Below are 288358 nucleotides of genomic sequence, written 5' to 3'. Positions count from 1 at the left end.
AGGTGCAATGGATTTATATAACAAAACAAATGTCAGGTAGTTGTCAGGTAATATGTTTTTTTAAATTTACCAGATACAATTATGTTGACCTCTCTTTCTTTAACACTTTTTTTTTCTTTTTTTCATAATTTTTCTTGCCACTGTTTTTTTTTGTGAGCAGTTTCTGGCCGGCTCTGAGCTCTGAATAGTGTAAGGCTGTTCCAAGTAGATGGTCCCTGGCCAAACCATTGTTGCATCTTTAATTAATTATTTGCTTACAATTTGGTGTTGTTTAAGTGAACTTTTTTATAATGTAATTTATCAAAAGAAACCACAGTCATTTTTTATTGTATATATATAGTGTGTAGACTTAATTTGTCTGGTAGACTACAGACTCACCATCATGCTCTCTAAGTATCTCCCAGTCCAATGTATCACCTTAACTTTACAGTGACTGTTAGCTGTCCAGAGTACTACTCGAAGTGAAGATGTAGTATGCTAGCTCAAGAAGCATTTAGAGTAGACATGCAGTGAGAGACAATACCACAGATGTGCCATTGCAAAAGCTACCAACTGCCTGGATAACATGCACAGTAATCATGCTGTGTGCACAAGTCGGGTAAAGTCTGCTGTTTTGTCTTGATGTTAAAAGTGAGGCTTGTGTTCTCACGCTTGTAAAAAAAAACTTTAGAAGAGCCAATTCTGTGCTTTTAACCAGCATTTCAAATACTTTCCGGTGTGTTATAGAGCTGGGCGATAAAACGATAACGATATGTATTGCGAAATAACTTTTTCTCGATAGAAAAATTAAACTATTGCGATAGACCTCATCTCTCTTGTCCTCTTAAAAAAAAAAAAAAGAACAGCCAATCCAAATTAAGTAGCGCAGAGCCGAACCAATCACAGCCGCAGCGTCACGTCACATGACTTGTTACGTACAGCACGAGCGCCAAGGCGCACATGTGTATTTGTTTTTGCAGCCGGGCCGCCCAGGTAATGAAGGAAATGAGTTTGCCGACTAGAGAAAAATCAACCGAGAGCGTGAGCGAAGGTTACCGAAGAAAAAACAGATGATGGTTCCAATGCTGAAGAGATTGTCAAACGGAAGGGCCACAGAAGTTCCGTAGTGTGAAGGTATTTCGGCTATTTCAAGTCTGACAAAAAACAGAGTAGCGCGCACTGTAAATTGTGCCGAAAGCAAGTCTGGATATACAATAAAGCGGTGCATGCTCAATCTCTGACTGAAAGCGCTAATTCGTCATTCGGCTTTTGTCAGACTAAAGTAACTGTTAAAACTGTTTGAAAAGCTAAGCTATACAACAAGGAGAGATTGATGCTACGTCCACACGTACCCGGGTATTTTTGAAAACGCAGATTTTTCTATGCGTTTGCACCTTTCGTCCACACGTAAACGGCGTTTTCAGTCACTGAAAACGGAGATTTCTAAAAACGCCTGCCAGGGTGGATATTTTCGAAAACTCCGTTTTTGCATTTACGTGTGGACAAGAAAAACGGCGAAAACGCAGCGTCAAAGGTGTGCGCCTTTTTTGACGTCACACTGTGCGCCACGTTATTGTTTCGGTGAAATGAATTTCTACAATACTGTTACTGTTAATTGTACTCTCTGCAGTGTTTAAATGCTTACATATACACACATAGTTACTGTCCCTCCACACATACGACTCGGTTCTGTTTCTATGCCCCATCTTTGTTTACTATTTCCTACCGAGGCTTCTAGACTTCTGATTGGCCAACATTTCTACACGGTTAGGAATATATCGCCACCTGTTGCTTTGGCATGTTCCTAGCAGCGTTTTCCTTCATTTCTGCGTTTACGTGTGGACGGGATTATTTTTGTAAAACGAAAACAGAAAATCTCCGTTTTCAAAAATACCCGTGTACGTGTGGACTTAGCCTGAGAATTTCCTTTTAGTTCTCAGTTTATTTGATATTGACAAAAGTTAGTCAATTTTGTCTGTTCTTCTGTAAAACGACCTAAGATTTATTTTTAGAATTAAAATTTTGTTTCTAAGTGGAATTGACAATTTAGTGGTCTGTTTTGTTTGTTCTATTTTGACACTTAAACGCTTTAGCGGCTGCCTTTTGTGTAGTTTGCAATATTTGCCTTTATTTATCTGAAACTGAAGTCTCATGTTCCTTAAGTACATCTACCCTGTTGAACTTATTATGGGAAATAAATATTTTAATTAAAACAAGCTGCTAATTATTTCACATTTTACTTGTGAGCAACGGCACATTTAAATCTTACAAATATAGTTATTTGGCTTATATCGTGATATATATCGTTATCGCCTGAAATGAAAAAAACATATCGTGATATGAAAAAATGTTATATCGCCCAGCTCTAGTGTGTTACTAATGATTACCTCAAGAATTATGTTTGAAAGACATTTTTTGTGGCTTGTAGAATTTGTGCTGTGTAACATCACCACATTGAGATACAAAGGGGAATGAAGTGAGCAATGTTACTCTCAGCAAATGCAGATAAAATACCCCCCCAAAAATGAGGATTTGTACAGTCTGTGGATAAAGAGAGTATATTATGCTTATTCTTTACTTTCAGTTCTTACACACACGCGCACACACACACACACACAGATTCTCATATTAAACATGTTCAAAGTTTCCAGTACTGATGTCAGTGTATTTACAAGTAAAACCTCTGGCTTCACATTGAACAAAATACTCAGTTTCAAACAGCTTTTTTCTACTCTTAGCTCTTTATTATCTCAGTGAGTGCAGATATCTCCAATAAGGTCATCTCAGGCACACAGCTCTAGTCTAACCACCCATATGGTGTTCAAACCTGTTTGCAAGGAGTAGCAAATCCAAAGAAAGTTGGCTGTCCTTCAGACAGAGGATAAACTTAGTGCCTGCACCTACACCTAGCATAAAAGAAATAGTATAATCTATTATGGTTGAAGAATAAAAATGAGAAGCTGGAAATGAGCAGACTATGCTATTGCTATTGCTCTCAGCAGCTTGGTTGCTGGCAAACAGTTTGCACCGAACGGTCATATTTCGCCCATCCTTTTCTTCTTTAAATATGAAATTTTGTCAGAATCTCCAAGTAAGAAATACATTCCTGCCCGCGCACTGCTGGCTCTGTTGTGTTTGCTGTGGGTCCATTGCGTAACTGACGCCACCAACATTAAAGGGACGCTTACATTAGATCGTATTTTGTGTTTTGTTTGTGTTTCCAGGTTTGGGTTTGTGAGGAATTACCAAAATTAGAGAGGGGTTAGAGAGGAGATAGCCTAACATGTGAAACAGGAAAACACCGCAGTGTAATCCATTTATTTTAACAAAGTAACTGTATTCTAATTATCACTTTTTTAAACAGTAACTGTAACAGAATACAGTTACTCATATTTTGTATTTTAAATACGTAACGCCGGTACATGTATTCCATTACTCTGCAACACTGCTCTTGGCAAGAAAGGGTGTATTTCACAAATTACATTTTGAACTGTAGTATTGGAAAGTAAAACAGAACAGCAAGCAATCTGAACTGAAGTGTCATGACTTAAGTGACAATTTGTGTGCATTTTATAGGGAATTAATTGCATTTTAACTGGGTGCTTAGGGCTCAATAGATAATCAAATGGCCACATCAGACTATAACTTCTAGATAGCATATAAAGATGGATGCACTACCCATTATCACTTCCTCCCTTTTTAGCCCATGTCTTTGAGTAACTAGCATGACATTACCATGGTATTGTAGTCACATCTTGTGCCTGACCCAAATGGTAGCTCACTTGATAACAGTAATTTATTGTTGCAAATCTAAAAATGATATCATAAGAGCCATAAGAGAAACTATTTAAAAAATTGTTAAAAAGTCCTCCAGTGTTTTTATGTACAATATCTAAAACTTGTCTACATGACTTCTTTATTCAAAGAAACTACCTGTCACTTTCATTCATCAGATACCTTTATTAGCGTCAAGCAACTAAACAGTGACAAAATATCATTGTGATAAGAAAAAGTCAATATGGCTACATATTTGCTACATTTGATAAAATATGTTTTAGTCAGACTCATATTCTCTATGTTAACAAGAATAGGGAGCTGGTACAGTGGCTTGCAAAAGTATTCGGCCCCCTTGAACTTTTCCACATTTTGTCACATTACAGCCACAAACATGAATCAATTTTATTGGAATTCCACGTGAAAGACCAATACAAAGTGGTGTACACGTGAGAAGTGGAACGGAAATCATACATGATTCCAAACATTTTTTACAAATAAATAACTGAAAAGTGGGGTGTGCGTAATTATTCAGCCCCCTGAGTCAATACTTTGTAGAACCACCTTTTGCTGCAATTACAGCTGCCAGTCTTTTAGGGTATGTCTCTACCAGCTTTGCACATCTAGAGACTGAAATCCTTGCCCATTCTTCTTTGCAAAACAGCTCCACAACTGCCCTGTGACGGCCTCAGAGGTTGTCTAAGAGAATATTGGGAGCAACAACACCATGAAGTCCAAAGAACACACCAGACAGGTCAGGGATAAAGTTATTGAGAAATTTAAAGCAGGCTTAGGCTACAAAAAGATTTCCCAAGCCTTGAACATCCCACGGAGCACTGTTCAAGCCATCATTCAGAAATGGAAGGAGTATGGCACAACTGTAAACCTACCAAGACAAGGCCGTCCACCTAAACTCGCAGGCCGAACAAGGAGAGCGCTGATCAGAAATGCAGCCAAGAGGCCCATGGTGACTCTGGACGAGCTGCAGAGATCTACAGCTCAGGTGGGGGAATCTGTCCATAGGACAACTATTAGTCGTGCACTGCACAAAGTTGGCCTTTATGGAAGAGTGGCAAGAAGAAAGCCATTGTTAACAGAAAACCATAAGAAGTCCCGTTTGCAGTTTGCCACAAGCCATGTGGGGGACACAGCAAACATGTGTAAGAAGGTGCTCTGGTCAGATGAGACCAAAATGGAACTTTTTGGCCAAAATGCAAAACGCTATGTGTGGCAGAAAACTAACACTGCACATCACTCTGAACACACCATCCCCACTGTCAAATATGGTGGTGGCAGCATCATGCTCTGGGGGTGCTTCTCTTCAGCAGGGACAGGGAAGCTGGTCAGAGTTGATGGGAAGATGGATGGAGCCAAATACAGGGCAATCTTGGAAGAAAACCTCTTGGAGTCTGCAAAAGACTTGAGACTGGGGCGGAGGTTCACCTTCCAGCAGAACAACGACCCTAAACATAAAGCCAGGGCAACAATGGAATGGTTTAAAACAAAACATATCCATGTGTTAGAATGGCCCAGTCAAAGTCCAGATCTAAATCCAATCGAGAATCTGTGGCAAGATCTGAAAACTCCTGTTCACAAACGCTGTCCATCTAATCTGACTGAACTGGAGCTGTTTTGCAAAGAAGAATGGGCAAGGATTTCAGTCTCTAGAGGTGCAAAGCTGGTATAGACATACCCTAAAAGACTGGCAGCTGTAATTGCAGCAAAAGGTGGTTCTACAAAGTATTGACTCAGGGGGCTGAATAATTACGCACACCCCACTTTGCAGTTATTTATTTGTAAAAAATGTTTGGAATCATGTATGATTTCCGTTCCACTTCTCACGTGTATACCACTTTGTATTGGTCTTTCACGTGGAATTCCAAAAAAATTGATTCATGTTTGTGGCTGTAATGTGACAAAATGTGGAAAAGTTCAAGGGGGCCAAATACTTTTGCAAGCCACTGTATGTTGTCCATCTTAATGTTTATGCCCTGTAGTATTAAAAATTACTTCTACTAGCAAAAACCCACTCTATGTGTGTTTTTTTGCAAGGTCTGTGGTGCTTTCTCAGTTTTTCATTCCAGTTACATTGCAGGTACACATTTTAGTGACCATTAATTTAAGGGCAATGTACATAGAATGTGATAAGTGAAAGAAATGCAAACAAAAGATGTAACATCACATAAAAACATTTAAATGCTAAAATAATTGCTCTTTGTGACATTTTTCATTCAGATTGGCCCACCCATTAAGGAGGAGATAGGGTGCATATATACATACATATAGTGGAGGAAGTCATTGTTTGAGCCCCTGCTGAATGTGTAAGTTTACTAACTTAAAAAACAAATGAACAGTAGTAGTAGTAGTAGTAGCAGTAATTTCATTGTAATGGACAGAGACAAATATCAACCAAAATCCAGAAAAACACATTACAGAATAACTGATTTATATGTCATTGAATGAAATAAGTGTTTAATAGTATTTAATAAGTACTTAATAGAGAAGCCCTTATTGGCAGATATAGTTGTGAGATGTTTTTTGCCGATGTCACCAGGTTTGTTCACTGTCACAAGTGTGACCCACGCTTGGAAATTGTGATTACGGAGTCTTCATTTACAATGTGCATTGTCCTTGTAATCTTGTTCTTGCATGAGCAACTTACAAGCTTCTGGTCACTTGGCAGTGCTTCTTGCCCTCGCTCTTCCTGCTACTGCTCTCCCCAGCCACTGCAGAAAAAGGGGATGCATGATTATGATGATAGGACCTTGCTGTGTCTGATAGCCTCCCCTGACACTACATCGTTAACCCTCTGCACCACCCTTCCTCTACAGCAGAGCCATAGACCACACCCCGCCACACAAACATCTCAGGAGTGATTTTGGCCCAGAAGTTTTCTAAATCCTTTATCCACTTCTTTGTTGTCTTAGCTGTATGTTTGGGGTATTTGTAATGCTGGAAGACCCATCCACGATCCTTCAGTGTTCTGGCTGGGGAAAGGAGGTTCTTGTTCAATATTTTACAGTACATGGCCTGCCCATTGGTTCCTTAATGCAGTGAAGTCATGCTGTAATCTTAGCAGAAAAACAGCCTTAAAGCATAATGTTTCCAGCTCCGCGCTTGACTGTGGGGATGGTATTCTTTGGGTCAGCATCTTTCTTCCCTGAAACGCTCAATTTAAGTTTTATATGACCACCGGACTTGGACTGATTCTTGTATAGCACTCAAAGTGCTTAATACAAAAAGCCACATTCCCTCAAGCACTTTATTCTATGCTTTAAGTGCTTTCTATCTAAGCATTCACACACATTCATATGAGCTTGGGGTTAGGGTTAGGATACTTAGCATGCAGATTGGGGCAGCAAGGGATCAAACCACCAGCCTTCCAATTAGTAGCTGACCTGCTCTACAGCCACCCCACTTTCACCTAACTGTTCTCAGAATCATTTAGAAGTGTGCAAACTGCACATGTGCTTTCTTGACCTGGGGGGCCTTGTGAGCAAGATTTTATTCTATTACAGTGTAGTGTGTTATCAATCGTGTTCTTTGTGACTGTGGTCCCAACTGCCTTCAGATCATAGTTTTCGGATGATTCACCCCCTCATGATCATCCTTACCTATTAAGGCAAGATCTTACATGGAACTCCAGACCGAGAATGACTGATAGTCATTTTATATTTTTATTCCATCGCACCAGCAGCTGTTACTTTCTCACAAAGCTTTTCCTGAAGGCTTTGAGATCAGGAATTGTAGATGTTTGATAGATTAAATATTGTCTTTGTGCTACATGGGCACACACCCAATCTGTGGAGGCCAGAATTCTGGGTGTGGGGTATAGGGGATCAAATACCTATTTCACTCAATGATATGCTATTCAATTTATAACCTTTAAGTAATGGGGTTTTCTCTTTGGTTGATATTCTGTTTCTCCATTAAAATGCAACTACAAAAAAAAGAGACAGTTAATTTCTTTGTAAGTGAGCAAACCAAATTCAGCAGAGGATCAGATAATTATTACCCTGAATATACTGTATGAACATTACTGTAAGAATATGAGATTCTGATTGATATGATATGATATTGCTCTAATGCATCAATTTGTATCTGGAAAAAAAGGAGCATGGTTTGCAAAGTTTGGCAAAGCAGTCTTAGTTTTACTGAGTTAAAGCACAGGAGAGGCATTTATATATATATATATAGATATATATATATATCTATATATATACATACATAGAGAGAGAGAGAGAGAGAGAGAGAGAGGGAGAGAGATTGGATCATTCCTGTATTACCATTGTATTACCTATGCTGTATTGGATTTGCATGTTTTGTATCTGTGAATTTTTTGTGCTGTGATTGTTGTTGTTCTCAATTCCTGTTTCTATCTCTATTGTTTTGTTATAGAGTCCTTTCTATAGAAAAACTTGAATTCTTTTAAATTTATTTTTGTATCACTTTCTGTGTGGTTCATTAAAGGAGACACTAGCAAAGGAGATGTTAATGCCTTAATCTGTGTACTTCAAATTGGTTTTTAATCTGTTCTGTCTGTTTTTATTGTAAATAACACTGATTGCTAACTTTGTTTTGATAAATTCTCTACTAAATGTAATAAAAATATTCTAACTGAGATATTTTACTGTTTTCATTTTTTACAAACTGTGTTGTGTTAGATCTAATATTTTTTATGTTTTTAATTTTAATGTTGATGCTCTTTAATTTAGTAAGCAAGGAAAGAGTCCATTGAACTTCAAGAACACACAGACCCATTCAGAGAGTGATAATATACACCTTATGTCAAACCTGTGATTTATGACCCCCTGCCAAATGATTTAAGGCTTAGGAAGTTATAAAGGAATAATAAAAGTTAATGGCTGTCATCATTTTTATGAATAACATAAAATTATGATATGTCATAACTATGGAATAATCGGTAATCATATGACCCCAAAAATATGATCATGAAAATATGGCAATGGAATAGGATGATAAATAGGATGTTTGAAATTAAAATTATGGAATACTATTTCATAATGGTGTGCTGTTGTCATTTTAAGCCATAAAGTATACTTTTTTGACAAAAACTGCCACCTTTTTTAGACAACTGTTTTGGGTACCTGTGTGTGTGTGGTAAGCCATAGTAAAAAGGTTATTCTTAATTAAACCACTGCTTTTGTAACAACAGAGGGCAATGAGGATGGGGGGAGCTGGAGGCTGCATGCCCAGCTGGAAGGCTTTAACTCTTTTTATTTGTTTTTGTTTAATCCAAAAAAAGAACATCAGAATCAAAGGCAGACTTACACATGTTCCATGACAATGTGAGACAGTCGTACCAGAGCAAAGATCCCAGAGAAAAGTAAAAATGGGTCTTCACACAGCAGCCAGTGTGGGTAAAATGACATTCTCTTTGACTCACAGTGCGACCCCCAAGCTGGTACTCCACCCCGATCCACCAATAAGGCAATTTAAAATAGAGCTTTTACCAATGAGAAAAACCACTGATCAAAAAAGCAGTTTCAGAAAGGCGGCTTCTTGCTTTGACCAATCAGAGAGTGGAGGAGGGCGGGTTTAACCTGATCCATGTGAAACAGCTGTTTGAGGGTTATGACCCCCGACCCTCACTCAACCCCAGCGACCCTCAAGTGACTGGAAATTATGACCTGCGTGACTTTCACCGAAAAGTAAAGGTGGAAGTTCTCTAAAACTGTTTCTAAGTATATTGTGCTTTTAAAATGTGACACAAGTAATATGATCATCAAAGAACATGTTTTTATAAAAAAAGGTTTACTCTTATGCTTTGAAAGTACGTCAGATTTTCATAAAACATTTATTAGTATGTTTAATGTTTGGTGATGTCCATACATCACCAAATTACGTCAACAGTCACCTGGAAGTTAAATAATTTGACATAGTCGTAGTCATAAATAATTTGACGGGGGGTCATAAATCACTGGTTTGATATAAAGTATATATTATCACTCTTTTACCATGCTTTAGAGGAATACAATTAAAATCTATAAATTAAAGAAAAAGCTCTTGCAAAGTAGGCATTAATGTATTTATGGACCCTTTTATTTGTTTCTTTTTAATTTAGATTTTCATTCAATTAGATTGCAAAAGAATTGAATCATTGGCCTAATGTAGGTAAAACTAAAACTACGAATATTTTCTTCTGTGGTCTCAGTAAATGTTGCCATTGTGGCAAGTTAAATGATTTTACACCATTGTGAAAATAAGTGGTGAAATGAAAAAGAAAATCCACTTATAAATAAATTTTAGATGAAAAAGTTAAAAACTAATTAATACAGAGGTAGATCATAAAGGCCTCAGTCACACAGACCTAGAGACCAGTCAGTAGGTTGCTAGGGAAAAACATGTATATTCTATGGTTCTATGGACTTTAAAAGAGCCAAATGAAGAGAAACTAACAAGAGAAAAGTATGGTCTCACTTTCTAGTTCCAGTTAGTATTCTTACTCACTCAGTGTTCTGGATCATCTAAAGGCTTTTGAATGTGTTCAGTAAAAGACTACTCAAAAGTTGCACACAGATTCTTTAGTGTGTAGAGGTCATGCCAGATAAATATCTGTTTAGATTTTCAGGACAGAGTACAATAACCTATGTCAGTTTTTCTGAATTTAGGAGTAGGATATTAGAGGTCATCCAGGCCTCTATGGCTTTAAGACATGTCTCTAACTAAACAGGGAACACAGAAAGAGCACACACAGAGACCAAACAGACACAGGGAAACAGGAGACAAAAAGAGTTAATAAAAGATAAGCATGGACACAAGGCTGACTTCCACACAGAATACACCGAGAACCAGACACAGAGACGAGACTAGGACAGACTGGACACAAAAATGAACTAACATAATTAAACAAGGATCCAAGGCACCAGAAAAATCAAATATTTAAGAATGTGAATATAACTTAGCTCTTAATTACAAAAAACCAAATCAATAGTCCACAGAAGAAACTCAAAATACTAGGTCAAAGACTCAGGACATTGGACATTACCCTCTGCTGAAGGGTAGCCTGTCTGATCAGTCAGAACAAAGAAAAACCAGGACCACAGGCTTAGGCAAAGGAAATAGAACAGCTCTTGGATCCTGTCGGGTAACCAGCACTGGAAAAGAATCAACTCTGAAGAAAGGCCTGGTGGGCAACAATAAAGATGAATGAACTCGGAAAGCTGTGATATGATATGATTCAAACCACACTATTCTTAACGTCATTGCCAGTTAATGTTAAAGTAACACTTGACACTGTCTTCGCCCACTTACCTTCCTGAAAAGAATTCTGGGATATTTTATTATATAATTATTTTGCCAGGCCAGATGAAGGTCTGCTAAATGACTGCAACATAATTTCCTCTCCAGCTTACATGTTAGCTGCTTCAAGGTGAACATTTGAGAGTTATACCAGGCAGTAAAGCACTGTCAGGAATTACACTAGTAGACCCTGGTGGCAGATCACTCAGACAGACACTGTTGCAGGTTTATTTACTGTAAGGACGAAATGATAAACATAACACAGGGGCGAGGGAGCATGCTGAACGCGAAACTCTAACTGTCTAGAGGGGAAAAAGGAGAAAATGCAGTTAGCGGCTGGTAGAAAGTCACTGGGTGTGGACTTAAATGCTCCATGGACGAGGACATTGTGACAGTGTGAATGAGAGGAATGGCTTGCCCAGTCACAACTTGAGTGGTGTACTGTTACTAGACTTCTGTGCTAACCACAACCTTTTCATAATGAACACCATTTTAAAGCATGAAGGTGTTCATAAGTGCACATGATACCAGGAGATCACAGGTCACAGGTTGATGATCATTTTTGTAATCATATCATCAGATCACAGGCAGGTGGGGGAGGAAGATGCTGGACAGACCTGATGTACCCACATTTATGGAATGTCTGGCAGAGGTTCGGGAAAAAAAAGGTGCAGGAAGAGTGAAATCAGAAAACAAGAGTTTTGATCAGTCTCAAGCCAATTTGGAGAATTGTGAGACAACTCGGTAGGTGAAAGCACACACTGTATACAGTATACAGTGGTAGAAGAATATAATCAGCCGATGGATGAGACACTTTAAGGATCTTCTCAATCTCACTGTCACGCCTTCTATAATGGGAGAAGTCTGAAGATGAGGGGGACAATCGTTAGTAGATTCCCCAGACAGCAACATGAGCAGCCTCAGTGCCCAATTCTTTTTGTGCCACATACATGGCCTAGGGCTCATCCCCCTCCCTCATCCAGTGGAGTGTCATTACTGGTGCTGGGGGCAGCGGAGGTGGTGCCCGGGAGGAGCCAGATCCCCAGAACTCTGGTCTGGAGCTCTGCCTGGTCCTGCAGTGGGTCCACCTGTTGTTGACACACCACCGCCTGCTCTGTATGGATAATTTGTCAATCTCAGAGTTTCTGTACTTATATATCATTTAGAGCAGGGGTGCCCAATCCTAGTCCTCAAGAGCTACTGTCCTGCAGCTTTTAGATGCATCCCTACTCCAACACAGCTGAATCAAATGGTTTGATGACCTCTTCAGCATGCCATCAAGTTTGGCAAAGGCCTGATAACAAGACATTCATTTGATTCAGGTGTGTTGGAACAAGGATGAATCTAAAAGCTGCAGGAAAGTAGCTCTCGAGGACTTAGAGTGATGGTAAAAATAGATGGGCAACATGTTGTTCCACTGTCGCCACAGGTCGGCAGCACAAAAACAGCGGCTCAGGGCAGCAGACTGCAGATATATTGGCTGAAATTGTCAGCCCATCGATAAATCAGTTAGGTTCTACTATATTGGAGTAGTTATTGTTTTGGTTAATTATTGATTCTAAATTGGTTGAAGGTGTGAATATGAGTTTGTATTGTTGTCTTTCACTATGCATAATCCCTGCAACTGACTGACAAGCTCCATCTCTGCTATGACCCTCAATTGGATAAGCAAAAGAAAAATGGATGGATCAATGTCAACCATCACCCACAACAAATCACGACAGATGGAGGCCCCTCCCTGTACCTGGTTCTGATATGACGGGGTGAGCAACTCCAGGCCTCCAGGGCCGGTGTCCTGCAGGTTTTAGATGTGTCCTTGAGCCAACACAGCTGATTCAAATCGCTAAATTACCTCCTCAACATGTCTTGAAGTTCTCCGGAGGATTGGTAAAGAACTAATCATGTGATTCAGGTGTGTTGACCCAGGGTGATATCTAAAACCTGCAGGACACCGGTCTTCGGGGCCTGGAGTTGCCCACCCCTGCGCTATGACCTGTTAAAAGAGTTTTCCTTTCCACCAGGGGTCCCCAATCTCAGTCCACGAGGGCCGGTGTCCCTGCAGGTTTTAGATCTCACCCTGGGTCAACACACCTGAATCACATGATTAGCTCATTACCAGGCCTCTGGAGAACTTCAAGACATGTTGAGAAGGTAATTTATCCATTTAAATCAGCTGTGATGGATCAAGGACACATCTAAAACCTGCAGGGACACCGGCCCTCATGGACTGAGATTGGGGACCCCTGCTTTCCACTGTTGCCAAGTACTTGCTCATAGGCGGTCATCTGATTGTTGGGGTCTCATATTATTGTAGCACCTGTACCTTACAATATAAAGAGTCTGTGATTTGGAGCGATATAAAAAAAATTGACATGAAATGGATGGATAGAGGGAAGTTATAGCTTCAGAATTAGGGGGCTTGGATTGTAAGGAAGGACAATGACTTGCAAACAAGCACGCACGGAAAGCACCTTTTCACAGTGCAGTGGAAATTTCAAGCAACAAGATAATCCAAAAACCTGTAAAGAGAATTCTGAAACCAAAGTATTATGTGATTTCAGCAAAAGTAGCAGAGCTGGATGAATGACTTTAGAATTTAAGTTAATCTTAAGGGTCTCCCTAGTGCATGTGTGCATATGTATAAATAAAAGAGGGCATACACAAAAAAAAACATGCTTTGAATTAGTTTATTTACAACACCACCACCATTTTATCTAGATTTTGTTAACAAATGTGATTCTGAAAAGGATAATTGTTATAGGTAAAAATAATAAAACAAAATAAATAAATAAAAAAAACCAAAAAAAAAACAGGACAAATGACAACACAGCAGACAAACTTTTTAGAAGGAGAAAATTGGTCAAATTGGTGTTTTTCCTATTCTGACTGTTGATATATTGAACCATAAAACTGACTGGAATGGATGATAAAGGCTATATCTGATAAGGGAATGAGTTGAAACAAAGAAACAGAGTTACACTATTTTAGTTCACCACAGTCAGCAATGACAATCTTGGCTTTAGTTGTGCCACTCTTTGTGCCTTGCTTCTCCATTGCCTTGACAACATCAATACCCTCCACAACATTGCCAAACACCACATGCTTCCCATTCAGCCTGAAAAGCAGAGGAAAGTATTAGTATGCGAGAAAGACACCTGAAATAAGCTGAATAGAACCTGAATGCAGCAGTATTACTAAGTAGAGCTTACCAGTCAGTTGAGGCTGTGCAGATGAAGAACTGTGAACCATTGGTGTTGGGTCCTGCATTAGCCATGGACAGTGTCCCCATGCCAGTGTGCTTCAACTGGAAGTTCTCATCAGGAAATTTCTCTCCATAGATGGACTTGCCTCCTGTTCCATTGTGGTTGGTAAAGTCTCCACCCTGAAGAGAAAAAAGGAAGCACATGTGGTAAACATACATGTGAACATGAAGACACACTACATATTCCAAGCCTCGACTGTACCTGGCACATGAATTTAGGGATCACTCGGTGAAATGTGGAGCCTCTGTAGCCAAAACCTCTCTCTCCAGTGCACAAAGCACGGAAGTTTTCTGTAAAATTAGCATATTGTTGCTTACTTAAAAATATATAAAGCAACTAAAGTCAATAAAAATAATTATATGCACTACTATTTTTCTGCTTTTTTGTAAAAACACTGAATATTCACTGAATTTCCTGGAGGAACCAACCTAAGGGGTTAATAAAGTTCTATCCATCTATCATCTCTAAAATGGATAAAAAATAATTATATTTTAACATAGAAAAAAAACAAAAACCATTTTGATTAAGTAACTTATGGTCAATTATCCATCACAGAAACATAATAAATAATGTCATAATAATATAACTTTTGGGCAGCTGTGGCATAAACCTTAGTGGTTGGTGATCAAGTAAATTTGTAAAGCATTATACATATCCTTCTCTTTTTAATATTAAGCTATAGGTGTTAGTATCTCCTTGAGTCAGTTGATTCCTGTATTATTTTCACAATCTCTATCACCCATGGCCCCAACACATATTTAGAATAAATCCTGCTGAGGTTAAATGGGAACGCAAACTTTCCAGCAGTGAAACATAAATTGATTGTTGGGTGTGAGGAAGCTGAGGACGCACATCACATCTTTGAAATAACACGGAAAATGTTTTTCTAGCTCACCTACCTGCAGTCTTCGGGACCACATCAGCCCGGAGCTACAGAAGACAGAGATTTCAATTAGTGGAAAGGAAACAGGGGATTCTATTTTAAGGTTGAGAGTTTATTGATGTCATAAAAACACGCAAGTTTGAGATCTGCTAAAGGGTATATATATCTCGACACCCAACCCTGTACTACAGACAGCCACCCCGTTTTTCCACATGAACTACTCATAGGAATTGACGAATCTGCGAATGCAACATCTGGAACACACAAATATAAATAGTTCATGTAAAAAACAGTTAACCCGGAACACCCGAGTACCCGGAGAGAATCCAGAGACACTGGAAGAAGCCATAAACGGCATACAGAAAGGCTGGATTGGAAACCACAGTGCTAACCACAGTAGCACTGGTTGCCCTTAGTTTATATTGTCACCTGACGATAACACTGACACCTATATGCATTTGCTTTAACTAAAGATTAAAACAAACAAAAACTGCGAGGTTTTAAATCTAGTCAAACTATTGGGAATGAAATGGAGACTGCTCCTTAGAAGATGACGAAGCTGTGGCTCTGGAACACGGAGTGACAAATAAATGGTAATAGGATTGGAAATCTCTTACCTCCATTACAATTCTGCCGGCGTTAGCGCCATCAATTGTGATGTCAAAGAAAACTCTGGGGTTTCCCATGTTCACAAATGCGCTCGCGATAAATAATATACTGATCCTGACAGCTACACTCGGGTATGTTTTTGTATGTGTCTTGCGGCAGCGTTGTAAATCGTCCACAGCCAATCACAGCCATTCCCTTTCAAAGACTCCAATACAGACCAATTGGATTTAAGATAATCAAGGTTACGTGTGACATTACCACGGCAACCCTCAAGGGCGGGGCAGTGAGAAAAACAGTAAGGTGCCTGACTTTAATTATTCCCTTTATTTTTCACTGAAAGGTCAACTAAAAATGAACTCGACCAACCAAACAAAGAAAATCCACATTTTGTTGATCATTTCACTAACATACTCCCTCTAATGCATTTTTTTTTTTTTTTTTTTTCATTTTTTCAAAACTTTGTTTTGGGGCTTGGCACTTGATAAGGTTTGATAAAGCTTTCATTTGATAAAATGGAATTAAACTGAAAAGAACCAAAAATGATGAAATAGCTAACTTTATTTTGTAGGCAGCTATGATCAATGCTACACAGATTGATGCAGGCTTTTGAACTGCGCGCTGGCTCAAAGGCTGGACGATCTTTCTCTTTAGGTTTGAAGATGTGACTTTCATGTTTTTTGACGATTACATCAATTACATGTGGGGTCAGATGACGATTCATCTGAGCCCCAAACAGTTTTCCACTTTGCCTTGGTCCATTTTGAATGAGCTTTGGTGCACACACAATCGTGACACTACACTACTATGCATTTTAACATATGCCTTCTTTTTTGCATAATAGTGCTTCAGCCAACATTTGTGGATGGCATCATGAACTGTCTGAAAAGAAAATTTAGGAATTTTTATACATAGTCCCCCATTTTCAGAGGTTCAGCATTAACTGTACAGTTCACTAACAAGCAGTTTCATGGTCAGGAGAGGTCTATGACAAATTAAGTAGATCAAAGATTTGAAGCTGATTCCAGATGTTGGATTTCCATTTGGTAGCTGCTCAATGGAACTCTCAATATGAGGTCCACCGAAATGTCAAGGCAGGTATCATTAGACTGAAAAAACAGAGTCAAAGATTGACTTGGGACAGCATGCTAGTAAGAGAAAAGTATGGAGAAAGAGAGAAATGGTGGAGGCAATGTTATGGCATAGGCATGGTTGCCAGTAGAACCAGGACACTACTGTTTATTGATGATGTGCCTGCTAACAGAAGTAGCAGGATTAATTCTAAAGGCTACACTCTGAGCTAAAAAATGCTGTAACATACAAACTATTTTAACAAATGATTTAAGCTATTAATTTTATCCATTTATTACACAGAGTTGAAATATTCAGCTAAAAGCAGACTAATAGTTAACTATTAGTGAAAACAAAATTAATAAAGATAACCAACCCAAACAGCAGTTGACATTCTGATGGAAAAAGCTTTACATACTATAAATACATTCAAAAAGCTATAACTAAAATAAATATTATTAAAGTTAAATAGAAAAAACACCATTGGTCAAATAGCAATGTTTAATTCTGATTCGGTTTCAGGAAGGGGACAAAGCAACTGTGAATACAATGATAATTATAATTAAAAAATAAATAGAAAATAATGGCAATTACAATGTGTTACAAAATATGCAGAACATTTCTAAAAATCTTTTATTTTGTTTTTTGTTTAGTTTTTTTTGTAGTAAATTTGTTTGTTCATACTTTTCAAATATAATTTTGTGTAGCTCAAACTGGAAAAGAATTTCTGTTGTTTTGTCAACAGTGTTGGACCACAACGAGTAAATAGTTCATACAAAAAAATGTCAACTTTAAAAAAATCACATTAAGAATAATTTTAACTTCATCTTGATGACTGCTGACTGTCCATTTTTTGTCACACATGCATCTTTTATGTATGACCTTGATTTTTACAGTTGCTTTAACACTTTTAAACATACAGTATACAGTGCCAACAACGATCCTTTATCCAACTAATAACATTAAAATTATCATGTTTAACAATTTGTCTGATACACACACACGTTCTCTAATGAAAACAGTTGATTATACAATACGTAAACCCGTGCCATGATGGGTTAAAAATGTAAAACAATATAAAAACATACTAATAACTTTCAAATGGCAGAAAATGCCATGACACACAGCTCATATAAAGTATTTTTGAAAGCCCTCAAAAGAGGGTAAACCAACAGAGGGAAAGTGAGGCTTTGTACATTTCACAGTGCTGAAGGATGTCAGAGAGACAATGAATGTCAGTGCTCTCCCAGCTTTATGTTGTGAAAAAGGCCTACTGGCAATGCCTTCATACTTTGGGCTTTTTCTCATTTACTCTATGCCGACATGTGACTTTTAGCTCTACACCTTAACCACTCTAATTTTACACTGTAATCATTGTGTATTTAAGAAAATGTTTGTCAATTTTCTTTATTTTGCATTATCATCAATAGATCATGCTAACAATTAGTGGGTCTCAAGCAAGAAATACTTGTATGAATAAATATAGTTACTTATAATATTTAATTTAAATAAAAATTGCACAAAATCATCATGTCTTTACCTGAATAAATGTAAACAAACTAAATTATGTAAGAATAATATTTAGTTATTTCATTAATAATATTCAAAATTAATATCAATTACAAAAAATTTTTCTATCATCATCTTCAGTTTCCCAAGGTCAGCTCAAACTCATCAAACCACTGCTGCTTGAAAATAACTATAAATACTTTTAAATGACCCCAAGTTTACTGGGTTTGGATCATACCACATTCTTTTGCAATCTTGTAAATTAGAATTTTCTCATAAATTGACCGCAGCCTCACTGAGACACCACTCATGGCTTCCCCCATGCAGAATATCTGGCTGTTCTTATAAATAGATCACACATTTTGTTGGATATGTATATACATGTATATACATATATATATATACACACACACACACACACACACATATATATATATATATATATACACATACATATACACATATATATATATATATACATACATACATACATACATACATATACACACACATATATACATACATATATATATATATATATATGTGTATGGCTTTTCTTAGAAACCGATAGTTTTCCTTTTAATATTTCCACCTTGCCTCTGTAATTTATTTACTTACCTACCCAATATTTCATAATACAAATGATACTTGCAAGAGTCAGAAAAACAAGGTTTAGTGAAAGAACTCACAAATGTGACTTGCTATAGATCTTTCAATAGCGGTCCCATGTAAAATTTTCATATGAATAAAAGGGACACTGCTCCAGCACCTCTTCACACCCCATATGTGATTTGACTTCAGCAACTTATTTCTGAGTTTAGTCACTAAGACTTACAAAACACTGCTTTGTAAATCACACTATGTTTGAAAATGAAAGTTTATATGACTTGTGATTGACAAGTCAGTAGCCAATACACAACTGGTTTCCCAGTCAATGGTTTCGCAGTCAAATCAGCCATGTTGGATCAAGGACACATCTGGGACCTGCAGGATGCCGGCCCTCGAGGCCTGGAGTTCGACACCTGTGTTGTAGGGTCTACCTTACAATATAAAGCGCTTTGAGGCGACTGTTGTTGTGATTTGGTGCTATATAAATAAAACTGAATTGAATTCAGACTTGCCCTTTTCACGTAAATGGCCTAGACACCGGGTCTCTGTGGCTTTTAAACCCCAAAATACGCTGCGCCAAAAACTGGTCCACCCCAAGGATCGGGTCCCCCGACACAAACAGAGTAACATAGTGTACGCTATTAAGTGCCAGGAGGTTTGCCAGGATTTATACATCAGGGAAACCAAACAACCTCTAGCGAAGCGGATGGCACAACACAGAAGAGCAACCTCATCAGGCCAGGACTCTGCAGTTTATTTACACCTACAGGCCAGTGGACACTCTTTCAACGATGAGGATGTACACATCCTCGACAGGGAAGAACGCTGGTTTGAGCGCGGAGTCAAGGAGGCCATTTACGTGAAAAGGGAAAGACCATCTCTGAATCGAGGAGGGGGCCTAAGGGTACATCTTTCGCCATCTTACAATGCTGTGATTGCAGCCATTCCCCAACTCTCTGTGAATGGTACTCATGGCCATTGATCAGTGGGTTTTGGTCAGTGATTGTTGATCAATGGTCATGGGAATTTGCATAATTATGACTAAGGAACTGACCTCACAGCCCATTGTTCCTTCAGTGGGCTGGTTTCAGTCATTATGCAAATGTACTGTTTATAAGATTGGGGAAACCTGCAGTCAGCTGAGACTGAAGAAGTCACTTGGATGAGTGACAAAACGTTTCTCCCACAAAACGCTACGTCCAGATGAACAGATTCAACTTTTGGAGATTCTTGGGCAATGTGTTTATGCAAATAACCAGTGCTAAAGGTTTTCTATTGCTTTCCATTGTATGACTAACAGAAAATCTTAGCAAAACAAGTGTTTTCAACTTTTTCAACTGAGAAGGCGAGCTCATGGTAGGATTTGACCTTCCCCTCAAAAATGAAATGCAATAATGAACCCACTCCACCACTGGCAAGATGCTATCTGAAGCCATATCAGTATTTGAGTCATGAAGTTTGTGTTGGAGTCTGTTGCTGGCTGTTGGTAAATAGTCGGATATTATTAGCTAGAGCCAAACAAGTCCATAGATAATTATGATACCGTTTAGGAGCAGTGTATTCTATGGGGGAGTGACCCTGTTTAGCATAAACCTTTACTTTTAGAACTGTGTAAACTTACACACACAAAAAAAGCTACAAAATGAGAAAAATTCCAAAAGCATAATAGGGGCGCTTTAAAAAAAGGTGCTATGTACTGGAAGGAAATTCAAATTAACTGTATATATAAATAAATATGTGTTCTTTAAGCTGAGTTGGCATTAAAAATAAGCCAATAATAACCTTACAGAAAAACGTAATTTCAAGGCAAGAATACCAAAATATTCTTGCATGATACTTTTTGTTTCCATTATCATACTTAACATGTGGACAAGTTGCATTAAAACCTCAGACAATACAGTGATCTGCAGACAATTTGCAGCACTCACAATGTGCAGAAGTGTTTGTTAATGTATGAAAATCCCCAGTCAAATTTTGGGAAGTCCTTTATGAATGTACAGGTATCTTCCACCAATAAAAAAAACAAACAAAAAACAATTTAATCATTAAATACAAAATACTCCAGCCAGTGATTTGTGCTATAGTTTCAAATGCTGGTCTGTAGAGTCAATGCCTGTGTACTGTTGCATTCTTGATACTCATAATAGTGTTCACATTTGGAGAGTGTTCCTACGTACACCATAACACTGTACTCAGCAGCAGGACACTTCAGAGCAACTGATACACAAAAAACACCATAACATACACAAAGAAGTTGAAGAAAACTGAGCCGAGCTACAGCAAATAAAGAGAAAGAGGCTGGACTGGAAGTTTGACTCAGTTGTTCTCGAACAGAGAAAGCAGATCATCACTGCTGTTGTTGGGAAGGTCCGGAGGGCCCAGATAGGACAGCAGCTCATCTGGGTTGGTCAGCTCAGGAAGAAGCTTGATGACAGATAATTAAGGAAAAAAAACAGACACTTAAAATGTTTTAAAAATTAAATAAACACTGAAAGTTTGAGATATAGAAATCTTATTAAAACTGTATTCAAATCTTTATATACACAAACAACAACCAAACTTCTTGTTTTCCCCACGCTTTCTGTGGATCGTGTTCATATTTCTGTTCCTTTATGGGAAACGTTTTGCTACAGTATGTTTATACGTTTTTTTCTGATTTCTTTACTATTTTTTTTTTAACTGAAAATTTAGTACGACATCAACAGGCCTCTACTCACATCTAGCGCATGATCTGTCCCCTCTCCTACAGGCAGTCCCGGGCCGCTCAGACCAAAGGTGCCTTCGCTCTGTCCGAGGGAATTCTGGGTATTGGTGCTCCGCTGTGGCAGAGGGCTGCCAGTGTCACACAGACTCGGGTTACTGTGCACACCTGAGCCATGCTGCTGGAGGATGTTATGAGAGTGGTCAACTTGTCCAGAATGACCCGTCTGACAGGAAAAAGAAAAAAAAAGGAAACAAGAAGGGAATGCTTATTTTACAGTATCACATGGACAACATTATTCACCACAAATAATAGTGTGCAAGAACAATTTACTGAGGCCTTTACTTCAGAGGTTGAAGGTAAGAAGTTTCTGGCAGCAAAAGGAGGGCAGCTGCTTTGAAAAAACAAAGCAGCTGCAAGTGACAGGATTTGTTTTAGTGGCCGGTGACTACAAGTGTGAGCAAACATGTTGTTGACGACAGCCAAGCGCAGAGAAGCATGATTTCAAGCTAGATGCCAGGAATAAAAAGATCATTATTCATGAGTCAAACCAAAACAAATAAATAACAATCAATCAACTAACCAATCAAAAAGGCAAATACTCTTATAGCTAGATAATATCTTTTAAAATATTGAGGGTAAACTTTACATTTTGTCTATTTTGCCAAGCACTTTCATGACCATGAAAGGTGTGCATTATTTTGAAGTGTAAAATCGGAAGACTGCTCTCCAAAAATAAAGAACATTAAAATTTTACAAAACACTCTTTTTCTCACTTTTAATGAAGCAGTGAGAGAGCAGTGAGTTACCCAGGAGCTCTAAGAGACCATAAAAGACTTACCTTGTGCATTTCTAGCTTTATATACTGAAATTTACCATAACAGTTCTGCCTATTTAACAGTTCATAATAATCCTCATTTATCTTATATTGGGGCTTGGTGCAGACCTCAGTTCATTCTCTATGTGAACAAAAGCCATTTTAGCCCATTAAGGACATGCTCCCTTTAAGCCCACATTATTTCCGACGGGCTGCCCTTTGTTAACAGAAGCTTATAAAACAAGTGGGTGGGGCTTCTGTGCTCACTGCCAGACTGTGTGGGTGAGAAAAAACAGTGCACAATATCCACTCAGTGACATCCTATTATAGCACTCATTGGTTAGGTTAGCTGTTTACTCCTTTCATAATCTAAATCAGGAGTGTCAAACATAAGGCCCAGGGTCAGAACTGGCCCGACAAAGACTCAAATCTGCCCCACAGAACGGCTTTAGAAAATCTAAAGGAGGGTATCAAGTGTGGACTTTTAACTGTATTTTTATATCTTAAGTCAGACTTCCAGTAGCTTCTAGTAGCTACCCCTAAGATAAACTACTATGTGTGTTTCTTCGAGTAATGGACTGCATCAATTAGGGTTACATAAACAACAGTACATACATACAGTATATAAGAAGGCCTTTGACTGTGGTGCATTTATTCTGGTTTATCACTGAAGTCTACTTAGCCATCAAAGGAAAAGACCTGAGGAAACTGAGCCTAATCCTCATTGCTGTGGCCATAGGGTCCCTGTTTTTTCCTGCCCGTTTATTTTCTTATATAATAAGTGGGTATTAAAGATATCCAACCTGCTCAGACTGATAAGGGAGTGGAGGCGGTGGTCCAGAAGGTGCATACTCTCCTAGTATTGGGGTCCCAGGAGTGTTGGGGAAATCTGTAAATCCTGGCTGGTTGGAGAATCCCTGATTCCCTACAACAAAAATAATAGCAAACATTATTTCCATTGACCAAATAAAAACAGACCAGTAGAGACTTTTTTTCCCTGTTGCATAATAGTACTCAAGGCAACAGTGGAGAGAGAAAACTTCCTGCTGAAGAGTCAAAGAGCATATGTTTATTGTAGTGCTTGTAATATTACTTTGATTACCTCACATCTATCTTCTATGCTTATATAAAGTTTGTGCAATGATGCAGTGCACAATATATATCATGAGTTACAAGTGGGGATAGCATGGAAACCATGGAAACGTAATTTTCTGGACATTTCTGACCAAGCAAACAGTCCTCTTTAAAATGGTATCAATTAATGAAAAAAAATTGTCAAACAAAGTTGCACAGAAATACATTTGTCAGGTTTTTAAATCCATCTGATTAGAATCGGTGGTTCCACATCAGGTCATGGCTCTTGAACCATTTTATAAATCAAAATGAAGTTTTTCTTAAGACCTATTTAAAATCTTAACCAAAAAAAATCTTGACATGAAATGGCTATTTAAGACAGCTTTTTTGGTATACAGCTCTTTAGCAGTGTAATCCCTATAATAATCCCTTACACCACAGGGTAAGGGATTATTGGTATGCTAATGGACCGGTGTGGTAAAGTGAATCTCTCTGAATTTGGGAAAGCGTTTCACATCAAGTAATTTTGTGTTTTTGCATCAGTAAAAAAAGACTATGGAACAAAGTAAAACAAGAAATACAGAAAAGACAACAGATGCTAACATACAAATATGACCACAGGATACAAAAAAATAGGGACGGTAACTAAACCAAAATTACATCTATCCATCTTATAGACCAATCTCCAACCTAGGTGTAAGACATTTTTTACATTTAAAATTTGTATATTAATGTATAGTCATTATTTTTTTTACATTTCAGAATTTTTAATGAGCAAAGGAGGTTAGGGGGGTTAGGATTAGGGGGTTAGTGAATGTGAATAAAATTGAATCAGACTTAAAAAAAAAAAAAAAAAACGTAACAAACATCACTATATTTTATTTATGTTAGTTATAACTTCCTCTCTTCAAATTCTAACAACAACAAAAAAAAAACCTCTTTCATACCTGGCCGACTGTACTCTGGGGTGTTTCTGCCTCCTGCATTCAGACTTTGGTAAGGGGATGATGCTGGGCCCAGAGCAGCAATCATTTCCATCACATTTGGTAAGACCATGTGACTTGGACTGACTGTGCGACAGCGTTTGAGGACTGGTCCATCAGGCTCCTCTTTTATGTGAAGGTCAGGTTTAACAGGCACCGGCCTCCAACCACATACTGGGTCTATAGTGATCTCCTCATAGTCTGAACTGAGGAAGGGAGGCAGGGGTGAGACATGAAAATTGAGGGGGAAAAAAAAATAAATAAAAAATAAATAAATAAATGAATAAATCGTGAGGCTTTTATCAAATTCTGTTCAATTCTAATATCATGTCTCCATAATTCATTAATTGCAGTTTTACTTACAGTGGCTTGCAAAAGTATTCGGCCCTCTTGAACTTTTCCACATTTAGTCGCATTACAGCCACAAACATGAATCAATTTTATTGGAATTCCATGTGAAAGAACAATACAAAGTGGTGTACACGTGAGAAGTGGAACGAAAATCATACATGATTCCAAACATTTTTTACAAATAAATAACTGAAAAGTTGGGTGTGCGTAATTATTCAGCCCCCTGAGTCAATACTTTGTAGAACCACCTTTTGCTGCAATTACAGCTGCCAGTCTTTTAGGGTATGTCTATACCAGCTTTGCACATCTAGAGACTGAAATCCTTGCCCATTCTTCTTTGCAAAACAGCTCCACAACTGCCCTGTGACGGCCTCAGAGGTTGTCTAAGAGAATATTGGGAGCAACAACACCATGAAGTCCAAAGAACACACCAGACAGGTCAGGGATAAAGTTATTGAGAAATTTAAAGCAGGCTTAGGCTACAAAAAGATTTCCCAAGCCTTGAACATCCCACGGAGCACTGTTCAAGCCATCATTCAGAAATGGAAGGAGTATGGCACAACTGTAAAACTACCAAGACAAGGCCGTCCACCTAAACTCACAGGCCGAACAAGGAGAGCGCTGATCAGAAATGCATCCAAGAGGCCCATGGTGACTCTGGATGAGCTGCAGAGATCTACAGCTCAGGTGGGGGAATCTATCCATAGGACAACTATTAGTCGTGCACTGCACAAAGTTGGCCTTTATGGAAGAGTGGCAAGAAGAAAGCCATTGTTAAAAGAAAACCATAAGAAGTCCCGTTTGCAGTTTGCCACAAGCCATGTGGGGGACACAGCAAACATGTGTAAGAAGGTGCTCTGGTCAGATGAGACCAAAATGGAACTTTTTGGCCAAAATGCAAAACGCTATGTGTGGCGGAAAACTAACACTGCACATCACTCTGAACACACCATCCCCACTGTCAAATATGGTGGTGGCAGCATCATGCTCTGGGGGTGCTTCTCTTCAGCAGGGACAGGGAAGCTGGTCAGAGTTGATGGGACGATGGATGGAGCCAAATACAGGGCAATCTTGGAAGAAAACCTCTTGGAGTCTGCAAAAGACTTGAGACTGGGGCGGAGGTTCACCTTCCAGCAGGACAGCGACCCTAAACATAAAGCCAGGGCAACAATGGAATGGTTTAAAACAAAACATATCCATGTGTTAGAATGGCCCAGTCAAAGTCCAGATCTAAATCCAATCGAGAATCTGTGGTAAGATCTGAAAACTGCTGTTCAAACGCTGTCCATCTAATCTGACTGAGCTGGAGCTGTTTTGCAAAGAAGAATGGGCAAGAATTTCAGTCTCTAGATATCCAAAGCTGGTAGAGACATACCCTAAAAGACTGGCAGCTGTAATTGCAGCAAAAGGTGGTTCTACAAAGTATTGACTCAGGGGGCTGAATAATTACGCACACCCAACTTTTCAGTTATTTATTTGTAAAAAATGTTTGGAATCATGTATGATTTTCGTTCCACTTCTCACGTGTACACCACTTTGTATTGTTCTTTCACGTGCAATTCCAATAAAATTGATTCATGTTTGTGGCTGTAATGTGACAAAATGTGGAAAAGTTCAAGGGGGCCGAATACTTTTGCAAGCCACTGTATATAGCACCAGTTCCCAACAACAGTCATTTGAAGGGACTTTATATTATGATGAGCTTTCAATATTAAAGAGAGAACCCAAACAATCTGATGATTCCCAATTAACAACACTGGGGTGATGAATGGAAACTAATGCTCCTGTTTTTTTTGGGGGGGGGTTTTTGGGTTTTTTTGTAGACCCATCACTTGTTGTCCTCCGCTTGTTCTGTTTCCTCATGTTTTTTTAAGAACACACCACAGCATGTTAAGAAATGCCAATAATAGCTATTTCTGCTAATAGCACTTTTGGAAGCCTATTGTCAGTGAAACAAAAATTTTTCATGTCTGTTAAACTATGTTATCTTTGGCATTTCTCATAAATTCAACTAAAATGGGAACTAATTAAGTGCGATGGCAATGGTCTGCTATTAAAGTGCCTAAAGATGCTATTTAAAACTAGTTCTTGGATTAGTTTTCTGTTATGTGTAGAGACAAGACTAGTTCATTTCTTGAGTTGAGTGCCTTTTTTATGCTTGAATGATTCAAAAGGTCAGAGTTAAGTTGTTCAACAAACAAAAAATAGTCCTCTGAAAATGGTCAGGTACAGACTCGGCAAAAAGTAAGTGAAAAAGCAAAACTTTTAAAGACCTGAAAGACTAGAGAATTATTGCTCAAAAATAACTGAAAGCAAAATATAAAGAAATTAAAGGGGACTCAACATTTTTGTACAGTCCTGTGTACATATTGCATTATTGTGAAAATTTTTCTTTTTAACCACAAAAATGTGGTGAATTGAAAATCTGATACCAAGCTCTTTAGATAAGATGGCGGTTTATCATTTTTCAGGATTATGGCAAATAAAGAATTACTGAAAACTTTGTTTTTGTTAAAAATGACAGCAGTACAGAAGTGAGTATATCAATTAAATTCAATTTCATTTTACTTGTATGTATCAACAGAAGTCGCCTCAGGTGCTTTATATTGTAAAGACTGTAGAGACATACACACAAAGCACCAACAATCAAATTATCACCTTGGAGCAAGCACTTGGGACAGTGGGAAGGAAATACTCCCTTTTAACAGGAAGAAACCTCTGGCAGAACCAGGCTTGGGGAGTAGCAAGCATCTGTCATGACTGCTTGGGGGTGAATATCATGACCCACTGGGTCATGAATTTCCTGAATTTCCCCTCCCTTTCTGTGTTCTCAGCCAGCTGCATCTACCATTGTCTGTATACTCTTACATTTATTACAATTTAAGAAATTTCACTTATTTTGAGATTCTATAACTGTTATGTAACTATTTACAGTAATAACACTTACTTTTGGATATAGACAAGAATCCCAAGCATATACTGGTCAACCTCCAGTCCTTCTAGCAAAGCTGTTTTACTGTGAACAAGAGGGGGAAACAGCTAGTGAAAACTTTATGCCAATTACTGATTATGAAAAAAGGGCAATAAGTCATTGTTAATTAACTTACTTGCAAACGGGGCATCGCCAGGTCCCTCTTTCACAGTTTAGCTGCAAATAGGACTCCAGATCGAAACACTATAAAAAAGATCAAAGATTTCCATGTTGAAAGAACTCCACTGAATTTATCTGGAGGTATAAGTAATAAGTGCACACATGACGTTACCTGTATGTGCCTGCAGTCATGGCCTCTGGCTGGCAGCTGGATTCGTTTGAATGTGATGGGGCATTTGAGAGAAACTTTAATAGCTGTCTGCTCCACTCCATCCTCCCCATTTAGACCAGGGGTTCCAGGAATGGTGCCACTGCTGAAATTTCTTTTTACTGAAACAAAATGACCATAAAAATGAAAAAGATGACTACCCGAGTGCTCCTAGAACTGCTTTGAGGAGAAAACTCTACAGCCAAAATAGACAAAGATTTTTCTGTATCAATGTTGATGTGAAGACTGTTTGTGCCGTGTTGATCCCCTTGCAAAGTTTCTTTCAATAAATCCCCAAATCAGTTTGCTTTCAATGGTCAATTTTTATTTTCCACAACAGGAAGTCTACAAAGTCAGCTCCTTCATTCTGTATTCTCTGTAGCTTAGAAGATAGAATGGGTCATTTACTAATCGAATGCTTTGTGGTTCGATCCCTGACTATGCTAGTTTGCATGCCAAATATCCTTGAGGAGGCTGCTAATCCCAAAGCTGCTATTTGATGCATCCATCAGAGTATGAATGTTAGATAGAAAGCACTTACATAGAAAAAAGTGCTTGTATGAATGGTTGAATGAGACATGTTGTACAAAGTGCTTTGAGTGCTCAGTAGTGCTATACAAGTACCAGTCCATTTGCCAATTGCTACTTTTCACCAATACTGAATACAATAAGGAATTCAGTTCATAAACTATCATCCTCTATAGTGTTCAATGATTATCATTATCATATATCTAGAGTTTAAATCTTTATTGTCTCTCCATTTTTCAAATCTGTTTCCTTGCCTATCCCGCATACTTTTAAAAAACCAAGATGGCTATGGTAAAACTGTTCAACTCGAGGCTTAGTAACAGAACTTTGCTAATCAATATGCGACCTCACAGAGGCTATGGTCATCTTTTATATTTAGCCCGTGCTGCATACACACTATACCAAGTTGTACAGGGCTTTCTAGATCACTGAATAGCTGCACAGCGTGGCAAAATGTTAAGTGGAAACCAGTGGGCCCTGCTGTAGCTGATGAGGTTGATAACTCACTCTTTGTAATGCAGTGCTCGGCCGGCAGCAGTCTCTTCTTCATCAGACCCTGCAGAACAGACCTGACAGATGGCCGGTGCACCAACTGTAGCACAAACAGGTGGGACTGGGGACAAAGAGACATAGGGGGCAAACCGGAGTTCAAAATGAGGTTAATTCATTAGTTCAATGTAATGTACTGTAATAAATTTTCTACATTTCCGTGACTGAGTCAGGAAACAGTCACATCGAGTGACTTACACAGCAGCATGCTGTCACTGTGATCTGTACAGTGTTGCGCCCTGGCTGACACACTTGCTTTAGATACAAGGGCTTGTGGGAGGTTTTGTTGTCACCTCTTTCAATGGACAGAGGAGTTGCATTAACACTGACCTGATGAAAATGAAGAAGAGAGAAGAAGAGAAAACGTCAACAAAATCCTGGCAAATTGTGTTTAAGATCTCTTCTAAAGGTGGTAAGTAAAGTTGAAATGTGGGGACAGTTACCTCTTCAAAATGTTATCTCAAGAACTGTTTATAATTAGTCACAGGAAACCAAAACCAATAAATACAAAACATATCCAGCTTTCTCAGCTATCTCTAGTATAGACCACTGAGTTTTAGACCATCAGTGTGATGACATTTTTTAATCCAAACTTTTTTCCCCTTTCATAGCCATTCAAATGCCTCTTTAAGGGTTCAGACTTGGCTTTAGGTTTAAAGTAACAATTAGGTTCAGGGTCAGAGTTTAGTGCTTAGTCTAATGGTTAAACCTAGGAATAACAGACATATGAATGCACTGATAATAAATGTCCATACAAAAAGCCAAACAAACATACCTGTGTGTATATTGACGTCCACAAATATATAACAGATATGGATGCTTACTTGCACAGAGGCAGGCCAGTTAGTGTTCATTTGTCTGTCTTCGTGGTGGTAACACTTAAACTGCAGCTCTAAATCTGGCCTGTGGAGGGAGACACAAAACAGCTGTCAGGGGAAAAGACTGGGTGGGGTTATCAGACATTCTTCATTTGTTTTCTTTCTGCTGTTTTAAATTGCTCAGGAAGAGAGCAATTTATTTTCATATCACAGCACAGTGTCCCTCAAATATTTTCAAAAAGAAAAAATAACATTTTTTCTTTTTTTCTGTCATATCCTGGTACAATGGTGGATGATGATATTAAATGTGGTCAGTGTATGTACAAGTAATCTATGTAAGCCAAAGCTCAGGCTTCAAACTGTTCCAAACACTGTTTCTCACTTTGTTCTGCTCTCGTCATGTGACTGCAGTGTTGTTCTTTATACCTCATCATTAGTGTTTTGTAGACAGAGTCTCGCAGGTGGAAGGCATGGTTGCTGACAGCCAAGTTGTGCTCCAGTCTGAAAGGCTCCAACACTACACCATCTCGTACAGGGAAAGTCAGACGCAGGTCGTCACTGGGGTTACCTTGAATGGAAAGTTGCAGTTTCTGATGCATCAGTGAATTTAAGGTCTATGTGGTGCCTTGACAGACAACTGAGGCAAGAGGTTGTGATCCATTTGAAGAATTTTTCAAGTAAAAAAGACACTTTTGTTTATGCTTAATTTTATCCTGACAGGAGTCTGAAATAAAACAAAAGTAACTGTACCTTTTTAGATGAATAATAAAAACCTCTGACCTGTATGTGTTCTCATTTACATTTTTTTGTGATCAGTTGTTCTTTCGTGGATACAATGTTTATGACTCAATCAATTTTTAATTAAACATTTTGATGTCTGTTTGTTTTCTCAATTGTTAATTATTCTTCTTCTCTGTTATCAACACCGTGAGAGCTGAGGTAGAGGCAAGTTTTCAGTGCCATTCGTCAGTAAGATTAAGGAAATGCTACAGAGCCTAAATTCAAGTAATTTGTTATTTGCAGTCAAGCTTCATCTATATATCATCTTTAGCAGTGTACTTTCTCTGTGGCAGCTGAGTCTCACCTGTAAGGGGCTGCTGGGTGTTGATGTTGGCTTTGGTTTCTGTTGTAAGGTAGGGGGGTTTGGTTTCCTGGCCTGGAGAAAGGTAGGGAGGTATGGAGGTCCCCGGTGTCATTGGAGGGGTAGGATTCCCTCCCATTGGCGAGGTGGGATACCCAGGAAGCACTCCACCCCGAACTGGCTGAGAGACGAGGATGAGGAATATTTAGAGCATCAAACCTAACTAAAAAATAAAAACTATATTTTTGTATATATAGTGCGTGGATGCATTTGGAAAGTATTTTCAGCACTTGACTTGTTCCACATTTTGTCACGTTACAACCTTACTACTAAATGGATTAAATTGGTTTTTCAACTCTCTACATGCACAGCCCTATGTAATTTAAGCACATGTTGTTCTTTAATTTATGTTCTTTAACTTAAGGGGATTAGAAAAGTGCAAAAAGCATCCAGGACAGAAATAACTGCATTACACTACAGAACAGAACTTCGGCTCTTTGTAAGTACCTGTACAGACAGCATGCTAACGCTAAGCTAGCCAAGAACCCTGAGTAATATTAGAGCTGACTGAATTCTAACCTCAGCAGCCAGACGCTGAATTTCAACAGGCAACAAAAGCAGTGATGAGCAGTCAGGCTGCAGCCTGAATACCTTTCTACCTGTTCATGTTTCTACAGTAGAATCACTGCGGTGACTGCTTTGAAGTCTCTTTGTGCTGGTTTTCATCTTTACTTTACACTGTTAGCTAGTGTAAATACTGAGAGAAAAATCATGTGTGTCCTCATTAGGATAGGGATTTGTGTTAGTGTGTGGGACTGTAGCCTATAGATTCATATTGTTAAATTATGTTAATTATGAGACAGTGATTTTCAGATAATTTTACAGAGAACCATGAAAGTAATGTAACGAGTAGTGTCACAAATTACTTTCTTCAGTGTGTAATTAAGTAACTACTGCATTAAAAATGTATTTTTGTAATATGTGTAATACATTTTTGGAGTAACGACCCCAACACCGATCATAACAAACAGGTGCAACACCTCCATCACGCACAAAAATTTGACAGTATGCAAATAATTACATGACTGTAATGACTTTCATATGTTGTTCTTAAATCAGAGTTGGTGAGAACCTAATGCGAACTGACAAGGAATCGAATCTAAAAGTGATATCGATAATGGAATTAAAACTGCTAAATTCTTATCAAATTATATGATGCCCCATGATGAACATTAGCAGTAGAAACAAGCTTCTGCTTTACAATCCTTACACAGTGCTGCAACCAAACATCACGACTTCAACGTATAATGAATCAAAAACAGAATGAATTAAATTCAAACATTAAAAAATACTTAAACTTTTAATTTTGAGATATTCAAATCTTCATAAAATATAGGAAGCCATAAAATTTTAGTATAACAAAGCTAAGAGAAACTGAGCTTAAAGTCTTCAGTGTTGACAGCATGGGGTGAGTGCATGGAGGACTTACCCCGTTCACTGCAGCCTGTGTGAAGGCATTGTATCCTCCTGGTCCTCCAGTTGCCATGCTGCCCTGACCATTGAAAGGCTCTGACTGAAGACCACAGAAACCAAACATGACATTGAGTACCCAGGTATGTGGACACAAAGATGTGGAGAAAACACATCTGCAATTAATGCAATACTTTTGTTAAACCCCTTGGATGAAAGGTGAGAGTCGGCACTTCACTCACATTGTAATTATAGGGCCCAAGCACAAAATTGTGAAGGCCCTAATGTATCTACTCTGTGAAACGAATAGAATATTTAAAGGCCTAAAGATACTCAAAAACCAATTCAATTTTGCACATGCAAACTGGTGAAAATGTCTGTATTTTACTGGTTTTGGACATGGACAGAGCAAAATGACTCAGTAGTGACCCCTAAAAAAATTGCAAAGAAATAAGCCCACAGGTTGTGTTTCACATACATTAAATTTGAAATTTGGCAGACATGTAGCATCTGTAGATGCACAAAAAATCCGCTAGGAGTGATACCCTAAACTCAACAGAAAGTCTACCATTTTGAATCGAAGATAACAAATTTTGGCACCACTTTTACCATTTCAACATGGCGAATTTAAATGTTTTGCCATGAAGCACGAAACTCAAAGACACATTATCCAACATAACGCTGTCTCTCCTAAGCTTCTCAGGGGTCATGAGCGTCCAGAAATGAACACATTGATATGACAAATCTCAGCAAAAGTTGGAGTAGTGATAGACGTAGCGATACCGCATGACAGTAACATCAGGAAGAAGGAACACGAGAAGCAAGAGAAGTACCAAGGTCTCAGAGAAGAGCTTGAGAAGATGTGGAAGGTGAAGGTAACAGTGGTCCCAGTGGTAATCGGAGCACTAGGTGCAGTGACTCCCAACCTCAGTGAGGGGCTCCAGAAGACCCCAGGAACAACATCTGAGATCTCTGTTCAGAGTCCTAGGAACAGCTAAGATACTGCAGCAAGCTGTCTATACCTTAGCGCTTGGAAAATGCCAAGCAAAGACTCACAGCCTTAGGCAACTGCTTGAAAAGGTATACCAGAGAAAGAGAAGGCAGTAGAATAAACCAGCTGAACCACAGAACCATCCAAGGTGTACTCTCAGTGGCAGGGGAACAATATGAGAAAAGCACCACCAAAGCTAGAGCCTGAGCAATACTGGAAGAGCATATGGAAGAACATAACGGCAATGCTCAGTAGCTAGTGGATCTAAGAGCAGACCACAGCAACCTCCCGGAGCAAGTTCCAGTAACCATTACAGTGGCAGACATCCAAGAAAGGGTCTCCAGTATGAAGCACTGGACAACACCAGGCCCCAACATGATTCAGCCTACTGGTTGAAGAAGCTGACTGCATTCCATGAGCGTCTGGCAGAACAAATGAACCACCTGCTAGTTGATGAGAGACACCCAGAATGGCTAACTGAAGACCAGACAGTTCTGGTTTTCAGTTAGCCCTAGAAGGGACCGGCCCCATCTAACTACCAGCCAATAACCAATATATAGGTATAGTTGTGCCAGAGGAAATAGTTTCAGCATCTGCTTTTATTTTCTGTACATTACAAGTTTTATTTTGGAAATTATAGATAGTCAAATATCCTTAAAAATTATGTTAATCTCAAACATCCCAAAGCTGCTTGGCTCTGTTTTGTGGTCACCTTATAATACTGAGGAGGATTGGGCTGTCCAGCTCCCGGGGAAAACTGTGCTGGATTGTGTGATCCAGCAGAGTAGTGTCCCATGTGAGGCATCCGGCTGGAGAGGTAAGAGGGTGAGGTGGCGCATCTCTGCTGTGAACCAGTGGGGTATTGCAGAGGCTGGTTAGTGTACCCTGACATCCCACCAGAGCCATACTGTGGTCCAGAAAAACCCTGGAAAAAGACAGAGACGGTAAAGTGGAATTAGAGTTGTTTAATCCATAATTTAAATGGGAAAGTATGATATTGCATGAGTTATCAAGTAAGTATCTAATTCTTTCTGCTTTTTGAATAAACCAAAATAGGACAGATGAGAGGTAGTTAGCACTGTTGCCTCACAGAAGGTCCTGACTTCGACTCATCTGATCGGGGCCTTTCTGTGTGGAGTTTGCATGTTCTCCCCATGATTTTGTGGGTTCTCTCTGGGTACTTTGGCTTCCTCCCACGGTCCAAAGACAATTAGTGGGGATAGGAAGTGAAATGAGGTTTTTAACTGGTGACTATAAATTGCCCACAGGTGGTAATGTGAGTGCAAATGGTTGTCTCTTTGTTAGCCCTGTGATGGATTGGCGATTAATCCAGGTTTGTACCCTGACTCTTGCCATATGGCAGCTAGAGTATGGTAGCTACCCCACCCCAAGTCCCTGATAAACATATACAGAAGAAAATAGATGGATGGAGGACTATATACTATAATATAGTTCTAGGGAGTATATTTGCTTTTTGTAAGTTTGAGCAAACATTTGGTGGGATCACTGACCTCGGAATGGAAAGGCCGTTTGAGTCCTTGTTGTCCACCTGGATAGCCTCCTTGATGAGGAATTCTCTGAATGTGCGCAGGGTGAGAAGGATACAAGCCTCCGGTGGAAGGTGGAAGTCCAGACCTTGAAGAGATCATCCCGCCAGGATTCATCCCTGGAGGGCCACGGGGCCCCGCATGAGATAGGAATTGGGTGCTGTAAGAGGATGCTCCGCCCAACTGAAAAGGAAAGGAGAAAAAAATAAAAATGTTAGAAAGTTAACTGGATCTTTTCCACAGCATTGACAGCTCACAGAGTTCAGTCATAGTGAGTCAGGGTCTGCATTTATCAAGCAACTCAGAGCTGTGAAAGTTACTTTTGCCCAGTCGCAGTTTTGGTAGTAGAAATAAATACAACCTGTAACTTAAAATGGGAATCCCATTTAACTTAAGTCTAATCAATGTCAGTATAGTGCTGTGGATAAAAAGACCCCTTCCTGAGGTTTTGTTTTGGTTTTTTTCCATATTTGTCACACTTTCAGATACAGTACATTTTCAGATCAAACAGTGTTTACTATTAGACAAAGATAACCCAAGTAAATACAAAATGCATTTTTTTAAAATTTAGAGTGTATTTTTTAAGGAAAATAAGCTCAGTTTTGCTCAGCCTACCAAAATTACTCCAAGTGTAATCAACAAGTCACGCAGATCTCATAAGAACCCAGAACAACATCTAAAAAACTGCAGGCCTCACTTGCCTCAGTTAGGTATGATGATTCAACAATGACAAAATATTAACGGATTGCAATTTTTGCTCAGAGTTTCAAGGTAAAAATCACTGCTGACTAAAAAGAACTGAAATGCTCATCTCACATTTGCCAAAAAGTATCTTTATTGTTCCATGAAATTTGGGGTAAATATTCTCTGGACTGCAAAGACAAAAGCAGAACTTTTCTGAAGAGTTACAACCCATTACATCCAGCATGAGACAGTATGTCAGAAAAAGTACATCATACCAACAGTCAAACATTATGGTGGTAGTGTGATTCTCTGTGACTGCTTTACTGCTTCAGGATCTGCACGACTTGCCATAACTGATGTAATCATGAATTCTGCTCTCTACCAGAAAATCCTGAAGCTCAAACACACTTGAGTCATGCACCAGAATAATCTTAAACACACAAGTCCACATCTGAATGTTTCAAAAACCCACCATAGTAGGTAAATTAAAATAATTCTGCAAAGAACAGTGAGCCAAAATTCCTCCACAGTGATATTAAAGACTTATTGCCAGTTATTGCAAATACTTGATTGATAATCAAGCTTTTATATATGTTTTACCTGCTGATATTTTACCTTCTTCTTGTGATTCTCTGGTAAACAATTAACTCTCAATATAGTGGCCTCACTGAAAGTCAAAATATTGGCAACTTATTGAGTCCCTGGAGAAATGAGGAAATAAAAAAAACTGAAGAAGAAAATGTTCTACTCGAGAAAAGAGATGGGGGAAAAAAATAAATTAACAATAAATGGTCAGATTTCTTAAAAGATGGTGATGGCAATTTATACTCAATGGTAACGATAAAGCAATTTTAACATCGTATGTGGACAAACTCGTGATACATCGAGTATATTTGATGTATCGCCCACTTTTGTGCCTTTATTGATAACTTCAGTGGAAATTACAGGAAGAGAGTGGGACATGTAACAGGTCCAACTTTGGATGCTAAAATTATCTGCCTCAAAAAGTTGCCAATCAGGATCATCATGAACAAGTTGAAACTAGAGCTGCAACTACCAGAAAAGTCTGGTAACATCCAACGCAGAGTTCAGGTGTTACCTCACTGTCATTTATGGACAATAAAATAAGCTAATTACATGAAATGATTGCACCTGAACCATGAAAGCTATGAGCAGCTTCTCCCTTTTCTCTTCTTGCATGCCCCCTAAACACAAAGAGATGCACATATCTTTCTCAGAGACCTTTACCTGGCCATAGCTCAGCTCCTGGTTCTGTTTTTCCTGTATTGCTGCAACAGTCGCTGTAGCAGTGGCAGTTGCTGTGGCAGCAGCGGCAGCAACAGCAGCAGCGGCAGCCTGAGTGAAATCTGAGGGTGGACGAACGCCTAGACCGGCACCTCCACTGTTTCCAGAGTAACTGTGGGGAGAGAAAGGAAGACTGGGAGATGAGTGTGATTAGTAAACTACGCATAACTGTGTGAGGTTTTGTCACTAGCATGAGTCAGAGTCGTGTGTGAGAGCAACCATAGTGTTGAGACCCCCTGCCCCCTTATTACATTACATGCATGTAATTAAAAAAAGCATTTCAGTCCTAACCAATCCTGATTTGGGAGATCACCCTCTTCCATCCCATATATGAAGAGCCAGAGGCAGAAAAAACTATAGCAGGGGCCCAAAACAAAACAGAAATGGAAAGAAATAAATGTGGTGGGCTGCATAGCTGTTTGCAGCTGTTTAGCAACTGTGGGCAAGAAAAATTTACTGAGAAGGTTATGTAAAAGTTTACTAAATGCAGGACCTGTCTCTCATGATGACCTTCTGTATCTCAGTTAGACCAACTAACATCATTCCAGTGTTCCCTGATGTTGGCTTCCAGCCTACTTCTTCAACTGTTTCTAAGGTTACTTTGGCAATGCTAAAGATGAGTTCAGTTGCTTCAGGTGATATTGGTAGTCGGATGGTATAAAAGCATCTCTATGGGATGTAGTCAGCAAGCTGGGGGAGTTGTGCCTGTGTAAATAGTCAGTACTGAAATACACATGATTTCTTTGAATGTTCATTTTTCAGGGTGGAATGACTGTACAGCATATATCTTTAATGACTTTGTAAACAAGACCTATTCAAGGTAAAATGTATGCATACATACATACATTCACTTACATCTTTTTAATAATTAGTGCTGAAGGATCTACAATGTCTTTTAACTTGACATGAAAAAGCCTATTAACAGATTAACTGGTGATCATAATTTACTACAACTAGTAGTTTCTCTTTGCCTTTTCTCTGAGCATAAAAAAAATGTTGTTTCACAGCACCAACTAGACTGGCCAATAATCAGAACAATAGGATAGCATACCTTCCACTGTAGGCGGAGGCTGGGTTGTAAGCAGTGCTGGGACGTCCATACATGACTGGCTGGCCATAACCTTTCGAGACAGGATCTCCATATGACTGCTGACCTATGAACTGGGAGCCCATCCCAGGACCCATACCAGGGCTACCACCGGGCATCATGTGACTGCCAGAGCTATCGCCAGGGCCCATGGGTGCACCAAACACCTACATAGGAAGAGGAGGAATAATTTCACTCCAAACAGTCATATGTACGATAAAGTGATGAAAAGATATGAAGTCAGACAAGGTGGTGGAAGAAACGTTCATTAGACCAAATTGGGGACTTCCTAAGTTAACTCTTAACACTCAAACTGAAAGGTAAACAGAGACAATTTATTTTAAAATAATTAAGTAATTTTTTACTCGTGTACTTCTAAGTAGACTCAAACATGTTTTGGTCTTTGGGACAAAACAGTATTTCTGAAAGTTATAACAGCACTGTAGGTTAGGAATGGGACATTTAACAATGAAATGTGGATGTAACTGTTGAGAGCAGCTCAACTTCAGCCATATCAGTGTCCTGAAAGTAAAAGTCTTTCAGAGAAGAGCAGCTTGCCCATTGATGACTTTGTTTTCTAATCTTTATTTTTCTAATATTAGATTATGGGACATTCATGAAAGTCACCACTGTATTAACTAAAAAAAAAAAAAAGCAAAAAAAAAAGCAATCATTATGAAAAATACCAAGCTAAAAGTCACACAGCAACACACTGAAACATTGGTGCTCGAGCAGCTCTCATATTCTGCAAGGCAAAATTACTGTTTTCATCAAGTGATTCTGGTGGCTTTAAGGAGAGTAATAAAATTATTTTAATCCCCTGTTGAACAGGGCTGAAAATCTCATACACAGTGTGCACTTACACCAGATTTTTCCTCTTTTTTGGGGGGGGCCAACATCCGTTTCGCTGCTGACCCCATCCACAACAATAAGCTTCCAAACAGGGGATTGCCTGACTGCCATCTATTTTAGTTAACAAACTGAATATGCACAAGTACCTCTTACAAAATCTATCGTTTTAGTAAAAGAAAATATTTCACTTTTAGATTCTCAGTCAAAATAGCAGCCCTTGATTTTACACTGAATTAAACCCAGGCTTTGTATATACTTCTGAAATTAGGAGAACAATGTCTCAGGATACCCAGGATACAAAGTCATGTGTTACCTGATTGTGTGTGTGATTGGTCACACCCCACACAGTGGTTACTACAGAGAGAGATCCTGCGTGCTGATTGGTGCCTGGTTGCCAGGAGACTGGCTCATTTATGAAGGAGCCGCCAGTGCTGCAGGAGGATATGAATACGAGTTACTGGGATAGTTGTGGAGGTTCAGCAGAGGCAGAGAGAGCTTTCATCTAGATATCAATAACATTAAATGTCAGAATATCAGACATAACTTTATTATTTCCTAACGAAAATAGATGATGAAAACAGACCTTATTACAGCTTATTTACTGCTGTAGCACAAGGACATGAGTAGAATGTAATCATTGCACCTTTTACTTTGGCGAGCTAATGATGAACCATAACATGGTTTATTTATCTCACAGTTAAGGTTTCTGCTTCCTCCTTGCAAACCATTTTCTGGAAAGGATAGCACTGGTCTCAGAGCACAATATTTAAAGGCTTACTGACAATGAAACCTTCAACACCATTATGGATGTTTTATTTTTAATATTTTTAAATTACTCTTACATATTTTGGTAAAGAAATTTAAGCTGGCATTTGTTCACTTAATAATCAGATTCAATATGTTTCTGTTACTTTTTCCCCATTTTCCCCTTTTTAACCATTACTGCTTGTTGTTGAGCTGGCTACACATTTCTTCCACTTCTTTCTGTAGTGAAACAGCAGTCATCAGGCTGTATGGCTGCACTCAATTAAGACTGTTTTGGCTTAAGCAAATCCAGATGCATCCAAAAAGACTGAACAGAAAACACTCTGGATTCCCTTTAATAGTTCAAACTGGAGGGAATTCAGTTATCTGCTTCTTTTTATTTTTTTCCTTTATTATTTACAGATCCATCCAAGTTTTCTTCCTGGTTGGAGGTGCAGCACATAGACTTACTGAGCATGTCTATAGTCAAAAGATTCTCATAACCATCTGCATAGATTTATATTTGCCAGCATGGTTCTGCTATTGGACTTCTCTTCCTCTGATTTTCCATGAATGCATGAGGAAAGGTCTGCAGGGGAACATCAGCTATAGTCAGCACAAAACAGACTCTGCTTACGAATGATTGTTTAACATGTAATGTTTAACAATCTTTGTTAAATTAATAGTTCATAATAAATATTATCATAATTTCATATGTGTTATGAATTTTTCTGCATAAAAACAGCAAAATGTGACCATGGAGCACAGGGGGAGACAGAATGAAGATTGAAGGGTTGATACTGGTCAGAATAGCTAACACACTCCTATCGCTTGACACTTCAAGTCATGCAGCACTGACTTCACTCTTCCTCTGAACCTGTGTTTCAAAAAAACATCTTCACCATCAAGTGAGACGGCACTGATGAAACTGGAGATGACAGTTTCCCTTTGAGGCATAAAGTAACTCAGTGGTAAAATTGCATGTGTAGGAAGAATCAACAAAGTTTGTTGATTTGTGAAAACACAAAGCCACCATCGTCAACCACAAAACAGCATGTTTTACTTCATAGAATTCTGAGACACGGCGGGTCTGGGCCCGCGCTGGAGAGATGGCGCAGTGGCAGAATGGCTGCTGTGTTTGCCTAGGATTACTCCTCACCCCCTACCCAACCCTGTTGCTGGTCACGTGCTCCATAATGTTGTACTGTGGACATTTATGTGCTTTTTGTGCAGAGGAGTTTTTTTGTTTCCTGTTCTCATGCTGTCCTCCCATAGGAGCCCAGCATGAGTAGAGGTCTCTTTTTTTCCTCTTGTACTTTCCCATTGTAGTGTACATTTCAGTGGTTTTCTAATGTAACCGTTCTCCGACTTGTATCCCCATGTGATGTCTGTGTTGTGTGTGTAAGGTTGGGGGCGGGTCCATTCCACTGCAGGGCAACCTGCATGTGGCGAATAAAATTTGAACTTGAACTTGAACTTGACTGCTGTGGAAATTTTAACCTCAGGAAACGAATGACAGTAAAAGACCCAAACTACACAAAAAGATACATAAACTGTCCAATAAAGGCAACTGTAGATTAACAACTCCTGAGTTTTTCAAAGGTTGCAGGTTGGAAAATTACAGTTTTTGTCCCTGGAGTCTGGGAGTTTTGTTGATAGTAAGACCTCCCTCTCTAGAAATAGCTGCTGAATATGTCGTAGTTATCACACATTTTAGAAAATAAAATATGCTTTACTGCTGACCCCAAAGCAGTTCAAAGTTTCATTTCTGTGTCTCTGCTGTCTGCTTAGAAGTGTGCTGGTCATCAGGTAAAGGACTGTCTATGTATAAGAACCATACAAAAACCCTGCAAAGAAACCAAACAATCCCTATGTGAGAGACAGCTCAATCACTTAAAACCTTGAAAATATCTAGAATGGTCTAATAAGCTTGAGATTTCTTGAGATTGAGAAAGTGTCAGCTTATAAATATGATGTATGATAGCGTTTTTACAATTTTTTTGAATAGTCAACTTTAATTTAAATGCTTTTGTTATCTTACATGTTGCCTTTGTGAGAAATAAAGAGAGATGCATGTGCAGCTGCAGTTAGACTCTGAGCAGCAACATTCTGTTGTTACCAACCTACTAAGTGTTTCTGTAGACTTTTTGGGCAACAGTATAGCCATAAAAGAAAGATTTTATATTGGGAATTTCACGATAAAACATACTTTTAAAATTCTGAAAAACATAACTATTTCTTTTATTGTACCAGACGTAGTGTAGGTATCACAGACAACCAATCAGTTATAGACAAATCTGGTGTAAGACCTTTAAACAGCTTTTTGCAGGACTGCTCTCTAAAATCCAAAGAAAACCGATTTAGTCTATTTGAGCCTTGAAATGCTTGGGACGTTTGCTTGAAAATGACAGTTATTTAAGTTATTCATATTTTATTTCAGAAGATATGATGTGGAGAGAGTAGTTTTAAGAACACTTCAAACATACATAAAAATTATTTTAACATTTTAATGAAAAAACCAATTTGTATATTTAAATCATATTAAATAAGTGAACAACTAATGGGAAAAATTTCATTCTACTATAACTTGTAGTGGCTTGCCTAGTACTGCAAGACTAAGGCTACGTACACACTGTAGGCGAAAGTGCATCAAATCCGACTTTTTTGACCCTATGCCACCCATATCCGATCATGGTATGATAGTTTGAACAGCACAAATCCGATATTTTCAAATCCGACCCAGGTCACTTTCGTATGTGGTACTGAATCCGATACATATCCGATGTTTTAGAAAGCGACTGCTGTTTGAATGGTCATGTTGCATTAAATCCGTCTTTTACATCACTGACACAAGACGGATGCCAATTATCAGCGCCGGAGAAGCACCCGAGAAGACATCGGAACACTTCCTGGCCATCCAGTGTAGATGTCAGTGAAACTGTTGGGAAGACAACGTTGGAGAAACGTGAACATTTTATTTGTACTGTATAATCTGCAAATTCTGACAGAAATCTGCAACTATCCTTTGAAGCACCGCTCCTCTCTAAAACAGCAATAAGGATAATTATTAGGCCATATGTAAATAACAAAAAACCTTTATAACTTAAAGCAAAATTGGGAAACGTAAAGTCCGAAACAAGTCTTTATATTAAGGGCCATCAGTCAAACAGTACTGTTTGGTCTGGGTCTAAACAGAGCGCGTTGTGTGTGACGTCTTCTTTTGCGCATGCGGGCCGCTGTGAGGGTTCACACTAGAGCGCGTTTGCTGTCACATTTTATTTGTAGTGTGAACAAGCAGACAAAAAAATCGTATTTGATCAAAAAATCGGCATTGAGCATTAAGACCTGCAGTGTGAACGTAGCCTTATTCTTGCTTGGCTTAGCAGGTGAAGGGTCACATGATTCACCTGAGGACACTGAGCTTATGGTCACACTTGTGTGAGTGTGTGGATACCTTTGTGGAGGCAAGGAGGGTTTCATGCACTTGAGGAGGTTCATCGGAGTACCCCCACCATCCTCCAGTGGCAGCCCTGAGACGCACAGAAAAAGACGAACACTCAAATCTCATTTGGTGCTGCAAACAGCAGCGATTTATCATCACTGTAGCCCGTACTCTGTGCACAAAGACAGTGCCGTCCCACTCTGAGCAACTCACTTTAATCTGTGTGTGTGTGTGTCACTGTGCACATCAAAATGTTAGCCTATCACTGACTGCTCTCTTAGCTCTGATACCTCGTCAAGGAGGGGGAGGGGTGCTGCGAGCTATATTTAGCCTGCTGATATCAAAAGAAATTTAAGAGAACAGAGATGTAGAGAGGCACCGTCTTCTCTCAGAACACCAATGTACAATAGTCTCTTACCAACACAAATGTTTAAAGCTTAGGGAGTTTTTTTTCCTGTTATTTTTTTTATTTGAAGACAGAGATCACTATCAATTTGATCATTTCTGAATCCAAAACATAAACAAAAGTGAAGCTAGTTGATCATTTAGAAAAATCCATAAAGATGAAAAGATGAAATATTTGCTGTTTAAAATATTTCAATTAGACAATTTGATGCTTTTCATTATTAAAAAATGAAAAGCATTATTTAAAAAAACAAAACAAAACAAAACATCAAATTCATTATCGCCTGGGTAAATAATTTGCTGTCACACAAACATCTGGGTATGGTAACACATCTGAACACACCTTATGTGTGAATTTTTTTTTTACAAATAATAAACACATAAATAAATTTACAGTCATTTTAAAGATTAATCTAAAAAAAATTAAACAGCAAAAAATGAGTTGAACATTAACTCCATCAGCCAATAGGGCCTATAGTTATAAAAAAGGCACCAATACAAAAGGCACTTCTTTTGCTTCCTGTGTTCAAAAAGAGTCCAAAACCTTACAAAATGAACTCAAGCCATTAAAAGAATGTGAAGAAACAACCACTTTAACTTCATGTCCAGAACAACTCTGTGTTGTGTTTAAGTGACATCAATTTAAGCTGAGCTTTGGGCCACACTGTACTTGTACTTTGATATAATACCACTCTCTGCCACAAGATTGTGCAGCAAGTGAATGTTACAGAATTTCAGCCCAAGTTACATGGGCCTAGGGCCAACCAGACTCTAAGCCCATGTAACTGGGGAACAACAGGTAAAAATGTATATTACTCTACCAGTTGGTTGCTGGAGGTTGATGGTAGTGACTAGGGTGAAGTTGATTAAAAAGACATATATAGTGCTGTTCTGATTTCTGATTTCTTTGATCACTAGCAGGTTGCCGTGTCCTTCCTACTATTCAGTGCTATTTCAAAGTTGTAATATTGTAGATAAATGCTAGTGTTTTGAATATACAGTCAATTGATATTTCAGTTCTCTAAAAACTTTTGTCACTGTCTTTACTTGTACAAATGTATTTTAAGAGGGCCTTAATAAACAAGTATTATAAAAAAAAAAAAACATGATCCATTTTGAAGCATAGTGTAATTTTCAATCCATGTCTTTTAGATTTAAAAGGAATTTTAATTAAATTTAGTTCAATGAAGTTGAAAAAAAGAGTCCTACTGGGCTTCATTAGTATGTGGGACTTCGGAGGCAAAGTGGAATGTAGCTCGGACAGTGGCTGAAGCAAAAACTGATGTTTGGGAGCGAGCTCAGTTTCGCCTTGGTGGTCTCAGAATCTCATCTCTGCTATTTGTGGATGATGTGGTCTTGTTGGCTTTCATCAGGTGGTGGCCTCCAGCTCACACTGGAGCAGTTCATAGCTGAGTGTGAAGCAATGGGTATAACAATTAGCCCTTCCAAGTCTGAAGCCATGGTCCTCTGGTTCAAGGACAAGGTGCTGCCCCAAGTGAAGGAGTTTAAGTATCTCATGGGCTTGCTGACAGACAGGCTGGGACTGTGGCTATAGTGATGCAGTACTGGTCTGCTATGGTAGAAAGAGAGTTCAGCATAAAAGCGAAGCTGCTGATTTACCGGTCAAACTATGGCCTGACCCTTATGGAGTTATTTTTGTGCCACTATTCTGAGCGCATGTAAAAAAAATTTAAAAAAAATAATAAAAATGAGCGCACGTAAAAAATTCCGCCACTCTGTGTTCCTGCGCTACTGCCTCGTTTGAGTTTTGGACGAAATGGATTCTGGGATATTGCATTTCGTCATTTCGATCTGATTGGAGACCAAAACAGCCAATCAGATTTTTTTGCATCCAAGTCTGTGATTGGCTGGTTTTGTGGCACGAATATAACGGTGTACAGAAAGAGTTGAGCGCGCACGGGCAGAAATGTTGAGAGCGCAAGCAACACATTGCGAGCAAGCGCAAATGCAAAAACTGAGCGAGAGGGGCTCCTATTGTGTGTGTGTATGGATAATAGCAAACACTGAAATACATTTTTTACACTCAGCAATGAATTTTGTTCACTCAAATTTAGCTTTTCTTCACTCAAAATAAATTTTTCCTCAAAATGCAACACTTGCACCTGCAAATGTTTTTTACGTGCGCTCAATTTTTTTTTATACATGCGCTCAGAATAGTGGCACAAAAATAACGCCATAGACCCTCACCTCTTGTCATGAGCTATGGGTAATGACCCAAAGAGCAAGACTGATTGTAGACTAATTTCTACAAGTGACAGAAATTAGTTTTTTATTCAGGGTGGCTTGCCTCTCCCTTAGCAATAGAGTGAAGAATGTATGACTTTCAGATACTGTCATCTCATTAAAGGAGATGTCATCTCATTTAATGTCTGTAAAAGTAAAACTCTGAACTGCTGTCTCAAGATCACTTTAGAAAAATTGCAAGAAAGTGTGGCTCCTTAGAAGGACAATATAAAAAAATGAGGAGTGACTCAAGACTTTGCAGAAAAATGGGTGTGTGATGAAAAGCTAAAAGCCTAAAACAATTCAATTATTTTTATTATGTAGCTAAAGCAAAATTGACATAACAGCTAATTATCATGCATGCAAATATAAATGCGATTTATATTTGCCAATATATTATTATACAAGAAAAAGGTCAGAATTACCTGATATTGGTACATCTGTAAAAGACACCCTGTCATATGTGACAAAAAAAAGCATCAAACCTCCATAAATTGAATTATAAACTGCAAGTATTTGACATTTTTGTTAAATGTCAAATTTCTGCATCTCTACTGTGCAGACAAATGGGAGGTGGCGCTGGACCATTTTAATCTACACATACAGCATGTCTTAATTACAGTCTTCAAAAAAGGTTACACCACATGAAAACATGCAAAAACAGATTAAACTTGTTCTTTGACTTGGTCAATATATTAACACCGCTGCTTGTTTATTTGTGCCTTTTTCTCCTTTAATGACAGATGCTTTTTTTTTCCAGCACATTCCTCCTCACTGCTCTGCCACTGCTCTCCTCCTGGGTTCTCCCACTCAAGATTTTCTTTATCTGACAGTTACCAACTGACATGCTAATTTTCCAACATCAGAGCCTTGAACATCCCCTCCCACTGTATCTTTTCTCTGGCTTTCTATTTGCACTTTGTAGATTTAGGTCAGACACTTCATATCTTGTATAAAAAGAAAGAAAGGGAGAGTTGAATCTTGGATCATGTAACCACCATACTTGAATTCTCATTCATCAAAAAGCACTTCCAGCACTTTACAACTTATTGTTGTCTCATTACAGCTGGATGGCAAAAACCACACAAAAATAAACATGAAATATCTATGATCTCTAACTTTATCACAGGTTTAATTTGAACACAACTGGCACAGACTACCTGTACAGAAATGACAGCATCTATGGCTTATTTGACCTCAGGTTCTTGACATTTTCTTTACCACAATTCTTCCTCTTCATTCCATTTCTCAGCACATGTTCTTTGCTTCTCTGTTACTGTCAACACACTGCCAGCCAAAACACCAAAGCCACTCAATCAACTCACAACTGACCCTCTGCTCCTATACCTGCATTCCTGCTTTCCCCCTCCTGCTTTTAAGAAAGTTTTAAGAAAATTTCAGACAGTTTTCTAAAAAAAAAAATTAATTCTTAAGCATAAATGCCTAAAATTAATAAATTTAAGCTTGTCAAATGCAAATAATCGCTACTTTTCTGAAAATGTGCAAATTGGACTATTCAACAAAACAATATTAATCCATCACAAAAAATTAGAAACTGCAGCCCTATTAACACTTCACTTCTCTCTCTCTCTCTCTCTCTCTCTCTCTCTCACACACACAACTGAAAAGACAGTAAACTTCTGATGCAAATGCAAACAAAGCCACTTAACAATGATATCTGATGGAACACATTACACATTTGACTCCTAATTCACAGTATCTTAAAATCAAACTCTCAAGATTTTTTAGATAACTTGACCTCTGATCTCAACTTTGAGGTCAAGGTCACTGGGACTTTGACCTTCAGATCAAGAACTGGTGACTTATGATACCTTTCAAAGCGAAATTCTAAAAATGCAAAAAGCGCCACCCCTATACACTGATAAGAAAGATATATATATGTATATGTTCTGTTTTTTGTTTTTAAATCTCAGTGAGCGGTGTCATAAAGCTCCTTGTCTGTCAATTAATATGTGCAGCCATCCTTTACATTACAGCCATCCTGTGGCCGCAGTCCAATATTGTCACTGAAAACTGTGCTTATTTCAGTTTTGCTAGAAAACTTATGCTCTCCATGTTTGGTGGAGAGCATCACTTTCAGTGATTTAGCACTGTCACAGATAAGTTTCTTCTACCTTGGATAACATGTGTGATTCAAAGATGGAAAATGAAAAAGTTATTTCTGTAGCACATCAGCAAGAAAGACCCTGACAAGAGGGAGATGGGATGGAAGCTCTGACTGTGTCTTGTTCTAACAAAACAGGCAAGTTGAGCAGGTGCAGGCTCAGCCAGCACTTTTAGATTACCATCTATCCACTTCCGCTTATCCTTTTCAGGGTTGCGGGGGGCACTGGAGCCTATCCCAGCTGTCATAGGGCGAGAAGCGGGGTAGACCCTGGACAGGTCACCAGTTTGTCGCAGGGCTAACACAGAGTCAGACAACCATTCGCACTCACATTCACTCCTGCATTCACACCTATGGGCAATTAAGATTAATCAATTAACCTATTGAATAGGTTACCATCTATCAGAATGTCTGAATGTAATACTTTTGACCAACTGTTTGGCCAACACTCCACCTTCATTTTTCATTAATATTTTTAATCCGATGAGCCAGAAATTGACACCGACAACCCACTCTACCAGCTGAGCCACAGCTTCTCAAAATGTAATGCCAACATTCAAAATAAACAGCCTATCATTGCAATGTCAGTGATTTAGCAATTAGTTTTTAAGAAAGTTTTTTTTTTTTTAACTACATAAACTCCCAGATTGGGCATAGAGAATCGTTCAAATCTGCTGATATTAATACCAACTAAATTTCTGGTATTGTTAAATTTCTTCCTCACAATATCTGCCAATACAGAGCAGCAACCAAATACCAATGTTAAACTAATAAGCTGCAGTCCTCACTGTGGTGAAGAGTAGGGATGGGAATCGAGAACCGGTGGTTGTAGAAAACCAGTTCCCAGTTCCCTGTCTATTGATCCCACTTATCAGTTCTTGCACTCTCACTACAATCAGCCGATTTTACTTCGTGTGTCAGTGGAAGAAAATAAAGAGACATATGGATATTTATTTTTATTGCACAAAAGGACGAGATAAATGGTAAAGTGGAAAACTGCATCCAGGACAAAAACAACCGCATTATGCTGCTAACACAACTTTGGTTCTTTGCAAGCATCTGTGAAGACAGCATGCTAACGCTAAGCTAGCCAAGAACCTAGAGTGAATGCTGAGTGAATGCCGACTCCAGCAGCCAGGACCTTACTTCAACAGGTAACAAGCAGATGAGAGTCAAGCTGCAGCCTCCTCTACTACCTGTTCACGTTTCTAAAGCTGAATCACTGTGGCAAACACTTTGCGCTGGTTTTTATCTTTGCTTTTGCTGAGCGGTCAGCTTTGTATTCTACTAAGAGAAAGATCTTGACAGAGTAATTAAGTAATGCACTGCATTATTTTTAAGAAACGTGTTCTATGTGATATGTGTAATTACTTTTTTGAGTAACAACTCCAACACTGATCACAACAAAGAGGGGAATCACTAAATTCTTATCAATTCCCATACCTAATGACGAGACAAGGATTTTTTTTTTTTTTTTATAGATATATATATATATATATATATATATGTTAGACATGATCAGGCTCAGTTTTCCTGGCTTCGTAGAATAAATTATAATAAATATTTACTGAATTAGTATAAAATAATAAATGACAACAGGACAAAAATTCAATTCTTCACATTATTCATCTAATATTTTTTCTATAGTTCAATTTCAATGAGCTTCATTAAACTACTTAATTCTGCTGTTATAGTCACACTTACGGTTATCATGATACTACTATTGTTATTATTCAAGCTCAATATTGATATTCAGTTAAATATTCAATACCACAGGGAGAAAAATAACAAATATTTAAGAGGCTTTTGTTTTGCTTTTAAAAAAAAGATTAGAACAATACAAACAATAATGCCAGTAACAACACTATATTCAAGTTGACTGATGCAGTGCAAAAAAGTAACATAATTGTAAAGTGTATCTGTGAAAATCTGTGAAAAATGTTAAAATATTTTTTTCACAGATATTGACATATATGCGAAAAATAAAAGTGATTATATTTAGACTGCATGAGGTAGAAGTGCGCTTCTGGTAACTTCAGCTTCACATTTTCACTGCTGATCAAATAAAGGTGGTAAGATTTTCGCTCTAGTTGCTAAGCTTTCCTCTTGAAATAACAACTTTCAGACACAAATAGTTGTGTTACCCTGTCAAATTAACACCATAAATTATAATGTTACAGACGGGCACGACTGATGTTTACTGGGTAGCCCCAAAATTAAAATAAGCTTTTTATTATTAGCCATAGCCACTACTCGCTACCTTAAGTTAACCTTCAGCTGCCCCCTTACTTCTATGCAACCCTCACAATTATCAGCGTTTAGGACCAGAACTTGGAGTACACTAGCTTGTGTGCCCGTGAGGCTACATTTGTGGCTATCTGGTCATTACTAATAGTTAAGCAGCTAACATCAATGTGTACACTGGCCAGGTTAACCTTTATGAAAACTGTTTAATGCGACAATATTGTTGAAAAGGAAACTTTACTGACCTTTCCAAATTCCTCCTAGTGTTGTTTATTGTTAACTACTTTAACTGCTAGTAAAGAGGGCTGTGTGTGTGTGTGTGTGTCTGCAGCAATCCTGGGTGAAGCTGTGGGCCAACTGGAGGAGACGGCACTGTTGGTATCAACAGTGTTGCAAATAATTATGTAATGTGATAGTAATTTTTAGTATAGTCAGGACATCACCTTTTACTGTTCCTCAAAAAACACACCACACAGTGTGTGGAGTTGAGCTGAACAACAGACGACGTGAGACATTTACTAAGTTTTTGACAACATGTTATGTTACCTTATGTGCAGCAATAGCTTTCCACCGAGTATCACATCAAAGATCATGACAGTGAGAGCAAGCAAGGAAGAGTGAGGAATGGTTTGCCCCTCTCTCTGCTTTGTTCTGTTGTTGTTGAAGCTTGTCATTCGTGTAAACTCCGCTAACTACAATTAAATGCCGTTAAATTAAAAACTTTTACAAGCACACAAAAGTTAGCATTAAATACCTCAAAACTGTCTAATTCCTCCATATAACATTAGCTCTCCCACTAAAAACTGCTGTCCTGCCATGTTTAATGCAACCATATAGAACTGAATTGAATAGATTATGGTTCTGTCACAACAGGATTAATATTTGACCCTAATACTGGACTGGTGCATCCCTAACTGTAATGTACATGTACATGTAATGTACATACATCTCCCACTAAATGAACATTTTTAAAATGGCATCTTTACTTAAAACAGACAAACAAACAAAAACTTCTTAAATTACAAGACTGTTCTGTAAATGAATCATTTATTAAATAAGACAAATCATTTAACAAGAAATAATGCCTTCTGTTGTCTGTTTGTGTTTTTAGTATTAAAACAAATACAGTGCCAAAACAAGCTAAAAGCTCATTATTTCCCTCATATATACCAACTGATGAAACAATTGATAAATTTAACTAACAAGCAACTTTGAAAACAAACAGTTGTCACTTTCAAGGGGAAAAAAAGGTCAAATCTCTGGTGTCAGCTTCCCAAATATCACCTACATCACATGTGACAACAACCTGAAAACATTTTGGACAGAAGAGTAGAGAAAAGCTCAAAGCTTTTTTTTCTTAAATCTTAAGCTTCGTGACTGGTATCAGAATAACAGAAAAAAATGGCATTTACCAGTGTGAGTGGTCTATAATAATCTGAAAAAAAATCTAAAAAAAAATATCTTTCCACTGAACAATAAGGAAAACAAAAGCTGTTTTTAAAACATTAATACTAGAGAAAAATTTAACAATCAGTGCATCCCTAATGAAAACAATGACAAGTTGCAGTCATAGTCCAGAGTACAAGGTGCAACTGAATCCTAAACAAACTTCACTCATGTTTCCTGTTTGTTTGTTTTTATCCTATATTATACTGTACTGGACTAGCTATTATACTAGCCCCTTTTCCGTTAGCACACATACCTTAGGCATAAATACAATTCTACACAGAAGTAAAAAAAGTGTTGAATTACATTCACTAAGTCACCAACTACAATGCATGCCCAACTTCATCTTAAAAACTAAATAAATGAGAAAAAAGCTGCTAAAATTCTTCACCATAAATATTAATTTGAGCCTTTTCTGAGCGTATAACAGGGTAAACAACAGTGGAAATTTGTGTTTTCATGTCAACGCTGACCCAAAATAACAGCCTGGCTTCATGCCAGAACAACATGTTATTGTACCCCTCACACAATCCAGGAAGTCATGGCCAAGGAAAAACAAAACAAAAAACAGGGCACTGGCTACCTCAGCTCAGAAATATAAATCACAACGCAACAACAACGACCACCTATGCCTATAACTGTACCGAAACACCCAGTTAACGAAATGGACTGCAAATTAATGCTGACATAAATTTTGACATGATAAGGTGAATATAAGGTGATAATCAGAGCCGTGTGCAGCATGCAAATCAACACTAACACTCAACTCAAGAGTATCGCAGTACAAACAAAACATGCGGCTGTAATGTACGTGCAGCAAAACAGGGGAGGAAAAATCAGCAGCATAGATTGTGTGGAGGAGTTCAACCTCTGCGCGACTGTGTAAGCGTCACTTTAAAAAAACAACAACATGAGAATAGCAGATGTTTTGTTTTACCTACCTGCTTGGACTGATGATCAAACTCGGATTGTTTTGGTTCCGAATGGCGATTTAAAAGCAAGGAAAAGGTGGGGGGAAACAATGCAATAGTCCCGTATTGGGTAAAGCTGCAACGTGCTGTTGTGACCCTAGCAGCAAGTCCGTGTATCGCTGTCTGCCAGTGAATGCCAGCAGAGAAGTGGAAACAGAGCTGTAGAGGGTCGTGAACACGCCGCCGGTTGGCACCGTTAGCTAAATGGAGGATGCTTAGCTCGCGCTGATAAGTTTGTGTAACACTCTATTTTCCTACCCTAAACTAATTTCGAAGTAATTATTCACGCGATAATAAAAGCGCCTTACTAATTTCCTGGAACCGGTATTCCTGATAATAAGTGCCCAGAGAACTCACCCCGTATCTGCTCCTGCTGCCAGACAACGAAGCCGCTTGATTGTAGGTAGTTACGTTAGCTAAACAACGTTAGCTTAGCTACTAGTGTCGCAGTCGTGTCATTAAGACAAAGCTGCTTGATGGCCGTATTATCGAGCAGAGGCTACTTGGGCGATTTATAATGCATTTTTGCAATTTTCATTGCACACACACACAAATGTGTTTATATATTAACACAGATATTCTCATGTGTGTTAATACACACGATGACTCCAGCTGAGTCAGTTACAATAGGTTTTTGCAGTGTGCTTTGGCAGGCAGAGAATGGCTGCTCTGTATACCTTGCTCATTGCTCAGTGACCCTCTAATATATTCATGAGATCACAGAGTTAATGTCTCCCACAGAGAAAGGCATTTTCACGTCCCTCCTCCTACAAGTCTAGCGGCTGAGTGACTGCAGACCAGAGCAGCAGGTCATTACACAAGAAAAGGAGCGAAAAGGAGCCTGTGTGTGTTGTGGCGAGAGGGAGGGAGTTGGGGGGGGGCATCATCGACCATGACGTCACCTGCTAATGATCTTTTATGTTTGATTCATGCACCATGCAACGTGTCTTTTTCACTCATTCCCATCATACATGCACCTGCAATGCACATGTTTGACAGTATTGCCTCCTAGGCAGCATGCACACACACACACACACACACACACACACACTAAGAAAAGGTGTGTGTATCACTTGAAGCCTGGCAGTATTTTAGCAGCAGGGCCAGTGAGTGTTTTGGAGTCATTAGAGGTGTCTGCAGTGTCTTGCCAGAGGGCTAGTGCAGTGTGGAGAATAAAAAGTCCAGCTTGCCTGTATTTTTCCAGACCTCTGTTGCCCTGGAAACAGGTTCCCCGGATTTCCCATTTCTTCATTTTTCTCTACGCTATCCATATTACCCCACCACCACCTCCACCTCTACACTTCATGCTGCAGCTGCCTTGCTGATTCCTCCCCCCACAACCTGCCGCATAGTACAATCACATACAATTCCAGTGTACTGCAGTCACTTCACAATGTCAAAGAACACCTCCTTTCCTACACACATTCCTTTGCCTACACAAAAAAATCTGACAATGTATACGGCTGAAGGATTAAGCCCATTTTGAATGTGAGGCAGAAGAGCCATCCTTGCTGCAACAATCTGTGCTCGGGGAGGAATGAAAAAAGCTTGTTGATGGGGAGGATGAGGAGACAGAGGGTAAAGCAGTGCTAGCTGCATACTCTGCCTTTGGTGAAAACACGTACTTCTGCTTCTCTAAAACCATTCCTCTTATTAAATTAATTATCCTCATGGGAGTATTCTGTAGCGTTAACACAGATGGTTATCCATACTGTACACACCTATTTCATAACTGTAGGCATCATTTGGAACATTCATGCCTCTAAGTGCCAAATAGAGGAAGCATTCTGGATGTGTTGCCAGTGGTTGCAGTCACAGGAGAAATGCTCTGGGTCCTCATATTCAGGCCTTTTTAAGTCATCCTTGTGTTTCTGCGCTGTTGTGTGTGCATTCCTTTGTAGTGACTTGTCTTTGGCAGCAGGCAGAACATTCCAGGGAAATGGCTGACCCAGAATAACACACAGGCGCAGAATGGCTGAAGCAGCGAGGTCCTCCTCCCCTTTACTGGCCGAGCTTGCAGAAACTCCTATTTCCTAACAGACACATGATTTTTCTCATGTGGGCAAAACATATCCATGCATACTGTGTAGATACAGCTGGCAACAAAACACACATGATTGCTACAAGAACAAAACAGTTACTACACAAAATTTTAATTTCTGCTAGACATACAAGAGATTAAGTTCCACCCAGTGTCATCAAGATCATCCCTTCTGTCTCTAAATCAGCAAAATAGATAAAGGTGTACCCAAAAAGTTTACTATACATTAGATTTTGCCGTCACTATCTGATTAATTATAGATACAAGTGAAGTTTGCAACACTTTGCAACATTCTCTATTGCATGGACTTTAAAAGGAACCAATTATGCTTTTACTTATTCTCTATCATATAAAAATTATACAATATGATAATCATATAAGAATCATATGAACATGTAATATCTGTGAGCCAAAGCTTAGGCTCAGACTGTTCTTAATGTTCAGTTTCAAGCAGTGAGATCTGTGTGACATCACGGAGAGAAGATATCGCCAATATGGTCATCTCAAGCACCCAGCTTTTGCAGTTAGCACAGAAGCCCCGCCCACCCAGCCTACCTGGTGTTCAAGAGGCTCACGCTGTTTATGAGGGCCAGCCAGTCAGAAGAAAGTTGCCTTAAAAAGGAAAAGAAGAGAGATAAAATGGCTTGCTTTAGACAGCAGAAGATGTATGAGGATTATTTTAACTGAATAAAAGTTGCTCCGGTAGTGTCCAAGAATAAAAAATGTGATACTCATGATTAGCATAATCTTTATAGGTCTCCATTTACTGTCAATTTTGTACTTACTATGGAAGGGCGAGTGAGTAGACAGGCATTTATATAACGTTTACTAGTCTTATGGACCACTCAAAGCGCATTAAAATACTACAGTCACATTTACCCATAAAATAATATTCTATTCTGTAAATTCTATACACTTTAAAAGCTTAATTTTTTCCATTTCCATCAGGAGAAAGATTGCCTGAAGGAAACCCACATACTTGTTGTAACCAAGAACTTTCCTGCTATGAAGAGTCAGCACTAATCACCACCCTAAACTGGTACCCTAGACTGGTACACTTGCTGTTCTAACTGAGCATTCAAAATGTTTTTACTAAAAGCCACATTCACCACGCATTTACACACACACAAATCATGCAGTGCTATTTTCCAACAATCACAGACTTACTCACACTCTAATTAATAGACGACCAACTTTACTTTCAGAGCCACAGTCAATTAAACTCCGGAAAATTACTGTTTTTGGCATTCATAAGCTGGAAGGAAATCTTTGGAAAAATGGCACTTGGTTCCCTTGATCTATGACCTCAGTAATCACTTTCCTGTTGAGTTTATGGTCTCAGTCACTAGGTTAAAGTCTTATTAGATACAACAGGTCAGTGATGATTGATGTAAAGTGCAGATGGGCAGATGGCTGCCTATCCCTGAGTGTGATTCTGCCAGAGGCCTCTTCCACCAGTAGGGGAGCTCTTCTCCACCATCTTAATAATGATAATAATAATAATAATAATGATAATAATAATAATAATAATAATAATAATAATAATAATAATGCAGCTAAACATCAGAAAAACAAAACAGCTATGATGGACTCTGACTGCTTTTACCTTTCAAGGAGACACTGCATTTCCACTGTCTATTCACTTTTTGGAATGGGCAGCAAAATGAGTAGAAAATGAGCGGCTGTGTTCAGTGTAGACAATGTTGATTTCTTTGCTCTGCAAAAGCTCCCGTGCACTTATTCCTCAATGAGTCAATGAATCATTCACCATATGTAAAGCAACCCAAACATAATTAAGATTTTTTCATATCAGTTACAGCTCAGGTTAAGAACTCTGAGTATGATATGGAGTATTTCCATATCATATAGCCTTGTTTTTGTATTCCATTATAATGCAGAAGAACTTAAATAACAGATTGCATTTAAAATGACTACTACAGCTGATGAATTCTTTTCCTGATCCAGGCCTCTTCATCAACTATTTACACCATTTGTGTATGAATAGAGGGTCACCCAGCTAGTATGGGTGATCAGATAATGCAATGTAGTATTTTCACACCTCTTTCATGGCTCCAAAGTTGCTTTGCATGAACTCCAATCGTCATTTTGTCCTCTAACCCCTATATTTCATGTTTTCACGTGACTATCTGGCACCACACTTCAGATGACTTCAGATCTTGGTAGAATCTGCTGGTGTTGTCCACCAAAATGTTCTTTCAGGTGCATTGATCTTAACATCTGGAGCAGCTGAACTCAAGTTGTACTCCATAAATTTAAATACTTGGACAAGCTGCAGCATTCAGTGGGGGGAAAGTAAGTGCTATATATTTCTATGTTTATATGTTTCCTTGAGTATTTGCATTTTGTCCTTGCATCAGATCAGAAATCAGTTTTGCTGCATTTATTCAATAGCTATAGTTGATTAATGTAATGAATCACATTATTTTTTTGTTATTGTTGGTTATTGTTGTTATGTAATAGACAGAGAGGCTAAATCTCCAACGCTCCTCCACCACCACATTGACAAAGCATTAAAAACATTATTCTATAAAAAGCTTTTTTGAATCCCCTCTTCTTTTTTTGAAAATTTATACAGCATATAAATCTCGTTAAACTTGTCATCTAGGCATACATACAATAATTACAGTCATGTGAAAGAACTTCCAACAACAGCAACAACAACCATAATAATATTATTATTATGGTTGTTGTTGTTGTTGTTATTATTATTATTATCATTATTATTGTTAGTGGTAGTAGTAGTGGTAGTAGTAGAAATAGTCGTTATTATTAATCACTCAAGGTGGTGATTTTGTGGAAATCCGAACTTAAACTGTCATAACTGGCTCACTACTGCCATCTTGTGTCTCAGAATTGATCTTCAGCAAATCTGCATTGCTAGAACGCTGAAAATTCAACTGCAGTTGCAAGTTGTTGTTTGTTTATTGTTTACATATACATATATATATATATATATATATATATATATATGTGTGTGTGTGTGTGTGTGTGTGTGTGTGTGTGTGTGTGTATATAAAATATTCTGTATTCTTCACCGAATTATGGAGCTATGTTGTCACTGCACTGAACTTTTTCACTTTTTTTTAATTAATGTCCCCACACAGGGACCTCCATTCAACATTAAACCGAGGTCCCATTTGGCCAGCTTATTATCCCAGCAGGGTACCTGATCACGGGTAGGGCGTAGGTGTTGATAGCCTGGATCTTGTTCTTACCGTTCAGCTGACTATATATATATATATATATATGTATAACTGCATTTTCTTCACAAATGTGGCATCATTTCGAGGTAAACAAACAGGCTTTTCAACACTATAAGATTTATTGCCAACAAAGGTTTATACATGCAGAGAAGGAGATGCAGACAAACCGATGACTTCATGATGTAAAGTCAGAAAGTCAACCTAACATCCTATCACATGGTCATATATAATATATGTTAATTGGACACTGTAGTCTCCTAAACAAGTAACATGTTTACATGCTTAACATGCTGTTATGATCCAAAATCAAGTGTCTGTTGTTTTTATGTTCGGCTCCTCACATCAGAGTGTGCTTTTTTTCTCTCCTCCCTCCAAGGTCTGTAAGTGTGTGTTGGTTTAGACTGCTGAGTGGCTAGTTCAAATGTATTCTTGCATCTGGACTGCATGATTGGCTGGACCACAGGACCATTACAAATAGACAGAATTTTTAAATTGCCCAAAGATCAATTTAGAATCACTGAGTAATGTGACCCCACTAATTGCATGTCTATGGGCTGTGGGGGGAAGCAACAAGTACAATAACTTTAGTTTTATCTGAATTTAGAAGCAGGAAATTAGAGGTCATCCAGATCTTCATGTCTTTAAGAAATTCTTACTGTTTGACTAATTGGTGTGTGATGTTTGACTATCTGGCTTTCATGGACAGATAAGAGCTGGCTATAGAGCTACATATTCCTTTAGATAATACTGCCAAAGGGTAACATTTACAATATAAACAGAATCGGTCCTAGCACAGAACCCTGCAGAACTCCATAATGAACCTTATTTTGTAAAGAAAAGACTCCCCATTCACAAATTGGAGTCTATTATATAGCCTAGATATACTTCCAGTCTCTGCATGGCAGTATTTTTAATACCGACGGCACTCTCTAATCACTGTAGATCTCATCACCTTAGTAAAAAGAAAAAAGAAAAAGAAACAAAAGAATACTTTAAAAAGAAAACGAGGCTAATGACGCTCTAACAACGATCTCGTGGCAGGATCATCAGGGGAGGGTTTAAGCTCATTTCATCCTTTTGTTTTACAAAAGTTATACGCTACAGTACAATCATTAAGACATTAGGGAACTAGTTCCATGTTAACTCCGTAATAATTTTTAATTCAGTGGACACAGTAATACTGTAGCTTATAATAGCAAAGTATTCAAAATATGCCTTGTGTTACACAGTGACCATAGGCCGTTTCTTGAGTAATGAAAGTAGTAGCAGTTTAACCAATAGCTGCTCCCTGAACCTTACTTTCGTTTTCGTGTCAAAGTGAAAGTGAACTAAAAGGCACATACTCTGAGTGTGTCTGGTTTGGTGACGACTGTTTTTACAGCCATAAAACCAACAGTTAACATTGCAGTTAAAATCCATTAAATGTGAACATCTTCGGAGAAGTCTGCGTTGAAAGGTCAGTGGTTTCCGTGTGTAATGGCAGGACTTTAGTCTTTAAGCCTCGCATATTCGTCTTGTAGCCTATATGTTTTGAACGTCGCTAGTTTTGCTTTTAAGCGCTGTTGATTTAAAAACTGCAACCAATATCCTCACAGTCTTGACTGTAAAGGACAATACTTACCCTAAACTACATACACAAGTTCTTAAGCTGCTTCCTATTGTCCCCCTCCAGGTAGCCCTAGGGTTTTCTTAGTGTTAAATTGTTTCATTCTGAACTTCTTTCTGCTAAATTGTGAGTATGAATTATGATTTATGAGGAAATGGAGTTTAAAAAGTGAACATGAGCTCACTAGTTTGGAGCCAATCGCGTGAGATCAAGAGCGTTTTCCGTTTCTATTATCCATACTTTTCCAGCGGTGTAGCAGTTTGGAAACAAACTAGCCCAGCTACCTTCTCGTGGAAAGAGTAATCGCTGCATTTGGCCTCCTTAAGCACACAGAGTTAGTCTGCACAATAGCACAAGGCATGTTGCTACAGCATGCATTATTTTGAACAGTGCCGCAGAAAGAGGGGTATTACTGCCCCCACCTTTTGTTAAAAAGGTCTGGTCAAGTGTGCAGAGGACAAGGATGATCAAACAACCAGATACTTTTAAACAATGATCTTTATTTGGAATAAAATTCATTCGAACTTATATATATATATATATATATATATATATATATATATATATATATTTATATATATGTATCTATCTATCTATCTATCTATCTATATACATATATATATATATATATATATATATATATATAAATCCTTATTAAAAATTCAACCTGTCCTTCAGTAAGCAATGTGCAGATTGCAGGGGCTCCCAGCCACAGAACCCAAGTGATTACTCAAAGAGAAAAATGCACAACACGGCTACGAAAGCTCAACTGTGGAGATCACAGCAGGAAAGGATCCACTCCAAAATCCGTGACCAAGAACATGTATTAGTAGGCTAGAAGCCACTTAAATTGAACAGTATACCCTCAAAAAATATTTTGATGATTAGATCATTACCATATTTTGCTTCTGAGGACCAAGGCTTTCTTGTATTTTTTAAAAATGGGTCTGGAGCAATAGATCTCCAGGCTTTGACAGTCTTTCAAAGTTTTGCTATGGACATTGGCTGTTTTTCACTCATTTTCACTATAGGCCTTGTAGAATATTAACACTTAGACAAACCTATGTCTGGCTATATGTAGTTTCATTGTAGTATTGTTACTTAGACTGAAGAACATGGGATTATTGGTTTCACCAATCTATAATCTCTACCATGTTGAAGATTATTGCTTTACTGTCTAGAGTGCAATCTTCCCGCATAGTCTGTCCATGCTTTTTTCTATGCTGACTGTCAGACAGCTGACATGTGATCTTTAGCCTAAGTCCTTACCTAACAAAACATTCAAACAATTCTATGATCATATTACGATTTCAAAGTCTCTGTACGCCAGTATTTTAAATACACTGATACTGTATACAAACCTTAACACCAAGGACTCCCACTGGCCACACAGGCTTGGGGATTGCCCTTGCAGTGAGTTGTCTATGTGTGGCATGGGAGGACCAAGAACAAGGCAAGGGGGAATCATAATATTGTATCAAAAAAGTGTATAAATTGGTGCAGCCAGGAACAATGCTGGACCCAGGGTGGAGCCGACAGCGTCCCCTGGTAGTGTAATCTCAGACTAGCCAGTCAGGAACAGTGCCAGGGTTCGAAAGCTGGGTGGTGTCGGCAGAGAACACTTACACTCAGGCAGTCCCAGGTCCAGTAAGAAGGATCATGGCTGAGTGCACCGCAGGGAGGATGGGGTTCACTTACTGGTCATAAGTCCAGTAGGTGGATGACCTTGAAAGGCTAAGCCATCTCCCAGTTCTCACTGGAGCCTCAGTTTGAGGTGGTGCAGCTGTCAAGCAGGACAGTATGGCATAGTGGCTTGAGAGCGGCTGCAGCACTGAGGATGAAGAGCTGGAGATAAAGGTTGAGGTGTGTGTGGCACGGGAAGAATGGGCAAGCTGTGATTTTTTTTTTTACTCTTTAACCATTTCCATGTGGTATATTCAATCAAAAATATCAGAGATGTTTGAATAGTAAAGCAGTCAAAGATGCATGATGATAATAGCCTTCATGTCAGAAAAAACCTCACTGATATAACAATCCATCCATCCATCCATCCATCCATCCATCTTCATCCGCTTTATCCGAGGCCGGGTCGCGGGGGCAGCCGCCTAAGCAGAGAAGCCCAGACCTCCCTCTCCCCAGCCACCTCCTCCAGCTTATCCGGGGGAACACCAAGGCGTTCCCAGGCCAGCCGAGAGATATAATCTCTCCAGCGTGTCCTGGGTCTGCCCTGGGGTCTCCTCCCGGTGGGACATGCCCGGAACACCTCACCCAGGAGGCGCCCAGGAGGCATCCTTGTCAGATGCCCGAACCACCTCAACTGGCTCCTTTCGATGTGGAGGAGCAGCGGCTCTACTCTGAGCCCCTCCCGGATGGCCGAACTTCTCACCCTATCTCTAAGGGAGAGGCCAGCCACCCTTCGGAGGAAGCTCATTTCTGCCGCTTGTATCCGCGATCTCGTTCTTTCGGTCACTACCCACAGCTCGTGGCCATAGGTGAGGGTAGGGACATAGATCGACCGGTAAATTGAGAGCTTCGCTTTTACACTCAGCTCCCTCTTCACCACGACGGACCGGTGCAGCGTCCGCATCACTGCAGCCGCAGCACCAATCCGTCTGTCGATCTCCGGCTCCCTTCTCCCATCACTCGCGAACAAGACCCCGAGATACTTGAACTCCTCCACTTGGGGCAGGAACTCATCCCCGACCCGGAGTGGGCACTCCACCCTTTTCCGGCTGAGAACCATGGCCTCAGATTTGGAGGTGCTGATCCTCATTCCCGCTGCTTCACACTCGGCTGCGAACCGTTCCAGTGCGAGCTGGAGGCCTTCACCCGATGAAGCCAACAGAACCACGTCATCCGCAAAAAGCAGAGATGAGATTCTGAGGCCACCGAAGTGAAAGCCCTCCGCCACTTGGCTGCGCCTAGAAATCCTGTCCATAAAAATTATGAACAGAACCAGTGACAAAGGGCAGCCCTGGTGGAGCCCATCACCCACCGGGAACGAGTCCGACTTATTCCTCATCAACACCAGGACCTCATCAACACCAGGGGCTCTGCCACCAAGGAGTTGTTTAACTGCCTCAGTGACCTCACCCCCGGAAATTGGCGGGTCATTCCCCTCATCCCCAGACTCTGCTTCCTCCTCGGAAGACGTGTCAGTGGGATTAAGGAGGTCCTCGAAGTATTCCTTCCACCGCCTGACAATTTTCTCAGTCGACGTCAGCAGCGCTCCGCCAGCACTATACACAGTGCAGGTAGAGCACCGCTTTCCCCTCCTGAGATGCCTGACGGTTTGCCAGATCTCTTCGAGGCAGTCCGAAAGTCTTTTTCCATGGCCTCTCCGAACTCCTCCCACACCCGAGTTTTTGCTTCAGCCACTGCCCGAGCCGCATTCCGCTTGGCCTGTCGATACCCGTCGGCTGCCTCCGGAGTCCCATAGGCTAACCAAGCCCGATAGGACTCCTTCTTCAGCCTGGTGGCTCCCTTCACCTCTGGTGTCCACCATTTGGTTCGGGGATTACCACCACGGCAGGCACCAACCACCTTGCGGCCGCAGCTCAATACAGCAGCTTCGGCGATGGAGACGCTGAACATGGTCCATTCGGACTCAATGTCCCCAGTCTCTCTCGGAATGCTGTTGAAGCTCTGCCGGAGGTGTGCGTTGAAGATCTCATGGACTGGGGCCTCTGGTAGACGTTCCCAGCACACCCTCACTACGCGTTTAGGTGCACCGGGTCTGTCCAGCATCCTCCCCCGCCACCTGATCCAACTCACCACCAGGTGGTGATCAGTTGACAGCTCAGCCCCTCTCTTTACCCGAGTGTCCAGAGCATATGGTCGCAGGTCTGGTGATACGATTACAAAATCGATCATCGACCTGTGGCCTAGAGCGTCCTGGTGCCACGTGCACTTATGGACACTCTTATGTTCGAACAAGGTGTTTGTTATGGCCAAACTGTGATTTGCACAGAAGTCCAATAACAAAACACCACTCGGGTTCAGATCAGGGAGGCCGTTCCTCCCAATCACGCCCCTCCAGGTCTCGTTGTCGTTACCCACGTGAGCATTGAAGTCTCCCAGCAGGACAACAGAGTCGCCAGGTGGGGCACCTTCCAGCACCCGGCACACAATGCACCCGACCCCTATGGCGCCTCCTGCGGGTGGTGGGCCTGCGGGAGGATGGGCCCATGTCTCCTCTTTGGGCTGTGCCTGGCCGGGCCCCATGGACTAAGGCCCGGCCACCAGACGCTTGCCCTCGGGCACCCTCCCCGGGCCTGGCTCCAGGGCGAGGCCCCGGTAACCCTATCCTGGACAGGGTAAACTGTTCCCTCGATGTTCTCTTCATAAGGGTCTTCTGAATCGCTCTTTGTCTGGTCCCTCACCCAGGACTAATTTGCCATGGGAGACGCTACCAGGGGGCAAAAGCCCCCAGACAACATAGCCCCTGGGATCCCTGGGACACACAAACCCCTCCACCACGATAAGGTAGCGATTCACGGAGAGGTGATATAACAATGTCTCTTTTAAAAATTTTAGAAAATCTCAGAAAGTCCTTCTACAGCTTCCCACCCAGCAGCACCCAGTCTGTTGGATCCATTGTGTGGCCATGCCATTCTGTCAGGACTTGAGTACAATGTGGATGTTTAATGTTCAATGTTAATGTTTTGGTGTGAATGTGGGAGTGAATTTGAATGCGAATGGTGGTCTGTGTATATGTGTTAGCCCTGTGACAGACTGGTGACCTGTCCAGGGTGTACCCTGCCTCTCGCCCTAAGACAGCTGGGATAGGCTCCAGCGCCCCCCGCGAACCTGAAAAGGATAAGCGGAAGTGAATGGATGGATGGATGGTTTAGTGTTTCATTGAACCTAAAGACTAATCTGCAGGCAAATTTCTAGTAATGTTTAAAAAAAAATAAAAAAATCTTTTTCTTTCTTTCTTTCTTTCTTTCTTTCTTTCTTTCTTTCTTTCTTTCTTTCTTTCTTTCTTTCTTTAAATCGAGACATGATAGTGTGTGTAATTGTGTTTTGTACACTGTAGGGTTTGTGATTTTACCAACTAGGTGTTGGACTAGTATTTGGTTGCCTGTTTCTTCAAAGTATTAATCCGGGATCTTTTTTTTTTTTTCAGTCCTGGAGTTAAAATAAAAGTTCTTCTTGATATCCTGATTTCATGTCTTGTCTTTAAATATCTCAGACATGAAGAGCCACAAACACAATGACAGCTCTCAGATGAAAGAAGCCCTCCAGCATGATACACAGCAAAATCCTCAAAAGGAGAAAGAAAAGCATGAAAAAGAACAGTGCAGCAATGATAGCAGAAATCAAGACAGCTTCTTGCTATCCTCTTCAGGAATCTGCAGTGCAGAGAATGTAAAGGATGGACAAGCAGAGTGTCCTGAGTTCCTTCAACAGATGGAGAGAACTTTATCTTGCTGTCAGCTGAAGGATATGAAGCGACTTCAACATGGAGACATGAAGCTGGGTCCCCTAAGATTCACCAGGAGACACACAGTCCTCATAGATGTAAGACCAAGTTATTTATTTATTTATTAATTCCTATTAGTATTGATGTAGTTTTACAGTGCCAGAGCTGATTGGTGGGCAGGTGCAAATTTGCAAAGACAAAGGCAAAGCGATACTGGAAAACTTTAACTCAGGAGGTAGAGAAGGTTATCTACAAATTGGAAGGTTGGTGGTTTTGATCCCTGGCTCCTCCAGTCTGCATACCAAATAACCTTGATCACAACAATAACCCCAAGTTGCTCTCTAATGCAGCTAAAGTATAAATATATATGAATGCCAGATAGAAAAAAGTGTTTGTGGGAGTGAGGTTGTATAAAGCGCTTTGAATTCTTCATAAGAACTAGTCCATTTACCATAAAGAGAACAAAGGATGCAAAGACAAAAAGATAGAAATAAAGAAAAAAATCACAATTGGCCACCAACTACTGCATGCGTAACAAAACATTAAAAAAACAGATTCACAAAAATAAAATCTTGCTATGTTGTTTGTGTGAGACCATGAGTGTCTCTGTATGTGTGTTAGTCATGAAACATAACTGATGAGAAACTGCAACAATGTCCTCTGGTAGTCAGAGGCAGACAGAGAAAGGCCCAGGAGACCCACTGTCCACAGCCCCTCAAGAGCAGTGAAGACCTGAGGCCAGATGTCATGATGATAACTGCATGCCCATCCCTGCAGAAGGAAGAGGGAGGCTCCAGACTGAGTCCCCATGGTCAAAGAACCCTAGAGCTTTATGATAATAATAATAATAATGAAAATGATAATAATAATAATGCGTACTTTATTGATCCCCATGGGGAAATTCCTCTCTGCATTTAACCCATTCACTCTGTGAAGCAGTGGGCAGCCATTGGGCACCCAGGTGAGCAGTGTGTAGGGACGGTACCTTGCTCAGGGGTACCTCAGGGTAGCCGTTCAGTGGATTTGAACCCCCGACCTTCCGATCATGGGGCCACCACTCTACCTACTGCATGGATGATTTATTGGAAAACAGCTATTGGTTGTGTTCTTGAAATTATACTTTTTATCTTTCAGGTAGATACTTTCAACTCTCAACGGAAATTTTTACCTACGAAAGGGAGAGATCTGTGGCACAGCGACTTTGTGAAGATGCCTTGTTCACAGGCAAGTATCGCTTCCTCACTGCAAAAGGATTCACTTATTATTCAGGAGAAATAAGTAAGTAACTATGTAAAGTTTAGTGGCTGTCACAAACCAGAACTCAAAGTAACTAAAAGAAATAAAAACCTCAGAAATTAAACTGCCATTAATAGTAATACTAAGTCAATTTAAGACACAAGCCTTTGATTCAAGACTGTGAGCAGATGTGTTTTACAAGAAGAGTTTTACATTCGGATCCTGCTCTGCCTGCCACACAGCAAGCCCATTTAAGCCTAATCTTAAAAGTAGAGATCCAAACTGGAAGCTGGTTCCACAGAGGAGGGGCCTGAAAGATTCAAGGCTCTGTCTCCTATTCTACTTTCAGATATTTTAGGAACCAAGTTAACCAGCTGTCTGAGAGCGAACTCTAATGGGGTGATACAGCACTATAAGTTTTTTAAGATAAGATGGAACCTGACTCAAGACCATGCATGTTACGAGAAGGATTTTAAATTCAATGCTGGATTAACAGGGGAGAAGAGAAGATGAAGCTCTAATCGCTGTAATAAAATATTATGGTCAGCAGTATCGAACGCAGCACTGAGGTCTAGCAGGACAAGCACAGAGATAAGTTATACAGGTTTTTAGGCATTCAAGAGCCACTGGAGACTAAGAATTGCTTCGTGTAGGTTGCAAGAGGTGTATTATCTAGGTAGCTGGAGAAAAGCCAGATAAGAAGACTGCAACTTGGTGTTGAATGGTGTTTTAGCATGACTGGAAGTTTATTTTGAAAGGGAAAAACAATGACATGCATGTTGTTCACACAGTAGTAATTCAAACTAATGAGCAAGCCACAGGGTACTGAAATATATGTATTAAAATAACTGTCACTAGTCGCTAGTATCCATGATCTCCTTCTTTCAGTCACTACTCACAGTTCATGACCTCAAGTGAGGAGGGGGGCGTAGATTGACTGGTAAATCAACAGTTTCATTTTGTGTCTTCAGCAAGGCGGACAGCAGTACAACATGCATATCACTGCAGCCATGGCCTGTTAATTTAAACATATTCCATTATCTCTTTTCTCATCTTAAATGTCTTTCAAATGGTTCATAAAAATGAGTTCTGTCATTCCTGGATGTCATCACTCACAGTATAAGTTCTTGACACTATCCCATGGATCCTGGAGAGTCTGGATTTTTTGTTTTTTATTGCAGTTATTTCTCATCTTGGGCTGACAGATCATTTGGTCCTTGTCCTCTGCTTGTTTCCTTCTTCTTCTTTTTTTTTTAAATAATTTTTTCATATCCCTTTGATTCCAGTTTTTTTTCTATTTACTTCATTCATAGTGCTCTACCTGATTCACTAACTGTCCCCTTCTATCCTCCTCTGCATTCTGCATTCATCAGCTTCTCAAAGTACTTTTCCCCATCTTCTCAATATGCTCTCTTCACTTGTGTTTTTTGCCCTATCTCCCTTCCCTTAACCCCACACGGTTGCGGCAGAAGGCTGCCCTCCCTGACCCTGGTTCTGCCAGATGTTTCCTCCTGTTAAAAGGGAGTTTTTACTTTTCCAGTGTTGCCAAGTGCCTTCTCACAGGGATCATCTCTTTGTTGGGTTTCTCTTTGCAATTGTAAAGTCTTTATCTTACAACATAAAGCACCATGAGGCAACTATTGTGATGATTTGGTGCTATATAAATGAAATTGAATTGGATTTTGATATATATATATATAAAAAGATATAAAAAAAAAATAAAGGACTAAAAACTGAGGCATCTTAACCTCAGTGAGCAATCAGAAAACCACAAAACCTAAAACCATAACCAAAAATTGGACTAACTCAGTAACTCAATACTTAAATGTTAAGTACCTTTAGTTCAAAACACAAAAAGCTGGGAGCCAGGACTATGACTCATAGTCTCCAGTTGTGTGCTAGTTTTACAAATTTACCCCCAATGACAGAGACTAACATGAAGCACATTTTAAATATGTTTTAATTTTATTTAATTTAGGCTTATATAAAAGTAATACAGATTTTATATGTTGTCTCAAATGGAACAGAGCACATAAATGTAATTGTCATTTCAGTCAGCAAATCAGAAGTCAAAGTGGGATGTGATATCCAAAAAGCTGAAATCTCTGGCCAGTAAGAAAACAGTGAGCGTCAAAGATGTAGAGGTATGTTGGCAAAAGTGGACATTTAATCCTTGTACATTTTTACACTGATAATGTGAAATGCGTTCCCAAGGACACATGAAAAGTTAAATGGGTGCTATTCTTTGACCATGCTTAATGTGAATTTCCATGATTGTTATATATCTACATGACAGAAAAGCATATTAGGTGGTCTTAAAACTTCTCTCATCAGGAAGCTATCATCAAGTATAACCCCAAATATAAAGATCAGTGGTCATTTGATGCCCTCCACACATTTAATAAGGTGAGTGCCCATATTTGGTATTAGTTAGTCAAAAAAACCCAAAACTAATACTATTTAATTTAGCAATAATAAGCAATGAACATATTTTCTTTTCAGAATATTCCAGATACAGAAAACTACTTCAAGACACTGTTTCCGAAGATTGCTGCATTGGCCTTGAAGCTCCCTGACTTTGTGAATAAGGTATCATTTCAAATTATCTTCTACAAGTAATATTGTGTTGACTATTGAAATAAATTATCTTATTGGAAAATCTAAGAAATGCAAAAAACTTTTACCTTAAAATCAGGAGAATAGCATTTTCATATAAACAATGAATTGCCAAAAATTGTAAAATTGAAACTGGAACAGTTGAAAATGCTCAAAAGTCTGTTTGAAGTAGCCCCAAATTCTGAGTCAGTATCTTGAAATGTCACTAAAAGTAAAATTCTTTAAATTAAACAGAAAAAAAATCCAATATATGTCTTAGGGCGCAAAAGGTGTAGGACCCTACTTTCTCCTCAGACTACATGAATGACAATATGCTGAAAAGGAATGAAGCAATAAGCATCTGATGTTGGTGGAAGTGGTTAAAAAGCATCGATCTATAAAGCTGTCTTGTTTTATGTCTCCCCCACTTACATCTAGTCTTCAAGTTATCATCATTATTCATTGATTTGATTGACAAAAATCGTTTTGGTGTGCTGTCATTTAAGCAATGCAACATTAATGCTTTGCTACATTCCTGCAAATGTACAAATTATTGCATTAAAATAATTATGCTCCTCCTTGTTCACCTGAATTCAGCCCCTCTTTTGGAGAAAAATTCAAAGAATATATAAAATTTAAAAATGTGCAAAATCTTAACACAAAGTCATTAGGACATTGCTTTCGCCTTTACATTTAAGTTCGTTCATTTGAAGATCAGTAAGGTGCTCATTCAAAGTACATCTCCGAGAAGCAAAATAAAGTCAACTGTGATTGTCATGTGTGTAATTAGAACATACAGGCGTGTGGGCAGTGTTGCCTTTGCCTTTGGTTTGTATTCTACTGCCCCCTCAGAAATTTACAGTATCATTCAATCATGTTCATCTGTTGTGGGAAGCCAAAATTGCAATTAATATTAAAACTTGTCTAATTGTGCAGCACTGATACATAACCTATTAAGAATGCCTTGGTGACTTTAATTAGATTGTGATCAGGATGCTTATTTAGACCTAAAGCCGACACGTTTATGTTTTCAGTATCTGAAAGGTACTTATTTTTTCAACTCCAAAAGTATGTCAAAGGTTTGGATTCAAAACGCTTTGGATTCAAAACCAAAGCAGCTGTTAATCTTCACACTGCTTTTCTGCTTCTGCTTTCTGCTTTTCTTGTAATCCGAAGGTTGCCGATTCGAGCCCCGGCTCGGACAGTCTCGGTCGTTGTGTCCTTGGGCAAGACACTTCACCCGTTGCCTACTGGTGGTGGTCAGAGGGCCCGGTGGCGCCAGTGTCCGGCAGCCTCGCCTCTGTCAGTGTGCCGCAGGGCAGCTGTGGCTACAATGTAGCTTGCCATCACCAGTGTGTGAATGTGTATGTGAATGGGTGAATGACTGAATGTAGTGTAAAGCGCTTTGGGGTCCTTAGGGACTAAGGAAAGCGCTATACAAATACAGGCCATTTTACCATTTTACATATAAAAGTAGGCTGTAGTCCAATGGTTTGCGAAGTCTCTGGGTGTGAAGTCTCTTAATATAGAGACTGTGGAACAACACAGAGAGTACAGATACATTTGTGTGCAGTTCTGCAAAATAACAGTTCAATTCAATTTTTTTTATATAGTTGTGACAAAGTGGGTGAGAACACCGTTTGTCCATATTCTTAGTTAACATTCTTGTTTTGATTTAACCATATTTCACATGTAATCTGCAATAGGCAAACATCTGCTATCCTGGGTTTGTTTATGTTTTGCAGTTTTACAGATTATATAATATAACATCTTGATTTAAATCAATTCCTACAAGTTTGTTAAGTTAACATGTTCTTTATTTCAACGGTTAATTTGTATTGTTTAGAACTTACCTTACCTACCTGTCTTCCAGAAACAAAAGGAGGAAATGTAGTTTTACTTCCTGCTTTATACCGTCTGGGTTCATCTGAGGTCACAGGAAGAGACCAAGTGCAGAAGGGGAAGAATTCTTGTAATTTAATAAAGTTGATTTTAGAGGGTTTATGACGAAATAGATTTATTGTTGTAATATGTATTGATTACACCACAGAGTTTGTTGCCAGTAAAGAGTAGCAGTAGAGGTTTGAATATAATCATGTTTATCTTACCTACCTACTGAATGGAATAGTCCAGAGGAGAAATCGTTTGGTTAAGTGGACTATTTAAGCAGAAGAACTCAGGTGTTTGAGAAGAAAGGTTCAGGTCAGTGTAGCTGTGTGCAGTTTGACCTTAATTTCCGTTGATTTAAGTTCAGTTATATTTAGTTGAACTGACTTAATTTGGAGTTGAGTTTCTTATTTATTTTTTGTAAATATTGTTTGGGTCACAAAATGGTGAATAAATCACTTGCTACACTGGACAGCATCAGTCTCCTGCACTTCTTTGGCCGCTTAAGTCAAGTCCTACCACAATAGTGCCAAATCACAACAGCAGCCACCTTAAGGCAAAAAGGTTCCAGTAAAAACAGGAACTTTTTTTATCCTATACTACAAGTAGGTAGACTGCTGATTGTATAAAACAACAGGGAAGAACAGCAAAGCTTACTGTGAAAAGGTTTAAAAAAAGTTTACTTTTAACGCCTTTTTGTTGTACGCATGATGATCAAAATGAACATAAATATGAACAAAAGTAGACAGCATTCCTGGTTGGTCCTAGTTGTTGACGTTATAATGTTACACTAAACTGTTATGTATATGTGGGTCTGCAGAGCACTTCATATAATTAACTCAGTATCATGACACCTTTGGACAAATTAACACCAATTAACTTGAAACAACATTATTAAGGACATTTGTATTCTAAAAAGAATAGTCTTCGATGAGAAAACTAAAATTAAGTTCTCCTGAAATCAAATAATCTGACTGACAAAATGCGTTTCCATGTTCTCAGGCCATCCCGCTTCTACGAAAGGGACAGAGTGCAACCATCACATTGTCTCAGGTTCAGATATCCTGCCTACTTGCCAATGCTTTTTTTTGCACCTTCCCTCACCGAAACACCTCCAATCCCACTGCAGAGTACGCTGGTTACCCCACCATCAACTTCAACAGGTTAGAAAAAAAATTCCCTTTACTATAGTCTCTCATTCTGTGTGCCCAATGTGTGTTAATTGTTAATAATCATTCTCTACACAGTCTATTTGGAAACTGGTCAGAGAGGAAGAGAGAAAAGCTGAGGGCCATCATGCATTATTTTAAAGAGGTTACAGATGAAAGTAAGTTGAATCCTCCCATTCTGTCCGTTTGTGAGACATCTCAGTAAGAGTCCATGGGTGTTTATCAATGTCATTGCAGGTACCCGACCAAAAGGACTGGTGACATTTCACAGGGAGTGCCTCAGCTACACAGACATGCCCACATGGGAAAGGTAATAACTGATTGATAGATAGATAAATAGATAGATCTGCTGTGGTAAAGCAGCAGCTGTGTTACCACCTTTACTATCTTGATTTTCTCTAAATCATGTTGTTGTTGATAATGTGATAGCTGTAAGGAGAATCTGTCTAAACTTCATATCACCTCAGAAGGTCAGATTGAGCTTGAAGGTAAAGGCATGCTTCAGGTAAGAACTGTCCCACATGAATAATTATTTACAGTTTCATGTTTTATGTTTGGGATTTGGTTATTTGTGTGTCTATGTATATCTATGTGCAGGTAGACTTTGCCAACAGCTTGATAGGTGGAGGTGTGCTGGGCTCTGGTCTGTTGCAGGAGGAGATCCTGTTCCTCATAAATCCAGAACTGATTGTAGCTCGCCTCTTCACAGAGAAACTTGAAGATAATGAGTGTCTGATCATTACAGGTTTGTTCATAAATGGATCAATCATCTCACAAAAATTAGGCTGATTTCATACAAAAATTGCCTGAATGATTAAAATGATTAATTAATTTCATTTTTGAAGCCAAAATATCAAATAACAACTGGTTCCATCTTTTCTACTATAAAGATTTCTTTTTTTAATTCATAGCTATTTTAATAAGTGAATGACACACTCATATTTTAGAAAACATAAATGGTTATTTAAAAAATCAACTATAACATGAATTTAAGACAAAAAAAAAGTAAGGATGGATAAAGAAAATAAAACTAACAATTACATTTTGAAATGAAAATACTCATCAAAAAACAACAAAAAGAATCTAATTCAGTTAGGACCATGTTACTAAATAAATTGTAGTATTGCAGCATAGCTCTGTGTTGGGACCTCTCTAGCTTTCTGTGTGTATACATGGAAAGTCAGAAACAGGGAGATCAACTGATGTGAATTATACCTGTCATAGTTATTTTACAATAATTACTTAAATGCAGTGTAAGGATGCTGCTTTGAGTTCTGGTGAATTACAGTTCACTATAATTATTTTCTTTCACTTGAGGCAAAATGACAAATTAATCAACAATCAAAATACTGTGCAAAAGTCTCAAGCCATCCCTCAGTTCTTTCTATCTTGTTCCAATTAGTCTTAGTAACAGCATTTCTCCAGGATTCGTGAACGTGTTTGGAAGTTTTTCTTTGGATATTAGATACTTTTTCTCTCATTTACAGTCTGTAAATTCTTGCACATTTTCACATTTTTTCACATCACTATGAGCCTTCAAAGATCAAACTGATTTGAGCCTAAACAGTAACGCATACAAAGCAATTCTATTCATGTATTAATAACCAGGGTATGTCACATAACAAGAGATGAAATAGGTAAAGACATGTGCCCTAATTTGGGGTTAAAGTGGGCTGGGGTTGTTTGCTAGCTAAAGGTAAAGCTGCTGTATTTCACAGTGAGAGAAAACAAAGAGAGATAACTTCATTCAGAGATGGAGAAAGTTGAGAAAGACGGGATAGGAGAGGAGGAAGAGAGGTTATATTTAAATGACAAAGTTCTGCTCAGTGGTATTTGATAAACTAGAAATTTAAAACTTACATGTAAGTCCTCATGTTTTTAAATCAGATATTGGTTAGGTACATGGACCGGGCTGATTCCTATAGCACTTTTCTACTCCTCGAGCCCTCAAAGCACTTTATACAACATGCCACATTCACTAATTCACACCAGCACTAATTTCTATGCTTTTCAGTGCTTTTTAACTAACATTCACACACATTCATACACCGATGGATGCATTGGAGCATTGGAGTTAGTATCTTGCCCAAGGATATTTGGCATGCAGACTGGGGGAGACAGGGATTGAACCACAAACTTTCCAATCAGCAGATGACCTGCTCTACCTCTTCAGCTACAATTATGAGACTTCAAAGGTATATGCATCACAGCAGATGCTGTTGTGTCAAAGTAACTGAGGATAAAACACAGAAAAACATGAAGGAAATTTTCCTGGCCTGGCTTTTTATAGCTTAAAAAATATTCTGTAGAAGATCAAAAATGTTTTCTTGTCAGAGGTCAATTTTGAAAACAACAACAACAACAACAACAAAAAAACCCGGCAGCACTGTACACAGTGGTAGACTGGTGCGTAATAAGTAAGTGAATAATGCAGAAAACAGAGATTTTTGATGGTAAGCTGGTCTTGAAGTATTGTGGTGGAAGGAAAACAGCGAACGTAACACAAAATTCATGACAATGTTTTTCAAATGCGAAGTGTAGTTTTGATCTTCTTCTGCTGTTTCAGTCAATTTTGGTCAAAGTGACGAAACCTGCAGCTTCAGAATCTGTGAGATGCCGGTGTTGTGTCCAAAAAGTGATTGTCTGCCAATAACTTATTTCCGGTGTTTCCCAAAAGCTGATTGCTCATATTTAAAACGCTATAAATAACTTGCTGGTGTATAATATGTGAAACATATGTCAAATGTATCCTTCATGAATGATATCAAATCATCTTGAGCCCCAAACAACATTCCTGTAACAAGGTAGAAGCCGCAATCAGTGTTTGGCAGTGACTTTTATATATCCCTTACTTATCCAGTTAAAAAATCTCGTTGAGATTAAAAATGTTTTTTTAAGAGTAATCTGGCCAAGAGGACAGTGGAAATTGCAACAAATATAACAATAGTTCTGTAAACATATTTTAAGTGGATAAAAAGGACCAGGTTGGTTATAATGTAAGTATAATAACGCAGAGTTATAAAGATAGTTGAAAACAAGTAATTTTTCAATTTTATATATAACCCCTTGTAAACCCTGTTCGCTGAAGTCTATTTACCAACATACGTAAAGATTTTACACATAAAAAACACATGGAAACATTAGAAGTGCCTCCACTCGAATACAAAGATAATCCTAACATAAATAGCTCTAGGAAATTAAAAATGGGGAAAAGGAATATAGTACAAAAAATCATAATAAATATATTCACTAAAAATGAATGTGTATCAATATTTGTATTAATGTACAACTGAAAAGGTTTTGCCCTTATTCACACTCATTTCCTCCTGTTTTGTTGTCTGTTTCTCAGGCTCACAGCAGTTCAGCTCCTATTCAGGTTTTGGAGACTCCTTTGAGTGGGCAGGTCCTTATGAAGATCAGTCTGAAAGGTCTGAGGGGGTCATTCATTATTTGCCTTTATAACTTTTTTTTTTAGAACTTTTTATTGAGTGTCCTGATGCATTTTGCAATTTTTAGGGATCAATGGGCTCGGCGTAAGACACAAATCCTGGCCATTGATGCTATGAACTTCAGACACTGCATGGATCAGTACAAAAGGAGACACATTAACCGAGAACTGAACAAGGTGAAGTTTATTATGTGTTATTTATTGTTCCCTTGGTTCTTCTTTGTTGGCAGAAAAGAAAGAAGCACAAAGGAAAAGACTCAATTTGAGCTGTGTATTCCATTTACACACACGGAAGCCTATACTACACTGTTTACTACCCAATGTAGGATTGGATAATCTCAAACCATTTCAGCTGGGTTATGACTGGCAGATAGTGAGGCCCAGATCCTGTGCTCCACTTAGACACAAGAGATCCATCACCATTACATTCTCTTGGTGGATGGACACAAAAGTCTCACATTTGGACACACCAAACCAAACCAAAGTCCAGGTTTAAATAAATAGCTAAATGTCTAAATTTTTGTCTTGTTCCCAGCAGTTCTCTTCTTATAGGTGTCCCTGAGTCATGGTAGTTCCACTATGAAAGGCTGATTCAGGCAATCTCCTACAAATTGCTAATGTGGTTTATACTCTAATTTGCTGGGTGGTAGTTTCTATGGGGGGTAATTTTAATGAACTCTGAAGTAAATAATTTTCAACTTCATCTTCAACCTTTCAACTGGCTGAAAGCTATTTCAACTGGTTTGGCAGATCATTTATTTATTTATTTATTTTACACCAGATGCCCTTCCTCCTAGGTATTGAAGCATGTGTGTTGCTTTAGGTGTCTTTTATGAGCACTTTAATGTGCTGTGGAGGTGACGAGAATGTCAGACAGCATCATGAGTTTGAAGCTAGAAATCAAAAAGGTGATGTTAAATGTTACCAGTGCCTGTGTCCTACAGGTTGGATATTAGTTAGAAGAGCATGTGAGCAGAATTCAACTTGTGAGGCAATTTCACAACAAAACAGAGTTGCTGCAGTGTGCATGGTGGCAAGATTGTGTGCTTAGTCCAAAACAGCTCCCCAGGCCAGGGCCGTAACAGCAATTGGGAAAAACTATGTGAATAAGTGAATAACTGTGCCTTAACAAAACTTTTTGTGTGTAACCATGCTGTATTGTAAACAGGAAATGAGACATAAATGCAATTCTACAAAGAACTGAAAACCTTCCCAGATGACAATCTCATGATTATAAAACCAAACAACAAAAAACAAAAAAACCCTGACATTTTAAAAAAAATTAAATGAGTGGGTTTGTCCAAGCCCTCTGACTGGGCATGTATAAATACAAATTTAATTAATTAATAATTGCATACTTATATTTTACTTTTCATCTGTGACATTTTTGTATTGCTTGTTTAAAAGTTATAGTAAACCTTATAATGCTACTTAAAGGTAAACCCATGCTTATAATGTATGACTGCATTCTAAAATTAATTATTCTCATGTATCTTTGAAGGCATACTGTGGATTTAAAGGGTACGATGGGCATGAAAAGCCAGATATCGCTACGGGAAAATGGGGCTGTGGCGCCTTTAATGGAGACCCACAACTCAAAGGTGAACTTCCTTATATTCATTAGTTTAGTGTAAAGGTCTCTAAGTTTAGTGTAAGGACTAAAGTGATATGCTTGATCATATATGCAGGATTACACTTTGATTTGGAGCTTCTGACACCAAAAAAATCCAGCTGATTAAATGTATAAATGTGACCTATTTCTACAAACCAAACAAATGGTTTGGAACAAACTGAGTGCAACATTTGTTGGGGAAATTTGGTGCATTAAATAAAAAAAAGTCAACTGCTGGAGAATTTTATTCTTGCAAGAAGGAATTTAGTCCATACAGCAGTGTAATGAGGAATTCACCGAAACAGAGGAAACCTATTTATACAGGATCTCACCACATCTTTATTACCCTGTCGTCAGGCAGAAATACACTTACCCTACACAGATTAACACAGTTTAAGAGGATATATTTAGCAAATAGAGTAATCATGTCTTATTGGTCTAGACAGAAAACAGGACAATTCAATTCACTTCAGTTTAATTTATATAGCACTGAATCACAACAGTTGAAGGGTTAGGATTAGGGAAGTCTGTCTGTCACAGTGCAACATGAAATAAATGTATGTAATTTCTTATCTGTTCATGTGCAGCTCTGATCCAGCTGATGGCAGCAGCAAAGGCAAAGAGGGGTTTGGCTTTCTTCACCTTTGGGGATGAATATCTGAAGCAAAGCCTACAGCACATATATGAGTTGATGTTCACAGAAGGGATTACAGTAGGTGAGTGTTCCCAAGACATGCAGTTTTCTTTTCTCCAGTTTCTAACATCACATTACTTTAAAGCTCGCGCATTTTCGGGTTCATTTGCTGAACACTTAATAATTTCTTAAAAAGGATTAGCTGGTGTGTGACTGAAAGCGGTATTTCTAAAAACCTGCAGACATTGGCCTTTAATATAAGGGAAATGGAGACCTTTCCTGACTTCTTGGATGCCTTTAACAGCCTGGAGAGTGATTTTTATTTGAATGATTAATTTTTTTTCCGTAAATTTCGAAGGATGATCACACTTGTGTCTGAATGTCTTGCCTCAGTGCCTCCACTTTCTCTATTGACAGTAAGCAACGCCATCTAATGTTAACTTAGAAATGGAGTTCACTGACCAAAAACATTCACAAGTGACAGCTCCCAGCATAACTGACTCCAACACAAACTCCTCCTAAGGATAACACAAGAAACACTGATGCAGCTTCACATAGTATTTTGTTAGTGTCATATGAAGTGATTAGGACCCACACAGCTTTTGATTGTTGGTCACAGCACTTTTATTTTGACCTACAGCATTTTTTACTGCTTCGGTACTCTGTATTCAACCGGGAAGCCAGCTTTCCAGCTACTTCCCACACCACACACCGCTCCTTCCCGACTCCAGACACTAAAAGGGGGGCAGAGTTCATTAGTTGTAATCCCTCTTGCCTGTGCCCTCCGACCTCCCGGCACCACCCCGTGAGCTTACCGTACCACCCCTCCATTGCAGCAGAGAGGCCACACGCCTGCCACATGTTGGCTTTACTGACCTGTTACATTTGGTAGCTAGGAATTTGTCTGCCTTATTAGGTAAACTAAACTTAGTCAGTAACACCAAGAAAACCAGCTTCTTCTAATAATGCCCATGTCCCTAGAGCCCTCTGTTTCACCTCTCCCAGAACCACACCCTTATAATCAGAATCAAACTATGTCATGTTCTTTAATTATTTAGAGCTGAATGCCAATTTTTTTAAGATATAACTTTTCAGAATTTGGCTGTAAAAAGTGGTTTTTCTATAATTTTCTAATATACCTTTTTATGCCTTTTTGACAGGGACACTGTACAAACTTCTGTGTGAGTTTAGCTCTGCCAAGCACCGTGATTCAGATGTGGATCTGTTTGACTTCATCAAAAAAAACATCAGAAACTCCAAGAGTCATCTGTAAAGAAGTCTGTATCCAAATTTGCACTAAAATCTTGGAAGGTTGTTTTTATAACAGAAGAAAATACTGAGCTACTTAATCATTTTGAGAAGACAATTATTTTGAAGTGCCAAGAACAAAATAAACTTCCAAATAGCATAATTTTGGTGTGTGCTTTGAGAGTTAAGACAGTGGTCTGTCTAATCTGCTTCATGCTAAAATTTACATTGCCAGACACCTGGAGCTGTGGTCAGAAAACATTCTGAAGATAAAATACAAAAACTGCAGACATACTGTAATTCTTAAAATTTCTTGTAATTTTGCAATCTCATTAAATTACTTATATGACAGTTTATTGCCAGTATGTGTGGAATTTTATTTAATACTAGACTAATAGAAACTTTCAGTATTTGAGATGCTGCATACATTTTTTAACAAATACACAAAATACACATGGATAGTTACCTTAATAAAACACTATTTGCACAATAAGACTGGGATATATTTTTCAGTGCACTCCATTCCATGTTCACTACATTCTTTTGCCTCTGTTTGTCCATGTGGTGTACGTGATAGCACTGTGTTGATCCTGCAGCATCATATTAATGTTGCTGCAGGACTACAATTGCACCTGAGCCATCTTGTATTCCATGTATGCTGGTTGTGGTGGGTAAAGATGACGGCGATCAAGAGGCAGCTCTTTGCATTCTAAAGTGACACATTGTGATTTGTGATCTTTACTCTTTAGAAAGTGAAAGTATCAAGAAAATGTCCAAAAGAAAAATGGAGTTAAACTACAAATTCTACTCGGGGCTTTCTTGTGAGCATGATTGGGAGTTCTTGAGTATTTAGAGGATCTTTGGTTACAATGGTGACAGACTTCTCTGCAGCTTCTTGATTACATGTATAAAAGCAAAAGTGCAAAATTGTAAATTATATCTTTGTGAAATATTGAAGAGCAAAAGCAGGACTATTCAAAAAGCTTTATTTGCCGAGAACAATGCAAACAGAACATGTATAATAATAATAAAAATACAGGTTACTTCTTTATACTTAGGACTGCCCTTTTCTGGACCACAGACCTGTGATGTTGTTTGTGAAATCTGTTGGAGCCACTCTGGAGCAAAGTGTGCCAAAATGCCAGAAAAGATAACTATCCTCCTTTTCTTCCTTAAAATATGAACATCATTAATGTTTCTGATTTTGTAAATCTCCAAAAGTTGATTCTGTTCAACTGAATGTAGCGTCTCAGCTGACTGCAGGTTTCCCCAATTTTATAAACAGTACATTTGCACAATGACTGAAACTAGCACGACTGAAGGAAATGTTTCTGCCACTGAAAACACTACGTCCAGATGAATACAATCAACTTTTGGGGAATGTTTCTAATTGTTCGACCCCAAACAGTATACCACACATCAATAATATTATTTGAAGATTTGATCTGGATTCTGGATTATTTATCTGACTGAATATAAGCAAATAAAATTTTACAGTCTTAAAACTGTAATTTGTCTAAATTCACAGATTGATTACAGGCTTATCATAAGAGTTTTCTCTAGTGCTGTCCTTCACTGTAAACATGAGATTGTAATAGTTGGTAATAGTGTTAAAGGTCATTGTGTGTTTTAAGATTACACCTGTTAACAATTCTAATCTGTAAAAATACTGAGGTAAAAACACGTTGACGTAAAATTTCTGGAAAATGGTGAAGCCAGCCTGGATTCTCTGAAGCTCTGCAGATAGGCTAGATCCCAGAGTGGCGGGAGATCATCAGCCCTTAGTATGAATGTAGATTCAGTTCAGTGCTGTGTCCAGCAAACATTGCAGCTCCATCTTGTGAGTGTGCTTGTTTCCAGTGGCTGGAGCTGCTGCAGCCTCACGACCAGCATACCTACACACACACACGCACACACGTTTGATTGCCAGCTGCTGACCATATAGGATATGTAGAACAGGACAATGGGTGATTTGTAGTTGAAAGCTGCCTGGAACAATAATTTACAACTCCTTCTCAGGTTGCTCTGTTCACTGTATATCTGAGACTAACTCTGTGTGTTCAATAGGGAAACCTCAATATCAGATTTTCACTATGTAATGATTGTGGCCAAATTAGCTCATAATTATCTTTAGCATGGCATTAAAAAAAGAACAATACTCCCAATAACAATCACCTTTACCCTTGTTTATGGCGTGCTTTTTCCTCTTTTTGGGAGTAAATTAAACACAAAATATGAGTGAAGAACTGTGGAATGTGGCTGTGAGTTTATTCAACATTTAAAAGTCTTCTGTGTGTTTGTGTACTGACATGACCCCTAAATGATGTGTGGGCTCTCACTCCTGCTTACTATAATATTCCTGCTCATGATGCAATTCAATTTGGCCTGGAGATAGCTGTAGCTTAGGTGGTAGGGTGATCCATTTGTCAGTCAAAATGTCAGGGGATCAAACCCTGGATCCTCCATGTCCATGTGCCCAAGTATACTGATAGTGTGTGTGTGAATTAGATAAATGTGCAAATAAATAAAAACTGATGACCATGAAGAAAAAGAGAGGTGAGCAGCAGTGTGCCACAAAAGAGTGAAGATCAGAAGGAGTTGCACTGTGTCTTTGTAGATCTAGATAAAGCATATAGGTGTCAAGAGGAAATGTGATACTGTATTAGGAAGTCAGGAGTAGCAGAGAAATATGTGAGGCGAGTGCAGGACATTTATGAGGACAGCAAGACAGTGGTGAGGTGTGTGGTAGAAGATGCAGATGGGTTCAGGGTGGGACTGAGATTAGATCAGGGATTGGCACTGAGCGCCTTCGTTTTTGCATTGGTGATGGACAGGTTGACAGATGAGCTCAGGCAGTATCTCTGTCTACTATGATCTTTGACATTATGGCCTGTAGTGGAAGTAGGTAAAGGGGAACGAGAGTCTGCAATGGCAGAGGTATGCACTGGAGAGAAGAAGGTACATGAAGAACACATGTGTGTGAATTAGAAAGAGACAAGTGCAACAGTGAAGGTGGGTGAGTTTAAATATCTGGGGTCAACCATCCAAAGCAGGTTATAATCCACAAGACTGGTGAAGATAGGAGTGCCGGTGGGGTGCAGTGAATGGAGGCAAGTGTCAGGGGGGATGTATGACAGAAGGATAGCAGTAAGAGTGAAAGGAAATGTTTAAAAGATGGCAGACAGACCTGCTAAGTTTTATAGTTGGGTGGCACTAAAAAAACAAAAACAAAAGGCAGAGCAAAGAGGGGCAGAGTTGAACAGGATTAGAAATGATTATATCAGAGGGACATATCACATATCAGGGATGATATGTGACAGAAGAATGGCAGCACAAATGAAAGGGAAGTTTTACAAGACTGTAGTGAGACCTGTTATGATGTATGGTTTGGAGACAGGGACACAAACAAAAAGACCAGAATGGACTCGATTAGATATATCAGAGGGACAGTTTAGATTGAGGGTTTAAAGACAAAGTTAGAGACGCAAGCATTGTGGTTTAGATAAATGCAGAGGGACAATAGTGAACATATTGGTAATGGACTGGTATACTGCCCTGTCTTCAGTTGCACAGTCAGCTGAAGTCAAACTTACCAGATGGGGCGTGTGTGACCGATGGTGGTGCTGATGCGGGGCTTGACATAGTCATAGTAGCCGTGGTTTTTGTGCTCTTCTTGACACCAAACCAAATCTGCATTTGGATAGTGATCAGCCTCTTTTTTCACCAGATCAAAGGGGAATGGTGACAGCTGCCAAAAAAAGAAAGATGCCACAATGTGGTTGGAATGAACACAGTTTCTGCTAATTTTGGTGTGGAAGTCTGCGCGTTGTTGCCTAACAAGGTGCTGTGATTGACCTAAGGCAAACAAATACTGCACACTATAAGGCCATGCTACCATTGTTTTACCTGTACAGCAGTGAAGTATGTGAAGTGTGAAATTGCCTTCAGATTAGACTAAATGAGTCACTCCACAGTCTCAGATTCAGCTTCAGCTTTTTACAGACTTACACTCTGAACAGTTTTACTAAAACACTGATTACCTGCTCGATGCGGACAACAGCGATAGCTTCCTCCATGCCTCTGTTCTTGCGTTCCCGGGTCAGTTCATAGTAAATCTTGCCGGTGCAGAAAATTAGTCTCTTCACCTTCTCAGGGTTGGTGGCTGCATGCCCATTGTCTGGGATTAGACGCTTGAAATGTGTGCCTGCATGACAGAAAGCATAAAAACAGAAGATAACCAAATATTTTGAAAGTTCTTTTGCACTTTTTTTGATCTGCACTCACTTGGGAGCATATCATCAAAGCTGGACTTAACCTCAGGGTGGCGCAACAGAGACTTTGGAGTTAGCACTATGAGCTGCAATTAAAGACAGAGCATAGAACATGTTCATAATTTCAATTGACTCTTATCTTGCATGCTTTGGTATATGTCTCTTACGGGCTTCCTGAAAGGCAGCAGGATCTGTCTGCGGAGAACGTGGAAGTAGTTTGCAGGAGTAGAGCAGTTCACAACAATCCAGTTACAGTCATAAAGCTGATGCATGGCAAAGTCTTCAGACAGTTTCTGCCAACATAATGTGGAGTACAAAAATCAGAAAATACAATACAACATGTAGGTCACATTATCAAAAATTTTAAGTGGAAGATTACAAAGATAAGAAAAGTTAATCAACCTGAAGACAAAATGCACACAATACAATCATTTAATTCAACAATTCAAGAGAACAGAATTATTTGTTCCAATTACTTGATTTGTTTAGGTACCTAGGTAAATGAATCAAATACAAAATATGACTCTGACAAAGACAAAAAAGAAGTCCAAATAGTCCTAATGAGTCCAAAGAAAAACTGAAAGATGGTTTTAAGTGTGGCAAAATACAAATCCAACCTGCACTGCATGCTCCACACTGTCTTTAAAATACATGGTTACTGTGATGCCACCCATTGTTTAACAATGCCCTCTTTTGAAGCTTCTAGCTGAACTAAGCCACCATCTTAGTGTTTTAAAAAAGGATGGGCTGATTAAGGACGGATATAACTGAGAAACATATCAACCATGATATAGGCTTACACTGAAGCATGTCAAAAATGCACAAAATGAACATAATGTTATATTATAAAAGACTTAATACTAGCGTAAGGGAATACAGCATAATACAGCATAAGGAAAAGTGTTTACTCAGGTCATAGATTCCCTAGATAGACAGACTGTTTTTGCAAACAGAGGTCCCCCTGCTGGCCATTAAAAAGAATGCTGATTTAACTTCTGAAATTCCTTCTCTTTTCAAACTTGAAAATCATTTAACTGACAGACTATGATTTATTAATGACATTCTGACACAAACTCACAGGGAAAACATCTGGGTCATCATTGCACATCTGTAGAAATCTTTCAGGGCGTGCAGATGAGTGCTCTGGACCCTGTGACGAAAAAGGGAATGGAAGCAATCCAAATGTGATGAAGTTTTCTTTCCTGTAGTGTATTTAAGGTTTGTTTATATGTGATATAGCAGATCTCAAGTTTATTAGTAACACATAAGGCACTTAGTAACACAGAGACATAAGTGGTTTGTGCTCTGACAATGCAAGTCCATAGAATGGTATTAAGAATATAACAATTCGTAAACTCAAGAAGACATCGATACAAGACAGGTGTTGCATTATAAGGTGGTAATACAATCCCAAAGTCTGATGGTGAGACAAATCAAATTGAGATACATGTGGAATGTGGTAGATTAAATTCTTACCATTCCCTCCATGCCATGAGGAAGCAACAACACTATGCCATTCTGTCTGACCCACTTGGCCTGTCCCGAGCTGATAAACTGATCGATGATGCACTGGGCTGTATTGTGAAAGTCTCCGAACTGGGCCTCCCATAGAACCAGTGAATTGGGACTGGCCATAGCAAAGCCTAATTCAAAACCTGCACACAGGAGAGAAGAATGAAACAGAAGCCTTGGTGTTGAAACATGCCAGCAAATTGAAAAGTGACACTTCAACTGTGAAATACTGTACTTCAGGTACTGTGGGAGAGAGAGATGGCAGAAAATCATGCAAAATGCACCCGATTTTGGTACTTTAGGAGCCTTTACTGTGTTTATGTGACCTACCCAGTACTGCATATTCAGATAGAGAGCTGTTGCACACAGTGTAAGGAGCTTGATCAGGCGAGATATAATTCATTGGGATACACATCCTTTTGTCAGTATTTTGGTCATGAAGAACATGGTGTCGATGGCTGTGAAATATAACCAGAAAAAAATGAGTGGTATGACTGAGTTTGTCTTTTTTTTTAAATTCAGAGATGAGATGCAGGTGAAGAAATTAATACAAGCATACGTCAAAGAGATTTAGATGCAATCACCTCTTGATATTTTATTCTTAGGAAGTGGGCTACATAAATATGTACATAAATAGTAAACCTATTTTTTACCTGAACGTGCCCCTCTCCACATCCTGACCACTGAGACGCACATGGATCCCCTCCTTGAGCAGAGAGCCAAAGGCCATATACTCCGCAAGAGCCCAGTCACACACTCGCTGGCTCACCATATTTGCACGTCCCTTTAGGATACGACTCAACCCTACAACATGAACACCAATGCATAAAATCCAGGTCTAAAACAGCTTGACAGTACATTCAGTGGATCTTCATTTTTGTCACATGAGACGTGAGGGCACCTCCATGTATAGCAAAATCCTCCACTGGGACAGATGCAGCAATGTTGCCAATGTGGCTGAGCGCTTGCTCGCTGATGCCAGTCGAAGGACAGGTCATACTTCTAGGCTGACCCTCCAGTGTGAAAAAGCCTAAATACACAGACACACAAAAGCATTAAAAGCAAGAGGCATGCATGGGATGCCCTTCTTGCCCAAGATTCAAAAATATACTGTGTATTCAGGTGTATTAATTGTATTCTGTCTTAATTTATTTTGTTTAATGTTAATTTATTGACAAGTTAAAAAAACAACACACAGAAATGATTTGGCTTCATGAACAACAAGTAGTCCTACCGGGCCAGGGTGAGTCAAGCCAGTGCTTGATGTGTAAGATCTTTTCATCTTTGGAGCGAGTGTAAGCTTCCTCACAGATTTTGTCATAACTGGCCACTTCCTCCTGCAAGAGATCAATGCAAGTTGGGCATCTAATGAGAAAAATGGAGTCTTTCTTTTTATCTTCATTGTGATTTTTAATCTACTAACTGATAGCAACAGTATAAGTTCATATAGACTGGAGTTGACTGTCAGTGACAGCTGTCCACATGAGAAATCTATGTGTTACTTGATCAGTCTCAAAGAATTAGCTGAGCTTTTTCTTTCATTATAAAATCCTGACAATGGACTGAGTAAGCTCAAGCTAAATGTGTGATAGTTTAAAACAGCAGCCAAATCAAATCCACTTGGAGGTCAGAATAAGTTATATTGTGTCTTTGTCTACAATTTGCATGCTTCATAACCATTTACAGCACAGGTGTGCAGGTAGCTTTACCTCATATTCTTGAGTTGTGACGACTCCTTCATCAATGAGTTTTTCAACAAATTTCTGCAGGACTCCTTTCTGCTTCTTGATGCGCTTGTACATCAGCGGCTGTGTGAACATAGGCTCGTCTACCTCATTATGACCGTTCCGTCTGTAACACACCTGAGCGAAGAGGCAAATGTTTATGTTTGTTCTGATCACCTATTTGACCTTGTATGCTGACCTTTTATGAAAATTTAGTATGTCAGTACTGACTGGCTCGTTTGATGGCACAGTGCAGTAAAGTGACAGTCCATTTAAATGACACAGCTGATCCCACCATCTATCATTTTTATCAGTCTTTTGACTCTATTATTTTTTCTTCTACTGGCTCATTTCACATCCACACAGTATTGTGTTATCTTCCTTAACTGGAAGATAAGTGAAGTAAATAGACGTAGCTTCTTTTAGCAACCAACTAATCCTTGAGATAGCAACAGGTATTCTAGCCTTTTCTGAACGCACCCTGAGCATGAATATTTCATTCTCCACAATTTCATTATACATGTACAATGATAATAAAGGGCTATTGTGTTCTATTCTTTGTTGTCATTAGGGTATCATCATGCTTCACCTGATTGTAAACTACTACTACCCATTATTCTAAACTCCTCACTTTTACAGTTTTTACCTTGGTTTAATTCATTTGTGTGTGTGTGTGTGTGTGTGTGTGTGTGTATCTGTGTTTTTCTAAACTGCTTCTAACAAATGATCCTTTATTGGATTAATCCAAAGTTGGACTGAATTGAATTAAACCGTCACGTTTCTAAGGTCAGGTAGGGCTTAATGCCATTTTTAGATGTTGGAAACATGCTTACTCCTACTTTATGCTTTGTTCAGAGGTTTACTTTCTTTATTTTGGGTTATAGTTAGCAAAAGTGTTTCTTGTTTTCAAAGAATTTTTTCTTAAAAAACAGCAGTTTCAGTCAGGGTCATTTTACTTGGTGGTTAACAAAAACAGTTATAATAACGAACATATTTACCAGGTCTACAACGACATCTTTATGGAATGTGTTCCTCCATTCAGCTGCAACTTTGCACACATACATCACAGCCTCTGGATTATCTGCGTTAACGTGAAAGATGGGCGCATTGACCACTCGAGCTACATCGGTTGGGTACGGAGATGAACGAGCCACCCTGGGATCTGTCGTAAAACCAATCTATGTGGGCAAGAGTAACACACATGTATATTAAAACCAGTTACAGTTATGACACTGTGCTCATTTTAACTACTGGAACTGCATCCAGCAATTCACACAGTGTTAAATACACAGTATTTTATGGTCAATTCAAGAGTACTTGTAGTGTATATTCAATAATCCACACTTCAGAAGCCTAGTTTTATCTGGGGAAAACTAAGTCAGTTACAAAACCATTAATATTATTATTCAATTCAATTCAATTTTTCATTGAAAATTGAATTGAATTAATATTATTATAACCATAGCTATTTGTTGAAATAGCTGTCCATACCATAAAACTTTGCTTGATAAGTGCTGAAAGAATTTTAAACCTAACAAACTGAACTGAACAGTCCATACCTGGTTATTGACCACCACGTGTATTGTACCATGTGTGGTGTAGGATGGCAGGTCAGACAGGTGGAATGTCTCATACACTATACCCTGACCTGCAAATGCAGCATCGCCATGAAGGAGAATAGACATCACCTGCAAAATGATTCACCAAAATATAAACATATTGGAAAACATCCACAGAGACATTGTCTTCTGTTTATATGGTAAAGAAAAAAATTCAACATACTCTCTTTCCCTCGGTGTCCCCACAGTAGAACTGCTCAGCTTTGGTCTTTCCCTGCACCACTGGATCAACGGCCTCCAGGTGGGAGGGGTTTGCCACGAGAGACAATGTGATGTACTTGTCACTAACCCGGTTCATCCTCCTGTGATACATCCCCAAGTGATATTTCACATCGCCAGAACCCTGAGAGCACAAAGTCAGACGCTGAACCTTTCATCTTTATTTATTTATTTATTCATTTTTATTAAGAACATATGTGCACATGTGCTATTCAATAGACGGACTGCACATTTTTAATATTGCACATAATAATCTGGTGCTTTTATTGATCTATAAAAACATAGTAACATAGCACTTAATGTAATAAATTTATATTTTAGGAAGGTGCTGTGCCACTGCCTGCTCCCCTTTAGATATACCTCTCCATGCTGCAACCATCAGTTTACAGTTAAATTAATATGCTAGAGTTAAATACATGTGGCAGGTCACATATATTATTAATTGCATGGCATACTGACATTGGCTTTTTAGCTTGTTCTTAACAGCTAACCTAACCAGCGTACTTGTGTAATCATAATTGCAGTGGATGAGAGCTGCTGAACAGGTGTCTTACTTTGTTTTTTTCTCACAAAGGTTTTGATTGCACTTTTGATTTTGATTACATAACATTTTCTTAATAACAGCTATCTTTCACCTCTCCTGGGTTTACAGTTAGTACCACCTCTTTGCTGTCTCTGTGTGACAGACAGGGAGCACTACTAATTTGGACCCCACTTTTAACTGGACCCAATCATGGTTACTATCGTTACCTTTCAGGCTGGAAAAAAGAGGCTTTCTCAGCTGAAGAGTGTGAATCATTTATTCATGTGCCTAAACACATTTTCCAAACATCAGTTGTTATCATTAACACAAGCACTGTCATAGTTATATTTTTTGTGTAAATCTGTTCCATTGGTCTTGACTGAATCTAACTAAATAATATTCAAACCTCATCCGCAGCCTCTAACTTAGAGTCAAACTGACAAAAGATTTGCTCCAGCTCCTTCCGGATCACATTTGCCAGCACATTCAGTCTGCCTCTGAAGACACACAAGAGGGATAAAAACACTTCAATGAAGATACAGTTATTCTACCCTTATAACACATTTCTGCACATTCCTAACAGAGATGCAACAGTTTTGAATAGGCTACTAGTGATAAGCTGAAGAGTTTAAATGAATTTGTGACTCTTACTATTAGTGTAGACAATCACCTATGTGAACAAAACAAGGAATGGAACTACAAGTCTCAGCCTTCCTCTGGCTGTAGTTCCCTTCCCGATTCTGCCTTTTGGTTCTCCCTGACTTCCACTTCCAGCACAGCACTTTAAGCTCCTTTATTGGCCATTCTGAGGGGCCAATGCAGCTCAGTCAGGCTAAACTAGCACCTGAGGAATAGGAGCTGAGAACCAAGTTGAAGCTGTCTTTTTTGTGGTCAGTCTGGTCATTTTGTACTTGAACTTGCCCAGTATGACCAAAAGTCAATACCAACCAGTAAGAGTGGGGATCATTTGTGTAAACTGCTGAAGATGAAGAAACATTTCAGAAGCTTATATACAGTTTTAATTCAGCTCTGGTTTTGGTGCATCAAGACCAACAGAAACAATTCATTTTGGAGGTTGACACCTCAGACTCTGGCGTGGGGGCTTTTCTTTCTCAATATGTGGACACGGTATACTACATCCTTGTACTCTGCGTTTAACACCTACTGAAAAGAACTATGATGTAGGTAGTTGCGAGCTGCTAACTGTCGAGTTACAGAATATTGCCAAAAGTATTTTCTTGTCTGCCTTTACACATTTATGAACTTGAGTGAAATCCTATTTTTAATCCATAGGGTTTAATATGATGTCTACCCACCCTTTCCAGCTACAGCATAACAACTTAAACTCTTCTGGGAAGGTTTTCCACAAGGTTTAGTGTGTTTTAAGAATTTTTGACCGTTCTTCCAGAAGTGCATTGTAAGGTCAGACACTGACTTTGCACGAAAAGGCCTGGCTTGCATTCATGCCAAAGGTGTTCTATTGGGTTAAGGTCAGTACTCTGTGTAAGGTCAGTACTCTGTGCGGGTTTGGTGTTCTTCCACACCATGTCTTTATGGAACTTACTTTGCCCAGTGGTATGCAGTCATTTTGGAGCAGGAAAGGGGCACCTTCAAACTATTCCCACAATCCCACAAAGCATGAAATTGTACAAAATATATTAGTAGGCTGAAGCATTAGGAGTTGCATTTTCTGGAAGTGGCTGAGCCCAACTTCTGAAAAACAACGCTCCTCCATGAAGCTTTACACTTGGAACAATGCAGTCAGGCAAATTTTGTTCTCTTGGCAACTGCCAAACCCATGCTTGTCCATTGGATTGCCAGATGGAGAAGCTTGATTCGTCACTTCAGTGAACACATTGTGTGCTTACACCACTGCATTGTTGGTTATTTTACCTTTAAAACCACTCTGACGTATGTATGTAGGGGAGCGTTATCCATGGGATGAACAAGTTTTTTCTTTTTGTCTGAGGGTGTGACTGGGTCTGGAGTGTACTGGGATGTCTGGCTTGGAGAAAATTATCCTAAATTTCTCTGATAAACCTGCTATGGAAGGGATGACAATGTTGTTCCATTTGTTATTCTGTTTCTCCCTAGTTGGTTCCTGACCTTCTTTCCTGTGCATCTTCGCTGATTTGATGAAAGCCCAATTGAGATAACCATGTTTTAAGAGCTTTCTTTACATGTGTGTGTTTCCTTTCTTTCCCTTCTGCCTCATAGGAAATGTGTTCTGCCTGGTGTTGCAAGGTCCTGATTACCCCAAGAATCTAGATTACCCACACTAAAAAACAAGATCAATCAAACCCTCAAGGAACTCACAACAAGACCCCGCAAGAATTTAGAAGAGGAACTTGTAACACTTCCATCTTACTGCATTTGAGAGGTTTTGCACTGGAATTTTGTTGTTGCCCACCAAATTTCTGCTTTAGTACTGTATCATGCCAAAAGAGCACTTTGCTCTCAGACTGCTGGTTTATTTGTGATTCCTATAGGGTACTCAAAAGTAGAATGGGAAGCAGAGCCTTGGGTTTTCAGGTCTCTCTTCTGTGGAATAAGCTCCGAGATTGGATTTGGGCGACAGACACCCTCTCTACTTTTAGGCTTAAAACTTTCCTTTTGAACACAGCATATAATTTGGGCTGGATCTTCCCTTAGTCACCCTGCAAAAGGCCTAGGATACTAGGAGTTCCCCATGAAACACTAAATGTTTCTTCTTCACTCACCTTTTTTTCACTCACTATGTGTTTTTACACCACTCTGCATTTAATTAGTTATTATTAATCTCTGGCTCTCTTCCACAGCATATGTTCTTCCAATCTCACTCCCAAACAGTTGTGGCAAATGGCTGCCCCTTACCTAGCCTGGTTCTGCCAGAGATTTCTTTCTGTTAAAAAGGAGTTTTTCCTTATCACTGTTGCCAAAATGTTTACTCATAGAGGGTCATCTGATTGTTGGGGTTTTCTCTAGTTCCTTTATATTACTGTTGGGTCTTTATCTTACAATATAAAGTGCCTTGAGGCAGCTGTTTTTGTGATTTGTTGCGATATAAATAAAATTGAATTGAACAAGAACTGAATTTGATAGTCATCGATATGCTGTCTCCCTCTATGCAGACTTTTCTTGAGAACTCCTGCCGGAAAAATGTCCTGTCCAATAGCTCATCTGTCTGGTATTTATTCTAATAATTCTGTAAATAAACCTTCTATAACTTTTGTCAGTGATATGAGTTTGTTCCTTGTTCCTTGATACTGTACAATCCTACTCTGACATGTCAAGGCAATAGGAAAAAATCATAACCATGGCACCTGTGTGGCATTCCCATGATTACAGTCTCCACTCCACCCTGACTGGACTTGTCAATGATGGTCTTCAGGGCTGGGATGAGCGACTCACAACCTTCCAGACCAAAGCGCTTCTCTGAAGACCACTTCCTTTGGAGAAATTCCTCAAACCTGCAAAAAGTTGGTTGTGGTGTTTCACACTGTGGCTCGGAACTTTATACTTCCATCAGACTCATAAAGGCCTTTTAAATTTGTAGTTATTTGTTGAGGCATACTACGACTGTGAAGAACGACAGACACACCTGGTTGACTGGATCATTCTGGCCAGTAGGGTCCTCTTCTCCTCCAGAGTGCATTGCATGACTCCTGGGGTCTCAAACTTCTGTCTGATCCATTGGCACTGTTCCATGTCATTAATAAACATAAACTCTACACCAATATGTTGACAGTAGGCTCTCTAAGAGACAGAAAAAAGTTAAGTTTGTATTAGTTGGGATGAAACAGAGTTTCCTGTTACAACTTTTCTTGGCTGTTGGTATCTGCTGATATAGATACCCATAACCAAGGTTAATACATTGGTTATGGGTATCTATATCAGCAGATACCCACAAAGACATTGGAAATCAAACAATTTGGATCATCACATTCTGTGTTTAAAAAAAAATGCATTTATATATATGATCTTTACCTCAAGGCGGCATATGATCTCTCTAAGAGGCAGAGCACTTTCATTCCCACCAATGAAGGTGGTAGTGGGAAGCCGGAACACTTTATCTAAGTCACTTTCAGCCAGCCCATAAATACCTGCAGTGTAAACAATGAAATTAAAAATGTCTTTCAGCCCATCATTGAACAATATATGTAGACTGTGAAATTGATAGGACAAAATCAAATGGCAACTTCTGAGACAGAAAAATGAGGCAGACAAACAATGGTACAGTCGACAGAAAACGTATGTATCATGTTAGTGTTTCTCACATTTTAACAATACAGCCCATCCAAGATATAGTATGAGTGAGTGAAATTGTTATTAGCCTGTTACTCAGAACTGTGTATGTAGCAGAAGCACCTGTACAGTCTATAAATGCAGTTTCCTAACCAAGCTTCCACCCTCTGGCCCAAATGTAACACTTTTGGCTTCAAAAGACCAATAATGCAGCAGCTAAAACCCTAAGGTTGAAAACTCTGCATGAAGAGTTGTTAGTTGAACAATAGTTACACATAACGTTTAGTGATCTTATTAGTTTGGGTAATTTTTTAATCGTTTCACTTTGTTCAATCAATTTTGTATGTTTTTTTTCTTACATCCTATGTCTTATGAAGTACACAGCATTTGAATTCCCTAACTCAAAAGTTCAGGATAAAGCCACTTGTCACACCTTTAAATTGCTTATTATCTCTGGCATTTTGACTATCATAACAAAGTAAATTAAATTCATTCACAAAGAAACATCAATGAAATTTTTTTCATTAAGTGGCTATAATAATTTTTCTTTGACTAAAAAAATGCTTAAGTAAGTTTTGCAAAGATCTTTATCTTTACCCTGTGTGAATCCATTTGAACTTAAACCCCTGTCTATAACATCTGCATTGAGCTGTAGGCTACAGGGATTTGATAATAATGTGTATGTGTTAGTCCCTGTAGGGAAATTACTCCTCTGCATTTAACCCAGTCACCCAGGGAAGCAGTGGGCAGCCACCAGTGCAGCACCCGGGGAGCAGTGTGTAGGGACCCTTTGCTCAGGGGTACCTCAGGGTAGCCGTTCAGTGGATTTGAAACCCCGACCTTCCAATCGTGGGGTAACCACTTTACCTACTGAACTAGCCCTGCCCGCATGATTTAGAAATGATAGACTGTGATATAATATGTACTTCCAATCTGATCAAGATGATTCCATTATTTCCCATTATGCAGTTTTCTTGACATAATCTCAGAAGCAGCAAAAGCAGTTTGATCTTTGTGGATTAAACTGGTCAAGTCTTCCTTTAAGGAACATTTTAGCTTAAAATCTCAAATCTCTCTTTCTATCCTTTAATTCCTCAAGGGGCTAAAGCTTTTACAGCAGCTGCAGAATCAAATCTCAACTGATTACATTCTCAAAATGACAGAGCTTTCTTTATCAAAACCCAGAGGCTCTGAATTAACTTGCCAAACAAGGTCAGGCAAGTCACCCCTTAATACCAGCATCCATGGTTTAAACTCCTGAACCATGGTCATTATGTAATATTAACTTTTCATTTAGATTGGTTTTATGGATTTGTAATTTCCTAATAACTTGCCTGGAAAGAAATAGATAACCTGTCATAAATACACAACTGTTATTTTTAATGCTTTTTCCTTTCCTTTTTTTTTTTTAAAGCTCCAATCTATAATCACAGAAACCACACATAATGAGAAGCAATGTACTTAAAGCTGAAGGTAGGTTAAGTTTACTGGTCAAATGGTGCGCCAATATAGAGAGGAGACACAGTCTAAGACATCACAGAGTGGCTTGTGTTTATCTAAGCATGCAATGTCCTGGTCATACCAAACCGTGATAGGACAACACTAGAGAGACAAGGGGCAGGGCAACTTGTTGTATCTATGTCTGTTTGTACATCTCTGTCAGCAAATTAGTGCAGAGTGCTCTGCTTATCATGGGGGATCCAATACATCTGAGTCAGCATGTTACACAGGAGATCTTTAGACTTCTCTGCCTTTCTGAAATTCCTCACACATAAAAACCTAGACTTGTTTTCTTTGATGATATAACTTAATCAAGTAGTTTCTGCCTGTAATCTAATCATAATAAAATTTTATTGAAGCACACTTAGATAAGCCTGTAAAAGTCCTGCTTGAACTCATTGGCCACTGAGCAAAGGTTGTCAGGAACCAACAACCACACCTTCTTTCATGGATGACTTGCCACATGAAAGTTATTATTAGTTATAGTTATTTATAATATCTAAGAAGTATGTTTTATTTCAAATGCACATGCACTGACACTCACGTTTTCTCTCTGACAAGACACACACACAATGGGTGGGCATGTGATAGTAAATAAAAGAGGTGGGAGGCTAAAAGATAAGAAAGCAGGGTTGCCACATTGATAAAGAAAACAACTGAAAGGGCAAATGGGCCAGTGAAGGTACATAAGGAGTGGAGCAGTGATAAAAGAAAGAACAAAAAAACAAAACCAGTGGGACAAATATAGACATCAAATATATCATGACATAAAGGATCAAAGTACAAAAATAACAGGAAAAGAAAAGCCAGAGGTAAAAAAGAAAAAATGAATAAATATGCAACAGGATTATTGTTCTCACCGACGTTCTGGAAACCAATAGTACAGGGGGCATCGTCAAAGTCTACACAACTGATGTCCAGGGGGTCCAGCTTGGCTATGTGATGCCCTCTTACCTACGCAGAAGGGAATATGGCTAAATGCATCGATTATTGATACTGAAACTGTCCATTACTGTTTTTGGTCCCCTGGGAAAACTGGAATTATAAGTGTTATATGTCAGCTATCTCATTCATTAACTTTTTTTTGTATTTCTATGTGTATTCTTCCCCACTTATTTATCAATTATTTTTTATTCTGAACATAAATAAGTACACAAATGAATATGTTTATAAATAAAAGATTAATAATACTGTAAATTGAAATGACACAGACAAAAAGTACTGAACACATGAAGAAAGGGAGGTGCAAAAACCAATGGAAAGTCATGACACCAGCAGAAACTTATCAAAAATTAGAAAGTTTCTTGAAGATGTTTCACGTCTCATCAGAGAAGCTTCTTCAGTTCTAAGAGCAACTGGTGGAGAGTCCCAGATTTTAAGGCCTATGGGAATGTCCCCCAAGAGAGTCATGGACCCCCTACTGATCCTCTACCTAATCACACGAGCTAAGGTGTGAAAACGGGTGTGGGTCACAATCAGCCAAAGCTTCGGGTGAAACCACAGTGAAACCTAGCCCCACCCTATCATGTGATTTCCTAGGTCAAATGGCCCAGGATGTGAGTGGGCGTTAAGGAGTCTGGGGAAGACTCTTCTGAGTTTCTCTGATAAACCTGCTACATAGGGGATGACAATATTGTTGTGTTTGTCTTTCTGATCCTCCCTAGTTGGTGTCTGATCTCCTTTTCTATGCATCTTTGCTGACTTGATGAAAGCCCAATTAGGATAACCACATGTTTTAAGAGCTTCCTTTACATGTGTGTGTTCCCTCTTTTTCCCTTCAGGCTTAGAGGGAACAATTGCAAATAGCAAATACATTTCAATTCAAAACTTTTTCCTTGTGTCATTTCTCATTAATACACATAATTTATGGGCGTCTATGGCTTGATTTATTTGCATGTGTGGACTGGATGGGTTGTTACTGACATCTGGTGAGAATATCATGCCAATAGCACCTTTAAAAATATAGGGACAAACATACACAGGTCCTGTGTACATTTGTGTCATTTTACAACACAGCAGCTCACCATTCTGATGATTTTCTAATACAATTTCCAACCCAAAGGCAGAAATTGTCTCTTTATATCCCATCATCAACTCAGACTTATATGAACAATGGTCGAATAATGCATAATGTATTGGTGAAGTTATGATTGTTGTTAACGGCAAAAGGAACCAAAGCAGAATTACTTTTAGTGTACCGTATCAGAGTAAAACACCAGACTGAAACTTGTTAATCTTTTGTTTTTTCCTTAACGATTAAACTGAAAAAGCTTACTTTAAGTTTGCTTCCTTATCATTTCACCTCAGATTTTCTTGGAGTTATAGCAGAGAACAGGTGATATATGTGAAGTGGATTTTACCATCTTTGCATTTTGTAACACAGTCAGTGTCACTCCCAGAAACTAAAATGAAGCAAAACCCCAACTCTACAATAATGAGAGACAAAACATTTTCTGTGTGGTTGCAGTTAACCTGGTATGCTCGAATAAGTGAGTGTACAGCTAGATGATCCTCCACCAGCTTCTCCACACTGGGTTGAGTCCCCACCAGTGCCTGGGCACTGGGCAGTCTTTCTGGAGTCATACTGGGGGGTGGTGGGCTCTGATAGGCTGCACCAGGCGGAGCCCCAGCACTGGCATTACGGAAAAACACATCCCAGGACTGCATGGAGAAAGAAAGACACAGTTTACTCAGCAATATGGTGTGTCACATAAATTGCATGTCACCAATTGCATGTCACCAATGTAGTTAGGTTAAACAGTGATTATTAAGCAAGGCTCAAGTCAAGTCACTGTTATCTATAGAGCACATCTGAAGACAGCTGAAATTGACTTTTCAGTGGGAAAGGACGGTTAGCATTCATTATTACACCCAAGTGTGTGCGTACATTGTTGTGCTAATCCATTTTATGTACTAAACATTTTGATTATATATAGCACTGATTAGAACTTGTTTTGCAGGTCCTAAGTCTATAAATGCATATGCAAAAAAGTATACTTTTTCCCAATTGTAGAAACATATACTTTAGACCACATGCAAGAAAAATTAGTCCGAATTTGATATAAAAGTCATGAAATTATTTTCACAGCATTTCTTATTTCATACATTATACATTTTACAACATATTTTAGTTTTTCTTCTATTCCTTATTTTAGAAATGTGACCAACAGACCCACATTTTCTCTATTTCTCTAAAGCGTTGTCATTCTTCTTAAGTAGTGTCTAATTGTCATATCTTATAACTTGAGGTTCAAACCGCAACTACATGCAAATAATGAAACATGGAAATGTGTACAGTGCCATGACTTTGTATTGATTTTTTTTATTATTTCGTCAAACTCATTTAAATATCAGATTAAGTTAACATAACTTACCACAAAATATAGTTTTTAAATAATTATTTAAATTATTAAGGGAAACAGAAAAATCAATCTTAGTGGGCCCTATGTGGAAAAAACTGGTTGTGACACCATCGGCAGCAAGAAATGTAATTAAGCATTTGCCACATGAGGCAAGATTTACAAAAATCAGCATAGGTAAAATGAAAACACATAACTTTTGGAAAGCAAGTTACTCATACTCCTGTAGAGATTAAGAATGAATTGTACCTCAAGTTTATATCCGTTTGAGGGCAGACAAGTGACTACTTTTGGCAATTTAGGCAAGTCATTACATTACAAGCTTTTCACCATGTACCTAGTGCATAGCGTACAGTGATTCCCCTAGGCTGACTAGGGGAATCCACATTTTATTTATCAGTGTAAGCATTTTGGTTGCTGCTATACTGTTTTTTGGAGGAGAGTCAGAGAGGAAAGCAAGGGTACAGTACCATGTAAGTCTACCAAACAAGTTCAGAAACTATGGCTCCAGCCCCGCATATCTGCTTATTAGTGTTATGTAACTACAATTGTACCGACCAAAATGGAAGCACAAACTTCTGGATAATCTGTACCTTACTGCAGGACCAAATTAGATGCAGTAAGGCCTAGCAGACAGCTATAGGCTACAACTACCTCACACTCAGTTCATTCAACTCAAATCCTTTACTTCTCAGCCCTTTCCTCTGACCACTGGCGTGCCCCAGGGATCTGTCCTGGGGCCCCTTCTTTTTATTATCTACCTTCTACCGCTTGGACATATTTTCCGTAAATACAATATCCATTTTCACTGTTATGCCGATGACACCCAGCTTTATCTGTCCACTAAACCTGATTCTGCTCTTCCCCCATCCTCCCTCACCCTCTGCTTAGCTGAACTAAATTCATGGTTCTCTTCTAATCTTCTTAAACTCAATAGTAATAAATCCGAACTCCTCTTAGTAGGCACTAAATCAACATTATCCAGAACCAACAGTTTCTCTATTACTATCAATAACTCGCCGGTCTCCATTTCTTCCTCTGTGAAAAGTTTGGGTGTCATCCTCGACAGTACTCTATCTTTCAATTCACACATTAATAATGTCACTCGGTCTGCATATTTTCAATTGCGCAACATTAATCGTCTCCGTCCTTTTCTCACCCCACATGCCACTGCCATTCTTGTCCACAGCCTTGTTACTTCCCGGATTGATTATTGTAATTCACTTCTTTTTGGTCTTACTCAAAAATCCATCCATAAGCTTCAACGCATCCAGAATTCTGCTGCCCGTATCATCACCAGGACCCCTTCTGTCCATCACATCACTCCTGTTCTGCAGCAGCTTCATTGGCTCCCGGTCAAGTATCGTATCAATTTCAAAATACTCTTGTACGCATTTAAAGCTATTCATCATCTCTCTCCTCCATATCTCTCTGATCTGGTTAACATCACCTCCCCATCTCGTTGTCTCAGATCTTCTTCTTCCCTTTCACTCTCCGTCCCCTCCCCCCGTCTTGTCACCATGGGGAGCAGGGCTTTCAGCTGCTCTGCTCCACAACTCTGGAATTCCCTACCTCCTGATTTAAGAAATATCTCTACCTTCTCTCTCTTTAAGTCCCAACTCAAAACCCACTTGTTCAAAATAGCTTATCCCACATAACCTCTCCACTTTGCTATTTTAAATTTGTTTATGTTTTATGATTGTGTAAACTCTTTGCTTTTATGTTGCTTTTTACTCTACTGTGTACAGCGACCTTGAGTGTTTTGAAAAGCGCTTTCAAATAAAATGTATTATTATTATTATTATTATTACTTGTCTTTCAACTGCCAATGTTGCTAATGGTAAACCTTTATCCAAATGGATGAGTTATAAAACAAAAACTCAGCTGCCCACTTAAACATGGAATTCTATGTGAACTGTGTAATTTATGCAGGCAGCTTCAAGTTGCCACTCCATGAACTACAGTTTTTTGCATTTCATCGTTTAGACTGGAGACATAGTGCATAGTCTCGTAGTGTGTGACGTCTAAGTGAGAATAGCCTAAGTGAGAATAGTGCAGGCAGTTGTCTATTGCATTCATACTGAGTGTGTCATAAGTCCTTTACACTCTATTCAGGCAGCTCCATCACCTAAATTCCAGTATTTCCACTAATAATGTATCTTCAGTGGATTGTCACTGTGCAACATGTCAAGAAGTACAGATGTGGACAATTTTGTGTCTCGATGTTCATGTGTGGAAATTTGGTATTTTCAAGTTTTAGTAAAATTGTCAAACTTTCTTTCTTTCTTTCTTTACATGTGTATTTAGTTGTCAATATATACTTATTTATTATTATTTTCCATTTTTCGACCCCCCTCCAGCCACCACCAACATCCCCATTTATTTTGAAAATCTGTTTCTGTTTATCTTTTTAAATTTCATCATAAATGTATTCTCCTTTATACAAATTTAAACACTGTGTCATAGTCACCTTTTCAGTTATTGGTTAATCACCATCAAACTTTGGTCCCACACCAGGCAACCTAATACCTGTTTATTAATTACCAATAATGACTGGGTTGAAATATGCGTTGATTTATGTGGAGGCTGCATTTTATGTCTGTAATTGATGGAGGTGGAGTTATTTTTCCCTGTTATATATCCATTATTAGGTCATCTCTGCCGACCAAAACACTTGGTTGGTTTTACATGCAGTTTCATATTTTAAACATATATAACTGCAGAAATGACAACAACATCAAACACAGAATTAAAGGTGGATGTGCTGTACCTTATGCACACTCTTTGGATTCTCTAGCCATGAGTAGTACATCTCCTCCACATAGTTAGAGCTGGTGCCATTGAGAAAGGGTTCACTAGCTAGAGGTGTGTTCAGGTGCCTTGTGGGCTGAGATCTCCTTAAGCCCTGTTTAACTGCCAATGGTAGAGGCTTTGATAGGCTCTGGGTCATTTGTACAGCCGTTAAAGGCCAAAGCCTTACAGCCGTAGTCCTTAAGCAGTGCATAGCGGCAGATGAGTCACAGTTCTGCAGGATCACTCTCCTGGACAAGGAGATCCTACAGGCTAATCAGGAGCTGCCCCTCTTCAAATCCGTCTGGCTTGCTGAACCGGAGAGATTGGCTTATCTGCAGACACTGCCCCTTCTCTTCTCCCAACTGCCCAATGGATCCTGCAGATTCCAGATATAGATTTTGTAATTGAGCAAACCTAATAAGGCTAATATTAAATATATTTTTGTGAAAAAACACATGGTAAGGCCAAAACAATGTTTTATTCAGTTTCTCAGTACTTGTGAATTTGTGTCCTGTATGTGAAGAAGTGCTAGTTGTAAATTAAGGTATGCATTTTGCACCAGAACTGATATTTACAATACATTTTCATACCAAAATTCTTTTTTTTTCCTTTCTTTTTTCCCTTTCATACCAAAATTCTGAAAATGTGATAGGTGCCGTAGGCAGCATATGGACTGAGGCCTCAGTTATTTCAGAAATGACTGGGGAAGGAGTCCTAGTCTATCATTACATGCTAAAGAAGCAGAAGGTTGCTAACAAGCACAGAAAAGTGGCTAACAACTTGTGATTTGCTTACCCCTGAATCTTGGTATTACCAATATTTAAAAGGTGAACAACAAGAAGTACTTTTGCAACCAGGCCCCTGCTCACCAAGATGTGCCCCATGTTTATACTGTCTATGACTTAATTATAAGTTTTAAGACTCAGCATTTAGCTATTACATTCATGGTTTAGATTTAGATATGGTTTTCAATATTATAATTTATAGTCTCTAGGGACACCATTCACCCACTATATACACATGCGCCTATTAAATGTAGGCCAAACGCTAACTGTCGAAAAATGTTGCAGTTTATTTCAGCAAGCAACAAAGCAGATCGAAAATAATAGCTTTTACTGTTAAAGACACCTCAGTAGTTCGTAAAACCTGGACTTTAACCTTTAGCAGACTTTACTGAAAAGGAGAATGTATGTTTTTTGGTGTATTTCTAGTCATTACTTTTCAGCATTTTGTGGCGCTCTAATCGAATGTTTCTATGAGCACAAGCAGTAAGACAACACAGAGGAATTTAGTTATGAAAACCCACAAAGAATAACGCCGGTGCGGGTTAACAACACATCTAACGGGTCTTTCCAGGAAAAAAGAATCTTAGTAAAATGAAGTTCACTGGGGGACGGCATATAGCCTGAAGCACAGACAAAAAGACTTGTAACCTTAAAATCTGCATAAAATAAATACAATACCGAAAACAAAGCAAGAACACTTCAAAAACCGTACCATCACGCATGGGGCCCCTACGAAGCATTAATCAGGTTCAAAGTAAAGTTTCTCGTTAAATAAAGCTTTTAGGATAACACTTCATTTGCATCGACTTTGTTACCTTTACCGCGGTCTCGTAGGTGCTTTCGACGCCTTCCCCGGAGCCTTCCGTGTCGTAAATGAGTGGAAGTCAGAGGTCCTGTCGTAGACGAAAGTCTGTGTGCGCGTGTGTGTCGCGCGCGCGAGCGCTGTCTTGTCCCCGGTGCTGAAAAGCGTCCCGGTAGTGATATTACTTGTTTAAGTAAGCAACAAAGAAAACTTTTTCGTTCTCTGGTGTTCTGAACTGAATGCAGGGTTAGTTTTGTCTGTTCAACTCAAATGATATGCATGTTTAAAATGCGCCTAATGTGGGCAGAGATGTAATGAATGGATAACTACATCTGGAATGTAGTCACATTTAAACAAAACCAAATAAGATTTTTTTTGTGGTGTTTTTTTATTACATAGAAATATATATTTTTCTGATTACAGAAAATTTCATTACTGATTAAACCGCACGAGTACACATACAAACACTCAAGAGATGATATAAACTCTAAGAAAAAAAGAGGTGTTAAAAGTTATGTGTTGGTGTAGAAGGCTGATACCATCACCGGTTGAGTCTATTGGGGTCACAATGTTGTCAGTCTGGTTGGTGAAAAAGCAGAATTTCTAATTATCACATCTTGTTTCATGAAGAAAAATATACCTGTATTAAAATCTGAAATGATTAATTCCTATGGCTCACAGTATATAATCAAAGTACTTCAAAGCAGACCTTAGGTAAAAAGCATTTTTATCCCTCAGCTTATTAACTTGTTCTCAGACAGGCTCCGATACCTCTGCACCCTGCTGGCACTGACTTTGATGTTAATATGTATTCATGTAATTGGTGTTTTGGCAACACAGCTTAATTCATGATGCTAATGAAGTCTTTGCAACACTAAAGGCAGACACAGAGGAGACAAGAAAGACATTCACACATACTTCAGGTGGTGGTGACACAGATTTTCAGCCACTTCATTATGTAAACTTGGATCTCACAGCACAAATCATTAACATAGTAATACCACACTGCATTCAAAATAGAATAAATGTATTTACACCACTACCAGAAGATGTTTTACATTAAATGAAAGCTTTATTTAATTAAATGAATTGCAAACATAATAGGTAATAAAGTCAAGAATCTTTTAACAGCAGTTTTGCCCTTTAAACTTTCCTTTCATAAAAAAAATCATCTATCTTCAGCCTTGCTGAAGCTACTGCAGACAAAATATCAGCTGGCTGCCTCTTCTCTGAAGAATTCTTCCTTTGTTTGGCTCTGTACTTTAAAACAATGGACGTCATTAACAATCAAATCTGGGCATAAATCAAATGAACATTTTGCACACAAATTGGTAATTTATCAGTATTGCTGTTCCTCAATTTGTTTGTAAAGAGAAAAAAAAATACTAAATAAAATGGCAAAGCCTTAAAAATCGTAAAAATATTCTCCTTATCTAGTCTTTAATTAAACATGACTTTTGTCAGTTTCTTGGTACTATTCCGTGGATGCTGGCAATATCATTTTCTTGTGTGTAGGCATGTGTGTCTCTGTCTCTGTTCAGGCTGACAGATCCCATGTTCCTGGTTCTGTACTGCTGTTTGTGATGTTTTTTTGTTGTTTGTTTTTTTATGGTATGCTAGTCTTTTTCTTATTTTTCAGTATAACAGGTTGAAAAACCTGGTCCTAGATGAATAAGAAAGTGCAACAAGATTTCCATAGCAGAAGCCAAGAGGAGAAATGGCCTGTTTTCCAAAGATCCATGCAAAGATCCCAGGTTGTGCTTTCAGCTACAAGCGAATAACAATACAAGGGCAGATCCTGAGCTGAAATTGAGCAATGCTAGAAGAGCATTGAGGAAAACAGGCATTACACATTATCAATGCTAAGTGGCTGGTGTACCTAAGAGCAGAGAACAGCAGCCTCCCAGATCTCTCAGAACCAGTCAACATTGCAAATACTACTATTATTACTACTACTACTACTTCTGCTAATCATAATAATCATAATGATGCTCGTGCAAGAGTACTAGAAAATGAGACCATATTTATCCCATATTAGCTTATTTTCATTCTTGAATTCAAAATCCTTCTAAAACTCTGGTTTTCTTCCATAGTGTGTCTTTTGTATTGTCATCCTCCCCTCACCCCTAACAAGTTATATATTGCAAACCTTTCTTGAATATCTGCCACTGCGATGGTTACTGTATCCTGTACAACGAGGTTGCTATTGTCTGCTTTAGATTCGTACCCACCCTCTCTCCCTTTTTCAAATAATTCACTTCTTATAGGGATCTGCCTGACCCAGGAGCTGCCACCAGTCCCCCTCTGAGGCCTTCCCAAAAACCACAGCCTCAATTTATGTTCAAGCCATCTGCCACTATCTACAAAAATGTTAGCAAACCTATCTGAGGATGTGATCCCAGCTAGTGAATTACTACTTTTTTTTACTGCAATTTTAAATATTTTTCTACTGTATTTCACTATAATCCGTTCTACTTTGATATCTGACATTAAGGTATTTGCAAAAGGTGAGTCTTATCTCCCTAAATTTAGTATATTTCAATTTGGTTTATTTATTTAGCTCCAATTTACAAAAGCAACCAAATTAGGGAACTTAACTCTGTAAGCTAAAAAACCTTACAAACCTTACATATGAAATCCATGGCATGTTAAAACAGTAGTTAGCACTGCCACCTCACAGCAAGGTCTTGGATTAGAATCCACTGTCTGGCCACGGGTTTGCATAGGTTCTCTCTGGGTTCTCCGGCTGTCTTCGATAGTCCAAAGACATACTTTTAGTGAGGTTAGGTTATTTTCCAAATTACCCATAGTTGTGAATTGTTGTCTGTCTCTCTGTGTTGACCCTGAGTCAGACTAGGGTTGTACCTAGCCTCTTGCCCTATGGCAACTGTGATAGGCTTCAGCCCCCCTGTGACCCTAAATTGGATAAGTGGAAGAGAAAGGGTAGAGTAAGAATTCCAGCAAAATAAAATTATGTATAATGTTTAACAACAGATTACATTTTCTATCCTTGTCTGTAAATTTGTTAATCTATAAATGCAGTAAAGTAAGACATTTACCCTGAAATGTAACAAAAGAGAAGTAACTTTACACCTTTAAAACATTCCATAGCACAGTTCATGAGTAAATCTACTTTTCGAGCTTTCCTGTAATCACTGTGGTGGTTGAGATGTTTTTACTGACCCTTCAAACTTTGCCTTCTAAAAAATACTTGCTGGAATATTCTGAGTAATATTCTGTTTAGAGGAAATACTGACATTTATTCATGTAACATTTTAAAGCACTAAAAACACAAGGAAAACTAAAACAATACAGGGTTCTTTCTAAGGTTGTGAGTTGAGATAAGACGGAATAGTAGAGTGGACAGTTTTATTAGTTTACACACTGATTACATCTGATCACACTTTAATATTGATCATCATCATATAATAAATACAAAAAGTATATGATAAAAGCTTTGTTTCACATACAGTCATCACCATCATCATCATTCATATCATACTTGCTCACATGAACACAGAAGAAGAAATGATAAGGATCTATCAATACACTTTAAATTGTCTTTGGAGGTGAAGCCTAAGATTAACACCCAGGCCCAAACCTAGTTATTAAGTAAGAAGGTACAGCTTTCAAAGAGGACACTAATTCTAAGTAACCAATCCAATTAAAGTACTGATAGCACTGACATTTGGTTTGACCAGGAAGGGAAATTCATGGGTTTGTCCTAAAGCCATAGCTGTGGAGTTTCACTGATACTAATGGTTTAAAAAACAAAAACAACCTCAAGATTGTCTGATGATGCATAATTCCCCGTTTCATTTTGTAATGTAAATAATTAGTAATTAATAAAAGACTGTTTTGAATGACTGTTAATAATGTGTTGAACTGGCTCAAAAAGTTTTTACCTTTTGATACAAAACACTACTCATGCAAAATGTGAAACACTAAATCACAGCCTTGGCTTGGCAAGTTCACCATGCGTCTCTCCAAATTTAGGTGCTTAATGTGTTTTTGTTTTTAATACTTCTTCTAACTTTTATGATTCAATGCAACAAGTATTTGAAAGCATATTTCTTTATTTTACATCATGATCAGCATGGATGGTGAGAAGCATTACATTGTGAATTGCCGGTATGCCCATACATTTACCCTAGTAGATGGTGTATTTTACATCACCACTTAGTACCTAAGGTTTGATATCTTAGTGTTGTAAGAAGCACAAAGTTATCTTTCTAATACATTTTTCTTTAGTTCACTTTATAAAATTATATATGTATATTTTAATATTTCATAATAATTGGTTTCTTTTCTCCATTAGGTGACAAGCTGGAACCAGCTAATTTTTATAGTTTTCTTTGAAAACCACTTCCATGATTTGATCTTTCCAGTCATCGTCCTGCGATGATTCAACCAATCATTTAAGCTTTACTGTGTATGTGATATTTGAAGGATCAAACTAGGAGCTATCATGTTCTATACTATTTGTTAAGTGAGCTAAAGTAATTTGACAATATTGTGAATATGTCCTAAAACAGACCAGCTCAGTGCTTTATCTGACAGCCTGTATAAGCCTGTCTTTAATCTTCAGTATTTTTCTTCTCACATTCAATCATCATGTATGTACTTTAATCCTGTAGTCAGTCTAAATGTCAAGCTTGAAGAAGTTGATGCCCCCTCGAGGACAGAAAGTTAGATCATTAAGGGAAAATACAGCAAACGACACTAGATATTTCTGGGAGATATTGTAAAACTAAAGGATTTGATATTCTACCTAATATTTTGGTTTTACTCACTAACATTGAGGGGTGGCTGTTGCTCGGGAAGTAGACCAGGTCATCTACTAATGAGAAGGTTTGTTTTTTTGAAATCTGGCTTCTCCATGCCAAAGTATCCTCAAGTAGGTAAGCTGCCCTCCAATCCGTTCATTGGAGTATAAATGTTCAATAAAAAGGCACTTTGGCATCAAAAAAAGTCCTTGGGTAAATGAGGCAAGCTGTATAAAGCGCTTCGAGTGCTTAAGTAGTGCAAAAAAACACTATTTCCAAACCAGTCCATTTCAAATTTCATTCCTGCCTGTGTGTTGAATCAATGTCCTGGAAAAACTGTGTAAAATTTTGTGATTTAGACATTACACACAAATATTTGTAAACATATATAAAAGAGACTCTGCTTAGTGCTTGAAATAGAAGTAATAATGTATGTGTGTGCGCAAGACACTGTTTTCTTTTACAAATATGTCAATTGACTTTTCCATATTTCCACATGTTAAAACCTTCTTGTTTTAGGTCAGCCACAGCTCTGCAAGAGTAAGGACAAAGTGAAAATTAGGGCTTTATGGGAAAGGAGGACCCTTTTATGAATTCTGAAATACAGTAAGTCGTTCCTGTTCACGTCTCCAGACCGGAGAAAAACTGAGGTTTATACATAAAAAATGAGAGAGTGACTGTATGTTCTTATTCCAAAACATTCAAATGCAACTCTGGAAGATTTATCATATAATTGTCAATTTCACTTTTACTCTCTTTTAGTTTATTATTATTTTTTTAAATATCTGTCACTTTATGTGTTAAATGCTCTTTTGTGTTCATCAATAGCTGTCTGTGTTTCCTGCATTCTGCTTGGTAGGCAGCTGTTTAAGGCTCCATAACTGTAGTGGTTTACACATTTGCCTCCCAAGTGAAAGGCCTCACACACGATGTGTAAGGAGCAGCAGAAAATTCTTTTTCAGCTTTCCTTTTTCTCAGTCACAAATTACGACACAAGAGCATAATGTTACCATATTTAAATGCTAATCCTGCGGAAGGAGAAGTAAATGTTAGCTTTGTTGAGTTGTATCTGTACACTTTTGTCAAAATGTGACAAAATGCAATCCTTTAAGGATTCCCCTGTATCTTAATACAATCCTCCTACCTCTCACTGACTAACCCAATCATCAAAGAAATGCATTTTATAAGATGAGAAAGGTTTTAGAGATACATGTTTTTTTGTACAGGGACAGAAACCCCCAACAGAAAAATGTTAAAAACAGACTGGTACTTTTATAGCACTTTTCTATTCTATTTCAACACTTTCTTACCACAACTCTCATTCATATACACATCTATACAAGTGTCTTTTTCTATACCTAAACACATTTAACCTAAAATTCAGATGGATGCATTTTAAGATTTAGTATCTTGCCATGTGGAAGTAGAGGAGCCGGACATTGAACTGGAAGAGGTTGTGTTCTAATAGGCTGTCTATTAACCTTCAGGTTAGTAGATGACCTGCACTAATTCCTGAACCACAGCCACCCAAAGCAAAAACTGATGATTAAAATATGGTTTTAAATGACCACATAATTAAAACAAACTTTGATTTCACTTTGGGAACTTTGACCTTGGCCTTTTTTACATACGAAGTCTAATTTAATTATTGCAATCAAAAGTAATAACCACACACCCTTGTGTTGAGTTTAAGTTGTCACCTTTTACATCAGTCAGGTTCCAATAAATTAAATCAAAAATGATCATTTAAGATTTTGGTTGTTGCCTTTGAAACAGTAAAGAGCCTGGGCCCAACAATTACTGAGGAAGGGCATATTCTGTCATGGTCATCACCAGAATCTTCATATACTACATTGTCATGTCAACAAAAACAGTTTATGCACTTAGAAATCCAGAAAGTAGAGGCAGCAGATTATAGCTCACCAGCAGTGCAAAAAAACCCAACCCCCCCCAAAAAAACCCAGAAAATGCACGACAACAACCGTTTTACCAAATGCATTAACGTGGAATATCATGCAATTAAATACCATCAACAGCGTAACTGTAGTTAAGTCACCACAATAAAACTGGAAATTTACATAAACATTGGGATATTTCAACATTTCAACCATAGTTTCAGTAGTTAACTTGCAATGTTCAGTACATAAATATCAGTTAAGAACAACAGTAACATCTTAGCATGCTGCATGGTTTTCACTGTCTGACTGAGTGGCTGGGGGTCGTGAGGGATGAGGAATGGGGTGGTGGGGAGTTAAACACCCAATAAATAAATTTAATTAATTAATTAATTAATTTTGTTGTGCTGTTGCACAACAAAATGAAAGTCATAATAAAATACACCCACCAGACTCTTTGTGTGAGACACGTGATACTGATTGTTCATTTCACACAGGCAGCCTTAAGTCGTGCAGAACAGCCACTGCTAATGACAACACAGGTAGGAATCATGCATTGTCATAAAAAAGAAGAAAGGATTAAAATGGATAATAAATAGACTGTACAGTTGAAAGAACACAGGGACAGACGGTGGCCATAATTATACTAGAAGTAACAATAGGAAGGAACAATAGCTTTTTTGTTTGCTGTAGGCAGGCCGAAGAGTTACAAGAGTTTAATGTTGTAGCTGATGTGTCCTCTGCTGTCAGAAGATGGGAGCACTGCTATTACTGTCTGCTGTTGTCGAAGTTGTTCAGGGAGAGAGAGAAAGAAGTGGGTGTGCAGAGTGCAGGAGCATGACCACAATCTCAAAATCAGATTCCTTTAACCCCACCACACATCCACCTGCACCTCTCTCTCAGTGCTGCTTCTTTCTCTGTGATTATCTGCTCGTTACTTTTCTGCTCTGCCTCCTCAAAATGCCTGGAAAAAAGTATTTACACCCATTCAGATTTTGCATATTTATTTTTTGTGCTGCAGATATACATTTGTTCCCATGAAGCTATATTTAATAACCCCTAATGATTGAGTGAAAACATGTTTTTAGAAATGTTCATCCTCTGCGTGAATGCTATTGTTGTCCTACCTCACCCCTGCAGCGGGGCAGAAGGAGCTCCTGAGCAGTGGAAGTGGACATTTTGCCACCGGCTGTCCCTGCGGTGCCATACCCTGGTCTCTTCTGATTGGCTTGAGCGAGGATGGCCCTGGCCATCCACGAACTGCGTCAGGCGGATGTAGGCGATGCAGGCAGCATCGTCCCCGATTATATGCACATGGGGGTTAAGGATGGTGGTGTGGATAGGTTTGCTGTTCTTTGAGAGGACTGATGGGAGACAAATAGTCCTCTTAGTGATGAATATTAAATATAGATGTATCATATATTTTATATTTTCAAAACATCAGTAGTAGATTAAACTAGTCTTACGATTGTCAAAGTAAAATCTGTGGAAGTCCATTCCCTCCACCAGATTTCCCAGCCCCTCAGGTTCAAATGAGGTCAGACCAGGGTCGCAGATCTTCCTGTTAGTCAAGATATATTTTTACACAAATGATGCACGGAATAATTTAAACAGTTCTGTAACAATACTTTAGCAATGTTATATGCAACAATATTATAAAAAATGTAGTCTGTTGGCCTGTCTCATAACTTTCACTCGTAACTCTTTAGTGGCTCTATATCTCATAGCTAAAACATTTTTTTAAAATTTATAACACTGACAAGGAGACCTAAAATTCTGCCCACATCTGTTTAAGTAGTTACAGTGACTGTTTCATAGCTCTGACTTAGCATGTCAAAATTCTTGCTTACTAACTAACAACCATTACAGACCATCTCACAACTGCAGCCAGGTTTGTTAATACAGTAGTTTTTTTTCATTTATGCATTTATGATGCACCTTCCAAACTGTAACAATATTAAACAATGTATACGCAATAAGTAAAGATATTATAGAGCTTATAATTTTGCTCTTCCATGCTCCTCCCTCATGAAATGGGATCAAATGTTGCATAGAGTCACACTTCGAATAACAATGATAATAATAATAATAAATATAGCGATAAAAACAACAATCATTGTCACAAAATACTAAATGGAAAACCTTTAACCTTTAAATTTAAACCCTTTCCAGTATTTCTTATCTCATTTAATTTTATCCTACATTATATTTCACTAATAACTATATTCATCACTTACAGTTTAATTTCTTCGCACTATCACATGGACGCTGGAGAATCTATTTTTTTTTCACTGCAGTGAGTAAGTTTTTTATCTTAGTTCCCTGTCTCACATGTGTGTGATGCTCAGTTTTGCTGCTGCTCTGTCAGGTGGATTCTGTTCAACTGTGTTTCTTAGTGTGTCTAATCCACCCCAGTCTCCTCTTTAGTATATAAAATGCTGTAAAAAAAAGTGTTTGCCCCTTCCTTATTTCCTATTTTTGTATGTTTGTCACACTTAAATGTTTCAGATCATCAAACTAATTGAAATATTAGACAAAGATAACATAAGTAACCACAAAATGCAGTTTCTAAATGACGTTGTTTATTATGAAGGCAAAAAAACCCAAACCTACATGGCCCCGCTAAACCTAATAACTGGTTGGGCCACCCTCAGCAACAACTGCAATCAAGCATTTGCTATGACTGCCAATGAGTCCTTTACAGCACTGTGGAGCAATTTTGGCCCGCATATCTTGGTGGAGGGTTTTTGAACATGAACCACCTTTTAAAGGTCATTCCACAGCATCTTAATCAGATTCAGGTCAGAACTTTGACTGGGCCACTCCAAAGAGTTCATTTAGTTTTTCCGAAACCATATAGAGGATTTGCTGGTGCCGTTTGGATCATTGTCCTGCTCCAGAACCTAGGTGTGCTTCGGCTCGAGGTCATGAACAGATGAACGGACATTCTGATAAGGATATTTTGGTAGACAGCAGAATTCATAGTTCTATTTACCATAGCAAGTCTTACAGGTCCCGAGGCAGAAAAACAGCCCCAGACCATCACACTTTCACCACTATATTTTACTGTTGATATGATGTTCCTTTTCTGAAATGCCAGATGTAATGAGACATACACCTTTCAAAAAGTTATACTTTTGTCTTATCAGTCCACGGAGGAATTAACCAAAAGTCTTGGGGATCATCAAGATGTTTTCTGGCATTTCCCTCTTGTCTGTCATTTGTGTCAGTCAGTTCTAACCCTGCCATGTTACCATTTTTGCTTTTTTTTTGTCACCTGTTTACTAGCAAATAAAGCTGTGATTCTGAGTTTAGTTCTTCTATAATCTTCTATATACCAAAGTATTGTAGATTCCAAGTAAATCTTTTTCTTAGGATTGCATCGAATCGTGTAAACAGTTTTTTTCTTTATTAGACAATATGTTGTGTAAATTTAATTTAGTATTTCATTTTTCTCATTGTGTATCATGACTTCAGCTGAATCTTATAACTGTGACTGAGCAAGTCAAATATTTAATCCAGTTAAAATTTTACATTTTTTAAAAAAACAATCTAACAGTCACCTAACAAGCAAAAGTTTCTTGGTTCAGTCCTGGGGGAGACACAAATCCTTCTAGGATTGCATCAGGATGGGCAGCTGATGTAAAAAATCTGCCAAAACAAACATGTGGCACTTCCTGCTGTTGTGACTCCTTGTGAATAAGGGAACAGGCAAAAGTAGCTTATTCTACTAAAGATGGTAAGTTTAACTTAAAGTCTTATGTTTTGACATCCTAAACTTAACCCAGACTTTTAGTCTCAATTATTGACTTTCAAATGCATACTTTTGAGTCAGTAGTTCAAATTACACTTTTGACTTCCCTGTGTTACATTAATTTACCTAAACCTAATTTACCTTGTAATTTTTTGAAATTTTATATTACTATCTTTTGAATGTGACTCAGTATGACATACAATAACTATGTCTTTGTAGTTCCACTTCCAATTTAGAATTACAACATAATCTTACGCAAAGTAACTCAAACTTATTTTTGAGCTCTGTGAGTAACTGTTGTATTGTTTTTGCTTGTAATATAATTGCTTTTTTAAAACTCATGCATACATTTTAATCTGTGTCACCTTTCTTTGTGGAAATGGGTTTCCATCACTTTAGGTACACTTTAACCACCCCTCCCCACTCTATCTCAGAAGCATTACTCTTAATTATATGGCAGGTAGAGAGGGGAAGAGAGGATAATACAATGAGTACAATTACTTTTTAATCTTTTAATACAACACGTTTTTATGTCAATCAGATTAATGGTTCTCTGTGGTTGATGGAGAGCTTTAATGTCCACTTAACAAGCTAAAATTGTACTGTTGCAGCAGATGTTTAAAAAATCTTTTATGGAACCAGAAGCATGTGCATTGGACTTACGCGTAGGCCTCAAAGTCTCCATTGTTGACAGCTTCAATAAGCTGCTCTGTGATCTTTATGATTTCCTGTTTGCGAGCTGCAGAGAAGAAACAAAAAAGTGTGAGAAAATCTGATTGTATCCCAAGTGACATTTCGGCTTGTGAAGCTACAATGTACTAATGTTCCAATGTACAAATGCAGCTCATGACAATGAAAAATTGAATGCAGATCAGTTCACACTTACCTATGAGCTTGCTATTCATTGTAAATGTTATCAGTCATCGCTTTCTCATCTGAGGTTACGAGTGAAAACTCCTTCATGCTGCTAAACACAAAAACTACTTCACTACTTAGATCCTCGCCTACATATCCCCCATTTTTTAAAATGCTTCCAACTGCTCCATAAAGGCGATGAATTGCTCGCTACCATCCATCATCCATCATATCTCTTGTTTGCATGTAAGGCTGCTTGAGCTCATCAAGCTATTCTTGTCCCAGCTCTTCAGATGAGATTTACTGTGTCCCTTTCCCCTCGCTTCCTCCCTACACTGAGAGGAAGGCTTAGCTTGCTCTAATTGTCCCTCTTCCTCCCTCCCTCTCTCTCTCTCTCTCTCTCCTTCCCCACCTCTTTCAGTCTCTCCACCTCTCTCAGTTTTTAATTTTGTTTTGTGCCTTTGTTTATCAAAAAATCACTTTTGCACTTCAAAACCCCAGTTTATTGTCAATATCAATACTCATGAAAAATTAGCAACATGCAAATGTTACTGCTGTTTTCAAAAATATACTTAAAAGGGCAGTCCACTTTAATGTGTAATAAAAAAAAAACATATTCTCTTGCTTAACTCTAGTGGTGTAGAAAGTTTGGAGGCACTATTTTCTAAGTGCTGCGATGTGTCTATCAGAGCAATGTGCTCCTGACAATATAGCATAGAGTAATGAAAAAGAAAGCACGCTCTCTAAAAACAACTTAAAAGTATCAGTACATAATAAATCATATGCTCCTTACCAGGTCTTAAGATTAGGTAATTACAACCTCAGATGAACAACAAAACATAACATATTATGCAATGCATCAAACATTATACTATTTCCTATAAAGAAAAAAAGCCAAATGCAGAAGCAGTAAGTGAAGAATTAAGCACCTTGCTGCTATTTACCTTCTAAATCATAACAATAATAATATTTGTGTACTTGTATGTCATCCTTTCTGTTTGTAAACACAAGAGTTTGAAACGTTTTGAATGAATTCCAATAAAATGTTGTACAAGTGTAGACTGGGGTCATGTTAAGATTCCATTATTCCATTATATATTATTTGGCTTATATCTCCCATGGTCTTCAACACCAACTTTATGATTTATTGGTAAAAGTGACAAAAAGACTGACAACTTAGAAGCAGTTATTCTTAAAACTGTGATGTGTATTGTCAGCATACACAAATTATAAAGATTTAAAACATCATGACACATTTGACCTCTGACCTCTTTGTAAAAGTGATAATAATGCTATTTTATAGCGATTTAAATTTATGTTTTTTACTGCTATTATTTGTACTGACAGCGCATAGGCATATAGGGAATGACATCTATCTATCTATCTATCTACATACATATACATATATATATATATATATATATATATATATATATATATATATATAGACATACATATATATATATACATATATATACACACACACACATATATATACATACATATACATATATATAAAAAAGAAAAAACACCCATCTCGCCCCTGCGGGCGGTTTATCCTTCAAGCTCGGGTCCTCTACCAGAGGCCTGGGAGCTTAAGGGTCCTGCGCAGTATCTTAGCTGTTCCCAGGACTGCGCTCTTCTGGACAGAGATCTCCGATGTTGTTCCCGGGATCTGCTGGAGCCACTCGCCTAGCTTGGGAGTCACCGCACCTAGTGCTCCGATTACCACGGGGACCACCGTTACCTTCACCCTCCACATCCTCTCGAGCTCTTCTCTGAGCCCTTGGTATTTCTCCAGCTTCTCGTGTTCCTTCTTCCTAATATTGCTGTCATTCGGAACCGCTACATCGATCACTACAGCCGTCTTCTCCTGCTTGTCTACCACCACTATGTCCGGTTGGTTAGCCACCACCATTTTGTCCGTCTGTATCTGGAAGTCCCACAGGATCTTAGCTCGGTCATTCTCCACCACCCTTGGGGGCATCTCCCATTTTGACCTTGGGACTTCCAGGTTATACTCGGCACAGATGTTCCTGTACACTATGCCGGCCACTTGGTTATGGCGTTCCATGTATGCCTTGCCTGCTAGCATCTTGCACCCTGCTGTTATGTGCTGGATTGTCTCTGGGACATCTTTACACAGCCTGCACCTGGGGTCTTGCCTGGTGTGATAGACCCCAGCCTCTATGGATCTTGTACTCAGAGCTTGTTCCTGTGCTGCCATGATTAGTGCCTCTGTGCTGTCTTTCAGTCCAGCTTTGTCCAGCCACTGGTAGGATTTCTGGATATCAGCCACCTCCTCTATCTGCCGGTGGTAGATAATATGTGGGGACAGAGTGTCTCCTTGGTAAATCCTGCACTTGATGGCAACTTGTGCTATTGGCTTGAAGTTGGCCTCCAGTGTTGTTTGCCACATCCCCATTTAATTCCTGACAAAGGCTATTAGGATCCTGTTGATTCTGTGCAGTTCTAAGCATTCCAGGATCTATGTATGAGGCACTGAGTCACAGGCTTTCTTGTAGTCAATCCAGGCAATGCACAGGTTAGTCAGTCTCGTCTTGCAGCCTCTTGCATTTGACTGCTATTTACCAGGAACTGGTGTTTTACCCCTCTGGTGTTCCTGCCAATTGTTTTCTGGGCCCCACTCATGCATGGAACCATGTGTCTGTTTATCTTATGATCTCTGTCTCTGTTTGTTTCCTGTCTTATTTTCATGATCCTTTGTCCCGTTTGTGTTGCGTTCAGTTTTGCGCCCCCTGTCTCGTTAGTCGGTTTAGTTTACTTGTGTTTCCTGGTGTGTTCCATCTCCCTCATTACCTGATGTATATTTAAGCCCTTAGTTTCCTCCTGTCACTTGCTGCGATCTTCCTCTAGCTGTGTTTCCTGTCTGTTTGGAGTTTCTTAGCTAGTATGTTCAAGTAGCTGCCTAGATTAAGTCCCTTGCAATCTTGTTTCCTGCAGAGTCATTTGTATCCATCCATTCAACCATCCATCCATTCTCTTCCACTTACTAAATTCAGGGTCGTCTATCTAGATATAGACTTCTGTGTATCATCTGGGGCTGACAGATCATGTGCTTTTCTTCTGTTTCTTGTAGTCTGTTATCTCCAAACATTGATTCTGTTTATCTGGACGTGGTGTTTTCAGTGGGAGAAACGTTTCGTCACTCATCCAAGTGACTTCTTCAGTCTCAGCTGACCGCAGGTTTCCCCAATCTTATAAACAGAGATGGTCTTTCCCTTTTCATGTAAATGGCCTCCTTGACTCCGCACTCAAACCAGCTTTCCTCCCTGTCCAGGATGTGTACATTCTCATCATTGAAAGAGTGTCCACTGGCCTGTAGGTGTAAATAGACCGCAGAGTCCTGGCCTGACGAGGTAGCTCTTCTGTGTTGTGCCATCCAATTTGTCAGAGGTTGTTTGGTTTCCCCGATGTATAGATTCCTGGCAATCCTCCTGGCACTTAACAGCGTACACTATGTTACTCTGTTTGTGTCGGGGGCCCCGATCTTTGGGGTGGACCAATTTTTGGCGCAGCGTGTTTTGGGGTTTAAAAGCCACAGAGAAACGTTGTTTACAAAAAATGCATCTCAACTGTTCTGATACTCCTGACACATACGGGATCACTATAGGTTTTCGCTTAGGGAGCGGTTGTCCTTGTCTCCTGGATCGGCTGGAGCTTTCTTTTGGCGCCTTCCCAGCTTTGACAAAAGTCCAGCTGGGATAACCACATTTACTCAGGGCCTTATTGATGTGATGTTCATCTGCTTCCCTGGCTGCTGTGTCTGTGGGGATGTTGTTCGCTCTGTAGCGTCCTGATGACACCCAGTTTATGCTCCAGTGAGTGATGAGAGTCAAACCTTAAATACTGATCTGTATTAGTCTGTAGTCTGTTAGTTTTTTTTTTTCATGGCAATTTTGATGACCACTCTTTTTTTTAGCTTGTGTACAGTGAGTGCACCAGGTGATTTTTTTTTTAAACCATCATCACTCTGTGGAAATGCTTTGAAAAGCTGTGCTTTTCTGTCTTCCTCCTTAGACAGTTGTTTCAGTTTCTTCAGTCAAACTTTCTCTTCCTTTCTTTTAACTGTTCAGGCTTCTCTGTTCCAACATTGCAAACATTTTCTTCACTTTACCTGGAGGTTTCCTGATGTCTACTTGAGGGAAGATTTTGGGGATTGTGTGAACACATGCCTGAATGCTCTAAACTAGCAAAATGCAAGAATAGAATTCTTGCAGTTTGAATTAATAGAGGTAGTTACACTTGTTGATTATGAATGAATTCAGTACATTTGATTACCAGCCCCTAGGTCAGGGGTAGGGAACTCCAGGCCTCGAGAGCCGGTGTCCTGCAGGTTTTAGATGTGTCCTCGATCCAACACAGCTGATTTAAATGGCTAAATAAGCTCCTCAACATGTCTTGAAGTTCTCCAGAGGCCTGGTAATGAACTAATCATTTGATTCAGGTGTGGTGACCCAGGGTGAGATCTAAAACCTGCAGGACACTGGCTCTCGAGGACTAACGTTCCCTACCCCTTCCCTAGGTGCTACTTACTTTCTTAAACTCCTATGGAAGGAGTCGGGGTGTACTTACTTTTTCAGAGGACTGCAAAGAGTCCTGTGAAACATTTGTCTTCACTTGATTGTAGATGCTAAAATATCTACAACATCTTAAATCTCATTTAATTTTGCAGTTTTAGGTGAATTGTAGCTTAGAGTCATGTGAAGTCACATGAATTAGATTCAAGTCAGAGACTACTAAGGTAGTTACAATTATGATAATTACAATAATGGTGGGATAAAATATTGAAACAATAATATACTGTATCACTTGTATTTGCAAACACACAATATACATATGAGAGGCTACAACTATACAACAAAACAAATAAAAAAAAGACAAATGACAAATATATATATAAAAACACAAATACCAGGGTGATGATTTATGTGATTGATACATTGCCTTTTAATATATCAAAATCACTTATTGAGATATTATTGTATCATGGGTTCCTGTGACTAATTGCTAATTCATTCTCCAAGGTAATCTAACTACACTTCTTCAGTCCAAATGATATAAGTGAGGTAATTCCATAACTTTAGATGTTTAAATCTTCCACATAAAATGAATATTTGATACAATGACTACATAGATTTTTTGATGTGCTACACAAAGAGGCTGTCTGAGAGTAAAAGGGGGCCTTCTCTCGTATTGCTATGAGATTATTAATAAAGTCAGTCTATATATGTATGTGGCCTACCTTTCACATCTTCATCCTCGATAGTTGTGTTGTTGCTATCAGATGATTCCTGCAAAGTACAGAAACCTGATTACAAAAAATTTCACATGAATACTTAATAAAATTAATAAAAATAAATGTGTTTTTTTTACACACCCATAAATGCATGCACACATATTCACAACACGCTCAAATTTCTTCATTAAACTCTACAAAACCTCCACACCACGTATACCAAGTATACAAAGCCGAGCATTTGACATCACTCCGACACAATGGACTGAGCTGTCTTAGCTTAAATGGACACAGACAGACAATTCTTAGCCACTGTTACACATACGTTGTACAGTGGTGGTGTACAAAAGGGTTAGGTTTGTGTATGGGATTCCCTATGCCCCCTGAATGCACCATGGGTGCGCATGTCCGCAGCTTTAGTTCAGAGACAAACGGCAGCCGAACAACGGGCAGTGTGTGCGTTCATAAGACCAAACCACACACACACACACAATACAAAGACTGAGAACTTTATTCCTGGACTCTGCCTGTTTGTTCTTCCCACATCTGAACATTTGCAAGTGTTCTGACCCGACACTCTGAAGTGATTGCTGCCAGCTCAGATTTCCTTAACCCTTCTAAACATTTGGTCCTTCGAGCCGGATGACAGCAACTGCTTCAGCCTTATATGTTCAGGATGGAAGACCGATATCCATACAGAGAGTCTGACCGCCCACGCAGACATAGCAAGCTGCCATCATACCTCCAGAATTATGAAGTGGACGACTTCGCTAAGAACCGACTCTCTTATGATGATCAGGGCAAGCATTCTACTCATCCTGAAATTCTCCAATATATTCATCATATGAAAGAGGAACACAATCAGCTCGATGTGCAACGCCTGACAGAACTGATCTCTAGCTCTCCTGTACTAGCTCCACAGCATGCCACGACACGGTCTGGACATTGTGAGGATGTGACATCAGCCACACCTGCCCACACTAGTAAGCTGGTGCCAATCAGAGGGCAGAAGAGCCCACATCAGCCTGAAAGTGCTCCACAGGTGCCATTTGGGGATGAGTCTCAACATCCAAAGGACAGCCAGCAGGGCCTGATCGAGGAGCTCACGCACAGTCTAAATGAAGCAGATCTTGACAGGGAGTGCAGCGCACAGTCACCATCACCTTCGGTCGACTCATGCCCTGAATCTCAAGATTTTCTTCCACCAATGACACCAGGTGAGAGGCCCCCTTCACTTCAAGCTTCAGCAGCAAGGGGACGGTCACCGTATTATGCAGGACAAAGAAGGGTTGATGAGGTGTATGCTCGTCGCCACAGGAACTACAGTCAGCCTGCCACTTCTCCTAGATTGCCAAGGCTAGGGGCCGGCTATGAAGATGACCCATACTACAGACAAGATGACAGGTATCCTACCCCTGGTCACCCAAGCTGCCCTGACAGTCACTATCGTTCTCCTTATGGATATGGGTATCAGGATTCGAGTCATCCGTACAGGCGCTGTGGTAACTACCCAGATGACCGCCGACAGTGTCCACCCGATCGTCTGCAACCAGGTGGGTGCCCTCAGACACCACTCTCTCTCAGCAGAGCCCAACCAATAGAGACTTATCGTGGACCTCAACCAACGATCCCTGACTTTGTGCACGAGGACCCACGTGAGTTTGCAAGATTAAAGTTAGCTCTAGATAACATACTTCCACTTGATGCTCCTGAACACTTCAAGTTCCAGATCTTGACAGATCACCTTAAGTGTGAAGATGCACTACTTGTAGCTGACTCATACAGTAACAGTCCATTCCCATTTGCTGACACCATGAGAGCACTTACAGAAATGTATGGGCAACCTCAACATCTGGCCTTAAAAAGGATTACCAAACTGATGGATGGACCCAACATTAGGAGTGGTGACATCAGAGCCTTCAAGTCTTTTGCCCTCCAAGTCCGTGCGCTAGTGGGGATGCTACACCAGTTGGGAGAACAAGGTCGGACAGAGTTGAGGTGTGGCTCACATGTATCTCGCCTCTTAGCTAAGTTACCTTATGACCTAAGAGCAAATTTCCAGAGATTTGTTAATCCCCTCAACACTCCTATACCAACACTGCTTGATCTGGCTGAATGGCTCGAGTATGAGGTGCGTGTCCAGGTAATTGGAGACCAATACTGTGACCACTCCGATAGGGAGAGGCAAGTTTCACGGAAGGAGAGACGTCCTGAGCATAAGTTTCAGAAGGCTACCACCATTCTCCATGGTAGTGAGCCCAGGAGAAAGATGGAAGGTGACATGGCAGCGACACAAGAAAGGCCCAAGAAGTACTGCCCATTCTGTAATACGGTGCAGCATTACCTGAATCAGTGCAGTAACTTCAAACTCTTGTCGAAGGAGCAGAAGACAGAGTGGATTAAGGTGAATAAGAGGTGCTGGCGATGCGCCCGTGATCATCAAGCAGCTAAGTGTAACCTCAAAGCCAAGTGTAAACCATGTGGGCGGCGACATCTGGAAGTTCTTCATGATGTCAATACCAGCCCAGATGCTACAGCCTCTGATTCAACCAGTGCACCAGAGGAAAGCACGTGCTTAGTAAGCTCCACTTCTGAGACACTGTACGTAGACCGGCAAACCAATAGCAGTCAGGTGCTACTCAAGCTAAGTCGTGTCATCATTAGGAGCAGTACCAAGATGGTTGAAACCTATGCTATACTGGATGATGGTTCAGAGCGTACCATACTTCTGCATGAAGCAGCTGATCGCTTGGGGCTGCATGGGGAAGCTGAAGACCTAGCACTCCGCACTGTCCGTCAAGATAGCTGTACCATCCATGGTGCCGCTGTGTCATTCTCCATTTCTCCTGCCTCACAGCCTAACAAGTCCTTCCAGATCCACCGAGCCTTCACAGCAAAGGAACTTGGCCTAGCACGCCATAGTTACCCAATAAGAGCATTACAGGAGCGGTACCGTCACCTTAAGCACCTGCCACTGCCAGACATAAAGGAAGTACAGCCCCTTCTGCTTATTGGGTCGGATAATCCACATCTTCTCACTCCTGTGGAGCCAGTACGTCTAGGCCCTCCAGGTGGACCAGCAGCTGTGCACACCCGACTTGGATGGACTTTGCAGGGTCCATTGAGATTCCTACGTCAGCGGCTAACCCCACAGCAGTGTCTCTTCACCTCTGGGGCCTCACCAGAAGCTGAGCTCTTCAGCCATGTTGAGAGACTCTGGAAGATGGATATCTTGCCATACCGGAGTGAACGACTCATTACCAGGTCCCGACAAGACGCTGAGGCCATTCAGAGACTTGAAGAACGGACAATTCGAGTAACAATTGATGGAGTAAACCGCTACGCCACCCCACTACTGTGGAAGAAGAATCTTCCCCCACTTTGTGCTACACCAGAGGCAGTTTTGGCCCAGCTTCGTGGTACAGAGAAACGACTTGCCAGAGAACCACAGAAGGCAGCTGCCTACTCTCTGGAAATCCAAAAACTGCTGCAGGCTGGCTTCGTCACAGCTGTTGCACCGGAAGAGGCCGCAGTGTGTAACTGTTCGTGGTTTATCCCCCATCACATGGTGCACCACAACGGGAAGGACAGGATAGTGTTCAACTGTTCCTTCACCTACAAGGGTCAGAGCCTGAACGACTGCCTTCTTCCAGGGCCTACACTGGGAGCTAGCCTGTTGGGAGTCCTTCTCAGGTTCAGGGAACACCCAGTCGCCTTCAGCAGTGACATAAAGGGGATGTTCCATCAGGTCCGTCTGCTAGATGAGGACAAACGCTTTCTCTGTTTCCTGTGGCGAGACATGGAGGTAGACGAAAAACCCACCATCTACCAGTGGCAGGTGCTTCCCTTTGGGACTACATGCAGTCCGTGCTGCGCTACCTTTGCACTTCAACACCATGTCCACAAACACACTGAGCCAGGGGAGGATGCTCGTCTGTCCATAGAACGTAATTTCTATGTTGACAACTGTTTGCAGAGCCTCCCATCAGAAGGCCAAGCCAAGAAGTTGGTGGATCGCCTGCAGTCTCTCCTCTTGGAGGGTGGATTTGAACTACGACAATGGGCTAGCAATGTCCACACGGTCATCAGCCACCTACCAGTTGAGTCCCAGTCAGAGGGTAGTGTTCTCTGGCTCTCCCAGGAGTCAGCCGATCCTCAAGAGCGCACTCTAGGGCTCGTATGGCACTGTAAGACTGATGCACTCCGGTACAAGCATCAGCAGAGCGTCAGTTCAGAGCCAACAATGCGCAACATTTATCGGCTGCTCGCCCAGCAGTATGATCCTCTCGGGTTTCTTATTCCATATACAACCAGAGCAAAGGTCATCGTGCAACACCTCTGGGACAAGAAAAGAGGATGGGATGATCCTCACTTACCTGAGAATCTGCTCCATGCCTGGCGTTTGTGGGAAAGTGAACTTGGCCAGCTCTCACAGATAACACTGCCGAGATGCTACACTGACCCACACTCGGATTGTAGTAAGAGCCATCGAAGCCTTCATGTGTTCTGTGATGCCTCTGAGCGTGCCTATGGGTCTGTGGCATATCTACGCACCGACCAAGGGGAAGGAAAGGTCCAGGTGGCTTTTTTGGCTGCAAGGTCGAGAGTTGCACCCAAGAAGCAACTCTCAATTCCAAGGCTAGAGTTGTGTGGAGCCCTTACAGGAGCACAGCTGGCTTCTGTTCTGAAGAAAGAACTGACCCTTGACATCCAAGATGTGGTGTTCTGGACAGACTCGACTACAGTGCTTAACTGGCTCCATTCAGATTCATGCAGATATAAAGTCTTTGTGGGAACCAGAGTTGCAGAGGTACAAGAACTCTCTGCTGGAGCCTCTTGGCGGTACGTGGACTCAGGAACCAATCCAGCAGACGATATCACGAGAGGGAAAACTGTGGCTCAGCTTGCTGGTGAGAATCGATGGAGCCGGGGGCCACCATTTCTTCAGCTGCCACCCAGCCTTTGGCCACAAGCACTGGTGGGAGAAGCTAAGGAGGAAGTGGATGAGCTGAAGAAGCCAGTGTTCTGTGGTCTGCTTACTGGATCCGCTAGTCCAGCGATACCTGACGTCAAACAGTTCAGCACGTATGAGGAACTTCTGAAAGCCACTGCTCAATTGATGCACGGGGCGGCTACGGACACCAGTCACCCTGATGCTGATGATTTTCGAAGGGCAGAGCTGGCCCTACTTAGACATTCTCAGATGGAGAGCTTCCCGAAAGAATTCACATTGCTTAAATCAGAGAAGCTGATTCCATCCAGTAGCAGGCTAATTACCCTCGCTCCTGAGTATGACAAGGCTTCTGACTTGATTAGAGTTGGAGGTCGACTCCGCAGATGTGAAGGCCTGAGCCCTGAGGTACTACACCCTGTACTTCTAGAGCCCGCTCACCCAGTTACGAAGCTTCTAATCCAGCGATGTGACAATAAGCTCAACCACCCGGGAGCTGAACGTGTTTTCGCTGAGTTGCGCCGGAAATACTGGATCTTAAGGGGGAGAGAGGCAGTCAGAAGACATCAGCATTACTGTCCCGAATGCAAGAAGTGGAGAGGTCAACCAGAAGTCCCGAAAATGGCAGATTTGCCGCCCTCAAGTTTGAGGCTCTTCCGACCTGCTTTCTATTCAACTGGAATGGACTGTTTCGGCCCTATGCTCATTAAAGTGGGTCGGCGCACAGAAAAAAGGTGGGGCATCCTTTTCAAGTGTCTTACTACTCGAGCAGTTCACCTGGATCTGCTGGTAAACATGGATGTTGACTCCTTCTTGATGTCACTCAGACGGTTCATAGCCCGTAGAGGGAAGCCGTTTGAACTCCTTTCAGACCAGGGTACCAACTTTCGAGGTGCAAGTAAGGAACTACAAGAAGCATTCACTGCCCTCACACCAGATCTTAGACAGCAACTGGCGGCAGAACAGATCCGATTCTCTTTCAATCCCCCTAGTGCTCCACACTTTGGTGGGTCTTGGGAGAGAGAGGTGCGATCTGTGAAAACCGCCCTGCGCACCACGTTGGGAGCGCAGATAGTGTCAGAGGAAGTGCTGAGGACTGTCCTGCTTGAGGTGGAGAGTATACTCAACTCCAGGCCTTTGGGTTATGTTTCTTCAGACATCGCAGACCCAGATCCCATCACGCCCTACTCTTTGTTGATGGGGCGGCCAGATTGCTCTCTACCCCAAGTGTTCTATCCAGAATCCGAGCTGCTCAGTCGTAAGAGGTGGAGACACACTCAAGTCCTGACTGACCAATTCTGGAAGCACTTCATACGGCATTTTATGCCCACCTTGCAACCACGGCAGAAATGGCACAAGGAAACAGACAACATTGCAGTTGGATCTGTGGTTCTCATTGTTGATCAGCAGACCCCACGAGCGCTCTGGCAAATAGGAACTGTGAAAACTATCTTACCAGGGGCTGATGATCGTGTCAGAGCTGCAGTCGTTCAAGTAAAGGACCGAACTTACACTCGCCCAGTGGCACGGCTCATCAGGTTGCCTGTTCTACCCCAGGATTCTGCTTAGGTGCAGAGGACATTCCACCAAGGTCAAATTTGTACACCAAATTTGGGGGCGGCTGTACAAAAGGGTTAGGTTTGTGTATGGGATTCCCTATGCCCCCTGAATGCACCATGGGTGCGCATGTCCGCAGCTTTAGTTCAGAGACAAACGGCAGCCGAACAACGGGCAGTGTGTGCGTTCATAAGACCAAACCACACACACACACACAATACAAAGACTGAGAACTTTATTCCTGGACTCTGCCTGTTTGTTCTTCCCACATCTGAACATTTGCAAGTGTTCTGACCCGACACTCTGAAGTGATTGCTGCCAGCTCAGATTTCCTTAACCCTTCTAAACAGGTGGATTGGTGGTTACTCTGGTAGCACTCTAGTTGACATATGAAGATTGCTAAGCCAGTGGCAGAACCATTGAGCTCCACTAATCTAAACACAGTAGGGGACCATAAGACAAAGAAACACCTCACAGGACTCAAATCCCCAGCAACTCACACTCTGTCTGTCTGCCACATGCATAGATATACAAAGAGATGCACACATTTATTAAAGAAACTTCAAAAACCCTGAAAAATACAGTTTAGCCCACATGGTTAGAGAAACAATGTGGGGACGACAATGACAAATGGAAAACAGTATAAGAAATAAAGATGTGGACAAAAGGGAGGAGGATGTACCTTGATCCCATCTACTGGATTATGGATAACAGTAGTCTGAGGCTCCTGGAGGAAGAATGGAGAGAAAGAGAGGGGAGAAAACAGAAAGAAGTTGTGGAAACAAGTGAAGGTGTTTAATGATGGCAAAAAATGGTTGAGAGACATAAGAGAAAGATAAGCACAGCGTAGGATGTGAGTAACACATGGAAAGACGGTAAAAATTCTGAATAGTACGTTAAAGATTGGAAAGAGTTAATGGTAAATGATGACCGTAAGTTCCCAATAAATCCACAATTGTGAATGATAACTAAATTCTCTGTCGCATGCATTCTCTCTCTCATCAAAGTGATCACTTTAATCCCATCCATTCCATTATAATTTAAATAAATACAGTTATTAATCTTATATACAATAACTTTCAATATATGGTAGTGTACTACATGTATATGATTCTGCCCTACGTAGACAGTAAGTGGTGTAAAAAAATTTAAAAGGGTAAGTCAGGTTAACTTCATGATGGAAAGACCAAAACAATGCATCCCGAAGTATTTTGTCTACCAAAGCTGTTTATATCTTATTGGTAGGTGCATTGTCAAAAAGTAATTTTTGTCATTTAAGTTTACTGGTTAGTTCTGAGGTCATTCTTATTACATTAATGAGTTTGTTTACAATCAGTTTAGTTTCTTTTCTATTGGGTTCTCCTTGTGTCTTTGTCCTGTGTTCCTCTGTGTGTGTGTCTTTGTGTCTCGTCTCTCCTTCCTGTTTACATGTTTCCCTTGCTCTGTCATGTGTATCCATGTATGTTTCTTCATCCCCTCATGTCTCACTCCCTCTCTCAAGGGTCCCTTCTAGCTCACTCGCTCATGTTGTCACAGTGTACGTCTCGCTATGTTTCCTGTTTTATTTTGATAGTCCCGTGTTCCAGTGTGTTTAGTTTTGCTTCCCCTGTGGCGTCATGTTCATTTGTGTCAGCTGTGTTTCCCATGTGTTTCCACTCTCCTCGTTACCCATCCCTGTCTCCCTTTGTTCATTGTCGAGTCGTCTGTTTACCTCCTCACGTTTCCATGGTTAATGTCATCTGGATTTTCAGGTTTCATGTTTTAGTTTCTACCAGTTTAGGTTTTGTTAATTCTTGTTCTGTTTATGTTATTGCTTACTTTCATTTGTTTCATCGCCCAAAATAAAGGCTTGCTTTTTGTTAGATTCAGTTTTGGCTCCCATGCATTCTGCTTTTAGGTCCACATCACAACACACTGGCTACTATGGGGCGCCAATGTTTTTGTAAGATTTAGAGCTAAATGTGGAAAAATGTTGCCGTTAATTTCGGCATGTTTCAGTTTACAAACGGCGCCCCATAGGCTACAAAGCCGTAACAATTCTATGTCTTCCCAAGTAGTTACTACTGGCTAAGAAGCTCTTAGTCATTGGAATAGACCAGTTGTGTGGATTTTTCTCCAGAAAGAATTTTTTTTATATATATATAAAAGTAGATAGAAATGGCAAAAAACAGCTCTGTTCTCACTGATTGCTGGAGCTACTGATTAGAAGTCTGATGGGCAAACAACAGACTACCAAACCAACTATGGGCAAAACCAATTCACAGAGAGGCCTTTCTTTCATGATCTTTTCTGCTGGATTACAGGTTCACTGCATTCCAGATATAGAGTGAACTGTCTCAGAAAGCAAAGATGAGAGTATTTGGGCTGTTTCCCCTATAACAAATATATCTAAAAGTTGTGTCACGGTTCTGGGTCATTTTGACCCAGCATTTCAGTTCCTTAATGTTTTGGTATTCTTCTGTATTATGATTTATGTTCTGATTCTTTATTGTGCTGTTTTGATTATTATTATTATAGGTTTGGTTCAGTGTCAAGTTTGCGTCTTGGTGATTTTCTCTTGTTTCCTGTTTTACTTTGAAGGTCTATGTCTTATGTGCATGAGTCTAGTTTTGCTTCCCCCTGTCTCGTTAGCCCTAATCTCTCCCAGCTGTGTCTCCCTCCTGTTTCCCATTCCCTGATTATGCCTCTGTGTATATAAGCCCTGTGTTTTCCTTTGTTCTCTCTTTCAGATTTTGCCCATGTGTTCCAGTTAGTGTTTTCACAGTTTGGTTTCTGTTTTTGTTCTTTGCCAGCAATAAAGCTGTGGTTTTGAGTTGCAATTTTGTCTCCACAAGTCCTGCGTTTGGGTCCTCTTCCCTGCCTGCCCGCACACACAGCCTTGACAAGTTGACATAGGTACCATAAATGTCAACTTTTGTTTCAAATTGATGCAAATTTTAATCAGTTTTCTTCAGTTTTTGGTTGAAAAGTGCAACATTTCACAGCCTCCTGGCTATAAGCCTTTTAAAGTGGTTTTGATAGGAAGTGAGACCAGGTGCATTCTCCTAGTGTTTTTAGATTTTTAAACAATTACAGAGTTGTGGACCATGCATTGGTTCCCCGGTGGGACTCTCAATTCTCTCAGTAATGTCCTCAGGACATTACAATAGAACTGATGGAATGCAGAAACTTCTTGAGCTGTGACTGCAAGCATAAAAACAAAAATCTTCACTTGCCACTGGCTATATTTGCATCAACCATAGATGACCGCTTAACAGCAAATGCTCTGAAAATGGTCCAAATACATACAAGCATATCATCTTGAAAGGATGGTTTCCCAAATTTATACCTGGAAAAGTTTTTGACTTGCATAGATCCATCCCAGAGGTTTGCAAATCGAGAAACAACCCAATACAAAGCTTCTTGATGTGTGACTACAACCACAGCAACAAGGTTATTTTATTATGCATTAACCAGCCAGTTAAAAAAGAAAATAAAAACCCTAAATGTATCCATTAGTAGTTCTCAAGCGAGCACCCCAGTGGGTAGTGACTCTCACTGTTTCTTTTTGTGCCTTTTGGGTTATGTATGCTTGTGTCTGGATCCTCCTAGAATCATGTTTTTATTTTTTAGAAAACAACACATGCATGGACACCTTTACAAAGAATGAACACAAAGAATAATTCCAATAAGTACACCCTGTGTCAGTATTTGTTTTATTTTAAGACAGACTTACAAGGCAAGATAATGGGTTTGTTACTGGGATTGAGTTAAAAAGCAAAATTATTGAGCTGTTACTTTAAAAGTGATTGAAAACTTAAAATAACACAAAAAATCATAGCAACAACCCATAGACCATAGAGCTTTTTTTTTTTTGCCAAAACCATACACGTCTCCCCCTTTCTCAATCTCTCTCTCTCTCTCTCTCTCTCTCTCTCTCTCTCTCTCTCTCTCTCTCTCTCTCTCTCTCACACACACTCACTCACACACACACACACACACACACACACACACACACACACACACACAGCTAGAAATGTTTTGGACAGACAGAAACACATAGAGCTGCATACCAGTGCAGCAGAGGGGATGTTGCCTTTGGGACTGGTGACTATGCTGTTTCTCGTGCTGTTTGTCTGAGGCTGTGCAGGAAACAAAAAGTATTATATTAGTACTCAGCGGCCATTCTGAGATGTGACTTCTGTTGGTAGTGAAGTGGGTGGTAACTGTGTAAAAATATACCGTTAATAATAGCAGATGGCAGCAAAATTCTCCTAAGACAAAAGTAGTGTATAGAATGAAGAGTGTAGTCATTCAACTATGGATCCAAAACAGTTTCCACACTTTTTTGCTACATTATTAATCAGGTAAAAAAGTTTTCAGCAATCTTTCATGCTGACTCATTTCTCTATGCAGGAAAATCCAAACAGCAATCACAGCATTTTTCTTTTTCATTAGTGCCCACTGGCTGTGGATGCAATCTGGCAAATGGTAAATGAAATCAATAACAGCTGATCAACTCCACAACATCTGTCAAACATGAAAAACAAGCATCTATTTTGACTCACTGCATTAGTATCGCTAATGTGTCTTCCTGACATTAAAATAGAGAAAGATGAGGTGAAAAGGTAACAGAGATGCAAAGCTTATGAAACAAAACAAACACAGAAAACACAACCAGCCACTAATAACATGTTACAGACAATGTACTGCAAAAAGACTCACAGACATAACTTTTCTGTTTCAATTACATCAGAAGAAACATGCAAAAACAGGAATTATTCACAGATTTCATGCTTGAATCACTGAAATTCTATATTTTCTATTCATAATTTTCAACGGTACTGTTGCTTGTAATTGATGTTGTGTTGGACAAAAGGACAAGAAAAAAAGCCTATACGGAAATTCAGTGTGCTCAGGGGCTGAAGCTGATCTCGCTCACTTTACCACTGTTGCCAAATATTAACAGCTACATTTCGTAAAAATGCTAAAAATACTCTCAGCTATCACCTTGTGATTCTTTGCACACTATGCTGTTTAAAAAAAGGCTAGTTGGTTGCAACATCCATGGTGCTTTTCTAGCTGATGGGGAAAATGGGGAAATCTGAAAAGCTTATCTTCACATTTCTATCACTGAAAAAAGGGTGAACTTAAACTTAACTATGTTGTGTTAAACACAACAACAACAACATAAACACAACAAGAGAGAAGCATTAAGATTGTTCTTGAATGCTATTATATTTTCTCACATTAACTACTGCATATCCTCCTAGTCCCAAAAGAGGGTTACAACACTAAAACTAATTAAGCACCTTTATAATCAAGTTTTTAGGAAACCAAGGTCTTTTCATTATTGTAATTCAGGTGTGCGACTCATTTTTAGAACTGTTCACATTATTGAACCCCCGCCTCTAGAATACTTAACCAGAACACATAACCCAAGCTTTGAGATCAACTCGAGGTGACTTTAAGGTTCATAAAGAACCTCTGCATTCTCCCAATCTGCCTTTTTATTTAAAGCTCCAATGCCTCCAGAGGGAGTCCTTTGTTCCAGCCACACTACCGGAGCATAGCCTTCTAGTCAGTCCCCACAACTTCATCTCTGCCACTGGTTTCCAGGCTGGGCCTCAACCTCAGCATTGAACTTTGCCGGAAACTTATACACATAGACCAGTACCTACTCTTTACCACCCTCTGGAACAAAAGCTTGGAGTAATCAGTGTCCTGTAATACCGTGCAGAAAACATTGCCTTTAATACAAAAGGGAAAGAAAAGGAACACACACATTAAGAAAGCTTTTAAAACATTTGGTTATCTCAACTGGGCTTTCAGTTTGAGCTTTCAAATCAGCACAGATTCACAGAAAAGAAGGTCAGAACACCAACTAGGAAGAAGCAGAATGACAAACAAAACAAACAACATAGTATATGCGGTGCAGTGCAGTGAGGAGTGCTCAGACCTCTAGACTGGAGAAAGCAAACAGCCACTTCATAAAAGCACGACACCACACAGAAGAGTCACCTCGACAGGACAAGGCTCACAATAATAACACACTTGCACTTAAAGTGCATAAAGTGCATTTAACTTAAACCTAAATAGATTGCTTACACAAACTTATATATAGGTAAATGGATTGATTCTTATGGAGTACCTTTCTACTCTACTTGAGCACTGAAAGGGCTTTGTACAAAATTCCTCATTTAATCATTTAAGCCGGATATAATAATGGTAGATATTAAGCAGAAAAAGGACATAGTGATAGACGTCGCTATACCAAGTGATAGCAACATCAGGCAGAAGGAACACTTAAAATACATTAATTTAAAGATATTGTAATTATCGGGATGTCTTTTGCCCAGCAACTCACAAAATTGCTTGTTGTGAAGTTTACTGTTTATTTCTTTCAAAAGTTATAAGAAACAATTACCAAAAATAATACTGAAGAGTACATGTAACCTTAAAATGCTGTAAATATTGATTTATTGATTTATTGATTAGCATTCAAATATCTCAGTGAATACAGAATAAAGATTACCACAAAGCAAGAAAGCATGAGACAAGGCTAATCAAAAGGTATTGGCTGAAGCATTTGCTTATTACGCCAACCCTTTTAACAAAAGATCTTTTTGCATGCAGCTCCTGTACACAGGGCTCGAAGCAACGAATAAAACAAAGCAAAGCAAAAACTAACAAACAAACAAAACAAAACAAAACAAACTTTCCACCTTAGATAAGTAACTACATCAAAGCAAAACAATCAAGAGTTTCAGTATTATTATTTTTGCTCTTTTCATTCTTCATTTATATATTTTTCTAATACTCTATTTTTAAACATGTTTTTAAACAAGGAAAATGAACTACACCTTTTTAAATCACTGTCATAACTATTCCACAGGTTAACTCCTCTAACAGAAACACATCTCTGCTTTATGTTTGTCCTTATCTTGTTTTTTTTAAAGAAATCTGTTCCCCTTAAGTCATATTGACTCTCTCTGACTTGTCTTGTCATTATGGTTAGTTACGACACTTACTTGTGAAGCTTTAAAAAAAGCATATTTACAAAAAAAATGCTGGAAACAATGAGGAGATGTGGAAGTTATAATGAGAGATAGCGCCTGTGCCAGTGCCAGAATGCTAAAATAGCTCCATGGTTGTTTATGTACATTTTACATCATGGTCCAGCAAAGGACAAGCTGTGGTTATGTAATGATAGATTAATCATCTGGTGGGAAATAATCTGAGATTACCAATCTAAACCCCTAAGAAGGGAGAGGAGGGGTTGCGCAGAGGATGAAAAAGGGAAGAGAAACGGAAGGAAAATGAGGAAATGTAGGACATAAAGAGTGACATAAGGAAACAGGTCAGGAGTAATGGAAGAAGAAGGGCTTCTGTCTTATGCTTCGTTGTCGGTGGCAACACTTTTCTATTTGTTAGTGATTTCTTAAGTTGCAGTGATTTTTTTCCTATCAGAGCCACTGTACGATTCAAGTGTTTTAGGAACTTGTGACAGAGATCTTTAAAATACATAAAATCATTATGTTTTGCTACACATAGATACAGAACTGCTCTGCCACATTGGACAGGGGACGCTTCCCTTCCTAGCACATGCAAGTCAGTTGACACAGAGGTCTATCCAAATCAAAAACATAACTGCTAAATTTTTTACTTATTTTTAAATTTTTTCATTTGTTAGAAATTCAATACATATATTCCAGTTACCAGACACTTAAATCAAAAATGTGGATTTTGATACCAAATATTTATGATGTTGTGTGAAATGTAAAAACTGACAAAGTTACTCCATCATTTAAGCAAGTTGTCTTTCTGTGTGACAGAGATACATCTCACAAGAAAGCACATTATACATGCTTCTCTAAGTCATTATCATTCAAGGCATAGTTGGTTCTTAGGTGACCCAGAGTTTGAGTTTTTTGTCTGGACTTGTACTTTATGTAAAGAAGAGATAGTAATGTCTGCTGATATTTTATATCGACACATCATTTAATTTAACAAGACATTATCTTCTGTTATTTTGGTACAAACAAAGAAAAATAAATAAATAAAGTTACACTGAGCTGTGTGAGACACATTATAGGGTAATTACACTACAACTTTCACCCTACTTAAATAAAATCAGATCTATTTGGTTGAATAACTGAGTGTATCGAGCATTTATCAAAAGTATGAGGAGGTACATGAGGAGGAGCTGTCATGGATGACCAAGCCGCTGCATGGAAAGTACCATTGACAAATAAAAGAAGTAGCTGACATCAAGAAATCCTACCAGTGACTAGAAAAGGCCAGTTTAAAGGATTTTGAGTTTGTCTTGGTTTGGTCTTGTTCATTCTTTAGGGAATTATGTGATTCTTGTATTCAGTTTGCGTGCCCTGGTACTAGTCCTTAGTTCATTGAATTTTGTTCCCTTTCGTGCTCTGTTTGCCTTGGTTTGTGTGTCCTCCCCAGCACCCCCTGTGTGTAGTCAGTTGTGTCTGGTTGCAAATGTAAAGTTTCTGTCTCTGTCTTGTCTCCATGTTTCTCTTGCCCTCTTTCTCTGTCCCTCGCTCTAGCTCTCTCACTCATCCTCCGTATTTAGTCAGTCTTATCTCTGTGTTTGTTTTCTCTGTCTTCCTGTGTCTGGTCCGTCTGTTTCCTGTTTTATTCTGACAGTCAGTTGTCCTGTGCGCATCGTTCCTGCCTGCCTCACATGCTGATATGACACTGATCATGGCAGTACAACAACAGGAACAGGAACATCTGTGCCACATACAGACTGGAAGTCTGCCAGTCATAATGGGAGACACCACCAAAGGTGGAAACAACAGCGCTAAGATCTTGTGGGACTTTGGGTTCCAGACAGAAAAGCAGCTGTTTGCCAACCAACAACACATAGTGGTAGCTGACAAGGAACAAAAGACAGCAACATCAGGAAGAAGAAGCATCCGAAAACAGAGGAATATCGGGGGCTGAAGGAACAGCTGGAGCAGAAGTGGAAAGTAAACTCCAAAGTGGTCCCAGTGGTAATATGAACACTAGGAGCTGCAACCCCAAAACTGGAAGAATGGCTCCAGCAGATTCCAGGAACAACATCAGAGGTCGCTGTGCAGAAGTGTGACCTAAACTGACCACTCACAGTTTACTACAAGCCTCATTTACCCATTCACACACACACAATGGATACTGGGGGCAAAACTGAGTTCTTGCCAGGGGCACTTCAACATTAAGAGTGGAGGAGCTGCGTACTGAACCACCAACCTTATGACTGTGAATAACCCACCCTACCTGCTGAGCCACAGCTGTGTTTGAGTGCATTACATGTGACTGTGTCTATATTCTGAGTGATATTCTGAGTGATATCTGTGAAGGCCCCATTCACAATGACTGGGGCCTTCACAGATATCCACTTTATCTATGCCATGTGTACTAATGCACTCCTATACATTAGAGATACTGGCTTTTAAAGTAAAACAAGCTGGATCATCCCTCTGCTCTAGCATAGTGGATGTGCTAACCATAATTTTTTTAAAGAATTTTACATTTTGACAGTTGGCACATTAAAGTTTTAACTTGCTTTATCAGCAATGAACTATATTTACTGACAAGGGTTTTCAGATTTCCACATACCTTCCAATACCCAAAAGTGCATTTTTTTTAATGCAGGGTCATTTAAGATTGTGAATATCACAGCCATTTTATGCTGGGTTTTCAGCCTTGTTCCTTGCATTTAAATATTTTAAATCTTTTGAATAGTAATAATACAATCACCAAATTCTTTGTGAGAAACCTGTTCTTAAATGCTTGAACCCCTCATCATCATTATGATCATTCTGAAGGTCTGACACTCTCTAGGGTGTTTGTATTTTTACATCTAATCATTGTATTGGCCCATTGTCAATTAACCTAAAAAGTTGTTGGATGTTCCATCAGTTTCATCTTTTTTAATATGTTTCCTGACATGTTTTCTGGAATCCAATTTAAAACGACCTTGGATACCTTCCCAAACATGTCTTCCCCTGTTTTACTATTTTTAATTAAATTAAAAGGATAACATGAAAGGATAACAGAAAAGTCTAGGAATGAAAACTATACAGCCATCACAGCCACCCAAAAACAATATCTTCCAAAAAATTAAAGTGAACACAACCATGCGTTAAAAAGATCACCCTGAATATTTTGCATCTGCCTTTGACCAAAACATTTATGGATTAATAAAAGTAGTAGAAGAATGGACGGGCAGCCAAGAATATAAAGAGGAAACACTGCAGACGAAAATGAAGAGGATGACCTAGCTTACCTTGACATCAGCCTTCTTGTTGAGGAGACTCTTGGCTGCTGCAGAGAGGCAGAACGACACACCCTCAGATGGTAGAGTACACATTATTTACCTTCAGATGACCACTGCTTTGTAATCTGCTCACACAAATGCAGATCCACATCCGCGATCATTCATGCATGCATGCAGGCACTGGCTTAAAAGAAAAAAAAATCACCTGCTTGTCAAAGTGCACAAATAAACGTGAAGAATTACAATGCCTATCCTCCCATCCACTACCACTAGGAGCACGGGGGAAAAGGAATTTACCCCTCCCTCTGAAAAAAGTGAAAATTCTTTCCCTGCTTCTTAAAAAGCAAATGAATAAAATGTGCAAAAACTCACACATATATTAAAAAAAATTCTCCATCCTGCTACCACTTCCTGACCCTGATCCATTGCCCAAAGCATTAGATAAGCAGAGGGCATCAAACACGAGGGAGGGGGGAAAAGTCAAACTAATTCTCTGTATAATCCAAATACACTCTCTCACACAGTTGCACGCACAGGCATAGATAGAAGGGGGATTAGGAGCGAAAGCATGAGGAAAAGGAACAGAGATGCAGGTATATGATAATGGGTTTGTTAATCTGAAGAGTAGGCTGGATTAATTCACAGAGTTCACTGATGGGCAGGAATTAGTCTGGGATGATGTGGAAAAAATAAAGTATGTGTTTTGCTGCTTAAATGCTGACAAAAAAGGAAGAAATAGCTTAAAACACTCCAGTTCTGCTGACATTAATCTTTTATCATGTTAGAGCTCTGAGTGGATGTGTGATCCCCAATCTAAAAGCAGCACTAAACAGTTACTGCACTTCACATTTAAAATGTGATATCTAAGCTCCCACTTATACACCACAGTGCATGCTATTTGTCTGTACAAGGAAAGAAAAGTCTGAAACCATGATGGGCAAAGACATCTGAACAGTAATACTCTTCCCTTCAGATGAAAAATGAGGTTGCTTACCTTTGCAAACAGTTAAAGAAGCAATAAGGATGAGGAAGAGGAGAGAAAGATTTAGGAAGAGAGATTAAAACAAGCTGAGAGATTAGAGCTAAAGGAGTGTATGATGTTGTGAGCCTGGGAGATTTCAGTTTAATCACATCTGCTCCTGCCTCAGTGAGGGGAAAGGATGTAAAGTTTTAAAAGCTGCAGGGAGAAAATGCTAAAAGATGTACTTGCGAGATGTGTTTACCTTGTTCCACGATGCCAGCTGTGGTTCCTGCTACAGCGCTGACAGCAGCAGGGGCTGTAGTCTGACGGCCCACTGAAAAATACATATCATTAACAGTACCAGTCAAAACTTTAATACTGCTATATGAATGGATCCAAACTAAAAAATAACAAGTATGGGTTTGTGTAGAAAGTAAGCATAACCAAAATGACTTTATATATGTGTGATATTGTATTTAAAAGGCCAAATCTGTTTCAAGAACAGCCTTGCATATTCTCCAGTCTTCAACTAGCTTCATGAGATCATCCCCTGAGTTTAAGCAACAACCTTGAAGAAATTCCCAATTGCTGATCACTTGTTGGCTGTTTTTCCTTCAATCTGTGCTCTAATTTATCATAATCTCATTTGACTGGTGGAAGTCAGATCACCTAATACAGCACTCCATTATCCTTGTTATTGTTCACAAAGCTCTCACAGGGCGTCTTGGTGTGACTTTACTCAGTGTGCTACTGAAAAAAATGATGTTCGTTCTATCCATAAACAAGAGGGGATGTTGTGTTACTGCAGGACGTTATGGTACTTATGCCAGCCACGAATCTGTCTACAGACTGGAGAAATTGCATTGCTTCATATGGCCACTTGAGGCTGGCTTCAAAAGTAAGCCAATCCCCACAGACTTCCATGTTATAATGTCCAACTTTACAAGATAAATGAACATGTTTGCAGGCTATTATAAAAATAATTATGTCCCCCCATTTCATAAGAACTGTAAGTAAACAGCTTATTCTATTAGTGATTCTTGTTTTGAGCTTCTGGTGCCCCAGGAAAGGACTTTGGAAATTTCAGCAGGAATCACCAGAAGATTAACCGTTGCCCAACCATTGTGAACTTAGGAACCGGAATTATACGTTTTGGCTTTTTTTTTCTACTCATTTTTGTCATGTTGGATTATAGTCTCAAATGAGCTGGAGGCCTTTGTACTGAGTCACAGCTTCCCCATTTGAACTTTACTGGGCACAGGACAGAGTGGATCTCTTTCCTGATTAGTGCATACCCCTTCTCCTTACTCTCATTCATCTCAATACCTGTACCAGAAATCAGCATTAGCATAGGATAGGTTAGTTAAATTAGGATAAAAGTCTGGTGATTTCATCAAGTGACTGTTACTATTTGATTAAGCTTTTGCCGATTCTTTTCCTGGCCACTAAAGAATAACCTGGTTGAATTTGCCATGTGCATGGACCATAGTGAAGAGCTGCTGTTAACAGGTGGAATCTCATAATTTATCAGCAGGACTACTCAATAAAATATTTCATCGGTAGATAGCAGGATCGACATCCAGAGGTTAGCAGTTAGAACCAGGTGAATCTTCTCAACTCCGGCTCGGTTGTCTGGCATTACATGTTAGTCAATATCCTTTGGAATCAGAAGCTTTGATCCTTTTAATGAAGAGCCAGTCCACAACCGCACTATAGGGGTCACTGGTACAAATGTAACTCAAAGAGTCTACAAACCCATATGATGTTGTCATGCCGGATGAACCACGACATTGTGACATTACCCATTGGTTAGTGAAGTCCTACTGCAAAGCCTCAAGCTGAGCTATCTTGGTCTTATGCAACTGGATGTGACAATCAATATGGTTATCTGACAGAGAAACAGAAGGACACTGTTTGCTCACAGACCAGTCACTTGTCAATTGCATGGTAAAAAACTGTTTTATCCTTCTTTTTAACTATAATGGTGATATAATTAAGAAAATAAGCATTGTAGTGTATTCAATAAGATTTTAAAGTAGCTATTGATACCATACAGTCATCAGGAAAGTATTTACAGCCACAGTTTAAGGGATGGGAAAGAATAGGTGTTTAAAGCATGCCCATATTACCTCCACTTTATACACCATGTTTTTATATAGTCTGGTTTGAAATAAATCATTTTAACTTACCTTAGGTTGCTGTTTGTTCATTAGAACTAAAGCTAAAAAATTGTTACCTGATAGAAAGCAAGAAAAATACAAAAACACCGAAGTTCACTGACGAGACTTTTTTTCAGGTGTTGAAAGTATTCAACAGTATTCATCGACCTACAAAAGTAGGTATGTTTGGGGAAAATGTAAAAATAAATATTTGTATATCAGTCGTTCTTAGTTTTATAGTTTTTCTTAATATACAGGAAGGCTTAAGATGTTACGATTGTTAAATGGTTCTAGTCCTACCTGCTGTAAGTCAAAATGTGATTGGTTAAAAAAGAATTATAGTTTTTAGTCAGTAATTCTTTCATTTGAAAGGAAAACTGATACACAACAAATATAAAACATGTTGCATAAAATATTTGGCTTTCTCCAGATTTGCTAGTCAAGCAAATCGGGTCAGGCCAGTGAGTGTTCATTTCATTTTCTCAACACTACTATTAGCTTCTTTATGGATTTCAGTGACTTTTTCCATTCATCATAAAAGAACAAAGTGACAAATAAACAAGATTTAGTTATATGTGACACTGACACAATATAATTACAGCTATGTTGGGTGAGCTTTTAAATAAGACCATAGCATCTCCCATGAGCCTGTTATGTGTTAATGTGTGTTTTGTGTGTGTCTGTGTGTGTGTAGGTGTAAATTTTTGAAGAGATGGCATGTCACCTCTCCTCATCACCTCTGTCTTTTTAAAGAGCAACACTCACCAGAGAAGTTCCTGGAGACAAGCATGGTGGTAAGAATGGCACCCTGATGAGGAATAACACAGAGAAGAATTATAGGAATCCACTCTGAAACCTATTTAATATGCTGGTGTCGTGAATTCACTTTTAAACTGTATGTCAACACACAAATCCACACAAAACTGAAACTGAGCAATACTGAAAGAACAACTGGGAGAGAGAGAGCAACATTGGAAAATACCAAGAACCAGTAACCATTGGCTGAAGAAGCTAACTAGAGGCTCAAAGGACCAGCTACTGGTTGATAAAACTGTACAACAGGATTCAAAGAGCAGACAGACCAATCTTACAAATAAGTCTATATCTCAGTGCCCTCCACATGGGTATTGGTTCGATTGGCACTGTGTAATGTACAAGATACAATAAAGTGCTAATAGAATAGGCCAGCACTCCTCAGGATGACGATAAAGTGCTGGACACCAGCCAGGACATCCATGGTTTGTCAGCGTGACTAGAACCATGATTTCACCTCTTTTAGAAGTGAAGCAGCTTCTCGGATGAGAGGTGAAATGTCTTCAAGAAACGTAAAGAAGTCCAGTCGCTTTTCTTTACAAGCTCCTTAGACTACGATGACCTGGATAATTGAGAACCTTCACTGAACCTGAAAAGAAAGGGCTAGCCAAAGGGCTCAATTTTGCCATTTCTCCACAACAGTCGCCCAAATTGGACCTGATTACAACCACAGAAACTGCCATAAGGGTTAATAAATTAACACAAACAGAAGCAAAGCGAATCAGGATGAAGGTTTCACACTCTCCAGTGCAAACGTTCCCCCGTCTAACCTCACAATACAAGAAAAGAAGAAAATCTCTGAGCAAAGACCATGACATCACCATGTTACCAGGCTGCAAGGTCAGGTGCACTGTTGTTCTAAACACAATGGATTATCACATGAAAATCACTACACTGACACTTGGATATTACAGTGACAATAGCTATGAAGCCTTAAAACAAGACCCCACAAGCAAATACAAAAAGAACGTCATCAGTTGCTTACTAGAACTGGAAAAGGATGAAGTTATTGACTGTCCTACCTACCATCGGCTACACCGAGGGGAAGCTATACCCTGTATTTACAGACTTCCAAAGATGCACAAAGAAGGGGTCTCACTCAGACCCATTGTTATCAGTATAAACTCAGCCATCAACAACATTTCCAAACACCTTGCCACCATCCTAGCACCCCTTGTTGGAACACCCCCAATCACATCGAAAACTCCACTGACTTCACCAACAAGGACCAAAAACTTGACTTGATTCAGATGAAACCATAGTGTCCTTTATTGCGGTCTCTCTCTTCACTTGCATACCTACAATTGAGGCAGTGGAGACTGTCAGAAAACAACTACAACAAGACAGCTCCTTGGAAAACAGAACCAGCTTCACCCCAGATCAGATTTGCACACTGTTAGACTGCTTTACCACCACATATTTTAAATACAGTGAGGGTTTTTACAGACAAAAACATGGATGTGCCATGGGCTCTCCGGTGTCACCTATTGTAGCCAGCCTTTCCATGGAGGAAGTGGAAAGCAAGGCTCTTGGCTCTTTTAAAGGGACAGCACCTAGCCACTGGTACACATACACTGATGACACCTGGGTCAAAATCTAAATCCAAGAATTACAATCCTTTACTGCTCACTTCAACTCAGTGGATAGAAACATAAAGTTCACCAAGGAAGACAAAAAGGATAGCATTGTGTTTGGTGGCTAATCGAAACCTTACATCACTCCCACACTCTCAAGCTTATTGTGACATTTGTGGTCTAGTCTTCAGGCCAATCAGCCTCCACTCTGCATACTTTAAATCTCACTGCTCATCCATCATTTGCCCTTCCAGGTGCCTTCTAGCAACCCACACCCTCCACATCTCCGCCTTACCCAAGTCATTCAGTGACTCATTTACGTGACACCACTTTTAGATCCGGTGATGGTATGCATTACAGTGCAGCCAGATCTGAGTTGAAAAGAGGCATCAGAGAAGCCAAGGCAGCGTACAAGAGAAGGATCGAAGACCACTTCAGCAACAACAACTCACAACAGGTATGGCAGGGAGTTCAGCACTTAACCAACTACAAACCTTGCAATACCACGTTGACTGAGGTTAACGCGGCGCTTGCGGAGGAGCTGAACCACTTCTTCGCACGCTTTGAGGTGAAGGGACCAGAGGCAGCAGCAGCAAAAACATCGGACAGCAGCAGCAGCCCAAGCCTCATAGTGCAGGAATATGAGGTGAGGCGCACACTGAGGGCAGTGAACCCCAGGAAGGCCGCCGGACCAGATGGGGTAACCGCAAGGGTCCTTAAAGAGTGTGCAGACCAGCTGGCTGGGGTCTTCACTAAGATCTTCAACACTTCACTGTCCCAGTCCTGCATCCCGCCGTGCCTAAAGTCAGCCACAATTGTCCCACTACCAAAGCGTACTAACATTAGCGTACTAACATTAGCAGCCTCAATAACACCTGTTATAATGAAGTGCTTCGAGAAACTGGTCTGACATCACATCATGTCCTGCTTGCCACCCAACCTCGACCCGCTCCAGTTCGCATACAGAGCCAACAGATCAACTGAAGATGTCATTGCTACAACGCTCCACACCACCATCTCTCACCTGGAAGTGCAGGGCCGTTACGCCAGACTGCTCTTTGTTGACTTTAGCTCTGCTTTCAATACGATACTCCCGGACAGACTAATAGTTAAACTGCTGGAAATTGGACTTCCTTCTACCACCTGCCGCTGGATCAGAGACTTCCTCTCAGACCGTGTACAGAGAGTTAGAGTGGGGCCTCATCTTTCCTCAGCCCTCAGCCTTAACAGCGGCTCTCCACAAGGCTGTGTACTGAGTCCCCTACTGTACACTCTGTACACACATGACTGTGCTAGTACCCACCCAGACAACGCAGTCATCAAGTTTGCAGATGATACCACCGTGGTGGGGCTCATCTCTGGGGGAGATGAGACGGCGTACAGAGCTGAAGTTCAGAGGCTGTCAGATTGGTGTGTAGATAACAACCTGGACCTCAATACCAACAAGACAAAAGAACTGGTAGTTGATTTCAGAAGGAGGAAGTCTGAGCTGCAGCCTGTCAGCATCAATGGGGAGTGTGTGGAAAGGGTCTCCAGTTTCAAGTTTCTGGGTGTGCACATAGACACAGACCTCCAATGGAGCTCTAACAGCTCTGCGGTTTTAAAGAAGGCCCAACAGCGTCTCCACTTTCTGAGAATCCTCAGAAAAATGGACCTGAAGGAGCTGCTGACCGTTTTCTACCGCTGCTCCATTGAAAGTGTGCTGACATATTGCATCGGTGTGTGGTTCTCCAGCTGCACCACAGCACAGAGAAAGGCACTCCAGAGGGTCATCAATATGGCCCAAAAAATCATTGGACATCCTCTTCCCTCCCTGAAGGACCTGTACAGCACTCGTTGTCTCAAGAGGGCACGCAGCATCCTACGGGACGGTACACACCCAGGACACGGGATGTTTAAGCTGCTGCCGTCTGGCAGGAGGTTCAGGCTGCTGAGGTCCCGAACAAATAGACTAAAGGACAGCTTTTACAACAGGGCAATAGCCCTGATCAATGCAAATAGCTGACCTGACTGGCTACCTACCTGGACTTACCGTTAACAACGGTAAAAACAGTAATAATAATAATATTTATAACAAGGTGCAATAATAATTAATGTGCAAAACAGTGTGCAATACAAATACACTTATTCTTCTTTTTTATTACTAAGTTATTATACTGTGTTGTGTTGTTTGTGTTGCGTTGTGATGTGTCGTATCGTGTCGTGTTGTGTTACATGTAGTGCCGACGTAGGACAGTTTTCCAATTTCATTGTACTATTGTACTATGTATGGCTGTGCAATGGCAATAAAGAGTTATCTTATCTATCTTATCTTATCTTATCTTATCTTATCTTATCAAAGTCTAATCTCCAAATAACATAATTGTATTCTGTATATCAATAAATCATGTTCAATTCTTTCTAATGATATCGCCGAATTAAACTGCCTTTGTTTATATTGGCAACATTTAGGAAAAGATACTGGTATATGTTGAGTCTAAATATCACGCAACGGTTTCCAAATAATATGCTGCGTTTGACCACTGAGCTCACGTTTAAATTTCATATTTGCCTTTTTTTGTTGACCTTAAGTTTTGCCAAAGTTTTGCCATGAGAAATAGACTGAGCGGCCTATTAACAAATATCCTATAGTATACTATTATATAATAAGCTCAAGTTATTAATGTCCAGTTATTTAAAAATCAATACCTATTATCTACTACCTACTCCTACATAATGTCTGTGTGATAACAGTAAACATCCCCCATGCCTCCCTTATCATTTTACTGCACTACAAACTTCTTAAGCTATGTTTAAGAAGGAAAAAGAGATCAAATATATTACATATACCATTTAATAATTGGTATAAGTAAAGGAAAAAGAGATCAAATATATTACATATACCATTTAATAATTAGTATGACTACAGCAGGGAAGGGCAAATTGTTTTTATAGCTACTGTAGCTCCTTTTAAAAAATCTGAAATCAGTTCAAAACTGGTAGACATTAAGCAAGAGTAAGGGTTTCCTCCTTTCTGTTGAAATCAGACATACAACTTCTTTTTGAACATCAAATATTTTCACACCTTGAGTTTCCTCCTGGCATTAAATTTCTTTAGGCACTCGACGGTCTCCTGTCTGTGCATCATTGAGGCCACCGTTGAGCGTTGCTGTGGGGAGACAGAGAAAGAGTTGCTGAAAATAAAATGTTACAAGAGCAGCTGTGACAGTGATAGGTTTATGTGGGCAGGAGCTGTCAGGGAGATTCTGCATTGGTGAAATGTGATAATTCTGAGGCCCTTTAGGTAACAAAATTTCAGCAAAAAAGAGATTCAACCTGGCTTTACAGTGTCTGCACAATACATTCTGTTTCATTGCAGAGATAATGATATGGTGTTGTGTTAAGGATTTAGATGTTTGACTTAGCCAGTGATTTTGTTGCGTTTTTGGGCCAATTTCTCTCAAATTTTACATCTGTCATTCTTACTAACTATTCCTGCAAAGATCACAGGTACCGGGTTTATGACTTAAACTGATGAAGACAGGAAAGAAAAATATTGTTTTACAAATTATAAATAAAAAAAAATACTGTATATATAACTTTTTTCCTGTTGTTATCATCATAGTTTTTAAGATATTGTGCCAAAGTTTTATTGCATAAACTGGCAAATTTACTTAACACCTTAAAAGTCCAGTGAATACAATTGCCTAAGGGAATATTTTTCTTTTCCAATGAAAGACAAGTGTTTCAGATGGATGTGTGACTGTAACTAGTGTTCAGTCTAATGGTTTTGTACGAAATGTAAATTCTAATTAGACATATTAATTAGATATAATTAGATATATTAAATCCTAATGCATAAGAATTTTATTAGACCATCTGTTATAAAAACAAAACAGAAGTAAAAATTAACTTTGGAAAATAATTAAATCGATCAAATAATACATTTGTCATAAACTTGTTTTAAACTGAAAAGCACTGAATTCATTGAATTAAACTGACATTTTTACACCCCAAAAATTTACCAACAAAAGGTGGTAGCACCAAAGCTCATTTAGAGAGCAACTGTGTTTCTGATTATTTTATTACAGTCAAAACAAGTCATTTAGCTCTGTATTTTCCTTCTAAATCTTGTATCAAAAAACACTTTTATCAAAAAGTACTTTTCCTGAAAGAAAAGTGGGCTCAAGCTTGTGTTTTTAGCTCAGAATCCAGAGCCTCTTGAATTGTTACATTATTTTATTTACAGAGCATCAAGCTGTGATTTATTGCCAAACAAGTTGAACATTTGTACTCTGTGATGTATTTTTATTATACACACTAACTCACTGTTTAAAATGTCAAGTTACTCTAATTTAAACATCATTTTAATTTTCCAGACTTCTTTGGGGAGTCTAGAGATTTCTGCAGGAATTTAACTTATCATGTGGAACTCAGGTCTTGGTTGTTGAAGGTTAATAGGTTGACCTTTTGCCTGTCTATGGAAAAAAAATCGTTCAAGATAAGCTGACCCGGTATTTGCACATGTCATATTTGGCAGTTTTAAGCAGATGGTCTCATACTTGCTGATAGAGGATTTGCAAATTACAAATTACTTGACAGTCAAATCAGGAGCTGTGAAATATTGTTTCCTGTCAGTTTTAATAGGGTGCTGGATGTGTATATGCTACTTACGCAGACCCATGGGTGCTTCAGAGCCTCCTGGGCAGTGATTCTCTTGGCTGGATTAATAGTAAGCATCTGGTTGATCAGATTTTTAGCCTCGGGAGTCACTGTGTCCCACTCTGGGGAGGGAAACTAAACCAAACACACACCTAAGCATGCCCACATATACAATAAAAATATGTACCACATCTTATTTAACTTAAAGTAGGAGAAACAGAGATGAGAAGCTGACTAACGTCATATGCTCCAGCTTTGATCTGTTGGTAGAGTTTGTGTTGGTCCTCATCCCAGAACGGAGGGTACCCAACCAAAAGGATGTAGAGGATCACACCTACACACATAAACAGCAATTGTTTGAGTGACAAGAACAAAATTGGCAGAGGTGGTGCTGAAAATAGAAAAAAAAACCTACCACATGCCCAGATGTCTACAGGTTTACCATATGCTTCTTTCCTCAGCACTTCTGGAGACAAGTAGCCGGGAGTGCCCGCAAAGCCTACACACAAAAACAAAAAGCAACACAAATGAGGGCTCTGTTTCTTGGAGAAAGTACAGAAAAGAATGCATTTGAAAAGGTTCTGGTCCTATCCTTTAGATAACCTCTTGTTTTGGTGTTTAACTTTTATAGTTTGATTTGTCTTTTGTGCCACCTTTAAAAGGCGTTGGGGCATCCTTGTCAGATGCCTGAACCACCTCAACTGGCTCCTGTCAATGTGGAGGAGCAGCGGCTCTACTCTGAGCCCCTCCCGAATGGCCGAACTTCTCACCCTATCTCGCCCCTCCGCGAATCGCTACCTTATCGTGGTGGAGGGGTTTGTGTGTCCCAGGGATCCCAGGGGCTATGTTGTCTGGGGCTTTCCCCCCCTGGTAGGGTCTCCCATGGCAAATTGGTCCTGGGTGAGGGACCAGACAAAGAGTGATTCATATGACCCCTATGACAAGACCATCGAGGGAACAGTTACATCTGCCCGGGACAGGGTTACCTGGGCCCTGCCCTGGAGCCAGGCCCAGGGAGGGTGCCACAGCGCAAGCATCTGGTGGACGGGCCATAGTCCATGGGGCCTGGCCGGGCACAGCCCGAAAAAGGGACATGGGCCCATCTTCCTGCAGGCCCACCACCCGCAGGAGGCACCGTATGGGTCAGGTGCAATGTGAGCCAGGCGGCGGCCAGGGGCAGAGGTCCTGGCGGACCGATCCCCCGGCTACCAAGACTTAGCTTTTTCTAAATGTACATATGTTTTGAAATTAATGGAGATGCTTTTCTAATTGTGTTATTTTTAACAACACCTACAGACACATGCACACTTGTGTGTGTGTGTGTGTGTGTGTGTGTGTGTGTGTGTGTGTGTGTGTCTTACCAAACCAAGCCTGTTGGTCTCCTTGCACTTCAATGGCCAGTCCAAAATCAGCCAACTTGACTGCTGCATTCTTACATTTGCTGGCCAGCAGCAGGTTTTCTGGCTGTAACACAAGCACAGTAATGTCATCTTAGTGTTACATTTTATGACCTTAGAAATGTATGTCTCAAGGTTGTTACGACATTGTTACTGAAAAGCTTTTCTTAAATTACTTCAGAAGGGGTGGCAAAATCTAGGGAAGTTTTTTTTTCAAGTTAAGTCATTTGTAACTCCATCTAACCTATCTTACACACTCACAACAAGTACTATGGTCACTATGGAAAGATCTCAACAGTAATCTTGCAGAGTTGAGCCAGATAAAATTTTTGTATCACGTTCAACAAGCTTAAGTTTGGAAAAAAAAATTGCGCTTTAATTTGGTTTCTTTGTGGCTCTTATTTTATTTTATTTTATTTTATTTTATTTTACTTTATTTTATCATTTAGGTTGTAGTCTTTCTGTCACATTTTATTTTTATAGCAACTGGATAGTCCCTGTTCTTTTTTTCCTGTTTCTTGGGCTTCTGCTGCCTGGGCTATTCACTAAGCACATGCACAGTGCTACATCATTGCTACATCTTCCTCATGTACTGATGGATCTTTGTTGTTTCATCTTGGATAGTATTTCTGACACCTCTTTCCTCTTTCTCTTTCTTCCCCCTCAGTGTACAGTGTCAGGGCACTGGGCTTGGGATGGAACCCTCCATGTATGGTACGGAGTTTTCTTGTCTTGATGTCAGTGGCTTATATTTCATAGTTTGGCCATCTTATTATCCTAGCAGAGCACCTGATGACTGATGATGATGATGTTTATGCCTATGCAGCATAAGCATGTGTGAGGCATTCAGACAGAACTTTTTCATAATGTTGCCATCTGCTGGGATTGCCACATCTATCACAACTGCAGTTCCTTGTCAATCACCACTTTGACTGGTTGGTTGGACAGCAGCTTCTTAACTCCCACAAGAATTTAGCCCCATTTGGTCTTAACCACCTTTGATGGTGTCTCCTTTAGTGACTTGGGGAGTTCTAGTACACATGTGGCGCAGATGTTTCTATAGTGCTACTTGGTTGTGCCTCTCAGTCTACTCTGTCCAAGCTTGCATCTTGCACCCTGCTACTATACAGTGGCTTGCAAAAGTATTCGGCCCCCTTGAACTTTTCCACATTTTGTCACATTACAGCCACAAACATGAATCAGTTTTATTGGAATTTCATGTGAAAGACCAATACAAAGTGGTGTACACGTGAGAAGTGGAACGAAAATTATACATGATTCCAAACATTTTTTACAAATAAATAACTGAAAAGTGGGTTCCACTTCTCACATGTACACCACTTTGTATTGGTCTTTCACATGAAATTCCAATAAAACTGATTCATGTTTGTGGCTGTAATGTGACAAAATGTGGAAAAGTTCAAGGGGGCCGAATACTTTTGCAAGCCACTGTATGTTGGATAGTCTCCGGGGCACCTTTGCACTGTCTGCAACTTGAGTCCTGTTGGCTGTGGTAGCGTTCTGCTTCTACTGATCTCATGCTCAGCTGTGTGTGTGTATATGCAAACATTTGGAAAATCAATAAATGCATTTTTGGAAAAGAAATTGTCAACTGACTGTAGAAAATGGGGCATTAGGAACAAGTTTCTTCTCTTACTTCTTTCCTTTACTTAATTTTAAAGGGAAAACAGGAGAATGAGGCAGACCTGTTATACCCAGATCAGAAGACTAAAAATAGTTATGGCTACACACATATTCAGAGGTACAGTCATACATGTTCCAGCAAATAAAATGTACTCTCTCTTTTGAGGTTGAGACAGAAAGATGGGACTGAAAAATGTGTATAAGCCTTTTTTGCCTTTGTTTACTTGAGGGTGACCAAACACATCTTGTCTGTCTGCAATAGCCATGTCTATGCTGCTCAGACGCTGATGTAAAAAGCAAATGTGACAAATAACTACACAGGAATGACAGCTCTTTGCTGTGTGACTAGTTTATGCTAACAGTGACAGATCTGTGTCACAGAAGCAGCAATCATTTCACCACAGTGATAGAAACAGCTGTATGCTGTAATCCAGCTGAAGGACAGTCATCATGTCACCCTCTGCTGGTTGATTTAAAAACACAGAAGGTGCATACAGTAAAGGCCTTAACTCTTAATCCAGTTGACAAAGTCATAATGAGAGATTTGAAGAAAGTAAATGTGCCCAGTAGTTCAATCTTATTCAGAAATATTCCACGACTGTTGGACAAATGTATTTTTCATTCCACAAAGAACAGACTCAGTTTGATATTTTAGGAAATACTGCTACACTTTATTAATAAAATGTTCTAGTTCATTTGGACAACTTAAAAAAACCCAAAACAAAACAAAACACTTGTCTAAGTCAAGATTTGAACTTCAGACTAATCGGGCAATTAATTGTTGTACTTTTACTTAGTCAAAATGAACAGGTGATATTTTTGTACTTTTTGACACTATATCATAATCATGATAAAGAGAGTTGCAAATGTCAGTATCAAACACATAAAATAAAAAATTTGTATATATTATATACAGTTGTATACTCAATGGGTAAAAAGTCATATTAAAAACTAAAGTCAAAATGCAATAGTGTTTAATGTTTTCCTTTCCTAAATGTTATCAAAAGTGCACAGAATTCTTTATAAAATTCAAATTCAATTTGTGAGATTTTGACATATCATCTATCCTGTATATCACTTGTCCACCCTCCTGGCTCAAATGGCACAAAAGGATGCTAGATGATTAATGTGATTAATATTAATTGCTAAACATGAGGATATTAACTTCATCATCAAACAAATTACCATGCTGTCTCTTATTTTCCAATAAAAATCAGAAATTTGCTCTAGAAAATAATCAGTAGGTAACTGTAGTTTCCATGTTTATACCTAGAAAAAAATTCACATTTTGATATTTGTATAAAATTTATAAAAGCCTAACAGACCACATGCAGAGGATTCCACACAAATGCACTGCACAGTGATGTTGGTACTGAAATAAGCATCCAACCATAGTCTGATTAGAGCAGACTCAGGGCTGAGAATTATCGTCGTTTCTATTTCTGTGTCTAGACAGCAAAAAAAAAAAAAAAAGATCCAAGTGACTATGAAAGTGAATTCATTGTTAACTCCTACAGTGGGGGTGGTGTGGGGGGTTTATACTGTCCTCTTAAAGAAAAGGGTCACTGCAAATCAACAAGATGGGAGTGTTCTCTCCAGGATGACTGTACTGTCTAAAATATAAAAGTACAGACTATATAGTGCACTCAAAGAATTCTTCAATGTTTTACGAAAAGTAGTGTACATCTGATGGTCGCTACCCAAGCATTTTATCCAATCATGCACTGTATTAAAGTGAGAGATGAAAATAAAGAGAGCAGTGCATCAAAGCATTAACTAATACCATGATGAAATATGGCAGATTTAATAAGTATTGCTGAAAAAACACTGCAATCAGTATTTATTAAGTACTTATTAAATGAAATATTTATTTATTTATGTACAGAATATTGACAAAAGTATTACTTATCCATCTAAATCCTTAAATTCAGGTAATCCAATCACTTCCATGGCCGCAGGTATATAAACTCAAGCAACTAGTCATACACACTGTTTCTACAAACATTTGGGAAAGAATGGGTCGCTCTCAGGAGCTCAGTTAATTCCAGTGTGATATCGTGATAGGATGCCACCTCAAAACAAGTCCAGTTGTGAAACTTTCTTGCTGTTAAATATTCCATAGTAAACTGTTGGGTGTAATATAACAAAGTAGAAGTCATTGGGAATGACAGCAACTATGCCACAAAGTAGTAGGCCGGGTGAACTGCATAGTGTGCTGAGGTTGGCAATCGCTACAGATCTCCAAATTGGGCCTTCAGATTAGCTCAAGAAGATTACATAGAGAGCTTCATGGAATGGCCACTTCATGGCCAAGTTCAAAATGCATGCCGCCACTGGACTCTAGAGCAAGTGTTCTCTGGAGTGATGCATCATGCTTCTTTGTCTGGCAATCTGATCAACAAGTCTGGATTTGGCTATTACCAGGAGAACAGTACTTGCCTGACTGCACTGTGCAAAGTATAAAGTTTGGTTGAGGGGGAATCATGATGTGGGGTTATTTTCAGTAGTTGGGCTCAGCTCCTTAGTTCCAGTGAAAAAAACTCTTAATGCTTCAGCATACCAAGACATTTCGAAAAATTTCATGCTCCCAACTTTGTGGGAACAGTTTGACGATGACCCCCTCCTGTTCCAACATGACTGTGCACCAGTGCACCGGGGAAAAAATCCAAACCTACATGGTCCTGTGTGAAAAAGCCCCTTAAATCTAATAACTGGTTGGGTCAGCTATTAGTAATAAAAACCTTAGTTCAATGTTCTTGGGTTCTCAGTTTGGCTGTTATTATTTATTCTTATTTGCCACATTTCTAAGTATCTTATTTCGTATATCTTTGTTTCAGTTTCTGGCTATTCTGCCTTTGGTTTTGTACAGTTTTTTATTATTTATAAATTATACATTACATTTTTTATAATCATTTATTATTAAATGTGTATAGTCTTCCCTTTGTGCCCCATTGTGCCCATCTGTCTTTGATTTGTTCCAGCTGTTTTCCCCCACCATTTCCCCTAGCCTCATTACTGTCTTTATTTATTGTCTCAGTCTCCTCTTGCCCCTCTGTTGAGTCACCCACAGTATGCTTTCTAGGTATCCTAGTGCGTCCTAGTGTTACGCTCCTTCTATATATACTCTTTGTGCCTCCTTTTGCTTTCTGTTTTGGGGTCATGTTTTCCTTTGATCAATTCAGCATTAAATATTGACCTTACGTTCACTTTGGTCTCCTGCATTCTGCACTTGGGTTAGAAAACAATTAACCAAATTCCACACTGTTGATAGTCACAGAGCAAGTTGACCACACAAAGCACCCAGAGGACACATCAATCTGCATGGAAGAAAATGACTTAGAATGAGAGAAACAGCTGATGTGAGGGCTTGGCCAGCTGCTATCTCAGCATTCGAAGGTATAAAATCTCACAAACCTCAACTGCTTCACTCGCTGGTTATTCCCACTGCTTACTCCCAGTTACTTCACAGTAATTGACTATTATAGGACAATTCAATTCAATTCAGTTCAATTTAATCTTATTTATATAGCACCAAATCACAACAACAGTTCTCTAAGGGGTTTTATATTGTTAGGTAAAGACCCTACAATAACACAGAGAAAATAAAAAACAACAACAACAATCTGATAGCGCCCTATTAGCAAGCACTTTGTGGACAGTGGGAAGAAAAAAGTCCTTTTTTAACAAGAAGATCCTCCCCAGCAGCCACGTGCCATAACTGGTTGGTTTCAAGGGGAGGGAGACAGGACAAAAGACACACTCTGGAAGAGAGCCAGGAATGAATAATAATAATAATTACGTGCAGAGTGGTGTTTGAAAACATACTGAGTGAAAGAAAGGTGAGTGAACACTTGTGCATTAGTGCACTAGTGCATTACGCCCCCAGGAGCCTAAGGTTATTGCACTAATTCAGGGTCACCTAATCCAGACCTAAGTAAATGCTTTGTCAAAAAGGAAAATTTTAAGCCTAATCTTAAAAGCAGACAGTGTGTCTGTCTCCCAAATCCAAATTGGGAGCTGTTTCCACAGAAGAGAGGGCTCCTCAGGTTGCCTTAGTTTCTATATTTCCTGGGTCAGAGAGAGTGCTGATCTACCCTGAATCTGTCTCAGCAAGTGAACCCAGTGAATTCTGAACAACCTAGTCTAGCCAACTTGGAGCTTCCACTGTATCCCACGCTGGAGCTGCTGTGGACCCAGACATCAGAAAAGTGCACCCTGCTCAGCTCCCACAAGAGTTGACAGAGTCTTCTGAGTATCCTGACCCCTCAGGGTATGATTTGTCTACTCCATTGGCCGTCCAACTAGCCCCCACAGCTACTTAGTCTCCGCCACTGGCCACCTCGCCAGCTCCCTGAGCTGAATCATCTCTGCCAAGGCCTCTGTCCTTTGTCCTTTGATCCTGCCCCATGAAGTACATGGTCATGGAATAAAACATTTGGCAAGCTTTTCAAGAGCGCAACCCACAAACTAATTATCCTTACAAATGTGGCACCATTTAAGGGGAAATAAACAGGCTTTCCAACAGCACAAGATTTATTCATTTTATTTAGTAATTTATTAATTATTATATATTTATTAATTAATGACCAAACACAAATTTCTTTACTTTTTGTACTGAGTTTATATAGTCTTAAACTCAATAAAAAGGCATCATACACATTTCTGCTATAAATGTAATGTAAATAGCTATATTAATGTTAACATACATTTTTGACAATATTTTGTCTTGACTGCATCGTTACAAAAAATTATTTGCTTTTTTGTTCTTTATAGAGCTTTAGGTTGTTCTTTAATTATATGTTGGTTTGTTATTAACATTGTTTTTTTTATTTGTTTATTTGCTACTCATACATACTGAACAAATCACTAAAAATGTCTGTAATTCAGTACAGCAGATATTGTTTTATACAGCTGCAGTATGTATCTATGCTGTAATAAACAGCATATGATACTGAGACGAATGCTTGATATACACAAAAATATTCAAACATTCCTCTGTGAACAGATTAGTTACTTTCATCTGTGAACAGGAATTCATTGTTACCTGTTCAGATATACATACATATCCTGCTTAAACATGAAGCAGGTCAATGAAAGTCCAAGGGAACTTAATCAAAAGAATGTTGGCTGCGTGGTATACATCACTGCAGCACTGGAGGTGAGCAGAAACAAGGTTTCCGACTGCTATGAAATTTTTCTTTCAGTTATAGTCCACTTAAGTGCATGCACAAGACAGAACTTCAACATATGTACACACACACTCATGCACATTTTGATAAATCCAGCCCATAGACATGCACAGACATGCTGGATTTAAATATTTTCAATGCACTTACAAGCTGTCAATTACAACAGTCAGACAAAACACAGAACTATGGAGAATTAAGTAGAGTAACCGCTTACTGATTTACAAAAAGATGAGACCATACTGGGTCTTCATCAGGCAAACAGACAACATGACATCAGAAGATGATATCCATACCAAACTGCAATACAGATGACAAAACTCAACAAAACCTAATCTGCTATACTACTCACATATAACAGTGGGAGTTCCACATAGAACATTTTTTTTAAAATTCTGAACACTTTTTGAAAAACCAGCACTGTTCATAATTAATAATTTGTAATGTAAAGGCATAAACATGCAGCAAAATTTATAATGCTACAGTGCAGAACAGTGGTCACATTCTGGTTCATAAGGCCTATAGTTCCTGATGAAATATTTGCAGATATTTGCAGACGTTTACATATAAAAAGCAGGTTGTGTCACACTTTTCTATTTACAGTATGCAGATTTATGAAATTTAATGATCACCATATTTGTGAACATTTAGGAGGGTTGTTGTTGAATTACATTGTTCATCACAACATTTGTGACACAGTAATAGTGAAGTTGTTCTGTTTTTATAACAAAATTTTTTTAACATTTCAATAATGAGTTTGTTATTCCAAAATATGTGGGCGGGCATCTGTTTGTATAACTTTCATGTGTTTTTGTCATGCTGGCCATTTGCCTGAAAAAGAAAATCTTTTTTTTTTCTTCCAGAAACATTTAGAAGGTATCATTCTTTTTGTGGAAGCTCTATATTTTTCCTTCATGGACTCTTGTCCCTGAGCTAAACCTGACCTGAACATAGTACAGAATGTTCCTTATACTGATTTTATAGCTATGCAGCTAAAATTCACACACCTACATGGACACAGACACATGACCTGCTCGTGACTCACCTTGAGATCTCTGTGAACCACACCCATCTGATGGCAGTGGAGCACGGCCTCCAGGATCTGCTGGATGCAATGACTGCATGCAGACAGCAGGGGAAGCAGGTTAGTCTGAACACATTTAGCACATTTAGCCCCAACTGTCACAGGCGCACATACATGTTTTCAGTGTAGGAACCAGCTCTCTCTTCCACACTCAACACATTTGCACACACATATAAAAAAAAGTGTGAACCTGTCTGTGAGCTACACAGAGAGAATGTGTGCAGTTTGCTATTTTCTGTTTTAAAGAAAGTGCTAAATATTAGTCAGGCAGCGTAGGAGGGCTCTGCAGCTCCGTGTGGGAGACACTCTGTCTAACCTGTATATTTTCGTGTGTAATTTATTTACTCTGTCACTCTATTGACCTCTACTCCTTCACCCTTTCTCAGGTTTCCTCACTCACTCAGTCACTCTTGCTCAAAGTATGACGGTCCTAGGACCCACAGGAATTGTAAATATATTTCAGACTTCTAAAATAGTACAACAAGAACTGCAAAAGCAGAACCAGAAGACAGGCAAGACAGGCAAGGGGAGACAAACAAACAGGCAGCAGGCACAGACAAAACTTGTATCAAATCACAGGCAAAAATTAAAAAAACAGGACTATAAAATACAAGCAGCCCTTGTACAGAGGGTGCACAGCAATGCAACACAGTGAGACACACACACACACACACACACACACACACACACACACACACACACCTTGAGGTCCCTGTGCACTATGTCATGGTGGTGGGTGTAAGAGACACTGTCTAGAATCTGATGAATACAGTGACTGTGGAGACAGAACAACAGAGTGAAGACCAGATAAAGGAAGCAACACGGGAAGGAAAGGGACCAAAAACATAGTAAGAAAGAGAAATGGACAGAGAAGAGAATGGGAAGCCCTGAGGCACAGAGGCTGCTGCAGGGCGAGGGACAGAGGGAGTTGATGTGAGAAGCACTTTACATATTTCCTGATTTGCCTCTGACTACACATATAGAGTTTTAGTTTTTATTTGCCCATGTCTTTTAAATCTCCATTGCTAAGATTTCATTCAGTTCATAAACATATCTTTGTTTCTTCATCTTGCTATTGTGTTCAAATTAAAAGTTAATTTTTAATCCATGTACATGGAGCTTTTCTAAAATGGCGTCCAGAGTGTGTAAAACTGAAAACACAGCTGCACTATGTGACAATGAGAGAAAAGGAGCTTTGTAGACCTGTCATCATATTACCAACAAAACAGAACATGAAACTGTGTACTTTACAATTGTTGCTAACACAGACTGTGTACAGTGGTGTAAAAAAAACTGTTTTCCTGTTTTTTGTCACACATTTGTCACACTTAAATGTTTTGGATCATCAAATTTAAACATTAAACAAAGATAGCACAAGTAAACACAAAATGCACTTTCTAAGTAAAGGTATTTATTATCAAGGGGGAAAACATCCATGCCTGCGTGGCCCTGTGTGAAAAAGTGATTGACCCCAGTAAATTTATTTTTTATAACATAAAATAACTGTGGTGTTTTACATCTTTGGAAAGTGGAGTTCACTTTCTCTAGTCACACCCACACACTTTTCTCAATCAAGAAATCACTTTAATAGGACTGCCCTGACAAAGTGGAGTAGTCCAAAAGATGCTCAAAAGCCAGACACCATGCCACAATCCAAGGAAATTCAGAAACAGCTTAGAAACAAAATAACTGAGATCTGTTGATCTGGAAAAGGTTATAAAGCCATTTCTAAAGCTGTGGGACTTCAGTGAACTACAGTGAGAGCCATCCACAAATGGTGAAAACATGGAACCTTCCCAAGAGTGTTTCGCTGCTTCAGGACCCGGAAGACTTGCTGTGGTAAATGGAACCATGAATTCTGCTGATACCAAAAGATCCTGAAGGACAATGTTAAGCCATCTTTTTGTGATCTCAAACTGAAGCGCACTTAGGTTGTGCAGTAGGACAATGATCCAAAACACCACCACCACAACAACAACATGTGGCATAACCTTAAAAAGATGGTTCATGTTCTAAAACCCTTTAATGTGGCTGAATTAGAACAATTCTGCAAATATGAGTGGGCCAAAAGTCCTCCACAGTACTGGAAAAGACAGTAAAAGATTGCCAGTTATCACAAATGCTTAATTGCAGTTGTTGCTGCTAAAGGGTGGGCCAACCAGTTACTAGGTTTAGGGGGCAATTGATTTTTCACACAGGGCCATGTAGGGTTGGAATTTATTCCCTTTAATAAAAAAAAAAAAACACCTTTATTTGAAACAGCATTTTGTGTTTACTTGTGTTATCGTTCTCTAATATTTAAATTTGTTTGATCTGAAACATTTAAGTGTGACAAACATACAAAAAATAGGAAATAAGGAAGGTGCAAACACTTTTTCACACCATGGTAAAAGACAGACAAAGCTACAGTAACATTACTCATTGCTTTTTTGAAGTTGGATGGCACAGTTGTGCAGTGGTTAGAAATGTCACCTATGAAAGCTGTGATAAGCCCGCTGACTCTCAACTGGTAAGTGATTGAAAAAATGGACAGAAAGAAATTCTGAAGCCTCACATTTGCAATATTTTTACTGTTGCCTTCTTGCGTTTTTTTCTAGCTGAATATCACAGATAAGGTATGGACTTGAATAAGAAGTAAACAACACATCCATATGTGTCGATCCCAAAGTAGCTTTGCCATTTGTCAAAGCATATAAAATGGTTTAAAAATGAGTAATTCAAAGAAGACCAAGGAATTATTATCAATAAAACAGGCTTTGGAGAGACTAAGACCACTAACACGCTTAGCATGTGTAATGACTGGATTATAGTCTATTGCAGACAAGGACATGGACAGCTGGAGACCTGATAGTCAAGTAGTCATTCCTGTGATATTTCTTTAAAGTCCACTACCAAGGGCACATGCATTGTAATATAAATTCTCTGTGGTCACAAAAAAGCAAGCAATTGCTCACTATGTGATGATGACATTTACATCACTCAGAAGTAAGCATACCCTAGTGGACTTCTGAGTCTGGAAAGTATTATCAGGCTTTAAGAAAGATTAGTCCCATTACAAAGCCAGAAACTCAACATTTTCACCATAACCATCTTGGATTTAAAAAATAAAATAAAATGGCCTGTCTTTGTATAGCGCTTTACTTAGTCCCTAAGGACCCCAAAGCACTTTACACTACATTCAGTCATTCACCCATTCACACACACATTCACGGCAAGCTACATTGTAGCCACAGCTGCCCTGGGGTGCACTGACAGAGGCGAGGCTGCCAGACACTGGCGCCACCCGGCTCTCTGACCACCATCAGTAGGCAACGGGTGAAGTGTCTTGCCCAAGGACACAATGACCGAGACTGTCCGAGCCGGGGCTCAAACCGGCAGCCTTCCAATTACAAGACGAACTGCCAACTCTTGAGCCATGCTTGAGCCATGCTTTAAACGTCAATGCTGTTTTATCACTCTGCCTTTAAGAAGCATGTTCATCCTCCCCATATCTACCTCATCCTGGCCAGATTGTCCAAGTCTCCACCTGTTTTATCTATGCCACCACCAGTATCTAGGCTACATTCATTGGACTTTCCTCTGCTATGTAGCTTCATAGAAATTATTTGGTGATTCGACTCTAGCTCTGCAAAAATCATGTTCAGTTCTTTTTAAAATAAATGTCATTTTATAGTCAGTAAGACTTGAAACTACTTATTGAGACTGTACACTCATCAGTTTAGTGCAAATCACAGATCAAGGGATCAGAGCGCCATTTTTCCACAGATTTCTTACATGTACAACCATATTTCTTTTTGAAACCACAGCAATCGCCCCTTTGTGGCCTTCAGAAAGAATGTAGACACACTTTTGCGATGCCTGTATACAGTAAAGTGTAAGCTATCTAGCTGTTGTCCAGTGTTGTCAAGGTGCACATCCAAATTGAAGACAAGTAATAACCACAATGGGGAATACATGTCCTGGCATGTATTCTTTAGTGCTGGTTGAAATAGTTCTTTACTTCAATTTGACTCTGCTTCAGGAAAAAACGATGCGGTGATAGAGCTATGAATCAACATCAGCTTCACTTCTTGACTTGTTGGTGCACACAGTAAAGTTATCTCTTTAACTATTAGCAATTACCCAATAGTCAAATTAGCTATAGCAGCTAGTTAGATAAAAGATTCTGAACAGGGTTGAACAGGTTGTCAATAGGATATTGAGCTGTGATAGACAGGATAATGGATGCATGGACACCTGGGCATGTTGCTGGCTATGCAGAGCAGCAGAGGAACAATAATTGCACTAAACAGAGATGTCCAGAATATGAAGAACTAAATAAAGAGTGAAATCTGGAGCAGTGTACCACAATGAGGTGGGTGAGCAGAGCTGAGGAGGTGAAGGGCTGAAGACTGAGGCAAAACAGCATGTATGCTGGAAGAGAGAGATATTGGAGATACTGGAGGACTTTTGTAATAATTCATTTCCTATTCTTCTTAAGAAAAACAAGATATTAATTGTTATTTTCAAATTTTGTTATTGCCAGCTGTGCGGTCAGCTTTAAAATGCTGGTAGCATGGTGGTGTGTTGGTTAGCACTGTTGCCTCAGAGCAAGGTTTGAATCCACCATCTGGCCACAGCCTTTCTGTGTGGGGTTTGCATGTTCTAATCTGTGGCTGTTTTGGTTTTCACTGGGTAATCTGGATCTCCCACAGTCCAAAGACATCCAGTTAGTGAGATTAGGTTAATTGCTGATTCTAAATTTGGCCATAGGTGTGAATGGATCTCTGTTAACTCTGCTGTATAAATAAAACTGAACTGAAATATTGGACTGTAAAGCTTAGATGCTTGCAGCACATCATTTGTAGCTGAACTTTGGTCACCAGTGTACCTGGCTGCATAGATAACCCTCAAATGTATTTACCACACTTCACTCCCTTTGGTTGTTTCTTCAGTCATGGTGTCTTGGACCCAGGGGTCTTAGTTTTGTAGAATCTTTATGTTTTCTTTTGGGGATGTGATGTTATTTATGTTCTAGTCTTTATTATGTCTTTGTGGTTCTAGTCCACTGTTTCATTGTGAAGTCCATTCCCTTCTTTCTTCATTGTGTCCCAGTCTCCTCTGCTTCGTCTTCTGTGTAAACTCTATCTTGTCTGTGTTTTGTCTTCTGTCTGCATCAAGCAAATGTATCTTTGTCCAGGTCTCCGTGTCAGTCATGTCTCCGTGTATATCTCTTGTCCTTGTCCGTTCTCATGTCTTAATCTGGGTTGCTATATTTGTTTACCTGCATTTCTGTTCCTATTCTCTGTTGCTTCCTGTTTTATTTTGGTAGCCTGTGTCTCGTCTGCAGTATGTTCAGTTTTGCTCTCCTTGTCTCATTAGTCTGTGATTAGTGTCCGCTGTGTTCCCACCTGTGGTCTGTTCCCTCAGTATTCTCTGTGTGTTTATATTGTCTCAGTCTTCCCTTGCCCTTTGCCATGTTCTCCTTCTAGGCTGTGTTTATCTTGCTGTACGCTCCACGTTGTCCATGTTCCCTCATTTATGCCTAGTTCAAGAGTTCCTGTTTTCTGCCTGATCAGAATTATTTTGTATTATGTATTTTATTGTCTTTTGCTCAGCAATAAAGCTGTTTTGAGTTTTGCAGTGTTCTTTTGAAGTCCTGCATTTGGGTCCTAACCTACCTGTTGAGATCATTTTAATGGGATACCCACCCACTTTGACTCGTCAAGAATTACATTAGTGGTTCTTGCATCATTGCTAGTTTCTTCCTGTGAGGAAGATTAAAAATGCCAGTTTTGCAAGTCTTTAACCATGGCACAGACTAACAAAGAAAAATTAAAATGCAGACCTGATGATAGTGCTGGAGGAAAAAATATATAAGACTGTGACAGAGTGATTAGGATTCAACCTCGGTGGACCGACCTTCAGGCCACGGACCGGAGTCATTTGGTACCGGGCCGCGAGAGTTGAGCCTCGGGTGTGAAATTTATGGTTTTCAGGGTTTTTATCATTATTTTTTAATCATTTTTATCATTAACTCGGTTTCCCTGGGTCTTTTCCTGTTTGTTATGAATAAATCTTCCTTTTTTTTGGTACCGGTACTGGTTTTACTTTGTTGTATTTATCCACGACACCTTATATTTCACGTCCATGAAAATATTGTTGGACATAAGCCAGTCCGTGGCGCAAAAAAAGTTGGAGACCACTGATCCAGAGGACTCATTATCAGTTTTCTGTGGAATTATTTTACACACTGATTTGTGGTGGACAGAAATTCAAGTAACAACTACAGTATGTGAAAAGCTGACACATAAAACCAGATGAATCCATATGGTTGGACACCAGAAGAGGTTAAGTAACAGGAAATCTGTTTTTTGGTCATCTGGAGTGAGTGAGACATGAACAGGGTAGAGAAAGAAGGGAGGAACTGAGTGATTCTGTGTACAGATGGAGTACGGAGAGGAAACCGTCAGTGAGATACTGTTGGACAGAAATCAAGCCCTGCTAGTCACACACCCACACATGAACACACAGAGTGCCACACACACACAGATGCACACATAATTTATGCAAAGAGAGGGGAGATTGAAGGCAGCTGAAGGAAAGAACAGAGAATAACAAGGAAAATAAAGGTCAAAATTAGAGGAATAACTTTCCTTATAGTTTAACACAAATTCCTATCTTTTTTTAAATATCTTTTGATCTTCAGATCTCCTTTAATTGGTTGAGAGACTTTTCAAACTGGCAAAGCATTAGTAGAGCAATTGTTCATTAGAAGCAAGTTCATGTAGCCCCTTTCTGCTGGTGTGTGGATAGATCTTTCTACAACTTTCTAATATTACTCATTAAACAGAAATAAAGGCTGTGATCTAAATCTGTGATATTATATATTTTTTAAAATAAAAAGACAGAAAATGTCTTGATGCATCCTTAATCAGCCAGGTAAAGAAATCCAAGAAAGCCGATTATGTGCATCTGGATGATGCATTTCAACTGGAAGAAACATGTCATTACTCTGACAAGTGATTTGTTCAGTCTCAGCTGACTACATGTTTCCCCATATTTAGCACCACTGACTGTCTGTGAGTTCTGTTTCATTAAACATATTGTTTAACATACTGTTTAGTGATTAGAAAGTTCAGTATGTATAAGTGGCTTGTGGTTGTATGCAATTTCCATCCCGTCAAGTTGCAGTTATGGTACAGTTTATTGTGAAGTCGTTGATGAACTTTAATTGGAAAGCGTAGAGTAGTATCACCAATTTCATATCTGGTCAAACTGGTTACAATTTATCATTCTGTTTGTGACTTATTGTTTTCAATAATGGCACGCAAATTGTTCTTGTTGAACATTACAATGTCAATGAAGTTTTAAACTGGACCATTTGGATATATAATGACCTTTCTTTTTTCATCCTAACACACATTTGTGTGAAATTTGGTCACATTTAGTGTAATTCCAGAGTTAGGACCCAGAGCAGTTTTTTTGTCCTTGGAGCTTGAAGCTTTTTTTCAATTCAACTCAGTTTTTTTTATAGTGCCAAATCACAGCAATTACCTCAATGTGCTTTATGTTGTAAAACAACAAGTCTACAATAATAAAAAGAAAATCCCAAAAATCAGACAACCCTCTATTAGCAAGCACTTGGTGACAGTGGAATGGCAGAAACCTTCGGGAGGACCAGGCTCACAGACGGGTAGCTATCTGCCACAACTGTTTGGGCTTGATGGTGGGGAGACAGGGCAAAAGACATGCTGTGGACGAGAGCCTAAGATTAATAATAACTTTTCACTTCTAAAATTTAATTTAAGTTCAAGTCCAAGTGAATGTTTTCCCCAATTTGAAGAAATTCCCTCAAGGAATCTAAGTGATATCATGTTAATTAAACTCATCTGCTTTTGCTACCTCAAGTTCTTGCTACTCCACCTTTTCACACCTAGAAGAACCTTTTAACCCTCTTCTTGAGCTCAGTGACACTCTGTTATTAACTGACAAGAAAGTGTCCAGTCTGAAAATTGCACTCTGTGAGTCTGTATATAAAAAATTAAGAATGATTAAACACAGTTTGTGCTTTAGCCAAAACCAAATACTTAGACTAGCTGAATCAAATAACTTAAGAAATAAATCAAACCATTAACAGGTGAAATATTCATCATCACCGGGGACAATAAACAGCTTAAAGCACCAATACTCGATCTACAAGAGCATTCTATGAGATACAGTATAGTACTTTTTGGAATTCCTGAATCCTCCAGCCTATTTCACCACATCCTGACAAACAGTTAGGACTTCATGACAAGATCCCACCCTCACCAAAAACTTTGAGACCAATAATTTTAAAAGTTGAACATTACACTAACTGGTGAAAAAGCAGGGAAAAGAACTGAAAATAACACACTTTGGTGTTGCTGACCAATTCCCCCTGGAAATTAGAATAGAATAGAATAGAATAGAATTCAACTTTATTGTCATTGCACATGTCACAGGTACAGGGCAACGAAATGCAGTTTGCATCCATCCAGAAAGTGTTTTAGCCGTGATATAGATATATTACAATATATATTAGCAATAATATAGATATGTAAGTATATTACAGAAATGGGTCTATTATGGTATGTTATAATGTACACGGTATGAAGTATGTTATGATTCTGGAGCAATGCACTGTTCAACCACCTCAGTATAATCCAAGCAACTGTATGTTTTAAAACTAATTTAACTGAAGCAAAAAGCACAGCATTAAAGTTACCTCAATTCCTTAATTTCTACCATGCCAATTATAAGTTAAGACAAAGACGAATTATGATAAATAGAAGAATTCACTTTACTCACAATAATACAAAGACACATGAGGACATTTTGTTATTATCAACCTAACAATATAACAAGTACTGGAAGCAACTTGCTTAATATTGCTATTCTATATGACCCCAATAAAGATGATCCCTCATTTTTTCCCAGTTTCTTATCCCTACTTAACAACCTAATTAATTAATTAACCTAATAATTAGAGCATCTCAGTTATCATTAAAACAGTACAAAGACGATTTGGGCCTTAGCTAGTTATAGTTGGAGTTTATACCATCCAGATGAAGAATAATATACCTACTTCTCTTAAATACACGATTCATCCTTCAGAATAGATTTCTTTCTTATAAGCAAATTGCTCCACTAAGACATTCTTAATAGACAAATTAATTTTAAGTTACAAAAAACACTATAATCTACTACAAGATTGTTGTTAAATACATCTCTGCTGAAAGATCAAAAATGTACTGATTTCTTACAGAAGAAGTGGACATCCTTCAACAAAACAAATGACTCTATGAACACCTCTTAATCACTTGTTTGGGAAACAGGCCAACTAGTATTAAGAGGCATGATCATCCCATGCTAATTGTATAAAAGAAAAAAGAAAGACACCGAATGGGATCTCAAATTTCGAATAAAAAATGAAAGATTTTGAAAACGCTTTTGACACTTTATAAGCATATATATACATATGTATAAGATATAGAACTAAATGATCTAGTTAACAAAAACAGAAAGAAAACACACATGTACACCAACAATTTCTCTCAGTGACTTCAACTCAAAGTTCAGTGTATTAATAATTCAAGTGAAAACCTTGTAAAATCCCAAATCTAGTTAAACAAAACGCAGTTAAAGCAACAATTACAGTTACCTAGGACTTATCAGGCTTTTTTTTTTTTTTTTTTACAATTCTATAGATATAACTAATGTTTTCAGGATTTTTTTGTAATTATACACCTCAGATTATGATCTGAATACTGAATACATCATTAAATTGACACCCTTAAACCTCCCACAAGATCAAATTAACACACTATTAAAACCCTATCTCTCAAATAACTTTTTAATGCACTCAATCAAATGCCCAATAATAAAATTCCTGTAACTGAAGGTTTCTCCAGTCACTTTGAAAGACATTTTAGACAATTTTAACTCTATTATTTATAGGAATGATTTCAAAGAGTTCTCCATAGTATGAATACAACTTTGATGACATTACTCTTGAAGCAAAAGATCCTTGCCATCCAGCGAATTATCAACCACTATCTCTTATAAATATGGTTATTAAAATGATAAGCAAATCCCATAGCATTCTGACTAGATAAAATCATACAATTTCTTATTCATCTTGATCTGAAAGGTTTTATTAAAAGTAGATATTCATCCACTAATACCCACAAACTTTTCAATTCAATACAGCTTTCAAAAAACAATAAATCTAACACCATAATTTTATTATCAGACACAGAAAGCATTTGATAGAGTTAAGTGGAAATTACTGTTTCCAACACTTGAGCCTGAACCACTAGCAGCTACAATAAGACAAAATGGTAAAAGTATCCAAACAATCACTACTCATCACGTCTCTTCTTAACCTAGCTTCCACAACTTTTTCCCATAGCTGCATGGTGAGGCAAATCAACTCTGCCCCTCTGTACTTACTACAGTATTGCAAATTACTGTTGTTCTGGAAAACTAGAGCCAGTATACTTTATTACCATTCCTCAGTCATCCTCTCATTCTTTAAAACTGTGTTAAAAAAAACTGGCCAAACAGTCCACTGTACTCTTCTATATACATCTCCATAACTCAACAGGTTTATCATCTTTCATTTTCTCAACACACTCTCTTCTCTTGTTAGCACATTTCCATTTCTCTCATTAATCACCTTAACCCTCTGCACATCACTTGCAACTAAATCTTTCTACCTAGCCAATCAGCAAAAGTAATTTTATCTTTCTTTTGTGTCTATCTCACATACAACAATTAACTAAAAGCCTTTTCCTTTGCAGGCTCTTTCTTTGATGTACCCCAGCCTCCCAGTACTCCTGTTTACTTTCTTCATCTCCCTGACTTACTTTTTACTCTTTGCTATCCTCTGCCTTTGAATACTTTCCTGAACTTCCTGTACTTCCTTATTCCACCACCAAGTGTCCTTGTCCTCTTTAGTTTGTCAAAAGGCTAAACCAAATGCCTCAGTACTACCTGGTAACTCTCTCTTACCACTCAGAGCCGTTCTCAACTCTTCCCTGAACTCTGAGCAACATTCTGCTTTCTCCAACTTCCACCATTTAATCCTTGCCTCTGCCTTCACTCACTTCCTCTTCTTACTCTCCAAAGCCATCCTACTGATTACTGAAAGCCCTCCTGTTAAATTCTACCCTGCCACCACCTTGCAGTTTCCGATCTCTTTCAGTTTGCACTTTCTGTGTAAGATGTATACCTGTGTCTACCTGTGTGCACCTTGCTCCAGCCTTATAGGCCACCCTACATTCCTCCATCTGCTTAAAGTTTACCACAGCCATTGCCATTTCACCAAATTTACTCCTGTCTGTCCTTCATTTCTGTTCTATATCAAGCACCTCCTCATCACACTCTCTACCATTTCCAACTTACTCTTAAATTCTCTTTTGTTTTCTAGCTGACATCAAATTTTCATGCAACAATATACAACACCATGCCTTTGATTTCTCCCTCCCTCCCTTTACCAGTCATATTCCTGAAATATAATATCCCTACTTTCCACACTCCTGCCTTTCCTTCTCTCTCATGTCCCTCTAACTTTCCATCCCCCTTTCCTCTTCTTTTGTCTGTGACCAACGGCAGCACCACCACCCTGTTGCCAACAGTACCAGAGGTGGTTGTTGTTGTTAACCCAATCCGATATTGAAATCTCCTTCTTTAAGAGCTGCATGTTTAATTTGGCCACCATTTTCTGCTGGATGGCTTTTCCAATGCAACCCTCCTCATTTATCTGGGCTTGAGACTGCCACTAGGAGTAAACTGGCCTGTGCCCCATTATAGGATGTTGCCCCTGTACTTCTATTCAATTTTCAATTCTGTTTATTTCTACAGCGCCAAATCACAACAATAGTCACCTCAATGTGCTGTGGTGGAAATTTTTAAGAATCTAGACTCTGTATTTTGCTATTCTGTTCATATGCCTAGAAGGAAAAGCTCCATAGTGTTATGTTTTGTCTTTATACAATCCTCCATTTTAGCATGTACTCATCTGTACAAGTTATCCTTTATATGGAATGTTCTGATTGTATACTGTGACCTTAGTGGGTAGACAACTTGTTCCTATAAAGGATTCTATACTTGCAAGTATTGTTTGTTAAATACAATGGAGAGTATTGTTGTACTCTGTATTTGACCCCCTTTGCAAAGATTTCCATAATAGAACTTAAAGGTAAGGTAACTCTAAAGATACAGTCACCTTTCTCACTCACTATGTGTTAATAGACTTCTCTACATTGACTCATTCTTGTTATTAATCCCTGCCTCTCTTTCACAGCATGTCTTTTGTCCTGTCTTCAATTCTCTCACCCAGATGGCAGATGGCCACCCCTCCCTGCTGGAGGTTTCTTCCTGTTAAAAGGGGTTTTTTCCTTCCCATTGTCGCCAAAGTGCTTGCTCATAGGGGATCATATCATTGTTGGGTTCTTCCCTGTATTATTGTAGGGTCTACTTTACCATATAAAGCACCTTGAAGTGACTGTTGTTGTGATTTGGCACTGTTTAAATATAAAATAAATTGACAATAAGGTATGGTAATTTATTTTCTGACAGCATAAACATCATGATTGGATTGATGATTATATTTTGTACTTTATTACTTTAACTAAATTACAATTTGAGGAATTACCACAGATAAAACATTTATATGATGCTTTTGGCAACATAATACAAAACTCCAGTTTTACTGTTGCTGCATAGACACAAAACAAACCCTGCTTCACTTGAAAACTTGATGGCTCTCACACTATAGTTGACTAATACTTCATATTTTATGTTGGAAGTATAACAGTCCAAACCGAATGTGAAAAAGATCACTCATTGTCCTGAATTGGATAACAGGTGGTGAATAAGATGAATAAGCCAGAGTTAGGACGAGGATTGAGGGATAAAGCTGTTTATGGAAAATAATAAATAGCTTAAAAAAAATCAGTTTACTGCATCTCTCATTCTACCTCTTCCCATCCTCCCTTTAACATTTCTGTCCCCTTCTTCTCTTCTCTCTCACGCCTTCACAAACCGCCTCCACAGTCAAATTGATTTAAGTCTACCTCCTAAGGGGGTTATGGCATGGGCATGTGTGCATTTTGTACAGTTTTCTTGTATGTTTCAATCTATCTGTAAATTTGGACTCTGGAGAAAGCTCCTCGCCCTCAATTTGCAATTCACTGCACAGAAAATTGCGCAGAGGTATAATCCGTCAGAGCCACAGCCTGTTCTGCCAAAAAAAAAAAGAAAAAGAAAAAACAATGTGTCAAAATTATCTGCGTGCTAATGAGAGGAACACAACTCTCCAAGTTGCTGCTGGAGGACTGCAGAGGCTGGAGGACTGACATAGGCAGAGGATGAAGAAAAGATGAAGAAAAAGGGGGTCAAAGATAATATTCACCAGGGGTTTACCTTGCATCAGCTTCACTGTAGTACTCTCGAGCCACAATATCCTCAAACAGCTCCCCTCCTGTCACTCTGAGAAATAGAAAGATGGAGGTAAAAATGGCAAATTATATAAATTTTTATTCTTTACTCAGACAGCACAAATGTATATACACACACACACACACACACACACACACACACACACACACACACACACACAGGAGGGGGATGTCCTCATTAGGGGGAAACCCCGGTTGCAGGATTCACTCTGACTGTGTTGCCATGGAGACTGGCTCCAGTGCGGGGGAGTGTAGATCTATCTGTGTGTGCACTAAAGTGGGAGCCGCAAGAAAGGGGGTGGGGGTGCTGTTATGTAATGGGGGAACTGCCTTGGAACCAAGAAGGGGGATGGAGACAGAAGAGAAAAAAGAAGAAGAGAAGAGGGAATGAAGAGATGCAGGTATAAAGAAAGAAATCATGTAAAGCTGTGGCATCACTGAGAAGACAGATGTCATAAGGACTGAAGGAAGGGAGCGGAAAATGAAGCACCATTGGAGAGGAAAGAGGAGGCAGAGGACAAGGGAGGGGAGAAGGGGGAAAAAAGAAGTAGAGGATGGAAGGAGAGAAACAGGAGAAGTAAAAAAGAAAGGAAGCAACTCACAGGTCAAAGAGGAGATAGTGGAAGCCTTCCTCAGAGATACTGTCATGAAGACGAACTGCAAGAGGGATATCAGACTAATTAGGACATTTTTATTATACAGGCTGCTATAAAGCACATTTATTAAGGCCTTTCGACACTATTATAAACCAAATGAACCCATATATTTAAGACATACTGGTAAGAACAAACAATAGATATTGCTTTAGCTTTTTATATTTCTATTTTTTTTAACTGATGAATATTTTTCCACAAGAACTGATATTTCATATTGCTAAACAGCTGATCAGCTGATCAGTCAACACTAGTGCTACTCTGGGTAGCAATGGACATTGCTTATTCACTGATATGAATTAGGCTGTTAATTTAGGCCAATATAAAATGAGAAGCAGATTTAGAGTGTCTTTTGGAGTATTATAGGTTTATCTTTCAAATAATGTATCATTTCTCTTGCATAGTGTTAGAGCCATATGGCAGCATCTTGTCCATCACAAGGCAACCACACCCTAAAGCACACCCTGCTTTATTTTTTATTTTCTATCACAATTAATGTCTGTATAGCCAGTGTACAGAAATGAGATCCCAACCAGACGTTTGTGTAAGTTACATTTTAAATATAAACAGTTAAACATTGGGGTCTTTCATGCATTCATTATTGACAATTTCTCCATGAAGCAATTCACTAAACCCTGTTTCATTTATGTCCCATTTATGATGACTTATCAACTCTTAAGCTGACAGATTTAAAAGTGAAATTTTTAGTGTTTAAATAGTCTAAATAAAAATCTGAAATATATTAAAAAGAGTTGAAATATTTTTAGTTCACCTCTATCAAAGGATTAGTTTAATATAACTTAATGAGTTAAAAATGCCCCATTTTATGTCAGCATCCCCCTGTATGGTTTGTTTCTTTAATTTTTAGAAACATACATAGCATTACTGTTTGTCTTGCAAAACTTCAGTGCAAAGACTTTGAAGTTCACGTTGCACGTCTTTCTTTGTGCATTGTTAAGAGGATCATTGTGCACTCTTCTGATTTTTCTGATGATAGTCATCAACCCCACAACTCACTTCACTCAGGGTCACAGATTTTAAACAATAAACATTAAAAAAGAACAACTTAGTATGACTGTATACATAATTCAATAGTTTAGCTAACTCAGTAAGCTTGCTAATGCAAAGGGCTTAAAACATTAACACATTCTGATTAAGCCTCATCACGCCCACTAACATGATGTTGTCAGATACATATACAAAATAGCTGTACAATAGAAATAAGAAAAGTAAAACTAAATTCATAAGTATTGCTCAGTTCCAATAAAGCTTATGCGTAAATTCAGTAAGGAAGATCTGTAATCTCTCATCTCTTTTCCCCACACTGTTAAACTCAATTCTGATATCATTACTCTGTCCAATAATATTCTTGCCTGCTATCTACAAACCACTTACGCTCAATTCTGTGCATTTTAAATTTCTGTACTCTTCTGTCTTTGTATTATTCAGACTCTCACTCTTGCCCAATTATCTTCTCGCCCGCCTTCTTTGAGCCAATCAGCCTCCGCTTTGCATGATTTGAATCTGTGCTCTTGGTCTATCCCCCTTTCAGACTTTCGTTCGTGCAACCCACCTCCTCCCCAACTCCACCTCAGACACCTTAGCCAGAGTTCTCCCAAAAGGTTGATTCTGTTCATCTGGATGTTGTGTTTTCAATGGGAGAAATGTTTCGTCACTCATCCAAGTGACTTCTTCAGTCTCAGCTGGCTGCAGGTTTCCCCAACCTTAAGTTCTCATTAGAATCTGCATATTAATAATCAAGGAACTGACCTCACAGCCAATTGTTCATTCACTGGGGTGGTTTCCGTTATTGTGCAATGTACTGTTTACAAGGCTGGGGAAACCTGCAGCCAGCTGAGACTGAAGAAGTCACTTGGATGAGTGACAAAACATTTCTCCCATTGAAAACGCTACGTCTAGAGAAACAGAATCAACCTTTTGGGATTTACTTACCTGGATGACTGAGCATGCCTCTGTCTTCATCTTCACCACCACCAGAATCTAGACTCTGAGGGGTCCTGTCCTAAACCCTATCACCACTGCGATTCCGTTCTGCCATGATGGGTCATCGTAGTCTAATCGCCAAATACATTCACTTCTCAATAAATCATGTTCAATTTTTCCAAGTGATCTCTCCTTATTGAACTTACAAATAAGCTGTAATATATAATTCATATTATCATTTACCATTTTAAAGAAAAGTGTCAAGTCCTTAAATATCAAAAGCTAGAATCAGCAAATATTTCCTTATGTTAGCTTCTTTGCACTGCAGGTGAGAATGAAAATATCTATCCTCTTAGAAATTGAGTTTTACAGTTGCCTTCTGGGACTATTTATATTACATTACTTAGCCTGTGCAAGTGCAGGATATTGTCCCATTGTGTTACTAATGTCACAGCCTTTTTGCCTTTTCTACCAGTTTAGCAGCATCTCTGTGGGATTGGTTGTTTGGATTGATGCATCTTGTTTGTTCATATCTTTATCTTTAAAAATGTAATAAACAGAAATCTGACAAAAAGTCTCACCAATGTTGGGATGCTTTAGCAATCTACAGATCCTGGCTTCCCGCTCCAGTTTCTGATGGTCTACAAGGAAGTAATGCTATGTTAGTTTGAGACAAAACAAGCAAAGGAAGAAAACGTCACTGTGGTCTAAATGAATGGCAAGGAGATGAAACAGGAGAAAAAGGGGGATGATATGACAGTAAATGAAACAAGAAAAAAAAAGTAAATAAAACCCATTGAGAAATGAAGAACAGGGAACAGAATGGGGTGAGAAAACAAGAAAGTAAGCAAACAAGAAAGAAAAGGAGGGGAAAAAATGAGAAGAGAGGAAACATGGAATGAAAAAAAATGAGAAAACGGGGAGAAAATAGGAAAGGAGAGGACAAAAAACAAGGCAGAAAAAGAAAACAATATCAAAAACAACAGGAGAGGATGTGATATGATGAGAAAAAGCAAGAAGTAAATCAAGAGAAGTGAAAGAAGGGGAAACAAGAGAGAAAAGTCGAGTTAAACAATTAGAGAAGTGAAGAAAACATCAGGGCAAAGGAGAGGAAAAAACAGGGACAGAAAAGACAAGATACAAGGGAGGAAAGAAGAGAGGAAAAAGGGAAAGGAAGAGGAATGGTGAACAGAGAAGTAGACAGAAAAGAAGGAAGAACCAGCAGCAAAAGCAGAAAAACAACATCAGAGGAAAGAGAATAAAGGAGAAACATATCAGGAATGATACTGCAGACAAAGAAAGAATAGAAAATAGAAATAGGTAGACAAGAAAAAAAACAAGACAGGCATAACAAAGGATAAAATAGAAGGAAAAAAACAGGTAAGGAAATGACCAAAAGGTGAAAAAAGTAACCAAGGAAAGTAGAGAAGGAAACAAGAAGAGCTTTGGTTCAACTGAATGTTTTGCTTGGAGGTTAGTGTAAGAGATCCAACTGAGTATCATCTGTATCAGTTCTGCACACAGAGGAACAAACAATTCCAGCGGAAACATTCCTGAACCTGAGACAGATTTGGCTGTATTTTTAACAAAGGTTGTGTGAGGCTGACACTCCCACAGTCCCACCTATGAACTAATTTCTGCACAGCAATAACACCACTGTATTTTTTAGCTGCTTTCAGAGGTGTTTTGTATTGTCGTTCCTTTATTTGTCAGTGTTATATTGGGAAAAGTAAAAAAAAACATAATGCTGCTGTCTCCTAGTTGGACTCTCCTTGTAAGTATTTTTTGGGGAAATGCTTGATTTTCAAAGCACAGATTAGTTCTCGTGCTGTGGATTATGACTGAGCCTATCATCTGCCTCTCTCCGAGAAACAGACGTGAAGGCTTCACACTCTGGAATCAAACAAGCGCTAAAATATGCTAATGTGAGCCTTTCAAATCTAGGACATACACATGACGATGAAATGATGCCTCTGCTTCTCCAAATTCCTGAAAATGCACAGAGTATTTAATAGCTTTGTTTTTCACTCTCACCTCTGGCCGAGAGCTTTTTGGTATTGATGATTTTGGCTGCATACTCTTGGCCTGTACAAAGTTTGACACAGCGACGCACCACTGAAAAGGCCCCCCTGGGGAAAAAAAAAAAAGACAGGAGACAGGGGGGTGAGAGGCTGCTGCATAAGCTTGGTCAGCATCAATAGGGACATCGGAGCTGTCCAGCTGACCTCACTGTCATTCTGGACTCTTTTCTGTCTAATCTAATACAGAGTATCATTCAAAGGTTTTAGGTACTGAAGCAGAACGGTAGAAAATCAATCACAGTTGTGTTAAGCTGATGCCATGTCTTTGTACTGCATGAGGAAACCAGGAGAAAACCCATGCAGACACAGGAAGAACGTGCAAACTTACAGAAAGGCCTCAGGTGATAGACTTGAACCCTGGCCCTTCTTGCTGTTAGGCAAGCATACAAACCACCCATCATTTTCTAAGGTGCTTAACCTAACCCGACATAACCATGTATCTCAGTGAGCACCAACTATTACCTAACCTATTCCTAAATTCAACCACAGCCACATAAAAGCATTATTTAAGAAATAAACATTATGTCCAAGAGAAACAGTGCAAAGATGCCTTTTCCTGCAGTAGTACCTCACTTGTAATTACTAATTTGAATTTAATGTCAGATTAGTTTATGCACTTTTTTAATCCAAGAAATGTATCTATTAGATTGATTGTATAACTAGTTTCACTCTAACTCTATACAGTGTAGCCTTTGTTGCAGCTCTATTTGTTTATCTTTTCCAAAAACAATGTATGTTGAGAAGAGAATAAATTAAAATCACAAGCCTAAATTTTCTTTAGGTCTCATATTTTGATCACATTCGGTTGGGTGTCCTGGTCAATGGTCAACCACAAATCATTAAAAACATCACTATCTCCTCACACAGGGAGTATAGTATATTTCATGTTTTCTCTTAACTACAGTGGCTTGCAAAAGTATTCGGCCCCCTTGAACTTTCCCACATTTTGTCACATTACAGCCACAAACATGAATAAATTTTATTGGAATTCCACGTGAAAGACCAATACAAAGTGGTGTACATGTGAGAAGTGGAACGAAAATCAAACATGATTCCAAACACTTTTTACAAATAAATAACTGCAAAGTGGGGTGTGCGTAATTATTCAGCCCCCTTTGGTCTGAGTGCAGTCAGTTGCCCATAGACATTGCCTGATGAGTGCTAATGACTAAATAGAGTGCACCTGTGTGTAATCTAATGTCAGTACAAATACAGCTGCTCTGTGACGGCCTCAGAGGTTGTCTAAGAGAATATTGGGAGCAGCAACACCATGAAGTCCAAAGAACACACCAGACAGGTCAGGGATAAAGTTATTGAGAAATTTAAAGCAGGCTTAGGCTACAAAAAGATTTCCCAAGTCTTGAACATCCCACGGAGCACTGTTCAAGCGATCATTCAGAAATGGAAGGAGTATAGCACAACTGTAAACCTGCCAAGACAAGGTCGTCCACCTAAACTCACAGGCCGAACAAGGAGAGCGCTGATCAGAAATGCAGCCAAGAGGCCCATGGTGACTCTGACGAGCTGCAGAGATCTACAGCTCAGGTGGGGGAATCTGTCCATAGGACAACTATTAGTTGTGCACTGCACAAAGTTGGCCTTTATGGAAGAGTGGCAAGAAGAAAGCCATTGTTAACAGAAAACCATAAGAAGTCCCGTTTGCAGTTTGCCACAAGCCATTTGGGGGACACAGCAAACATGTGGAAGAAGGTGCTCTGGTCAGATGAGACCAAAATGGAACTTTTTGCCCAAAATGCAAAACGCTATGTGTGGCAGAAAACTAACACTGCACACCACTCTGAACACACCATCCCCACTGTCAAATATGGTGGTGGCAGCATCATGCTCTGGGGGTGCTTCTCTTCAGCAGGGACAGGGAAGCTGGTCAGAGTTGATGGGAAGATGGATGGAGCCAAATACAGGGCAATGTTGGAAGAAAACCTCTTGGAGTCTGCAAAAGACTTGAGACTGGGGCGGAGGTTCACCTTCCAGCAGGACAACGACCCTAAACATAAAGCCAGGGCAACAATGGAATGATTTAAAACAAAACATATCCATGTGTTAGAATGGCCCAGTCAAAGTCCAGATCTAAATCCAATGTCTGTGAAGGTTCTCAGTCATCCAGGTCATCGTAGTCAAAGGAGTTTGCAAAGAAAGGCGTCTGGACTTCTTTAAGTTGCTTGAAGACATTTCACCTCTCATCCGAGAAGCTTCTTCAGTTCTAAGGTCAAATGGCCGAGAGTCCCAGATTTAAACCCAGTGGGAGTATCCCCCCAATGAGGGACAAAGGACCCCCTGGTGATCCCCTAATCACATGCGCCAAGGTGTGAAAGCGGGTGTGGGACCTAATCAGCCAGGGTTTCGGGTGAGCCCATTGTGAAACCTGGCCCCACCTTGTCATGTGAATTCCTGAGGTCAGATGGCCCAGGATGTGAGTGGGCGTTAAGGCGTCTGGGGAGGGAACTCAAAACTGGATTATAGATGGCAGACAGTTGGTGTCGTAAACCACCGCCTCTGTTCAAAGATGGTCGCTCACAGTGGACATAGATGGCCTCTTTCACTCTTCTTTCAAACCATCTGTCCTCTCTGTCCAATATGTGAACATTGGCATCCTCAAAAGAGTGACCTTTATCCTTAAGATGCAGATGGACTGCTGAGTCTTGTCCTGTGGAGGTAGCTCTTCTATGTTGTGTCATACGCTTGTGAAGTGGCTGTTTGGTCTCTCAAATGTAGAGGTCTGGGCATTCCTCGCTGCACTGTACCGCATACACCACGTTGTTCAGTCTGTGTTTTGGAGTTTTGTCTTTCGGGTGAACCAGTTTGTGTCTGAGTGTGTTGCTGGGTCTGAAGTACACTGGGATGTCGTGCTTGGAGAAAACTCTCCTGAGTTTCTCTGATACACCAGCTACATAGGGGATGACAATGTTGTTGCGTCTGTCTTTCTTATCCTCCCTCGCTGGTGTCTGATCTTCTTTTCTGTGCCTCTTTGCTGACTTTATGAACGCCCAGTTGGGATAACCGCATGTTTTCAGTGCTTCCTTTACATGTGTGTGTTCCTTCTTTTTCGATTCAGGCATGGAGGGAACATGTTCTGCCCGGTGGTGTAGGGTCCTAATTACTCCAAGTTTGTGTTCCAGAGGGTGATGGGAGTCAAAGAGGAGGTACTGGTCCGTGTGTGTGGGCTTCCGGTAAACTTCAATGTTGAGGTTGCCATTCTCTTCAATGTGCACGGCGCAGTCCAGGAAAGGCAAACAGTTATCCTTTGTGTCTTCCCTGGTGAACTTGATGTTTTTATCCACAGCATTAATGTGCGCAGTGAAGGATTCCACTTCTTGTGTCTTGATTTTGACCCAGGTGTCGTCTACATATCTGTACCAGTGGCTGGGTACTCCTCCTTTGAAAGAGCCAAGAGCCTTTCTTTCCACTTCCTCCATGTAAAGGTTGGCTACAATAGGTGACACAGGGGAGCCCATGGCACAGCCATGTTTTTGTCTGTAGAAGCCTTCGTTGTATTTGAAGTATGTTGTGGTAAGGCAGAGGTCTAACAGTGTGCAAATCTGATCGGGTGTGAAGTTGGTCCTGTCTTCCAAGGAGCTGTCTTCTTGTAGTCGTTTTCTGACAGTCTCCACTGCTTCCGTGGTGGGTATGCAAGTGAAGAGAGAGACTACATCAAAGGACACCATGGTTTCATCTGGATCCAGGGTAAGTTTCTGGACCTTGTCGGTGAAGTCGGTGGAGTTCTTGATGTGGTGTGGGGTGTTCCCCACGAGAGGTGCAAGGATGGTAGCAAGGTGTTTCGCAATGTTATAAGTGGCTGAGTTTATGCTACTGACTATGGGTCTGAGTGGGACCCCTTCCTTGTGGATCTTAGGAAGTCCATAAATGCAGGGTATGGCATCCCCTGGATAAAGGCGGTGATATTTGAGGCGGTCAATGATTTTGTCCTTTTCAAGGTCTTGAAGGCAAGCTATAACTTTCTTTTTGTAGCTGCTTGTGGGGTCTCGTTTTAAAGCTTCGTAGGTGTTGTTGTCACTGAGGAGAGTAGTGATCTTTGTGTGGTAATCTGTTGTGTTTAGGACCACGGTGCACCTTCCCTTATCCGCTGGTAATATAGTGATGTTGTGGTCTTTGCTCAGGGAAGCGACGGCCTTCTTTTCTTGTAATGTGAGGTTAGACGGAGGGACTTTGGCACTGGAGAGGGTGGCTGAGACTTTCATCCTGATTTGCTCTGCTTCTGTCTGTGATAATTTATTAATCCGTATGGCGGTTTCTGTGGCTGTGATGAGGTCCACTAAGGGCAACTGTTGCGGAGAAATGGCGAAATTGAGTCCTTTGGCTAAAACCCTCTTTTCAGGTTCAGTGAGATCCAATCGAGAATCTGTGGCAAGATCTGAAAACTGCTGTTCACAAACGCTGTCCATCTAATCTGACTGAGCTGGAGCTGTTGTGCAAAGAAGAATGGGCAAGGATATCAGTCTCTAGATGTCCAAAGCTGGTAGAGACATACCCTAAAAGACTGGCAGCTGTAATTGCAGCAAAAGGTGGTTCTACAAAGTATTGACTCAGGGGGCTGAATAATTACGTACACCCCACTTTTCAGTTATTTATTTGTAAAAAAATGTTTGGAATCATGTATAATTTTCATTCCACTTCTCACGTGTACACCACTTTGTATTGGTCTGTCACGTGGAATTCCAATAAAATTTATTCATGTTTGTGGCTGTAATGCGACAAAATGTGGAAAAGTTCAAGGGGGCCGAATACTTTTGCAAGCCACTGTATACTAGATTAGTTCCTCTCTTACCCAATCAAGTGCTTCAAATTTATATTACTTAGATTTTTCTGTAATTACCAGGTAATGGATCTGACTGCGGAACCAAGGGACACGGTACTATTATTTAGTATCTACTGTGGATAACAACATAGGCCCTCTCTGAAGTATACTTTCCTTTATTGCTTTATTTGCTAAACAGGAGCATAAATTACAATATGAGCACAGTGCTGTAAAAAAAATTTTAACTTATAGTGACTGACACAATAAACTGATCAGGTAAGTGTTTAGTGAGGGCCTAAATATAGTAAGCAGTTTTCTTATAGACTTCTATACAACATAGGTTCTTTTTGCAAACAGAGCAGCCTCTTTCCCTGCTGGCCATTGGAAACAATGGAAATTTATGACATTTTCACACCGGCTTCACTTTTCAGACCCAGAAGACATGTCCGTTTTTTATACTTTACACCTTCTATCATCAGATCACATAAAATCCAGTGTGGAAATTAAGCCTAGGCTTAGGATAGCCTGGCTGATTAAGGCAAGTTCTAATATGGTCTACTACAATGACACTGGCATGAAATATCATTATGTTCAGGATTGATAGGCTACTTTTTCAGTGTTGGTGCTACTCCAGCACCAACACTCAAAAAGTGTTCTTCTTCTTCTTCTGGCTACTCCCTTTACTGGTCAGCACAACAGATCATTTGCCGCCATCATCCACTCATCCTTGCATTCTCTTCTGTTACACCTACCTTCTGGATGTCTTCCACATTCATAATTCTCTTTGGTCCTCTTCATTCCATCTACATTCACTATCTCTACGTCTTCATCTTCACTGTTACACCTGTCACCTGTATTCCTTTTTGATTCTATTGACTTTGATTCCTCTTCTTTCCAGTGCATATCTCCACCTCTCCATGCTCTTTTCCACCTACATATTCCAAAGATCATTCATTGTCACCTCTCTCTTCTTAACCTAGCCTCAACAACTCTTAAAAAGTAAGGATAGATAGATCGATAGATCGATAGATCGGGCCTATGATCAAAATCATCAGCAGAATACTTTATTAATCCCTAAGGAAATAATGTATAATGAAGGCAAATGTACTTCTCATTGTTTTTGAAGTTTTACCCTCTCATAAGTCAACCCTTTGTTTTTAAAGATTGTATTAGCTATTCTTATTTCTGTTAATGATAAGAGACAATAATGATTTGGGGCATCAAAAACACCCTGGCAGCCTCTCAGCCTCTGAGTTAGTTGGTTACCATTCATGTTTCATTCCTCTCCGTGAATCGCTACCTTATCGTGGTGGAGGGGTTTGTGTGTCCCAGGGATCCCAGGGGCTATGTTGTCTGGGGGCTTTTGCCCCCTGGTAGGGTCTCCCATGGCAAATTGGTCTTGGGTGAGGGACCAGACAAAGAGCGATTCAGAAGACCCTTATGAAGAGAATATCGAGGGAACAGTTTACCCTGCCTGGGATAGGGTAACCGGGGCCCCGCCCTGGAGCCAGGCCCGGGGAGGGTGCCCAAGGGCGAGCGTCTGGTGGCCGGGCCTTAGTCCATGGGGCCCGGCCGGGCATAGCCCGAAGAGGAGACATGGGCCCATCCTCCCGCAGGCCCACCACCCGCAGGAGGCGCCATAGGGGTCGGGTGCATTGTGTGCTGGGCGGCGGCCAGGAGCGGAGGCCCTGGCGGACTGATCCCCGGCTGCCAAGACTGGCAATAGGGACATGGAATGTCACCTCTCTGGTGGGGAAGGAGCCTGAGTTAGTGCGTGAGGTTGAGAGGTACCGGCTAGATATAGTCGGGCTCACCTCTACGCATGGCTTGGGCTCTGGAACCAGTCTCCTGGAGAGGGGCTGGACTCTGTCTCAGTCTGGAGTTGCCCCTGGTGAGAGGGGGCTGGGGTGGGTATTCTAATATCCCCTCAGCTTGCTGCCGGTACGTTGGGGTTTTTCCCGGTGGATGAGAGGGTTTGTTCCCTGCGCCTTAGGGTCGGGGAACGGGTCCTGACTGTCATCTGCGCTTATGCGCCGAGTGGCAGTTCAGAGTACCCAGCCTTCTTAGAGTCCCTGGGGGGGGGGGTGCTGGAAGGTGCCCCATCTGGAGACTCTGTTGTCCTGCTGGGAGACTTCAATGCTCACGTGGGTAACGACAGCGAGACCTGGAGGGGCGTGATTGGGAGGAACGGCCTCCCTGATCTGAATCCGAGCGGTGTTTTGTTATTGGACTTCTGTGCAAATCACAGTTTGGCCATAACAAACACCTTGTTCGAACATAAGAGTGTCCATAAGTGCACGTGGCACCAGGACGCTCTAGGCCGCAGGTCGATGATCGATTTTGTAATCGTATCACCAGACCTGCGACCATATGTTCTGGACACTCGGGTAAAGAGAGGGGCTGAGCTGTCAACTGATCACCACCTGGTGGTGAGTTGGATCAGGTAGCGGGGGAGGACGCTGGACAGACCCGGTGCACCTAAACGCGTAGTGAGGGTGTGCTGGGAACGTCTAGCAGAGGCCCCAGTCCACGAGATCTTCAACGCACACCTCCGGCAGAGCTTCAACAGCATTCCGAGGGAGACTGGGGACATTGAGTCCGAATGGACCATGTTCAGCATCTCCATCGCCGAAGCTGCTGCATTGAGCTGCGGCCGCAAGGTGGTTGGTGCCTGCCGTGGTGGTAATCCCCGAACCAAATGGTGGACACCAGAGGTGAAGGGAGCCACCAGGCTGAAGAAGGAGTCCTATCGGGCTTGGTTAGCCTGTGGGACTCCGGAGGCAGCCGACAGGTATCGACAGGCCAAGCGGAATGCGGCTCGGGCAGTGGCTGAAGCAAAAACTCGGGTGTGGGAGGAGTTCGGAGAGGCCATGGAAAAAGAGTTTCGGACTGCCTCGAAGAGATTCTGGCAAACCGTCAGGCATCTCAGGAGGGGAAAGCGGTGCTCTACCTGCACTGTGTATAGTGCTGGCGGAGCGCTGCTGACGTCGACTGAGAAAATTGTCAGGCGGTGGAAGGAATACTTCGAGGACCTCCTTAATCCCACTGACACGTCTTCCGAGGAGGAAGCAGAGTCTGGGGATGAGGGGAATGACCCGCCAATTTCCGGGGGCGAGGTCACTGAGGCAGTTAAACAACTCCTTGGTGGCAGAGCCCCTGGTGTTGATGAGGTCCGCCCCGAGTTCTTGAAGGCTCTGGACGTTGTAGGGCTGTCCTGGTTGACACGCCTCTACAATGTTGCGTGGAGATCAGGGGCAGTACCCCTGGATTGGCAGACCGGGGTGGTGGTCCCCATCTTTAAGAAGGGAGACCGGAGGGTGTGTTCCAACTACAGGGGGATCACACTCCTCAGCCTCCCTGGGAAAGTCTATGCCAGGGTGCTGGAAAGGAGAGTTCGTCCGCTAGTCGAACCTCGGATACAGGAGGAACAATGCGGTTTTCATCCTGGTCGCGGAACACTGGACCAGCTCTTTATCCTCTCAAGGATACTTGAGGGTGCATGGGAGTTTGCCCAACCAGTCTACATGTGTTTTGTGGACTTGGAGAAGGCATTCGACCGTGTCCCTCGGGGTGTCCTGTGGGAGGTGTTGCGGGAGTATGGGGTGTCTGGCCCATTGCTACGGGCCAGTCGATCCCTATACAACCGTTGCAAGAATTTGGTTCGCATTGCCGGCAATAAGTCGGACTCGTTCCCGGTGGGTGATGGGCTCCGCCAGGGCTGCCCTTTGTCACCGGTTCTGTTCATAATTTTTATGGACAGGATTTCTAGGCGCAGCCAAGTGGCGGAGGACTTTCGCTTCGGTGGCCTCAGAATCTCATCTCTGCTTTTTGCGGATGATGTGGTTCTGTTGGCTTCATCAGGTGAAGGCCTCCAGCTCGCACTGGAAAGGTTCGCAGCCGAGTGTGAAGCAGCGGGAATGAGGATCAGCACCTCCAAATCTGAGGCCATGGTTCTCAGCCGGAAAAGGGTGGAGTGCCCACTCCGGGTCGGGGATGAGTTCCTGCCCCAAGTGGAGGAGTTCAAGTATCTCGGGGTCTTGTTCGCGAGTGATGGGAGAAGGGAGCCGGAGATCGACAGACGGATTGGTGCTGCGGCTGCAGTGATGCAGACGCTGCACCGGTCCGTCGTGGTGAAGAGGGAGCTGAGTGTAAAAGCGAAGCTCTCAATTTACCGGTCGATCTACGTCCCTACCCTCACCTATGGCCACGAGCTGTGGGTAGTGACCGAAAGAACGAGATCGCGGATACAAGCGGCAGAAATGAGCTTCCTCCGAAGGGTGGCTGGCCTCTCCCTTAGAGATAGGGTGAGAAGTTCGGCCATCCGGGAGGGGCTCAGAGTAGAGCCGCTGCTCCTCCACATCGAAAGGAGCCAGTTGAGGTGGTTCGGGCATCTGACAAGGATGCCTCCTGGGCGAGGTGTTCCGGGCATGTCCCACCGGGAGGAGGCCCCGGGGCAGACCCAGGACACGCTGGAGAGATTATATCTTTCGGCTGGCCTGGGAACGCCTTGGTGTTCCCCCGGATAAGCTGGAGGAGGTGGCTGGGGAGAGGGAGGTCTGGGCTTCTCTGCTTAGGCTGCTGCCCCCGCGACCCGGCCTCGGATAAAGCGGATGAAGATGGATGGATGGATGGTATTAGCCTTCATTTGATGGCAGAGCTGATGATTGACAGGAAAGGAGTGACAAAGTGCAAACGGCCACAGGTCAGACTCAAAACCCGTCCACTGTTCTCTGACCATCTAGCATATGGTTGTCTGCTCACCCACAGAGCTACTAACCGTACTACTCACTGTTTTAGACGTAAAACACCTTTTAGTGAAGCTAAAACATGATCGACACCATTGAGAATCTAGACATATTCCCAAATGGAATATGTCCCAAGTGTATCCCGTGGTCACAGCAGTTATACACAATAACTTCGGGTTTGTTTCTATTATTATTTACAGTCGTGTCTCCTCTACAACTTGAATAATTCCAGTGATTTCAGTGGCATCAAATTGGAAAGAAAAGCCATCAATTTGAAGTACCCTAAGTGTGTGCATTTTAGAGTTTTTGGGGCCACATTTGCTCATCAAACTCAATAGAGACCAACAGAAATAACCTCCACTGTCATTTCTCAGAGCTAATTTTATCTCACCTCAGTATTGTTATGCAATGAAACACTCACACTCCCCTCAGAGCCCATGCCTCTCACAAGCTCTCCAACATGAATATATTATGGGGAGACAGGGTGACTAAGCATGACACTTGCTGACATCCCGCTGGTTGGTGGAAAAGGCAGCAGAGCTTAAACATGACAGGTTATCTGCAGGGCAGGTGGAAATCAGCTGGAGTGCTGGATCTGGGTCCAAAACCTGGATTAATTTATCTCAGAGTGTAAGGCCTCTTACCTAATCTGCTATCTTTTCCCTTTTGTCATATAATAAAAACGGATGTCATATAGACAGATAGAAAACTTTTAGTAGTCTATTATAAATCTATTCTCTATTCCCTCATATAATAATAACATCATGGCAATCTTCCTGGAAATTCCATGTGGTAATCAAGAATCTGACATGGGGTTAAAAATTTTGGTCATTAATAATGCTAATTTCTACAGTGTTTGGATACTGGAGTCTACAGTTTGTTTTCACATGAAGCAAGCTGCTAATTTGCCAAAACTAAAGTCCATTTCCAATAAATGCAGCTCTAAAAATTATTGGCATCTTGTAATCTACAAATATGCAAAATTAGCCATTCATAGTCACTCATGTTGGGTTGTTTGGCCACAGTAGATACATTTGGCATAGAACAAAACCAGCTTTTCAGGAGAAGAACTTGATAGTCATTGAGAAACACGGTGGTGTAGATGTTACTGGCTTGGCATTCTTTGAACTACTGCATATACATTAGGGGCATCACAATGGCCTGGCAATTAAAGTTAAACATGGCATCACAGACTGTATATATCAGATGAATTTAAGTAAAAATTTAAGTAAAGTAAAAAGGAAAAATTCAAAAATATTTAATTAGTGCTAAAAAAAATTTTCTTACACTATCAAAGCATTAGTGTATTACTGAACCACTTTTTTCAATTCAACTCAATTTTATTTATATGCGACCAAATCACAGCAGCTGTCATCTCAAGGCGCTTTATAATGTGAGGTAAAGACCCTACACTAACACAGGGAAAACCTCAATAATCAGATGACCCCCTTTGAGCAAACAATTGGTGACAGTGGGAAAGAAAAACTCCGGCAGAACCAGGCTCAGGGAGAGCGCCCATCTGCTGTGACTGGTTGGGAATGATCGGGGAAAGACACGACAAAAAACACTCCGTGGAAGAGAGGCAGAGATTAATAATAACTAATGATTACATGTAGAGTGGTGTGTAAACACACAGTGAATGAAGCAAGTGATATGGGAAGATTCAGGGTCACCTGATCTAGTCCTGACCTCATACGTGAGGAGAAGAATTTTAAGCCAATATGGCAGAAATATGCTCTCTCTTTTGTAGCCTGATTTATCTTCTCCACAAAGTTCAAATCATCTCAAACTGGCTTCTTCAAGATAACAATGAGTTCACTGTACTCAAATGATCTCCATGGTCACCACATCTCAATCCAGTATAGCACTTTTGGGAAGTGGAGAAATGGGGGATTCGCATCATGGACGTGCAGCTGGCAAATCTGTAACAGCTGTCTGATGTGTCATTGCTGGTTTTTGTATTTCTTAAGAACATGATTTTCAGACACTGGTCATCTGCTGTTTGTAGTTTTTTTAAGCCTGCCACTTTTTTTCTCCTCCATATCTACTTACTCTACTGTGATATTTTTCATAGATTCAACTAAAGAAACTTGAACAATGCTTTTGCAACAGGCTCCTAGCAATAAAGTGCCAAAAGATTCAATTTAAATTGGTTCTTTGTTTAAGTTTCTGTTATGTAGATGACACTCTGGTTAATCTTGTCTGCCTTTTTAATACTTGAATTCATAAATTAGTGTTAAGTGGTTTCCCAAACAAAAGAAAAATTCTCTGAAAAGGATCAGGTACAAGGACTGGACTAAAATTGGGTAAAAAAGCAGCCAATGTCCAAAAGAAAAAGTCTGAAAGAGCTTCAGAATGTAGAGAACTAGTGCTTCCGAGGCTGGCTCCTTTCAAGCAAAATATAAAGACATAAGGGATGACTCGTGACTGTACCATATAGTACTATCCTTTGTGGGTTTTAATTACAGCATAAAAATGCATTATATCCAAGGGTTCAAGTGTGCCAGAATGGCATTCTGGTACTTTCACTTATTAAACAATTATCTGATTCACAGTTTAATACAAAATATTATGAAGGGATTTACATTTTCAGTCTGGTTGTCTTTTTAGCTGAACCCACAGAGACAATTAAGTCACCACATGATCCTGCCTGTACACATCTGTCTCATCCCTGCGATGTGATCAATGTCGAGATACAGATGTGGAGTGAACATCAATTTTATTTTTGTTCAGTTGTTTGTATACACTGGGATCCCCCATTTAAGCCAATTTCCACTGCTTTGCAATGAAGAATAAAGTTTTCTGATTCTGACTCAAACTGTGTCAAACTCTTGTTTGGCATACAGGTTGTCTGCTAGCTAAGGCTACAATGGTTGTATTTCAGAGGGAAGAAATAAATGTTAACGTGTCATAATTTTACTCTCCAATTTGGAGAATAATATAATTCACTAGCTGGGCCCACGTTCTCATTTTAGGTTTGACAGCGGGTTTTTTTAGCGGATAAAGGCGAATGGCTTAAACATGAATTGAGCTGCAGGTTTGATGAAGGCCTCAGAGGGGACTGGCGGCGGCTCCCGGGCCTGGTAGATCCCCGTGTACTAATGAGAAGTGAAGAAGTGGGGCACGAAAACGGGAACGAACAGCTTGTAGAACTGGGAGGTCCCACTCCTGAAATTCAGATAATTTATCTCCAAGAAAGAGAGGACTTAAGAGGAAGATGAGGGATTCTTTTCTAACGTAAAGTAGAAAGGCAGATGGACCCCTGCTGCTCTGCTACACCTGAATTTAGGGTTACCCAACCTCCAAAATCCCATTTTAGCCATGATTATATTTTATATTTGTTAAAGGCTTCAAAAGAAATGCTGGATAATATTTAAGTACTTTCCTCTAAACTCTGAAATTAGAAAGTCGAAGTACATCAGAACTGTACTTAACTGCAAAACACCTAAAAATAATTAGCACTGAATATCAAATTAATTGTTAGCTTTAATCCAATATGCTACTTAGAAATAGCCTTTATGTCACTGACTGCATTCAATACTTTTACTTTAAATATATATTTGTCTGGTCATTGAGTATTCAATGCAGTACCTTTACTTATAACAGAGTTGGGGTTTTGTTGGGTAACCAAGGTCACTTGGTCACCCAACAAGGTCACTTGGTTTGAGTCAGGGAATGCTCATCAGCAAATCTTGTTTTTACATCTGCATCGCAAATTCAAAACCAAATTCATAAACCTGGAACACAGCAGAGATGACAACATGAGCAAAATAAAGCCTCTATTATCAGCAAGGGCAGCTGCTGCTGGTGTGACTATTGTCTTTAAGTTATCACTTCACACACGCGCGCGCACACACGCACACACACATGCACAAAAGATCACCAAAAAACAACTGAACTTAAAATAAACATAAAATGCTCATACTATAACCAACCACAGCAATCACAATAAGCTTTTTTTCCCTCCATGCCTGGCTGTTGAATAAATGTTCCTGTGAGGCAAACATTGCAGAGAGATCCTTTCTACCCACGCACAACCTGACAGAGACATTGAGTCCACTTTGCCTCTACCCACTGGGGCACCCATAGCCTCTTCAGTTTCAATTTGTCTGCATCCTATTAGGGGCCACACATCCTCGCTCCCTCATCTTTTTCCTTATTAATCACAAGACACACCTCATTAGATTTGCAGTAGATCAAGGGCAGTGGCAGCATTATTCTTTGACTTCTCTGTTGAGCTTTGTGCCACTGTGATTAAAGACAGCTGATGATGATTCCAACACATCAGTCTGTCCCTCATATTAGATCGCTTTGTCCCTAATTAGCCTGGTGGGGGGCGGGGGGGCCCTTAAAGTATTTCTTCACACAGAATCTGACAATCTTTAACACCGTCACTGGTTGGCTCATGCATTTCAAGAAGTCCATAACATACGCCCTGCACTGAGGATTTAGGTTTAGAGCTAATTTTAGTTGCTCCAGACCAGCGTGCGCTTTGTTTTGGAAGGATAGAGCTGCAATCATCACCGCAGATGTGCAGACCTTGATTCCTCATGCTCTGTACAGTTACAGGACGGGGTCAGGCTGCATGCAGGAGACTCTGGATAATTATTAATATAACAGCGGCTTACTTGCCAAGCTCCTCGTACAGCTGGTATTCATCTGTAAAACGTGTGCAAGTAGTCGTTGCCATGATGTTTCCTCCTCGGACGGGTGTGCGGGTGCCGTCTCAAAAATGCACGGTGTGTCTCTGTCTGCACACAGGAGGACCTCGATCTCAAGTCTCCGCCCACCTTAGATCTCCGGACGGCGGAGTGCTTCAATTGCAGGCCGGTACACACACGCACGCTCCCGGCTCGGATGTCAGTAGGCTCTCCGCTCTGCCAAGCAATGAGGACGCACTCTTTAAATACCACACGAAACGGTAATGTGAGCTCACTACATGACGTGTCTCTCCGGAGAGAGAGAGAAAAAAGGAAAAGAAAGAAAGAAAAAGAAAAATCAAAAGCCGGGAGTGAGCTGACCCAAGAGTGCGGAGGAGCGCAAAATTTGATTATACCTTATAAATCATAAAGCGAAGAGAAGCCTGCAGCATACAATGACATTACTGCACTTGGAACTCAGTAAGGGCGCAGTGTGGATCTTTTTTTGGGATTCGGTGAGGACTGAGGAGTCTCTCAGTTTATCACAAAGTCTAAGAAAGTAATAATCAATAAACATAATATTTTTATTACAGTTTTGTGAAGGGATTATGGGCGTGTTCAGAGATGGAGCATGGGGATTCCCCCCCCCCAAAAAAGATGCATTTTTGAGTAGAAATTAGTATTTCCGGCTTTCTACTTCTGCCTTAAAGTCCAAATATTGCACTTTCTACTCCATACCGTTTATTTCAGAGGTGTTTTTTTAATTAAATGAAAACTTTCACAAGGTTGCTTAAGTCTTACTGTTAAGCTAGAAAGACTAGATTCAACACTGACTGGCTGCGTAATCACGTGGTGGTGGAGTGGTGGAGGAGATGGTAGTGGTTGTGAGGAAGAACTAATATATGTATACATATACATATATATATAGATATATATATATATATATATATATATATATATATATATATATATATATAGATATATTACTAGTAAATAAAGCCTCAATAATTGATTGATTAACCTATAGTAGCATTCTTATATATGAGTTTGTATAGGGATAGGCATTGCTAATCCCTTTATCCATATTCATAAAGGCTTATTAAGATCATCTAATAACACAAAAATAAGAAAATGTAACAAAATGTAACAAGGAACTAAAACAGAAAACCTAAACTGAGAAACAGTGGGAACCAGGAACTGGGAACATGGGACCTTAGAACCATGAGAGAAGATGAGCAGACACCCTTCCGAGGAAGGACAAGGGGAGACTGAGACAATATATACACAAGAGGAAGATTAGGAGAGTGGAGACATCTGGGGAACACAACAGGAACAAATTAGACATAATGAGGCAAGGGAAGCAAACTGAACCAAATACACAAGAGATGAGGGACTATCAAAATAAAACAGGAAACAAGAACTCAAAACAATGAATAATTTACAAGATTCAACACTCTAAACATAAAGCACTGGCTCAAGACCCATACCCATGACATAAGCACATAAATAAGTTTTACAAATAATTAACATAAATGAAATTATTAATACAATTCACACTTTTATCAGCTTATTACTATTGAGACTTAATAAAAACCACTTTAATACCTTTGTTACAAAATATCTATCAGTATATATTATATTCTGTATATATAGAATATATTGTAAGTTGTTACAGTTAAAAGTTTCCTAACATGTTATTATTGATGAATGATGCATTAAAAAATCAATGTGGAAAACATTACTGTATAGTACTCTGCAAAAGTCTTAAGCCACTCCTCACTACTCCTAACCCACACTTACAAGGAGACAGGTTTACTTGTAATTATTTAAAGTGCTATTGAGAAATTTTTAGAAAAATTCTATTTTGTTTGTTAGGCCACTTAATACTGACCTATGGATCATTCTTAGTTAAAAAGACAAATAACTGAAAGAATGGACCAAATGTTGTCTAAACTGTGTCTTTGGGGTTTATACAGCAGCTTGTCACAAAACACATAATTTGTTGCAATTTCTTTAGTTGAATATACAAAAACATGCCAACAATAACAGATTGATAGGCATACAATAGTATTTTTGCACCAACAAGATGATTCCCAGAGTGTGATTAGCCTAAACCCTGGCATATGTTGATGTGGTGTGCAATGTCTCTTTAAAAAAAAATTATAGGAGAAAAGTGAAGCTGCAGATGGACAATACCTTTAAGTCATAACATTAATAAATAGGAAAAATTACAGCATTGACCAGACACAGGACATTTTAGATCCTTCTGGCACTTCTGCTAATCCATGTGCTGTTTACTGAAGTCTTATTAGAAATGGTTTCAATGGAAGGGTGGCTATCACAGAGCAATTTTTAAGAAAGGGAAATGGGGAGTAAAGGCTGAGCTATTGCATATCTGATATTACACAAGAACTGGGCTGAAAATCAGTTGTAATAGGTCTCATTGAGTAATGAATCTGAATTATTATTCAATTAAATTTTAATTTTATTTATACAGTGCCAAATCACAACAACAGTTGCCTCAAGGTGCTCAGAGTAGACCCAACAATAATACATACAGATTATGTATGGAGGTCAGGAGAGAGGTATAACACTGAATACTCTGTACAACACAGTGGAGACTCTTTCAGCCTCTTTGGGGCTTCATATCAACCGGTGATGTTGGGGATTTTGTCAAACTTAATAGAATTTTGAACACAGAAAAGTACTGTCAGATTTTGATGTGCCATGCAGAGAGAATTGAAAAATAAAGTTCATACTAAATATTGACTTTCAAGCACATCAGAATTCTAAAAACTTTTTTCCCCTATTTAATGTATAACCACATATGTTTGCTCATTTCAATAAATCGCTGCAGCTATTTCCCACCTTTCTTTCTGAAGCTGGCCACAACATACTTTACAGTTGCAGCTTGCTAGTACCAGTTTGGACCACATTTTGCCTGGAGAGCTGGCTTAACTCTTCATCATAGACTGAACATACTGGAAGTGTTCCTCAGAGATTTTAGTCCATGTTGACATGATAGCATCACACAGTTAATGTCTACGTTGCAGGTACTGTAGATATCAGTTGAAATCATGTATTAATGTTAGCCATCTCAGGTTATCATTGGTCAGGGAGTAATTTCAGAAAACTGAAACATCAGTAAGATAAAATGCCTTAATATCTGTAAATGTTATTATGAGCCAATGAACCTTTTAGCCTCAAGTTAAAGTAATGCATCCCTAAGCTTAATGTGCACATTCGATACATCTGTAATCACACTGTCTGCTAATCAGGTGTTTGGTGGCTAGTCTATGCTTTTCATGACTTCCACCTTCCCCATGCTGTAAAACTCAATGCTGATGTCATTGTTCTAGTCCAATCGCCTTTCTGCCGCCATCTTTAAACCAATCAGCCTTCATGCCACTTATTTTAACTCTCACTGCTCACCGTCCCTTTCAGATTCCTTTGCACAATCCATCTTCTCCACATCTCCGCCTCTCCAACATTACTCATAGCTTCATCCAAGCCTTCATCTTCATCACCACCATCAGGGTTTAGAATCCAAGGCAGTCCTGCCTACTGAAGTACTAGTTAAATCATTTAAATAAGTTAAGTTTAAATGAAGCTGTCTGATTTTATTTGACATTTATTTGAAAGATTATAATAGTCTTGATTATGCTTTCACATATGTAAGTTAAATGTAATAAAATTGTAAAACGTATGATGTATTTTAACAACACTGTATGGTTTTGATGTCTACTGTATATAAAAAAAAATCTCTTATCCAAAGAGTGGCATGGACTCAAGGAGTTCAGAAAAACCCTTTTCATATTTATTTGTAAATTGTTAAATGTTTTTTTTTTTTATTCTTGTTTTTTTTTGTTTTTGTTTAGCCATTTACAGCAGAGCAAGGCAGCCGAACCAGCAAACCAGCAGGTAATCATCACAGTTTGAAATAAAAACACAATCAGTAGGGCAGATAACACACTGGCACTGCAGAGTTGAATCAAGAGTCAAACAGTGTACAATAGTACATATCAGCTTTGATTTAATGACTCATCCTTGTCAGAATATGGAAATATTCCCTTCCCACCAATCTCAACAAATTTGCAGCTTTTTTTATTAGGGGCAAACTTCCATCATTCCAGCATTTCAAAGGTGTTAATAAGTGTTGCCTCTGCTGCCATGAGCTCTTTAAATGGAGATGCTTCAGTTCATGTTTGGCTGAGGTTTTGTGGCATGTCAGAACTGCACGGCACTCGGTGGGATGTCAAACATAGATGGGTCAAAGTCCTGCCCTTTGAAAGGTGACCCTTCAGCATCCCATCCCTTCTTCAGCATGTCATGCACTTTCTGCAAAGAAACATGGACACAGATATGTTATGTATGTATCTTTCATGCTAACAAACGTCCTCACAATTCACACACAATCCAGGTGCACTACAGCAGTGACTTCCAACTATATTTGTCAGAATAGGTTTTAAGGACTTGACTCAATAACTGAATATCATTTAAGCCGATTTATAAGATAAGCATTTTTATTTTACAGAAATAATATAGATATGGATAATATAGATATAGCCTGTGTGTGTGTGTAATGAATAGTTTGTGTTATTTTTTAATTTGCTCCTTACCAATTCATGACTCTGTGGCTTTCCCTGCAGCTTCTGGTGGTAGTCAAATGTGAGCCTGTCCAGAACAGCATGCTCCTCCTCATCCACTGTTGCCATGGAACGCTCGCGGTTAATTTGGTTTATATCAATCTCCTTTTCGCCTTTGAGTACCGCATTCCACCAAACCTCTGATGTCTTGTTCAGTGACAACTGCAATTCAGAGACAGGATGTTCAATTCAAATATGTTAGACTATCTTTGAAAAGCCAACACTGGCTTTTGATAAAATTACTTTTTTGAGAGCAGAACTCATTTTTACACTTATCCTGTTAATCCAAGCACTAGAGAACATTAACTCTTTCTCACCTAAACATTAAATGAAAACATCCCATTATGCAATGTTCTCTGTAGAGTCTAGTGTTCCTGTACATGACATTAACTTAATATCCCCACAGAGAAAGAACAATATCTTACACAAAGATAAGTAATTTAATAGTCATTAACATGAACAAAATTAGATTTTTGTCTTCGATCACCACATTATTCATCATCTACAGCTCTTGTCACCTTCGGTGTACATAAAGGATGGACTGTAGCTCCTATTTTACTTTTTATTCATAGAGAATTGAATTTTCCAAATTAAATCAGAGCTTTCAAACTCTGAAATGGAAAAGTCAATCTTTAATTTCTCCATACTACATTAGTGCAACTCCTTCTTCGCCAGTCTCGCCTCCTCTCTCCTGGCTTGGCTTCGTAAGATTTCGCTGATCAGCTTTGAAGCAAGTTCTGGGTCTGGAACAGCTATGACAACCTCTTATGAGCCAGTAGTCAGGCCAGTCAAGCCAGTGCCAGTGACCTTGTTTCTTCTTTTTACTACCATAAAACCAGATGTTAGCTCCTGATAGGTGTCAATCCCTCTTGTTAGTTCATATTCAGATAACTCTAATAGCAGAAGGTGCATTCATTGCCACATTTTCTTCAGGAGTGTTCTAGTTGTTATTACAAAAATTAGATAATGCTTATGTGTACTCACAACCACACAGTGTCCAGGTTCCAGACTCCACAGAGAGTTTTCAGTGTTGATCTTGAAAGTGAATTCACCCTCCATCAGTGTCTTCTCTTCGGCTCCATCCCTCACACATACTCTCACGCTACTGGTCTGCAGACTAACACTGACCTGTGGGCCGTGAACACAGCTACAATAAGTAAAGTGTTATAAAAAAGTATTACTGGTGTCTCACATAGTTAAGTAGACCTGCATTCACCTGTCTGCCTTTAACAACTGTCTTGGGCACAAACACGCGGACCTCCACATCCATGTAATCCTGAGACCAGCTGTAATTTTCCCTCACTGCCCCATTGTAACTGTCAGGATTGGACTGGAAGTTTTCTTGACTTCTGAAACACAAAATTCAAACACAATTTTTATATAAACGTCTTAAATACTGACACTATATTTTCAAATGCATAAGCCCTTTCAGAATCAAATTAGAAATCTTTCGTTATTGCAAAGCCTCATTATTTAAAATGTTTTGAAGCTACCAAAGTTAAGTAAGAACCACTGTTAAGCTGGTGGAAACCCTGCACACCCATACAAGATGCTCAGTATAAGAATTTATCTGTTCAACAGCAAATGTAACATCAACTGTTGTGTCAACGTACTCTCTTCCTCAAACAAATCCTAGCGCACAAGACTAAACACATTCATATGATCATACAAGGTTTCTCAGCAAGACAAATTCAAGTCACTTTCAAGACTGAATGAATCTTGCACCTGTATATGTCCTGTTGCACCTCCAGCCATCTTGCATCTTTTAGTTTTCCATTATGGAGGAGATTACTATACTTAAGTCTGATTGCAATTATCAGACATCATTATTATAATTAGTACACAAATTACAGCCTCTATTGCAATCATTCAACTTCTGTTAATTATCACAGAGTTTTCATATTGTTACGAGAGCCTCAATAACCTGGAGACGATTTGTAATTCAATGATTTGATTCATTTAATACGAGTCTAACAAACCAAAGTAGTAAATTTAGTTTTGTTGTCTCCCCGAAAACAAAACAAAACAAACAAAAAATAAACACCTTCAAACTATAATTTCACAGGAAGGTTCCACCTAAGAGTGAAGCAGAGGCTGAGATCCAGTGTCACTTGTTGATGGGATATGTGCTTACTGATTACAAGACTTGACATTACACTGTTATTGTGAGAACTCAACAATACTGCAGCAGAGCCAGGTGTCTGGATTATGCTTCTACTTCTTTTGAAAGCCGTCTTTCTGTTGGTTTCATCAAGATGACCTTAAGGTCGCAATGGACCAGCTTCCAGTCCAAGTATGAAGTGGATGGGATGAAATTTAGCAACTTGAAGTCCAAGGCCACAGCTCTTGACTAGAAAAGGGTAGAGTAGCCCCTGCAGGTTGTGTACAAGTTGCTGCCACAAATGGAGGAGTTCAAATATTTTGGAGTCTCGTGGCTATACAGGAAGCTGCGGCAAATGGCTTTCTGCTAGGCCTCAAGTCCAGTACATGTAGTCACTAAACTCTCCAAATACAGTGGAGAGTTCACACATATTTTTTCTGTTTTCCCATCTCACTGTTTTCATATAATACATCACACATAATCGTCCATTCCATATCCTATACACATCACTTCATCCAATATCGAGGCACTTATTCCTTCTCCTCTGTCTTTTTCAACATTGCTGAAATTTGAGGCACTTTAGTCTGCACATAGCATTGCTCACACACAGTGCAGAGTGGTTATACATTATATTGCCAGAAGTATTCACTTATCACCCTTCATATGTATAAGTGCTTTAGTGATGTCCCATTCTTAATCCACAGGTATAATATGATATTGGTCCACCCTTTGCAGCTATAACACAAGATTTAGGAGTGTGTTCATGCATTGTTCTTGAGCTAAACTGAAGGTCACATAAAGTTTGGAGTTCTGCAGCGACTGACTCCACCTCAGCACACTATGCACCTCAGCATCTGCTAATCCCTGTTCCTGTGATTTTACATGGCCTACCACTTTGTGGCTGAGTTACTGACATTCCCAATTGCTTCTACTTTGTTATAATATCACTAACAGTTGACTGTGGAATATTTAGTAGCAATGAAAATTCACAACCTGACTTGTTGAACATGAGACATCCTATCATGGTACCATGCTGGAATTCATTGAGCTTCTAAATGTTTGTAGGAGCTGTCTGCATGCATGGGTGCTTGACTTTATACACCTGTGGCCATGGAAATGATTGGAGTACCTGAATTCAATGATTTAGATGGGTGAGTGAATACTTTTGGCAATATAGGGTATGTCAAAGTACAGCAGAACTAAGTCGGTTAGCAGTGAACATTTTCTGTCTTAGTTTATAAATATAAATATTTTCCATGTTCTCCCTGTGTCTACCTGGGTTCTCTCCGGGTACTCTGGCTTCCTCCCACAGCCCAGAGACATACAGTTAGCAGGGTTAGGTTAACTAGTGATTCTAAATTGCCTTTAGGTGTGAATGTTAGTGGAATGGTTGTCTGTCTCTCTGCGTTAGCCCTGCAACAGAACCTGCAACTAACCTTCACCGAAGTCTGCGTCCCGTCACAAAGTCATTTTAAGGCCTAAAATTGACCTTGACAAGTGCATTTACTGAGACACTGTAGTGTGCAGAGTGATGTTTATGTTGGACCATATTTAAAACAACAGATGCTTCAAAGGTTAAAAAACGCTAGTAGCTACTCACTCTGCTTTGGATTTCGAGCTGGCTGCAGCTGCCTGATCTCCACAAATTGCTGGAGTGCTGCTGCTATCCTGCTGAGAGCAGACGGATGTGCCTGAGGCTACTGGAGCTGAAACATCCCCAGAACTGGAGGGAGAGTTCTCCATCTGCGCCGCCTCTGTGCTCTGCTGCTTGGTTTCCTCACAAGGCTCAGAGGCAACCTCCAGCTCCTGAACTGTAGGAGGAACATACCTAGTCTCCTCTCTCTTCTTCAGCTCGCTCACTGCTCTCTCTCTGTCGTGCTCCGCCAACTTCTCGAATAACTTAAATGTCTGAGGAAAGATTTAAAGGTTATCGCTTATCATCATTTGAGAGGCAGACAACTCTAGCATAGGATCTAACCTTCACCGAAGTCTTAGGGCAATAACAAATGCATTGCTATAGGTCTGTGGCTCATATAGACTGCAAGGCTATCACCAAGCACAGGAGTTATTTTGTATTATGTAGGTGTTAATTCATCGACGAATCACTGCAGTCTAAGAAACTCGAGGACCACAGAAGTGTACGTAACATTATAACAGCTTCATTTTTAACCTGTGATTGGAAATAATATGCATGTGCACAAACTGTACCCTTAGTCATGTTTGTTGCCAAGGTATTTACATTTAACAGGTTAAAATGTTGAGAAATTTCACCTTAAGCACCATCTTCTCTGCCACACCTGGAGGGAAACCCATTTTATCATTGGGACTTGACAGCAGGCGATAAAAGTCCGTCTTGCGGTACAAGAACCCAAAATAGACCTGCAGAAAGTCCTGAATGTTCCCAACGTGCTGCAGGATCCCCAGAAGAGCATTATCGTACATCTCTGTCATCTCCAGCGGCGACGCCATCGCAGCTTTCAATCTTTATTCCTCTCAACAAGTCTTCAAATTATTCCAGCCAATACTTATCCCACCAAAATAATGACAGTTTGCCAAGAAACACAAGTATAGAAATAAGTGGGACGAGTAGGATAACGCTTCTTAGCAACTACTTTCCTCTTTCCAGAACAATACAAATACTTCCGGTGCAACGTTTTCAAAATAAGTGTGCAGTCTTTGACAAATATCGGGTACCGGGTATCAAAACAAAACAAAACAAAACAAACAAAAAACCCCACAAGCTATGGCTATTTGTAGTGTCTTTGTGTATTTATTTATTTTTTAATACATACAAAATCGAAACAATCACGCATTTAGGATGTCCCTTTTCAGTTCTTGACTCATATTTATGTATTTATTTTTTAATAGCACAGATAGGCTAAGCTACTTTAGGCTGACCTTCACTTGTTAGGCGAACCACTGCAGTGTGGACCCACTATAAATAAAGCAAAAGTATAAACGAACACAAATAATCGCAAGAAAAGTGACATATGTTTTCAAATATGGTATATGGTTTCAAAGAATCTCTTTTTAAATAAAGCACACTTAATACATAACAGAAACATAATAATAACTATAAAATTACTCAAGTATGCAAAACTAATTTTTGTACTAATGTATATTATACACAATAATAATATTAATCTTTAAAGCAAATTAATCATTAATAATTACAAGAACGACTATTGTTAAATTAGAAGGAAAAACTAAAGAGTACATTTTAGGTAACAAAAATGTATATTTTAAAATGCATCTGTTAAAAACAGGAATTTTAACTTGCTTTAAATAACAACTCGTAAGAGAAAATGTTGTGAGGAAAAATTTAGCAATTAAACTGTACATTAAACTGTGTGTTTGCATCCAATTTTCCTTGTTCTTAAAGCACAATGTCAATAATAATGAGTCTAAAATATCGCTCGTTTAACTACCTTAAAACTTTTATTTTCCCTCTTTCCGGTTGGTTCAGGTTAATAGTTGTCCGGTGGAAACTTGTGGAAACTGCCTGTGGAACAAACAGTTCCAGTATACAGCTCAAGTTCAGTATAGAAACGTTAATTTTGTTATTTTTACGTGTTATGATTATTCCTGAGCTTTCGAAAAGCTTCGGCTATTTATACAGTAATAAACAGAGTGCCTGCTGTGTTGTAGTTTAGTACCACAAGTTAATCGTTTGAAGAAAACATGGCGGCGTCCTTGAGCAGCATAGGGAGCGTGAGGGTGCTGGTAAGAAAGTCATTTTAAACCGTAACATTTAATTAATTTCCATTAAGTCTTGTTGACCGTGTAGCTATCGGCGTGCACCCATTAATTTAGCGCTACGTTTTGGTTAGGCTTTATATAACAATTTTAAGCTAGGGGTTAGCTAACTTGCTCTTGGCTGCCTAAGTGATAAACAGCAAAAATGTCAGACGTAGCAAAAGTTTGTGTCAGTTTGTTACTACTGCGTTGTATGACCACAGAAGCCAAGCGTGTTTGTTTGTGGCACTACGAACCTGAATTATCAAACATGGAAACATCTATAACAGCCTTTTGCCTTATCAAAATATCTGAAACTGCATTCTGAACACTAAGAACGGCAACTAAGATGTCGACAAATACCTTTTAACAATTCGTTATTAAACAGCTTTAAAACAATTTGCAATAGGAATAATTCACAATACAGCCCACTAGTTTGGACTGGCTATGATTTGATGATACAACATCTCTGACACAATGTCCAAGACATCTGTGCATTGTGTTGCAGAGATGCATTATATGGATAAAAGTGTTGTGCCACCTGCACATTACACCCACAGGAGCGTCTATGACATCACACGCTAAATCCATAAGCATTAGTGGAGAGTTGCTCCACCTTTGCAGCAAAATCAGCTTCCTACAAGACTTGGGAGGCTGTCTGTGGAAATAATTGCCCATTCATCAAGAAGAGCATTAATGAGATCAGAGACTGGTGTTAGACAAGAGGGCCTGAGTCAGAATCTCAATTCCTTGTATTTACCTTCATAACTTGGTTTGAAATATTTTGCGCTACATTATTAAGCAACTGAAACAGCCTCTGCATGTTAACACAGGAAGAAAATAAAATTCGCTAAAGCACACTGTTCACTACAGTCACAGCTTGCTGTCATGATCCAAATATTTATGTTTGTACGGATGTTTCAGCAAAACATGTCTCGATTATAATTATTTGCAGTAATAAGTTATTAGTTTTAGTAAGTATTCTTGTTTGTCCAATGCTAGCATACATCACTGTTTCACAGACTAGCATTAGCAGATGTAATGAAAGCCAGAGTGGTCAGTAGGTATTACAATTCAAGCACAATTGCTTCAGACATTTCAGTGTTTTACAAAGCCTCGACTTGCCCAACACCTCTTCCTGCTAAGTGGGAGTGTTGCATCAGCAAGGACTTCCAGCTTATCTTTGCTAAGTCAAACATGCTGAGCCACGTGCTTTGACATCCCCTTTGGGAAATAAGGGAGAAGCCAGATGTACCTTTTTTGATTTTGAAATTATTTCTGAAAATCAATTCAATACTTACTCACTGGTTTTCACTCTCACTACCTTACCTGTTTCGCAGAGCACCTTAGCTTGGTCCAGATCATTGTGCAGCCTCTCTGGAAGCAGGGGCCTCCATGTTACTGCGTCGTGCTGCAAGGTAAGCGGCCTTGGCCGTCTCAGGGCTGTTGTATCAGCAACACTAACTGTTTAACATTGTGTTTATCTTTTTAACTTTCACACTCTATATTGTTACATCAGTGCTCATTTTGTTTTAAACACAGGGATGATAAAATAAAATAAAATCTAAGTAAGTATTGTTGCAGATGTAGAATATAATGATAAAGCATTTGGAGAGCACATATCTCTCCTGAGGCAGCTCCCTCTCTGGTCTCTGGGCAGTATTTACTTTTATGGGAATAGTATTGTATTTTGTATATATTAATTTTGTTTTCATTGTAAACATACTTTAACAAATTTGTTTACATCCCCATATAATCATTTAGAGTGATAGATACAAACTATCCAAATGCCTATTTCCTATTTGACTTTTTATAAACCTGCTGCTCTATCACCTGAAGTATTCTGATACTTTACCAGAGCCACAGTCAGAGTGGTTTAGAGGTCACAACCATTTTAAAAAAAATAGTAGTAATTTGAGTTTTTTTTGTTGCTTTTTACAAAGGCAATTAGGTTGTCATAGATTATTAACTGTCAATGTGTCTGATAGTGTTTGCTCCAAATAAACCAAAGAGGTGCTCTTTTGTCTTTCTCTTATACAGAATCGAGCCGCTCGTATCCGAGTGGGGAAAGGAGACAAACCTGTGACCTATGAGCAAGCGCATCATCCTCACCACATTGGCCACCGCAAAGGATGGCTGTCACAGCACACCAGTGAGCATGACTGAGATTGAGAATATGCTCTCGCTACGCACATTTGATTTTATGCACACTGTCCTCTTACGTATTTGGTCATGAATTAGTTACCTCAGTGATTTTTATGGAAGCAGTCATTGAGGAAGCATTAGCATTCTGTGCTTCCCTGGTGTGGATAGCTCTCAGACTACATACCAATCATCACTGAGTCCAACCAAACTATGCACTTTAGCTTGAATGCTCCTGTGTCACAGACTTAAAGTGTTGTGCACAGGCCATCCACACACTGATACTGGGAAACATTTCCATGTTTTCAAAGTGTGTCCAACACATTTTCCAAGTCAAAACTCATTTTAGCATTTGATTAAATATTTTCATCTGTTCAAGAGAACCACAGCAATCAAGCACCTTCAAAGAGAAAAGCTGGCAAGACCCAGCGCTTCACGTATCATGTTTACCTTCCAGCTTGCTGACTAGTCACTGCTGAGCCTCTCCAGTTAGTGTCTAGAATTTGCAGCAAGTGGAGAACTGAGTAGGCTGCATAGAAGAACGAGAACCACCATCTATCTCTAACTGTTCTCAAACCATGAGGTTTGGCCCTGTCTGACCATGAGATGAGAGACTCGCTGGAGAGACAGCTGATTTTTGACTTATCATTGCATTCCTTTTATATGGAATGCAATGATAGTCTGTAAAGAAAACCAATGGATGTAGCCACTGTGACATCACCTGTTGGTTTTAGACTCTGCATTTTGAAGCCTCCATGTTAGTATTTTACTTGCAACCCTGTTGGCTTTTTGGAACCAGAATTTATCACATTAGTCATTAGTTAATTACCATACACATACTAAACAACAGAGCAATAAAATAATAGAATTTCACTCATCAAAACTGCAGCACGAACGGGACAGGTCCAGTTCAGTGTCTCAGATTATTGAAGTGAGGCCGAGCACACAGCTTTTCCCTGCTGCACTTGGCTGCTGTTCATTTCATTCTGTGGGAAACAATTTATGGAGTCATGATGTTTGTGCTCTCCACAGCCAGACAGCAGCAACTAGTGTTTTCATTTTATAATCTTTTTAGACTTCATCAAACTCTTCTCTGTCTTTTGATACTTTTCAGTGTCTGCATATGGTGTTTGCAGTTTATTACAGAAAGTGCATAATTTAAGCAAAATTAAGGCCTAAAATTAAATATATTTTCAAATATATCTCTAAACATAATATTAAACATGGTAAAGAAACTTAAAATAATATTTATGTTGTCTGATGTGACTGTGAGCCTTATTAATAAATATTTTGCTGAAGAGGCAGTGTTCTTTTCGTTTGCACATTTTTGTCAATCAGCGGCAGCTAATGTGTAATTCAGTCCAAATTCCTCTTGATCTTTCATGACAGCTCCAGTTTTTTTTCTCTCTTGCTGATAGGTAACCTCAAAGGAGAGGACGGGGCAGCTGAACGCACTGTAGAAGACGTCTTCATTCGGAGGTTCATGTTTGGGACGTTCCACGGGTGCCTGGCCAATGAGATTGTCATCAAAAGGCGTGGCAATTTACTGAATGTGTGCGCAGTGATGCTACAGAAGTTACCACCACAGAAGTTTTACTTCCTGATTGGCTATACAGAGTCACTGCTGTCACACTTCTACAAATGCCCTGTCAAGTTAGAGATTCAGACCCTGCAGGATAAGATTGTGTACAAGTACCTCTGATTAAACTGTCCGTAACCATTTTCTCTGTAGATAGTAGTGCTACCAGTTTCTACCTTTTTGATTTCTGAAAAATGAATGAGCAGATTTCAAATATTTGTTTTATGTTCTCAAAAGGGTTTTAAGTTAGGAGAAAGGGGATCACTGTTATAAAATTAGATGGTGAAACCTGTTGCGGTTTCTACAAAATGCTCATCAGTTCTTGTTCCTGATGTTAAATAAATGACCAAAACCTTGAGTTCTAAGAGATACTTTATAGTGCTGGTTTGCTAAGGAAATTGACATAACTGCAGATATTTATTGAGTATTTAAAATGTGAAAACACATCAAACACTGTGTCATCAGCAGATTTACAGACAGGTGACAAAAGAAATACTTGAACCTCTAACCCCTCCCGGAAGAAGATCCAGTGCTCTGGGATGCTGTGTGGCAATTTTGTTGTCGTGATTTGGGTTCACCTCTCATTTTAAAGGAGAGGGTCGATCTGATCACCTTTATCCTATGAAGAAACATTTCTACCCTGAGTGGGTTTTTTTCAGCAATGGAAAAGCCCCCATCCATCCATATCTTTTTAAAGAATGATGTTGGATTTTTTTTCTTTCTTTTCAAGGTCGTTAGATGAGGTGTGGAGTAGGAGTGACCGAGGGGTTCATAGTCAGGGTGAGATTAAAGAGATATCAGGGATGGCTCTGAGTCCCTTCATGTTTGCAATGCTGATGGGCAGGTTGACAGATGAGGTCAGGCAGGAGTTTCTGTGGAATGTGATGTTTGCAGATGACAAAGCGATCTGACCTTTTTTAAAAAATTTTTTTGGATGATTAAATTATTTTACTTTGCACACAGAAACAAAATTATTTCACAAAAAATTAGTATATCAAAGCTCTAGTTTTTTCTCATCTGACCAAAGGATGTGCTTCCAGTATGTATAATCTTTCTCAGTTTGTCTTTGGCATACTTCAGCCTGGCTTCACGGTGTCTCCTCTGTGATGAAGGATTTCTTCGTCTGCAGCTTCATAGCCCAGTCCTCTGCAGGGTTCTAGTGGTTGTGTTGTTTTAGACTACAGTCTTTAGAAACATGTCTCACTCGTTTTCAATCCAGAGTCTTTAATTGATTCCTCCACTATTATGATCTCCAAAGCCACATGCCAACACAACACTACCTGAACTTAAATCTCACAAAGGTTGATTATCTTGTTAATGGCGTTCCATCTTCACTGCGTGAAAGAAGCCAACACATCAGAGATCCTCTGCAAAACTAGGACATCTTACTATTCATCAATGATTAAGGAAACTAACATAAATAAAGGGAGAATAACCCCAGGTTTCTTTTCAGCTCTGTAGCCAGGCTAAAAAAAGAATCAGAGCTCTGTTGTGCCAAATGTCAACCTTGGTGTAAGCACAGGTAACTCTACCTTGGCCAGCTATAAAATGTACACTTTTTTTTCCCCCCAAGGAAATTGACTTGAACCCACCATAACATCACATTAAGATGGAAACCTACAAAAAAAGTTCATTTAAATGTTTCATTTAATTTAATCAGTTTCATCACAGTGCAGATTTGTTCACATTTTAAAGGCACATGCACCTCATCAGTGCGAACATAAGGCAGACAGGATTAAAGTGTTCATCTTAAACATAACTGTGCAAAAGTTCCCTTAATATATTCCTTGCAATAAGAAAACATGAAAAATATCAGCATGTGTTCCTGCTACCAATTAAAAAAAGGCTCTTAGTAATAAAGAGTTCAGTTTTTTTAAAAGCCGAGTTCCTTCTTCAAATCTGAGGCACAATACTGAAAATCAACTGTTATACTGGATACAGGACAGGGTGAAGATTTCAGACTTTGTTGTCTTTCACTGAAAGGGTTGCAGAGACAGTTATGAGTACAAAGATCTTTTATGGAAACTAAGCTTTTGCCACAGAAAAAAAAAAGAAGAATATTGACACAATACATCTCCACATTATACAGTTAGAAGCAGCTTTTGGTTTGGTCAGATTAGCATAACCATGTGTAAACCTACTTACACGCAGTTGCTTAAATTTTCTGTGCTAGCTAACTAATGATTGTTGGTATGTTTATACTGAATGAAAAAAAAAGTGAAATCATATTAATCCCTTCACCCAACTCATGGAAAGCATTTAAATGAAACCCTAGAATGTTAAACCAACTCTTCAAAGACGACGATGACGATGATGATGAGTCACAGTTCCAGTGTAGCAGTAAACCTTTCTCTTAACTGCTCACAATCAAAGTCAGAAGAAGAATCCAACATTTTGTGTTTCTGAGAATGGTGAAATGTTCAGAAGACTCTGACTATGCCTGAAAATTGCATTTTATACACAAACACATGACAGCATGGGGAAAGAAGGTTATCTTAAAGGTGCTTTACCCAAGTATTTTATATGGGAATTTCAGACGCTGCTAAGCAGCTAACTCTTTTCCATCTAATGTTTTTCTAATTGAAGACTGGCCACTGAGTCTCTCCAAAACCTGGACTTAGTCCTTGCACTCTGCAGTCTTGGTGAGCCTGGCATAGCAGTAGATGAGCCAGTTCTCCACCAGCTGCCAATTTTGGTAAGCGTGTTCCTACAACTTCCAGCAGATCACCAAGAGTGCAGAATAAGGTCTACCATTTCACTGCAGAGACTTGATGGAGAGGTAGAGGAATGCCATAACACTGAGCTTACATGTAGCGCCTTTGAAAAACAAAAGTAAACTTACAAGAAAAGATAGATGAGCGTGGCTCAGAAAGATGGCAGAAATTTTGACTCGTAAAAGGAAAAGTACACTGATAATACACCAACTGTGAATCCTTTTCCAGTACTTATGTTTAATCCAACATTTTGACTGATATCTGATAACGATTGAGTAATGTTTATTTTGTTGTCTTTTTTCTTGCTTTTTATGTTGGGCATCATATAAAAAAATTAACAAGTCTTTTAGATTTTTAAATCTTTGAACATTTAGTGCAAATGCGTGCACACGCTGATAACAATCAACAAGGTCGATACTGGCTGATATCAGTGTTTACCAGATATGTCAATCCATCTCTATTTACTGATATATAGTACGAAATGTTGATTGCGTTATCATTGCACACAGGCAAGCTGTCTTCCCCCATATACAGGCTAAGCTAACCAAACTTCTAGTGGTGGCTTCAGATATATATATTTATATATAAACAAGTTGCATAATTTGTGTCCCTGTCATCAAAAGAGCAAATTTCCAAAGAAAGTAATGACTCTGGGCCCCTGAAACTGACACAGTTAAGTGAAATACAGCCACCAGTCACTTTATTTTTCAACCATGTTTTTCTTTTCTGTCAGAATCTCATCTAATATGTGTAAAAATTTGGACAAACTGATCCCACCCTCCTTTCAGACTTTGGTGTGGTCATCGTTTGGCAGCTTCTTTGGTGGTCTTATTTTTGCTTGTAGTCCCGGCAGCTGTCACTCACGCAGGACTGGAGCTTTATGAGTCGCTGGTTCATGATCTGCAGGATGGAGGGATCCACCTTCTTCACGATGTTCTCCAGCTGATGCGGGTCCGACGTCAGGTTATAGACTTCTACAAACGACTTGGGGGGGGGGGGGACAAAACAAAACACTGAGAAGCTTCACATCTACTTTCACTAAAATGTGTCCAAAAAAAAAAAAAAAGTCCCGGGTGTACCTCACTGTCTGCAAATTCACAGTACTGCATGTTCATTTTGCTGTCCAGAGTTCTGACACAGGCATACGTGTTGTTGTAGGCGTCTTCACAAACACAGTCTGGGAAACATTGCTAAAGACAGTGAAAAATGTTACAGTGAAGGTTTCAACAAACTTTCAGAATCAACAGGAGCAATACGTTTTGCTGCGACATGAAGTCTATTTTTAGGCTCTAGTCCACAGTTGTTTCCATTTAGGAAAATTGCCATCTATTCTGAATTTGCTATTAAAAGGCACTTATTGGAAATTTCCTTACAAATTTGGACAATTAACTCAAGCCATTAATAGAATTTGAACAATGAACTGACTTCAATTACTGTGTACTGACTTCATGAAGCTCAATAGAGCCAGGCTATAGTCTAGTTTCTATTATAAGCCAAGTAGTGAGTAGCATCCAGTCTTCCCTCAGTGCATTATCAAAAAAGCAAAGAGCATGTGGAAAGGCTGAGAAAATACTTATACTGTATTCAGCTCCCGTTTTTTGGTATCATAATACTTTGACACTGAAGAGAAAAAAGGGAATTATTTTTAATAACTTTTTTAGGGGTTTTTTTTTCCCCTTTTTCAGTCAGAGATTATAATATTACTGGAAACTGGAAGCATGTTACTTTCAGTGGTGACCAGAATAGGAAGCCTGCTTTGGTAGGTACTCACAGATACTCCTGGGCCTAATTTAGGGCAAGTAGGGTCTGATGTTGGCTGTCCTTCTCCAGTGTACTCTACAAGGAAGTACGGTCGTGCGGTGCCATTACGCAATGAAGGAGCCTAAGATAAAATTTTGGTTAAGATTTAACATGTGGGGAAAAAAAAAGTGAGAGTCCATGTGAAGAAGCAGCTGACCATCTGAGCGAGGAAAGACTGCCCGTCCACATTCACAGACGACAGGTTGACTCCAGCTATGTCCAGTATGGTGGGAGCCAGGTCTATATTCAGTACTGGAGCCTGGAAGAATAAAGCATCATGAGGAACAAAAATGGAGAGAAATAAAAACAGTTCCAGATACATTAATATGCTTTTCACCAGCTGGAGTGTGTGTGTGTGTGTGTGTGTGTGTGTGTGTGTGTGTGTGTGTGTGTGTGTGTGTGTGTGTGTGTGTGTGTGTGTGTTTTAGTGGAGTTTTGTTCTGACCTGCAGCACCTGCTTGGGTTTTATGCCAGGACCACGGACCATTAGCGGAATCCTGATGTCAAATTCATAGAGCTGCCTCTTATCAATGGGCAGCGAGAACTGACCTGGAACAGCAAGTACAGCCGATTACACGTGGATCTAATCAGTCACTAGGCAGCAACTCAAGACATTTAGGCATATAGGAATGGTCAAGATGACTCGCTGAAGTTCAAACTTAGCATCAGAATGAGGACGAAAGGTGATTTCTGTGACTTTGCACGTGGCATGGTTGTTGGTGACAGATGGACTGGTCTGAGTATTTGAGATACTGCTGATCTACACGTCACGAAGCTCAATCATCTCAAACTGGTTTATAGACAATGGGTTCACTGTATTCAGACGGCCTCCATTCACCACATAATTGATGGCCTTTGGGATGTGGTGGAATAGAGGATTTGCATCGTGGATGAAAATCTGCAGCAACTGTATGATATAATCGTGTCAGTACGGAACAAACCGTGAGAAATTTTTCCAGCATCTTGTTGAATCTATGCCATAAATAATTAGGGCAGTGCTGTAGTTAAAAGGGGTTTCAATGCAAAGAAAGGTGTACAAAGTAAACTGGCAGGTGACTGTGCAAATACCTATAAGCTCTCAGGTCAGACTGGGGAACACAAATGTAACCTGTAACAAACAATTTACCTGCTATTGTTTTTAAAACAACATCAGATGCTTTAACATAATTATTTCATTCAGTTGGGTGATTATTTGTTGCAGTCATTACTGTTTATTTACAGGTTTTTGTAGTTTTTGCACAGTTTTATGACTGAACTAATCCCATACAGACAGATCAGTCATTGGTCAATATATTTATTATATTTATCATTCATACAAGATAAACCAATCTGAAGACTTTTTCTTTTTTTAAACATAAAAGATACTTGGGATATAGAAATGTTGTAATTACATATGTTCAGCAGAGTGCCTCAGATTCAGTTTTTTACAAATCTCTCAGCATTATTAGAAGCGCATGTGCATGACAATGATCTGGAGTCGGGTGGTGTCTTTACAGTAAGTGATTTATTTTTCCTGTACTGGCTTCTCTTTATTGGCTCCCTGTTATATCCAGACTCAATTTTAAAATCCTTCTCCTCACATACAAGATCTTGAATAATCAGGGCCCATCTTAAAGACTTCATAGTACCATATCATCTCAATAGAGCACTTCACTGTCAGACTGCTGGTTTTCATGGTTCCTATGGTTTTTTAAAAGTAGAATGGAGACAGAGCCCTCAGTTTCCATGCCTCTCTCCAGTGGAATCAGCTCCCACCTTGGATTCAGGAAACACACACCCTCTTTAAGAGGGAGAGGGACTTTTGATAAAGCATTTAGTTAGGGATGGATCAGTTGACCCTGAATTATCCCTCATTTCTTCTTAACTCACTATATTTTCATACATCACTCTGCATTTCGTCATCAATTACTATTAATCTCTGGTTTACTTCCACAGTGTGTCTTTTTTCCCGTCTTGCTCCCCTTACCCCCAACTGGTTGTGGTAGATGGATGCCCCTCCCTAAGCCTGGTTCTGCCTGAGGTTTTTTCCTGAGTTCTTCCTTCACACTATTGCCAACAGGGGGTTGTTCTTTTGTTCTGGTTTTCTCTGTGTTATTGTAGGACCTTCACATTACACGCACTTTGAAGTGACTGCTGTTGTAATTTGGTGCTATATCAATAGACTGAATTGAATTAAATTGAATTATTTTGTATTACCCATGGTATTTCTTGAAGAAAACAAACCATAAAAAAGGGCCTAAAAGCAACTTAAAATGTTTTGGTGACTTGCATTTATGCAATGCAGCCAGGAGGCTAAAAAATTCAAAATTAAACTGTCTTCTGTAACCCAGCAGTATAAATCCAGCTCAAGATGACACAGACAGAAGGTACACAGCAGGAACTAATCTAAGATTAAATGGAGGAGTTTATCAAGACAGACCTGTGTGATAGCCGTTATCTGAAGTGTAGAAGATGTAGGTGTTGTTTAGCTCCTTTATACTGTCAAGTTTCTTCACTAGCTTCTCCACCATGTCATCCACGGATAACAGGGTCTGCCACCTGCCAGAGACAGAATTTTTTTCTAAATTGTTTAAACTGGTATAATGTCTGCAGTTGTTTGCAAGTGTGGAATTTTGCTTTCCTGAACCCATTGGAACAAATTTTACATGTATTCATAACTTTTATTAGTCATTTGCTAATTTTTCAAGCACTTAAAATTAATTGTTTATGTGTTATGTAATTTCAGACCAAAAAGGACCAAACAATGAGTACCCATTCTAATTTCTTCTATTATACTTCAGTTTGAAGAAAGGCTTTGTCCTTTCCTAAGTCAATTCCTAATATTTCTTATCTATGGGAGAAAAAAAAAAAAAAAAGCTCTGGTGCTGACCTCAACAACCCCACTGAAGACGAATATGGAGGATGATAACACTTTCCATATTTTAAAAAATACAATACCATAAAATTCAAAAGCATCATGCAGAAAACTCTGAGGTAGTTGAATAAATAATTGATAAAAAAAAAGAAGTTTCTGCTGTGTCTTCTGATTTACAGAGTGATTTCCAGAATCTTCTGTGTAAGAAAAAGCTGCAAAATGAAACAAAAATTTTAACCTGTTTTCATTCAATTTTCATATTTCTGTTATGGAGAAGTATGTAAAATTTGATGTGGGTCAGGATTTACACTTCAGACAAAAATTTATCATCATATATGACAGAATTATCTTTACAATGCTAGATTTAAAATGAGGGCAGTCTCAAGGACCTCTGTCTTTCTGTGAAATCACTTGGAGGTTTGTGACAAAATTAAAAAGTCCATAATTAAAATCTTTACAGAGAGGATGAGTAAGAAAGCACGTAGTATGCTAACAGACAACTCCTAACTTCTCTTTGGCCAGTTTCAGCATTCAAACTCGAAAGCTTCTAACAGCCAAAATGTATTAATGGCTTTATCCCTGCTGGTTCATGAGGTTAAAACTACAATTCGATTCAATTCTGTGTCAAATTACAACAACGCTTGCCTTAAGGTGCTTTATATTGTAAGGTACAGACTCTACAATAATGCAGAGGAAACAGAGAGAAAACCCTAACAATCAGATGATCCTCTATGAACAAAGTGGCAACAGTGGAAAGGAAAAACTCCCTTTTAACAGGAAGAAACCTCTGGCAGAACCAGGCTGGGGTGAGGGGAGGTGGAAGACAGAAGAAAACAAACAAAAACAAAACTAGTTTTACCATTTTTTTACATTTTCTTGTTTGACAGTGGTGACACTATTCTGACTTTGTCTTCTAAGAACTATGCGCTTTCATGCAAAAAGAGACGTACGCTTAACAATTGTACCTTTTCCTGTATGCATTATCCAGGAAGGTGACTGAGCTGTTTGGCATCGGATTAAGAGGTTGGCGCAGCAGCCAGTGTTTATCCTAAAACATTCACAAAAATAAAAGATTCATTAGAAACAAAATTAAAAACCCAGACACATAACACATAGCATAACATTCTTGAAAAGGCATACCTTCCCTGGCTTGTTAAAGCTGCCATCTCGAGGGGCCTGGACATCCTTGAACTCTTTCTGGTACTGAGGCGCTGCAGTCCAGGGGGAGTGACAAGCTGGAGGGGACAGCATCAGGAAGAACGGATGTTGAGGGCTCCTGTCATCCAGGAAGTGAAGAGACCGGTTCAGCTGGATTGACAAACAGGCACAGACTTATTACATGACTGCTGCAAAACTTACATTTCTTTAAAAGCTTAGCTTAGGCAAAAACAAGCAGACTTGTAAAGAAATGAACACCAACTGTATAAATGTATGATGTAAGCTACAAAAGTGGCATCTGAAAGTCATTATCACCCAGGGATGTAAAAATACAGTTGGTCAAAAGCCACAGTGCACCGTTCCAGGCTGTTACTCTCTTTTTCCCAATTTGAAATGTAATTTTGATTTTAGTTTTTGGTTTTTGCCATCTAAGTTTAAGTTTTATAGATCAGTTAGTATGAGAGCCCATATATACACATAAACTACTGCTTTCTTTGGCCAGTGGGACAGCAGCTGCACAACAGAACCAGCTTCAAGTCAAAATGAAAGTGAAATATTAAGCAGCAAGGGTTTGCAAAAATTCAAATGACTCTAAGGGCGCAAATGACTTATTTTGTTAACCATATAAAATATGGACATAGCCAATGATCATACATTGGTTAACAAAGTTATATTGTGAAGTGTGAAGGTGACATCTTTGCCAACACCATATTAGCTTATAAAATAGAAAATAAGAGAATTTTTACAGTATGAATGCACAAACTGTAAAATTCAAGGATGACAGTCAACTTCAATGACATCTTTTCCTGTTAATTAGGTTTCATGTACGTTTCCCCTTTGTGCCATAAAAGAAAACTGTTTTCAAGACTTCCAGCTCTTTATCTCATCATCTTTAAACAGTTAGAAGCGCAAAACTGATGTAACACATCAACAAATGCTGAATGTCAAATATCACTCACATGTCAGCTTACTAGCCAGTGGGGCAGTGGTGGTTAGAAGGCTAAAAAATGCTCCCTCCCTGTTTTACAGAACAGAATTTTATGAAGAAAAAAAAAGATACCAAGCCTATCTATGTGGGACTATTTTTATAATATGAGCTATTTATGTTCGGTAACAGACATGAAACTTGATTGGAAAACAGAAGTTCTCATGCTGAATCTCATCTTTTCCCTGTTGTGTGGATGAATGTGTCAGCAAATCACTGACATTTCGAACCTGTGTTGATGGCTTACAGACATTAAAACTAGGACTACTATCATCTTTCTTCATGAAATGAAGCCACACCTTGGACCAATTCTTTCTCTCCACTGTTACTCTTTGTTGCAAGCAGTCATGACAACAGCACATGTGACAAAGATCATTCAGCTCTCATAAACTAAATTTAAAGTAAGATAAACAAATTCTTTGAGTCACCTGATAAGCAGCAAGTGCGTGAAATTTAAACCTTAAATATAAACGCAAAGAAACCAAACATCTTTACCAAAACTTTAAAAAAAAAAATTCTTTTTAAAAATCAGTTACTCAGACTGAATTTACTCAAAATGTAATGCGTCCCACAGAAACTAAATAGCCCTTTCTAATATTAGCTTCTTTCTTGCATCCCTCTATCGCCAGCTACTGCATTAGCTGATGATTAACCTGTCACAATGCTGACTGGCAGAAAAAACACCACATTTTATGTTTCTATGCCAGCAGCTGACAGAGTGCAGAGGTGAACAACCTTCTTCCCATACCCTCTTTTGTAAATTCACCCTCAAATGTCCCAAAACATACAATATTTCCCACATACTGTTACTGCCACATTCCCACAGTGTGGCAGTAATAAATAGAAAGCATATCCATGTGCATGCACAAGCATGTGTGTTCACCATTTAAAAAACAAAACAAAACAAAAAACAACCAACCACCTTTGACTTTAACAAACCGCACAGAGGCATACCTGCTCATTTTTGCAAAGTATTAGTAATAAAATATTAGAATTTCAGCCACCAAAACTTCTTGGATAGTCTGTACCAGACAGCAGTTCATATTATTTTCAGATAATTCAATTAGAAATGAGGTCCAGTTTAGTGACATGAATCATATGTGAAGCTGAGCAGATGGCTGGCAGCTATAGCTATAGCCAACAAGTTGTTAAAGCAACCATGGCTCTACTGCCAATACTTAGAAGTTCCACAAAAATTCACCCCCATACAATTGTTGTAAAGAAGGGAGCTACACTTCCTTAAACGATTCAATAAGTACATTATGACACTAACTAAAATGTAATCAGCTTCATGTTCAGCACAGCAAAGCCAGCTGAAGTATGAGGTAACAGATCTCAGCCTGCTCCAGGTCCTCCAGCTCACAGATAATCTCTGGACAAAACAAGGTCTCCAACAAGTGTGCAGTAGGGATGGAAACTTAGTGGGGAAGAAGCTCATTGTTGCAAGATTTCTGACCAATGACAAGAGACTCAAGACGGCTGAATGATATCAAGTAATATCACGCATGATGTCAAGGACAGCACCTAGCTGGTTAGCACTGAACGCTCAAAATAAGAGTCAGGTAAATCAACCACCAATGATAAATCAACCACATAAACCACATAAAGAACTCCCTCCACTTCAAATCTGAGGGTCTGATTACTACTCACTATGAGGTCTGTGAGGTAGTCGTCCTCGTAACTGTCACCGTGCTTTTCTTCTTTCCCATTGACTGACAGAGTGTAGTTGTAGTACTGAGAGTTCCCCACCTGTAAATCATGCAGTAAAAGGTGTCATGACAGAAGTACTTAGGAGAAATTGTGCATGTACGTGTTACTTGTGACTCACCAGTGCATGCCACTGGTCCCAGCCAGGTGGAATATGGCCAACACTTCCTGCTGCTTTGCTACCATACTGAAAGCAGAAGGTACAGTTAGCTCAGTCGGCTTCAAGAGAAATGATGTAACAAGCATCTTCAGGGCTTCATACAGACAGTCCTGCAGAATACTGTTTTGTAATGAGTCAGTGATCATTGTTGAGTCGCCTTGTGGGACTTGTGTATGTCCATTCGCTGTATCTGCTGACTGTAATATGTCACAGTCTCTGCCAAATACGTGAGTGAATAAAATGAAACACAAACACTAGTTCTGTTGGGCTCCCAACAATATTACAACATTTAATACAGGAAAAATCAGTTGTAAGCACGGTGTATTCATTGTACTGCCTGTGTGTTTTGAAGTTTGGAAACAATTAGAGGCGTTTAATGCTTATAAAAGTATATACATGTACAAACCTGGTTGAGATATTTCCCAGAAAAGAACGTCTGGTATTTCAGTTTGTTGAGGTAAGTGGGGAAGGCCTCTGCCTCGGGGCCTTTCTGCCACTGAAGGCTGGAGCAGTTCCCATTGAGGGAGTTGTTTCTCACCTCGTGATTGTGAGGGTATCGACCTGTCAAAATACTGCTCCTGCTGGGGCAACACAGTGGCGTGACTGTGAACTTCGCAGGAGGAGGAAGTGAGAACAGGGGGAAAGGGAGAGAGAGAGAGAGAAGCGTGACAGCAGAAAGGAGGATGTGCGACTCATTTATTGTGTAATCATTGGTGCAAGCAGTGCTTCAAGAACATTTGAGTTTTGCTTTCATACACACATCTTGTGCCATATCTTTGATTATTGTCTTGCAATGTATGTGGTTTTGCAGATTTGATGTATCTGATTCATTATTATCATAATATCTTCGTTACCATGGGCAACATATCAGAATATTATATATTGTATTTGTCTGTGATTCCCACCAATTGCTCTGACATTTCAAGAGAAGAATTTTTCTTTGTTAGTCAAACTGCTCACATCCGAAACATGACAGGATTCCCCAAGTAGACACTTGTAAAAGGAAGTCATAATAAGTACGTTTGGGAACCAGTGGTTTAATTTTTACCAACATATATTGTTTCATAAACTTGTAATGTGATTTATTGTGTGACACTTCAATCTACAAGTAATTACAACTGTCGTAAAATATATTGTAATTAGAAAAAAAATGTCTCCCTGTGAAATGTAGTCTAGTAAAAGTATATGTACTGCATAAGATACTCACAGAGTTCACAAATGTCGCTCCTTCGTCTCCTATATAGGCTTTTGCCTTCTTCATTGGTGTCTGTGCAATAGAAACAGACAAAGTGACTCACACCATAATGACACATACTGGAAAAGTAATAGATACTATAAGCACAAAGTCAAAACATTATGACAGTATTAACTACTGTCGAAACATCTAGTAGAAAGGGACATAAAGTAATCTCTTTTAGCTAAACACTTGATCAGCTGACCATTTTTCTGTGAATGGATCTTTGTGGATTATTCAAATATCTGGTGGTTCCAAACATCTGGTAAAGAATCTCTCAGGACCTAATAAGAACAGGTACCAGCTTTTGAAAATACATTAAGTGCATTCCCCATCCAGAGTTCTCCTTTAAAAAAAAAAAAAAAAAAAAAAAAAAATGCTTTCAATTCTGAGAAAAATATTGCAAACATAAATGTGCTTATACTGGAGGGACCTTTAAGGTTGCACGTCACTTATAAGCAAAAATACACACAGGAACAGATGTAGGACTTAAAACAGGAACATAGTTAACTGAGCAATTGTTTCAGAACCCATCTGCTTTCCGAGCATGTTAGCAGGCTGAACATAACATTTGGGTTAAAAATGCTTGTAACTTCCAGAGTTTCAAATAGATTCATTCCAAAACCAAGTAAAGGTCCTAACAAAATTTCATTAAAAATGCTATTATTTCATGTAGAAAACATCCGCATGTTGTGTAGAAGAGATATCAACTGAAGGTCCTAGGCCCTCGGGCCTGGCTGTACTCTCATGTAATATCAACTTGTACCACAAGATACTGTAGCCATCATTTAACGCTGCAACTTATAAAAACACGTTCTTTTTTCCAATGATGCCTGACAAAAGAAAAAAATGTATGAAGAGTGTGGGTTGCACACTCGTGCACTATCGCCTCACACCAGCCCAACAACCACCTTTGATGAAATTTTCAGTTAACACATATGTACAAACTAATTACAAAAATGACCTTTAAGTTCAGTCTCAGATCAATACTGTGACCACACACTTGTATCTCATATTTTGACTGTACTGACTTTCCAGCTTTAATAAATTTGCATAAATTGCATTTTCTGATTTTTAGTTTTATTTGTTCAATTTTATTATTTTTTATATATCCAGCCTGTCTTTCTCAAAAGTCATACATTTCCCACAATCCTTGTAATTCTTTCATCAGCTAGGACAGTTCAGCTATTTAACTAACTGATTAACAGGTTCAAAGCACTGAGGAGGTTAAATCTGAGAGCTAGCCCGCAAAACAGAAAGAAAAAAGAGCGTGTGTTTGTCTAAACTCAGTATCAGGTGACTATAAACAGGACGTTTCAAACAGTATGAGCAGTGCATGACCTCACTACAGAAACTGTCAAGTCTCTGAGGAACCGACACAGATGACAGGTTGTATATTTCTAGAGTGAATTCACTCACCATCCCACCTATCTGAACATCCTGGTCGTCGACAAGCACGACGATAATGTTGCTCGGTTTGTTGCTTTCCGCACACCTGACAGGGCAGGTGAGCAGCGCGGACAGCAGCGTGACCAGGGACAGGGCAGCGGAGTGTCCTCCTCCTCTCTGTGGGCTTCTGGTCGCACCAGCTCTGATCTTCAGGTCTGCCATTGAGACACCACAGCGCCGGGCCTGGTGCTACACGAAGCCACCGCTGCCGTTCAGCAGCTTTGCTTTCCTGCACAGGGGGAGGTTTGCTGTAAAATGAGCGTGATGTGGCTGGACCGGACAGACACACTGGTAGTTTTAAAGTTTGAGGAAGTGGATTAAGAGTTTGCAGTCATATGATCACACTGGGTGGGAGGAGAGAGGACTGAGAACACCGTGTACAGCACGGCTTCAGCGCTTTTATTACTTTAGTTTGCATTTATTTAAGTTTAATAGTGACGTTAAGTCACCAAGCATAACAAAACCAATGCTGAAATATGACGAGATAAAAGATTTACTAATCCCGCAGCTGAAAAATGTGAGCCCCTTGAAATATCACCAATAAGACGATTATTCACGAGTATTTTGCTGCAGGTATTTAAAAAAATATTTTGATGCTAACATCATTGCACCGTTAGGCTATTTAAGTATTAAGGATTTCCATTAAAAAATCTGAATTATTTTTATTATCTTTGCCATGACATGGACGCCATCTCCCTTAAACAAAACAGCAGAGTGATCGATGTTCAGCAGACATGACAACAGGATGAGGATCCAGGTGTGAAACTGGCCTCCCTTCCTGAACTTTTTTGGTGGATTATGAAACTAAAACATACAACAAAGACAGTCCAGAAATATTCAAATTCGAAACTGAATAAAATGAGTACTATGCTTTCAGAACTAACAGCTAACAGTTGTAACAACTAACATAAACCTAAACACTGGTTTTCATATCTACGTGCAAAATCACGCTATGTCATATTAAAATCCCTTAAAATCGTGACAGGATCAAATAAACTCATATAGTAACTCAATCTACGTTCCTCTGGTTTTTTTTTTTACTTATGAAAAGAGATTTCTCTACTGATTGCTCTTTGTATCTAATCAATCAAATCTTTGCGCTTCCTTTTGCTGTAGCCTGAGCTACAACTGATAAATGAAATGATTCAACAGATAATTGTAGTTTTTATTTCTTTTGGTTGGTTTTCCTTTTTTGTTTTCACACTGGATTGAGCAAATACAACAATATTATCACAAAAATAAAAATTTCAGTAGATAGTTTAATCCGAATAAAACACAATTCTGAAGTTTCTAGAAGGTACTCTAATTATAAGGGAGAAAATAATATTGTTAAATTGATGCATATTTTTCATTTTCGAGACTTAGGCCACTCTATCTCACATAATCAAATAAGACTTTTAGAGCATTTTTAGTTAAACCTTCTCTAATTTCATATGAATTATATAAATGTACTTTACTTTGAAGTATTGTGAAATTTAAATGAACTGTGAAAATTCATTTAATAGAGAAATTCAACCCACTATTTTGTTTTTGCAATTTTTTTTATTAGTGTGTGCTCAGTTATGGGACAGGACTGCTTGATTTATTAATTTATTTTCATATTTTGACTAGCCAGTACTGGTGTATATGCCCAAATTTACAGATTCAGATTCATTCTGATGGTAAGAAAGACCAGTGAAATTTTCAGACTTTTATTTTCAGACTTTTACCCTAGATTTCCTAGGACTGTGCAGGCACAACAAAACAAAACAGAGTTTAGTTTATTTAGCAGTCATTAAAATGGATTCAGAAGTTGCAAATTGTTGAAGACTCACCTTATAAATCATAAAACTGTTTATATAGGAGACATCAGTTTGATGTCTCCTGTTTATATAGGAGACATCAGTTTGATGTCTCCTATATAAACAGCCTTTATATGTTAAAAGCGTCGGTATAAGTATCGGCAATGCTGTACCTGCATTCACTTGATACTGGATTGATATCAAAATTTTTAGTATCGTACACCACTAAGGTTTATGAATGTAGTGAAGGAGGATATGGAGAGAGGTGGTGTAATAGAAAAGTATAGAACAGATAGGGTGAGATACACACTACGTAACCAAATAATAATAATAATAATACTAATAATAATAATAATAATAATACTAATTGACGTGGAGGTCAAAAATAAAACCTTCCGATCGTTTCCAGTCGGAATTATTTTGGTAGTGCACAGGAGGAGTGTCGAGACACCGGTGCAGCAGCTACACAGCTGCATCCGGTCGCAGTCATTCACGTTTGTTACTGAAATTGGGGTTCTTTCCCCACAAACCTACCTCACAGCTTAAACCTCACTCAGTGAGTCTGGTTCATTTATGTAGGTTACAGTGTCGTATGTTTAGAAATGGCAATTTTATTAAAAATAGTTAAAGAAAAAAAGCTAGGAAAACAAACGTCATGAACTTGTGACCAAAGTGAACGGACCTGGTGTCAAACTACCCAGTGAGTTTTATTAACTAGTTTTGTTGTGTACCATGGTGCCACTAAAACGAAGAAAAACTCTCCCCTCAGATGTTGGGAATACTGTCAGTGACAGCAGTGGACATAAGGTACCAAACAGGTTCCCTCAAATTGTTTTGTTCCTGTTGGAAAGAAAAATGGGAGCCAGCCGAAGATTTTTCCTCTCTCAACTCGGACGAAAGAAAGGCTTTCAGGTGGAGGACGTGTTCAGGTGAGAAGTGTCACAAATCCACTGTTACAAATGTCACGGGAAAGCAAGTATAACTTGGAAAATGTAGGTTTCGCGGAAGCCTAAAATGAAATGTATTAAGGTAAATATCTGTCTTCAAACCCTCCTTCACAGTATCCAAAGTGCATGAGTTTTTTTTACTTTTAATCTGCTGTTTCTCCACAGTGAAAGCGTCACACATGTTATTTCTGAGAATAACTGTGGCACTGAGGTCAGGACGTGGCTAGAGTCTCAGGGAAGGGGTCAGAGCCTCAGAGTTCACCTCCTGGACGTCAGCTGGTACACAGAGAGCATGCATGCAGGTCATCCTGTGGAGATAACACATAGACATAAATTACAGGTAAATTTTAATTTTACACATCCATGATATCAAAACCGAAAATCTGAGGCTTTGTTTTATAGTAATAAGCATTTTCACTGAATGTAAATATGTACTAAATAAATACAAGCAGTTTATAGTAATAGTAACCTATAGATCAACTCTCTGATGATAAAGTGACAAATCACATATCATGCGTAAATTGCCATTAGGGAGTAATTGCACAGTGACACCATGAGTCTTTATACAGCTTTATTTGTCTGTTGACACTAAATTGCCAAAAATGACTTTTTGTTTCATTGATCTGTGATCAGTAACTATGAGGTCTATGAAATTTTTCATCATTAGCTGAGTGAACTCATAGAAGATGGTAAATTATAAATAGAATTTAGAAAGGCTCACATCTATTTTTTATGAGGTCCCACTATTTTACATTGTATGTCAGGACAAAAAGCAGTGAGAGGGTAAAATTATTTTCAGTGGCCTTGCATAGTTCAGCATGAGACTGCTAAACAACATACTGCATCAGTTACAGCAGCATGGCTATGAACTGATCTGCCTGCAGTCAAGACCTTTCACCGGTTGAAAACATTTTCACATGAAACGAAACTAAAACCTGAGTCTGTTGAGTCGGTAGAATCCTATGTCACACAACAATACAACAACACTCCTCTTACAAAAGTCCATCGACTGGCCTTTCGCTGGAAGAGGTAAACACAGCCCTATCCATATTTTTTCGAGATATGTTGCTGCCATCAAATTCAAAATGAGCAGAAACTGGTACATCTAGTGACCACTCCTGACTAAGCTACTTTTGATAAACCGCATTCATAGGGCTGTGCGATATGACCAAAATCTCATATCCCGATATTAAGACATCTATCGTCGATAACGATATAAATTACAAAAATGTAACATTTTCTGTAAATTCTGTCAATCTCGGGCAGCTCGACTTGCGTGAAGTGTTTCCAGCTGGGCGTCATGTACCTGGAGTCGAGTGTTTTAGCTGATGCATGAAACTATATATTTTTAGACATAGGTTGTAACGGCCGCCGTTTTCTTTGTGAGTATTTATTACACGGCGTGCTGCGGGGAAAAGCCTGTTCTAACGTTTGAGTCTAAGGTTTATTTTTAGCACCTGACGGCTCTTTTTTGCTTCTCATCCGTAAATACTCTGCATCTTTCACGTGATTCAGTTTATTTTGAAAAGTCTCAACAGGATCCTGACCTTTATTGTGAAAGGTTTATGTGGAAAATAAACAAGCGGACACGCCGTGGTTTTAGCGACGCATAAAAACAAGCGCCTGTCCGTCTGTAGTGTGGTTATATTAAATATAAGAGAAAGAGAGAACTTTAGGAAATTCATATAGCCACTACAGTGACCATCAAAATGATGAAAAAAATATTGCCGTAAACAGTTTATTTTGCGACACCACGAAACAAACGATAGCGTAAAATGAAACGATAGACGTTTTTATATCGTCATCCGATATATATCGTTATATCGAACAGCCCTACGCATTCATTAAAAAGACTTCCATCTGCATTGGAGTTTACTATTACACTTATTTGTTAAAAAATAACTGTAGTGAGTTTCCCGTCTCAGACTGACAGATCTGTTTTTTCTTGTCCTCCACTTATGCCTATCATCTAGCATTCTTTTTTTACACATTCACTACCTCGAGGCAACTACTGTTGTGATTTGGTGCTAAATAAAACTGAATTGAAATTAAAGAAAATTGAATCAACTGTTTCTCGCTTTCTTTCTTTAAACCAATGTCACTCCTGGGCACTTTCCTGGCTTCCTTCTCAGAAACTGTTGTTAATTTCCTCAGTCAGAAATTGCAGTGCTTTCTGGTTTAGCAGTGCAGGCTGTGTTTCCCAAAAGAGCACAAGCCTCTTGACTTTGTATGTCTCTGATCCACTCACTCATGTGTGTTTCTTCCATGTATGATGGTAAGAAGAAATTGGGCAAGTGTGCATGTTTGAGAAACTCTGTAGACCTCAGCCAGGGGAGGCTCAGGTCAAGGTGAGGATTTCCAAAGTTGTGAGTGTTCTGGGAGCGCAATGGGAACAATAGCTCGGAACCACAAAGAATTTTTAAAGAATTTTTACCCTCAGACCACAGTTACTAATGGAGCAAGAAAGTGGTCTGTCAGAAAACCATATACTTGGTTAAATGTCCCTCACCAATTTGGTTTGATAATTTGGTTTATTAGCCAATGAGTTTTTGGTATAATCCTAAAATGTATTTTTGGTCAGAGTTTGACATTTTAGGCTTGGTTTAAACATGAAGCTGGCTTTTCCTGACATGAAGCCTAGCACATCCCACAGATTTGAGGTTCGGCTTTTGCAAAAGCCATTCCAAAAGTTTAACGTCACCCTGCTGTATTCATTCCTGCTCTGTCCATTCCAAAGCTAGCTTTAATTTAACCAACATGTATTTTAAACCAAATAGGCATTGGTTTCAGGTTATACTGAAGACTTTAAGTCCTTGACTTTAGTGTTATGTGTCTCTTTCAGGAGCAGCAGATCAGTGAAGCAGAGGTTGCTTTGTTCTCAGTATCCAGCTATGCCTGTCAGAGACGAACCACTCTGGACAACCATAACAGCAACTTGACTGTAAGCCCTCCACCCCAAGCAAACACAGAAGTCTGATTTTAGGTGCCGTGTTACCTAACACATATGTCAGAACTGCATTTTCTTTCTCAGGATGCCTTGTCGCTTTTAGCTGAAAACGCTGAGCTCAGTAATGAGGACGGACGAGGCGTTGCCTTTCGACGGGCTGCTGCCTTGTTGAAGGCGCTCCCCACACAGGTGATAAGCATGTCACAGCTCAGGGGTCTGCCTTGTCTTGGAGAACACTCACTTAGAGTTATAAAAGTAAGTGAACATTTTTAGCATTCCATGCTCACCCCCTAACAAGATGTAGTAACCCAATTAAATTCTCTGGTCTTGCAGGATGTTTTGGAGAATGGAGTGTCAAGTGAGGTTGAATCCACCAAGCAGTCGAAGCGGTACAAAGCACTAAAGGTATGTCAGGCATTTTAAAATCTGCTGCAGGTGTGTCCCCTTGTTCAAAAGCAGCTGTTAAAAATCTAAAGGGAATAGTTCAACTTTAGCTATCACTTGGAAATGAAATTATTTTTCTCCTTTCTAACTTAATACTTTTTAACTCAAGCTCCCAAAAAGTTGTTTCTGTTCATTCTGACTCATCCAAGTGACTTCTGTAGTCAAAAAGTCAACCTTACAAACAACACATTTGCACAGGACCTGAAACTAGCACCACTGGCGAACAATGGGCTATAAGGTCAGTCACTTGATAATTATTATTCAAACTGTCATGACCATTGATCAACAACCACTGATCAAAGACATTGATTGTAAGATGGTGAAAGATGTACCCTTAGCCCCCCTCCTCGATTCAGAGATGGTCTTTCCCTTTTCACGTAAATGCCCTCCTTGACTCCGCGCTCAAACCAGCATTCCTCCCTCTCCAGGATGTGTACATCCTCATCATTTTAAGAATGTCCACCTGTCTGTAGGTGTGAATAGACTGCAGAGTCCTGGCCTGACGAGTTAGCTCTTCTGTTTGTGCCACCCGCTTAGCCAGAGGTTGTTTGGTTTCCCAGAATCATGGCAAACCTTTCTGGTACTTAACAGTGTAGACTACTTTACTCTGTTTGTGTCGGTGGACCAGTTTTTGGAGCAGGCTGGAGCTTTCTTTAGACAACTCTTTGAAAGCTTTGACAAATGTCCAGCTGAGATAACCACATTTACTTAGGGCTTTCTTGCCATGATGTTCTTCTGCTTCCCTGGTCGCTTGTCTGTGGGGATGGTGTTCGCTCTGTGTTTTAGCGTCCTGATGACACCTAGTTGGTGCTCCAGTTGATGATGAGTCAAACCTTAAATACTGTTTGCGTCGGTTTATGATACACATCAACTTTTAAATGTCCCCCATTACTGATGGAAATCTTACAGTCTAAGAAGGCTAACCTCTCATTTTTCATATCCACCCTGGTGATCTGCCTACCAACAGGTTGAGGATTGAGGCCAGAAAATTTGAGATGTTACAAGTGACCGAGTTGATCATACAGACAATTGCTCTTAAATGTATATCCTGTTTAGTATCTTCAGTAAACCATACAGACTGCGTAGCTTCCCCTGGGCAACCTGTGGTATGATGTCTGGTCAAAAGCATTCTCTTGCTCTAACCACTTCACACAGTCTATCACCCTCTTCCTGTAACCACTTCCTGGGTCTTGTTTCAGAGGCTCATAAGTTTCTCATGATAGTCTTTCTGGTTCAGCAAAACCATGCACGTACCCTTTTCTGCTGGAAGGATGATAATGTTGTTGTCATAACTAAGCAATATGAGTGCCTTCGTCTCTGCCATGCTGATGTTGGATGATGGGGGCTTTGCTTGCTGAGACAGGTTTGCTGCTTTGCTGCAAACTTGTTTTTTTTTTCTTTGACTTTACCGGAGTAACTTTGAATAATTCTGATTTCTCACTTATCATTGAATGTTTTATACGTGATTCTCTGTCCAAAAAACCAGTTTTATCTCCTGTAGACCAACTTTCTTCTTATTGGCTGTCCCTCACAAAGAAGGTTTGAACAGCAGGACAGGGCTTCAGCAGTGCTCATAGCCAGAGCTGTGTGCTTGAGATGACAATATTATGGAATTTGTTACTGTAATAGTATGCTTATATGACAGAAAAGGAAAAGCTTAATAAGACCCACTTTGAAGAAAATATAGTCATTTCATTTTCTAATGAAATGCATTTTGCTACTTTCTGTTATGATATCAACTATTTTACTGCTTTCACTGTACAATTTTGCCTACTATACACAGATCTTGAATCTGGCTGGTACTCACAACCAAAAATCTATCTAATGGCTAACATTCTTAGTATTATTTATGCAACCTGTAACATAACATGTTATCCACTATTTAAAGATTTTGTATCAAGCAACTCAAATCTGGGAAATACTGCCTGGCTCTAATCTTTCCTGATCTTATCACTGTTCTATGATCAGAAGTTAGCAGTGACATGACACACACCATAAGTATGTCCTGAATCCATGTAAACTTTGAATCTCTTACGTGCAAGATAGTGACAGTGCCTTCTGTTGTTCTTTGGAGGGGGTGTAAATAAGAATAACCTTTACTGTAAAACTGTGTTTAGCTCATCAGTGTGCTGTGGGCCATGTGCAAACACATAGTTAAAGGTGGAGGGCGATTTAGGCCCTGTGCCAAAGTGGTATAAATGTACTGTCGTCCTTAATAAGAGAAGACAAGAAGGTATTATATTCAGAGTACAAGTGTACACTGAAAATAGCTGAATACTGATCAGTCAAAGCAGAGTGTGCGGATTAAGAACTTAGGTACTCATGTTCCCCAAAGGCTAGCACATTGTTGTAAAGTTTGAAGATGAAAATTGTTGGTAATATAAATTTTTTACACATTTTTACATTTGGTGTGACCTTGACCTTGATCTGATTTTCTCCAAAATTAAATCAGGTTGAGCTGTTATTGGTATATACCATCACACAAAATTTTAAAATGATATCTTGAAAACTGTGGAACTTAGGCTGCTAACAAACAAATGGAGAAACAAACAAACTGAACCGGCTGCTTACTCCCTCCTTTTGGGGGAAGAATGTGTGAAACATTAAGCCCGAATGATGGTGAGAGGATGCACATAGCCCAGTGTGAGTGAGTAATGGGAAAGGTGAATAATGCATAGCAACAGGAGGAGAGCTCAAGAAAACAAATATGAAAAAATGGGCCCAATGGTCATAATTTACAGATATATGACACAATGATTATGCATAGGTGTTTAAAACCTTACTCGATAGTAGTGATGTTAAAGTTGTTATAGTCAACAATATTGCTTACTAAAAAACTTTTAGTTAACACTTCTGCTTATTCATTTTATAGGTAAACATCCAAGTTCAAATTAACCAAGACATGGCTATTTTTTTAATTAGGATTTAACAAATGTCTGTGATGCTTTGTAGCATTACAAGAGGCATTTTAAATTATATTATTAGTTATTGAAGTTATTGAAGGCTGACTGCATTTGGGAACGTTTTTTTCAGGTTGGAACATCCCACAATAGCCAAAGCTGTAAGGGGTAAGATACAGAGATAAAAAGGTGAAGAAACAATTAAGTGTTGTCTTTGTTTTTAAATAAATGTATTTCAGATTTTGACTGGTATTTTTGGAGTTGGAGCCAAAACTGCTGACCGATGGATTAGAGAGGGAATATACAACCTTGAGCAGTTACGAGATTCAGGACAAACACTTAATCGAGCACAAAAAGCAGGTTTGTTAGCTTTGTTTTTCTTGGCATTCTTGAATGAGGATAATTTTCTTACTATAATGATCATAGCAGGCGTATGTATGCTGTCTCCTCTTTAAAGGGTGCCCAAGTTAAAGCATGTCAGGTGAGTTCTTGTGTCTTTGTGTGTTTGTTTCTCTTTTGAATGGGCCTTAAAAAAGTCATCATGTATAATTCTTTTGACTTTTTTAAAACTAAACCTTTCAGGCAGTTATTATATGTTTAGTCCAACTTCAGTCTACACATTTTAATTAAACTAAATATAGATAACTTGAGATTATTGTCTTGAACAGTAGTCTCTTTTAGTTTTGGGTATTTTTGTTCATCAAACAAATTGTTTGACAAAGATCACCTGAGTAAATATAAAATGCCGTTTTTTTAATATAAGGATTTTATTTATTAAGGGAAATGCCTATTCAGACTGCTCTGGCTCTATGTGAAAAAATTATTGCCCCCTAAGACTAATAAGTGACAATGAAACTTTCACGTTGCTGGGGAGGAATTTGGGGCCACGTGTCTTTTCAGAATTAAAAAAATTCAGCCACATTGGAGGGTTTGCAAGCATGAGCGGCCTGTTTTAAAGTAATGCCAGAATTTCTCAATCTGACTTGAGTCCTGACTTTGACTAGGACACTCCTTTTTTAAAAAAATCCAAGATATTAAGAGATGAATTTTATTGTTGATCATTGTCCTGCTGCATAACCCAACTGAGCTTGAACTGCAGGGCATGACACTATGTGTGGCTAGACATTCTTCTGAGGGTTGACCAAGTGGTGGAGGCAGCAATATGTTGTTCTGAAGGCTGACAGTCCAGTCTCTTTCTTTCACATCCGTGATCTAATGTGTCATAAATACAGTGCAGCCAACTAAAGAAAAAACCAAACTAGAAAGACTTTACTGAGAAACAAATGATAACACCTGAAAGATGATCCTAATCTAAATAGAAAAAGCTCTGCAGTGGGATAAACTACTGTAAAGACAGCCCCTTGAATCAAATGGCAATTAAGAATTGAACAAATTAATAACAATGCTCAATCTGTCATTCAAATATAATGATAGTAAGTTAACAGTGAGAACGTTAACACAAATATATTTAGAAAATTCCCCAACTCTGTAAACGTTCAACATCAACAGATTCTTTAACCTCACCAAACTCCACCCCTCCATCCCTTCACACTACACCTGGCACATTCCCCCCCAGGAACTTTACCATAAAAGGAGGCCAAAAAGAGCCAGACTTGTTTGGAAGTTCCTGTCTGGCCAGCTTGAGGCCTGGTGCAGTCTGGAGGAGAGGTGAGAAACAAATTAGACATTAATCTTAAAACAAAAAGCAATTCTTTGCATGATTTTTAAAAAATAATCTGGTAGCAACATACACAATAGTTAGATTAAAGGCACTGCAGCATGCTTAGAGTTCACAGACTCGCTGTCATAATTATCTTTAAGGGTTTTCTGGTAGAGAGCAGAATTCATGTTCCATCAATTGCGGTCAGTCCAGGTCCTGGAGAAGCAAAGCAGCCCCAGACCATCACACTATCACCTCCATGTTTGACTGATCTTTTTACAAAAACCCCCAGTCAGTTCAGCTTTTATCTCATCAGTACACAGAATATTTTCTTAAAAGTCTTGGGGATCGATCATCAAAATTGACAAAATGAGATGAGTCTAATATTAAAGATTTTTGACAGTCAGAATCGCTTATTAATGATAAATATAAAAAAAGATATCTGAGAAAACGTGGAAGTTGGGAAATACTACACTTAACGACATTATTTAGCGTTAATAAAAGAATGTGTTCACTTGGTTGCTTGGTAATTCGCCTTTCCTCATGTCCTATATAAAATAAAATTGTTAAAAAATAATAAATACACTCTCATCTTCAAGGTCTGGAGCACTACGATGACCTCAACGAGCCAGTCACTAAAGCAGAAGCAGATGCCATCGGGGAGATTGTGCAGAAAGCTGTCAATTCTGTGCTACCAGGATCAGAGGTCGCTCTGACGGGAGGATTCAGGAGGTGAAAGCACAAAAATTCACACACAGTATATCTGATAGCACATTCAAAATCTTTACAGCCTAAAATATCTCAATGAGCTCTATATTGTCAAAATTATTGTTTATACGTGCGGTTAAAAGAAAATTTTATATGAGCAACAAGTAAACACTTCTTGAACCAAATCAAATTTTAAACTTGTCCTCAGCAATTTAATAGAAATGTGAACTCTGGTATTTTTCACAGAGGGAAGCTGACGGGCCACGATGTTGACTTTCTGATAACGCACCCAGAGGAAGGCAAAGAGGTGGGACTGATGCCTAAAGTGGTCGCCTGGTTGGAATCACAGGTAACTTTTGAGAAAATGAATATTTATTAAATCCTTTCAAACAAATCAACACAATTTCCTCTGGGGTTAAACTATTTTGATTCTGATTTTTACCTCTCAGTGGTAAAGGGCTGTTGGGATATTGCTGTCACCCTGGTGTGCAGGCGGCTTACACACCCAAGTCTGAATGTGATAACTTGAGAATGAGGTGACATAGGAGTATCAAATTGATGTTAAAGGTGCATCTGCTAAATATCTGGGACATGTTTGAATCCTGGTGACCTTGAACTCAAGGTCAGTGGTCAGCTGTTTCCAGCGAATGACAGGCTTGAGCCTTAGTGGTTTCTGGGTTGTTCCTAATCATCCTAAATAGTTTCCTTCCATCTGAGGGTGACGGTTTGGGTCTTTTCCAGATCTTGGAAAAGTGGTGACACACCTGAAAACTTGTACTTGCATACAATTGTTTGAATTGATGATCTTGGAATCTGCCATTATTCAGAAATGGCTCCAAAAGACCTTCACAATCTGTGGAAATCTACACTCTTCATTGGGAGTTTATATTACTTTCAGGTTGTCCTCACTGTTTTCAGTCCAATGAATACTGTCAAACAAGAATGTTTTTATGCTTGCAAAGAGAAAGTACCAGTTGTAGTAAGTCATGAAAAGAAATTGTATAACCTTCAGTGCCATTTATTTAAAGCTTTAAGTGACTGTATGTATGTATATATTTGAGCCTGTATATGTAATTTTGCCCCTCTTGATTTTAGAAAATTCAAAATGCATTCAATACATGCTGTACAATCATTCCACCCTGGAAAAAGAATATTTCAAATAAATAATTGAAAGCTATAAATTGCATTGAATTGAGGGGCATGATGAGTTCATGTAAACTTTCCCTACAACTGTACATGACATATGATGTTTCTGATCTGAACTGGTTGTTGTCTATTCAGGGATTTCTCTTGTACCAGAAAACTACAAGAAACTCATACCTGGAGTCGAAGGATGGCCCTGCTCGGCCTGCCTCCAACATGGACCGCTTTGAAAGGTGTTTCTCCATCTTTAAACTGACCAAAAGGAAGGAACAAGAAAGCACGCAGCCAGAGGAGCAAAATGATCTGAAAACCGAGGACGTTCTCAGACCTCACATGCAGGCGGACACAGATCAACAATTATGTGAGCTCAGTAAGAATTACCAGATGGAAGCTGCATCACACAAAATATGGAGAGCTGTGAGGGTGGACCTGGTGGTCTCTCCGATCAGCCAATTTGCTTTTGCTGTGCTGGGCTGGACCGGATCCAAGGTGATCACTCACACCTGACCTTTGTCCTCTTTCAAAAAACTATTACCTTCTACTTTTTCCCTGCTTTTCCATGTAATATTGTGTAATGTTCCTTCTGTCTGTGCAGTTGTTTGAGAGGGAGCTGCGACGTTGGGCTGGGCATGAGAAGAACATGTCTCTGAGCAGTCACGCCCTATTTGATAATACACAGGTAAATTGAAAATAGAAAAACAAAGCCTTTTTTTAGTGTTAGCGAATAGAGAGTCTATTTTTAAGATATCCTTTATTAGTTTTGCTCACTGTTGAAGCTGGGAGCAGAAGTGCTCTTGAGGTACTGTTGAGGCAAGGCAGTACTGTGAGCACTAAGGAACGCATTTGGATTTCAGTAGGAAGTTTGTCCCATGCTCTTTTCATAGAAATCACTCCACTAACTGTTAGAGGCAACAGATGATGGAGGAAGGTCTTTTTTTAAGTTAAAAAAGTGGCTGCGTGAGGGATTGGGTCTGTTGGGGAGGGCCGCAACAATAAGCGGGACTCAGTTCTGTTCAGTATTAATTTTTTCTTTTCTCTTAAACTCATTAACCCTTCACTACAGTTCCAGTTTCTCATCCGAACCCTTGAGAAAAAAAGAATTGCCCCCCCCCCCTTTTTTTCATGCCAACTACTTCTACTTCTTCCTTTAAGTGCATTTTATACCTGCCATATTTCAGCTTAATTAAATGAAGATGGCGTAATGAAATGATACTTGTTTTCCTTTTATACAGAATAAATATCTGAGAGCTACATCAGAGGAGGAGATATTTGCTTATCTTGGTCTGGAGTACATCCCTCCATCAGAGAGAAATGCTTGAAGCGGCCTGATCAGCTGCTACATTGCACGCAAGCAAGAGCTGGAGGGCAGAAATAAATGCTTCTGTTAGAAGGGCGCCATCATGGCATGGAGTTGCTGTGTAACTACTAAAGAAATATTATATGATTGAACTCAATGATGACACCCACTCAGATGACTGACATTTTCTTATTACATGAATACTGAATTTTATTTATTAATCAAATACACTGACCGGAACTGAACCTGTTTTGTTTTTTTAATAAATGTGAAATTTACAACTGAAAGAGTGAAAACAAACCTTGCTTCCAGTAACAGTGTAATTTCAGAAATTACGCAGACTTCCTATTTACATATAATTTATGAATTTTTGGGCCACAGTATCAAAACGAACACAAACAACTGATATGCGATACAGGACTACATAAAGTGCAAGTGTATAAAAAACAAAACAAAACAGTGCAACACCAGACACAGCACAATGCAGACACAACAGTGCAATAAAAAAGTGCAACAATGACAGTGGGTTGTGCAAAAAAGAACTTGATGTATGAAAGTGTGTGTGCGTGTGTGTGTACATGACACTGAGCAGATAAATGCTTGAGGTAGTGACATGTATAAAGGTATGTGTGTGTGTCAGTCCAGTGACTGATTCTGAGTCCAGTGAAACTGTTTTGCAGTCTGGCAGTGAGGGCCCGAATGCTCCGGTACCTCTTGCCAGATGACAGCAGGGTGAAGAAGCTTTTACAACAGGGCAATAGCCCTAATCAATGCTAACAGCTGACCTGATTGGCTACCTCCCTGGACTTTTTTGGGGGGCAATAACAACAATAATATTAATAACAATGTGCAATAAGGCTGCATTTTATCACACTCCCCTTGTATTTTTGTGCCGCTCACATAAACCTTATTCAGAGGACTGAAAACTGTTACCATATGTTTTATGTAAAGACAAAATGGCTGTTAGGTTCATTTCACCACATACACACCTGTGTCACGATAACCTACATTCAGCAGCATCCTTATCTCCTTATCTGTACATATAGCTGAAAAGAAACACACTCAGCTGTTCTGAGAATATACAGTGTGAGATCTCGCATGTGAATTAAACATTTGCGTTGGAGTGTTTCCATATCAGTTCTGCTTCTGTTCAACCACACTAAAGATAGAGAGACTGCAGTTTTTAGTGCAATACATTATGCACTACTGATAGATTTAGAAGGTTCAGGAAGACCTGCTTGTTTTTATTTTCTGATTTACAATATATACTGTTACAGTAATGCTTCTCATGATAAATATGTCTTGATGCATTTTCAATCATTCAGGTAAAGAAATTCCAACTCTGTCCAAAATGGGTGATTAGCACTGTTGCCTCACACCAAGAAGGTCATGACGTGCACTTAGTGGGGTATGGTTAATTGGTGATTCTAAATCACCCATAGGTGCGAATGGTTGCCTGTTTCTCTGTGCGACATACTTGTGGTCTGTCCAGGTTGTACCCTGCCTCTCACACGATGGGAAGCTGTTCCAGATGTCACTGACAGCGGTTATCTCCAGTATGGTAATCTCAGAAACATATCTCTAACTGTGAACAGAAAAGTCCCACCCACCTGATGTTTGAAACCACATGTTTGTGAGGAATCATTAGAAGGTTGGCTTAAAGAGGAGCTAACAGAGCTCTTTCTGGATAGTGGATGAGATGGGAGTGGAGAAGGGTTTGACAGCAGGCTTTGTTTCTATTTCTACTTTCTGAAACCCCCGGAATTAAGCCTGTATTTTTTAGAGGCCTGCAATAAAAAAAGAAGCTGTTTTAAATCTAAGAACCAGATTTTCAGCATCACACTGAGGCAGGATGTTTCTCATTTAAATTTTTTTTGCACTTAAAGAAGGAAATCCCGGGTATTTGTTTAATGAGAATGCTGAAAGTCATATCCTGATCAAAAGTTACTCCAAACTTCCTCAGTGTTCTTGCAGGCCAAGGTAATGTCACCCACAGTAAGTGTGTTGTGGAACACCTTTGCACAGGTACTCTGTAACCTACACCCTAACCCAGGGGTGGGCAACTCCAGGCCCTGAGGGCCGGTGTCCTGCAGGTTTTAGATATCACCCAGGGTCAACACAAGTGAATCAAATGATTAGTTCTCTGGAGAACTACAAAATATGCTGGAGAACTACAAGACATGCTGTGGAGGTAATTTAGCCATTTGAATCACCTGTTATTTTGGATAACACCGGCCCTCGAGGCCTGGAGTTCCCCATCCCTGCCCTAACCTGATATGCACCTCCTTGGTAATGTAACTGCACTTTTCATCATTTCCTGCTAGTTTTTTCACAAAATCTTGAATGTATTAGTGAGAGTATAATAATCATCATCTCAGTATAAAGATTAAAAATCATCGTCTCAAAATAAGGACCCACAGATATTAGCAAATTCCTGGAGAGAGACTGCTGAAACTATTGGAATGAATGTGAATGTGTGTTATAAAAAAGCCAACAAAGGATGTGGCCCAGGAGGGAAAACAGTCCCAATATTTGTTTCTATAAAAACTTATAAAACATCTGGATGTAACCACAAGGTAATTGACACATAAGAATTCACAAGAAAGGATGATACACAAGGATACAAGTGAGGTTCATTCAAATTCAAAACAAAAAATGAAACATGAGAGGTCACACAAATAAAACTTTGCTTTAAAATATACAAAAAACAAAGATTCAAAAGCAAAAGAAAGAACCAGGTAAATATAGAATAAAGCAACACGGGGATATGTTAACACAAAATCTAAACAATATTCTTTGGAAAGAGAAATTCAACATTCATTATTTTAACTAAAATAAGACAAAACCCACTGCAACGCTATGGAGCAATTTATGTGAAGATTTTCTGAAAAAATCCAAATAATGTGACTTTTATGCAGACAGGGTTGGAATAAAAATGATCAATACTTCAGTGAAATTACTCATTTATAATAATAGCACCACCCACTGTACTTGCTACAGTGTATTAAACTAAATAAGGACTTTGACTGAACCCCCTGAGTTTGCTAACTCAGTTTATTCTTTGTCCCTAAATGTTATTTTGATGGGTGATTTTAATATACATATGGACACTGTCTCTAATACTAATACTATAATACTATACAAGGGACCTTGCATCATGTCTTGATAACTCTAATGAGAAACTCTAATGTTCTTGATCTTATCTGTTGTTCTACTGTTATTCCTCAACATTAAAAACATTGATATAACTGGCTTCTTCAGTGAAGTTGACAGTCTTACTGATGATAGACAGGAATAGATAAATGATTCTCCATCACAGGGTTTTACTACTAGAATGGAATAAACAGTCTGCTGGATGCTTTTGCTCCTTTGAAAACTTCTCCCTGTTTTACCTCAGAATTACACCAACATAAAGCTAAATGAAATCGCCTGATTCACCTTTTTCTCTACTGTATCCTTCAGCTACCTGACAATTTTTCCACCTCAGTTTTACTGCCCTGAGCAGTGTAATACTTTTATGGTCTTAATAATATTCACTGTTTGATGAACCATCTGGATTAATTAAGAAATCTAAACCTTCTGCTGCATGTAACCCTGACCCACTACTCATGTGGTTAAGTCCTGCTTATCCTCTCTCGCTCCTTTAATAATTAACATTATAGTCTTCTCTAATCTCTGGCTTTGTCTTTCTAGAAAAACAAACAGTTGCAGTACAAATTTACAAATTCGCTCTCACCTTACATCATCCCCGTCAGCCATTTTTGCATTTGAACAACTTGAGTCTGTTTTTTTTTCACAGTACACAATATTATTATTTCGCTCCCTACTTTTAAAGCCTTTCTTTAATCTCATGCAGTGCTAATTTAAAAAATCTCACATATTTGGACAATCTATATTCTTCTACTACAAAAACATACACGTGTTCACTGAAGTAAATACACAGAGCAGTAGTGGATTTAAAAAAAAAAGTGTTTTCTTTATTTTGATTTGCCGCTAACTGCCTTGTTTTTATTTGTAGTTTTTGTAGTAGGGAGAACTACAAAAACTACAAATGTAGTGCTCTCTACTATGTGAACCCATCACCTGAATTTTTAGGTTTTTCATTTCAAGTCAATTAAATTAAATCCAAAAATTCAACCCCAACAAATCAAATGAGCCCCTATGAGCAAGCACTAGGCAACAATGGAAAGGAAAACTCCCTTATAACAGGAAGAAACCTATGATGAACCAGGCTCAGGGAGGGGGAGTCTTCTGCCATGACTGGTTGGGGGGTGAGGGGCAAAATAAAATTGAACATAAAGGAGAGCACAGCATATTTATGACAGGTTGGTTGACCGTGGCTGGAAAACATTATTACTGTTTTTAAAAGGTAACTGGTCCACATCCACAATTACAGTAGGGCTGAAGTAGATAATAAGCATGATCCCACAGAGAACAGCAGGACATTCACTTCAGCCGAAAAGCTTTGAGATGGCCCAGCAAGCTGCAGGAACAACAATGGCCGCTGTGGCAAGACCTAAACCTATTTTAAGTAGGCATTTGGCACCATGACACCATGTACCACGGGTCTCAGCCTCCTCAGTATTGGCATTTTTTTTCAACTGTTATTTTATGCATGGTCTGATTTGGGCATTTAATTTCTTCTAAGGGGTGCTTACAAGATGTCCTTGAGTGCCTTAAAAGGTGCCGATAAATAAAATGCATTCTTCTTCTTCTTCTTCTTCTTATTATTATTATTATTATTAGTAGTAGTAGTAGAAGTAGTAGTGGTAGTATTCTAACTTATGTTGGACTTGTGGCAGATTGGAAGCCACACTGACTCTCTACACCATCTTGTGGTTCTAAACAGAATTATAAGGATATTGCCTGTTCTACTACAACTTCTCTCTCTGCACCTCTCTGCAACACTATACATATGATCTGATGGGCTCTAGTTTACTTTTTTTTTTTTTGGTCCTTTAAAATGTATTTACTGGGTGGCTGTAGTTCGGGAGGTAGAGAAGGCCAAATACTATTTGATGTTCTAGCACAAGGGTATGAATGTTAGAAAGCACTGGGACACAGGAAAAAAATAAATAAATAAAAAAGAAGTGAAAAATGTTTGTATATAAGACATGTTGCTTTGACTGCTTGAGTAGAGAAGCGTTATATATGAACCAGTCCATTCATCATTTATTGCCTCAACGTTCCTTTCTACCTCTCGTGGAACAGAGAAATATTCATACGTGTGCCCACATACCTGTATACTTAAATTTGTTGCTACTTTCTAGTTGTTACATAGAGAAATTTGTTTTGTTTTTTTAATCCAATACTTCTATGAGCTACAGAGGTACGTGTGTGTGTGTGTGTGTGTGTGTGTGTGTGTGAGTGAGTGAGTGAAAGAGGCAGCAACAAAAAAGCGAATATGTGGCATTTCCTTCACAGCCTCATTAACCTCTAAATACCATTTTAACATCAAAGGCCGTGTCATTGCTCACACCTCTGTCTCTCTCAAGTCCACTCTCTCCACATGTGCACACTTCTCCAGGAACTGATATTCTATGCAAAAAAAAAAAAAAAAAATCAACTTTAAAACAAGGGACCCATGGGAAATATGAAATACAAACACAGTTCTTTACAGCTTTGCTCCTGCAAGCAAGAAAAGGCAGTAAGAGAGACGGGGAGGAGCAGGTTTATTTTATGTTCCCATAAATCCCCTTTAACATGTGACTGCTGACACCGTATGTGTGAACCAAAAGGAGATATGACTTTGTCCTGCACTGAGGAGACTACAAGTCTGGGCTGCTGTGAGAACAGATGAGTTCATGCATTTGTGAATGTAAATGAATGAAACTGTGGATGTAGGAACAGCAGGAGTTGTGACTAGAAAAAAGCTAGAACAACAGTTCTGTTTCAGACTCTTTCTCAGTTACGAATTTACTTGTCTGTGAAATTTTTTAAAAAGTGGCCCTTAAATATCCAATTCAACACAATTTGTGATAAAGTCACAAAAACAATTACTAAAACGTATTCATTGTTACTGTTACTACAACAAATTACTGAAACTATGAAAGTATTCCAACAGATCAATTATTAGTTTCAGATTTAAAGATCTTCTTAATAGTGACTCATTAAAAATGATCATTTTTCATTATGTAAACATTGTTTCCACTGGTAAAATTGCTTATTTATTCAAGATAAACAAATGGTCAGCTGTTCATATTATTAGTTATGCTTTTGTACAATAAGCTGAATTTTGGGAGATTGGCAAGACAATGTTAGAACTATGTAAACCATTGTTAGTTCTAGTTTGTTCTATATATTTATTATTTTCTAACTTTTCTATGAGTGACGGTGATATCACAGCAGCATAAGCCACCTAATGATAGGCTTTATGATTTTAGGCATTACGGCAAAGAATTTGTAACAGCAGCTGTCTCTGGATGAAATTATTGTACACACATGGAATCCTCATCCTATTTAGGATTTATATAATAACAGATGTATAGGGAAAAACTGGGAATGAGGGGTGAACGTTCTCTTTTAAGGAAAGAATGCATTTATTTAATTACTCACATTTCTTCCCTTTGTCACACAAGTATTTCACATGCAGCAGAAATGCCCAGTAAGTTACCAGCGGACCTCATGAGAATGTGGCTGATCTGAAACAATACTATCTCAGACAGTGTTTAAAGTTCCCATGGAAAACTGCACTTCTCTGATCTGCAGTTATGGGAAACACTTCTAAAACATTTCCACCTGTGCTGCAGGTCTATAATGAGACCTTATCACAGACTTGAAAAATATTATTCTGTGTATTTTTGGCTTAAACCTATGACAGTCGCTTTTTTGTTTGTTTGTTTCACTACTCAATAGGAGTTTAGGCTCACATTGTTCTATTTTACATTTCGTGGTTGCAGGGATGTTCCCCACTAGCATTCCATAAAAGTCTCAAGTGTGCTTCATCGGAACACAGGCTCCAGCTCATAGATTTTTGGGAGAAATGAAAATTTGTCAGCCACGCTGCCCTGCATCCCCCGTTTGATAAGAAAAGTTGCAGTGCCTGCTCATCCACCAGGACCAGTCCTGCTGGTCCCTTCAAAGCTTCCAGAGCCTTTGATGGGGTTGATAGGGATCAATGGAACAGGGAAGGACACTTTAGCTGACTGTGTTACAGACAGGGCGGGGAACAACTGGAGACTGGCAGAAATGGAGTTCAGTGATTATTAGGCGTCATCACAGCCTTGAAGAATCCATTTACTACAAGAGGCAGAAATATGAGCCATTTTTCTGCTGCACTCTATCTGTTATAAAGAACAACCAGGTATGGCTTATCAGTCATTTCCAAGAAATTATCAAAATTAGTACTCAGTAAGTATGCTGTGTGTGCATAAAGCTCTTTATTCTCTATTGTGATGGCTATGATCTTTACAGCTGTGTTGTAGTTTTTGATTTGAAGTTTGAGTCTTCAAAGCTTTGGTCCTGAAGATGAGTTTACTGGAGATTTGGCCGGGGATGATGAAGACTCATATATTTATTGTAGAGATCTGAACAACAGCTCTGTTGGGACATGAGTCTCCCTCTGGTGCTGTGGGGGAGGAGGGGATGGGAGTGGGAAGGTGGGTCGAGGTGTGTTTGTTTCCATAACAGAGCAGCAAACAGGCCCATTAGAGATGAAAGGGTCTGAATGGAGCCAATCAAAGACAGGACCAGCAGGAGACTGTTCCCCAGCAGACATCAGTGGTCTGAGACTGGGGCCAGCAAGGATGACCAAGTCCTTCATCGTGGATAAGGAACACTGACAGACAATAAAACTTACAATCTGTTTCAGTTTGTTTAACATTCCACACATATGTTCTATTCAGGTAGTGACGCTCCTCACAAACATGCTGCCACCTGTGTTTTAGGACAAAAGGCACGAACAGGTAAACAGAGACTGATGAGATCATGTAAAACCCCATGGAGCCAAAGTAAAAGAAGAAATAAGTAAAACTGTATTTATTATATTTATGACAAATACTTTTCCATAAATATCAAAAAGTGCTTTACAACAAAAAGGCTAAAAGATTAAAACAAAAAGTTACCCAAGAGTTCTTTGCTTCTTTTTTAAAGAGACCTCTGAGTCTATGGATCTCAAGCTCAAGCAGAGGCTTCCAGAGACTCGGGGCCACTGTTTGCTAAAGTACTTTCTCCTTTAGGTTTCAGCCTCTTAGTGTGAAATATGAATACTCAGTCGGAAACCTTGTAACATTCTGCCAGACAAAAGAATTGTTTGGTCAGATATGACAAGAAACATTTCAAACACCCAGTCTCAGCCTGTCATGGTGAACCTGGTGATTGGTCAGCATCATCAAAGGCAGAGGTTGAGTCCAACATCAGCAGAACAGAACATTTTCCTGCATCACTTCACATTAAGATGGGACTGGAGACTCCAAGAAGGGCTGTTTCATAGAATGAGCTCTGGGAAGGTCAGAGCGAAAATGATCAAGAATCCAAAGGTTATTTACTGTAAAAGTTTTCCAAATCATATATGCAGATATATATGTTGTTCCTTTTTCTTTTGATTACTCGAGAAAGAGAAGGAAGGAAGAGAAGAGTCGATTTTGTATTTTTGTGCCATTTTTTAAGTGGGTAGATAATAATCTTGTTAAAATAAGCTGGGACTTGACTTAACACCAGTGAAGTTTTGATTAAACTGAGCAAACAGAGACCAATGGTCTTAAAGTTCAGAGAGCAGGAAGATGCTTTCATTGAATAAACTAATTTTACCTGTTAAAGAAACAAGTGGGGAAAAAAACAGGCCCAGCTGGAGTTTGAACAGATGAAAAAGATGGGTGACTTTACTGAAATATTAGAACACTCTCGTGGCCCTTAGAAATGCATATTGCAAAGTTGCATCTGGTCTGCAGGTTGTTGGGAAGCAAAAATTGAATGGATTTAATCAGAATTTTGGCATTTATAGATTTAGCTTGGTATCATGTCACATTATGATTATCATTGCCTAAAAAAGGGCAACACAGTAGTGGTGTGGAGAATTCTGTCAGCTCACAGCAAGAAAGTCCTGTGTTCAAATCCACGATGTGGTCATGACCTCTGTGTGGAGTATGCATGTTCTCCCCATCTGTGTGAGTACTCCAGCTTCCTCCCACAGTCCAAAGACTTATACTTTGTGGGGTTAGTCTAACTGGTGATTTTAAATTGGTTGTCTGCGTTAGCCCTGTGACATACCGGAAAATTAGAAAAACATAACAGCAATAATGTGACCATTCATTCATCTTTATTTATTGTGTTCTTCTTCTTCTTTTTTCAGCTGCTCCTTTTAGGGGTTGCCAACAGTGGATCATCTGCCTCCATCCCACCCCATTCTTTGCATCCTCCGCTGTCACATCAGCCCTCTGCATGGCCTCCTCCACTACATCCATGAACCTTCACTGACGTCTTCCTTTTCCCCCCTCCTTCCTGGCAGCTCCATATTTACCTTTTGTCCAGTATATACCCTGTCCATCCCCTCCACATCTGCCAAACATCTTAGCCTTGCCTCTCTAACTTTGACTCCAAACCACACAACCGGAGCTTTCCCTCTAATCTTTTTCTAATTTCTAATCTGACCGAAAACAACAACAACAAACCAAAACATAAAATATACAAACATTAGGCCAAAACTAAAGCTGGCTGTAAACAGGACACAGACTGCTGTGTTACTGCTAATTTACTGACTTTAAAGTGCTCACAGTTCTCTCCCATTGACTGCATAGTTAATATCTCATAAGTAACTATGTAGTCAGACAGGTGTGTCTGTCATTGTTCTGACAGTCCTATGAATCATGTAATGAGTTTCTAAGTGCTGGAGCCACAGAAACACAGACTGTTGACATGTCTCGCTGTCTCTGCTTGCAGCTGTGTTTTCGTCCTGTCTCCTAGCCTCTCATCTGCTTCTGGTCTGTCTGCCTCAGCAGGCCTCACATCAAAGAAGTCGAGCACTGCGTCCTGTGACAGATCAGGAGGGAGGTGACGAGGTGGAGCAAGCTGACACTGATACCCGGTCATATAGCATCCAGACAGACAGAGGGGCAGCAATAGAGAAAACAAATGACCAGCTCCCCTTTGAACTCTTAACAATACCAATCAGCCAATTTTGCTGTTGTTGTTGTTGTTGTAATTTTCCCAAAAGATTTTTTCTCAAAACTTCTTCACAAAAACAACACACACAGTTTTAATCTCAGGACTGATGGTGCATCGGAGAAATATTAATGTGATAAATACAAAACACTGTATGTTTTGATTTTATGGGGTCATGTTACATATTCAAATGCATACAAGTGTTCTGTCCTTAAATAACATTTATAGTTCTACATGTACACACAATAACAAATGTTATTTATTTTACTTAATATGTAGCAAAACTGAACAAATTTTCCTATGTAGTGTGAGAACAATGAGAAACACTGCAGAGAAAATCAGCGCACAGATACATGTAACAAAAGAAATATATGTTACTGTAAAACAGTGTTTAGCTGAACTGACAATAAATAAATGTACCTCAATCTGGCTTTTCTGTTCTGATATATAACTGGATTGTTTTTTGAACTAAGTTTGAAATGATGTAATGAGCTTCATGTTTTCAGAACCATGTACATAGTCCCATTTCTTGTGAGTACTATAACATTTTTCCCATTAATGCTTTTTTAATTTTTACACTGCATCTTCACAGGGTTTCTCCTCCCCCTTGCCCTGTGGCAGCCTAGATAGACTCCAGCTCTCTCTTGACCACACTGCATTTTTCAGCTTCAAAAAGTTAATGTCTGATAATTAAGGAACAAAAAGTAAATCTTTATGATATAGTAAATCAGTCTTTGGACAATGACACTCTTTGAAGTTGAAGGCCACAGATGGAGCTTTAACAGCGATTAGTTTTTAAATGATGTGATCAGGCTGATAAAGAGTTGATCCTGTGCTTTTAATGTAAAATAACATGCACATTTAAAGTACTTAAAAAACCTGACTATATAATCACCCATTAAACAATAATCAGACTCACTCAGACCTCTATAAGCAAGAAGCACTTGAGATATGAAAGTAAAAGTGCTTAATGCAGGGAGGTAGTTCCAATTAATCTCTATATTACTACAGATTAAATAATCAAATAATCCGTCAAATAATGTGAATTAATCAGACTGACCAATTTTACTATTGTTTGACACTAGAACCAATTATTGTGGCCTCAATAATTCACAATAAAGATATTTTTACAATATCTACAAAAAATTTGAAACTGTAATAACCATGCAATAATTGTGTTTAGCTTTGTGTAATATGGGTTTTGCTTCTTCTTTTTATTTTACATGAGTAAAACTTAAAGAATGTAAGGGAGGTTATGGCAGAGTGCGACCATGACAGCTTAAACAGGTATTTACATTATCGCGTGTGCAAATTAAAGACGACATTTTTAATTATCACCATTATTATTAACCCGAATCTGAAAACTACCACACACATATAAAGGATTAAAAAACATGTTATCACTTTAAAAAAAAATGTAATGTAGAAGTCTTTGAGTACATGCAACACCGGCATTACTTTACAGCACTGCAAAATACAACAGTACATTATACTGTTGCAGTAGTGCCGGAAGAATTACTCACATTATTTAGATAAGTAAAAGTACACATAGAAATTGTTTTATTACTAATAAAAGTCCTCCATTCGAATACCTTTAAACGACCACTGTCATTACGGTGAAGTTAAAGAGTTAAAGTGAAGGCATATTCGTGCTTGTTAGCGCCACTGACAGCACCATTACCTGAGTGTGACTTTATTGGGTTTGAAAAGCCCCCAGAAGATATTAACAGGCTTTAAGGTGTTAGTTCTCCTTTGTTTCATGTTGGGTGTGTTGGTATCAAAGCATTGAGAGTCTTTGAAGTGTTCCAGTTTCAGTAGGTAATGAACTATTAGCACCGGCTCTCCCCTCCACTGCGCGCACAGACGGAGGGCCAGCCTGAGCGCACAGCCTCGAATCCATTCTATGATCACCACCAGAGCTCACTGTCATTATCCTATCAATGGGAGTGCTACGTGATCGACTAAAACCTCTAAACAACACAAAATACTTAACATTTGCACATAAACATCACCCCCCCCCGACACACACCTCTTCCTCTCAGTCAGTCTCGGGGTCTATCAGGGCGGCGGGGCTGATGTTAACAGCCACTTCAGAGCTGGGATCATCATTTTCAACTCATTATCAGCCACCTTAACTGATCCCCACATAGTTTGATGTGATTTAAGGAGGTACAAAAGAGATGACCAACCAGTTTCTATGAGCAGGGGTGGAAAGTTACACTCTGCGTATCTGCATATTATGCTTTGTCAAACTCTTACGTAAATACGTGCATTTGCTCAAATATTTGCACCAAGTGTTTTCTTGTTTGGTAACTTTACAAGACATTTCAGTGCGATATATCCCAAACTTTTAGCCACTCTCTTTTTATATGAGAGCTTATTTTTCACTTGAATATTCGACTGAAAGAGAGAATATTTTTAAATTAAACTATATAACTACATATTTTTAATTAAACGTTTTTAAAAAAATGGTCTAAAAATATTGCAACATCAGTTCTTTATCAACTACAGATAAATCCTGATGAAATAAGCTATAAAAGGATCACTGTTAGTGCGCTTTTATCTCGGGATCATCCCAGAATAAGCCATTGTCACTGTTTTCAGCCACTCACAGCTCATTGTCATGATTATTAACCTGAAAGCTGCTTTTTAAACAAGGAGGATAATTGTTGGTACTTCATCTGAAATTACTGGACAAGATGAGCAGTTTAGCATTCAACCTTTGAGGAGATTAAAGGCCATGAACGTTTCTTTAAAATTTTCCAAAAAAAAGAAAGAAAGAAAGAAAGAAAGAAAGAAAGAAAGAAAGAAAGAAAGAAAGAAAGAAAGAAAGAAAGAAATATGTATACAATTGTTTGAATTTTAATCCAGCCTGCATCCTTTATTTTTAGACTGAGATTGGCTGAGACAGACTGTTTTACACAATAAATCAAGATATTCAGAAAGCAGAAGATCCTTCAATTGTTACACTGACATTTGGAGCTTTTAATATGTAATGAAAATGAAATCAATTCATTTCTGGCATTTCAATTAATCAACAGTTACACAAACCTTGTGTAATTTGGCATACTTCAGCCTATTTCTTAATGGCTTGACTTCCAGATACTGTTTATCTGCTGTAGAAAGATTTTTAGTCCTATCTGTTTCTCCTACACTTGGCCCATTTTTTGTTGAGGAATTTCTGTTCAGGACACACTGCACACCATGGCCAAATATGTCAGATTTACAGCTACTAAGTCTTTGGATTTGCCTTGTTGCAAAAATATTGTTTCATGTCTGTCAAATTATGTTGTTTTGGGAATTCAGCTAAAGAAATGGGAACAAATGGTGTGTTTTTGTGACAAGCTGCCAGTAACAAAGTGCCTAAAGACAAAGTTGTCTGTTGCAAAGTTGTCTTTTTTATGCAGACAGAACACTGGTTCATCCCTTGAAGTAGGTGTCTTTTTAATGTTTGAAAGCCTTCAGAAAGCCTAGGTAATCGTTGATCAAGACCACCATAAAGATTTACAACAACATCTTGCTTCTTGTGGGAAAAATATAAAGAAACGAGGACTGACACTAGTATTTTAAAGTTCTTCACTCACCCCAAGTGGAAAAAAAGTACTCCCTAAAAAACTGCAGAAGGTTATTTTTTTAATAGGATGGATATGGCTGTGGAAGAGATGGAGACAGTTTGGGGCGAAGTGATTGTATTATCTATGTGAAGAGCAGGAAAGAGGGTGGGTAGGGGGTCCTTTCCAGACTCACTGGAGCCTTGTTGTAACAGCCTCATTGAAACTGAATGGGACGTCTTAATTACTCAAGTTGTGAAAACTAAAGGAGGGCTGGACTGCAGGGAGGGGAGGATGTGTGCTTTGATCTTCGGGTTGAGGGAGGTTGATATGAGGTGGGATGTCTTCTATAAATACAAGCAGGTTGTAGATGAGGTAGTCATAACTCTCTAAGCTTCAGGACAAAAGGATTCCTCCTCAGCAGCCATGAATGGACATTTTTCTATTGAGTGGATGGCCCAGAGCAGCCAGCAAGAAGGATCAGAGAGCAGCAACATAACTGTCTCCGGACCTACAGCCTGTGGGACACTTTCTGAGAGTCTGCCTGGTTTTTATTGTAGGCAGAAGTCAGAGAATATCCCTAAGCAGGAAAAGCAAGAAAAAAGGAGTCAGGCCCTTGAAGCATACAGCCAGTGTATTCTCCAGCAACAAACCGCTCCCAATAGCCAAGGTAAGAGTTCATAATGAGCCTAAATCCCAGAATCCAATTTCAATGTAAAGTCTATTTAAAAGTGAATTACAGCAAAAAGTGCATTTACATTAAAACAGCTATTAGTTCTGTGTAAATGTGCATTTTGATATTTTTTCCTAAACATTCTTCACATTTAACTACATTTCAGCTGAATGCAAATATGAATATATCAGAAAACATCGATCATTTTTTATATTTTTTTATTTTTATCTTTTACATTTTCATTTCATATTGGCGCTCCTGGGTGCACAGTTACTTTGGTTGTCTTAATTATTTGATCTTCTTAATTTTCTTTAATTTTCTTATTTACTTTAGTAGAAAAAAACCCCATTTGATTTATGCAACTTGTTATTAGGCTACTTTTTACCTGACTGATATTGGTGTATTAATTAGAAGAATATAAGTTGATAAATGTATCAGTGATGCAATGCAGATGTGTTTCGTATCCTATAAATAAACTGCAATAAAAACTTGGACAGTTTTATAGCTGAATGTCTGTCCAGTTAACAGTATGTGGTTAAGTACCTTGAAATTAATAAAGTGCTTTGTAAAGTACTTAAGTAATATACCAGAATATGTCTAAATCAACGTAATGTCAAGAACAGATTTTAAGTTTCTTTCTTTCTCACTTTCTGTTTCCAGTGACTGAGGTTGGTTTCAGCAGTGGGACAGAGGAGGAGACCTCAGGATATGAGAGCGAAGGTGGACAATCTCTCTCCCCTTCAGCTCAAGCTGACTCAAAATCACCTCCATCTCCTCTAGTGGGTCGGAGGCCCCGGACAGCTTTCACAGCAGAGCAGATCAGTAGCCTGGAGAAGGCCTTCAGCATAAGTGCTTATCTGGGGACACAATCTAAGGCAGAACTCCGCAAAAAACTCCACCTGTCTGATAAACAGGTAATCACCCCCAGTATCAATACTTGACATCACAAATTCATGAACCTGGTGCTGCTGCATATTCAAATTATGCTAAATCTATACAACGATCAGAAACAGCAGCAAATTTCAAAAAGAAAAGGCCAAGAGATCACAGTTCTCATGAGCACCGATTTGATAGCAGCTACTGACCTTCAAAACCATGTACTATTTTTAGTTGTTAAAAAAAATAATTGTATTTTATGTTATTTTTATTTTTAATTTCTATATTTTATAGTAGTCTAAAATACTCATGCTCTACTGTTCACTAACAGAAAATTAACATTACTTATGTTTTATTTTATTTTGTCTTGTATTTTAAAAATGTTTCTTATATCTTAAATTTTCTGTTTTCATCACAGATCAGAAACTGGTTCCAGAACAGACGGATGAAGGTAAAGAGAACCATGCAGGATGCTCTGGCTCAGGCATGCCAGGCTAATGTCTGCCAGGCCAGTGTTGCCCCACAGTTCATTCATTACCCTGAGCTACAGGCATACAGGCCAGGGCCATACCCAAGATACCACTCAGCAGCAGCAGTAGTAGCACCTGAGGGCCCGGCTGCCACCTCCTACATCTATCCACACAGTCATGTGCAGTTCGGTTCCCCTCTCCCCAGCGTCGCCACTCTGCCCATGGACTCTTTCTACCAGTACAGCAGCCTTTCAGGAGTCATGGTGCCCTCTGCCACATCTCACCTCAGAGAGTCCTACCCAACCTATCCTCCATATTACTGAAAATCACATCATGCAGACATTATTCTGTAATGTATTCTCAGCTGTGATATTTTGGCTTAGACAAAAGGAGAAGTTTTTGATTTGATTTTTGAACAAAATAAAATGTGTTATTAGAAACCTGGCAAAAATACTGCTTTGAAGCTTGAATCAAGAATCAAACAGGGTAGTGTGCAATAACGGTCTGTTTGTAATTTATGTATAGTTTAAATGTATTTAAATTTCATTTATTAAAATTCTGTTGTTATGTCACTGTTGGTTTTATGTCAGTGTGAATATTATTCAAATAAATAATAATTATTAGATTATTATCTGATTATCTGATCTTTTTCTCTCATCTAACAGTCAGATATTTAATTCAGTTTAATTTTGTGTATACAAAGCCACTTCACACCAACCATTTCATTTTCATTCAGTTTTATTTAAATAGGATGGCCTGCAGTAGCTAGACTAAAATAAAAGGCTCAAAGCAGACCTAAGTAACGAAGGGGACTTTCATTATAAGCACCAACAGTGACCTTCGAGGCATTTTTATATTGTAGGGTAAAACGTCCTATAATATTAGAACAATTTGACGACCAACAGTGACGTGGGGACAGTAGGAAAGACATCCTGGCTGTTTCTCCCTGTTTAATCTTTGAGGTTATTTCCTATGGATCTCAGCTGATTATTAAGTGGTATCTATTTGTGTGTGTTCCCCCCTTTTTTAACCTTCTGCCTTAGAGGGAACATTCTCTGCTCTGTGGGTTAAGTTCCCGATAACTCCAAGATTGTGTTTCATTGTGTAGTGGGAGTTAAAGAATATGTACAGGTCTGTGTGTGTAGGTTTCCAGTCCTGGTGAATGAGCACAGCACAGTCCAATAATAGTAACGTAACAAAGGACAGCTTCCTATGACAGTTGGCTGTTAAGTAACAGCCAGTCAGAATGGTCCAGGGAGACTCCTTTTGGTTGATGTGAAAAGGGAGTGGAAAGGGAGCACCGTCAAAGGACTGCAACATTGATATATTACTCAGAGTTAATGGTGTGTTTTGTTTTTTATACCTCTAGTCAAGTGTGTGTGCGTCAACTAAGAAATAAATCCAAGGCTTGCTATTAATTTACTTACCGTTTAGATTCTGTTTGTGACTTTGTAGCTTTGTGCAATTCTGCAACAATTCTGTGGTCATTGTTGTTTATAATAGCATCATCAGATTGTTTCATCCCAATTTGTTACCTTCTAAGTGTTGACATTAGGAATGTTTTGTGAGTTTGTTTTTGAATTTTATACAAGATGTATAGCAAGCAAGAGCAATATGTTAAGAGTTGTGGAATATTGAGCCCTTTGGATTTTTTGTTCATTTTAAGTATTGATTTCTGAGCAGCCCTTGGCTAAAATAGCCCTGGCCTATAGCCTATAACTATTTTATAGCCTATAGCTATTTTAAGGGAGGATTGGGGGTCACCTGATGCAGCCTTAACTATATGCTTTGGCAAAATTTAAAGACACCACCAGAATTCCTGCCCAGACTGTCAGAGTAGGGCCACTCCTACTGTACCTAAAAGACTCCCACCCGACCAAGATTACTGAAGCCCTCCTTCTGTTCTACAGAAGTGGACTGTTTTGGGTCATTCATAAGAAAAACATGTTTTTCACGTGCCTGACAGCACGGTATTCCCTTGGATACCTTGTGCTTTTGGATTTTTTGCCAAAAGTATTGATTTCTGGGCATTGTGTTTAAGCAATTAGCTGACAGAAAGATAAGCTAATGTCTAGATGTGTTACACTGCATGTTTATACAGCAGATAACAGCATATTATATGTCATTTATTTCTTGTTAAAGAACCGCAGACACCTACATAGAAACAAGATCAGAAGTGTAACTTGCATTTATTTTCGATAAAGGTTTAACATTCTAATTATGCCCCCTGGTGGTCGCATTTTTTTTAAACAAACTAGCAGAAACCTATCGTCCTTGACATCTTGGTTGCTATCTTGCTATAATCCTGTTCTGACAGGCTCTACTGGCACAACTGTGATTATATAAGTAAAGATTGAGGTGACATAAAAAAACAAACAAACTATGGTTTACTTATTTCAAATGCTTAAGACTGCCACGACTTTGATGACTGGGACCCAGTCACAACAGGGATGTCAAACTCATTTTACATAGTGGGCCACGTACAGCCAACTCGTGAAATGACGTGACAAATATGTAAGATTGCAGAAAAAGTTATGATAGTGTTTGCACAGGCTGTCCTGTGATTATAAAATATAAAGTTCATTTATTGTGAATTCACCAAAAAACAAACTGTTATTTACAACATCAAACATCTCTTAATCAATAACTTTGGCAAAGTGTGAATGGCAATGGGGTGAACAGTTTTATCTATAGAAAACGCCGTAAAACTTACGAAAATACAGTTAAAGGGTTCAAAACCTTTGCATTCCTTACCATTTTCTAAAGCTTTCCAGTGGGGTGGATTAGAGTCTTTGTTCAGGATTTATACTGACATCTTCTGGCAGGTCCGGGAAATGCAATAACAATGGAGTAAATGAAACATTCAGACATGACAAGCTGCTGGAGAACCACCAATGCTGAGAGTAGAATTCACCATTATTATTCTCTTCTTATTCTCCATCTTCTCTCTGTTTTCTTTTCTTTTCACTCTCACCTCCCTCCTCTTAAGTCTCCCCTTCATATTCTTTTCTCTTGTTCCCCAGTCTTCAGTTTATTCCTCTTCACCCTTTGTTTCTTCTTTCTTCCCCCCCTTGTTTTCCAAAGTGATTCTTTGCTATTTTATTTGGTTGGTGTACATAAGTAAGAATGTGAATGTTGAGCAGTTGTAATGAGGTATTGTTCATTTTATGTAAAATTGTACACACAAAACATGTAATCTACTTATCATGGGTAGTGTATTTTCACAGACTTGTGAAACAAAATGAGATCCATCTCAACAAAGAACGATTATTAATATGTGGTGTACTGTACTAGTTTATCTAGCTATTTTTCACATATATAAATCATAGGTTGGAAATGTCCATTTCGAAATTTAAAAAGTATAATTGTGAAAAAAATAGATTTCATCATCTTCGGACCAAGACGATTTCACAATCGAGATTAAAAAAGTTTTACAAGAAGTACGTAAACGGAACTTCAGTCTGAACCAATAGGTAGAGAAAGATATTACAGGTGGGCGCGGCTTACAATACCGGCAGACCAATAGAAACGCCGTAATCGTGTGAACTAGTGAAACGGGCAGTTAGTTGGACCAATCACAACGTCCCCCGAAGGGCACCCATGATGCACGGGAAGGAGGCCCGCGCTGGCTGAGTGCACGCAGAAAGCAGCTACGCAGGAGAGAGGGGCAGAAGCCGAATGGTGGAGCTGAAGATGGCGGATGGCGACAGCGGGAGTGAGCGCGGAGGTAGTAGCGGGGGAGGAGGTGGAGGTGGCTTCCAACACTTCCAGAGGGATCAGGAAACCCAAGAACTGGCGTCAAAGCGCCTGGACATCCAGAACAAGCGCTTCTATCTGGACGTCAAGCAGAACAACAAGGGCAGGTTCATTAAAATCGCCGAGGTCGGGGCTGGGGGCTCTAAAAGTCGCCTGACCCTCTCGCTGTCAGTTGCGGCGGAGTTCCGTGACTATCTCGGGGATTTCATCGAGCACTACGCCCAGCTGGGCCCTAGCAGTCCGGAGCAAATAGCACAAGCTGCCGCGGGTGAAGACGGTGGGCCGAGGCGAGCTCTTAAGAGCGAGTTTCTCGTCCGGGAAAATCGCAAGTACTACCTGGACTTGAAAGAGAACCAGCGGGGGAGGTTCCTCCGGATACGGCAAACCGTAAACCGCGGACCTAGCTTTGGAGTGGGGGGCCCAGTGGGCGGCATGCTGGCCGGCCAGACCATAGCCCTTCCGGCACAGGGGTTAATAGAGTTTAGAGACGCCCTTGCTAAGCTCATAGATGACTACGGGGGAGACGACGAGGAGATGACCGGGGGCACGGCCGCCGGGGGCTACGGCGAGCTTCCCGAGGGCACCTCCATCATGGTGGACTCTAAACGGTTCTTTTTCGACGTTGGGTCCAACAAATACGGCGTGTTCCTGCGCGTGAGCGAGGTTAAGCCGAGCTACAGGAACTCTATCACCATCCCGTTCAAAGCCTGGAGCAAATTTGGAGGAGCTTTCTGCAGATATGCAGAGGAGATGAAGGAGATCCAGGAGAGGCAGAGGGATAAAATGTACGAGAAGAGAGACGAGTCCGAGGGGGATGATGTGGATGACGACTGAGAAAAGAAAAAGCTGTTAGCCCAGTTACATGATGGCAGATCTACACTATAGGGTTATTTTGCGAAAAAACAAAAACAAAACAAAAAAGAAGCAGAAATGACAGATAAAGTGCATGACAAATCGTGCTGTAATAGCCTACTAAAGTATTGTGGAGTTTTTTTTTTTTTTTTTTTTTTTAAAGTACATGTGCAGGGAATTTTTGGTGTATTATCCTAAAGTTTGTTGGGCTTGAGGTTGAAGTGGTGGTTTGAATCTCTGAAAGTGAAAAATGTATGAATGAGATCTATCTCATTGGCTGAAAAAAAAAAAAGTGAGTTATGCTTTATCGTTGGAAAAAATAAGAGGAGAGAACTTACTAAAACCAGCAAGTTGGTTTTTCTTAACTAGAGGTGAAGCTGTTGAATGCTTTCCTATGTGCAACATAGTTTCTATTTAAAGAGTGAAGACCTGTTCAAGATGTTTTCCCTTCTTGGTTAAAGGAGAGAGCTAGCATCCATCCTGTTCCAGTCCAGGACTCTCCTCTGTGGGAAGTTTGCGGGATTTTTGCAAGTCAGACAGGAAAAGCTGAGAGCAATGCAGAGACGGAGCTGCTGTCAATCTATGGATGTTTATGTGTTAGATATGTCAGTAGCTGGAGAGCTGTCAAACAACCGCACAACTGCTGCTGCAGCATCTGCAGGCTGTTAATCGAAAAGATTACCCAAAATGTCGAGGGGGGGGCAGGGTAGTTACTAAGAGGATTATCTGTAAGCCCAAACAAAAAGGGCCTGGTGGACTAAATTAAACGCTTTGACTCCAGTAGTCAGTTACAGTGCAGAACAGCTGGGTTTTATGTTATACATATAATCTTAGCAAAGCGTACTTCTTATTGTTTTCAAGAAGATTCACTCTGTGAGGAAGGGCGGTGACTCTTCTCACACCAGAGCATCCTTGGTGTTTGAGAACAACCGCTTAGAAAGCCAACAACTGGGGAGCAGATGCCACCGGAGGAAACACAGATATGGTTTTATGGGACTTTTCAGACGATCATTTACTAACAGGGGTCCAAATGTCTTGCAGTTGGAGGAGGAGTGCTGCATTACATGTAGCGACAAGTTTTCTCATCAGCCTCCTGTTCAGAACTGGACAGCTGTCCTATCCAGCACAGGCCATTCTCTGACAGCGCCTTCCAACACATTATGAAGACCCTGGACAGAAACACATTGATGGATGTTTTCTTTTGTTTTTCCTTTTTTTTCTTTGTCTTTTTTTTCCCCAAAAAGAGCTATATTGAAATGAGATTCTACTTATAGGAAAGATATTACCAAACAAACCAGCAAAAGATATTTTCAGATACTTATAAAGGAAAACATATTTCAATCCTAAAAATAAAAAGTTAATTTCATAAAACAAAATTGTGACTCGGATCTCAAGGTAATTTTTTCATGTTCTTAGAGTGAAAGTATAACACTTCATTTATTAAACAATTTGAAATGGAAGACTCGATGTTGTGACTGTGTACTTGACATCAGGTTATTCATTCTGCAGACTAATTGGGTGAATCGATTATTTTCTTGGTTAGTTATGTACAAGAACAGGCTGAGACTGCATACATCCTCCTGCAACATTTTACCTTTTCAAGTTATATAAGTGTGGTTACTGTAGAATTATATGAAGGTGTCGCAGACCAGCGTAAGAGTCCATGCTCAGCAGATGTCCATCTAGGGACCAGGTCACCAGGCTATGACTACACTATGCTGTTTCTTTTCCAGTGCCACACTAATCTACCCACTCAGGTAGTTCTGCTGGATATTTTTTGTATATGGCACAAAATGCCCAGTTTTGCCTTATGTCACAATGGTGAAGAATCTTTCCACAAATTTCTGGATCCAGATCTGATTCGCCCCCCAAAATGAATCATTTTAATACTAGTAAAACATTAAATTCTCCTGTATTTATATTTATTTATTTATTATTTTAAGTAATTCTAAATCAAATAAGATTTTGTTTTATTGTTTAGAAATTGCATTATTATTTAGAATGCAATTTCTGGTCAATACTGTCAATATTCAAAATGATGAAAAAGTGATTTAAAACAAAGAAAAATGCCAAAATAAAACCTTTTGGCTGATATAAAGAGTATAATTCATTCCAGCAATTTCACACCTAATGCAGATGTGATATTACTAGTGAATTATCAGTCCAGCAAGATATAGTTTGCATTCATTTAAGAGGTTCATGTCAGGATTAAAGTGATGACACTTATTAGTTCTTTACTTATTAGGACTTAGCTTCACATTGAACTGAACCAGCTGTGCAGTTAATGTTTACTCTCATTATTCACTGGCTTTTATTATATTATTATTAACAGAAGTATCTATTTTTTAAAAAAAAAACAGCTCTGTAAATATCTGATTAATGCTCTGTTGATTAGCTAATCACATTTAAATGTTTCACTTTTAAACTGTACTACTGAAGACCACTTTGAGCTTCATTTCATACATTTGGTTTCACCTGGTTTGGTTAAAACCACATTTGACATTTAAGAGTGCTTTTGAAATCCATATTTAGTTTGGCCAACTTAAAACCTTTACTTTACTTCAGTCCCTTAAGTTACAAACTAGCATACAACATGAACAATGTCATTATACAACTAGTTCCCATTTGCTATTTTACAGACAAAAACCTTTAATAACGTGAGAGCTGGATGACCTACTACTCACTGGCATTCAGGTTTGATCACTGATGAAAAATTCATCAAAAATATCTTCTGGTTCAAGCTGCTGATGTGACAATTTGGTTTCCTTTGTCACAAATGCAAAGGGTTAAAACATTTAGCACTTCTGACTGGATAAAACACTAACAGTCACTGAAGCTTTGTTTTTTACAAACAAATCATATCAACTAATTTGTACTTGGTTGTTCAAAACTTAAACTTTGCTGCCTTTCAGAAAAGAAATGAAAACTTAGAGTTTGAGATAAACACACATGAAAAATATACAGATTTCATCATTTAATTTTAATTAAATTCAAGGTACTGTACTTGCATTTATATAGCATTTTTAGTCTTACTGACCATTCAAAGCTCTTTAGACTTCAGGTCACATTTTTAACTATACAGCACTTTATCTAACTCACATCCATGGCTAATTCAAAGTCATCAATTAATCTAACATATTTTTTTTTACTGTGGTAAAAACATGCATGATAGGTTCATATAATTATTATGTCCACATAGTGGATATGTGTATTAATGAGAAATGACAAAGGGAAAATGTCATGATCCTTTATTTATCCAGGCAAAAGAGGGCAGCAGAAGTTAGAACAAATACAACACATAACAAGTAGAAAACAAGCACAATATTCTGGACAGACAAGTGAACACAAACATGTGAATAAGATGCAATAATAGATCATTACAAGCGTGACATTAAAAACAGTCACACTGACCAAAAGAGCTATTCTCTCGCTCTTTTAAAAGGGATTTAAACTCCCCCATTGTAACCATTTCTGTAAATTTCTGTTGATTATTCCAGTAAACAGGGACAGGATATTTGAAAGCTTTCTTCAAGTTCTCTTCTGATTTTCAGAACAAACATTTGTATAATGTTGTGAGAGTGTGAGCTTTATAGTGGCATTTACACATGTAAAAACAGATAAGAAGTAAGCAACCCAAGTAGAGATTTACAGATAAAAGCCAACTAGCGGGAACATCTGTGGATATACAGAGATGGCCATTTAGAAGCAGCATACAGAAAACAGTGATGTACATGATTTCTACAGCCACTAATAAAATGTAAAGCACAATGGCAGACAGTATTGAACTGGGCAGGTGCATTCATTAAATACAGATCACCATAATCCAATAAATGTAAAAAAAAAAAAAAAAAAAGTTACATAAATCAAGTGTTTCCTAGGTTGGACAGAGAAAAAAAATGTAAATCTAAAAAAGAAACTTAGTTTAACCAAAAAATGATACCAAGACACCTTTAAAATGTGACTATTTCAATTTCACCCCCTTGAAGGGTTTTGAGCTTAGGACATATAGATAGGTGTCAATAGCACCTTTAGAAATTCATTTACTTTAAAAATTGATGACATTTTCAATACTGTACTTACACTATGTGACTAAGTAATCGCACCCTTCTTAAATCACGACTTCACTATTTTGAAACTACTATCACTAAGGGTACCCACAGTATGTTGCTACTGTTTCATTTGACAGTAATATGCCAGATGCCCTTCCAGACAGACAAAATCACTTGTCTGAAGCAGGCTAAAAGATCTCAAAAAGGAACACATCATGCTGTGATATAAAATAAACCTCAAGAAGCGATGAGAAAAGATTTCTACAGCCTTGGGAATCCGGCAAATCCAGGGTGAGAGCCATTATCCACAAATTGAGAAGACTCAGAACAGTGGTGAACCTTCCAGGCCTATAAAAGAACTCCAAAAGCACATTGATAGTTCATCCAGAAGGCTAAAAACAAAACAGAACAACATCCATAATACTGCTGACCTTGATCAATTTAAGGTCAGTATTTGTGATTAAATAGGAAAGAGACTGGACAAAAATGGCATCCATAGGAGAGTTCAAAGACAAAAGGTGCCACTGACAGAAAAGAACACATCTTACATTTGCCAAAAAAACATCTTTTTTTTGGTTTCCCACAATGCAATTAGCATTTCTTCTCCAATCACCTTTCTTCACTGTCCATGTATTTATAAGTATTAACTATTATAAATCTTTTGTCCCATCTGTTTTACCTCACTCCTAACTCTTCATGTCAGACGGCTGTCCCTCCCTGAGCCTGGTTCTGCTGGAGGTTCTTCCTGTAAAGTAGAGTTTTTCCACTTCAGTGTTGCCAGGTGCGTGTCTTTATTAACCATTGGGTAAATCATAACATTATTGTGTTGTGTAGAGGTATACAGCTGAATTTGTTGTGAGATGTAAATATTTTATTGAGATGTGTGTATATAATTTAGGTTTTGGACTAGTATCAGATAAACCTTTGGCTCTAAAATGCCTATGGAAATCTTAACTGAAACCTGCAAAATGATTGGCAGTTGGGGAATGGGCCACATGTGTTTTACAGTTGCTCTCCTCCTGAACACATATGGCTCTAAAGTATAAAAAGAGTGTTCAAAGGCAGCAGAGCTTGCCAGGATGTGCTTTTTGGTCATGTTAAGTCTGCGGCATCATCCCTTAGTTTTTTAAAAATGGATTAATACAACGTGTAGAAGTATACGGCTGAATTTGTTTCCTGGTGTGAAGATCAGAAAAGGAAAGACTTAAGAGTAATCTGACTCCATCACCTCCTCCTCTTGCAGGGATCTTTTCTCCTGTTGTCGTTTGCTGTTTCTTCAATGAGAAAATTTGGCAGCTGTTAGCCGCCTATGTGCATGCAGAGAGGGTATGCTGACAGGGCATGCTGGCTATTTTAATGTGGGAGGCCTTTACAGAGTTGGCATTCCAGGTCTAGGAGTCAGCTGTGCTATTAGGATTTCAGTGTCTGGGGATGGAGGCGTACAATAGTTTGATTGTGATGAGCTCTGCTCACATGTGGTACACACAAGGTCCTCCTGCTGAAACATGCTGAGCTATGTGCAAGCAGGTATTGTTACTAGACGAATTGCTTTGGTAATCCTTGTGTCTCAGCAAAAGAGATCATATAAGTGTTACCAGATCTGACAAACAAGAAGTTACCTAATCTTGGATTCAGTTATTCTTGCTTAATTACACTGTAATGGCATGTAATGCTACAGTCACACTAGGGAAAACAGTGTTTGAAGGATACAGCATAACCAAAATTATTGTCACAGTGTATAATGAATTTGCACGTTTGTTGCTTTTGAAGTGGCTTCTTTGAAGATAGGAATCAGGTCAGTGATCACGTGCAGTCAGTCGCCATCTTCTAAATGAATTTGGTACATCAACATGGCAATTAAATCTTAAACCTATTCAATTGCAAACTGATATCAGTCTGCAATTGAAAAGGCTTAAGATTTTAGTTGTGTGCAGTCTGGGCCATTACATCATGTTATGTGTCTCTCTTCATTCATTTGGCCAGTGTTTATACTACATTTGATAATCACTGCAAACATACCTTTGTGGAGAGTTGAAAACAGCTAACTTTAGAACGGGCACCCCTTAAGTTTTTTTTTTTTTTTTTTTTTTTAATTTATCTTTCATTTAAGAAGTCTTGTGAGTCTATTATTAAAGCGCTATTCCATATTCAGATGCTAGAGAGCATTGTGGACTGGTGGTATAGAGTAGTGTTTCAGGGCAGAGAAAAACTTTTCCGTTGTGAGGCTATCTGTTGCAAACTCAGCTTGTGTACCTCTTCTAGTCTTAAACACTGCACCACACATTGATGGCACAGGAGACCAGTTGCTCTCTGACTGCAGACCGAGAGAGCCAACCCCTTTATGATGCTGTTCCCTGTTTCTGTTGGTCTGTCACAAGTCTGGGATTCATTTCTAAAGTGTAAAGTCAAACAGTGCAGACTCTCTACATCCCCTCTCTTACACATTATACTGTTTGCTCCCAGTCCTACCATTTTGGTAAAGTGGACACATTATAAGAGTTCCACTATATGTTTTTTTTTATGGCAGATGGACTTGCTGGGAAAAATACTACTTAAACCATACCTTGCTCGCTGTCATTTTTTGGAAGAAAGCAACCAAGTAGTAGTGTAACATCCACACAATACTGTTAATATCGTCAGCACAAGATGATTAGTTCATTAAGGATTTACAGCCTTAAAGCACTGTAAATCAAGACTTACTATCTTGATGGGGCTATGAACCACAACAGTAATATCCTTGTGAGTATAACAAGCAGCTGGTTGTAATGACTGAAGGTTATTCTATTAAAAATATTCTGCAACTGGTTTACTGAAATCAAAATTCTTTGAAGTGGTTAACGGTGCTGTGACATTCAACACAGATGTATCATATCTCTCCAATAGACTCCAATTTGTTCATGTAAATGGAGAGTCCTCTTCACACTGTAACTTCATCTATCCATAAAGTCAGATAACACACACCAATTAGTCAAACTGGAGGAATGTCTTAAATACATAAAGACCTGGATGGCCTCTAGTTTTCTGCTTCTAAATTCAGAAAATTTAGATCACCTCACTCTTGCACTTTAGGTTGACTTGTTGTTCCTAGAGTATTTAAAAGTAGAATGGGAGTGAGAGCCTTCATTTTTCAGGCCCCTCTTCTATGGAACCAGCTTCCAGTTTGGATACGGGAGACAGACACTATTTCTACTTTTAAGATTAGGCCTAAAACTTTCCTTTTTGCTCAAGCATGTAGGGTTGGATCAGGTGACCCTGAATCCTCCCTTAGTTATGCTGCAATAGCCGTAGCCGTAGACTGCTGGGGGATTCCCATGATGCATTGAGTATTTCTTCTTCAGTCACCTTTCTCACTCACTGGCTGTGTCCCAATTCAGGGTCTGCACGCTTGAAGTACGCACACTACGCGTACTACGTACGGTGCGTACTACAAGTACGGGAAGTGCGGAAGTGAGAGGCTTGTGAAATGGGACGGTCTAGCCTTCGTCGCGCTGTTCAGGTTGCCTAGCAACCATGATACGCGAGAAAAGTTTCATACAGCATTGTTTGACAGAAATGAACGAGAAAAAATGTTTTGTTGGTCATTCATTTTTGTCATGACATCACTTTGATTAGTTGAGACCACAGGACTGTAAAACATGATTGTTGGGCTTCATTTCTGTACTGAACAGTCATTTCAAGATTAGTTAGTAAATAATAATTAGCTAATGTTATTCATGAGACTAAAGTCATCTCACTGTGGTAATGTAAATATAATATGGCCAATATTATATGTATTTGTAACGGAGCGAAGGTGATTTTTGCACAGTGTTATTAAAGGAGGGAAACCTTCCTCAAAACGGACAGAGCAGTGGAGCAGCCAAGGGAATGCACACGAATTAAAAACTGTATGTCTAAAATATAATTTATTATATTTAAACAGTTAAAAATGTAAAATGAATTAAAACAACCCTGGCCAGGGAACAACACAATAGAAATCAATAAAACACAACATTAAAAATCCAGTGGCGTCCGCCACAGTATAAAAGTCACTAAAAATTAAAAATCCAGGCAAGCGGTGCAGAAGGGGGAAACCCGGCGGCGTCCTCGCCTTCCTGTCCGTGTTCTCTGCTCGGGCGCGCTAAACACACACACACACACACAAAAAAGGGGCAGCGACAGTAACTACTCTTTTAGCGGCTACCGTTCATTAAAGTGGGATAAGTCAGAAGACTTACCCCGGGTGGGTAGAGCTCTCAACTCTCTCTCTCATATATATATACATGTATATATATATATATATATATATATATATATATACACACACATATACATACATACATATATATACATACATACATATATATATATATATATACATACATATATACATACACATACATATATACATACATATACATATATATATATATATCTATAGATATATATCTATATATCTATAGATATATAGATATATATATACACAAACAAACATCACTAATGTTACATAACTTTGCCGACATGTGGCCAACAGTAATGTTTTAATGTTCTTCGTTATTAAACATTCGCACATAAATAAGTGACATAATATTCAGTACTTACTTTTGACAGTTCACTCTTCGGCCGCTCCCTTCTGCCGTATTTTGCGGCAAAATTATCCACACCCACCGCCGCGCCATGAATTGTGGGATATATGGGACCACGAAGCGTGCACCGCACCACGCTTGATATTTGGGGAAATCGACGGCGCATTTGGAGTACGCATTTGAAGTACACTTCGAATTGGGAGAGCCGTCGTCGCGTGGCGGTGACGTAATCGCACTTAAAATGCGTACTTCAAGCGTGCAGACCCTGAATTGGGACACAGCCACTATGTGCATTGAATCATACTTGTTATTAATCTCTGGCTCTCTTCCACAGCATGTCTTTTCTCCCATCTTCCTTCTCTCATGATGTCTCAAGGTGTTTTTCTACATCTTCATAAAGATAGGTGTTATTATTTTTTTTTTTAAAAGACAGACAAACATGCTCATGCATGTATACAAAAAACTTTGTATAACCATCTGTTTGGCCTAAGACTTTCAAATTATTCTCAAAATGACAAAATAATTTCTTTTAGGTGAGAAATGTGTCTTATAGCCCATTCTGAGTACATGCAACACTGAGAATTGCCAGGTTTATTTGTGCATCTTCATGTATACTATAGAATTGTCACAGTCAGGCTGCAAAGCTAACTGTGTGGAGAAAGGAGGTGAACCCAAGCGCAGACACTCTAAAACAAAAACTCAAACTTAACAGAAAACGAGCAGTTTATTAAGGCTGGTGAAACATTACAAAACAAAAAGCAGAGGCGAAGCTAAACAATAACTTAAGGTGGGAAAACTAGACTTAAACATGGCTACTCGGCATGAATGGATGACAGCCTGGTAACATGGCAGAATAGCAGACAATCTGACAAAGACTAAATACACACAGGAGGTGATCAGGGGAAGTGGAAACACATGGGGAAACAGCTGACACTAATCTGGCATAAGAGACAAAGGAAGGAAAGCCTACTACAGTGACATAGGACACAGACTTTCAAAATAAAACAGGAAACATGAGAAGCAGACATGACAATACAAACTTGACAACCTGAAATCACAGACAAGAAATACATGAGACTAACCAGAAGACGTAAGTGAAACATAACTAAACTAAACTTAAGGCAACCAAATGATGAACCTACAATTTAACACTATCTTCAAAATATAACAAAAGAGATCAAAAACCAAATGAAAGTGCTGGGTCACAGACCCAGCCCCTGACAAGAATTAAGGATAAACATTGTCGGTAAACAGGTTTTGCAGCTGTTTGACCAAAGAGTTTAAAATTATTCTGTTTACAAATAGTTTTCATGATGATTCTTTTTTACTTTAATATTAGTGGGCCACTGCTACGTTTTATTTATTTGAAAGTCAGTTATTTTTCATTTGATTAATTCCAGCTTGAGAAAAGTGACAGAGTGTTTGCATTAATCTCCAGTCAGGGATCTTGCCCTGTGTGAGAAAACTGCTCCCTACCTTACAGTTGTTTCCAGGGATGTTTTATTTTCATGCTAATGTCAGCTTTAACTGACAGAACACCCTGTTATACACAGTCCGGTCTAAAACTGTGTTGTGCAAGCGTGTAGCAATTTACCTTCTACATTCAACTCTCTCTATCCCTCTTAGTTAACCCTTCACACCATGGGGTTAATGCTTCTATGTTAATGAGGGGTGTATGAGCTCTATTATGAGCATACATTTGAATTAATGTTAAAAAGAAACTTAAAAAAAAACGTATTTCTAACAGATCATTATTTCATAAGTTTAATTTTAGAACCTATGTTCAAAACAGATAGGCATAAGGACTTCTTGAAATTTAATGCAACTTTATTGGATAATAAAGAATATAGCAATGTGGTTATAGAAATTATTAGGTGTTGAAAATTATTATGAAAGATGACGTTAATAAATGAATTTGATAAATGTGCTAGTTCACCTCTGCTGTTTATAATGGTACAAACAGCAATATAGAAGGGATTAATGCAGGGGTCGGCAACCCTGGGCATTAATTAACTGTTAATTAAGCGAGCAAGGTTAATTAACTGTTAATTAACTGAAGGGTTAACTGTTGGCATGACATACAAGCTGTGTCCCAAAACGTCGGCTGCATCCTTCGGAGGACCCAGCCTTCGCGGTCTACGTGGGCCGGGTCCTTCGAAGACCGAGAAGGCCGGAAGTGAGCGGCTGTGAAATGGGACGGTCTAGCCTTCAGATTTGCGTCACCGCTGTGTCGGTGGAGTTTAATAAACTTGGCTGTCTGCTCCTTGCTATCTAAAATATAACAGGACACTGGCGTAAATTCTCGACCGTCTCACACTTCTGTTTAATCAGTTTTCTTTTTGACGTTTATTCAGCTGTGTGAAAATCCCGGAGGAACCCACCCGATGGATTAATAAAGTTTTATTTAATCTAATAATCTAATAACTTTGATCTCAGCCAACCCGATTTACTCACGAACAAATAAAACACCGAAATAAGGCAAACAATTACATTTTTAAGTTATCCGGGTGACTTATATATCATGTTTAACCTGAGTAGCGAAAGAGCGGGGGTCTGAAAACGATGAAGCCAGGAGTCCGCTGCTCTCGCCGGCTCGAGCGACCATTGAATCCCCCGGTTTGCTATCGAGCGGTTGGGTAACAGACGTCTCCGAAAACGTCAGCGCACTTTTGCAAATATGCGATGTCTTGATAAACCAAGCAGATATTTGAAATTTACACCGCCACTTTCTCGCCTGAAAATATGTTAAAAGTTTATTTTGTGACCCAGAAAGATTAATAAGACTAATTTTAAAACTAAGTAGCGGCCGCCATTGTTGGCAGCTGAAATTTGGCTGGACCGCGCTATGAATTCTGGGATATGGTGGGCCACGAAGGACACACCCGACCCATCCTTCAAATTCGGGGAAATGAAGGACGCATTTGTCGGCTGCATTTGAAGGAGTCGACGAATTGGGACAGCCTTCGTCGCCGGGCTGTGACGTAATCGGCCTTCAAATGCGGCCTCCGGAGGATGCAGCCGACGTTTTGGGACACAGCTACAGTGAATTAATCTGAGAAGGTGCATTAAAAAATAAATGGCTGGGCCAGCGGTGCACATCGCAAATTAGCTCGCATAGTTGTGCCGCTTCTTAATGACGGTATCTTAGCTAACAAGCCCAAATACCAGATTCAACTTGTAATTGGCTAAAAATAACTTATAGCCTACCGGTGAGAGGGACGTCGCAGTTTTTTCAAGCGATGTTGAAATTTCCACTTTTCAACACTTCAAATGCTTCAGGAGCTGTCCGCTCAGCGCAGCATCAGCACCACGGAAATACACGGATACATCCGTAGACTCGAGACAGAATTCACAATGCGTTTTCGGGACTTTCAGGTGTATGGACCAATGTTTTCTTTTCTGATCAAACCAGAAAGCTTTAATGAGCAGCTGGATTTGTCTCGCATTAACTGCCTGGACACAGAGGACATCGAAATGCAGCTGATTGAACTAAAAAGCTCGACTCTGTGGTGGTCAAAGTTTGCAGAACGAACGCAGCTGGAATCCATAGCTGTTCGTGTTCATGGAGCTTGCATTTTCACATGCTGGACACTTGACAAGTTTAACTGGCTTAAGAACATTGCAGAGGCCTTACTGACAGTATTTGGGTTTACATATCTGCGTGAGCAGATTTTCTCTCACACGAAGAGTGTCCTCTGGTAGCCGTTTGAATGCTGGACACTCGGAGACCTGTGTCTCTGAGTGGGAGACCAGAGATCACATTAACATGTGTTTCTCTGTATTAACAAACATGCCATGTTGGCCCAGTTTATTTTTCTTATCAATGTTGTGAGGAGACCATAAATAGCATTTGCATTTTCTGTTGTACAGTTCATTTGCTGTTATGGAGTTCTTGTTATGGATAAAAAGTCTTTTTTGTTTTAAAATAGCTGATAACTATTCGCTGATAGCTGCCAACATCTGCGAACAAATATAATGCTATAAAGTTGTTCTATATAGTGTGTAACTGTTAATATAGAGCATTATTAAATTTATTGCTAATGCAAGCATATGGCACATTGACTTCTGAGGAAATTTTAGATGGCACTCATCATCAGAAAGGTTGCCGACCCCTGGATTAATGTCATAGGAAATCAGTAAATAATAAGTTAGTTGGCGGATGACACTACATTGTTTTAAAAAAACAGAAGTCAAATTCCAATAGAATTAGAAACTATAAACACTTTTTCCAAAGCTTCAGGTTTATAATTTAATAAAGATAAATGCGAAATCCTGACTCTGCATGACTATCCGCTGCAGTCAATATAAAGGTGATAAAGGAAGTGAAATAGGGATTTTGGATTCTAAGGATAAAGCAGTGTCTGAGGGGAAGAATGTTATAAAAATATATATATTTAGAAAATAGAAAAATGTAAATCCATTTTAAACAGATAGTTACAAGGGAACATCAGTATTTTTGGAAGAATTCTACTAACTAAAATGGACAGTCTAGGCTTATGGCTTTGCAGGTTCTCAGTCATCCAGGTTATAGTAGTCTAAGGAGCTTGGAAAGAAAAGTGCCTGCCTCTTTAAGTTTCTTGAAAGCCCTATGGGGAGTGTCCCTAAGAGGGTTGTGGACCCCCTATTGATCCTTTGCCTAAGAGTCAAGGTGTGAAAATGGGTGTGGGCCACTGTCAGCCAAGGTTTCAGGTGAACCCATTGTCAGACCTTGCCCCACCCAATCATTTGACTGATCATTTACTGAGATCAAATCACTCAAATGTGAATGGGCGTTAAGGTGCCTTTTTCATCAACAGGTTCTTCTTTACTGGAAATTTATTTATAAAAATAATTTTACACCACATAACACACCAGTTTGGAATAATGGATATATTCTCATCAATAGGAAATCTGTATATAGGGAAAATCTGTTACCAAATGAAATTTAACCAACTAATGATTTCATTATATGGAGAGTTAAAGTGGATGTAAATGGTTGTAAGTTTTGTGATGTGATTGTTAGAGAATTTAGATCATCTTTATTCTAGTAGTGTAAATGCAGTACAAGCCTTTTAAAACGAGATGTGGAGCTGGGTGCAGACCAGTGGAATAGACCTGATGATGAAAGGTCAAATTTGGAATGTGTTCACTGAGTAGTAAAGTGGAATTTTTAAATTAATAATTACATTTTAATTGGAAAATATTTTATTCACAAATGCAGATTTTTCAAAGCCAATCCTTACTTGAATTACAGGAAGAATGAGCTAGAGCTGTTTAGTGAATCCGTGAAGGTAGTTCAAAATGGATCATCCCATAAATTACTTTCATTACTTAACAGTTTTAATTGAATTTAATGTGATTGTATATTCTGCCCTCTTTTTACCTTTCTTCCTTTATTTTTTGTTCCTTTATATATTCTCAACTTTTATATATGTATCTTTAATATTTAAAGTTACAGATAAGTATACCTGTTCAAAGTGCATTGTTGTTAAAATACACCTCTGTTTGTTTGTATATACATGTTCAATAGGTTTGTTTAAAAAAAACACATTCTATTGCTTGCGCCAGGTGTTCTGACAAAACACCCTACCTATCAAGCTGTCCTACTTGTTGTTACTACTCAAAACGGCCATGTTTCCGGTGTTTATAGTACACGCTTATTATTTGATCCTACCCCAATCTTGTGCCGATCTTGTGCGTGCGAAAAAAGGTTTGTATTAAAAGTTTTACTTCTTTATTACAGTTGATAATTCTTTTCCTTAAGCTGTCGTCAATTTGTTAACTTTTCAAGCTAACATGTGTTTTGTATTTTGTGCAAAAATACTCCAATTTTGAGTCTCAATCGAAGTCATATTCCAAGTCTTGATTTAGTGCTTCTAATCTTCTGTAAACTGGTGTAGAGCGTAAACCTTCTCAATTAACTTGAGTCCTCCTGCAGTTAGTGTAAACCACGCTCCGTTGTTATGTCGAAGAAAGTAATATTGCACCACATACTTGTTAATTGAGTGATAACGTTGTTTAATCGTTTTATTTACTGTATGTGCATTGCGTCTTACATAATGGATTCCGAAGCCATTTTTGAAAATGTCTGATTTTCTCCTTAGTTATGGAGAACAAATACGGGGAACTGCTCACGTTTCTTTCTGTTGGGTCCTACCAATCAGAATACGACAAGTCCCAGAGGCAAACCCTTAGGAGATATGCCACAAAATTCAGGCTGAAGGGTCAGTATTTTAATGTAAATAATAACTGGATGTAATTATTGGTTCAATACATGTTCTAATTAATTTACATTTTTTAAATGTAGATGGAGAGCTCTTCTTTGGAAACAGCAAAGTGATAAAAACAAAAGAAGAAGCCATGGGACTATTTCAGGGGTTTTATTCAAGTCCTATTGGTGGAAATACTGATGTACTCAAGACTCGAACTGCAATGTGTTCCAGATTTTACTGGTATGGCATGTCAGTTGACAATTGGGTATGTATTTTTAAAGTTGTCATTTATAAAACAAATGTATATTATGTTAATAGTGCACAAAAAGAATGCATAGTTATCCTGAAGACCTGTCCCAAATTTCAGGATGATGTACAGTAATTAACACTGTAGCTTGATCGAGTATTTTTTTATAGAATATTTGTAATTATGTTGTTTAATTAATTGAGATTGTTGGATAATATAAGTAAGAACATATAATATATTTAAGGTCCTGGCTTGTGACCAGTGCCAAAAAATGGGAAAACCTTTGGCTGCTGTGCAACCACTGCAGTGTATAAAGGTAAATATCCGTAGCATTTTAGTAGAAAATAGTAATGTTATAATGTACATTATAAAAATGTGATTCTTTTATCATTGTCAGGTGTCACATGTGTGAGAGCTAATCGGAATAGATTTAACTGGACCTCTTCCAAAAACGTCTAATGGCTTTGAAAGTACATTCTGACTGCAACAGCTTCCATCAGCAAACCTGGGTTTGCAGCGTAGATTTATTAATTACTTCACTGCAGTTGTCACATGCTAAGCCATCCAATGAGACAAATTAGACCCTTTTGTGGGTCGCGTCTGTCCCCTGGGCCCTATGTTTGACACCCCTGTTACCCTACCTCCCATAAATCATGTTCTATACGTAGCTTATATACGCTGTGCTTTCCATGTCCAGTGAAGTTTGTCATAACTGACACCTTATTTCTTTTAGGTCCCTCCTGAGAACAGTCAACAACAACAAAAAAAGCTAGTACCCCGCGATAAAAATGTTGTGTATCAAAGGGAAACCTATTTGGGCTGTTCTTCCATTTTGTAGAAATAAAAACTTTCTGTTGTGTGGCAACATTGTTTTTCACTTAGGAACAGTAGATTATTATTATTTTTTTTAAATCTTATGGTTCATGTGACGCAGAGCTGTTTTTATTTACTTGTCTGGAACACTTGAGATGCAAACGAGCTATATTTGGCCCTTGATAAGATGAGCTTCGCATCCCATGTGCATAGAAAACAGGAATCTCTCTTCAAGGGGATAAGTGGGATTAGTAGGTGGGGTAAAAATAGTAAATTCAATAAAAATAAAATAAGAAATGGTATATGAGATAGTAAGATAAAAAGGAAAGCAGGACATAAGCATGCAGTTATTTTGCAAACTTGTTTCTGAAAAAAAGAAAAAAAGACAATCAAACAAAAACAGCTTCTTCTTTTCTTAACCATCTATCCAAAATTTTGTCTACCTAACTGAAACTGAAATGGAGAAAGGCCAAACTTTTGAGATAATAACATGAAATTTTAGTTAAAAAATAAATGATAATGAATAATGATTTTTTGTTTTAGTTTTTATCAAACAAGCTTTCATATTTATGACCTTAATTTATAAGTCAAAATAAAATGGATAAAAAGCAAAACAAAATTAAGTAAAATTAAATAAATAAAAACAATAAAGTGAAGTTCATGAAAAATAATATGGATTTTAAATATTTTGCTTCCCTGGGAACTCACTAAACCTTTTATCTAGTCTTAAACCTAGTTTCCCACTACATTTATTGTTCATTTGTTCTGCACGCTTTATCCTGATAACAGTCTACATCTTCTACTATTGAGTCCAAAACCATAAATAACCTGTATGCTTGTTGCACACCAGAAAAGAAAGGCATAATGTAGAAAATAAACAATTATGTCTGTGTCCTTGGTATTAAGTTACTTTTTTTTTTTTTTTTTTTTTTTTTAAAGTCACATTACAGAGCTATTAAGAAAAATTTAGCAGGATTTTTATAATGGGGTGGCCCATGGAAGGACGTGAGAGAAATGCAGGGAGGTCCAGTAGCACCAAGGTAGAGATGATGGGAAATCAGAAAATAAAAGCAAACAAAGCTAAAGCAGTTTGTCAGGTTAGTTATATAATGATCACTGATATACACAGACGTACCTTCATAAAAAGAAATTAGGAGAAGCTGCAAATCGTCCTAACACACTGTGTGCTCTCTGTCACTTTAACACTGTGCTGTAATAAACTAACAAGGGTTATTATTGAGATGTTACTGAAAAGCATTTTTGCAGCTCAATGTTGAAGCTTAATAATGAAGGTTTGCATGTTTTCGCTTTAAAACACCATCCATCCATCCATCCATTCGCTTCCGCTTATCCTTTTCAGGGTCGCGGGGGGCGCTGGAGCCTATCCCAGCTGTCATAGGGCGAGAGGCGGGGTACGCCCTGGACAGGTCGCCAGTCTGTCGCAGGGCTAACATACAGGGACAGACAACCATTCGCACTCACATTCACTCGCACATTTACACCTAGTGGCAATTTGGACTATCCAATTAACCTATCCCCACAAGCTGCATGTCTTTGGACGGTGGGAGGAAGCCGGAGTACCCGGAGAGAACCCACGCAAACACGGGGAGAACATGCAAACTCCACACAGAAAGACCCCGGCCTGATGGTGGAATTGAACTCAGGACCTTCTTGCTGTGCGGCAACAGTGCTAACCACCGTGCCACCGTGCTTTAAAACACAATAATATATATTGTGCCTCTGCCTCGTGTTCCCATTTCCACGGCGGTTGTGGTCAAGTCTTCTCCTGCACTTGTATCAGTTTCCCGAGTGAGGGGGGCTAGGGCCCAGTTGGTCCCTGCTCTGGCTTCCAGGCCGGCTGAGGCTCTGTCAGTTTCTGCACCCGTACCTACTCCTTGGGTGGGAGTGACTGGTGTCCACCCCTACACCCATGTCACTGTGTGACATTTGCCACCTATAGAAGGCTTTTTATGTTACAACATTCTCACTTATGGCCATACCACCCTGAACACCCCCAATCTTGTCTGATCTTGGAAGCTGAGCACAGTCGGGCCTGGTCAGTACTTGGATGGGAGACTGCCTGGGAATACCAGGTGCTGTAATGTTTTTCACTTCTACACACAAACTGCAGACGGCGCTGATGCTCACTAATTGGCGACATGCATTCTTCATACGTTATATAGTATCACAGTACATGCACAGAGCGCCAGTACGATAATTTACAACTAAAAAATACATCTATATTTGTACAGGCAGTGGGGGACTAGGCCATTGTTCTTCTCACAGTTTCAGTCTGGTAGAGAAATGTTAATTTCTCAATCCCACTGTGAGCCTGTCTGCACAGAGGCACCTGTGTTTATCAGACCAGCTTTCAACTCTGCACTCAACAGTTACCTCGTTTCATATACTGATGTAATTACAGCGATTTTAGTAGGGCTTATTTACTCTTGTTACATAAAGGAAAGAGAAATTTGTCCCATGAGAAGTCCATAACATATAACTTGGATATGGATGAATCTGTTTTTGGAAAGGGAAGCAGGAGACTGTTGTTATAGAGTGGATTGAGGATTTTTATTCTTTATTTATACTTTTCAGTTTATAAAAAAAAGCCAAGACTTTTTTTTATATGTTGGCTTACCCTTTTTAGTTTTGTTAATATTGGCAATAGTGTGAAGTACTATTGTTGGGTTCTAATATATTTAATATATTGGCCATCCAGTTAAGGTAAATGTCATGTTTTTAGTTGTTAGAATCTGATGAGCAATATTTTATTTTATTTTTTGTTGTTTTGGGTTTTTTTGTTTGTTTTTCTGTCTGAGGGATTACCACCTTAACATGGTCAGGGGGTTTGCGTGCCTCAGTGACCCTAAAAGCTAGATCAGCAGAAGCTTTGCCTTCAGGTGGGACATCCAAGTTGGTCAGGTGTTAGGGTAGAGGCCTGACAAAGTGCAATCCAATTACATGACGAAAACTGTTCCAGAGCACCCCACCCCCAGCCCTTAAGTCACCAGTTTATCATTTCTGCAAAGAGATATTGCTGCTCAGTTTTTCCAAATGTTTTTCAATTTTTTGATTTTTGCTGCTTTAAGAGCCATGAAGAAACTAGCATTTTAATCTTTTTTTTTTTTTCAGTTTTATTGGAGAGGAGGCTGGCATTTCCTTAGCAGATGTCTTAGAACAAAGCCATAACATTATAGGGCATAGGAAAGTGCAAACATTTCGTTTTGGTGCGAACTCTTCCTCTAAAATCTGATTCTGGTGTTGTATAATCTAATTAATGATATCATAATTTCTTCTTCTTGAGTTTTAGTGTATTTTTGATGTTTATGATTTATGTTTAAGTTCATTAGGTTATCTAAGTTATTTTGTTTATTGGATTCCCCTTGTGTTTTCAACCCCTGTTTGAAGTCTCCTTTGTCCTTTATGTGTTTCATGTCTGCATATCTTTTGTTGTCAAGTTCATGTTGTCATTATGTTTCCTGTTTTATTTTGAAGAGGTCCTGTGTTCGTGTTTTCAATGTTTTTAGTTTTATGTTTCCCCTGTGATGTCGTTATGTGCATGTGTGTCAGCTGTTTCCCCATGTGTTCCCTCTTCCCTCATTAGCCTCCTGTGTGTATTTAGTCTGTGTTTTCTCATTTAGCCTTTGTCAGGTTGTCTGTTGTTTTCCATGCTATGCTCCTAGGTTTCAGTGTTCCACGGTTCATGTCCCAGGTAACTTTGTATTTTTAGATTCCCCAGTTTAGGTTGTTTGTTTAGGTGGAGGAGCATCCCCTAAAAAAGACAAACACACGGACAACAACACAGGCACACACCGAAAGAGGAGAGAGAAAAAAGCAGGCCAGCAAAAGAGGGCAAGGGAACCATGACATCTACAGAGGCCCATTTTCATTCGGTACATTGTGTTACCAGATATCAGTTTGTGATGTTAGATCCCAACTTGTCAGTCAAGAAACATTTTCCAAAGATATCAGCACAAACCAAAATCATTGTGTGGATTAAAAACAGTAAATTGTCGAGGTTGGTGATGGATCATCCAATTTTCTGTTTTTAATCTGATTAAATCAAATTTGTACCTGGTTTATAACCATGTGATCTGTCCACACAGGATTGATTGTTACTACATGTATAACTGTGTAGACATTTCCTAGTAGGGTGATTTAACATAAATGATTCATTAAACACACATCTGTGAAAACATTACTGATAAACTTTGTGTAATATTACGTTAAAGCAAATGTAAATTTACCATTAAGACAAGAATGTTTGAATCTGACCACAAACCTTTGAGCAGTAGTGTGTGTTGTATGCATGTGTCTGTCTGTATCTGATCAGGATTTTGTCATCAGTGTCAACAAAAACCTCATTTTTTTAGCTGTGTCTATCATCAAAAATTGAGTTGGAGTGTTTTAAGTCTGATGGCAATCTCTCCCTAACAAGTCCACTTTATTGCGTGCTCATTTTCTCCTATTAATGGCTCACAGGAGTCTAACTAATGCAATGTATGCATGTTTCGTAATCTGTCACGCTTATCAGTGGCTCATGGTTGCTTAAGGCCTATGTCTGTACTTGACCACAGAGGCAGAGCATCATTCAATCCTGCCAGCTGCCTATCTTGAGAGCTTTTCAAGGATGACAGACTCCACTTTCTCTGCAGCAAGACAGCTCATAACTTTTTAACAGTGTCTCCCTGTCCTCATACTTCTATATATTCTTCTGTAATAGATAACTATACACTATCATTGCAATCTACACTACAGCTCAAAAGTCTGAAGTCAAGTTTCATCTGGTTTATAATCATGTGATCACTCCGTACAGGAGTGATTGTTACTAAAACTGGGCCAATGCATAACTGTGTAGACATTTCCTAATGCATCATGGGTGATTTAACATAAATGATTCATTCAACACACATCTGTGAAAACATTTCTGATAAACGTCATGTAATACTATGTTAAACCAAATGTAAATTATTAATTAAAAGAAGAATGTTTGAATCTGATCACAAACTTTTGAGCAGTAGTGTGTGTTGTATGCATGTGTCTGTCTGTATCTGATCAGGATTTTGTCATCAGTGTCAACAAAACACTCATTTTTTTTTAGCCGTGTCTATCATCAAAAATTGAGTTGGAGTGTTTTAACTCTGATGGCAATCTCTCCCTAACAAGTCCACGTTATTGCGTGCTAATTTTCTCCTATTAGTGGCTCACAGGAGTCTAACTAATGCAATGTATGCATGGTTCCTAATCTGTCACACTTATCAGTGGCTCATGGTTGCTTAAGGCCTATGTCTGTACTTGACCAGAGAGGCAGAGCATCATTCAATCCTGCCAGCTGCCTATCTTGAGAACTTTTCAAGGATGACAGATTCCACTTTCTCTGCAGCAAGACAGCTCATAACTTTTTAACAGTGTCTCCCTGTCCTCATACTTCTATATATTCTTCTGTAATAGATAACTATACACTATCATTGCAATCAATCTACACTACAGCTCAAAAGTTTGAAGTTAATTTTCACCTGCTTTATAACCATGTGATCGGTCCATACAGGAGTGATTGTTTTCAAAAACTGGGTCCATGTATAACTGTGTAGACATTTCCTAATGCATCATGAGTGATTTAACATAAATGATTCATTCCATTAAGACAAGAATGTTTGAATCTGACCACAAACCTTTGAGCAGTAGTGTGTGTTGTATGCATGTGTCTGTCTGTATCTGATCAGAATTTTGTCATCAGTGTCAACAAAACACTCATTTTTTAGCTGTGTCTATCATCAAAAATTGAGTTGGAGTGTTTTAACTCTGATGGCAATCTCTCCCTAACAAGTCCACTTTATTGCATGCTCATTTTCTCCTATTAGTGGCTCATAGGAGTCTAACTAGTCCACTTTATGCATGTTTCCTAATCTGTCATGCTCATCAGTGGCTCATGGTTGCTTAAGGCCTATGTCTGTACTTGACCAGAGAGGCAGAGCATCATTCAATCCTGCCTGCTCTTTTTTATATTTTGTAAATTAGTAGGGAATGCAAATAAATATTATTGCTCAAAACTTGCATTGATCACACATTATGATTGATGTTTTCTAAAATATTAACTGGTGTGTGGATGCAACAGTAATGGTGGTGTATGGATTACTATAATAATAGCGAGTGTGTAGATTATATTACTTACTCTTAGTTTATCACATAAAATCTCAGCTTAATAGTGACCCAACATTTTTCCAAATACAGCAGCGCTAACCAACATCATTTTTTCAAGTAATATAAAAATCTATTTTCTATCTTACCTTTTTAAACATCTCACTTTTTTCTTTCTATTGTCATTAAAACAAGTTTGCACATTTGTATAACAACAGTTGGACTTCCAGATCTTTTAAGATCTTTATTATCTTTCAATAAGAAAGTCAAATCTTCAGACCCTAAAGCAATCTTTGTTTCTTTCAATCATTCCAATATTTTTCATCTCCTGTAATATAATTGCAGTTATCCAGGGCTTAGCTACTGTGATCTACAGTGATTTGGGGGGTGTGGATACCTATTTTTTTTCACAGGTGCAGAGCCTTTTTCTACAAAATTACGATTAAACTGCATTTTTTAAAAGTACCATTAACATTAATGTAGACTGACAAGTAACTAAACATTCAACACAGTCATCAGTAGAGAAGGAAGAAAGAAAATGACCCCTTCCAAAATTTCTAGTTCAGATCAAAATTATTGTTCTGATTAAGGAAACAGTAAATTTGACCACATTATTGTCCTGATCCTCCAATTTTCCCTTTGCAATGTGACTAAACCAAATTCAACTTTATTTTTTTTTTAAATAAAAGCAGATGCACCCAGATATTTCTTACAGTAAGAATCCTCCAACAACCTTTCAAAAGAAACATTTTTTTGTCTTTCTTCAATTTTGAGACCAACTGAACCCACAAACCTGAAGCTCCAGACCCCAAACTAACCAAATTTAATGTTTCCTTAATTAGCACAGTAATTTTTAACTCTTTGTGTGTTATGTTTACTCACAGTTTTGATGCTTGCTTCTTCGACTTGATCCACGATTAGCTCTGCACCATCGCTCTGCTGTTTTCTCTCTCCTCATGCTTCTCCTTCATGCGTCCTGTCCTCAGATATAATCCAACCAGCTGCCTCCTTGTTTCCTCCCTGACTCGTATTAGCAAAATTTCCAGTTAAATTAAGAGAAATCCAGGAAAGGTCTCCTGCTTCAAAAGCTCTTCCAGTTGCCTGTCTTCTTGTCCTCCTTTAAATGTGCATTTTTGTATATTTGTATTTATTTGACTTCATATTGCCATGACGACATAACACAGAGTATCATGGTAGATTAAAGCAGGGGGTTCTGTCCTCTGCAGAAGTGCTGGTGTTCCATACAGGGAGTGCAGAATTATTAGGCAAGTTGTATTTTTGAGGAATAATTTTATTATTGAACAACAACCATGTTCTCAATGAACCCAAAAAACTCATTAATATTAAAGCTGAATGTTTTTGGAAGTAGTTTGTAGTTTGTTTTTAGTTTTAGCTATTTTAGGGGGATATCTGTGTGTGCAGGTGACTAGTACTGTGCATAATTATTAGGCAACTTAACAAAAAACAAATATATACCCATTTCAATTATTTATTTTTACCAGTGAAACCAATATAACGTCTCCACATTCACAAATATACATTTCTGACATTCAAAAACAAAACAAAAACAAATCAGCGACCAATATAGCCACCTTTCTTTGCAAGGACACTCAAAAGCCTGCCATCCATGGATTCTGTCAGTGTTTTGATCTGTTCACCATCAACATTGCGTGCAGCAGCAACCACAGCCTCCCAGACACTGTTCAGAGAGGTGTACTGTTTTCCCTCCTTGTAAATCTCACATTTGATGATGGACCACAGGTTCTCAATGGGGTTCAGATCAGGTGAACAAGGAGGCCATATCATTAGTTTTTCTTCTTTTATACCCTTTCTTACTTGGACGCGTGTGATGGAGCATTGTCCTGCATGAAAATCATGTTTTTCTTGAAGGATGCAGACTTCTTCCTGTACCACTGCTTGAAGAAGGTGTCTTCCAGAAACTGGCAGTAGGACTGGGAGTTGAGCTTGACTCCATCCTCAACCCGAAAAGGCCCCACAAGCTCATCTTTGATGATACCAGCCCAAACCAGTACTCCACCTCCACCTTGCTGTCTGAGTCGGACTGGAGCTCTCTGCCCTTTACCAGTCCAGCCACGGGCCCATCCATCTGGCCCATCAAGACTCACTCTCATTTCATCAGTCCATAAAACCTTAGAAAAATCAGTCTTGAGATATTTCTTGGCCCAGTCTTGACGTTTCAGCTTGTGTGTCTTGTTCAGTGGTGGTCGTCTTTCAGCCTTTCTTACCTTGGCCATGTCTCTGAGTATTGCACACCTTGTGCTTTTGGGCACTCCAGTGATGTTGCAGCTCTGAAATATGGCCAAACTGGTGGCAAGTGGCATCTTGGCAGCTGCACGCTTGACTTTTCTCAGTTCATGGGCAGTTATTTTGCACCTTGGTTTTTCCACACGCTTCTTGCGACCCTGTTGACTATTTTGAATGAAACGCTTGATTGTTCGATGATCACGCTTCAGAAGCTTTGCAATTTTAAGACTGCTGCATCCCTCTGCAAGATATCTCACTATTTTTGACTTTTCCGAGCCTGTCAAGTCCTTCTTTTGACCCATTTTGCCAAAGGAAAGGAAGTTGCCTAATAATTATGCACACCTGATATAGGGTGTTGATGTCATTAGACCACACCCCTTCTCATTACAGAGATGCACATCACCTAATATGCTTAATTGGTAGTGGGCTTTCGAGCCTATACAGCTTGGAGTAAGACAACATGCATGAAGAGGATGATGTGGACAAAATACTCATTTGCCTAATAATTCTGCACTCCCTGTAGTGATGTAAAAGTATGTTCATAATCTTTAAACAGACACTCACTGATCCTGTAAGAGCAGGAATTAAACTACAAACCCTCATAGTCCCCATCAGTATCATTCATTCTGTTCTGCAGCAATGGTCACAGTGGCTGGTTTAAGTACATTTGCCTCATAGAAATCCACTGATGTTCAGTGAGTCCCTTTGATACATATTTAGACCTTCATAATTTTCAGGGTGCATGAGTGTTATATCTCCATCTCATCCTAAACATTTTACCAACATGTAAAAGGCATACGTCCACAAGATTTTGATCTGTTTGTGCTGAAATTCAGTTTTTTATATTCTAGTTTTTTTCTTCAATCAACAGGCAGCTTAAATATCTTGAATGACAATTGCTCATTATCACAGCTCACATGAGTGTTTGCTTCTTTAACATGATTTCATTTGGATTTCTTAATATACATAAAGTGAAAATCCAGGTCAAATATAGAATGTGTTACGCTGTGATTTTTATGAACAGCTGTCTACACTGATGTTTACTGGGTACTTGTAGATGTTATGTTGACATCCTCCATGACACAAACACAACAACCTGTTTTATTTTTAAATGTGTGAGATGGCCCTCAGGCCTCTAAATCCACATCCAGGTTTGGGTGACTACTTGAATTAGGGGAGTATTATTTAGAGCAATTTTTGTCACTTTAGTTAATTGCTCAACTCAGGCCGTTTTTGTTCAGTCTTTTTCTAACTGAACTTTCACATTTAATATGTTAACTGAAGCCTGTAGAGTCTGAGATGTAGCTCTTTTATTTTCTGTATTGTACAGTCTGACTTAGGGGTGAATTTGCTGGGATTTCCACTCCTAGAAAGATTGGCGACTGTGTTGCATGTTTTGAATAATCTTCTTCAGAGTAGACCTTTGGTGTAAGCTGATAGTGAATGAAAAAAACCATAAAAAGCTGCTGTAGTTTTAATTTTCCAAGAGCGGTAATGCACATAATGCAGAGACGAGCGCACGGGGGGGATATCCAAATTCTAGGAAGGCCGCCTGCTGCTGTACACAGGCGGATTCTTCTCAGTCATAGTTCTTAACAACTTGACTGTTTTCTCAAACTACACAAAGAGCGCTGTTCCCATTCTGGGAAGTCTACTCATCTTCAAATTATAAGTAGCTATATATAAGCAGCTATATTAGCTTTGGCTTAACATATGTTAAATAGCATACTTTCCTGTTAAAAATTTATGACGGCTCAAAATTAAAACCTTACAAATTAAAACCCTGAATCATCACCACTTGTGTGAACTACAAGGGTGCCATTTTTTGCTTTTCAATCCATTAAGTACCACATTTTACACACTGAGCAAGAAAGGAAGTAAGCTCTTCATGGTGACCCCCGAAATTTTAATGTATCACTTTCTATTCTTAGTTACACTGTAGCGGGTGACAGTAATTAAAAGCTACACTTTAGCTGTGGTGTGTCAAAACTTATTTTAAAACAATACATATGTACACTGCACTGTTATTGACTCCAACCACTCATATATCTGCATGGCTGCAGTCAATGACAGTGTCAATGACAGTGTTTCAAAGACAGTGGACCAAAGCCCACCTTTCTTTTCCAGCCCTGGTTGCAGTGACATGGCAGTACATTTCTGGGGATGCAATAACACCAAACAACAATCACATTTTTGTTATATATTGCTTTGTGATGGCCCACCAGAGGGCTCCACTCACACCCAGGTCGGGAGGAGGGGTTCTGCTGGTTTTTGGCGCAATCTGTTCAGTTGTTGTTTGGAGATGAATAAAGTCAGAATGGAAAGTTACAGCACCTGTGTCGTCTCTACCATACCTCCACAGCTTAACAAATATATCAGACCACCATGCACGAATTTTAAAATGTGCTATTTTGCAAAAAGCAGAAAAAATAGTAAAGCGTATTATTATTTTTTTTATGAAGATGACATCTTAAATTTGATTGAGCTACCTTCAAACTTTAAAGTAAACATTTCAATATTACAATAAAATCCTATGCTGCTACTATCAATAAAAATGGAGAAAATGTCTATATTATCTGGCTTTTCCATTAAAAAGCAAAAGTGCTGCTGAGGTAGCTCATCACTTGTGCTCAATCATATATAGACATGGCTGCCCAAAAAGAATTTTATCCGACCAAGGAAGAGAATTTGTTAACGAGGTAAGTGTTAAGTTTACTTTTCCATACCTAAAGGTAAATCATTGGCCACAGTGTGCCAAGTAGCTGCCAGGCCAAAGGTTTTGTGTGATTGTGTTTGAGAAACTATTTTCTTTTTTCTTTGAAGCTCAACTCAAGACTTTGCAGCTTAATGAAAATAGAAAGGAGTGTCACAGCAGCGTATCACTCTCAGACAAATGGCCTCGACGAAAAGACAAATGACAACATAAAAAGGTATGTTTTATTTGTATGTAACATTTCAGTAGCTTTTAAGACACCGTCACTATTGTGTTTGTTTTTTTATGTCCACATGTAGAGCCCTGAGAAAATCAGTCAACAGAATGACTGGGATGTGTATCTGGATACTACACTGTTTTCTTTGAGGTCCAAGGTCCACACCACAACCAAATACACACCATTCCATTTAATGTATGGGTTAGAAGCTACGTATTCTTCTGAAGTTCCCGTTGAAGTCCTGTTTTTAACTGTTTTTAAGGAATTCTGTTTATGCAACAACTATGATAATGCATAAATTAAATGTAATCTTAATTGGAAAGCGTGCATATCAATATTGGCTGCAGGTCATTGATGCATACCTGCACCGTCTCACTGAGAGACGAAAGGTAAGTAAGAAGTGTTGTTTGCCCACTTATTTTGAAATACAAAAAATGTATTTACTGTTCTATAACATTTTTGTATACTTATACAGAATGCTGCACACCTGCTCTGTTCAGTAGTTGCAAGCACGTTGTTTTCTGGGCAGTTCAGATGCCTCACCAAGGTAAGTTGGAAGTTCGGAAGTGGTCCAAAAAGTTGACTCCTTTCTATTTCTGAGGACAGAGTTCGGTTCCTTTAAAGAAGACTATATTTGAAAACACCCTGAGACGCATGGTACCTAAGTAAATCGAAATTATTCTAAACTTCCAATCCCACAGATGAAGTTCCCAGTTGAAGACCTGTGAACCTTGGTACACACTGGATTCTTGTGGTATGTGTTCATTTAGTTATTAATTAGCGTAATTTGTTGTGAAGCTGTTTCTTGCTCAAAGTGTTATTTTTAAATAGGTTTTCAGTGGCAAAAACTATTTTAAGTTTTAATTTATTTACTGTTTTTTTTTTTTTTTTTAGATTGTCAACATTTCTGCACAAAAAATATTGCTCATAGACCCCATGGGGAATGAAGGTGTTTATGACAGGAAAATTCTGTGCAACTGGAGGTATGTATGATACTGAGGTATTATTCTTAGATAAAACATTTCTTGTTTCATTATAAACTGTTTTTTCAACTAGGAATATTCTGAGGATGAGAGGGCATGAAGACACCATGGAGTGGCAGTTACAGACTATGCAACACAACAAGCAACAGGATTCCAGCAGTTGCAGAGTTTTACTATTAAAGGTAACCCTTATTCAAATAATTCCATTTATTGTTAGCTATAATTAAGACTTTATATTATAATTATTATAAATCTCACAGTTTACAGAACACTACCTTGCTTTTGGAGAGGTCAGTGAGGTGTTAACCACTACAGAAGCAGTTGTGCTGGAGCGAATGCAGATAGCTTGCACCCTACTTGAACATCGAGGTAAGTCCAGTAATGTCCTTATCACGTTAGAGTGTGTACTTCCAATTTAAATAGTGCTTTTCAAACAGCACAGTACAAATAGTACTTTTCAAACACTTTCTGATAAGACCTTTCTTAAACTCTAATTTAAAAAATTCAGGAGACTAATTTGCCATGAAGTATTTGTGGAAAAAATGTAGTATTTTTTTTTAGTTATTCAATAAATAATGTTTGATTAAAAGAAAATGGCCATGTATGTGTTTCAGGGAACGCTGAGGAGTACTGCATTGTTTGCTCTATGTTAGATGCTGACGCTGACCGCAGCATGATTGAAATGGTAAAAAAAAAAAAAACCCACAAAAACACAAAAGTCTTAGTATCATTACTTGCTAATCATGTTTAAAATGTTATCTAATAGTATTTACCAAATATAACATGAGCTATTTATTTTTCCTTTCCAGGTGCAGTGTGATTCTTGCCAAAGATGGGCACATTTTGAATGTGCAAAATATAAGGAGAGTAACCGAGAATATAAATGCAAAAAATGTGAGGAAAACATGTAACAACTCCGAATAAAAACAGCTGTCTTTTCCTCTCCATTTCTCCTTGTATTCTGTGTCAACATTAGATGAATGTGTGCTGGAGGCATGTTTTTAAGTGTTATTTGGCCATCTGAATGTCCTACCTAAATAAATCCAAGCAGGAAGCACGTTTTGATAGTGTTATTTGGCCATCTGAATGTCCTACCTAAATAAATCCAAGCAGGAAACATGTTTTTAAGTGTGATTTGGCCATCTGAACATCCTACGTATAGATATGTACGATGGAGGCATAAACCATATGTTTCTTTGATCTCCGATAGTTTACAAGCAGAAAGCTGTTTGTTAGCTTCTTACTTAAAGAATTAAACCTTTCTTCATGCACTGACAGACCTTATTTCTCCAATATGAGAAAAATATACTCTCTTTCAGAGGCAACATGACTTTCAGTTTTTGTGGAAACTTGTGGTCACTTTGAGAGGACTTTCTGTGTTGTCCATCTCCCTTTTCTGTCTGTGTGCAAGTAAACCAAGAAAACGAAAAATTACCCTCAGTCATTTTTGACCATTTTGGCCCAATCGGCCCATGACAGAAATGAGGCTGGAGGCAGCAAACAAATATTACTGCTATCCAAAATTATTTTCCAAAATTATGTTGTGCGTGCTCTTAACCTTTAACCACAGGGGTCATCCTTAATCTCACAGTTGTGTACATGATTTAAATATTGCTAATCAAATTACAGTTGAACTATGCACAAAAACATTTCGTAATTTTACATGTAAAAAGAAATGCAAAATACTTTTTTATTTGAAAAATATTTGTCAGATGGAATCAGCAATATGGCATAGAGGGAAGCTATCACCAGAAAATAATTCAATTTCAAAGGCACATCAAACAATTAAATTCCTTGCATGTAAAATTAACACCCTGCATGCTTAAAATTTAAGCACACAAAACAGGTATCACACGTGGGTGTCTGTGTGGCAAGCACTGCAGCAGTTTAATGCTCTTGTGGGTAACTTTGCTTTCAAAGCTGAAATCAGTTTAATTTTTGACAGTATGGAAGGCTGAGAGAAAGAACAAAGAGGAAGACTGGCAGTGTATTTACAACAAATGACTTTATAGAAATCTTCAAAAGTGGCAGATTCAAACAAACAAAAACATCCTCCACAATCTAGCAATTCAAGATACATTTGATCAATTTTAAACATTAAATTTGTACTCTACATCAGCACATGGATGTCATCACCTTTCTGTGGGCCTTCTTTGCTGAAGATTTTAAAAATATTATTCATTCTATAGCTAAATAAATATCTATTATTATCAAAAATTATTTGCTATTTGCTGACAATGACAAGTGATGTAGGATTTTTTTCCTAATCATTTCTTTAGGAAAAGAAGCAATCAAACACTTTGAAAACACTTCAGTACAAATAAGTGTGAAATGATTGTTATACTGCAGAAAAATGTTCACCATCAGCGTTACATTGTTATGTTTGCTTTCTAATGATAGCTGTGTTTCCATACAAAGCACAGGCTGTAACTGATCTCAAAGTAGTGAAACCTCAACCTAAATCATCAGAAGAAAAGCTGCTGACACACCCATATAACACAGAGAACCACAGTCTTCAATGAGGATGAAAATCAGCAACAATTGCCACCTGTGGCCACAAGATGGAAGCAATATAAAGAATGGAGGTGAACAGATGAGGAACTGAAAGGAGGGATAGATCAATTTACTTTGGCACATTTCAATTTATGTATATTTTTAGGTTTGTCTTGACGGAGTGCCGTTGCCTTGGTGAGTGGCTGTATGATCAGAGGTTATCTAATAATTGGAAGGTTGGTAGTTTGATCACTTGCTGCTCCTGTCTGAAGAAAGCAGAAAAAAGTGCTTGTATGAATGGGTGAATGAGGCAAATTGTATAAGAGTGCTTTGAGTGCTCTGGTAGAATACCCCCGCTCTATTTATAATTTTAAAAAACTCACAATGAGGCGTACAAAAGAGGCAAATGAAGAAGGTTGTTGTGCAAAGTATCTGGCAGAGTAGCATATGAAGGCTCAAGCAGCTTACACAGCATATGAGATTTTACTTATACAATCTGATGTTATCAGCTATAGATATATAATGTCAAAAGTCTTCCATAACATTAGAAGAAAATGTGTCCAGGGTTTTTGTAAGTATCTAAGTAGTAATACATACAGAAAATTCACTTAAAATTCACCTTCTTTAGGACTCCATTTCCACAGAGATGCAGGCAACTGTACACAGCAATAAGTAGGTTATCAAAAGGATCCCTTACCTTTATACAATTTGGATTTGCATGTCACTGGTCTGTCCTTGGACTAGGAAAGGAGTCTCCTCCAAAATATAATCAAAAAAAGATCCAGAGTCCTGTTTGCAGGGTTTTCTGGGGTGGTATTAAGGACTTAAGGTCTATATGTTGAACCTACCAACCCAGAGAGTGTGTCTCAGAACAATTACTGAAATGTATTTACCTTTGTTGCTGATGACAGTTTCAAGCAACCCTTGCTGACATGCATTGCTCAGGTGTGATTTTGGTCCATTCTTCCAGACAACCAGTATTCAAATCCTGAAGGTTCAGTTGGCCCCTTCTATAAAATCTGAGCTTTAGAGTGCATAAAAGGGGCCAACTCAGCAACAGAAGTGGTTGGTTTTGCATAGTACTTTTAGTAGTTCTAGTACTTTTAATTTCTTTCTCTGAAACCAATTGAGACTTTCTTTGGCTGTGTGTTTTGAGATTGTTGTTCTACTATGATCTTTGTCACTTTCAAAACAGCTTCCTGTGCATACAAATGTCTAAAAATATTTGTGAATTTCTCTCTCTGTCAAAGCATCACCCAGAGCCCAGATCCGCAAACGGAAGATGCGTTAAAGCGCCAGTGTAAAGCTGGGGCATGTGGGCTTCCACTGTATACCTGCGTTACCTATACGAAAACAGAGCTTTTAGTTTCAAAGGAAAAAGCAGAGATTTGAAAATCTATAAACTCTCTGAATACATGCTAACATATGATTATGGCCATATGACTTAAAAAAGGTACTGGTAAGGGTGTGGTAGTTTATCATAGACCAAGGGTTCACAACTCCAGTCCTCAAGAGCTACTGTCCTGCAGCTTTTAGGTGCAGCATTACTCCAAAACAGCTGAATCAAATGGATGAATTGCCTCTTCAGCATTTCATCAAGGTTGGGGTTAGAGAGATGAAGGAGCAACCTCGGGGAATATGACAATAAAAGTGATTTGATTTTGATTTGATTTGATTTACATGGATGGTGAAATTCAGGTGACACAACAGTGAAAGCAGCTACCATTTAGAGATAGATAAATTATTGCAAAGCCGCTTGTTGTTAAACAGGAATACCAGCTGCCCAAGATGATCAGCAAGAGCAGATGGAGATGGAAGCAGAGGGGGGGCAGATGGATTGAACAGAGCTGAAGATTCAAAACGCTGTCTAGGACACAACAAAGCAGGGTGCCCAATTATGCCTCGTGTAGAGCAGGGGCCAGGATGGACCATTTATTTCAAGGGTTTAACTGGGAAATGTAGTTTTACTGGAGTAAGCTTTGTGATACTGATAAAACGAATTTTTGCTGTATTTCGGCTGGATATCCCCGATAAGCACTGAATAAGAATCTAACTCTTGCCTGTGTCCAGGATAAACCAAGCAGGTTATGTCTTGAAAAATTCCAAAAGCAATGAGAAACTTGTTGATGGACAGTTGAGGATCGGATGACTTCAGCACAGCTGCTAAATTGGCATTTGAAGGATTAGGAAGAAGGCAGCAGGAGGCAAACTAAACTGATGTCTTTAGCTTGATGGATTTTAGAGCATGGGCTAGGAGAAATGTTGGCAGCCTAAAGATTGTAGGGTCAGCCCAGTGAGAAGGAGGGAGAAGCAGATACCAGAGTGAAGTGCTGGGAAGACATGGAGGCAAGGGCAGTGGCATAACTCTTTCAGAAGGCAGGCAGAAAGATGATTGGACTAGACTAGTGATGTCAGTAATGAGCTTGACAGCATTGGAAAGTAAAAGTAATGTTTTTGTGACAGGCTCCTAATTATAGAGAGCTCAAGTTTCAAACTTTCAAATTGGTCATCTGTTATGCATAGACACAATACTGTGTCTATGGCATGAGTTAGGTGCCTTTTTGTGTGCTTGATGATGATTCACAGGTAGGTTGGTGTTAAGTGTTTTCAACCCCCCCCCCAAAAAAAGAAAAAAATGTAAAAAACTGAAACTGGGTGAAAAGGCCAAAGGTGAAAGTGGCCAAAAAGACACTTTTAAGGACTTTAAAGGACTTGTCCTGGTTAATAATGGCCTTTTTCTTAATCAACAAGCTATGACTCACAAATATAAATGCACTAAAGACTACCTAAGTTAATTTTCAAAACATCCAGTTACACTGTTTTTTTTTCTTTTTTCCACAAATTCAATGTATTTGTAAAATCAGGATTTTAATCTTTAAACACACTTCATGTGCCATGTGATTCGTACATGATCAGAATATGTGCATTTAAACACAAGGCCAAAGCTGTGAAATATCAAAAACTGTGGCTATCAAAAACTGAGCAACATGAGAAAAAAGAAAACATTATAATGACAGATATTAGCCATAATGGTTACGGCAACAATACACACAAATCACATTGCAAACACATGATGTTTTAGGGAAGCTCAAAGCATCTTTTTCTAAACTTCCTTCTATTAAAAGACACCATCAGCATTTGGGATGGAAGGCATGTGAGGAAACGCTTAGTTTAGTAAGTTTAGTGAGGAATGAGGCAAGAATACAATCCTGCTTGTGAAATGTTAAATGAGGACAACAGATTTCACAGCGTAGTCAGATGAGGAGCTGTCGTGGTCTGTGGCTATCTGGCCTTTTTTCCCTTCATTATGTATGAAGACATCATGTGTCTTCTCAGGAAGAGAGAACTTCTTTATCATCCAAATTTACCAAATCCATAAAAAAAATGGATGTACAGCATTGAATATCACAACTGAAATGTTTCATATCCTGACATTGCAGTGCAGTGTGATCTGCCTTTTTAAAGTCAGTGTGAGCTGTAAATCGGAACACACATGTATTTACAGTACGATTAATGTGAAAAAAGTGAGATTTTTAAAACTGCACAATTTTTTATAGCACATCTCAGGCCATTCATACTCTGTGTTGTAAATGATGGTGCAGTGGTAAAATATTATTGTGCTTTAGGTAAAATAAAGGTGAGATTCAGTTATCTTTGAGTGCGATCAAATGTCAAATAAGGGGTCAGGGAGACACACTTTAATCCTTCAGGGCCTCTGTGGCAGTCAACAGTTGTACGACTGCCTCAGAGTGTAGGCAGTCATACAACTGTTTCCAACTAAATCTAGCTGTTTGTCTTTAAGAAAATGAAGTAAGAGTTGCACCTGTTTATCAACAAATAACACAGCACTTTTACATCAGACAACAAATACAATGTTAAAGAGACTCAATTAAAAGAAATACATAAATTCAAGTACAGGTGCTTCATTAACTGACAATGTTTCATGAATGTAAACAAATTTATTTACACTTGAGGTGTATATTATTATTATTATTACTATTATTATTATCAGCAGTAGTAGTAGTATATTATAATATTGTTATAATTTTTGCAGCCACATGACATTACTGGTCTTTGAACAAGACCAGTAATGTCATGTGTTGATGCCTGCATGTAACCTGTCTTTCTGTCTGTATCAAGAAATTGTATAAATTATTTTGTTGAAATGAAATATATTTTGGAAAAAGAATATCAGATTCTAAAGTGAGGCAACTTTAATTATAATGGCAAGCAAAAAGTAATAGAGCTTTTTCTTATCCTTTTTATTTTAACTAGGTCTTCCAAACTGGAAATGTACTCTCAGAAGTGACCTTGTATCTTTTAAACACTGTATCAACAGAAAAATAACAGGATAGTTCGTTTTGAACAATAGCTATAATCTCAGAAACACTGCCCAATCCTGTTTCCTCCTCTTAAAGAACATTTCCACATACAAGTACTGCCTATTCAGAAGTGACCTTAAAAGACACCTCCACATCCTCAATAATATAAGAATTAATTGTTTAAGTGACTTCTTAATATAAGAAGCCCTTAAACAATAACTTAGGTAATAACTTCTATCCTGTTTGTCATGCGTATTTGTGACATTTCATTTCAGTATTTGAGCACGATCTTTTGTAATACCTCTGCAATGGGTTTTGCATCCTGTTTAAATGTCTTCCTCAATCTTTAATTACTTCCATTTCCCTTTCCCATACCAATTGTTTTATTTATTTATTTTTTAAAGTTCCTGATAGCCCTGTGACAGACTGACAACCTGTCCAGGGTGTATCCTGCCTATCGCCCTATGGTAGCTGGGATAGGTTCCAGCCACCCTGCGACCCTGAGTTGGATAAAGAAAATGAAATGATGGAAGTTCCTGATGTTTTCCACAAGAAATCTGGTGAAACAACCCTGAACTATCCATTTGTAAAATGTGAGGTCTTTAGTCATTTCCTAGACTCAAGAACATCAAGCAAAAAAAAAAAAAAAAGTTGCATCTTTAACATTAAACATTTTTCTGTTATGTCTCAATTATTATTCTCAAGTGTTATTGAATACAACATGATGTATATTTTGTAAATTAGTGTCCCCCATCAGAGTCAGAAAAGAAGATAAAACAGACTATACCTAATAATGAGATTGACAAGCTTGTGATAACATAAGCAGTATCACTTTCACAGTCTGACTGCTCTTCATCTCCATTCTAAAAACACCAGCATGGCAAGAGCAATAACAGTCAACTTGAGCTTGACAAATGGACTTCAGGAACCAAAAACTGATGACTATGTATCTTTTATATACAGTGCATCCGGAAAGTATTCACAGCACTTCACTTGTTCCACATTTTGTACAGCGTTATTCCAAAATTGATTAAATTAATTGTAACCTTAAAATATTAGACACACTACGCCGTAGTGACAATGTGAAAATGTTTGCTTAAAAATTCATGTAATAAATATGTTTCATTTAATAAATATGTTTATTTAATAAACAAACCAAAAAACTATTCTAATATGTACATAAGTATTCACAGCCTTTTCCATGATACTAAGAATTAAGCTCAGGTGCATCCTGATTCCACTAATCATCTGTCAGATGTTTCTACAACTTGATTGGAGTCCATCTCTGGTAATTTCAGTTGACTGGACATAATTTGGAAAGGCATAAACTGGTCTATATAAGGTCCATCAGATGACAGTGCATGTTAAAGGACAAACCAAGCCATGAAGCCCAAAGAATTGCCTGTGGATGTCCAAGACAGGTTTGTATCAAGGCACAGATCTGGGGAAGGGTACAGAAAAAATTCTGCAACATTGAGGATCCCAATTAGCACATCATTTTACGTTATCCATCAACGGATAATGTAACTCATCAGTAAAAGCACCTTGAGGTGAGTGTTATTGTGATTTGGTGCTATGTAAGTAAAATTTAATTGAACTGAATTACAAGGCACATGACACCCTGCCTGGAGTTTGCCTAAAGGAACCTGAAAGGCTCTCAGACATAAGAAACAAAATTCTCTGGTCTGATGAATCAAACATTGAACTCTTTGACCTGAATACCAAACGTCATGCCTGAAGGAAACCAAGCACAGCAACATTATGCCTTGGGAATGTTTTTCAGCAGCAGGAATGATGAGGGGAAAGATAAATGCAGCAATGTATAGCATTATGCTTGATACAACTTGCTCCAGAGTGCTTTGGACCTTGGACTAAGGAGAAGGGTTATATTCCAACAGGACAATGATCCTAAGCACATAGCCAAGATAACAAAGGAGTGGCTTTGGGACCACTCTGTGAATGTCCTTGAGTGGCCAAGCCAGAGGCTAGACTTGAACCTGATTTAACATATCTGGAGAGATCTGAAAACCAATGCTCTCCATCCAACTTGATGGAGCTTGTTTGACAAGTTCTACAAAAAAGAGTGTGAGAAACTGCCCCAAAATAGGTGTGCCAAACTTGTAGCATCATACTCAAAAAATACTTGTTGCTGTAATTGCTGCCAAAGGTGCTAGCATTGAGCCTAGGCTGTGAATACTTATGTACATGTTAGGGGTGGCTGTAGCTCAGGAGGCAGATGAGGTCAATACCTGGTTGCTCCAGTCTAATATCCTTGGGCAACATACTAACCCCAAATTGCTCTCCCATGTGTTCACCAGCGTATGAATGTGTGTGAATGTTAGATAGAAAGAACTTATGTAGAAAACACATAGAAAAAAAGTATGTATGAGGCAAGTTGTATAAAGCATTTTGAGTGCTCAGATATCATAGTAAAGTGTATATAGGAACCAGTCCATTTAACATGTTATATTTTCTTTTCTTTTTAATAAATTTGCAAGAATTACAAGCGTCAGCTTTTTTCATTTGACACTAGGGTAGGGTATTGCTTGTAGAATTTTGAGGTGAAATGGATTTAAACTATTTTGGAACAAGGCTGCAACACGGAAAAATGTGGAATGTGAAGGGCTGTCAATACTTTTGGGATGCACGGTATTTTTTGCATTTTTTTCCATATATTTTTTGTAGTGCTCTGAAAGTAGTGAAGATGTGCATATACAAGGAGGGGTGGGGTCTGCGGAGAATAAACTCAAGCTGTTCACTCAACTGCTATTTCCTTTGAGTACATCACTACCAGTGGCTTGGCTTTAAAACACCACACACTCATTCAGCCTGTTGGGTTGCAGACTCAGAAGCAAGAAGAGCAAAACAGTGTCTTCTTTTATTATCAGACACCACTGATCATTGCTAAGAAGCAATCATGGCCATCAATAAATCCAAAGTAGCTGTTGGATTTATAGTGGCAGGCAGTCTGACTTTGATTTTTGGGGCAATTTCTGTAATTGTGGGACCAACAGTAATAAGCAGCCAAGTTGTGAAGGTAAGTATTATTGTTATAATACTTCAGAGTTTTATAATCAGGGTGTTCTTTTTATTTCCCGTTCCATTTTAATTTCTTTGTCTTTTTTCTTTTGCTTAAGCGAATATAAGTTCTTGTTTTTCTTTATTTTGCATAAAGGCAAAGTTTCTTCACATAAGATTTAGACTCATTCAGGTTGACATTTGCAGGTATAGCAACCATCTTATTGTATATGGAGTGTTTAAATAGCTTATCTATTATCTAAAAAGAGCACTTGTCTTTGACTACATATTTATTGTGTCAGGTATTTGCATATGTAGTCTGTTTACTCCTATTAAAATTTTATTTAACAAAAAAATAAAATACCAATGTTTCACCAATGATGAACCAATTTTTCCAAGCATGAAGGTTGCAGACATCATGGCACTGACTTCTGATCTGTTAGCTGAATGTTCACATGTCCAGACTACAGTTATCTATTTTAGATACATATATGTGCAGGTATATGTGTATGTATATGTATACATATGTATATTTAGTGTGTACATGTGTGTGTCTGTGTACATGTCTATACTTATAGATACTTATAGATATCTATTACTTACATAGTAATAGTAGCAGTAGAAGAGTTAAATTTATGTCTTGCATATTTCCACAACCCTCTATCCATAATCCCATACTGTGCATGCTACCGTTGTATATAGTGTATTATCCTCCTTATTTTGTATTTGTTTTTATTTTATTAGTATT

At 39.1% G+C, this 288358-nt stretch overlaps 11 protein-coding genes and 1 pseudogene across 32 annotated transcripts; 6 read left to right on the top strand and 6 right to left on the bottom strand.

Annotated features, from left to right (window-relative positions):
* Positions 1-13687: 13687 nt before the first annotated feature.
* Positions 13688-15970, bottom strand: ppiab (peptidylprolyl isomerase Ab (cyclophilin A)). Of its 2 annotated transcripts, none has more exons than XM_003439486.5 (5): positions 15780-15970; positions 15179-15209; positions 14481-14569; positions 14226-14398; positions 13688-14131 (listed from the first exon to the last, which is right to left on the bottom strand). In XM_003439486.5, exons 1-5 carry the CDS (start codon positions 15846-15848, stop codon positions 13996-13998), a joined length of 498 nt encoding a protein of 165 aa, XP_003439534.1. In that variant the 5' UTR covers positions 15849-15970; the 3' UTR covers positions 13688-13995. The 2 variants fall into 2 exon arrangements, with proteins under 2 accessions (XP_003439534.1, XP_005449548.1); XM_005449491.4 differs by having other exon boundaries at positions 15175-15209; positions 15780-15964.
* A 4711-nt stretch (positions 15971-20681) lies between these two features.
* Positions 20682-53544, bottom strand: zmiz2 (zinc finger, MIZ-type containing 2). Of its 7 annotated transcripts, none has more exons than XM_005449487.4 (20): positions 53073-53541; positions 43293-43368; positions 39408-39525; positions 38207-38409; positions 37099-37267; positions 35131-35349; positions 34332-34544; positions 32648-32731; positions 31162-31339; positions 30504-30645; positions 30084-30162; positions 29458-29589; positions 29218-29323; positions 28147-28304; positions 27991-28058; positions 27831-27899; positions 24497-24738; positions 23279-23400; positions 21675-21884; positions 20682-21389 (listed from the first exon to the last, which is right to left on the bottom strand). In XM_005449487.4, exons 2-20 carry the CDS (start codon positions 43334-43336, stop codon positions 21366-21368), a joined length of 2580 nt encoding a protein of 859 aa, XP_005449544.1. In that variant the 5' UTR covers positions 43337-43368; positions 53073-53541; the 3' UTR covers positions 20682-21365. The 7 variants fall into 7 exon arrangements, with proteins under 7 accessions (XP_005449544.1, XP_005449543.1, XP_019216286.1 ...); XM_005449486.4 differs by having other exon boundaries at positions 20682-21381; positions 53073-53539; XM_019360741.1 differs by lacking the exon at positions 53073-53541 and adding an exon at positions 52686-53066 and having other exon boundaries at positions 20682-21381.
* A 5734-nt stretch (positions 53545-59278) lies between these two features.
* On the top strand, positions 59279-79194 carry pargl (poly (ADP-ribose) glycohydrolase, like). 2 transcript variants are annotated; one of them, XM_005449550.3, is made up of 16 exons: positions 59279-59436; positions 64781-65109; positions 66146-66235; positions 68302-68391; positions 68582-68653; positions 68750-68836; positions 71732-71892; positions 71977-72056; positions 72136-72208; positions 72328-72403; positions 72496-72643; positions 75248-75326; positions 75415-75523; positions 76848-76947; positions 77546-77674; positions 78753-79194. In XM_005449550.3, the coding sequence occupies exons 2-16, from the start codon at positions 64783-64785 to the stop codon at positions 78863-78865; spliced, it is 1734 nt and encodes a 577-aa protein (XP_005449607.1). In that variant the 5' UTR covers positions 59279-59436; positions 64781-64782; the 3' UTR covers positions 78866-79194. The 2 variants fall into 2 exon arrangements, with proteins under 2 accessions (XP_005449607.1, XP_025764494.1); XM_025908709.1 differs by having other exon boundaries at positions 59286-59436; positions 64937-65109.
* Positions 79195-79809: 615 nt separating this feature from the next.
* ogdhb (oxoglutarate dehydrogenase b) lies at positions 79810-102325 on the bottom strand. Of its 2 annotated transcripts, XM_003439485.5 has the most exons (23): positions 102185-102320; positions 100562-100960; positions 96905-97093; positions 95293-95386; positions 92675-92790; positions 92289-92443; positions 92011-92157; positions 89115-89205; positions 88130-88309; positions 87907-88035; positions 87346-87525; positions 86333-86485; positions 85858-85960; positions 85525-85653; positions 85277-85427; positions 84954-85081; positions 84588-84766; positions 84190-84261; positions 83279-83404; positions 83125-83197; positions 82881-83044; positions 82434-82588; positions 79810-80735 (listed from the first exon to the last, which is right to left on the bottom strand). In XM_003439485.5, the coding sequence occupies exons 2-23, from the start codon at positions 100793-100795 to the stop codon at positions 80639-80641; spliced, it is 3045 nt and encodes a 1014-aa protein (XP_003439533.1). In that variant the 5' UTR covers positions 100796-100960; positions 102185-102320; the 3' UTR covers positions 79810-80638. The 2 variants fall into 2 exon arrangements, with proteins under 2 accessions (XP_003439533.1, XP_013121180.1); XM_013265726.3 differs by lacking the exons at positions 79810-80735; positions 82434-82588; positions 83125-83197 and having other exon boundaries at positions 82889-83044; positions 102185-102325.
* Positions 102326-105526: 3201 nt separating this feature from the next.
* camk2b2 (calcium/calmodulin-dependent protein kinase (CaM kinase) II beta 2) lies at positions 105527-187568 on the bottom strand. Of its 11 annotated transcripts, none has more exons than XM_005449479.4 (21): positions 187221-187551; positions 173027-173121; positions 171574-171633; positions 168998-169052; positions 168361-168426; positions 154891-154963; positions 146980-147082; positions 146034-146117; positions 145858-145952; positions 145631-145753; positions 144042-144125; positions 139356-139398; positions 136694-136765; positions 135480-135517; positions 129262-129330; positions 125892-125936; positions 118708-118756; positions 113250-113325; positions 110299-110393; positions 109960-110196; positions 105527-109796 (listed from the first exon to the last, which is right to left on the bottom strand). In XM_005449479.4, the coding sequence occupies exons 1-20, from the start codon at positions 187280-187282 to the stop codon at positions 109961-109963; spliced, it is 1623 nt and encodes a 540-aa protein (XP_005449536.1). In that variant the 5' UTR covers positions 187283-187551; the 3' UTR covers positions 105527-109796; position 109960. The 11 variants fall into 11 exon arrangements, with proteins under 11 accessions (XP_005449536.1, XP_019216294.1, XP_013121282.1 ...); XM_019360749.2 differs by having other exon boundaries at positions 135480-135514; positions 187221-187543; XM_013265828.3 differs by having other exon boundaries at positions 145858-146117; positions 187221-187564.
* A 3462-nt stretch (positions 187569-191030) lies between these two features.
* nudcd3 (NudC domain containing 3) lies at positions 191031-196635 on the bottom strand. Its single transcript, XM_003439484.4, has 6 exons — positions 196251-196635; positions 195580-195887; positions 193095-193227; positions 192863-193006; positions 191852-192040; positions 191031-191570 (listed from the first exon to the last, which is right to left on the bottom strand). The coding sequence occupies exons 1-6, from the start codon at positions 196446-196448 to the stop codon at positions 191460-191462; spliced, it is 1083 nt and encodes a 360-aa protein (XP_003439532.1). The 5' UTR covers positions 196449-196635; the 3' UTR covers positions 191031-191459.
* An 808-nt stretch (positions 196636-197443) lies between these two features.
* On the top strand, positions 197444-204020 carry mrps24 (mitochondrial ribosomal protein S24). Its single transcript, XM_003439483.5, has 4 exons — positions 197444-197702; positions 199055-199132; positions 199755-199866; positions 201275-204020. The coding sequence occupies exons 1-4, from the start codon at positions 197661-197663 to the stop codon at positions 201556-201558; spliced, it is 516 nt and encodes a 171-aa protein (XP_003439531.1). The 5' UTR covers positions 197444-197660; the 3' UTR covers positions 201559-204020.
* On the bottom strand, positions 203304-216493 carry gnsb (glucosamine (N-acetyl)-6-sulfatase (Sanfilippo disease IIID), b). The gene is made up of 13 exons (XM_003439627.5): positions 215467-216493; positions 214021-214080; positions 213220-213423; positions 212775-212840; positions 212597-212695; positions 209944-210111; positions 209769-209851; positions 208369-208487; positions 206395-206498; positions 206107-206208; positions 205921-206031; positions 205229-205339; positions 203304-205133 (listed from the first exon to the last, which is right to left on the bottom strand). Exons 1-13 carry the CDS (start codon positions 215656-215658, stop codon positions 204978-204980), a joined length of 1575 nt encoding a protein of 524 aa, XP_003439675.1. The 5' UTR covers positions 215659-216493; the 3' UTR covers positions 203304-204977.
* A 1140-nt stretch (positions 216494-217633) lies between these two features.
* polm (polymerase (DNA directed), mu) lies at positions 217634-229845 on the top strand. 3 transcript variants are annotated; one of them, XM_013265361.3, is made up of 12 exons: positions 217647-217833; positions 218047-218206; positions 218390-218564; positions 221067-221165; positions 221256-221426; positions 221505-221576; positions 224755-224875; positions 226775-226907; positions 227130-227232; positions 228165-228515; positions 228622-228705; positions 229259-229845. In XM_013265361.3, exons 2-12 carry the CDS (start codon positions 218133-218135, stop codon positions 229343-229345), a joined length of 1470 nt encoding a protein of 489 aa, XP_013120815.1. In that variant the 5' UTR covers positions 217647-217833; positions 218047-218132; the 3' UTR covers positions 229346-229845. The 3 variants fall into 3 exon arrangements, with proteins under 3 accessions (XP_005449535.1, XP_013120815.1, XP_013120814.1); XM_013265360.3 differs by having other exon boundaries at positions 217647-217977; XM_005449478.4 differs by having other exon boundaries at positions 217634-218206.
* Positions 229846-243136: 13291 nt separating this feature from the next.
* On the top strand, positions 243137-245553 carry ved (ventrally expressed dharma/bozozok antagonist). Its single transcript, XM_005449477.4, has 3 exons — positions 243137-243642; positions 244306-244559; positions 244940-245553. The coding sequence occupies exons 1-3, from the start codon at positions 243399-243401 to the stop codon at positions 245312-245314; spliced, it is 873 nt and encodes a 290-aa protein (XP_005449534.1). The 5' UTR covers positions 243137-243398; the 3' UTR covers positions 245315-245553.
* Positions 245554-248565: 3012 nt separating this feature from the next.
* On the top strand, positions 248566-251059 carry purbb (purine-rich element binding protein Bb). Its single transcript, XM_003439482.5, has one exon. The coding sequence runs from the start codon at positions 248670-248672 to the stop codon at positions 249579-249581; it is 912 nt and encodes a 303-aa protein (XP_003439530.1). The 5' UTR covers positions 248566-248669; the 3' UTR covers positions 249582-251059.
* Positions 251060-267447: 16388 nt separating this feature from the next.
* On the top strand, positions 267448-267566 carry LOC112847618 (uncharacterized; annotated as a pseudogene).
* The last annotated feature ends 20792 nt before the right edge of the window (positions 267567-288358 follow it).

The sequence above is a fragment of the Oreochromis niloticus genome, linkage group LG7 (assembly GCF_001858045.2).
Source record: "Oreochromis niloticus isolate F11D_XX linkage group LG7, O_niloticus_UMD_NMBU, whole genome shotgun sequence".
In the NCBI taxonomy this organism is placed as follows: domain Eukaryota; kingdom Metazoa; phylum Chordata; class Actinopteri; order Cichliformes; family Cichlidae; genus Oreochromis; species Oreochromis niloticus.
This window is presented reverse-complemented; position numbering and strand designations above follow the sequence as displayed.

Bases quoted from the DNA above. Each gene is read 5' to 3' on its own strand.
- ppiab (XM_003439486.5), bottom strand. From the start codon at position 15,848: ATGGGAAACCCCAGAGTTTTCTTTGACATCACAATTGATGGCGCTAAC. The intron at 14,570-15,178 runs GTAGGTGAGCTA...CTAATTTTACAG, and splicing joins TGTGGTCCCGAAGACTGCAG to AAAACTTCCGTGCTTTGTGC. The intron at 14,132-14,225 runs GTAAGCTCTACT...TCTGCTTTTCAG, and splicing joins TGCACAGCCTCAACTGACTG to GCTGAATGGGAAGCATGTGG.
- zmiz2 (XM_005449486.4), bottom strand. From the start codon at position 43,336: ATGAACCTCCTCAAGTGCATGAAACCCTCCTTGCCTCCACAAAG. The intron at 35,350-37,098 runs GTAAAGGTCTCT...TTTCCTTTTCAG, and splicing joins AGGAGCTGAGCTATGGCCAG to TTGGGCGGAGCATCCTCTTA. The intron at 28,059-28,146 runs GTAACGTCATGT...TCTTTTTTATAG, and splicing joins ATGACTGCAGGCACATACAG to TGTTTCGATCTGGAGTCCTA.
- pargl (XM_005449550.3), top strand. From the start codon at position 64,783: ATGAAGAGCCACAAACACAATGACAGCTCTCAGATGAAAGAAGCCCTC. The intron at 72,644-75,247 runs GTTTGTTCATAA...TCTGTTTCTCAG, and splicing joins TGAGTGTCTGATCATTACAG to GCTCACAGCAGTTCAGCTCC. The intron at 75,524-76,847 runs GTGAAGTTTATT...GTATCTTTGAAG, and splicing joins TTAACCGAGAACTGAACAAG to GCATACTGTGGATTTAAAGG.
- ogdhb (XM_003439485.5), bottom strand. From the start codon at position 100,795: ATGCACTGCTTAAGGACTACGGCTGTAAGGCTTTGGCCTTTAACGGCT. The intron at 97,094-100,561 runs GTACAGCACATC...TTCTCCATGCAG, and splicing joins ATCCAAAGAGTGTGCATAAG to TCCTGGGATGTGTTTTTCCG. The intron at 87,526-87,906 runs GTATGGACTGTT...TTGCCCACATAG, and splicing joins ACGTGGTGGTCAATAACCAG to ATTGGTTTTACGACAGATCC.
- camk2b2 (XM_013265828.3), bottom strand. From the start codon at position 187,282: ATGGCAACGACTACTTGCACACGTTTTACAGATGAATACCAGCTGTAC. The intron at 169,053-171,573 runs GTGAGACTTTTT...TCCCTCTTGCAG, and splicing joins GCTAAAGCATCCCAACATTG to TTCGTCTTCATGACAGTATC. The intron at 113,326-118,707 runs GTAGGCCACATA...TCTTCTCTGCAG, and splicing joins CGAGGATGAAGATGTGAAAG to CTCGCAAACAGGAAATCATA.
- nudcd3 (XM_003439484.4), bottom strand. From the start codon at position 196,448: ATGGCGTCGCCGCTGGAGATGACAGAGATGTACGATAATGCTCTTCTG. The intron at 193,228-195,579 runs GTGAGTAGCTAC...TTTGTGTTTCAG, and splicing joins AGCTCGAAATCCAAAGCAGA to AAGTCAAGAAAACTTCCAGT. The intron at 191,571-191,851 runs GTAAGGAGCAAA...GTTTCTTTGCAG, and splicing joins AGCCACAGAGTCATGAATTG to AAAGTGCATGACATGCTGAA.
- mrps24 (XM_003439483.5), top strand. From the start codon at position 197,661: ATGGCGGCGTCCTTGAGCAGCATAGGGAGCGTGAGGGTGCTG. The intron at 199,133-199,754 runs GTAAGCGGCCTT...TCTCTTATACAG, and splicing joins TTACTGCGTCGTGCTGCAAG to AATCGAGCCGCTCGTATCCG. The intron at 199,867-201,274 runs GTGAGCATGACT...TCTTGCTGATAG, and splicing joins ATGGCTGTCACAGCACACCA to GTAACCTCAAAGGAGAGGAC.
- gnsb (XM_003439627.5), bottom strand. From the start codon at position 215,658: ATGGCAGACCTGAAGATCAGAGCTGGTGCGACCAGAAGCCCACAGAGA. The intron at 210,112-212,596 runs GTGAGTAGTAAT...TTGTCAATCCAG, and splicing joins ACTACCTCACAGACCTCATA to CTGAACCGGTCTCTTCACTT. The intron at 205,134-205,228 runs GTACACCCGGGA...CCCCCCCCCAAG, and splicing joins GTGAATTTGCAGACAGTGAG to TCGTTTGTAGAAGTCTATAA.
- polm (XM_005449478.4), top strand. From the start codon at position 218,010: ATGGTGCCACTAAAACGAAGAAAAACTCTCCCCTCAGATGTTGGGAAT. The intron at 221,427-221,504 runs GTAAGTGAACAT...CTGGTCTTGCAG, and splicing joins ACTCACTTAGAGTTATAAAA to GATGTTTTGGAGAATGGAGT. The intron at 224,876-226,774 runs GTTTGTTAGCTT...CTCATCTTCAAG, and splicing joins TAATCGAGCACAAAAAGCAG to GTCTGGAGCACTACGATGAC.
- ved (XM_005449477.4), top strand. From the start codon at position 243,399: ATGAATGGACATTTTTCTATTGAGTGGATGGCCCAGAGCAGCCAGCAA. The intron at 243,643-244,305 runs GTAAGAGTTCAT...TTCTGTTTCCAG, and splicing joins AACCGCTCCCAATAGCCAAG to TGACTGAGGTTGGTTTCAGC. The intron at 244,560-244,939 runs GTAATCACCCCC...TTTTCATCACAG, and splicing joins TCCACCTGTCTGATAAACAG to ATCAGAAACTGGTTCCAGAA.
- purbb (XM_003439482.5), top strand. From the start codon at position 248,670: ATGGTGGAGCTGAAGATGGCGGATGGCGACAGCGGGAGTGAGCGCGGA.